At 33.6% G+C, this 216939-nt stretch overlaps 1 protein-coding gene across 3 annotated transcripts; it reads left to right on the top strand.

Annotated features, from left to right (window-relative positions):
* The first annotated feature begins 559 nt into the window (after positions 1-559).
* On the top strand, positions 560-152423 carry TUSC3 (tumor suppressor candidate 3). 3 transcript variants are annotated; one of them, XM_016129725.2, is made up of 11 exons: positions 560-1006; positions 45285-45454; positions 72151-72268; positions 76154-76294; positions 79682-79822; positions 79940-80029; positions 122165-122228; positions 135557-135631; positions 139069-139159; positions 145335-145398; positions 150982-152423. In XM_016129725.2, exons 1-10 carry the CDS (start codon positions 869-871, stop codon positions 145351-145353), a joined length of 1047 nt encoding a protein of 348 aa, XP_015985211.1. In that variant the 5' UTR covers positions 560-868; the 3' UTR covers positions 145354-145398; positions 150982-152423. The 3 variants fall into 3 exon arrangements, with proteins under 3 accessions (XP_015985211.1, XP_015985220.1, XP_015985231.1); XM_016129734.2 differs by lacking the exon at positions 145335-145398; XM_016129745.2 differs by lacking the exons at positions 145335-145398; positions 150982-152423 and adding an exon at positions 145139-145260.
* The last annotated feature ends 64516 nt before the right edge of the window (positions 152424-216939 follow it).

The following is a 216939-nucleotide window of genomic DNA, read 5'->3' on the forward strand; positions in this document are numbered from 1 at the left end:
TATATACAAAACAGTATAACGGTAATTGGTCCATATCAAATATTCAATAAACAATCTGCTGCTATTGTTCTTGAAATGTTCAGAGAGCAAAAATTGAATTAAGTACTATTGATTTTTGAATTCGAGGAGTCTAGTACAGCGCTCCGCACTTTGGCGCTCCACCAATGCCAACTGAAAGCGAACTGAATCAACCAAATGGTGTGTAGATTGGTTCCTCGGGGTCCCTCAATTAGATCTGCAAGAAACAGCTGTGAAGTCGTGGGCGGCTTCTACGTATCCGAGAACTCTGGATTATGTTAGCGGCCTTCAGAGGCTCAGCATGTGAGTCACAGCTGTGTCCCTAAAAATGTCCACTGGTAACGGAGACTGCCCTTGGCAAGAATGACCAGGTCCTTACTAAGTCCTAAGTCCTCAAAGCTCTTCTCCATCACCAAGAAGGCAATTATATCTGTCCATGGCTCCAGGTAAAATGTTGGACAGGCCCTCCGCATATTCCTGGAATCTAGTATTGGCTTCAGTAGCTGGACATTGCAGCCAGGTCAGCGAGCAGGAAACCGTACACGCCGCAGCGCAGGTCTCAAGGAATAATGAAAACTGCGGGAAGCGCAGCGCGCGCCGAGGCCGCTCCGTCGCCACGCCCACTTCCTGCCCCGTCCCGCGCCTTGCCAGGTCCCCTCTGCCGGTGAACCGGATGCTGTCAGTTTCCTCCACTGCGTCCTCCGCCGCCGCACGGGTCCCTGGCGAAGCCGCGGGCACGCACGAGGGCACAGGCAGGGGGCTCCCGGCGGCTGGTCTGGCAGGTGTAGAGCGCCGGTAGGAGCTGGGCGCGCACGGTTACCGAGCGTGGAGGAGACACTGCCCTGCGGCGATGGGTGCCAAGGGCGCTCCTTCACGCCGGAGACAAGGGGGGCGGCGGCTGAGGTACCTGCCCACGGGGAGCTTTCCGTTTCTCCTGCTCCTGCTGCTCCTCTGCATCCAGCTCGGGGGAGGACAGAAGAAAAAAGAGGTATTTCGAATCCCTTTGGCCTTCCCCAGAGGGGTAAGGTGGGCTGGGGCGGCCCTGGGCGTGCCCGAGCGAGCCGCGTTGCTAGGCAGCCCCGCCGCGTTGCTAGGCAGCCTGGCTGCCGGGCGTGGGCGGTGGCCGCCTTGGGGCGGGAGCCCAGTCAGTGCGAAGCAATAGGCGAAGCCTTTAGGTCCCACAGATCGGGGGGTTAGCTCAGTCCTTTCCCCTAAAACAACGAAGTGTCCCACGTCTGCGCCTCAGCACTTCACGCCTTTCAGACACGGGGCGCTTTTGACCTTAAGTTGGAGGCGGACCTTCTGGCGCTTGAGTCACTAAAAGGGGCGTGTTGAGTGTGGAATCCCTTTGGGAGTAGCAAACCTACAGGAACTATGCCATATTTTCATTACACCGCTCCCTTCGTTATCGGTTTCAGGAGGCAAAAGAGCATATTGAGAATGTGTTTTAAGTTATTCTGTATTCTTAATTATTCATTTTTATAGCTGTATGTTTACGTCGAACTCAGTGTCTAATTGTGAGAGTAACCTCACATTGTTATGCAAATTTGTGAAGGTCCGATCATCTGATTTCAATCTTAATCCTCTAATAACTTTGATGAGGGCGAGGGTTGAAGTAACTAAAGTAGTTGTGGAGTTCGTATCAGTTATCCATCTTTACCTTGGATAGTCGACCTAGTAGGATCAGAAAAAAAATCATTTTGGAAATGTAAGGTTTCCAATTCTATATCATTGTAGTAAAGATATTCTCTGTATAATTCAAGATGGTTTTGCCTGATGTTTTACACACGTGGCTCAAATCTAATTCAGGTTTAAAATATTACCACAGCTTTCTTGATAGTTGGGTAAAGAGAGTGAAAAGAAAAGCCTTCGATACAACCAACAAAATAATTCTGATTCTCTTGGTCTTTACCTTTTGCCTGAAAAAACTCTGAATTCAGTTTCTTCTCTTTAGCTTTTAAATTTTAACATGAAAGTAGGCCACACAAAATTCTTGGTGGAGTTCAGCTAAGAGGTTTAGAGAAGAACCATTGTTAAATTAAAACTGTAAAACTGTGTTTTCAAATAGAAATTAAAGATGTTTTCTAGCATTTGGTATTTATATACTACATTCCAAGAGTTTTAGATTTTATAGTTTTTCTTGAGAAAGGGAGGAGATTAAAAAGTAGGATTTCATTGTTGTTGTTGATTACCAGAGCAGACAGCAGTAAAAAAAAATGAGGGACTGCAGGGAAATTATGATTTTTTATCTCCCAGTAAGATTACAGTGACCACAGTAACTTTCAGTTGAAAAAACCTAAAAAGACGTCTAGAAAGCGTACATCTTCAAAACATCTTAGCATCTCCAATTATAAGACTAACATGTGAAAACATTTGTTAATTTAGTGTAATTATAAATTACGATAACATTTCCATTAAAATATTTTTTATAAAATATATTTAAAAATGAAAAATTAGGGAGAGAATTGTTGATTAAAAAAGGTTTTCTTTCAGAACTACTTTTGAGTCTAATACAGGCATAACTCGTTTTATTACACTTCTCTTTACTGTGCTTCACAGATGTGTTTTTTACGAATTGAAGGCAAGACACTTCACTAGCAAAGTTTATGACTCATTTTATTGTGATACTTGCTTTATTGGTGGTGGCAGTCTGGAACTGAACCCACAAGATCTCCAAGTTACTCTGTACTACTATTTGGTGGTAGTGCAGAATACACATACTTAAGGAAAAGAAGAGCAAAATAACAAATAGTTGAACTTTTAAAACTTTATTCAGTGAGCATGCATATCTCTGAAATGTACAGTTCTCTGTGTGGTACTCAGTATAAAAACTGTGATCTCTCCCAATACTGGAAGAAAAACAGAACTAGAAAGTAGGGCAGTAGGACCTTACATGTTACTGACATAAGTACCAGAGTGGACTTGGCATGAATGATGTATTCCTTCATTCTGGGGAAGGCCAATTGAAGTCTAAAGTTGAGCCTGGAGTCATTAAAAACTAATTTTTGAATCCTTACTCATGTTGTGATATGACTCTGTAGGAGACTAGATTCTTAGTAGTGTATCATTTGCTTTTCTAGTACATCGTGTGCTTCCTTTATTTTGATGGTTTCTGTATTACGTCATTAACACATCAACTAATCACCTTTATGCAGAATTGTTTTACTCTATAATGAACTCTTCTGATAATATAAAAAGAACTCAAATTCCTTAATCATTTCCAGTGGACTGACTGCCATAATCAAAAGCAGCTATTATAATATCCTTTCCACAAGAAAATTATTAGCTATAACCTACATGTATTAAGAAAGTGTGGACCTAAGTTTCTGTTCCATCTCCCCCGCCCCCACTCCCTCAAAACTGTGCCTTCTACAGTCCCTAACACCAACTGGAGCATTTTCATACATATATTTGCCAAAGGCAGGAATTCGGGCAGATTTCAAACCTTTACTAACTAGTGTCTTTTTTTCCCCCTCTTTCCTAAAGATAAATCTAAAGATATCCCCCGAGACTGATAAATGATGCTGTCTTTGAGGAGTACTGTTTAAGTATTGTTGGAATACCTTTAGGATGCAGTCCAAAGTAATTTGCATGCTATTTAGTGCTTTTTCTTGGTGAGCCTTTGTCTAACGCTCCTGTTCTATATCTCACCACTCTTACATGCTTCCCTCCAGCATCAATTTAGGCAAGTTACCTTTTCCTTCCATTTTGGGTGCAGGACTCCTCCTCTTTGCTCACCTGGCTGGATCTCTGTGCTTATTTCTCTATAGCTCTTACGTGAATTTCTATCTATTGTCATACAGATGAGACCCTGGTAGTGTGCAGCAGAAATGGTATTGAGGTTCATTTTTGGATAGGAGCTGAAAGGAAAGAGTGTAAAAATGTTTATATGGACTTTACTCAACACTTAGAATAATAGGAGGATGAAGAATTCATTAGATGACAGTGTCTAAACACAGTAATGTTATATTTTTAAGGTTTAACTATTAAAGGAGCAGGAGGATATAAAACAAAGAGGGTGCTAGCTCTCCTCTTGTCCCTGGGTAAAGGTTAAGGAGAATGAATGGTTTCCATCTTAGTAGCTCTAGGATTCTGGCAAAGAGTAAGAGAACACTCATTACAGGTATATAAAATGTAAGGAATTAGTTGTGATTTTGAAAATGTTACATAAGCTTTTTTCTTTGATTTGTTGACAGTAGTGCAGTCTTAAAATGAGAAATTGTTAGGCAGTTAATGATAATCTTCATTTCTCTCATATCTATTTTCAAGGTGTCAAAGCAGTCTGCAGTCTTCTGATGTTATGACATTTTTATGAATCATAAATTTTTTGTGTATGCAGTATTTCACAGTTGTATAAAATTGCTTCTGTTCAAATGATTTTGTAGAAATTTGACAATATTTAATATTTTAAAAATTGCAGACTTTAACAGTATTAACTTTAGCTAAATTTCTTATGGACTGTTTCAGCTGTGAATCATTTTATGTGATATGACAGTATGAATTTAGAATAATTCATAATTTTCTGATTAAAATATCAATACTGTATGATTTCTGGATATAAATTATTAAAACCATTAACAAATAGAGGTAAAAACCAATTTTTCAGTAAGCTTTTATATCTAAGAAAGAAATGGAAATACAGTAGCAATAACAACTAGGCAGGAATCTCTGGCTTTAGAGATTTTGGAGATTAAAAACTTTTTGTAGCATTTTCAGATAATCAGGGGTGTCATTGCCGAATAATTGCCTACCATGAATTTCTTTTGAGATTTTTATTGTTTGTAAGTTGTATATGAAATGTTCTAAAATAATCTTATCTCTTAGAAAGTGTCTGTAGCTAATAATAGAACTGCTTGGCAATTACCTTTTTATCATTTTACATGTTCCTCTTAAGATGAATAATCTATTATGAGCATTAAGAAATAAGATTCTCTGAAAAACAAACAAAACAATAAACAGCTCTTTTATTAAAAAAAGAAATAGGATATAAATACAAACGTGATTTGTGAGTATGTTAGTTTTCCATCAATGTGTAGCAAATTACTGCAAATTTAGTGAATAGAAACCACCCATTTTTAAATTTCAGTTTCTATAGGTTAGATGTATGGCATAGCTAGGTTTTCTGTTCAGGATCTCACAGGCTGAAATTAAGGTAGGCGAGGCTGCATTCTTGCTTGGATCTCTAGGTCCTCTTTTCAGCTCATTTAGGTTTTTGGCAGAATTCAATTCCTGGCAGTCATAGGACTGCATTCCTTATTTTTTGCTGGCTATGTTCTCTCAGTTCTTTGAGATACTCTCATGTCCTAACTTTGTGGCCCTCCCCATAAGCAGTTTAAAACAGGTGTGTTTGCTTTCTTACAGATCAGTAGGATCTCTCTGACACTGCACTTGCTTGGAAAATGCTCACCTGATGAGATTAGGCCCACCCAGTGTAATTTCTCTTGAGTAATTTAAAGTTAACTGGTTAGGAACTTTCTGAAAATCTTTGCAATATAAAGTAACATAATTGTGGGAGTGCCGTTTCATTGCATTCACAAATCTTGTCCATATTCATGGAGAGGGAATCTTATAAAGGGTATGTGTCACTGGCAAATTTTTTTAGAATTCTACCTACTAACATGGGTGAGCTTACACTTTGAGATTTTTATGTATATTTAAATAGTAGCTTATAAACAACATAAACAGCTATGATAGTGTATAGAAACGTTATTTAAGACATTTAGCAATGGCTATAAAATTAAAGTGATAACGTGTATTAGTTAGAATTCCATCAGAGAAACAGGTCTACAAGATGAACATGTATCTATCTGGATTTATTACAGGGATTTGACCTCATGGAATGGTGGGAGCCCATTAAGTAAGGATATTGTTGTGTGTTTGCTGTTGGAGCTTGTGGTCCAAAGGCAATTGGGAAGGGAATACTGTTGTAAGGTGAGAAAGAACAAGAACCAGCTGAAGCCTATGAAGATGGAGTGAAATCATCCTCAGGATGATTTTAAAGCTCATTGTTCTGAAACTGCATAGTAGTGAGAAATAGTTATTTGCAAAAATAAATAATTAAAAATGGTAAGAATTATTCTAAAGAGCTTACTCATCTTGCAGCCTCAGGAACCAATTAAACTGATAGGTAAGTTTGGGAGGGTAATAGATACTTTCTTTTTCACAGGGGAAACTAACAATTAAAAATTAAAAATTAAGAATTTTATAGAAATGCCTCCCTCCACCCATTATGGGATAAACCACTATTCTTCTATCGGATATCTACTTGCAGTTTCAAAATAGAAAAAAATAATTATTTTGAATATTAAGTTTGTTTATTTTTATTTTTATTTTTGTGGTTGGTACTTAATGTATCTGTAAGCCTCATAGCAATGGGCCTTGCATTTCCAAATTATGCTTATTAATTATAGAGAGTTTTAGGAAAATAGACCTAAGTCGAGACAGCCATATTGTTTTTGAGTTAACATTTCTCTATTTGCTAAAATAAAAAAAATAAAAATAAAGTGATATCTTATTTGAAATATTCATAGTAGCGTCTTACCTTCATTCAGCTGCCAACAGACTGGTATGATAAAAAAAGTAAATTATAGTTGTCTACGTTTCTCATTACTAAGTCAGAATAGTGGTGAGATTTAAAGATAATGCCTTAATAAAATTGACACTTTATATGGCATTATCCTATACTGTTTTGAAAGGGACATACATCTTTTGAATAGCCACTTTTATTTGTGCATATACAATGGCTCTCTGAACGTATTTATCAACAGCTTTTAGAGAGCTACTTCTTTTGCTTTCCCACTGTGGCTTTCATATTTCTTATCAGATTTTATTATATTTTTTCTAAATTCTTTGATAGTGTGCCAGAGTTGTTTACCACATCAATTTTTCTTTTTCATAGATATAAACTAGACTATATTCTCCAGCTTCTTTTACAGTTATCGAGGGCCATGTGACAAAGTTCTGGGCAATGGAATGCGACTGTGATTCATGTCATCTCTTGCCTGGCTTATAAAGATTTGCCCTGTGCTTTCTTGATTGACCGCTACCAACCTGCTCAGAGGACTGATCTGCATTGATTGCATCACGAGCTTCCCTGTGAGGGTCTGTGTTAGTGTGCCACTAAAATTCAGAAGGCAGAAAAGGAGGAGAAAGGCTACTTCTCTTCAGAAATAGTTGAGGTAGATTCAGGAGGTCACTGTGTTGGTGTTCTATTGTTACTGTAGCAGATTATCACAAATTTACTAGCTTAAAACAACATATTTATTATATGGTAGTTCTGGAGATCAGAAGTCCAAAATCAGCTTCGCTCAGCTAAAGTCAAGGTGTCTGCAAAGCTAGTTCCTTCTTGAAGCTCTCAGAAAATGCTTTTCTGTGTTTTTTTTTCAGCTTCTAGAGGCAGCCTGAATTTTTCCTGATCCTTTATTTGCATCACTCTAACCTTGTGGATCTCCTATTGATTGCTGACCTGACCTCCCTCTTTTAAAACCCTAATGGTTATATTGGGCCTACTCAGCTAATGTAGGATATATCTCATTTCAAGATCCTTTTCGTAATCACATCTACACAGTGCCTATAGAATGTAAGGTAACATGCTCCAAGGTTCTGGGAATTAGATTGTGAATATCTCGTCGAGTAGGGCATTGTTCAACATTTCACAACTACTCACTTAGCTGCTGCTGACCAAGGTACTTGGTGGAAACTTTCAGGAACTCTTAAGAACTCCAGGTGAGCTCTTGAGAATCACTGAAAATACTCACTGGGATTTTCGGTAGTTGCTTTACCTTACTTTCTCCTCTACTCCCTGATGATGCTCTAAGCAGCTTCTAATTTCCTATATTAAATACCTTCATATTTGGAGTACATGGAATGATTTCTGTTTTCCCGACTGAACCCTGACTGATACAAGCTCTTTTTGTGTGACCATTGGGCAATGTAAAGAGTGACCTTGAAAGTCATGTGTTGTAGATGGCAGAGCAGCCATTAGCCTAGGTGTCAATGGCTGTGTGGAGGAGATGACTGGATTCTGCTCTGGAGTATTGTATAGATAAAAGTCAATCAGTTTTGGGGCTCTATTTGGTGCTATGGCACTACAGTCTAGTTTACTTTTAATAATAGAGATGTCGAAAACTAAATACTAAAATGTCTCTTTCTGTGTATTTAAACACACCTGGTTTAGAGCAGTATTTTCTGTACTTACATTCATGAATATATTGTGTAAGGAAAAGAGACTCCTAACATTTGCATCCATCATTTATTAAAAAATCATTATCTCAGCCTCACTGGTTTGCATTCTCAATTTCTTCTCTGGACTGAATTATCAGATGATGATACTGTTTGCATATTAAAACAGTGTATTCCTGTCTACTTTTGCCACTATCTAGACTAATGCATGGACTTCAATAGCTATTCTTTAATATATTCCTCATATGGGATGCAACAGTTTGATTACCCGTATAATTTCATCATTACATTTAAATTGTTTTTAGGGCTCAGAAACAAATCTCAGTGGCTGCTGTTTTCAAGAATACAGTTTTACAACCATAGTCTCACATTTCTCATAGAATTATTTTGAGCAAGTGTTATTGTTACCATTTTTAAGATGAGACAACCTAAGTTCAAGAATTTTTCTGCCAAAGGGACAAAAACTTAGATCTTCTGATCTAAGTTCACTACTTTTTCCATCAAGTATGTCTCAGACTAGACAAATATACTTGTTTAGCTTGTCTCATGGACGACATATTCATGAAAGTCGTAATATGCATTGTATTTTGTTTTAATTTGCATTGTGTTCTCTTTTGGTCTTTGCTTAGTAATCGTTGCTGAGAGGGTGCTTTCGTATCTGCTTTTGGCTAAGACAATGGAGTGGCCAATTGGGAATCCATAGGAAAGGTTCTAATCATAGCTTTCTTAACTCTGTTTTCTTGGTTAAGCCACTCCATCTTTCTGGGTCATAATACTTTTGTCAGTTAAAAAAATTAGAGTTAAGCTAGATCAAAGATGGCTTTCATCTCTCACACCTTATCATTCATCGTAATGGAAGAATTGAAAAATACTTCAGGCAGTAGGGGAAACTTTATTTTCAAAAGAGCACTAAAATCAATGTTTTTTCCATTAAAAATATTCTCATATCTTTAGCCACCACTAATCACTCTCCCAGTGGTTTCCTAGCATATTTTTTATTTTTTCAAACATTAACACAATATCTTTTATATTATTCAACTTCCTATCTCTCGTTTGTACAGTATCTTGCCCAGATTAGGTGCTTATTTATTTGTTTAATACTTAGAAGAGTATCAAATAGTTCTTAAGATTACAAGGCACCCCCTTATCTGAAATTAAATAGTACTTGGAAGGAGGCCAGTGTATGAGTCTAGTTAAAATGGACAATATTTCATAGAAGTGAAAAAAACTTTTGAGGTTATCTACATAATTAAATCAAAATTATGAATTTTTATTCAATTGATCATATGCTTAAAATGTAACTTTTAATTGCAAGTAATAATGCTTTGTTAGAATGAATAATGAATGAATACATGCTGATCACTTTTGGTGTGATTTTTCTCAATAAAATTATATGATAGCATGATGGATATCTTCAGTTAATGCTTAACTTTTGGAGCATAATTCTAGAAGTGATTTTAAAAAAATAGGTTTTCCAGCTTTCTCAGGGGCATCTTTCAATTCTTTGATACTCACATCATTCTTTTTTGAAGTACCTAGTGTCATTTTTTTTTCTCTTTTCATATTAGTTGTTATAATCCTAACAGGTCCTCATTTGTCAATGGTTTTGTGTATGATTTGAATGATTCTCCTGGATCGTTTTTTAAAATCAGTTGGTCAGAATCCATTGCCATTCGTAAGATTGCAGTAGAATGTGAAAATGACCAAAACATAGTGTGACATGGTATGTTGGGATAGTTGCTAGAGTGAAATAGAAATGGATCTCTGCATAGGGACTACTTTGTAAATGGTTGGGCATTAGTGAATATAAAACAATTCTCTATGTATCTTTGTATTTTTTGTGTGTACAGGTTGAGTACTTGGATAAGGAGCATCTACTATGGCATATGCAGGACTGAAAACTGCTACGAAATTGCTGAGTTGAATGGCTTGTTTGTGTTTAGGTTGCTGGTAAGGAAGGTCACATTAATGTGTGTTAGCTATTATTTTTGTTCTCTGTAGGCCTCCCCTCCTTTCCCTCCTCTTTGTTTTCTTAATTGTCTCTCCTTTATGACCATATAGGTAAGTATGTATTACCAGGCTAGGCTAGTCTAACTACTCATCCCACTTGTGATATTTGGCACAAAGTTGGGCAAGTGATTTAGAGTCGTTCACTGAAATTCTTCTAAGTGACTAGCATCAAGTTTACCTTGCTAATTGGCATGTGAAATTAGAAGAATGTGATTTTTAGGTTGCTTATCAATTCTGGCATGAAAAACTGATGCACAGAAGCTAAGCAGATAAATGAAAGAGATTTTCACTAATTCAGTAAATATTTGAGTACTAGTTTTATGTCATTCTTTGATCTAGGTGCCACCAATACAGAAATAAAACATATAAACACCATTGTTGTCCTGGAGTTTCTGTGGCAAGTTCTTGGATCCAGTCATCCCTGAAACTAGATCAGTCTCCAGCCTTCCTTGTTATATATACGCATACAGTTCTTTTTCATCCAAGTCAGATTGCGTTAGGCTTGTGTCATTTTAAATTAAAGACGTTTTGATAAATGAAGCCATGTATTTCTTTCAGCTTTCCTTAAGAAGATAATACAGAATTTAAAATATTTAGTAAATTCAAATTGGTTAATTTGGTTAAAATTTATTATGTGTTTTACCTTTTCAGTTTTTGGTAAATGGAGATTATCGTGTCCTTCGTTTTTTTCCTATTTCATTCCAATCTTTAACCTCATGTTTTCTGGTAAATCCCTTTGGTTGATTACTTTCTTAAATATTCAGGAAGATGTAATTTCTAATATTTCCATGTAGACCTGCTTTAGACTTGATAGCTTTTTTGGTAAATCATTTTTTAAGAGTATTGTATGATTACTTATGCATTGAATGAACACATTTTGAGAAATCATTATAATTCAATTTTTAAATTTCTTTTATTCCTATTTTATGTGATTAAGAATATGAAAGAGAAGTTTATTTGCACCCTTACAATTAAATCGTTGAAATATTTTTGTCCTAGATACTTCTGTATTTGTGCTAGCAATACTCTGAGATAAAGGAGCAACTTAATTCTTTTAGTTACTCATTTGTGTACTCTTCTATCTTCATTTATTTAGTTTTTCTTGGTACTTGTTGGAAAATGTATAGGCAATTTATTTTCATACAAAATATATACTTCTTAAATTTAGACTAATTGAGGTGAGAATCAGGAAATTTTACCATATGAATTTGAGATAAACTTTAGCATAATCATAATGAAACCACATAATACATATACATAAAGTTTATTTAATCTGTCTCATAATATCTGTTCAATTATCCCGACATCTAGAGCAGGGCAAAGGCCAGAAGGAGCTAGGTAGTTAGAAGTAGGGTGACCATGTAATGTCCAAATCAGGACATTTGAGAGTGAAAAAAAGGTGCAAATAATCATTTTGGTGCAATAACAGGAATAAATTGGGACTGTCCCTGGACTAGCTGGGACATATGGTCACCTTAGTTAGAAATGGGACAGAAGGGTTTTAAATGGAAACACAGTTGAGTTTAATGCATTTTTGTTGACTGATTAGAATGATTGTATAGGAGTCCCGTTAGAAATTTCTCTTTATTTAAACACTGTGTTACACTTTTGATTTGTTATCCATTTGATGCTGCACAAGGGTTTTGTATGTTTCTCTAGTTGCTTAGTGCTGCCTAGTTCTTTAATTTTTAAACTCAACTTTTAGAATTTTACTGTGCTATTTGTCTTTTCATCAATTAGGAAGCAACTCATTTTCATTAAAAATAGAGGCTTATTTGCATCCATATGTTTATAAATAATGAATTTGGATTATATATACAAAACATTGGTGGAAAAATTTTCTTAAAAGAATGTATAGATATAAACAAAGTACCCACATTATTGTTACTCATTTATTATTTAGAGCTTGTCTATATCATTGTACTAGTAATTTTCTCAGTATAGTGAAACTCTGATTGCTCACATAATGTATATTCTCTTTAAAGTAATTTATTTCAGAAAACACTTTAGCATCTTTTAGTCTTTCCTGGTGTTAAAACAATATTTTTTACACACAGACACCACACATATACATCAAGTGTTGAAACCTATCTATTGAATGACAGCTGATCTTCCCAGTGATTCTTGAAGGAAATTATTTAAAAGATTATATTCTTTGGTTTGAAATATGTTGCGAGTAAGTGTATAGCATATGAAATACATAAATTCAAATGCAGACTTATGCCCTGGCCCCCCACCTCCCGCTTTGTTAACCTAAGAAAAACTCAGTCTTTTCATTGAGCAGAAACTACTAGTAGTTTCATGCTTGGAAGAAGAAATTTGGAATTATTTTTAAAACATGCCCTTATTTAGAATTAATTAAAACAAGGAGTGATATTTACATTTTGTTGGTATGTTTCAACATAATTTATAATAAACCAATGATGGTAACTACCATTTATTAAATACATGCTCTAAGTGTTGTTTATATATATTATCTTCATCAAAGCAACACAACAGCCTACTGTGATTTAATTTTATAGATGAGGTTCTCTTGTGGCATGTTCAAATCTAAGACCCACGATGCCAGTTGAGATTAATTATGAGCCTTTATTAGCCAGCTGGTGACTGATTCTCCCCACTAGAGAATCAGCCCCAAGCTTCCAGAAGAGGTAGTTTATAAAGCCTAAAACCGCATCAAACAAGCAAGCAGGTTTACAGAAGCAGAAGTTAGCCATTAGTACATCTTTGCACAGGACATCTTCTAAAACTACACCCTAGTTATACATTAAGCAGATTATAGAAGCAGAAGTTGGCTGTTATCGTCTGGTGCAAAAATGTTGTTTCTGGAGGAGTCTTAAATCTTGTAGCAAACAGGGCCTGGTAGACAGTTCTGTTATCTGCATCCTGGCGGTGATATTATTTTTTTCTTTGGGAGTCGGTGCTTGAAGATATCATTCCCTGTCTTGTCTTTGTGACTAGCTTACTGGAGAATTTTCCACTTTTACAGTTCAGAGAGTTGAAGTAATTTTCTCCAAATCATGCAGCTAGCAATTGTGCCATTATTTAGGTACATCGTTGACTTTCAGGCCGTTCCTCTTAATTAACTACTATTGTGCTTCTCATAATGAAGGTTGAAGAGCAAATACATACCTCTGGGAATCTGGAGGTACAGCATGAAGCCACTTGATTATTCAAAATGTCTTCTTGATCTTTTATTTTATATTAAAACATTCTGAAAACTTTATTTTCTATTCCATTATTATTATTTTTTTAATTTTCAAAATATAATTGTCTCAGTTGTTGAGTATAATTGTTGCTTCAGGATGGTATACCATGTTTTTCTTGGCACACTATCAAGTCACCCCAGGGGAGCCTAGGATTATTCTCTTCGTGAAATGAGAATCATAGGTATGCTGCCTTCCAAAAGAGTCAGCATCTAAAGTTATTACCAGCTTCAGCCATGCAGGGCTTGTATATGTCAAGCAGTTAAACAGTTCTTAAACAGCAGTGTGATGGCAGCTGCTAGGTTGGCTTCATAGATTCTGCTGGTAAGGAGACAGGGAGCCTAAATGGATTTAGGTAGTTTATAACTCCAGCCACAGCAGGATGTTCGGGTTCAGATGGGCTCCTTTTCCCCTCACATCCTGTGAGGATGATGCGGAGGTGGGCTCTGCTGGGTGCTGTGCACTCAATAGGGCTGTGTCACAGCTGAGGAACCCTGAGTTAAGGAAACCTCAATCTTTTAAGAGGAGAGCTAGAAAATCTGTCCAGCCTTTGTCCTACAGGAGATTTGTCTTTATTTTTCTGGTTAGGAAACAACTTTGTCCTCCGACCCAAAGAGAAACCCTGTCTCTAGTTTCCTAGACTTTTTATTTTTCAAACATTATTGAAAAGATATTCTGGAAGAGAAGCTGTCACAAGACATGCAGAAATTGGATATTTGCCTCTCCTCTGCATGCCATCTTACAACTTCTCTGGCAATTCCAAATATGAGAGGGGAATAACATCTTCACAGTACAGTTACAGAATGAAGCCAATCCTTAGGTATTTTAGCTATTTACATTTGCCATTTTTGGCTTATATTTTGTTCCTGGAACTTTTTACAGTCTTTTTTTGAATCCTTTATCAGGCTTAGGTGGACTTAGTAAGGGAATTCATCGTTTTCCTGTTAAGGGAGCCTAACTGGTTTTCAGATTGTTAATCCATTTCATAGTGATTGTTAGCTTTTTTTGTATACTTGCTAGCTCCCTCCATCCATCTCTCGAATCTTCCACTCCCACCATCAAGATCTATGGAGATTTAACCTGCTGATTTCTGCATTGTTGTTACCGAAAGGGATACAACTATGATTATGAATATAAATACATTTAATGAGTATGGGTTATAAAACTGTCAAGAGGCATTGTTCTTTCTCTGGTACTCCACTTCTTTACCTCTATGCCCTCTTTTCTTTTCTACTTTTAGCAGGTAGGTTAAGGTTGGCCTGGAAGATAGATATGATTTAGTGAAGCATTTGGCTGTCTCCTAATCCCATGAGAGTAATTTATTTGTTGACAATTCTTCTGATAACTCTGACTCATAAAGTTTACTTAGGGTTTTTACTCATAGATGTTTCCATAAGAAGTAGAGCCAGTTTTGTAACTAACATTGTCTCATTCCTCTTGAATTTGGAAGGGTTTATACCATTGTCTCAGTCATAACAAAGTACCATAGACTGGGTGGCTTATAAACAACAAATTTATTTTTCACAGTTCTGGAGGCTTAGAAGTCCAGTCAGGGTGCCATCATGGTCCAGTTCTGGTGAAGACCCTCTGCTGGGTTGCAGATGCCTGAATTCTCATTTTATCCCCACGTGTCTTTAAAAGGGGAAGAGGACTCTGGGGTTCTTTTTATAAAGCATTAATCCAATTCATGATGGCTCCTCCACCCTTATGACCTAATTACCTCCCGAAGACCCTACCTCCCAATACCATCTGTCATGTTGGGAGTTAGGATCTCAACATGTGAATTTTAGAGTAGGGGGACACAGATACTAAGTTCATCGCAACCACCTTAGAGAAATAGCTGAATCAAACATTATTTTAAGCTAGAATTTATACTTTGTGCAAAATGGGCTTTTATCTAGGTATCACTTGGAAAACATTGAGATGGATCTACCAATTAGAACCTAATAAACAAGTCTAATTTCATACTTCTAGTTGTAAGGAATGTCTCATGCTGTGGAACTAAGCATCCTAGTGTTATAATATTTAATTTTTTTTTTTTGAAAGGGAAAAGGCAATTTAATTTTTTTTTGTAAAGAATAGTTATTATTTAAATTTTTCTTGAATAGAAAAATTGTATATTTACTTTAAGCTTACTCATCAAAAGCAATTAGTGATTTTTAAAAATATACTACATTGCCATTTAAAATACATATTTTGGGGGACAAATTCAATCAATTGAATTATTTTTGTATATATACACACATTTTTGTATATACACATATACTCTAGAAATGATAGGACTTTTGTAAAGGTCTTTTTTTTATGTGTTTGATTCTTAACACTTTGTTTAAAAAGGACTAAGGTTTTCTTGTAAAGTGGCCAGTGTGATATAAAACTACCGAGCTATAATACTTTGATTTTATTTTACAACTATTATTTATACTTATCATTTTTTATGTGAAATGGAATCTTTTCATGGCAACTAACTGAAATATTAAGAACTTTAATATACGTGTGTACATATATCGTTTCATTACATTAGTTAAGAGGTTAATATATATTTCTAAAATTCCTTTGGAGTATACTTCTTTTGCAAATATATAATTCTTTTACAGGTAAAAACATGGAAATGATACATGTTTTAGACTTTTAAAACTTTTATACCCTAGATTAAAATGAGCGTTTAATCTAGGAAAAGCTATAAAAGTGAATCAGAAGTCTATGATTTATTTATTAAAATACGTATTAACTGAAAATGGATATAATGGCAACTAAATAAGAGTACCCATTTCAGATTTTGAGACTGATTTTAGTATTTTTTCCCTGTCGAAATTTAAAAGTTACTAATATATTTTGATTCCTTATTCATTGAACCCACTTAGCACAAAAGTTGTCATTTAAATTTTTCTAAATAAAGGTTTTGTATTAAAACAACAGATCAGTTTTCAAATAATGTGTGCAGAACTCTTGCTAGCTTAATTGTGAGAGATTAAATTATGCATTCTTTTGTCGATGGACCAGCTTCCTTTTGCTAGGTAGTTAGGAACCCAGTGCTTTTTCAAAATATCAGGGTATGAAAATTGAGCTAAATTAAATTTGTTGTTTTCCTTGGAGGATAAGAATTAGTTTTTATAAATTCTTTTTTTGTTTTGTTGTTCTAACACCTTTTTTAGTTGTGCAGCCAAATAGGTTGAGGATACTTTCATGCTATAGGGAAGAGCATTTTTACCACTTTGAGTATCTATAACTTTATCTTACATTTCTAAAAATTCATAGTACCATTTTTAAATTGGCAATGAAATTATGGAATATTTATAAATAACTTGGAAACATACATATAACTAGATGACCAAATCATTGATACATTCTGGAAGGAAAGGGGATGCTGATGATAATTACCCCACGGCAGTACAGAATAAATAGGGCTATTCCGAGCACATCTAATGCAAATAGCCTGAATAATGTTATTTCTTAACAACAACAGAAGTGGTATATTTTTGTTTAGATATTTTTAAAAAGAAATTTTTTTGTCTTACACAGTGGATTGTAGAGTTAATAATCAAAATAATGTTTTATTAAAGACGTGAATCACGTCAGGACAGTTGGCTACTGCTTAGATTTTTTTGAGGTAGAAAGCATGTTTCAAACTTTCTAATTTTCGTTTGCCTATGTTTTATAGTTTGTCTATTATTTAATGAGTTATTGTCATACTTTTTTTCTGTAATTCTTCAAACATGTTTTGTTTTTTTTTTTAGTTCTTTGAACACATTTATAATAGCTACTTTGAAGTTAAGTTCGGTATGTAGGCCCATCCAGTGGCAGCGTTTTTCTCACCTGCTTTTTTCCCCTGTGCAAGGATTGCGCTTTTTGTCGTTTCTATGCATGTTTGTTGTTAAAGACTGGATTTTAGACATTTAAGCAACTCTGGAGTCTGCCTCCAGCTCATTGTTGTTGTTGTTTTTATTTGTTTAGTAGCTTGCCTGGATTGATTCTCTGGAGTCTTTCCCCTGCAATGTTTAACCTCTGATTTTAATGCTTATTTTTTGTCCTCGTTTTTATTTTTAAGCCTGGCTTTCTAGGAATTCCAGTGATTGGTTAGAGGGTGTGTGATTAAGACCCCAGACTCAGTAAATTTTCCACCCTTGCTAATGGATCTGTGTGTGGTTTTGGGGATGTTTTCAAAGTTCCGGGAGTTTAAACGTCTGCCCTGCATTTAGCCAGGGCTTAGCAGTTGGCAAGCGCTTTTTCAGGTTGTTCCTGTGCAAGCGTGTGCGGTGTTCCTGACCTCTAGGGGGAGTGTAATCTTTGCAAAGCTCTTTTTGGGGGTCTCTTTCCCTGAATCTCTCTTACATTTATGACTGGTGTATTGTTTTTCTTGCTGCTTCCAGTATCTATTTTTTTTTCTCTCTAATTGCTTGCCAATATAATCTCTATGGTTTTACATAATACCTCAGACAATGCTATGAGCTGCTAGGTCTCATGTCTTGTTTCTTTTCCTGACAGAGCCTTTGTTGAACTGTTTCTGAGCTGAGGTTGGGGGAGATGGTGCCTATTTCTCCCTGAGTAACATCACTCTGTGATTAGGAGTTAGAAGAGGATAGTAGCCCCTGATTTTCTCAGCTTGCGCCTCTGAGTATGGAACCTCCATGTTATGCCCCTGTGAGGGGCAGGGCAGGGGAAGGGAGCTTTCTCCTCTTCCTTCTCTGACTCATCTGCACAGAATAGAACCGCAACACATTGCCTTTCTGGCGTAAGTGCCACAAAGTTCCACTGTTCTTACCAGGGTTCTTCAGATTATCTTGAATAAATGTTTCTTAATTTTTTTTTTTTTTGTCATGCCATTAAGTTAGCTTACAGAGAATTTAAAAGATCGATTATTTTAGTTAATTTTCACCAGTTCCAGTTTGTTTTGTTGAGGAAGAGGGTCTGTCAAACTCCTATCGCAGCCATTCTGGAATTCCTGACTCTAGAAAGCATATTAGAGATAACTTTATCCATCTGACATGATGAAGTTAATACATGGGAGGCTAAGTGACCTAATAATACCATGAACTAGTTGGTGATGAACCTGAACTTTTTTTATTTCTCTCCTAATTTTAGATTCTACTCATCCCCTAATTCCAGTGGCTTCCGAACTATTATTAACATAGATAGTATCAGAATTCAACTTTGATATACTGTAGAATCTTCCAAAACCAAACTAGCAAGGATATGGTTGATAGAACTGTGAAATCTTTCTCTCCACTAAAGACCAGGGTTGATCTAAGAGTCTAGATTGGTGTGCCCTCTTTTCTCATTATTCCATTTGTATCTGTAGTACTAAGGTGAATTTTCTCCCTATCTGGGAGGTCAGTTCTTTTGTGAAGAATATGCATGTATGGTAGCTGTGCTGCCCCACTAAAATTTGCAATACCTATTAAAGTTATTGTGTTTATTAATGGCATAAAATATTTTTAATAAGTTGAAATTGGAAAAGTAAGAACCATTATTCATACACTCGTATAGTTGCTTTTTTTTTGACATATTATTTCTTGGGTATAAGGCATACACAATTTACCGGATCTAGTTAATGTTTTTACTTGTTCTTTAAATTAAATATAATAACATTTGAAAGAAAATATTATTCTACCTTTTTAGGATTAGTATGACTGTGGTCTTCTGTGGCACCATATGAATTGTAGAATTTCTTTTTCTGTTGTCATAAAAAAATGCCATTGGGATTTTGATAGGGATTGCATTGATTCTATAGATCATTTTGGATATTATGGACATTATAACATTATTAAGTCTTAATCCATGAACATGAGATTCTTTCCATTTATGTCTTCTTCAGTATTCTTTTTTTAATGTCTTGCAGTTTTCAATATACAAGTCTTTCCCTTTTTAGTTGTTTATATGAATATTTTATTATTTTGGGTGCTATTATAAATGGAATTGTTTTTTAAATTTCGTTTTCATGTGGTTTGTTGTTCGTGTACAGAAATGCATACTACTGTAGAAAATGCAAAATGGTGGGGCTGTTATGGAAAACAATATGGAAGTTTCTCAAAAAATGAAAAATATAACTACCATATGATATAGCAATCCCACTTTTGGGTATTTATCCAAAAGAATTGAAATAAATGATTCTTAAAAATATATCTGCACCTCATGTTCACTGCAGCACTATTCCCATTAGCCAAGATGCAGAAACAGCCTAAATGTCCATCAACCAATGAATGGCTGAAGATAATGTGCTAATCTACATTCAGCCTTACAAAAGAAGGACTATGTGACAACATCAGTAAACCTTGAGGATATTATACTGAATGAAATGCCAGTCACTGAAAGACAAATACTGCACGATTCCTTTTATATGAGGTATCTAAAATTGTCAAATTCATAGTTTCAAAAGTAGAATGGTAGTTTCTGGGCACTGAGGGGAGAAGGAAATTGGGAGTTACTAATCAATGGGCATAAAGTTTTAGCTAAGTAAGATGACTAGGCTTTAGATATCTACTATACAACATTGTATCTATATTCAAACAATAATGTATTATATGCTTAAAATTTTGTTAAGAGGGTAGATCCCACATTAAATGTTCCTAACATAATAAAATATAATTAAAAAAAATTACCCTTCTCAAACATTATTCAAAACACCAATTACAAACAATATGCTTGAAACAAAACCTGAAAATGATGCTTCCTTATATCCCTAAGATGTATGTTCTGACTTTCTAGCCAAGAAGCAGTTAGGAATGTAAATTGAATAGGTTGACAGCAGTGAACATTTCTTATTAAGAGAAATCACTGCCGATGTGGTTTCCCTTTTCCCTGCTACCCATCTTGAGAAATTAAGAGCAGATTTTTTTCTCTATAGCTTCTTTTGATTCTAATGATTTTGTGATCCTAATATGGGTTAAAACTGCAGATTGAGACTAGCTCTCTATAAGTTTTGGTAGGTTTTTAACTTTTTTTCTTTTTTTAGCAGTTTTATATTTAAGAAGGTAAAAATGTAAAAAAAAAAAAGTAGTTAACCTAATGAGTAGGTTAACTAGCCTTACATGTGATTATATATACATATTTCACATATAGTTTTTTATCACTATAAAGATAATAAATAAATAATGGATTGATTAATTTTGTCAAACTCTTATGTAGTACTTCTGTGTGACCGACACTGTTTTAAGCACTTTATAAATATAAACTCTAATTTTCTACTAATCATAGTGCATTAAACAGGATTCACAAAGGTACAGCAATTTGAAAATAATGAGTTCAGGGACTTTCAAATAATAAGGCCTTTTGCATGTTTGAGGTTCTGTTGGGATTAACATGAGGTGAAGCTAGACAGGTATAAATGGAAGCTAGGGCTCGAAGGGTCTGAAATGCTATTTGAAGCATTTGACATTTAAATTCTAGGAGATGTGGAGGCATTGAAGTATAATATACAGATATGTGAGACACTGCATATCTACACTTAGAAAGATAACACACAATAGTGTAGAAAGAATTTGGTGCTGAAGGTTTTTAAAATGTAAGTCTTGGAATAAAGCCTAATCAAGGCTATGAAAGTACTAATTTGGAAGAGAAAATGAAAGGCTGCTAGTACTGCGTTAAAAGGAATTGAGAGAAGGGGTTAGAGTCAAACATTTTAGAAGGTGAAATGCCTGCTGGGGTATAAGGAATGTCTTTGGCGTAGGCAACTGATGAATACATTGGCTTTAGGAATACGGGTGTCAGAACTCTATTAAGGTACACTTGAGTTCAACTTTAGACACATGGTATTTGAGATCCTTGGCAATGTCATTTAAGGTTCAGGAGAGAGGAATCCATAATAGGTATTAGAAACATGTAAACTGATAGTTAAAATCGTGAATGTCGACAAGATTACCCAGATAATCAATGTAGAATGAAGAGACTAGATGGCCAGAGAAAACAGTTCTGAAGAAAACCAGTGAAGCAGGCTGAGAAGTCATGAGGGAGGTATGAGGAGAACTAAGAGAGTATGGTGTCTCAGGAAAAAATTTTAACAAGCGAATGGTTAATGGTACCAAATCTCATGTTCAAATGAGGTAAAGGCAAGAAAGTATCCATTAGATTTTCTAGTTCATTTTTACTCTGTCAAGAACAATTTTGAGTGGTAAGTATGGAGGATTGAATGTTGGTTACAGAGTGAATTCAAGGTAAACAAGCAAAATAGACAGATTACCTTTAAAAGAATGGGAGGAGGGAGAACACAGTTAACTAGAAGTAAATATAAGTTCAAAGGAGGAGTGTTTTTTTATTTTGTTTTATATTTTAAAATAGGAGGGACTAGAAGTTTTCCATAGGAAGAACATTAGCAGGAGCCAGTAAAATAAGATGAAGATGTGAGGGCGGGGTAGTGGAGGGCTAAATAATTAATCAAGAATGATTAGATTCCTGGAACACAAGTAAAGGAGTGACCTCAGATCCATGCAGGACACATACCTCTGGATCAGGAAGACTAGAGGTAATCAGTGTGGATGCAGATAATTTGGAGTGAGAAATGAAGAGGTTTATGCAACGTGGCTTCACTTCTCTCTGTGAAGTAGGATGCAAGTCATCTGGGTGCCAGACATTGTGAATATCACTCAAGGCTGAGCACATCTCTTGCTGTGGAGCCAGGGCTGACATGCACAGGTAGCTGGCAAGTAGAGTAGGTATTTTTTTTTGGTACTGACATTGGTTTAACGTAGTGATTCTTACTGTACTCCTTAGACCAGCAGCTTCAGCATTACCAGGAGCTTGTTAGAATGGACATTCTTGGGCCATACTGACCCAAGAATTAATTCTTAATTAAAAAAAAAAAAATAAGCCTTCCTAGTGATTCTGAAGCATGCTAAAGTTTGAGGACACTTTGCAAATCACTGCATTTATTAATAACAAGTTTTCCTGACTTGCTTAGGCTTAACATTTTTCTATTATAGCAGTTTAGTTGTGTTTAATTTTGTGCTAAAACAATTATTTAACAGAACTTTCATGATTATCAACTGGCTGTATTTTCAGATTTTACTACTCATGTGCTGGTTTACTGCTAAATATGGCACAAAACTGAAGCTAAAAAAACTTATTCGGAATTTATTCTTTACGCTGCTTTCTCTATATCTATCCTGTACTTGAGTTTATTTTTTAAAACCTTTTCCCAAATGTTTTTCAGAAACGTACTTTTCCCATTTAATGCATTATTATAACAATTCAGTTTTGTTACTATTTCTGTCTTTTATATTTAAAAAGAAAAACGGATTTACCATTCATACTGTATAGTACAGCTAAGCTACTAATGATGGACAAGACAAATGGACACAGAATGCAGTACAAACCAGGAACCACACTTCCCAGTGGTCTTATGATGGATAATTGCTTAGACTTGATGCCAACACCTAGTTTGATATTTCGGTTGCTACGTTATTCTGGCCCTTTCCTGACAGGAATCTTTGTACTTATACTGTATAAGTTTACAAGATATAGCTAGTCGTTATGAGGTGTTCACTAATTAGGTTAGAGTCCTTAGCATGGAAACTAGAAGGAAATTAGGGGGCATGCAAATATGGAGTTAGCTTTGTTTACATTGACATCTATACACCTCTGCTCCCTAGAAACACTGTAAAGGAAGATTGCTCAAAGTTGGGTATTAAGTACTTCAATAGAATAACTAAGTAAAGTTGTAGAGGCTATTTTGATCATAGCCTTTAAATATAATTGACATTTAGATAACTTAGTCTCTTACTTGAACCTCATCGCCAAAGATGGTATATAATGGTATACGTGGCATAATTATGTATAAATGCTGTATTTATGCCATTATTTAAAAAATATTCTAAGTTCATTAAGTACATGAGTTTTTAAATGATAAGTAGTTGATGTCATTATTTTCAAATTAACACAGTTTCTAATTGTTTATTGTCAAAAAAAGACACCCTCCCTTGTAACCCTAGCAAGGTAATTCTTCTGAGGTTGCTTATTACTGACCATTGCTCTTCAGTGTGGTTCCTGTGTTAGCAGTATCAGCTTCACCTGGGAGTTTAATAGTGTCACCTTAGAGTCACATTCCACACAGTTTCAGAATCTGAGTTTTAACAAGATCCTGAGGTGACCGATATGTGCATTAAAGTTTGAGAAACACTGCTTTAGAGAATAGAAGAGGATAAGATTATAATAATGTGCATTAATTTTGGTAATATGATCAATTAGAAATATATGGTGAAGTTTACGAAGGAAAAGTATAGTATGGAGCAGAGTTAATATAAGGTTAATAGTGGATAATTAAAAATTAAATTTTAATAATAAATTTACCTCGAGATATAAAATAAGCCTACTGCCACATTGGATTTCATAAGCAGTATGCTAAATCAGTATGCTAATGTTATTACAACCTATACTTATTAGATCCTGTTAAAATTCTATGTGTAATTCCAAGTTCTGTAGCCTTGGATGACTTGGACAATAAGCGTAAATTTGAATAATTGAATTGAAAATTTTGAAATTGAGAATGAAATTGGAAAAGACTAGTAATAAAGTTTTAAAAACGTCTTTACAGCCTTGACTCTCTCTCGAGACAGTAAGATAGAGCAATTGTAAGGCTCACCTCATTGGTTTCTGGTCTCTTTGGCATCATTGTCTTTTATTTCCTGATATCAAATGTCCTAAAAACTATTGTTTAATATATTTTATTTCCTTTGTTTCAGGTGGGTGGGTAAACACAGGCTCTGTTCCTTTTTTTTGGCCAGATGTGGAGGTATTATATTTATTGTTGCTTTTAGAAAAGCATCTAGTGATGAGAAATTTTTAAGGGAGTAATTTTAAATCCTAGTATAATACAACTAATTTTAGCCTTATATTTCTCAGAAGTCTGAAAAATTCAAAAGTAGAGGTCTTTTCTAGTATAGGGGAATCAAAGTAGATTTAAATTCTTCTAGTCTTATAAATTGTACTTCAGCTGTCTTTGCTGTAAGAATTAAAATGACAGTCTTTATTAAAAAGTTCCAGGTGTGGAGAGGAAGAAGCTTCTTTACCCTTGAGATTATTTTGTCTGGTGTAATAATTAGACATATGACTGGTTAGCAAGAGAAGAGAAAATAACCAAATTTAATTATATATGTATGAATGAGAACCCCCCATAAGCACCAGAGCCTTCTCTCTGCCCCACCCATGAGAGCTTCAGAGGCAGAAACGGAAATTGAGATATATAAGACATTCTGAGCTAGGAGTGAGGTAAGTAAGGTACCTTGGGAGCTTCAGAAGTTAATTGCAGGGAGAACACATATTCAATTATTATTAGTTTGCCCTGCCATATAGCTAGGTAAGAAGTTGTTTCTGGTGATAACTCTTATTGTGGGCCAGCCTCCTAATTTAAATTCTTCTAGATAGTTAAGGGTGGAGCAGAAGTTTCTCTTGAGCCCTTGGAGTCTAGGTTGCCTTCAGCTCAAAAATAATCTGCATACTATTGAGGCACGTTTTGGGGATAGCTCCATTCTGAATCCATACATAGATATGCTATAGGGAGTTAGTGATTTTAGTGAAGTACTGTAATTTGACCAATAATAGATTCCAAGGGAATGTATATTTAAACATATTTCTTTAGGTCTTTAGAATTAAGGTTTTGTGTAAAAGAGCTCTAAGTCGACAGCCAGTATTTTCTAGACTTAGTTTGGCAGTTTTCTAGTCTCTCATCTAAACTAATAAAACATTTGTTTTCTCAAAATGAATTTACAAGAGGCATTAAAAAATCTAAGTATTCCTTCCCATTTTGTGGTCACATGTTCTAATTGGGATCCTATAATCTATGTGTAATGAGATGAAGTTTCTGAAATGGCTATATTTTTAAAAGTTGGTTTTATTTGCATAACTGCTCACAGAAAAGGTAATATATTTTTAGTAGTGTTTTGCTAAAGCAATATTTGGAATCTAATATGCTTTATAATAGTAGTAATTAGGTTAATTAATGGGTACACCGTTTATAAGTCGCCTTAATTTTTATGTACTCTGCTACTGTGCTAATATCCTCATATATCAATTATTGTTACATTTTCCTTATAAAAATCACAATTTTCATTGACTTATAAAGAGGTTTTGGAAATGGATGTACACTATGGGCTTGGGAGAATTTACATTACTTTAAATGAGTGGATATAGTTTTTTGGTTGAAATTGAATATAATTTTATTGTTTATAACTTTCTCTCTTCCCAGAATATTTCATGAAATAAATACCTTCTATATGTAGTCGATTATCACTTCAAATAATAGAAGGTATTTTTTTAGCATTATTTTATTATTAGTTTCAAGTATATAGTAGGTTGGTTACACATTTATATAGTTTATAAAATGATCTTTTACAGATTCTGATGAAAGCTGTATAGTAGGTAACCGGGTTGATAATCCATTTTACAGTTTGGTCAGGTGACAGTTGAAAGTAAATAATTGGTTGTTGGATCAGTTCAGTAGATGTAAGAATTGTCTCATGAGGATATCAACAGGGACAGCAATCAGAAGAGGTCAGAAATACAATGAAAGGTGAAATATGGAGATGAAGTAGCACCTTGCCCCCCAAGATCAAAATCATGGCAGTGTAAAGAGGAGGTAACTTAATAATGGAAATTTGCTGCATATATTTATGGTGGTAATTTCAGTCTCAGTCCAACCCAGGAATTGTCTACACTGATTTTGAATTTGCAATGGCCCTCTGAGTTTAGGACTTTGAAACCAATATCATTTGGTTTGTCTGAGTATAATCTGGGAAACTACTTTTTGAAGGTAAACTTTGTACTGTTCTTGAGCCAGTTAGTTGCTGGGATCTGAAATTTTAGTTGCTAGTTTAAGTTCGTTGGTATGCTTGTAATTTGTTGAATAAATTCATGTGTTTCATTTATTTTTTCTTTAAATTATTCTGTTTGGTACATGAGTTAAAATTATTTGCAAATCAATTTTTAAATGATCAAGCCTATAAAATAATAATTGAACATCTAAAGTATACTTTCATAAGACTAGAACATGTGATATTTCTAATAAGTATACATTGAAATTAGACTAATACTAGTTAGAAAAACCTTCATGAATGTGTTCTTGGAAAATGATGACCAGATATCTGACATTGGAATTAAGGACATTTACTAAAAGCATACGCCTAAGTCTTAACTTCTTGACCTTTAAATAACTATTCCATACTTTATCATTTGTCAGAAATAAGTATGACCTAGATTTTTAAAATAATTGGAATTCTATTTGGGTAATGAGGGGAAAATCCTTCAGCTGATGCTGTGCATTGTTCTTTTAGATATTATATAATAAATGTTTATCGATCAGCATTTATATATGTGTATACACACATTTACATATAAGAAAAACACTTATTCTGTGTCTCATCATTGATAGTTTCAAAGTGCTTTTCACCTAAGCTTGTTCTTTCTAGGTTTGAGATAAATAATTGTTATGAGCATCTATTTTCAAACTTCAAGAGTTTCTGATTGAGTAAATCTGGTTGAAAGGAGGGATTTGGAGAAGCATAATATTAATTGGGATTTTAGTTAATTCTTGTCATTATAATCTAGAACCTCATCCCCTGTCCCCAACAGTCCACTCAAATGTTTATTAATATGTTTAAAATTTTTCACCTTGCTTTTTTTGTTGTTGTTCTTATATTCTTTAGTTTCATGATCCTATTCCTTTTACTAAAATTTTGATGAGTTAGATGACCTTAAATTTATTCTAACCAACAAATGTGATATTTTGTTATAAATTTTGCTTTATTTTGTAGTTAATTAAAACTAACATGTTATCTTTTGTTCCATTGCACATTAGACTAAAAATAGAAGTACTGAAATAGATTTTTCATCCTCTTTTATTTCTATATTTTAAAATAGATTTCCAGCAGGTTTCTTGAAGTCAATTCATTTAAAGTAAAATACTCTTCATTTAACCAGTATATACATATAATTCCAGATTTTACTATTAATTTAATATTTAATCTATGCTGTATAATTTAGAACATCTTTTCATGTTGGTGAAATAATCAATATTTTATATATATTTATATATTTTTTCTTTTTTTTTTTTTTTAGTTAGAAAACTAGTTAGTCCACAGAAGAACATATAAGTGGAAGTGGGAATAATACTGACATTTGCAATGAAAGTAAAAGAAAATAATATACTATAGAAATAGTAATTAAGAAAAATGAAAAATGTTGAATGATTAAATTAGAAAAAATATCAGCAATATTTGTATTTAAGGATAAGCAGTTTTGATAGGTTTTAGGTAAGGCTTAGAGAATGTAAAAGGAATATTAATTAACTTTAAGGAGAATTAGAGATGACTATGATTCTTATATTTTGTTTATGATTTTTTTCCTAAGTTTTACTATATTTTTGACCCTTAAGTTTGTTAAGCATATAGATGGTATTGTTTTATATTCGTTTGTGTGTGTGTGTGTGTGTGTGTGTCTTTATGGGTTACAGATTAAAATGAATTGGACGGGCAATAGGGGAGAGGGATAAACGTACATTAACATTGGGGAGGTGGCTCTGTAGTAGTCGTGATATACAAGTTGTGAGATGTTTAGTCATGTAAGTTAAGAACTGAAATCACTTTTTTTTTTTTTTTAAGAAGTAGGGGTCTTACCAAGAATGTCCTCTCCACAATGTGAAAAACCTGTTTTATTGAATAAGCAGTACTGAATACATGTCTATATGTAGACAAGTGACTACAAAGAATAATATTTCACATTATTGATGTATCCAAGCACATATATTCTTTTACCTTGAACAAATTTTAGCCAGTATATTTAATATGTATTCTTAGTATCAGTAGTATCCTGTTTACTCGTAAGAGGACTGGACAGCATAATTTGCTGTTAGATCCTTAACTTTCTTTTTTTTTTTAACTAATCTTTTAGTTTTTAAGTTGTAGTTGACATACAATATTATATTAGTTTCAGGTGTACAGCATAGTGATTAGACAGTTATATAATTTTTGAAGTGACAACCCAAATATCCATCTGACACCATGCATAGTTATTATAATTTTATTGACTATATTCCCTATGCTATACTTTACATCCCCATGACTATTTATTTTGTAACTACCAATTTCTACTTCCTAATCTTTTCCTCTTTTTCTCCCCTCTGCCCTCCCTCTCATCTGGCAGCCATCAGAATGTTCTCTGTATCTATGCATTTGTTTCTGTTTTGTTTATTTTGTTTTTTAGATTCTACATATAAGTGAAATCATATGATATTTGTCTTTCTCTGACTTATGTAATATGCTCTAGGCCCATCCATGTTGTTGCAGATAGCAAGATTTTATTTTATTTTTTTATGGCTGAGTAATATTCCATTGTATATATGTACCACTTCTTTATTCATTTATCTTCTGATGGACACTTAAGTCACTTCCATATCTTAGCTATTGTAAATAATGCTGCAGTGAGCATGTGGATTCATATGTCCCTTCAAAGTAATGTTTCAGGTTTGTTTGACTAAATACCCAGAAGTGAGATTACTGAGTCCGTCTCTGTCTCTTGTTATAGTTTTGTTTTAAAGTCTCTTTTGTCTGATGTATTGTTACTCCACCTTTTTTCCCCAAAAGAAATAAAATTTGATCATATATGCTATATATAATCTATAGAAAATAAGTAGTTCTGTGTGAATAGCAGGCAGTAAAACAATAAATATTAGTAGTAAATGAGATTTCATATAATACAAATTGTAATATAAAAGTAAATACTAGTATTGTTTTCAGTTAATTCTGAAAACTAAAAGGCAAACCACAATAAAAATAGCAACGATGTCATCCGTATAAAAATCATTTGGTTAATAAACACACTTTTGGTTTGCTAATCATAGATCCTTTCAGAACAAATCCAATGATGACCTTTTACAAAGTTAAGTCATTTGGTGTTCTATAGAGTTACAGACTTATAGTTTTAATTACTTCTCTTGATATTAGAGTACCTAAAATGGAAAAATATTTCTAATAAACACATAAAATACTTAATACAGTACCTGCACGTGTAATCTCTCAATGTGTATAATTACTAATAATAAATAATTTGGATTAGTCACTTCTATTGTTATGAAGGTAAATGTTAATATTCCATTTAACCATTATACCAGAGAGAAAATTCCTTTTAGCAAAATTAATAATGCTAACACAAAAAAAGTTCAGATCCTATAGCAGGTAGCTGAATTTTTCACTGATAGAGTTCAAAGAGAAAGGAGAGTAACTTCATAGCCTCAGGGTCAATCCTTCACACTCATGTATAAACAATTAAGGCTCAACTACAACAGGAGGGCACCCACAATCCATATGGAGCACCGGCTCAGGTGACCAGGGAGACTGTACCACTAGGCCCACTGGCGACCTACTACATAAGGCTACTCTACTAAGACCAGTAGACATAGCAACTCTACCTAACTCATAAAAACAAATATAAGGAGGCAGCCAAAATGGGGAGTCAAAATATTGTTGCTGTTTGTATTTTGGTTTGCCTTTTAGTTTTCAGAATTAACTGAAATACAATACTGGTATTTACTTTTATATTACAATTTGTATTATATGAAATTTCACTTACTAGTATATTTATTGTTTTACTGCCTGCTATTCACACAGAACCACTTATTTTTTATAGATTATGTATAGCATACATGATAAAATTTTATTTCTTTTAGGGAAAAAACCTTAAATGAATTTTAATACAGATATAGTGAAAAATATTTAATAGATTTTATTTCCTTATTTGTCAAGTGGATTGTATCTTATACATCTTTACATTTTACACTCACTTGTTAAAAAGTATTGTTGAGCTTATTTAGAGACAGTTTCTCATGATAGAATGAAGAGATCATACGGTGGTCTTTGATAAGTAGCATAGTTTCTAGTCATACAACACAAGTAGTTATTTTTGTGATTTTGTGCAAATTACCTAATCTTTGTAAGAATACACATACACAATTGTTAGCGTACTGCCTAGAAGTGTTGAGTTTAATTTGTTAGCTGTTATCGTTACATGTTATTGTTATTAATTGTATCTGTTCTCTGCAAAGAGAAAAGGCAATGAAAGAGATCTACAGAAAAGTAAAATTCGATCATTACTTCATATCATAAATAAAAATAATGAAAATAAAAACCTAAGTGTAAATAAAACTTTAATCCTGTTAGGTTAGACTGTTTTATGATATCAAAATAGAGGTTTTTAAAAATAAAGACACAAAGAAGTACAGATTATAAAGGCACAAATTGAATTAACCACATTTGACCTCATTAAAAACAAAAGTCTGCATGATAAAAAGATACCATAAATTATATGTCAAGTCCTAGATGCCTGAAAATAGTTGCCACTCGTGCAAATGATTAATATTATTTACTATTATAGTACTAATTAATCACCAATAAAGGACTACTATAAAATAATAGGAAAAGACAACTCAGTTGAAAAAGTAGATAAATGTTTTGAACAGGCATTTTATAGAGGAACGTGAGTGGTTAGTGAACATATTAAAATACATACAATGTCTTTGATCATCAGGGATATGGATATTATAAGAATATTGAGATACTGTTCGTTACCCATCAGACTGGAAAAAAAATTTAAAAATCTAATAGTGCTGATAAGGATGTGGGAAAATGGAAACTCACACATTGCTGGTGGGAATGTCCATTGGTATAATTAGTTTGGATAAGCAATTTGGCAGTATATTGCAATTAGTTACTAATTTTTTTGTGTGCTATTGGCATATTTGACAATCTGGGGAAGCCTATACACTTCATATAATAATTTTTAAATGAATGAAATACATAGAAATATTAAAAGCATTAAAATATAGTTATTAAAATATGAAAAATGTGTTGCAATAACATGTTTATGAAGTAATTTTATAACAAGAATCTAATGACAGCCTTGATAATTTTTGCAGTCTCAAAGTAGTGATGAATGTAAGTAATAGCTAGAACTATAAAAAGAAATGAAATAGGAAAATATCCATTATTTCTTTTGGTTACAAAGTCACAGATACTGTTAAATTTACTGTTTTGTTGTCTTCATTTTTGTAATTGAAATGCTAAATTTTAGTTGGAGATTTGTGAAAATGAAGTCATGTCTTTTCTTCTTTCAAGTGCATGGTTTCCCTGATCTAATTATGTAACCTATAAAGACCTAGTTTAAGATAGAACCCTTGAAGAGAATCTCTCACCAATGATTAATGGTCATGATTGTAGCATTGTTTATAAGAATTTTAAAAAATGGGGAAAACCTATATGACCATTTTTGAGAAATAGAGTAATTTAATATGATTGGATGCTCTACAACTATGGAAATAAATGAATTATACCTATATGTGTTAACATGCATAGGTTTCTAAAACAAAATTTTGATGTAAAAGTTTCAATGTGATATTGGAAGAAGACACTGGACATTAGGATTCGCTTTTGCTTTTCTGTTTAGATTGTAAAAGTAAGTCTTTGAACAGTGGTTGATGTTTATGGTAGCAGAATGGAAACTTAATATGGTTAAGACTGTGTTACTCTGCAATAACTTAATAGTCCTAAATTTGCCCATTTCTGGCACATTTATACCAGAAAAGCTCAAAACTATTCTTTTTTGGATATCTCCTTTACTGCCTCTTTCTAGTGGACAATAACTGTTGCTGATACAGTAATAAAAGTAAAAAATTTAAACAACATGAAAATTTATAGAGTAGAAATGAACACATTCCTATAATCTTCCCCTCTAGAAATAAACCATTATCAATTTGCTGTATATCTTTTCATATTTTAGCATATACGTAAAATAAGTTGAATGAACACACACATGTATTTTGAAATTTGAATCAGTACTCTATATAGTATTCTGATAAGTAAGCCTTTTGGGTTATTTTTAAATAAATTGTGAATATCTTTTTTAGATAAGTCCTCCTGACTTGTTAATGACTATAATAGTATCATATTACATACCATATTATGATCTAACCAATCTCTTTTTTATAGGCACACACATAATTTCCAAGTATTTGCAATTATAAACAGCCCTGCAGTGAATATCCTTTTACATAAACACGTATGCCTTGATTTTTTTTTTTCCAGGATAAATTCCTAAAAATGATATTGCTGTAGTAAAGGGTACACACATTAAAATTGTATATGTATTATTAAGACGACCTTGAAAGGTTGTACCAATGTATATTTGTGTTTTATCTATTAACATTTTTAGTGGTTATTTTAGTATAACATAATACATTTATATGTTAAACGAAACAAAATATTTTTATATTTCTACCAAATGAATATTAGCACTTAACATGGGACCTTATATACACACTACTTCCAAATTTTAATGATGAGTTTTCACCCTGGGCTCCTGTCTCTGATCGTTACAGCAAATGTTTTTAAAAAAGTAATTCTGCCATGAGTGGATGAGGAAGGGACCAAGGAGTATATACGCCATGAGAGAGCTGTGTTAATTCTATTTCTGCATTTCCAACAAAATGGTCCATTACTTTGTTAAGTATTTATGAGGCAGGCATTGGGCTGGTCACTGGGGACACAATGATGAATAAGACACAGTTTTGAGCTTTAAGTTTTGGACTTCATTTTAATAATTTAGTGGTAGAAATTCATCAGTGGTTGATAAGACAACTCTTTAAACTAGCATTATAGTTATAAATTGACACATTTGTAAAATGATACATTTACAGAAGCAAAATAAAAATGTTCAAATATGAGAGCAAAACAAAAGCACTAAAATATTTTACCATCCAGAAAACACTGTCATTACTGTTAGGTGAATTTCACATTCTTGTAATATTTTATTATGACTATTTTCAAACATGTGGAAAAATTGAAAGAATTTTACAATGAATAGTCAAATACCTACCACCGAGATTCTACATGGAACATTTTACTGTGCTGCTTTTATTATGTATCATATTTATCATTCATCCATCATCCAAAAATTTTAATGCATTTTAAAGTAAGTCACCAACATTAGTATCCTTTCTTCCCTCAACAGGTATAGCATTAACCACTGTTTTAAATAACACTGTGTTTTAATTAAAGTCTATATTGATTGACTATGCTATAGAAGATGTGGAAATTTTGTACTCTTACATTTCCTTCCAAATTTCCTTCCTTGTCTCTCAATATTTAATAAATATTTAATAAATACTTTGTCTAACTATGGAACATACTCCTATAAATTTTGAGTGACCATATAATTTATCCATACTGGGGTATTTTTGAGAGAGAAAGGGGGTACTGTTATTCAGTATGCATAGACAGCAAGTATAATTTGGGGCCTCCTAGGCAAACAGAGATGGTCAGATGGTCTATAACAATAATTGCTAGAGTTGTTTATTCTTAGTTTTACTTTTAAGTGTTTTCCATTTAGTAAACACTGTAGTCAACATTTAGTCTTTTACCATAGTTTCTCCTTTCCTGAGTTCTTTATTTTGATTTATCTCTTGATTGGAGTTCAGTCTCAAGTAGTTACCCACTCCCACCTTTCTCCCCAAGAGAATCTAATTTGAATTTATTACTTTTTCTTTGCTACCTTACATTATTTTTGTATTTGTAATAAACAGTACATTTCAATATGATGTTCTTCATATTATAGGCATAAATGGAACTGTAGTAGGGGCATCTCATTCTATCCCAGGGGCGGGTATGAAGTTAGAATATTTCCTCTAATATTGCTCAGTGTTTTCTACATAAAGCCCCATGTAAGAAGTTTCTTTGGAGATTTTGGTGCCCCAGATCTTTGGGGCTCCATCAGTAATATGAATTTCAGTCAGCAGGTAGCTGTGATAATTTTAGTAGTATACCTTTCACATAAAATAACCAAAGAAACCTTTTGTTTTACTCTAAAATTTTACTTACTCCTGCCATTTGGAAGTAATTTGATAGACCAAATCTTATTTAGGTTGACGCAAGCCATTGGAAAACTTTTTAAAGTACATTTAAAGCTTTGTTCTTGGCTTGTTTTATGTTGGATTCTATTTAGTTTTTCTTGGTTTTAATAATTTAACCATCACAGAGTTTACCGATTAGTTCATATGACTCAAGAATAAACTTGCTAAGAATCAATCTCAGTTTTACAATTTATGGATTGTTAATGTTTTTTTTTTTTTTCATATTGTAGTAAGAGTTTACTTCAGCTGTAACATATATTATGTTGTTAATGGTTACATACAAACTCGACTTCTAAAGCAGTGCAGATTATTTCATGATATAATATATTATTATAATAGGATATCTGCTACATTCATTAATACTGGTAATAGCCATGCTGCCTGTTTTCAAGGGAGAAAATTCAGATGGCTGTATACAGCTGCAAGTAGATTTTCTTCTTTTACAGCTTCTATGATTCTTTGTATCTGGTACCTGTTTTAAAAATGGGATATTTATTTATAAAAAATAAAATATCCAACAAAGATATGAATAAGTTCAAGAGAGATGATGATGGAAACTAATGCAATGGTGTAATAAAAATGGGATACTCATTTAGCTTATTTTATGACTGTCCCTTATTAAAATAGCTTATTATTTTGATCCTTCAGTGATCAAAATAATAGTGCTGTCTCTTAACAGGAGAATGTTATACTTAAGCAATTTTATAGTGAAAAACAGCCATGAAGACAACCCACATAGAAAAAAAAAATCCTAAAACTAAAAAGCTATCTTCACTTTATAGTAAAAAGACAGAATAACTCTCAATTCTAAAAAAAAAAAAAGACCATTTTCAACTATTTACATGACTTTATGATTTATCTTTAGATGTACTTTTGCATAAGTATAGTTAGTCTCATACCAAGTCTATATCCTGTTAATTACTGTGAGCCAGTTATATTGTAGCCTTTTCGATGGTAGCTACCTACATAAATACTACATGGTGACTGGTACACAGACACGTGAATGGCTATTTTTCTGATGTCTCTCTTTTTTTAAGACATGAGGCTACATACATATTTTGTTTTGGAGTATTTGGTCATCATTAAAATGTAGTTAGTGATAAATTGCTGGAAACAAAAATATAAGTATAAAAGTATTAGATTAGTGATTTTTTTTCTTAAGCTTTACTTTGGAATGAACAATTTAATTACATGTTGTTTGGTGAAATGTACCATTTCTTTATATTTTTGTTATTAATTGGTTTGTTAGAAAATGAATTGACTAAAAATTGAGTAAAATGTGTTGGAGACGCCTATAGATTATGCAAGTTTGAATTATTAATAGTGAATTGCCTTAAAATTCAATTTTTATAAAAACATTTAGATAAAAATTTAAGACAGAGGGCCTGGCACTTAGAATTAATATAACTATCTCAACTTCATTAATATGTGAGATCTGCCAGTAAGGACAAGGTTTCTTGAAGATTCTAAGTTTTAGATTTCTCTTCCCTTTTCCGATATGATAGATTTATGGCACCTGTGCCTCTATTTTCCAGCCTTCTGCCAGTAGCAGACAAACTCCAACTGCTCACACACACTTGACATAGTACCTGTCCAGGTTTCAGAGTTTTTCTCTGTAGTGAATTTAAATTAGCCATTATCAACCAGTTAGTGTTCACAGAAATAAGAATTTATATGCCATCCTTTCCTGAGTTGGCATTAAGCTATTTACTTAACTGCAAAGCCACAACCATAACTCATTAATATAAAGAATATATTTTTTAAATGCCAGAACATATTTGCTAAGAGGCCTTGAGAGTAAGATCTGTTGTACTCCTCTTTCATTTCCCATTTCCCATAAATTTAACACAATGTTTTTCATGTAATTAGTAATCCACAGTGCTTAGTTATAAATTTAGCACAATGCTTGTCATATAATAAGTACTCAAAAAACATTTGGTAACTCTGAGATTTAACATGTTAAGGAGATTTTTTAAAACCCACTGTAGATGTTTCTTTACCAACCTGATCAATGTTGCTGATAGAAGGGGAACAAAGTTTGAGTGTCTATCCTTTGCAGGATGCTGTGTTAGTAGTTTACCGTACGTTAACTCATTTAATCTTACCAACATCTTTGTGAGGTATTAGTTTAATTTTAGAGATGAAGAAACAGATTCAGAGAAATAATTTGGTCAAGTTGCACTGCATGTAAATAACGAATCATCATTTGAATTTGAGCCATCAAATCCTTTTCCAAATTTAAAATGGACATATGTTGCTTTCTCAGTTTTTAAAGGTTGCGTTATATTCCATCTTATGGATTTTTTTGTGCTCTGTTAAATACACCAAGTTCCCTTAAGAATGATTTTTTTTTTTTTAACCAATGTTTTATCTCTCCATAGGGAATAGGGAGTTAAGGTTCATGAGCATTACTCTTGTCAAGAAATGGTGAAGTCTTGAAAGTAATTCTGGAGAAGTGAAATAGTAGCAGAAAGGAAAAAATCTCAACAGAGAGGAGTATGAATGACCCTGAAAAGGGAAATAACTTTGAAAGGACAAATGCACCCAATCTTGTCCTTAAACAAGGCTAAAATCCTGTCACAGAAATGCAACAATGGACTGAATCCTATCTGGGGACCATAGCTCAAACTGTGATTCTTTCTTAGTAGATCATTGAATTCATGTTATCAGATTTCTGTTCCTTACTGAATATTTTGACTGTATTCTAACATTTTCCTTGGAGAATTAGCTCAACCTTCTTTATAAGAGATGCTTTTGAAAGTTCGAATCAACCATGATGCCCTAAAAACTTTCCTTCCTAGACCATTTCTTTTTCTGTAGGAAGGTGGCAGTTAGATCACATCTGTACATTATTTTGTAAATAGAGAATCTAACACGATTCTTAAATTGTGTTCATTTTTAATCAAAAATAGTTTTGTTGTTATGTTTTTCAAATGTACTGGTACTTTTAAAATGTATTTTTCTATATTAAAGCCTTCAAGCTATTGGAAATCACACATTAACTTATTTGGCCTACTTTTTGCTATAGATGATGCATGCTTACAAAGAATAACTTTCCAGGCCTAGTCAGGGAATCAAATTAGAGAAACTTTTATTTTAAACTGTCTCATTATGTAGAAAAGTCTACAATTGTTTAAATGGCCCCAAAGTTTTCTATTGAAGAATGTATATAATTCTCTCCCCCCTGTCCCTCCCTCCCTCACCCCTCCCTATCACTCACTCTCCTCCCTCACCCCTCCCTATCACTCACTCTCCTTCCTTTATATATATATATATATATCACACAAACATGTAACATACACACACATCCCTATTACATGGAGAAAACAGCATAGGACTTAATAGAAAAGCTGAATTTTAATGCTTACTTAACCACTTACTAATTTGATCTTGAGTAATTTAGGTTCTCTGAGCCTGAATTTTTTATTTCCTGTGGAATAGGGTTGTAGGTATGGTACCTGAAACTTTGGTAATACACATTAAATATTTATTACTCTTAGTTGATTGTTAACCTCATATTATTGTACAGATGATAATGCTACATTTAAAAAAACTTGACTTATGATTTCTGTAATGAATTTGGCTAATTATCAGTGGCTTTTTATTAGTGATGGTATGTTAATATTAGTGAGGTGGGAAGGAAAAAGTTTTAATTTGACATTGATAGGTTCTATTTTTTATTGTTTATAAAAGTCATTTATGTAGTTAATATAGTTACTTGTATAACTCCTAATGTTTCCTTAGTGTGCATAGATAGGAGTCCAGAAAGGATGAATCAAAGGCATATATCTTATAGTAATTTTAGGTGCCTTCGACTATTGGATTGTTGGCTTTGAAACAGGGAAAAGGTACTTGACACAAGAGATGTAAAAACTGATCACTTTATTCCTTATGAGTAGAAAGTGGGATAAAAGATAACCTAGTGTGTAGGAATAGGTTCAGAAATGAACCTATTGTTGTTCTTTCTTGACTAATTTCTATTTTAGAAGCTTATAAATAGTGATATATATTGATATATAAATTTAAAATACCTAGAAATTGTTCTCTGTCTTGTGTATATAGAATAGCAATCTATCTTATGATTTTAAATTTGTTAAAACTACTAAAGCTTAATTAGAAATATTTTTGTTATTTTTGTTTCTCCCCTATCTTTATATTGTTGTTATAGAATTTAGATATATTCCCTGAATTTTCAGTTAAAATTTTCTAATTTGTAACTCCTACTTCAGTTACACACTGCATCGGTATCTATTATGTCCTTGGGACTTTTCAAGAATCTAGAGCTACGAAGGTGATAATACATAATTCTTGCCCTTGAGCAGCTGGTAACATAGTAGATCATAAGTGTGGTAGGTAGTCTAGTATAAGTTTCTACAAAGGAAGGTCTGCAGTCAGTCCGTAGGTGGCTTTATAAAAGAACCCTTGCATGTGGTTATATTTGAATTAGCTTCCTTAGGACAAGGATAAATTCACTAAAGGATGACATTGGAAGAGAGGTGGGGTAAATATTTCTTTTGTGCTAGGCTTGGTCATGTAAACGAATTAGATGTTTTTGAGATTGAATAAAGCAGTGGCTCCTCAATTTAGTCTTCATGTTAGAACTGTGAAAGAAATTTATGAAAAAAAAATACCGTTTTCTTAGGTGCTCCTCATCCAGATCTAAGATGTAAGATATATGAGGATGAGATAATAGCAGGAAATGAAACTATTAAATAGGGAGGTGCAGATAGTTTCTTGGTCATACATGCGATGCCAGTTTTATCCTGTCAGTAGGAAGCCACTGAAGGTTTGTAAACAAGGGAGACTCTTGTTCTCTTAGTCTTGTTTACACTTTGTAATGTCTTTACCTTTCTTCTTTCTGTTTACTGTTCTGTCAACTTTTTGTATCCTTTAGGGAAGTCGGAGCTTTAACATCAATGTACTTTTCAAAGAGTACTTTTCAAAAATGAGCACGCTATAATTTGTCAATTTATTCTGTAAATATTTATTGATGCATGCTATGTGCTAGGAGCTACTTTAGGCATGCAGAATACAACAGTGAACAGACCACAGTCCCTACCCTTACATAGGAGGCAGGCATATTAAATCAACACCTGAAATTGAACTCAATTTCTTAGAAACTTGCTTTTCCACTTGTGTTTCTGTCTTAGAAAATTATTTACTCACATGCTCAAAACAAAAACTTTAGCGTCATCCTTGACTCCTCCCTCCATCTTCTCACTCCTCTGTGATCACCAGGTCCTATTAATTAGGACGCCTAGATATCTCTCATATGACTTCACTTAATCTCCCTCTGTACGGCCTCCACTGTGCTCCATGCTAATTGTTTTAAGTCGACCTCTGCTGCCTCCCAGTTGACTTCTTTGCCTACCCTCTTCCCTTTTCCAGTCCATTCTCAACCTTGCAACTCGAGGGATCTTTTATGATAAAAGTTTCTAGCCCTTAACTTTTTTAAATTAAATGTTTATTTATTAAACAAATTTAACTTTATTTTTGATAAAAATTATACTTAAGACATACAGTGTGATATTTCAATATATGTATACATCGTGATTGCCACAGTCAAAGTAATTAATATGTCTATCACCTCCCATAGTTACCTTTTTTTGTATGTGGTAAGAATGCCAGAGAATACTACTCTCAGCAAGTTTTGAGTGTATAACACATTATTATCATTACCTGTAGTCACCGTGGTGTATGTTAGGTTTCCAGAACTTAACTCATAACTGAAAGCTTGTATGCTGTGATCAGTATCTCCCCTTTCCCACATCCCGGTGGCTTTTTGATAACCACCATTCTACTCTCCATGAACTTGACTTTTTTTCTTCTACTTTTTTAGATTCTACTAAGTGAGATCATATGATATTCGTAATTTCGTGTCTGAATTATTTCACTTAGCATAATGTCCTCCAGGTTCATGCTTTTTATTGCAAATGGCAGGATTTCCTTTTATAAGGCTGAATAGTGGGGTGTGTGTGTGTGTGTGTGTGTGTGTGTGTGTGTGTGTGTGTGTGTGTTTATGTCTCACATTTGTATTCATTCATCTATCAGGGGGTATTAAGATTGTTTCCATATCTTGGCTTAGCCTTTACTTTTTTAAGGCTTTTATGATTTGACTTCTATTTTCCTTTATAGCATAATTATCTCACCAAGTAGCAAAAAAGAATGAATCATTATATCACCAGTATAAAGCATGTGTACATTCACTGACGGTGTTGTTTTCAAGTAACAAGTGGCATTTTAGTTTTTATTAAACATCATTTATCATATTCAATTGCGGTTTGTTTCTGTGAATAAATTTTGACGTTACCTTTGTAGTTTTAAATTTGTTTTAATTATGCGAGATAGTAGAACAACAAGGAGTTTATATCGGTTATATTTCTAAATATTGGAATAACTAAAATAGGATACCTAGGAGAATGGGCTTCAAGAATTTTCTTTAAAAGTGATCAGTACACAATTAAAATTTGAGAAACATCACTCTATAAAGTCAGTGAGGGCAAAGACTTTATCATATTTACTCTTACATTCTTAGGTCCTAATTCTGTGCCTGGCATGTAGTAGATACTCAGTAAATATTTTTGAATTAGGGAATGCTTCTCATGTGTAAACACATGCACTTTGGAACTATACTTGTTTCTTTAGGGCATGATATTTATCAATCTCAGGATTCCCTAACAAGTCTATCATAATCTCTTGATCTAAGAGTTTTGCTTGAGTGTTTTCTTTTTTTCTCACTTTTATAATCCTGATCATAATACTTTCAAAAATTAAAAATAATTCATTTTGAAAATGAGCTAGTATAAAGCAACACTAAATTATAACCATCTCTCTGAACTTATAGTATAGAAAGCTTTTATCTCAACAAATTTGGACCAATAGGTAAAACTTGTGTACATTAAACAATTTAAGAAACTAATGTATTTTCATAACATGTTTATATTTTTCTTTTTCTTTTTATTGAGGTGATTTTAAACTTACAGAAAATTGCAAAAATTGAGTAGCATTCCCATATGCCCTTCGCTCAATTTTTCCTAAGGTTAACAGTGTACAATTATCAAGAACAAGAAATTAGCATTAGTTGGATTGGTATTATTAACTAGCCTTTAGTCATAATTCAGATTTCGCTAGTACTATTAATGTCACTTTCCTGTTTCAGGATCTGTTCCGTGTTGTCTTTAGTCTTCTCCAGTCTGTGACAGTGCCTTAGTCTTCCCTTGTCTTTCATGAACTTGACACCTTTTATGAGTTACTTTGTAGAGTGTTACAAAATTTAAGTTAGTACAATATTTTCTCATGATTAGATTGCGGTTATACATTTTTGCCCAAAATATCACAGAAGTGATGTGCTCTTCTCAGTGGATCATTAGGGAATACATGATGTTGATATGTCTTATTACTGGTACTGTTATCACTGATTATTTGGATGAGATATTGTCTGCTGGGTTTCTTCACTATTATGGTACTATTTTTTTTTTTAATTTTTTTCATGGTAATTAAAACATCTTTGGGAAGATACTTTGAGACTATGTAAATTTTGCTTCTCCTTAAAATTTTATCCACAGAGCTTAGAACGCATTGGTGGGTCATATTTACTTTGGTGGTCTAATGTGCTTCTCTATATTTGCCTTACTGCTGCTATATTAATTATTTGGAATTCTTTCGTAAGGTAAAGCTATCCCTTTTCTCCTGTTTGTTCATTCAGTTATTTATGTCAATATAGACTGATGGACTTTTTTTTATTATAAAGTTCAGAATTCAATACTATTGTCATTTATGTTGCTTACATTTTTCTAACTTTGATTATTGGGAACTTTTACTGGTTGGCTTCTATGTCCTTTGACACGCCTTTTTTGAGAGCTTCTTTACTTTCTGATATTACAAGATATTCTAGTCTCATGTTGTTTCTCTCTGCCTCAGTGTTTTAATCAACTATTTCTCCAGACAACCCTGATTTCTTTAATAGAGGCCGACGTTTAGAAACTAAGATCTTAGTATTAGGTATACTCCTTGGTGTTTGGACATCATCGCTCCTTAGCCCTCTCAGAGGACAGAACTGGGGAATGTATGTATGCTGACCCATGTGAACAGGTCTACATTTATTTCTGTATCTCTCTGTAAAACATAGAAATACAGATCTCTGTTTTACAGCCAGAAGTTAATATAAGTGCCTTCAACTACTATCCAGTACCATAGGATTTATTTTAGCCTCTACCTTTCCTTATTTGTAAGTTTTCTTTTTTCTGACAGTGATAAATCTGGCTCTCATTATCTATAATGTGCTTATTTGTTAAACTCTAGTATATTCATAAAGTAACAGAAGTGCTTAGTAAAATAAGTAGAGTATGGCATTTATGTATAGTAATTTTCTCTAGCTCTAACAGTATTTAATCAAATGTTGTTTCCCAAAATTGTCTGTATACTATTAACTAGTAATACAGTCAAGTTCATTTGTTAAAGTTTGTATTTCATTTTGTGACCCCCCTCCCCATTCCTCGTTGTTTTAAAAAATGCATAAAATAAGATTCATTTTTGTGTTGCATATTTCTGTGTGTTTTGGCAAAGACATACTTGTAATTCCATCACCAGAGTAGGAGACAGAACACTTCCGTCATCCCACATGCTTATGTTTTTGAAGAAAATACTAAAAGTTTTTGGGTACTTAAAACTCATAGGAAAGTTTTTGTGTGCATTTTGCTGATGTTCTAATCTGGATAATCAAGCAATTGAGATACTAAAAGAGAATAGGAAGGATACTTCATTTCTTAATGATGCTGTCATTTGTTATTCATTGTAGTGCCAGGACATGGAATTTTTATTTTTACATTATAAAGAATTGAAATATTTCATATAATAAATTGAGACTTTTTAAGCAAAAGTAATTCACAAGATATAATAAAATATTTACTTTAAATATGTTAATTTCTATGTTGTCACTCTCTCCTCCTTGTTCACCCTATAAGCAAAAAGAGAATAGTTTAAAAGTGACAAAATCTATTTTTTTCAATATTACTTTTGTCTTTCTTAGATAGGTACAAAGTGTTTCAATGAGTCTTTTCCCTGAGGATAATTTGCCTTCCTCCCCTTCTCCTTTTTTTTATTAGTTTTATTTAGTTATAATTAATACACAAAAGATTGAACACATATAATGTGCACACACTTGTGATACCATCACCACAATCAGAGCACTAAAAACACATCATCACCTTCAAAAATTTTTTGTGTGCTTGTGTGCATTTTGCAGTATGAACATTTAACATGCTATCTGCCCTCTTAACATTTTAAAGTGTACCAGACGGCACTGTTAGCTATGAGCACCATGTTGTACAGTTGACCTCTAGAGCTTATTCCTCTTCTGTAACTCACACGTTGCACCTGCTGAGCAACAACTCCCCATTTCCCTCTCCCCGCAGCCCCCGGCAACCACTACTCTGCTGTTCTCTGCTTGTATGATTTAAATACTTCATGTAAGTGGAATCATTTCCTTTTATGACTGGCTTATTTCACTTAGAAATAATGTCCTTTATGTTCATCCATGTTGTTGCAAATGGTGCACACAATTTTTTTATCTGTTCATATGTCAATGGACATTTGAGTTATTTCCATATCTTAGCTATTAATGAATGATGCTTCAATAAATATGAGGGGTAGATATCTCTTTGAGATTCTGATTCCATTTATTTTGGATATATACCCAGAAGTGGGATTGAGGAATCATTTTTAATATTTTGGGAACCTTTATACTATTTTTCATAGTGGCTATACCATTCTACATTCTCTCCTCCTTAAATACGTGCCTGAGTGATTCACGAGGAGCCATTCTCACTTTTTCACTAGAGAAGGAAGGGAAAGAGATTACATTTCCACCCAAGTTCTAGTACAGAGTTTGCTTAAACGGCGCAATTCAGGCCTTTCTCTCCTAACCACACATACTTGTTTGGTTTTCCAAGGATAGACAATTTCTTTTCTTATATGCATAAACTACCATAAACTTTCCACTTCTCAGACTTTTTTCAGGTAAAATGAATGCTCTAAAGACTAAGAGTTTTCTCTACAGAAGCTAGAGTGTTACTTCCTCCCACCCTCACCCCCCACCCCAGGACAGAATATTAGCACCCCAACTCCATTTGCACTGTCGCCCAGCTCCATTTGCAGGTGCCTCCCCACTGTCCCTCTGCCTGCTCCAGATTAGCTACTATCCTGATTTTAAGCACAAAAGATAATTTTTTTTTCTGTTTTTGACCTTAACATTAGAAGCATACAGCACAGTGTGCAAAAGTTTCTTTCACTCATCTTTGTTGCATTTTAAAGCTTAGAGGGAAATTTAAGGTTGAGTCGAGGCTCTTCATTTAGGCTTTGCTAGTGGGATAGATGGTGGCAAGACTGCAGTTATTTTATTATTTTATTTTTTTGTTGGTGTTTGGCTAGAGTAGAGCAGTTACTCATTTGTTTTGACTTACTAAGTTGCCTCTTTTTTTTTGGTAGAGAGAGCTGGCTTTTCTTGGGGCCTTTTTTTTTTTTTTTTTTTTTTTTTTCCCTGTTTCCATTAGCATTCTTGGATTGTGGACTTCTCCAGCGAGCAGTCTGGCATAGGTGAGGCAAAAAGACAACCCAGGGAACTTACCATTCTCTGATCCTGAGATCCATAGCCAGTCCTTTTTGTTTGTTTGTTTGTTTGTATTTTTAATATTATGACAAAAGTTTTTAGCTGTATTTAGTGGGAGAATTAGGGAAAAGCATGTTTATTTCATCCTTCTGTAAGTGGAAGTCTATTTTACCTTTAATCTGTTTTATTACCTTTGAGATCATTAGGAAAAATGAAATATTTTATGCACATACAGTTAACAATGAATATATCAACCAAAACAAGGACTTTTAACAGAAATTAATGTTTGTTAAAATATAATCTCATATAATTCTGTTTATAGAAAATGCAAACTGAAGGATTTTAACCCTGTGTGAATTTAAATTTCTATTTTTAATTGCAGAATCTTTTAGCAGAAAAAGTAGAACAGCTGATGGAATGGAGTTCCAGGCGTTCAATCTTCCGAATGAATGGTGATAAATTCCGAAAATTTATAAAGGCACCACCTCGAAACTATTCTATGATTGTTATGTTTACAGCTCTTCAGCCTCAGCGGCAGTGTTCTGTGTGCAGGTGATTTATTTTTTAAAAAACTATTGTCTCATGCTTATCTATTTAAGATAAATGTATATAGTAGAATTAAATAATTGTTCAGTATCGTAGTCAAATATAACTATGCATTTAAAAGTAAGTTAAAATCATTATAGTTTTGAAAATGGCTTTGATAGGCTAATATTCTTTTATCGTGTAAAATATTTATTGAGCAATTCAACATATTGTCATTAAAAAAAGATTTGTCTTTATGTCCTATATAAAGGTAAGTATATGATAGAATTTTGGTTCGAATATTGCCTTATAGGTCATTTAATTATATCTTGTAGACAGTGAAGTAGTCCCTTTAGACATACTCTCTTTTAACAGTTTAATAGAGGGAACATGCTTGATAGGGAAGTTCATTTACTTTTCAGTACCTCCAGTGATTAGAACTTGCTTCCTGTTAAATGGAGGTAAGAAATTTGAGATAAATGAAATGTTTTTCAGTAGGAATGTACTAAAGAAAATTTTAAACAAATACAAATATAATACATATTCAGTAAATGCTGTTGTTTAATTTTTTTTTTGAAAAAGTTGTAGGTTCATGTCCACTTGCAAGAAATAATAGATCATAAACCTTTTACATATTATCTTACACTGAAAACATCTTTCAAAACTATAGTACAGTATCATAAGCAGTGTTGGTATCAATACACTCAAAATACAGAACAGTTTTGTCACCATAAGAATCCCCCCGTTGCCCTTTATAGCTACCCACATGCTCATTCCACTCCTCACCTCCAGAATTAGTTCTCCATTTCTATAATTTTGTCATTTCAAGACTGTTAAATGGAATCATACAGTTTATTACCTTTTGGGTTTGGCTATTTTTAACTTAACATAATTTCCTCAAACTCCATCCCAGTTGTTGCATTTATCAACAGTTCATTCTTTTCATTACTGTGTAATATTCCATGGTATGGATGTATCACAGGTTGTTTCACCATCCATGTGATAAAGTACATCTGAATCGTTTCTAGTTTTTGGCTATTACAAATACAACCACTATGAGTATTTTTGTACAGGTTTTTGTGTTTCTCTGGGGTAAATGCCAGAGTGTAATGCTTGAGTTGTATGGTGGTTGCATGTTCAGCTTTACAGGAAACTGCCAAAATGTTTTCTGTGGTAGCTGTATCATTTTGCATTCCTACCAGCAGTGTATAAGTGATCTTGTTTTTCCACACCCTCATAAGAGTTTGGTGTTGTCATTATTTATTTTAGCCATTCTGATGGATATGGAATGCAATCTTGTGTGGTTTTTTCATTTCTCTAATGGGTAATGGTGTTGAACATCTTTTTAAGTGCTTTTTTTATCTTGTTGAACATTGTTTCATGTGCTTGTTTGTCATCTGTATATTGTGTTTGGTGAAAATATCTTTCTGTATTTTGCCCATTTAATTGTTTTTTTTTCTTTTTTTTTACTGATTTCGATAGTTGTTTTTGTTTGTTTGTTTGTTTGTTTCTTTTAATATATTGTAAATACTAGTCCTTCATCAGATATGGGGTTTTCAAATATTTTCTTTTAACCCATGGCTTATGTTTTCATACTCATAACAGGATACTTTGCAGGTTTTAATTTTGATGAGGTCAAATTTATTAGTTTCTCCTTTTATAGTTCTTAATTTTGTTATCAAATTGAATAACACTTTGCTTAGCCCTAGATCCCAAAGTTTTTTTTCCCCCTCAGATTTATAGAAAACCTTTTCTTATAAAATTTAGTTTTATGTTTTTCATTTTGAACTGATCTTTGGGAGAAAGCATTCAGTGTTTCATTATTAAGTATGATATAGCTATAGGATTTTTGCAGATGTTCTTTACCAAGTTGAAGAAATTCTTTTTTATTTTTCAGTTATAATCGACATTCAGTGTCTTAGTTTCAGGTATACAGCATAGTGGTTAGACATTTCTGTAATTTATGAAGTGATCCCCCCATCTAGTACCCACCTGGTGCTGTACATAGTTATTGACTTTATTCCCTATGCTGTATTTTACATTCCCATGACTGTTTTGTAACTACCGTTTTGTATTTCTTAATCCCTTTCACTCTTCTTTACCCAGCCCCCAATCCTCTTCCCATTTGGTAATCATCAGTTCTCTGTGTCTGAGTCTGTTTCTGTTTTGTTTATTTGTTTTGTTCTTTAGATTCCACATTTAGTATTTGTCTTTCTCTGTTTGACTTATTTTACTTAGCATAAAACCTTCTATGTCCATCTATGTTGGCACAAATGGCAAGAGTTTATTCATTTTTATAGTTAAGTAATATTCCATAGTATATATGTACCATGTCTTATCCAGTCATCTATTGATGGCCACTTAGGTTGCTTCCATATCTTAGTTATTGTAAATAATGCTTCAACGAACATAGAGATTATATTTTTTCAAATTGGTGTTTTGGATTTCTTTGCATAAATTCCTGAGTCATAAGACAGTTTTCTATTTTTAATTTTCTGAGGATCTGTATACTTTTTTCCATAGTGGCTACACTAATCTGCAATCCCATCAACAGTGCTTGAGGGTCTCATTTTCTCCACATCCTTGCCAAGACTTGGCATTTGTTGATTTATTGATAGCCATTCTGATAGATGTAGTTGATATCTCATTGTGGTTTTAATTTTCATTTCTCTGATGATTAAGAGGAAGTTGTTTATTCCTAGTTTTCTGAGAAATAAAAATCTGGAATGGATGATGAATTTTGTCAAATTTTTATTGGTATCATTTGATATGATTTTGCTTCTTTAGCTTATTGATATGGTAGATTACATTGACTATTTAAATGTTGGACCAGTCTTGCGTTTTAGAATAAATCACACTTAATTGTAGTAGATTATTCTTTTTATGCATTGCTGGATTCTATTTACTAGCATTTTGTTGAAAATTTTTTATCTAAGTTCATGATAGATACTGATTTGTATCATTTTTTACATTTTTATATCATTATACAGTTTTGTCTAGTTTGGGTATCAGTATAATATTGGCATCATAAAATCAGTTGGGAATATTTCCTCATCCTTTATTTTCTGGAAGAGATTGTGTAAAATTACACAATTTTAGATTGTGTTACTACTTATTTAAATGTTTGATAGAATCGCCAGTAAAACCATTTGGGCCTGGATATCTCTTTCTCAGGAGGCTTTAAATTATAAATTCCATTCCTCAATGGTTAAGGTCAGCTCAGGTTGTCTTATTTTAACTATCTGACCACTTTTTTTTTTTTTTGAGAACAAATTCTTTGTGTGCAATGGCTCCACATCCAAACTCTCCACATTGTATATTCATTTGTAGACTTTATGTAAGTGTCTAAATCATTTTGAACTATAGTGGAAACTAAAGATATTAGGAACATGGGTCAATGAAAAAAGAGAGGAAAAAAAACCAGTTTTGCTTATACTAACTTGCAGAAAGGGAATTTCATTGTTCTGAAATTTTGAAGAGGGACCTTTTTACAACCCACCCATGACAAAATGGGTAGAGAAGATGGTGAACAAAAATAGTTTGAAAAACAGCACTTAGATGATTCTGAGTTTCCTTCATATCAAATTTGAGGAATAGTAGTCAAGTGAGCATTAATACAGTTGGCAGAACTGGGCTAGCACGTATGGGTAGGGTACATGTACCTTAAACAAAGGAATGCTTTGAAACCCTACACAGGCAAAAATAACATTTTAATTGCTATTTTGGTGTAAGAGTTCGGTTTCCACTAAAAATACAGAATGTCTTCTGGCATGCTATAATGCCATATGTATTTTAGGAAAATCATTTACTTGCTCCTGAAAGTTGAAAATATTGGTTTCCTATATTTACTATATGAAGAAATATGTTTATTTGATCATTATATTTTTGGCAGCTATAGTCTGTAACTACTTTATCATCATAGTATTTATTTCAGAGTTACATATAATTGTATGTATTCTGATAACAATCATAATGTACTGTTACATGATACATCCTGTAGGTAATATTATATTTAAGGCATTATGTTGTTAAATGAATGCTTAAATATTAACTGTTAATTTTTTCAATGACCCCTAGCTCAAAATAACCTTTTATTTTTCATTATAGCCTATTTTGTAATTAACTTTTCAATTTTAGAATACTTTTAGATTTATAAGAAGAAAAGATTGAAGTTATTAGAAAAAAGTTAGGATAATTTACAGCTCAAAGTGGAGGTAGGTTGTTAGAAAGAACAGGTGATGCTTTGGAGGCCAATAAAAATGTAGAGCAGATAGATATATGGTTCTCTTACCCAGATTTTCTGACTTAATTGTTTTGGGATGGGTCTAAGGCAGTGATATTTACAAAAATATGATCTAGGTGATTCTGGTGTGTAACCAGTGTAGAGAAAGGGAAAGCAAGAAGCAGGTTTATGGTGTATAGTGTTTATTTATTTTTGTTAAGGACAATGAGAATGGAAGATTTAACTAATTGGATAACCATATAGCATTAAAGATTTTTTTCAAACTAGAATACCCAACTTCTTAGTGGAGGATTTGTAGAATTAAATGATTTTCTTCCCCAATGCTCAGCAATTTGGGAGCAAGTGTACCCTTTTTAGGGATTAACACTTGTGGTTTATGGTATAAAGTGAATTAGGGAAATGATTTGAGAGTGTTTAAGAGTGTATTTGAAATGTGTAACTGTGGGTTCAGAGTTAGGATCAAGAGAAGCTAGGAAATAGGTGCTAAACTAGGTGTGAAATAATTAAACTATATTTTCATAAGGGTGAAGAACAGGTTTTGTATGCAAGTAGGATGGGTTGAAAATTAAGAAGTCGTTATAAAGAGTTTATTTAATAAACAATTTATTCAAGCATAATATTGATGATTGTTGATGTTGTAGAGAAGCTTGAGGAACAATAAGGCTATATAGTGTCTAGGGTATAATCATATATGTTGGCATTGCTCAGGATGATAATGGAATTGGCAAGGAAGAATATTAAATGAGCTGTAGAGGGATCCATGGAATTATTAGATGAGGATGATAAATTTATATTACAAGATAATATAAATTTCAAAGGAGGATCTGTTAAATAATTGTGGTTTAGTAGTGTTCTGAGGTCTACTGTTACGGAGTCAAGAGAGTACTAACTGTGACCCATAAGATAGCGGGGCAGATCTGATCAAAGAGATCTCAAGGTGATAACTAAGATGAAAGCATAAAGAATGTCAAGAAAAATTATTCAAATTATATTCATGTATTCTAAATTAAGCCTCAAAGGGAGTTGTAGATTCATTGAGAAAGGCACCCTATCATAAGCAGCCATCTTTTTTTTTTTTTTTTTAACATGAATTAAATACTGGATCCTTCTGCGTCAGTGTAAGTTTAGACCATTTTTTATAGCACTGCTATAATTTTTATAATTTTGTAGAATCATTGAAAAGTTTATAGCTATATTAAAAGCTTAATACTTTATGAGACTTTCTGCTTTTTACTTTTTCTTTATGAAAAAGTGACATTTAGTTTTACTGTTAACTCACACTTAGATTCTCCAGTTGCTTTCAGGCTGGTGAATGAGCTCTTGGCTTCCGTGTAGGCCCTCTTAGCAAATCATTCTGCTCTCCCTTCACACAGTTTATTCACACATTTTAGAATTCAATTCTCACCTTCTTTCAGTGTTAACATCAAACTCCTGGGCCAAATAAAGTTGTTAATTAAGACTGCTCAATACAGTTCTCACCTCTCGTAAGTGTTAACTCCAACTTCATTTATCAAATTGTTCTAAAGGGAATATTGCCCGTAATTGCTAAATCTTTTAGATGTAGTCTACTTACTCACCTCTTCCAGAAGTCACTAAACTTACTCATCTCTTCCAGAAGTCACTAAAAATTCTAAGAGTAAGATATCCTCTTCTGTGGTAATTACTATGGATCAATAAATGTAAGGAAAAAAAAAATCCAGGTGAAGGAAAATCAAAAAGTACACGTAGAATCAAGCAGGATGTATGCATAACTAAAATTTTGGTGATAACATGGAGATTAATATATTATTAGACTTAAATTTTAAAAAGTTAGTAATTACAAAGGTATTTTAAAGGGGAGGGTGAATAAATTATTACATTGACATATTAGATGTTAACTGGCTAATAACCTTCCTCTAAATAAAGATTGTTTTCTATGTCTAAACTATTGGGAGTGTGTTATCCTTCCTGTGACACACTCTTCCACTGTTTTCAGTGACTTTCATTATCTGTGTTAACTTGTAGCGGTTACTGAGCTCTTTTTATTTTCTATGTTATTTGTATGTAAAGTCCAGCTTCATTCCCTCATCTTTTTTATTTCAAACTACAGAAAAATGACACAGTAGTAGTGTCATTCCCACTACTAAAAAGGATACATCTGTAAAAATCCATTTTGTAGATGAGAACATCAAACCTGAGAGATTATAATTTATCCAAAGTCACACAGCTAATACCTGTCAGAGTCGGGATTTGTGACTCCAGAGCTAATAGAATTTAATACTTCCCTTAAGTGCACACATTTATCATTGTCTTTACCCTGTGAACTGTAATTTGCATTTTGCTTTTGCATTTCCAATTAAGATTGTTAATCTTTTAGGGCAGGGATCCATCAGTCAGCATTTCTTAAACTCATTAGATCATGAAAAGCTTTTATTCAGAGTAGCATCTCATAACAGGGACTGCTGAGTTAGAGCTAGCCAAAACCATGTGGAAAAGAGCTCATCAGTCTTTGTTTCATTAAAGCAAAGTCACATTTTTATGAGATTAGATTCTAAAGCGAGCAGCACATAAGGTAAGAATTGTGTGTACATAAAATTACCCTTGTACCTCACTTAATGCTCTTACAAGTGCTTTGTGATGGGTGTAGGGACTATAGCCCTCATCATTTCCTCTAGATAGGATATTATCCTGTAGATAATATTTCTCTATGGTCTTAATTATTGTCACCCTAATATGCCTGGTTTCATGAATGAAATATTTCACTTCTTTGGAAGACCTTCTTAACATTCACACATTCTTTCCCTGATTTGGTTAATACATGAGAACTGTATTATATATATTATATAAATGCAATATATAAGTTTCTGTATTGCATTTGATTGTTATGCCTCTTTAGTTTCTCTTAATCTGTAATATTCCCACACCCTTAACATGGGCTACCTTTTTTCAAAAAATTGTCTACATCTTGTAGAGTGTCCATTTTCTGGACTTGTCTGATTGTTTCCTCATGATTCAATTCAATTTTTTTTTTTTTTTTTACAGGAGTACTATGTACTTTTTACTGTGTACTTCTTATTCTATCAGATCATGCTTGATTCAGGCTTGATCGAATCAATGACCAGTTTAATATAAAGGATGTACTATGGTTATTGCTGAGCTCCATCTAGTTTATTTATTTTTTAATTTAAAAGCACATGACAAAACTTAAGCGTATTTAATGTCTTCCTAGGAGTCTCTTCCTCAGATTGAGGGAACTCTTTCACTGTTTTCAGTGACCTTCATTATCTGTGTTAAATTGTAGCAGTTGCTGAGCTCTTTTTATTTTCTATGTTATTTGTATGTAAAGTTCAGCTTTAGTCCCTCATCTTTTTTATTTCAAACTATAGAAAATTGACACAGTAGTACAAGGATATGGTCCACCCTTTACCATGATTCATTGATTATTAACATTTTGCCACATTTGATCTTGATCTTTTCAGTATACCTCAAAAATGAATCACATATCAGCAAATGTACATATAACTTGTAGACATCATGAACTATCACTGCTAAATACTTCAGTGTGCATCTTTTAAGAAAAGGAAATTCTTACACAAATCAGAATACAATTATTGTTTTAAAGTGAATCGACATTCAATAATATAATCTTATTGTATTCATACTTAAATTTTATCTTTGTCTCCAAAATGTCTTTTATAGTCTGCCGCCTCCTCCCAATTTGGGATCTTGTTAAAGTTTATATATTGCATTTGATCATTATGTCTCTTTAGTTTTTTTTAATCTGTAATATTCCCTCATTCTTAACATGGGCTACCTTTAACAAAAAAAAAATCCAAGCCAGTCACCTTGTATAGTGTCCATTCTCTGGATTGATTTGATTGTTTTCTCACGATTAAAATCAGTTATTTATTTTTTTTGCAGGAGTACTATAGCAGTTATTTGTGTACTTCTTATTGCATCAGATTAGGAGGCACATAATGTTAGATTGTTTGAATACCAGTGATGAAATTAATCACCTGTTAAGGTGATCACCACATCTTTCTATTGTTTAAGCATGTCTTTTTCTTCTGTAATAAGTCATTGGCAGTGAATGGTTTAGGAGGGGTTTGCTTGATCATGTGACTATCCTGTTTCTCAGTATCTTTTTAGCCAGTGATTATAGACAGCATCCACTGATAATCTTTGCCTGAATTTGGTATTACATTGTTGATTGTAAAGTGGTGGTTTTTAAAAATTCTGCCATTTCTTTTAAGTAATTGAGATACTCAAAAGGCAAAAGTGAGCTACAAAAAGCTCTTCTTTTACTATGATTATTCTTTATTTTTCAAGTTGTCCTAAATTTGACCAGTGGGAACCAACTCCTCTGCCATGACATGCCTCCAATAGTCTTTGCATTCTGGCTCAACAAGATAATTCTAAGTCTACTTTATACTTTACCCATAACAGTGACATCATAGTCTGAAAAGATATAGGTAGTAGTCCTAAGAGGTAGCCAATAGTAGCCCTAAGAGGAGGTTATAGGCTCAATATAATCAGTTTGGTAAAAATGGATGAGGGTAATCTCCTGACCAATGTGGCTGCCTGCTCTGCAAAAATAAACAGGTCAAGTTTCAGTAAGAGTCCCAAGTCCAGTATGCACTATAGTTTGTGCATGAAATTGTAATCAGTTCATGATGGTGGATACCTTGCCTGTCTATTGTGATAATGAAGTCAGTGATGGTGATCTGGGCCATGGAGGCTTGAATCCAGATGTTGGATCTTTACTGTTGGCATCCACATTACTAACCTATTAGTGATCATTTGGCAGGTATGATTTGTTTCACAAAAGAATGATTTCTTCACAGAGATGTGTCTTTAACCTGCCAGTCTGTTGTCTTCCAGTTGGCAGTCCATATAGATAGGCCATTGGCAAAAGTCAATAAAATTGTAATAAAATGTTTATCAGAGCGACTCTCAGTCGGAACTATGAGGACTACACACTGAGCAGAATATTACATCTGCCTTGGTATTACATATAGGGTAAACTGTGACTTAAGGACCACATTGAGCCGTTGGCTTTGCTTCTGACAGGTGATAAGACTAATAGGCCGCCATGGCCAGGTCAGCTGCACTCCCGAAGATTCCATTTCCATTTAACAAGCACAGTTTATTAGATCCTTCTCACCTCATTAGTCACTGAGTCCAAGTTGCCTAAACTCAAAATAGAGATATCAGGCATTTACTTGTATTTAGTAGCCATGTCAGGCATGTGGCATGTTCGGAAATCATAAATGCATACTGATAAGTAGAACACATGTTTCCCTCTTATAGCTTCCAAACAGCAACATTATCGGTCACAAAGGCTTGTAGTTTGAAAGGATCTTTACATTTGTGTGTCTCCAAAGGTAGATAGTAAGCCACTGCTTGCTGGATATCTCCAATGCAGCCTGTTGGATTGACCCCTACTCAGAGGACACTGATTTGTTAGTTAATCCATATAAATGACTAAGTAGAAGGCTCAATTAGGGGTTATACTTACTTCAATATCTAAAAGCCGATAAGGTGGTGAACCTTCATTTTGGTGATGGAGGCTGAAGAGAGCAGTTTTTCTTGGACTGCTGGAGACATTGAGCATTCTGAGTGTGCTCACATAGTCCCAAAAAATTTTATCAGGTGCTGTTGAGAAATTGATGCTAACTTCATTTTCTTACTTTGCATGCGATTTGTCTTTTTGCCTAGGGGGCCAAAGTGTATTTTAATTATTTTCATTCAGGTCTAATAATTTTCCTACATTGTCCCAAAGTTGACTATTTTGGAAGTAGATGCCCCAGGTATACAGTGGGCCCTTTTGACATGTAGATATAGGCTTTCTTTTATTTCCAGATAGTTTTATTGGTGTAGTGTTTAAAATATCAGTTCTGTTCCATTGTTTTGTTCTTCTTTTTCAAGGACTCTGGTTCTCCATGTGGTTAATCTTTCTTGTTCCTCTTTTATATCTAGCATGCTTTTTCCTTTTTAACCTTTGTTTTGATTCTCTTATCTGTTTTTAATTTCTTAGCGTCCTTTATGATGCTTTCAGTCAACTCTATTCATTTAGTACCTTATAATACAGAGTTCATTCTGCAGGGTTCTGTATGTTGCTTTGTTTTGTTTTCCTTTCCTTCTGTTGGTTTCCTTAGTTTGGTCAACTCTCACATACATCTTCCTGTTTTTTATTGACTTCTATTTTGAGTTTTTGAATTTCTTATTTGAGGTTTTTCTTATGTCTACAAATGTTTCTTTAACAGTACTGAATTCAAGTTGGAATATTGTGGTTTCTTTTTCTTCATGGTTTTTTAAAGAAATATTTCATCACTGAAGAATTTTGATTCCTTTGATTTTCTTCTTTGTACAGATACTACTGGTTATTTGCCATTCTTTACATTTATTTTTTTCTTTCCTATACCACAAATAGTAGTTTTTATTGTGGAAGTGATGGTTAGACTTTTAAGTAGCCTAGTAGTTTTTTTTTTTCTTTTTTTTTTTTAATTCAAGTACCCTTTTCTACCTATAAAGTGGGCTACATTAAGCATAGCCGATTCATCCTTCCTAGCCTTCTTCTTTCCTTTCCCTCCCTCCTTCTTCCCTCTCTGTCTTCTGCCCTTCCTCCCTTCCTTATCTTTTGATTCTGAGACAATTTTATCATTCCATAGGTCCTTTCCACAACTTGCTTCTCCCCTTTCACTACAAGCCTCCAAAGCCTGCCTGTCTGCCCCATCTAAGTTCTCTCCCACTCCCCACAAAGTGCTGCATTCTTAAGACTGTGATGTTTGTTTTTGTACTTCCAAGCCCTTTCATTTATATTGGCCAGCAGTCACTGCTCTTATCCATTAAGTCTCAGATTTTTTTATTCAATATTTCCCAATTCAGGTGAGATCCTTTCATTTTGGAGGTGATATTTTTTTTCCTCCTTGTATTCTAATTCTGCTAGGATATCTCTTCTTTTTCACAGTTTCCACCTTACTTCCTGTCCTTGCATGGGTTTCTCAGGTTGCAGATGCTAATTTTTTCACTTTTGTATACCTTTATCTTGTGGAGTATTCTTTTTATCTTTGTTATGCTATCGGCATAAATAGTTTTGTTTGTTCTTTTGGTATTTCTGCATAGTATTTAGAAACTATTAGTTGGTTGTCGTTATACAATAGGAACCCAGTAATTTTTCAGATAGAATTTTAATCTTAGGAGGAAAATTTGGAGTCTGACCATGAGAAAGTTCTTTGAAACAAAAACTATCATACTAATATGATGATAATGATATGTTGATGCTAGATCACATGCAATTCAGGGCTTTGCAATTTCTGTGTACTTACTTATTAGGATTTTATTGAATGAAATGAATGAGAATATGTATTGGAGAAAAACAGGTTGAAAAGTTTATTGTTACACAGTTACAAAAGTAAATAGGCTATAAAATAGTATTTTACTTCTTTAAAACTTTTATTTATAAAGGTTATAACCGAAATGGTATAATTACTTTTGAGTGTGTAGTCTTGATAGCTATTCTCAAACATTAAAATTAAAGGTGAACGTGTCTATATTTTATCTCAAAAAGCCTGAAATATTACTCAGATACATATAAATTCATGTCACAAATTATAACAATTTTTTTTAAGCATTTGTCCTGATTTCTATGATTTTATGATATGCTAATCATTTAACATATTAAGTAAGGTTTAATGTTTATCATGGTCCCAGACTCTGGTCCCTAGTCTCTAAATAATTTCGCTTAGATACATAGAAGATTTGGTCCTATAAAAATGAATTCATACAGTTTAATACTTTGTCTAGTAAAACAGCTTCAGATTTATTTCTTCTTTGTGGTAGATTATTGTCTTTGTCAGTAAAATCTCCTGAAGAACACAGCTCACTTTTTTTGTTCATCAGACGATAGTGACCGTAATGAGTTTATACAGACTAGTTAACATAGCTGACCTGAGATCGCTTTCCTTGGAAAGTCCTGCTAACAAGTTGGGGCTTCACTGGTATGTGGAAACTTGGATTTCAGGAATGTTCCCACAATTCTGTAACTGATCAGAGTGGCTTACTGTGCCTAACTTCCAAACAGTGTGGTTCATACTGAACATCTGCTTTTCTTTTAATAGTTTGGAACTTTAGTATGTGCTAGACAGGATGTCTACATAACTGGCTCCCAGTACAAATCTTGGACACTACATATTTAATGATTTTTCCTGGTAGATATCACTCCACAAGTGTTGTCACAACTCATTGCTGAAGGAATTGAGTCTTGTGTAACTCCACTGGGAGTTACTGGTAGAAGCGTGCGTCTAGTTTCCTTCTGACTTGTTCCAGGTGCCCTTTTCCTTTGCTGATTTTGCTTTGTATCCTTTCACTATAACAAACCTTAACCTTTCACCATAATGAATATGACTCTGTGCTAATTCCTGTAATTTATTTAGTGAATCACCGATCTTGGGATTGGTACTGGGGACCCCCAATATAAACCTATTAATAATTCTGAAGTGTTTCTTAACATTCTTGGTGAGAAGTTATATATTTAACATTCATTTTAGTTTATTTAAATTTTTATTTTTTTCAGGTCTGTAGAGCTTGTTGATTTGTTTTTTCCCTTAGGAATCTTAACAAGAACTAGCAACAAAAAATATTTCATAAATTTGTGGCTTTTTGCCATGGAATTTGATACTACTGTGATGCTACAATATTATATTGATCCTGACATTTTTTGAACCAATATTTATTGAACAGTTACTACATATAGAGATATCATTCTGGATACTGGGGAGATAATGTGAACAAACTAACCTTGTGGCAACTCTTATTAATTTCAGAGTCTAGTTGAAGTGCTGGACAGTATTCATGTTACTTGGTTAACCTTATAATTATCTAACTCATAAACACTATGAAGGAAAAGCAAAGATCTGTGAGAGGACACTGGTCTTACTTGTTAGTATCCAAAAAAGGCAATTTCGCAAAGTAATAATTAAGGTAATAGGACCTACATGATGACTAGGAAGTCTCAAGACATATATTTTTGCTTCAATGCCCTGGGTATGTCTTCGTGATGTGTGTGAGCCAAGTGTGTTGCGTGGCATGTGTGCTCTTTTATGAAAGTGAGGTTGAAGAGAAAGAAAAAGCACATAAATCCAATTTCAAGACTAAACTTAGTTAATTGAGGAAAGTGCAAAAACGATTTTGGGCCTGGTGCCGTGTAAAAGGGGAAATAGCTCGAATGAGATTTGAAAGTGCAAACAGTCAATAGATTTTAAGCTGGATGCTAAATACAGTGAGATTAGCATAACCCTTTGCCATTTACTAAATATTTTGTTATACTTCATGCTTTTAACCTCAGTGAGAGAGGAATTACTATTAGTATTGTCAGGATATAAAGTGAAAAATAAACTAAACGTATATGTGACTTAGTTCTAAGTTTATACATTATGAAGTGCAATGCCAGTATGTAAGACCAGATTTTTAGAATTCACATGCTATGTATATTCTTTTTACATGGCCAAAATGTAACAATAAGAGTAATATAACATTGTTTTGAAGTCATATTGAGAGTGTTATGGTTATTTTTATATTTGTTGCATTTTACACCAAATTACTATACTTTTGTATGTTTTTTTTTTCTTTCTGAAAATAGATATTAATATGTTTAACTTTTGGGTGGAAATGTGCTACAAGATCAGATGAAATTACTTCATTTAAGAAGGCTTTCCTTTTTTTTTTTTTCAGGTTTCATTTATTCCAGCTATTTTCATATTTCTGTGTGCTTAAAATGTACTTGGAAAGCTGATTCAAATATATATTCCTGGAAGCGATCCTTTGAAGGGGCTGACTAATATGACATGATATGTGTTTAGGGATTTATATTAAAAAAAAATAATCCACTTTTAGTTTCTAAATTCGCACATAACAGGCTTTCATGGAAGTTGCCACTCCATCCTTACAACAAGTAAAAGGTTAGACTGAAAAATCAACTCTTCCTGGATCCATAAGAAACCCAATTTGGAGAGGAAGGTGAATACGAGGAGTCATTGTTTACCAGAGCAGAAGACTCAGGAACAGAAACCAGTTCTGGGCCAGGAAAATATGAACTGTACTTGATAAATTGCTGGAAGCTCAGTGTGGGCAACTCTTAGAGTTAAAGACTGCAGGAGACCTAGTCAGAGGAGCCCCTACAGCATGGTGAAATTTACCTCTAGGAGCTTGACCACATTCCCATAGTAAATATCAGAAAAATCCCTTGGATTTATAGCAGGTGGAGGGGAAAGAAACCATTTAAAATATACCAGAGCACTGTTCTTAATAAAGCTTGCCCTCTGCAGAAACTGGTTAACCAGACCCTAACATGGTGGGGTATTATCAGAGTCTAATTGACTGGGGAAGGAAGATACCCAATTCTGTTGGACTCGAGTGTTCAATGATGGAGAAAGGAAATACCCAACCCCAGCACACTCCAGCCATCCTGTCTCACCTAAAGGAGGAGAAAACAAACAAACAAACAAACAAAAAACAGAAAACTGAGAAACAGTTGTGAAGTTCACTGTCCAGAGACACAGGCTTACCAGAAGACTGAGACCTAACCATAAGACTATAGAACACTTCCCTTCTCACAACATGTCACCACTACATTACTAAAGGCCTGTTTATGGCATTCTTCTTTCCCCTGGTATATCACATCTAACTATCAAGAAAAAATTACAAGATCTATCAAAAGGCAAAAAACACAATTTGAAGATAGAGCAAGCATCAGAGCCAGACGGGCTGGGATGTTGGAATTATCAGAACATTACTTTAAAATAAGTATGATTTTACAGTGGTAGAGGCTCTAATGGATACAGTAGACAACATACAAGAACAGATGGGCAGTGTAAGCAGAGCAATGGAAATCCTAAGATAGAACCAAAAATAAATGCTAATGATAAAAAGCACTGTAATAGAAATAAAGAATGCCTTTGACAAATTAATCAGTAGACTGGACAGGGCTGAGGAAAGAATCTCTGAGCTAGAAGATATATCAATAGAATCCTTAAAAACTGAAAAGCAAAGAAAGCAAAAGACTGGGGAAAAAAAGCAATATCCAAGGGCTGTGGTTTAACACATGTAATGGGACTACACAAGGAGGAGAAAGGAAAAGAAAAAATATTTGAAACAATAATGACTGAGGTATCTCCAAATTAATGTCAGGCACCAAGCCACAGATTACAAAAGCTCAGAGAGCACCAAACAGGATAAATTACAAAACAAAAATATCAAAACACTATACCTTAACTACAGAAATCAAAAACAAAGAAATCTCTGAAAGAAGTCAGAATACAAGGAACAAGATAAGAACGAAATCCACTTCTCAAAAACCATGCAAGCAAAAAGAGAGTAGAATGATATATTTAAAGTGTTAAGAGAAAAAGAAATTCTGCATCCTGTGAAATTATTTTTTTCCAAGTAAAGGAGAAATAAACTTTCTCGAACAAACAAAAATTGAGGGCATTTGTTGCCAACAGACCTGCCTTGCAAGGAATGTTAAAAGAGGTTCTTTAAAGCAAGGGTCCCCAACCCCCAGACCACAGACCAGTACCGGCCTCTGGCCTGTCAGGAACCAGGCTGCAAGAGGTGAGCTGCTGGTGATCAAGAAAGCTTCACCTGTATTTGCAGCTGCTCCCCAGCTCTAGCATTATTGCCTCAGCTCCACCTTAGATCATTAGGCATTAGATTCTTCTAGGAGCACTGGTCCCTGGTGCCAAAAAAGGTTGGAGACCACTGCTTTAGAGAAGGAAAATATATGTCAGAAACTTGGATCTGCCTAAAGAAAGGAAGGACACCAAAGAAAGAATAAGCGAAAATCAAATAAAAACTTTTAAAATAAAAGTGTATACAGATTGAGGAGAAAGACATAAAACTCTTTGCAGATCACATGATCATCCATTTAAAAAATCTGAATTAACAAAAAAACTAGCACTAATGAGCGATTATAGCAAGGTTGCATGATACCAGGTTAATATACAAAAGTCAATTTCTTTCCTATATGCCAACAACAGCATGTGGAATTTAAAGTTAAAATCACAATATCATTTACATTAGCACCCCCAAAAATGAAGTACTGAGGTGTAACTAACAAAACACGTGGAAGATCTATATGACAAAACAATCACAGAGCTCATGAATGAAATCAAAGAACTAAATAAATGGAGAAATAGTCCATGTCCATGGATAGGAAGACTCAGTATTCTCAAGATGTCAGTTCTTCACAACTTGATCTCTAGATTTAGTGCAATCCCAGTGAAAATCCTAGCAAATCATTTCGTAGATATTGACAAATTGATTCTAAAGTTTATATAGAGGGGCAAAAGATCCAGAATAGCTAATATAATATTGAAGGAGAAGAACAAAGTTGGAGAACTGGCACCCCCTGATGTCAAGACTTACTATAAAACTATAATAATCACAACAGTGTGTTATTGGTGAAAGAATGGATTAATGGAGAATAAAGAGCCCAGCAATAGACCTTGATAAATATAATGAACTGTCTTTGACAAAGGAACAAAGTCAGCACAATGGAGCAAAGTTAGTATCTTCAACAAATGGTGCTGAAGCAATTAGACATCCACATGCAAAAAAATAATCTAGAAACAAACCTTATACCCTTCATAAAAATTAAAATGGATCATAAACCTAAATGTAAAATGCAAAACTATAAAACTCCTGGAAGATAACATGGAAAACTTAAGTTGACCTTGGGCATGGTGATGCCTTTTTTTGATGAAATACCTAAGACAGTATGAAAGAAATGATAAACTGAATTTCATTAAAATGAAAAATTCTCTACAAAAGACAATATCAAGAGAATTAGAAAATAAGCCACAGATTGGTACAAAATATTTTCAAAAGACACATCTGATAAAGAACTATTATCTAAAATATACAAAGACTCTTTAAACTCAACAATAATAATATAAATAACCCAATTTAAAAAAAAAATGAGTCAAAGACCTTAACAGACACCTCACCAAAGAAGATAAACAGATGACAAATCATGTGAAAAGATTCTCAACATCATATGTCACAAGGGAAATGTAAATTAAAATAACAGTGAGATACCACCACAAGTACCTATTAGAATGCCAGATTCAAAACAATGATGATGCCAAATGCTGACAAGTATGTAAAGCAACAGGAATTCTCGTACATTGCAAAACTAAACATTCACTTGCCATGTAATCCAGCAATTATTTATCTTGGTACAAAAGAAGTTGGAAACTTATGTCCATGCAAAAATATACACACAGATGCTTATAGCAGCTTTACTCGTAATTTCAAGAAACTTAATAGCAACCAAGATGTCCTTCAGCAAATGAATGGATAAAAAACTGTGGTACATACACCGATGGAATGTTATTCAGCACTAAAAAGAAATGTGCTATCAAGTCATGAAAAGACATGCATGAACCTTAAATGCATATTACTAAGTGAAAGAAGCCAATTCGAGAAGGCTACATACATACTGTATGATTCCAACTGTATGACATTCTAGAAAAGGCAGAACTATGGTGAAAATAAAGATCAGTAGTTCCAGGGATTGGTGGTGAGAGATTAGGAATTTTTAGAGCAGTGAAAATATTCTGTAGTCATTAAAATGGTAGGTATATATTATTATACTCTTGTCAAAACTTGTAGAATGTACAATACCAAGAGTTAAACCTAAGGTAAACTAGGGGCTTTAGGTGAATGATGCGTCAATGTAGGTTCATCCTTGGTTTAAAAAGAAAAAAAAAGTTCCCTTCTATTGAGTGATGTTGATAATAGGGCAGGCTATGCATGTATGAGGGAGGGAATATACCAGAAATCTCTACCTCCCCCTCATTTTGTCGTAAACCTAAAACTGCTCAAAAAAAAAAAATAGGTTTTGAAAAATTTTCCAGATGATTTTTGATACAAGTGGTCTGGGGAAAACACTTTAAGAATTGAGTTTGTATTTGTATCTTTATGTATAGCTATAGGTATAGTTATAGCCTATCTTTTACGATCTGAATTTGAATTCTGCTGGCTCTAGTAATTGCTGGCCATGGGACAGAGACAAGTTGATTAACTTCTGTTCTTCAGGTTCCTAAAAATATGTGTGCAAAGATAAGAGATATTAAATTGTATATAACATGCACAGTTACAACTACAGGGGCAGAACTGGTGTCTGTATTATAAGTCTTTGTGAAGATTGAATGAGATAGATGTAAATACATAAAGGAGTTCTTGGTACACAGCAAGTCACAATAAATGTTATGACGATGGTGATGCTTTCAGTTATGTAGAAAACACCTAATCTCCACCTCATGAAACACCGTTTCTCTAATCTCATGTCTGTCTTTTTCATTCATTACAACAAAGTTCTCTAAAAGCAGCATATTTTAGTCTTTTTACCACATGAAGCTAAAGCATAGAATTGTTGAATAATCCCTATAGGATTTAAGGTCTGAGTTAATGCTTTCCTAATTTCAGCTTGTCAGGTTTTGTGATAAATGCATTAATCCATTTATTCAACAAATAGTTTTTGAATATCATGATAATTCATGGGCATGTTATCATAAATAAGATTTATTTGTTTTATTTTTATTAATTAACATTATAATGTTTCCCTAATGGACTGGCATCTTGAGACAAGGGCCTGTGCCTTTCTCACTTTTATCCTTTCCAAACACTGTACTGACTTATCTGTTTATTCATTCATCTATTCTTTATTGTTGTTTCTACAAATATTTATCAGATATATGTATACTATATATACTATATACTATAATCCTCATATTTATAGTATATGTAGTAGATAAGAAAATTTGTCAAATGAAGAATGGATGAATCGATTTGCTTCTTTACTACATTGTGTCAGTATTCTTAGCATATAACTTTTAAGCATTTATATGTTGGTGTTACCATTTTTTTTTTAAGAGAACACATTTTATTGACTTGAACCAAGTTGTGACTATGAATGTTACAGTTTAATATCTCTTCTATTCATAGACATTTTTCTTTTAAGATGTGTTTGAATAACATTTTATGTTAGAGTTGTTTTCCAAGGAATGGTATCTACTTCGGTCTGATGAAGGAAAATATAGATGCTTAGGAAACACAGAGCATAATGAACACAATCTCTTTAATTTATCTTACCAAGTGAATTGTGCAGAATCAATTACAATAGGGTAGTGAACTATTAATTTCTCAGTTCTTGAGAGGCATTGGGTCTACTTAATACATTTTGGTGTATTCAATAGGGTCCTGGGGACGTGTAGCACAACAAGAGGGAAATCACTCTGTTAAAATCTTTGTTCAGGGTTCTGTTTACCAGTTTTGGGGATTCTTTTCCTCTTTAGAACTATAAGTAATATGTGGTTCTGCTCACTCTAGATCTCTCTATATAGTTATAGAAATAGATTAAGTTGGTGTTTTATGAAGATACACTTTAGAATACCTATGTGTAATATAAATTTATATATATACATAATTCATTGTAAACATGACTATTAAAGTCATACATGGGATTTTGACATATATCTGTTACTTTATAGGTAGTTTGATTAACACTAAAAAGAAAAATCACATTTCTTAAAAAAATCTCTTCAGTGGCGTTAAAGTAAAAAATTACATTCATATGGGAAATATATTAAAATATATACAACTATGGATAAGTTAATAATTTTAGTTTTACATAACATTTAAAAATTATTATAATATAAAAAGTTATAGCATTTGGATTAACTGATTTTTCTTTTTTGTTGTTCCCATAATCAAAAATTGAGAAAAGTTACTTGAGAACAGATTTAAGAGTTGTACCTGGCAGTTACTGCTTAAGCCTTCCTAGGCATTTTGGTACAACTTGACTGCCCTCTTCAGGCTGCATGTGAATATATCAGAACAATTTACAATGTTTACTAAATTCATGAAGTTAAGCCTCTAATATTCCTCTGAACGACCAAAACAGAAAATGTTTTTAGTTAATAGTATTGGAAATATTTAAGTGCTTGAAGCAATTGTGGTTTTCAACTTTCAATTTCAGATGGCAGTGAAGTCTGAAGTGTGCTTAATGAGCACTAGCGATGACTTTGCTCATTAGTCCGAGTGCCATAAACATATACAAGAATCCAGTGAATTTCTAATTTGTCACTAGTTAGGATTCTTCTATTCATTATTATTAAGAAGTTGGACTAAGGCGGAATAAGGATATGGAGTTAAGTTTAGAAAACAGGGTCTATATTATTGGGGAACATTCTAATGAGTCTTTTATACTGTGAATAGATGTCATCAACATTGGAATTCATATTTTTCAGGCTTGTTGAATTATTTTTAATGACAAATAGTTCTGTTCAAGTCATAACAACATATTTTAGATTCTCGTTAGTGAATTATATCCAACAGAAGCCCCCATTTACCTTGTCAGTACTAAATTTTCTCTGAGTATTGTACTTGTGTTGAAAAAATGTAATTTGCTTGGCTCCCCTAGAATTCTTTAAATCAACTAGATAATATTCCTAAATAGAAGCACTTTGTGTAGAAATTTTGCTTGTTGCTTTGATGCTCTAGATTCTAAAGGAAAATATGTAAGAAATAGGTCATATCTTCATTTATAATCTATCTAAATAGCTTCATATGTTTTTCCCAAGTAGACCATTATATTAACATTCTGAGTGGTTTCCAAACATTTATTTTCTACTCTTCCAATATATTATACACACTGTTGCCAGATACAGCTTTCTTAATTAGCATTTTGCATAATCCACTTCCTTCAAAACATTTATAATTGTTCACTGTTTACAGAATAAAGTCTAAGTCCTATTTATCTTTCTACCAGAAGAGAGCTTCCAGTCTTTCTCCTCATTTTCTAAAATGAAACTTAAATTCTATTATTTGAACTCAAAGTAACACATTTTAAACTTAGTGGTCTTTGTCTATACAGCTTCTGTTACCTTAATATTCTCTTTCTGTCCTTTCTTATTATCATTTAGTCCTTCTTTGAATATTTTCACGTTCACTTTGTCCAATCGCTCTAGTCCACTGTGATCTTATACTCTTCCTCATGCCATGTGGCATCTATAATCTGCATTTCTTTTTAAATATACATCTTAGTGTATATGTCTTAATGTGTGTCTATTCCTTTCTCTAACAAGCTTCTTAAAGGTAGAGCCATGAGGTATACTTTTTTATTATTGCAGCATATATTAAAATGCTGAATAAATATCATTGATGGTTAAGATCTAGATCCTACATTTGCATATACAGTTGACATTAAGAACATGATGTTAGATGATACTTTAGTTATCACTTCTCAAGTCATGGCCTTTATTTTTTTTTTTTGATAAATAATGTTAATTGTGATGATACAAAGATTTAAAGGTTTTTTTTTTGTTTTCTTACTAAGACTACCAATAGAGTAAAGCAGTTTTGCCTTACAAGAGACATTATCCTGTGATGCAAACCTAAATGTGCTTTTAGTCAGACTCTCCAGAGTTCAGAATTTTTAATTTAGTGATATTTAGTATTAGGGTATACATGCTATATTGACTGTTTAGGAAAGTGTATTATTCATCATTGCCATCATCAGACCTTTATTAAATGCTTATCTGTACTGGGTCCTAGCCATTAAAAAAAGCATAAACATAATATGCATAAACAGTGCAGATAAATGCATAACTTAGCGCTGCACAGTAGCTGAGAATCTTCATTTCAGACAGTTGATTCAAGTATTGCAGGTAGAGATTTAAAATGACTTCTGAAGGAGAGGCAGTTTTTCAGCAAGCTTCTGAAAGAAAGGAAAACATTCTAAGCAAAGGATTTAATGCTTTAATGCTTAAAGAATGAACGACATGTCATAAAACAGGCCCTTTTACTATGATATGTTAATAGAGACATAGATTGTAGAGATACGTTGTGGATAGGGTATGGGGGATCTTGTCTTCTATTCTGCCCGTTGTCTGTAAGATATAGGCAGTGGGAAACATTTTAGGATTTTGGAACAGAAGACAGAAACTACAATTGATAATGGGAGATTAAACTGAAAAATTGGATGATATGGAATACAGAGTTTGAAGGCAAAATTAATTTATTCTCTTTGACTCACTGGAATATGTTTCTCCTTGATATCAGGGACATTGCACTTACTATTCGCTCCTGCGTTACCTGACACATTGTTGGCATAAATATATATTTGTACAGTGAATTAAGAGTACATGAATGTATTCTTAGTAGTCTAGTAGGTCTGTCCTACATTATAACCTGAAAGAAATTCAACATCCCTGTTTTACGTTATTCCATTAGCTAATGTATATAGATGTTGAATTCTGTATACATTAATTCTTGTGTATTTTTCAGAATGAAGCATTTTCTTTTCTTAGACTATCATCACTATAGAAATGTTAGTTTTTGCTGATTTTCTATTTCTCTGTTTCATTTTAAAAGTGAAGATATTTATTCTGTGTAAAAATGATTAGTTCAGACCTTCTTCATCATTCGTGCCAATTTACTGTGTGAAGTTATTATACATTTTTTTCTTTGAAAATCAGTGATAAATACTTACCAGTAATATATTTCACATGACAAAAATCAGATTTCAGGGCTCCTATTGCTTTTAGCTGTGTTTCTATGTTAGGATTGGTAGAGGAGCAGTGAGGCACTGTTTTACATAGATTGAGAGACGGTGTAAGCTGTGCATTCTGTGTGTATTCACAGAAAACCTGTTCTCATTTATACCACAGTTTCATTTTGCCAGCATCTTCAGTTCTTTCCCTTTTCAGGCCTTTGCACTTGCTGTTCCTGCTTCCTGAAATGTCCATTCTCTACACCTTCAGTGGTAGCTTTTCTCCATCTTGGGATTTGAGCTTTAGTATCACTGGATCTGATAAAACTTTTATAACCATTACATCAAGTAGATCCTCTTTATTTTAAATCTCATTTCATCTATTTTTTTCTTCAGTGTATATTTTAGTTTTTAATTTTTATGTATTTCTTTGGTTCACTGTATGTCTCTTCACTAAAAATATCAACTCTTCAAGAATAGGGACTTCGGATATTAGCTTACTTCCTGCTACTAGGTGCTCAGTAAATACTTTTTCAGTGAATTATAACGAATTAAATCTTATTTAATTACCAAAGCTTCAAAGATTTTGTAACCATTTTTTATTGAACATATTTTTTAAATGTGTATAATTTTCTGCCTCCTGAACACAGTGCAGTCTTAGGCTGATCATGAAAATGGTCAATTTTTGTATTATGCTCTGATAAAATGATGCCTTTCAGATCTTTACTTTATGCTAAATGACCTCAGATTATAGCTCTGTTCATATTTAGCCCTCTTAAATATGTATTTTTATCACAGCAATATTGTATGCTTTTTGTTAATAATAAAAAAAGGGCCTAACGTGAACATCTAAAGTCCCTAGCCCTTACACTCACATGTTTGCGGACTTGGCCACAGTCAATTACTTTTATTCCTTTGTATTTTCTTCTAGTGATTTTTTTCCATCTCTCTAAATATTGTTCTAATAATATTTAATATATACTCGTACTTATTTCATATAACAGAGATTTACTATTTATTTACATTTCTGCTATTATGAGGATTTAATTCATCTTACCTCTTATCATTTTTTATAATTTAGCAGTTCTTTTTTATTATTGTAACAGTAAATAGCATCTTTCTCCTTCTTGACCATTAACTGTAGGTGGTGTCTCTTGAGTCCATAGGTTAGCAAGTATACCCTTCCCTATCATCTCTTCTCCTTGCATCTACCAAATCCCGTTAACTATATTTCTGTCTTATTGTAGTTGATAGCGTTTACATTCTGCACTTTAACATGCTTATATCTTTACTGTCTGTAGGTTGATTTAGAAAGTTGACAGATGATAAACAGCAATTATATTATTAGTTCCACATAAATAGCGTTGACTGCAAAGTAGTAATTTGTGATTATGGTTTCTTTTCTACAATATCATCATTTATGACCTCTGTCCTACTCAAAAGAAAATGTTCAAAATAACCTATCACCAATTTGTCAAAATTATGATGCCTTTTAATTTGCTTCTGATTTAGACCTTGCCTTTTATGTTCATTTTGCGGTTGTTGTGAGACCAAATATGTCTTAGTATCTTACTATATAGTCTTGATATCTTCCAACTCTTTCTGATTCTGATTGCTTAGAATCTATTCTGTTCATCTGGAAGTCCAATTAAATGCCCATTCTAATTTGTATCTCATAACTCCATAGTTGCATCACAGCTTTTTTATATGTCTTGTTCCCTTCCTACCTTATTTCTAGTTGCCCTTTTCTCTTTCTTACAGAGCTTCTATCATAGTCTCAAGTTTTCTTTGTTTTAATTCATATCACTTTTTTGTCAATTATATCCTAAGGTAATTTCACATTCCTTACCCTTCTTAGAACATGTTTATTTAAAAATTGTTTGGCTTGATACAGAATTCTAGATTGAAAGTAACATGTCCTCAAAACTCTGAAGGAATTGTTCCATTGTCTGTCAGTATCTAGTGTTGCTAATAACCAGTTCAATCCCATTCTCATTGTTTGCCCTTGCTATGTATCTTTTTTTCTCCAAATGTTTAGTATCTTCTTTTTATCTTTAATGTTCTAAAATATCACAATATGTTTAGGTGTTTGTCTTTTCTTATTCCTCTTATTCATAACCTGGGAAATTAATTTGAAGACTTAGTCTCCTTGAATTGCATATGTCTCCAGAAAGAGTTCCTCTATTTTGTGCTTCTTCTCTCTCTGGGACGCCTTCTGTTTGAAAGTTGGATTTATTGGATTCTGTCTCTATGTCCTTTCCTCTCTACTTTCCCCAGTATAGTCCACCAGTGTCTCTTGTTCTATGACTTTTATTTAACTCGGTAGAGTTAAATAAAAGTCATAGCAAATCAGAAGCAAATTAAAAGGCATCATAATTTTTAACTTGAAAAGTCATATTTAAAATTTATAAGTGCTCTTTTTATTTTCTTGTTCCCTTTTACCTGACTGTGTGTGCGTGCATGCGTGCGTGTGTGCACATGTGCACATACATTCGTAAATACTTTTGGGATAAGCAGTTTGCCATGGGCCCTGAGCATCCCTGTACGTTCTTGCTAGGTATGCCAAGAATGCAAAAGGTTGTGTGTGTAGGGGCAAGCCTTAAGGGGAGAGATCATGTCTCCCACCGAACATAGCATAAACTTGTTATCACTTACTATAAAAGAGTAAGTCCCACCAACTCAGTATTCTTCTTTGGTAACACTGTCAACTATGTGTGCAGGAATCCACAAAGGACCTTTTTATGACATCCTGTGAGACCTGGGGGCATGGGGAAGATGAAGTAATAAAGTCCATTGTTTCTGACCTAGGAGTCTGTCTTTTGCCAGCATCCATGAAACAGTAACAGACTAGCTTGTTAGCAAGATAAAATTTCAGACCTAGCATCTCTGCTTCTAATCCAGTACTTTTCTTAGTTTTTTTTCCTACACTGCACTGTTCTTTGAGATTATACTCCATCAGAAAACTTTTCCACTAGCCTTATGTTTCCAGATATTCTTGAAATCTCTTATCTACTGCTGACTCCATTTCAAGTCTTTTTATTATTGTGAGATTATACCTTTTTTATTTCTCTACTTCCAGTTTTGGGAGAGGGGCTCCCCGAAACTCTATGAATAATCAATTACTACATGGAAGAAGCACTTTATTAATGTTTTGCAGTTACTTATTTTTTATTTCCTTTATTATACCTACATCCTTCCAGCAACACCATTTCTCTGTTTTATACTCCATCCCTACACCTAAATATAGAGCTTTATTATTTAGAAAATCAACAAAATGTCCAATAGAAATGAATTAAAAATAGGAGTAAATATGCTTTTAGAGGAAGACTGTTCAGGCCATTTGAGTTAGCTTCTCAGAAATTTTTATTTACTTTTACGTTTGAATATAAATGTATTTTTAGATAAATGGAATATATAAAGGTACATTATAACTATTTATAATTTAAAAAATATATTGTCATGATTGTTGTTTCTCTGTTAAATTGAATTGCGAATATTCTTAAAACTTGCTCATGCCCTTTGCTAAAAATTATGATTTAAGTTATATAATGTAGGAGATGTCACAAAATGATTTTATTTCCTAGAATAAGAGTAGCAAAACTTTTAAAGAGCCTGCATGGGCTTTTGGCCCATACGGGTTCACCTAACAACTATTCAGCCCTGCCTTTGGATAGCACAATAGCAACCATAAGCAATATATGAGTGAACCAGTGTGACTCTGTATCAGTAAACCTTTATTTATGAACAATAAAATTTAAATTTTATGTAATTTTCACATCACGGAATTTTTTTTTTTTCTACAACCATTTAAAAATATAAAATCTATTCCTAGCTTGCATTCCATACAAACCCTGGCCAACTCTTGCCCTAGAATTACCTGTTTTATTAACAGCTTTGTTAATGCTTAAATACTGACATGTTTCTACTCTGCTCCATTATTCTTATTAGGCAAGCTAATGAAGAATATCAAATACTGGCTAACTCCTGGCGCTATTCATCTGCTTTTTGTAACAAACTCTTCTTCAGTATGGTGGACTATGATGAGGGCACAGATGTTTTTCAACAGGTAAAAGTTATATTTTATTTTGCTAATATATTTAATAGAGTTGTTTGTGGTTGATACATTTTTGTTTGCTAGTTAAGGATACCATTTATTGAAAAAGTTGAGAGATACAATAGTGATTATTAATAAATTCTAGGATGTGATTTAAAAAGTTACAAATAATGTTACTTTTATCATTGAACAGTGTTTGCCATTAGTGAGTATGGTAAACAAGTTTCAACTTTTGCACCGCAGAGGAAGTGTGTTTTTACAGTACACAGTGGCAGTTCACATGCATTAACCTTATTTGGATATTGCATGTGGCTTAAGGTGGTATTGTCCATACATTTTTGAAATTTATGTAAAATTTAGTGTTACTTGACCTCTTCCCATGTAGCAAATATAATTTTATATATAAAGTATTAAAGATTTATTTAAAAGCATTTGTTTTCTGCTACAGACTGAATTGTGTCTCTTCCAAATTTGTATGTTGAAACTCTGACCCCCAGTAACCATATTTTTTGGAGACAGAGACCTTAAGGAGGTAATTAAGATTAAATGAGATCATAAGGATGGGACTTTAATCCAATAGGACCTCATTTAACCCTAATTACTTCCTTTAAGTGGTGTCTAAGGTGGACACCACTTACTGATCTGGTGTCTAGGAAGAGACCAGTGTTAATACCTGCACAGAGTAAAGAACATGTGAGGACACAGTGAGAAGGTGACCATCTTCAAATTAGGAAGAGAGGTTTCACCAGAAACAAACCCTTCTGGTCTTGATCTTAGATTTTCAGCCTCCAGAACTGTAAGAAAATAAGTTTGTTATTTCAGCTACCCAGTGTGTGGTATTCTCTTACAATAACCTGAGCAGACTTATACATTGTCATTTACACAGTCGTCTCTTAGTGCTTCATGTGTATTCTTTTATTCAGCTTCACAATGATCAAGTGAGGGAGATATTGTTATCTATTTCACAGATCAGGAAACCAAGGTATGAGGACACTAAGTCACTTGTCCAAGGATATGAAGTTTGGAGCTCAAATTTGAGCTGCCTTCCAGAGAGCTAGCTCTTAATCATGCTTTTACTCTGCAGTTATTAATTCTTTTATGTTTATCACTACTCGATTAATGCCTTTCAAATGTAAAACTTATTGTAGTACCAGACATTGATTAGTTTACGTATCTTGGTCACATGTGACATTCTTTGGCATAATGCTTTACTAGGCCATTTAGCTCTGTAAAGAATCTAGTTCACTAATTGCAAATGAGCGATTAGTGAGTATTTTTGCTTATTTGCTTCCAGATTGATTATTCATCTTTGCCGTTTTCTGGTCGAATAAGATAAATTCTTTTTCCTTCAGTACCATTTACCCTTGGTCTTTCCTGTTAGTATTCTTCTTTTATTTCTTTTTCCATAAATTTATTTTGCCTTTTAGGGATGTTTCTGTTTGTTCATCTATTCAGCAAATATTATTGAGTGGCTATTCTTCTAGGAGCAATAAATTGGCAAGAAAAACATACATGTTTTTCCCCATAACGAGCTTACAGACTAGAGTGCTAATAGTAGCAATAATATAAAGAAAAACACATATAAATATGTAATTTCAAATAACCTTATAAAGGAAAATTATAGTACTATGCAAAGTACATGTGCTTTCATTTAATTTATGTCTGTATAGAATCTCAGAATTGGCCTTAGAGAAAATTAGATGGAAGTGCTATTCATTGTATATGTGAATCCTCTCTACCATATTAGGGAGTAGACATCCTAGTCCAGTCTGACTGCTTCAGCAGAGGCTTCAAGCCCAAGCGTCTATCCTGACCAGGCCTGTAAACTAAGAAAGCAGGTTGGATTAGTTTTGTTTCATTGTGATATCTTTGTTTATATACATAGTATATTAAACACATTAGTTTTGCACTTGCACAAGTAAATTAGCTCTCTCCTATATTTATTACAACAAAGTCTTTCTTGGTCTTTATTAAAAAAAATAAATCTTTAATGGAAACGCTCATATTTCACTTTTCTTCTAACAACTCTAAGAAATGAAATCAGCAAAATGTCATGCAGCTGATCCTTGGTCTCATGTTGAAGAAACAATATGGTGTAGGTGGGGGCCGCAGCAGATGAGAGAGGACAAACTTGACCTCAGTGAGACACACAGCTCGGCTCTAGCTCTGTTGAAGAAGTTCAGGCCACATGTAGCTAAATCTGTTTTTCAAGAGATCCACATATGAATTTCTACTTGAAATTTATCTTTAAAATGTTGGCAGCTAATTCAGATTAAACAAAACAAAACTATGAGACAAAGTAATCATATCGTTGTGCTAAGTACTGACTATAGGCTGCTAGCATATAACCATATAGCTATATTGTTAGGTATAATTGTCGAAATCTTTTATATGCTTTAAACATTTTTTTCTGTTTGGTATAGATATGAGAGTTGAAGTCAAAATTGTTTTTAGTTGAAAATTTTCCTCAGGATAATTTCTATTCAGCAGAATTATGAATATAGAACTGCTTTGTCTTTTTCAAATCCTAGCCTCTGGCTTAGCAATAAGAGTTTCTTTTCTTTTTTAATGCAGAAATGTATAAACATTATAGTAGTTAATGATTTTTATGGGGGATTGCAATTTACAAAAATAGAAAAAAATATATTTTATTTTACTTGAGAACCACTAAAAGATTTTTAATGCTTGTATTTTCTTTCTCATTACCCGTTAAATCACATTTTGTTGAAACACTCACTAAACTGATGTTTGAAAGCACTGTCAGTAGTAGTGTGGTGTCCAAATGTAATATTAATAGTAGGTGCAGAAATTTGGCAACTCCTGGCTTGTTGGGGACTTACTGGAAAAGTAACTTCAATTACATGTGATTCATGTGTGTTGGCTGAGGCTAACTGTCTGACAACAGGCCAAGGAGTTGTCCATAAAATACAAGCCCGCTGCTGGTACTGCAATATCTTTACCTTCATGTCAGCTGGGATCTAATGTATGTGTTATTTGATTTGATTTTGCTTTTTATGGGAAATGCTAAACTATATATTACAAATCAAGGCCAAAAATCTCTTGGCTTTTCATTTGAGATATTCTTCCTGGGCAGCAAGAATTTACACATATACATATACACACACATATATACATAATTATATATATATTTGCCATTTACTCCTCAATGCAAATTAATCTATTTGTTTGGGGGTACTATATTGTTAATATTTATACTAGGCTAGTGTTTTATTTAGTACACTTTTAAAATGGAAATTGCCTTTAGAAAATAATAATGAGACATAACCATTTTAAGGCAGTTGAATTAATAGAGAAGTTGAACAGAGAAGACTATCATTGTATATTTGTCCTACAGTCTGGTAAATTCAAGTTGTTCAGAGCAAAAATATTGGCTTCTGTTAGAGTCATTGTCATTTTTAAAAGTCTTTAAAATTTAATAGAGCAGTCAATCTACTTATAATTTATTTGGAATTAGTTCCATAATATATTTTTCATCAAATGCTAGTACTTTAATAATTCCTTAAGAAGTGAAATAGTCCATGTATTGTCAAACTATAATTTCTATTTTGCACTTTGAATTATTTCATTCTTTAATTACAGAATTCTAGAAAGAAAAATAATGAAATGGATCATAAAATTTAGAGGATACAGCTGAAAATACAAATGTGTGTTAAATGTGAAGGTTTAGCAAAGAGCCAAATTTATAAGGTTTTTTTTTTTCAATAGTGTATTAAGGTGAATAAAAATTATGATTAAGTTCTGAAAAGCCACTTGGATTTTTATAATAAATGTTATCTTTCCAAAATTCATGCAGAAAGAAACATGAAATGTTAGATTAATAATATATAAATGTTGCTGGGGTATCATGTTTAGTATTTTCTCTTTCACGTTTTATAGCTCAACATGAACTCTGCTCCTACATTCATGCATTTTCCTGCAAAAGGCAGACCTAAGAGAGCTGATACTTTTGACCTTCAAAGGATTGGATTTGCAGCTGAACAACTAGCAAAGTGGATAGCTGACAGAACGGATGTTCATGTATGTTTCTTTTCCCCCCACCCCCTTTTTCATAATAGGCTAATTAGCTTGGTTTGTTAGAGCATTGTAATAAGGCCACAGGATTTTTTTTTTTTTTAATTTCTCTAAGGAGCATCTCTCTTTGCTTAGAGAAAGTATAGCTATAAGATGTAAGCTAAACTTTGAGTTAGGTGAATTTGAATGTTTTTTTAGAATAATGGTTCATTGATATTTTAAGAGCCAATAAATAGTATGTGAGGTAGGCAGAAAGTAATTTCAGAGGCTAAAAAATATGCTGAATATTACCCAATAGTATTAATAATGAAAGAAATTCTAATTAAAAAGCAAGATATATAATTTACATTTTGGGGGCAAATAAAAATAGAATAATACCTGCTTTTCATGACAAAAAACATACACTGTTCTTGGAACTATAAATTGGTATAACTATTCTAACTATGTATCATGTCTTTGTTATATAATTTAATTCCACTTCTAGAAATTTAACTTAAGGATATAATCAAAGATGATTTAAATTCTTAGCCATAGAAATTTCTTTTAAAAGAAGATATCACTTTATTCCGTATTTTTTAAATTAATAAGGGTAGCAGTGTTTAATAACATTATATAAATTTCAGGTGTACAATTCTATAATACATCAATCTATATATTACATTGTATGCCCACCACCCAAAGTCTAGTCGTCTTCTATCCCATTACCACCTTATTTCTGCTCCTACTCCCTTTTTCTCTGGTCTGTCCATTGGTCACTGTTTTATATCCCTCATATGAGTGAAATCATGATTCTTGTCCTTTTCCATTTGTCTTATATCCCTTAGCATGATACTCTCAAAATCCTTCCATATTGTAGCAAATGGCAATATTTTATATTTATGGTTGGGTAGTGTTCCATTGTATATATGTACCATACCTTCTTTATTCAGTCATCAGTTGAGGGGCACTTAGGTTGTTTCCTTCTCTTGGCTATTGTGAATAATGCTTCAGTGAACATAGGGGTACCTATAGCTTTATGAGTATTTTTGAATTTTTATGGTAGATACCCAGAAGAGGAATTGCTGGGTCACATAGCTGCTCCATTTTTTGAGGACCCACCATATTTTTTCCATGGAGGCTGCACCATTTTACATTCCCACCAACAGCGCACAAGGGTTCTCTTTTTCCTGCATCCTCTCCAACATGTTATTTCCTTTCTCATTGATAATAACCATTCTAACAGGTATGAGATGGTATCTCATTATGGTTTTGATTTGCATTTCCCTTATAGCTAGTGAAGTCCAGCATCTTTTCATGTATCTGTTGGCCATTTGTATGTCTCCTCGGGAGAAGTGTCTGTTCAGGTATTCTGCCCTTTTTTTAACTGGAATTTTTGTTGTTCTTTACATATTTTGGTTATTAGCCCCTTATTGGTGGCATCACTTGCAAATATCTTCTCACATTCAGTTGGCTGTCTTTTTGTTTCACTGATGATTTCTGTTGCTCTGCAGAAGTTTTTTTAGTTTGATACAGTCCCATTAATTTTTCTTTTTATTTCCTTTGACTTTGGGCTCAAGTTCACAAAAAAACCCTTTGAGACTAAGGTCCATAAATCTTCTATGTATTGTTTCAGGTCTTAAGTTTTTGATCCATTTTGAATTAATTTTAATATATAGTGTCAGCAGCCTAGTTTCATTCTTTTGCATGCAGCTTTCCAATATTCCCAGGACCATTTATTGAAAAGGCTTTCTTTTATCCATTGTATGTTTTTGGCTTCTTTGTTGAAAATTAGTTGCTAATATATGTGTGGGTTTATTTCTGGACTTAGTTCTATTCCACTGGTCTGTGTATCTGTTTTTCTGCCAATACCCAATTGTTTTAATTATTGTAGCTTTGTAGTAAAATTTGAGGTCAGAGTGTGATACTTCTGGCTCATCTTGTATCTACCTATCCACCCTACCCAGTACTCAATTAGCCATCTCTCCTGGAGCCTTGGGGTTTTTGTTTGTTTGTTTGTTTGTAGCAAATTTTATTAGAACCAAGATCTGAACATACTGTGAAATCACGAGTTTATACCAATTTTACTTTTAAAAAAACTACTTTAAAAACTGCTTGTGTTTATGCTTTAATGAGCACTATCAAGAAAATGAAGACAACCCTCAGAATAGTAGAGAATATTTGCAAATCATTTCTCTTTTAAGGGACTTAAAGTAGGATTCTTACAACTCAATAATAAAAAGACCACTTAAAAATGAATAAATTATCTGAATAAACATTTCTGCAAGGAAAGTATGTAAATGTCCAGTAAGTACATGAAAAGATGCTCATTAGTCATCAGAGCAATGCAAATCAAACCCACAATGAGATACCACTTTATACCCACCTGGAGTGCTAAAATCAGTGAGATAAGAAATGTTGGCAAGTAATTGGAATCCTTACACACCACCGTTGGGAATGCAAAATGGTGTAGCCCCTTGGAAAACAATTTGGCAATCTTCAAACCATTAAACAGAGTTTCCATATGACTCAGCAAATCTACATATATACCTAACAGAAATGAAAATACGCTCACACAAAAAGTTATACAAGAATGTTTATAGCAACATTACTCATAATAGCCATAATGTAGAAACCCAGATGACTGTCAGCTGATTTACGGATAAATAAAATGTGGTCTATCCATACAATGGAGTATTCAACCATAAAAAGAAATGAAGTACTGACACATGCTACAACAAGGATGACTCTTGAAAACATTATGCTAAGGGAAACAAGCCAGGTAAAAAAGACCTCATATTATATGAAGGTCCAGAATAGGGAAATCTATAGAGACAGAGAGTAAATTAGTGGTTGCTTAGGGCTGGAGGGTAAAAGAAATAAGGAAATGAATAAAGGGTATGGGACTTCCTTTTGAAGTGATTCGAATTTTCTGATACTTATTGTGATAGTTGCACATATTAGTGAATATGCTAAAAACCACTGAATTGACACTTTGGGTGAATTGTATGGTATGTGGATTATATCTCAATAAAACTGTTTTTAAAATGTCTTTTTAAAAAGTCCTAATTTGAAATTATACAAATAATATACCCCCATCTTACCTTTACTCTTTACCAGATGATCTCATGTTCCACGGGTTAACCAGAACAGCTCTGGGTTTAATATAATTAGATTTTGAGTATATTTAACCAAATTAACCTAAAATGATGAGTGAGTCCTTTTACATAGCCATGATATTTTTAAGGCAAATATTTTTGACTTATAAAAAATAAAAGGAATATTATTGCCAGCTATGAAAAGTAAGGTGTCATCTTTCCAAATATTTTATGTTGAAAATTGGAAGGACTTAGAATATAGTTAAGAGGAAAAATTATTTTTCTTTCACTTTTAAAATTTTCATTGCATTTTTTTCAGATTCGAGTCTTCAGGCCACCCAACTACTCTGGCACCATTGCTTTGGCCCTGTTAGTGTCACTCGTTGGTGGTTTACTCTACTTAAGAAGGAACAACTTGGAGTTTATATATAACAAAACTGGTTGGGCCATGGTATCTCTGGTATGTTACCACACTGTACTTCTTTTTCTATATTTTGTATAACAGCATAAGTTGAATAATATTAACAAAATGAGCTCGATTATTACTTTAATGGGAACACATTGTTCTGTCTTTCAGTGTATCGTCTTTGCTATGACTTCTGGCCAGATGTGGAACCATATCCGTGGACCTCCATATGCTCATAAGAACCCACACAACGGACAAGTGGTAGGTGCATGTCCTAAGTATCAATATTCTGAACTTTAATCCTGTTCATATGAATCAAAAATTATGTTTAGTATTTAGTAAGAAATACTAAATAAATCTATGTTCTCTCTTATTTACTACCTCTGTGATGTGCATACACACAAGCATGCATATACAATATATTGATTTTTTTTAGGGTAAGGAGTGCTTTAGTTTTGATTAAAAAGATCAGTGTACCTACAATATCAAATTTACATGCATAAACTATTTTTTCAGCTTTGTATACTGCTATGGCAAGAATATGTAATGCCAGAAGACAAAATAGTAGTTTGTAGCCAGTGTCCCACCGAATGGTTAATTTACTTAGGAAAGATTAATTAAAACATTATCAAGAACTCTGGCAGTCATTGGATTAGAATGCTAGGAAATCTTTGCCACAAAATTAAAAGTGAAATTGATATGTAGTTAAATCACTAGCAGAGTTTACATTTAGCAACTGCTACTGAATTCATATAACTTAGTTTCTTGTCTTTCCTTTCCTTTTGGTGGGTGATTTATATTGTAATAGATCAGCTTTGCAAAATACTGTTTTTGAGGAGTATTAGGATGGTAAAAGTTAACTGATTGAAAATGTGCCCTTTTTCCTCAAGCTTTTTTTTTTTTTTTTAGGAAAATATACAGATTTTGAGAGAATAATGTAATGTTATCCTTCATGTACCCATTCCCAAACTTAATCATTTATCAACTCATGACCAGTTTTGTTTCATCTATTCTCTTACTCAGTCCTCTTTACCTGCTGTTGGATTCTTTGAAATAACTCCAGTACCATTTGACACAAATATTTCAGTAGATATCCCTAAAGATAAGGCCTTCTTTAAAAAACATAACCATAATACCACTATCGTACATAGAATAATAACTTTTTAATATCTGAAACTGTGGTTCTGAACAGAATGAAATCACATGGCAAAATGTTATAAGTTATCTATAAATATAAATATATATAATGTAAACTTATGAGTTTTCATTGCTTACAGTGCTTCAAATATTTTTAACAGTAAAGAAAGCTAACAAGTTATTTCTTTTCCTACATTGTTTGTGTCTTTCTCTGAACTTCTTTGTGGAACTATAATATAGGGATATAATTCACTTTAGTCTTTCCATGTTCCCCAAATGCCCAGGTTTTAGGGACTAGTTGCAAATTATCAGAATGACAGTCATTGCTACTACATAATAATCATTTTAGTCTCATATTTTTTTGTAAACATTTTCAGATTTCTTCTATAGATGGCAAGAGTATGGAGACAAAGTTGGACTCTGGATAATCAGCTGCCATAGTAATTTCAACATGGTTTTAGTCATGCGTATATAATTTTGAAATCTAGCATTAGAGGGGAATAATTGAGTGCCTTTCATATTCAAAATGAAATTATAAAAAAAATAATAATTAGAACTAATTATCCAGGTATAAATTATTCCCTCACCTTCATGTCTTCACAAATTGCATTACTATTTTGCTTGAGATTCGGATGGTCTTTTGGAAAAGATTCTGATGGCACAGACAACACATGAAAAGAATGCAATTTCTTGTATTTTTAAAAAGGAAAAACTTTTAGCGTTTCAACATCTTAACCAAAAGTTATAGAAATGTTGAAATTTAAGCTTATATAACCAAGATATTTAAAAGATAAATTTTGTCTCAAACTCTTCACCCTTTTACTTAAATAGAATTTTTTCTTATATTTGAATAAAGTATTAGGATTGGAAAAAATCATAAAGGTTTCGGAAATACAGAAACTTCTTGCTACAAAGACGATTGCATGAGTATACTCTTGCCCCAAGAGATGTGGATATAATTATAGGTTTATGTGAGATATTAGTTGCTAAGCAGTAGAGACAAGGCCTTAAACCTACCTGTATAGCACTGTGGAAAGGGACAGGAGCATATGGCCTATTAGTTTATAGCTCTTGTTTTATCTTTTAATGTATTTTAACAAAACTTTTTTATATGAATAATGTCAACAGACACTGAACTAGGATTCATTTATTTTAATGAATTGATTTCCATAATAATGTGTTTTTATGTTACTGGAACAAAATAGAAGATTAACATTGCTTTATAAAATGAAATGGTTACTGGTTCAGAATTTTTACTTTAAACAATGATTATCTAATAGGATGAGAGTAGTAAATATTTTTTTCTTCACAATAGATGTGTTTAAATTTCAAGAGATAACTTGAAAAGTAGCATGATTCTTTGTAGGATTTGTGTTTTTGAAAATAACTGTAATGAGGCTATATACCGCTTTCAGTGGTATAGAATAAAATTTTACAAATGAGGAAAATTAATATTCCAAGAGAGTAATAAAGGTAGATTGGTATATCTTATAACATGATTAAGAGTCAGTTTAGGACTAAGTTGATGATTATTGGACTATATATTTTTTAATACAATGCTTACATATATTGTTAATAACAGTGGTTAATGTTTAAATGCTGATGCTAAAATCCATTTTAAATTTTTGATAGAAACTAAATAATCTGAGGTTCTTAAATACTATGAATTATAGATGCTACCTACTATTTTTTTGTATAGAAGTTAACTAATTGCATATGGGTGAAAGATCATGAAACCTCTACAAATTTTGACAATTCTTTTAATTAATACAGTTAAGGCCTGCCTAATAGAACCCTAGAGACTACATATCTATGGCCAGGTATAGTCCTGGAATGTATTTCTCTGTTATCTGTTTTTTTCTGTTTTCTGATTGTTTCAAATAGTCTTTGAAATACGATACTTTGACTTTTCAACTTTTACCTTTAAAATTTACTTTCTGGTTATAAAATTAAGTGCTCATTATGGAAGTTTAGGAATTTATTAAACTAGGTACCAATAAAAGCTATTACCTCATCAGGGGGAGAGAACATATTATGTAGGTAAGTCAAATGGTCTATCTATAGCTAGTAGTTAAAGAGAATGTTGCATTAAGCTATAGAGCAATGAGAAATATCAAATGCAAAACTTTAAAAGACAGTCTGGACATCCAGAATATAAGCAGAAAGCTTAAAAGGCCCCTGAAAATTGAATGGCCTTTTCTTACATTAAGCAAATACCATATATATAAAACTTATACATACACACAGTTTAACAAAGGGAATGGGTCTAGTATATACATTCCCAAAATGTTTCTATAAAAAAAAATGACATACAGAAAAGAGAGATTTTCAGGGTTAAGGTGGTAGTAGACTACAGGTGTCTGATATACCTCTTGCCTTTCTTTTTATTAAAACACTACTAGGGATTCATCAAAATTCAAAACAGGCAACAGAATTACAAAGAAAGCCAATTAAGCCCAAATGCAAAGTACTAGAGAATTTCCATTAACATTCAGATCTATCGAAATGGACATTGGCTCACAATTTCTTTGTGAACATCTTCAAAGTTCATTTTAAGTTTTTACCAATATGCGTACATCTATTCTATTTCCCAGAAATACTGTTTCCCTTCATGTGACATCTCTCTTTTTTGTGTTCTGCCTCATGTTGTTATTGCTATATCGAGTTCCTAGTGGGGAACGCAAGCTGATGACAGATTCCACCATTGGACCAAAGCATGAAAAAGTATGGTTCTTTCTATGTAACTCCATTATGTTTTAGAAGCGTAAGCTTCACAGCCATTGTTATTTCTTCAGTGCTTTTAACCGTGGAATTCTGTCACATTAGGTAAATGTTATCAGTGCTTAAACTTCATTGGTAAAATTTCAAGGTAGATATAAATGGCCACATTAAACTTTACTGCCCTTATAAACTGGCTGTCTTTCATGAAGTAGTGAAGGGATATTTGTATGAGTCATGTCATGCAACCAGGGATGAATTTGCTTTCTCCCTCCAACTCTGGGACATATGGTAGTATTAGACACATGTACCCACTATTGGCAGCTAGTAATAGAGGCCAGGGATGCTGCTAAACGTCCTGCAGTGCAGAGGACAGCCACCTACAAGGAATTACCTGGCCCAAAATGTCAATATTGAAGAGAGAAGCCCTTTTTTAGAACTATGGAAAACCTTAGATATAATTTTGTCATAGATATTTTGCAGCCAAGAAAACCATGCTATCTAGCATATATACCCTAAGGATGACTTAAAAATAATTTTTTTTCATTGTTTAGGATGGTTGTATATATTAAATGTCATCAGTAAATGTGATGGATATGTAAATGACTTTAGTATAATAGTTTCCTTTAACATATAATATAACTTAGTAAATGCGATTTACTATGACATTTTAAAAAACAAAGGTTTACATAAGTGCAAATGAAGACTCTTTGGCCCAGTCATCTTTATACCTTTGTCCTGAAGTGTTTGGGCAAAGAGAAACAAAGAAAACAGGGTCGAGTTCTTCATAAGCTCTGCCTCTGACCAGTTGTGTTAGTCTTCTATAAAATGAGGGTAATAGTACTTTTCTTACTTTGTAGTTTATGAGATAAAATATGAGAATAGATGTGTAAGCACTTTTAAAATCTTATTTTAGGTTCTTCCCAAATCTAAACCAAAGATAGCGATTCAAGGGAAAATAGTTCATATTAGAGAAGGAAACATAGGATAGAAGTGGAAAACTGAGTTCAGAAAGGAAAGGCAGCCAAAAAAGATGTCAGTTAATGTTGTTGGCCACTGAAGCTTAATACTGCTGGGATCTCTGAGAGCCAGTGTAAAACACAAACATTAGTTTTCTTACCCAAGTGGAGAGGGGAACTGAGGTATTTATATACCAGCTCTCATCAGTCACTTGTTTAGTGCCATTTCCCTGAGAAGACATTTCCTGTCCAAACTGGTAGAAATGCCAGTGCTGGTGGTAGAAGTCAGGCTGCAACTTCCAATTATATGCTAGGTTTATTCATTTTGAGTAGATCCCAAAACAAAGGAAGGAACTTGTGAAGAAACATACTTTTGAATTGGTGTTTTTATGGTATCATGCTCTGGGGAAAAAATAGCAACAAATAATAATCAAAATGTCTCACCAGAAGTGGATAATTTTTTACGACGTTATCATATATGTCTTGGAAATAATTGTGCAAGGAAAAGTGAAAATGTATACATATTTAAGAATATCTATATCCATTCTTATCACATATTTGAACAATTCTTAAATAAACAGGTAATTTGTTCCCTTATGGAAAGTTTGTTATTGGTGCTGTCAACAGGGCCTGTGTTTTGCATTGTATTTTTCAGAAGTGATATTCATCCCTACTGCTCATTCACTTTATAATCAACAATATACACTTACAGAAACATTGGCCATCAACAGAATCGATATATAATGGGCTCGTGCCAGCTCTGGATTTCATGTTCTAGATTTAATAGTTTAGTTTTCTGACTGGATCAGACAAGCCTAACAAGATCATGGGGTATGTTGCCGGGTCATTTAGCTATTAGTTTTTAAAAATATTAAACATATTTGTGATGTTGGTGACTGTTCACGTTTTTACATTGTGGAATAAAACATGACTAGAAGAATCTAAAAATGCCACCAAAGTAAGTTTCACTGCATTGTACTTAAAATGTAAATGAATACAGAAGATGTAAAGAAAATTAATAGTGCAGGCAAAGTGATGCTGTGCTGATTTGCAAGTTTATTTGTTTATCACTATTAAGATGCTATGTAATGGCACAAGTCAAGTACTAATGGTCCACTTAACAGCTTGAAAGTCATCACAAAAGCAGTCATTACTGTGTAGCTAAAGGAAAACCAAACGACTGTATAGTTACATGGGACATAAAGACATTTTCTATTGTTAAAAAAACAATCATTTTGAATGAAATGCATTCAATGAAATAAAGCTTATGCTTAGGTTATAACTCCCAAATATGCATGTTTTTCAAGGTTTGGCTTTTAGCTGCTACCTGAAGATTGCTATAGGTTTACCAAATATAATCCAAAAATTTTTATTGCATTACAGTTCAGTTGTTAATAATAAAGCTAAGACCTGTTCTATATACACATGCAAAAGTATTATTGCAAAATGGCATGCTGCTTAATCTAGACTATCATTAGTGAAGCCTTTGTCCTGTTTTGGGCAGCCATAATAGTCTTACACTTTCACGCCTCAGGAATTTTGCATATGTTAGCTCTTTGAGGGATGTATTTTCATAAGTTGAAAATTATATAGGCTTATTTAAACTAAGTGTAATTATTTTTATATAGAAATACTTGCAAGGATGTTCACTAATTTTATTGTAATCATCATACCACCAACAAAGAGGCTGTCGATATATAAAGAAAACTTGATAAATAAGACAGTAATTAATATACTAAAGATATGCAGAAAACTTTTGGTGGAGTTTGGAATTGGGATTCTGCCCTTGGATTTTTTTTTTTTTCATCCAATGAACATTTGTTGAGAGCCCATTAAATGATAGGTACTATATTTGCCCTAGTAGTTCAGCTATGTCATAGAGCTCATAGAATAGTGGAAAGATACATACAGTATAATATGGAATTGCCCAAGTCTTCAGTTATTAAAGCCTTATGATTGCATTGCATGGTGTTAGAAACTGGAATTGTTTTTAAATTTTATCTCAGTACTATGGTCACTTTGTTGCTATGACTCTACATCTTATCTCTTGCAAGCTTTGCCTTATCTTTTGATTCTTTTTGATTTTTAAAGTTTTTGTCTATTTGGCTTTTGCTAAAACTTCTTGTCTTTGTCTCTACCATGTTGCTGCTACTCTATGCCTTGTTTTGCTGCTATTTCGCCTTGTTTTGACTTCCATCTTTACAGTTATATGCATCTTGATATTGAACTCTGACTAATCTTGATTACCATCTTCTGGACCAACTCAGACTGCTCCTATACTTCCTTTCAGCTCTTGCTACCTATGATCCTGGCAATTAATTAAGAACATGTGATTTGTATTCTTAACTCCTAGCAAAGCATTTCACACATGATAGATATTAAATAAATAATAGCTGAATAGATGAACAAATCTTTCTTTGCAAATAAGAATTCATGTTATATTTTCGGCATTTCGAAACTGTTAAGTGTATCTGAAAAAAAAAAATGTGTTTCCCTCCTAAGGTTTGTTTGTACTTTGTAATTAAAACCTTGAAAGCATATACACAGAGGGATTATAGAACTACAAAATGAGAATGCGTTTTAATATGTCAAACTTAATCTAATACGCTTAAATAGTCTCTCTGAGAATCCAGAATAAATGTGATTTCAGAGGAAAAAAGACAAGAGGAATTGACCCTCCCACAGAGAAAGGGATAAATTACTTGTTAACTGGTTCATATTGTTCAAATTTTTTCCAATTTTGGAAAGTTATTTAGTACATTGGAAAGAGTAATGTACTAAATAGACTCCTGTGGTCTTTAAAAAGCAAAGTAATTATTCTCATCCTATCAGAATGGATTCAATTATATTAATGTAATTCATAATCATATACATTCTAGTTTTAGAAAAGCATTTTGAAGTTACACTGCTACTTCAAAATAAGACCAGGTAAGTTTTAATAACTCACAATATTTCTTGTTCAATGCATTTTTTGCAGGCATCATTATATTTTGATTCTCTGTAATGCTGATCAGTAATTTAAACACAATTTTCATGAGCTTGAAAATTAGCATAAATTAGCATCTCAATATTCATGTTGATAAAAAGGAGCTATGAGAAAATTTGGGTAAAATTTAACTATTAGGTTCCATTAAAATGTGTTGTAGTGTTTCTGTATATTTAAGGAAGTTTTCTGTTAAGTCTTAAAAACTACGTGTCATATGTCACATATACTTATCAAAAACGGAACCAAAATATACTGTCTTTTCTATTTAAAAAAAAAAAAAAAAGCCACAGTATGATTCACTCATATTGTAGGTCAAATAATGCTTTAGTTTATAAATGAGGTCTAAAGTTTCAGAATAATTAATAACCCTAAAGGGAAGAATGAGTCATGCTGAATATTTTTAAATAACAAATCTCTCCCTCTCTCTCTCATGCATTCTTCCCTCCCCCCAAATATTAAACTTCGGTGCCATTTTAGCTAATAGCCTAAAGCACATGGTAGAATAGGATGCAAGTAGAACAGTGAACCAGATGTATTTTATTTTCCATTAATTCTGGTTTACAGTGAACACATAATATATTTTCTTTAATTCTAAGTTATCTTTGAATGACATTTCCTCTTTTCTCTACACTTATAAAACACTCTTTCTCTTAGTTCAGGTGTCACTTTTTTGATAGTTGTTTCATTATGACTTTGGATGAATATAAAGAATGGCCATGGTAGTTATTTGTCTTATTTATTCCTTTCAATTTTGTATATCTTTTTTATGTAATCATGTCCATTAAAAAAAAAAAAAGAAAAGAAATGATCTTGACTACAGAATCAGAATATTACCCATCTTTATAACCCTCTTTATAAGACTATATAGACTTATAAATACATGTACTAAAGTTTAATTTATTTGAAAGGTTTTGGACTTATCCAAAGATATGTAATTTGGATTTACCACAAACTGCGTGTTGAAATACAGTTAATGTATACCATAAAATGTTTTAAAACAATTTTTAAATATCGCATGCTCCTACTATAACTTATAATCTTTTATTTTATCCATGAGTGTAAAAACAGAAAAACTGTTGAAATTTACGATACTCTAAAATAGGCCTTATTCCTAAAATGAATTTTATAATAGATATGCTAGTGAGCTACTGTGTTAATAATGCAAAAAAATGCTTTCATTCTCTCCCAAAGAAGCAGTTGCTGGTAAAAGCAACATTTTATTTCTGCCAAGAAATAAAATTATCGTGTCCTACATTAAATCTTGCAAGAATCTGTCAAAAGCTCTAAAAGTTAGGTAACATTACAGTTTTCTTTCACTAAAGAATGAAAAACAATATTTTAATAATGAGAACGTTACGAAATTAGTCATTAACTATATGTTGTACTGATATTTGATTTACAATTTATGTACTTATTAAATCTTTAAATTACAGTTTTAGGTTCCAAATGTAAACTATAAATTTTTAGGAATGCTTTTCCCATTATACGAGATTGCCTCATACCACTGTGCTCTTTCATTGAGTTACATATCTGTCTAGTTCAATTTAATTGGATATGCAGACTAATACTAACAAGTTATATACTTGAAATTATATGGGACCAAAGATGGTGCATGCTTTTGAAATTTAATAGTATCTTAAAATTTGTAAAATTGCACATATAGTGCAACTCCACTTTCTGTTCTTTAGGAGTCCTATAGCTATTCAATATATACAGACTATCTCAAGCCTTGTATGTGAAAAAGAAATATCTGCATTATTATCATGGTCATTTCAGTGGCACCTAAATTGTTTGAAAGTATTATGTCTCAAAATAATATTTGCTATTAGGTAATTATAGTATCTGACAGTGTATTTTGATGTTAAAGATATTTGCCCTGTACCATTCCCTCATTTTTATGTGAAAATGAAGTGTTTCTCACTTTTCATTGTGCTGTGTCTTCATGATATTCTTACTTGCTCATATTTTAGCTTTTGATCACTAGAAACCATCATTTTTCTCCAGTTTACTGATTTGTTAATATAGTCAGTTCTGAAAGCATGGATCATCTTCAAACTTCTTCACCAAGTTTACTAAAATACATCATAAATATAACTAGCATTTACTTATAATAATTCTTCAGTGAGTTATTAAGTCACTACTAAAGGTACTCTCATTATAGAGAAAGTTGTTTGGTCATCTCATTTTTCTCCTAGCACTTCTTTCATTCACTATATTTCTAGAAACTTTCAAATCTTTATACCTATCACTCGCTCTGTTTCTTTACTATTACATTAATACTGGTAAAACTCCACACAGCCTGGATTTTTTCAAATGTCCAACTATCAAAATCTAACATAAAATCTAGCAGTAAGCGTAGAATGGTCTGATAATTAATATGACTATTAAAAATGCTACTTGCAAAAAATGGTAACACAGTAGAATGCAACCTCCCTGTCTACCCCCTCAAAGATTAATGATTGGATAGCTGTCCACAAGGAAAATGAGCTCTAAGAGACCTAGAATCCACTTATGAAGTTTTAGCAACACAGTGGAGCAATAACCACCTTGGAATAATCATACGAGAAGGAAGACAGCTTCATTTTGCCAATGTCATCTCATCGCTTATACTGGCATTGTTCAGCACTGAGAAGGAAGTTAGCTGGAAAGAATTTCCTTCTCCTAAAAAGGAGGAGCAGAGTAAGAAAACAGCTTCTCCAGCTTTTCGAGGAATTTTTCAGTAGTCTGCTTCAATTTCACCTTGCCCACATCAACAAAGCTGAGAGCCAGCTATGATCAGGGAAGAAAAATAGGAGCTCTTGCAGCAGACACACAGTGAGAGTGATTGCTTTTTACAAAGACCTGCTCTGAGGAAAAGTCAGCTGATTTTGCCACTGATCAAGACAATCGCCAACAAAATCACCTGTAAATTTCATCGGCTTTCACCCCATCAGTATTTGCATTTGCTGACACCAGGTGACTGAGTTCCTCCCCACTCCACCAGGGCATGGGAACTGCAGTAGCAATCATCCCAGACGTCTGTTGCCACACGAGTACAAGACACCAACCACCTGAATCCTTTCTCACCCCCCACAAGAGCTGGGGAGCAGTCCTGGCAGCCAGTTTAGGACTCCACAGTGCAAGATGCAAGCCTAGATACCCTGTTAACCATGACTGCTGTGCCCAGTGACCTGAGCTGGAGAGACATCGTGCCCCTGCCCCGACCTGGTGCCACCACATGCGCCACCTTGGTGCCTTGGACCACTAGACTTCGGATGACAGTAGACTCCATTGTGCACCCACCCGCAGATGAAAGGCTTCCCTTATTGAAGTCAGTCTGTGAAGTATGGAAGAGTTAATTGCTTCTTAAAATGCTTATACAAGTCTATAGGGATCACAAAGAAACAAAGAAACATGACATTACCAGAGAAATACAGTAAACCTCCAGTAACTAGCCCCCCAAAAATGAAGATCTAGGAATTGCCCATCAAAACAGAAATTTTTTTGTCCTGAAAAAAATTTAGAGCTGAAAAATAAAATGCTGAAGAATTGAATAGAGAGCTTGTACAGTAGACTTGACCATACAGACAAAATAATCAGTGATCTAGAAACATCAATTGAAATCATCCAATCGTGAACAAAAAGAAAAAAATTAAAAGAAATGAAGAAATCCTAAAGGGGATTTCTGTGGGACACCATAAAGAAAAATAACATATGCATCATTGGAGCCCCAGAAGAAAAGAGAGAAAGACGTATAAAACTCATTTAAACGAATAATAGCCGAAAACTTCCCAAATATTGGGAAACAGTTGGACATTCAAGTTCTGAGGCTAGTAAGTAACCCTATAATTTCAATAAAAAAGATCTCTAAGACACATTATAATACCTAAAAGTGAAAGACAAAGAGGATTTTAAAAGCAACTAGAAAAAAAAATTCATGCTCATCCCAAGGCCATCAGCAGATTTTTCAGCGAAGACCTTATAGGCCTAGAGAGAAGGAGTGATATAGTCAAGTGCAGAAGAAAGAAACTGCCAACCAAGACTATCCATAAAATTGCCCTTTGAAATAAGAATGAGATAAAGGCTTTCCCTAATAAACAACTGACAGAATTCATCATTACTAGACCTTGTCTTACAGAAATGCTGAGAGAAGATCTTCAAGCTGAATGAAAAGGACACTAATTAGTAACACTGAAAATATACAAAACACTGGTGAAGGTAAACATATCATCAGATTCAGAATACCCCAATCCTGTATTGGTGATGTGTTAACTACTTAATTTTAATATAAAGGTTAAAGGACAAATATTAAAAATAGCTATAGCATCCACAATTTATAAATAGATAAACAATATAAAAAGATGTAAATGGTAATATCAAAAACAAAAGGGAGGTAAAAGATTAATTTTTGTATGTGATCAAAGTTAAATTATTATCAGTGTAAAATAGACCGTTGTACATATAAGGTATTTTATGTAAACCTCATGGTGACCAAAAAGCAAAACCCTACAGTAGATACAGAAAGGGAATAAAGATAATGGGAAGTAAATGAAAGCATATCATTATAGAAAATCATCAGGTCACAAAGGCAGCAAGACAAAAGAACAAAGGGACAACGATATACCTGAAAACAATTAAAAAATGATATTAATGAGTCTTTACCTATCAATAATTACTTTCAATATAAACATGTTGAATTTGCCAATCAAAAGCTATCAGGTAGCCGGATGGATAAAATAAAAGACCCAAATATATACTATCTACAAGAGATTTACTTAAGCTTTAAGAGAACACATAGGCTCAAAAAGAAGGGGTGAAAAAATATTCCATGCAAGTGGAAACCAAAAGAGAATGTGGTAGCTATATTTATATCAGACAAAATGACTATAAGTCAAAAATGGTAACGAGATGAGGTCATTATATAAAGGTAAAGGGTCATTAAGTTTAGTAATATATTAATGTTACATATTAATATGTTGCTTAATATATTAGTAAATAGAGCTAAAGGAAGTAGACAAAATACAGTAATAGTATGAGACTTCAGTACCCCACTTTCAACAGTGGGTAGATCATCCAGACAAAAAATAAGAGCGCAATGAACTCAGGCCATGCTTTGGACCATATGGACCTAACAGACATGTAGAACATTCCATTCAACAGCTGCAGAACACTCAATCCTAAGTGCATAAGGACTGTTCTTTAGGAGAGATCATATGATAAGTCACAAACCTTGTCTTTGCTATAGTATGAAACTTTAAATCAACAAGAAATTTAGAAAAGTCACAAAAATATGGAAACTAAACAACACACTGAATAATCAATGGATTAAAGAAGAAATCAAGAGAAATCAGGACATTTCTGAAAAGGAAAGTGAAAGCACAACATACCAAAACTTATGGGATGATACAAAGGCATTCCTAAAACAGAAGCTTACAGCAATAAATGCCTACATTAATTTAAAAGGAAGATCTCAAATAAACAAGCTGACTTTTCACTTGAAGAAACTAGAAAAAAAAACTAAGCTCTAACTTAGCAGGAGGGAAATAAAGATCAGTGTAAATGTAAATAAAATAGAAGACACAAACAAAAGATCAATGAAAACAAGAGCTGGACTTTTTGAAATGATAAATAAAATTGGCAATCCTTTAGCTAGACTAACTCAAAAATAGAAAGGACTCAAAATTAGGAAAAGGAATATTAAAACTGATACCACAGAAGGACAAAGGATAATAAGAGACTACAGTGGAAAAAAAAAAAAAAGCCAACAAACTAGTTTACCTCAAAGGAGTCGATATGTTCTTAGAAACATAAAACTCACCAACACAGAAACCATGAAGATATAGGGAATCTGAGGAGATTAATAATGAGTAAGGAGATCGATTCAGTAATCAAAAGCCTCTCAAGATGAAATGCCCTGGACCAGATGATTTTACTGGTGAATTATACCAGTTAAAGATATAGATGCTAATTAACTTCCAAAAACTGAAAAGGAAGGAACCTCCCAAACTTATTTTTACAAAGCCATCATTACCCTGATACCAAAGCCATATATAGACACTACAAAAAAAAAATTACAGACCAATATCTTTGATGAAGATAAATGCAAAATTTCTTGACAAAATATTAGCAAGCCAAATTCAACCACACGTTAAAAGTATTGTATGCTGTGGTCAAGTGGTATTTATCCTTGGGATGTAAGGGTGGCTCAACACATGGAAATCTATAACTGATACACCACACTAATAGAATGAAAGATAAAAAATGTATGATCATTTCCACAGAAGCATACAAAGCATTTGACAAATTACAGCAGTCTTTTATGATAAAAATGATCAACAAATTGGGTATAGATGGAACATACCTCAATACAGTAAAGACCATATATGCCAGTCTCACAGCCAGTATCATATTCAGCAGTAAATGTTGACAGCTTTTCTTCTCAGATGATAAGAGCACCCCCCTCATCATTTCTACTCAACATAATACTGGAAGTCCTAGACAGGGCGGTCAAAGAAAGTGCATCCAATTTAGAAGGGAAGAAGTAAAACTATGTGTTTACAGATCATGTGATCTTATATATAGAAATTCCTAGACTCCATCAAAGAAAAATGTTATAACTAATCAGTGAATTCAGTAAAGTTGCAGGGTGCAAAATCAGCAAACAGAAATTCTTTGTTTCTATATACTAGCAATGGAATATCTGAAAAGGAAATAAAAAAAAAGCAATCTTATTAAAAAACGAAATACTTAGGAATAAATTGATGAAATAAATTGAAGAAGACACAAACAAATGGAAAGATATGTTCATGTTTTGGAAGAATTAGTATTGTTAAAATGTCAGTACTACTTAAAACTATCTATTGATTCACAGCAATCCCTATCAAAATTCCAAAGGTGTTTTCCACAAAATAGAATAGGCAATGCTAAAATTCATATGGAACAACAAAAGACCTCAAATAGCCAAGCAATTCTGAGAAGGACTAATAAATTGGGAGGCATCATACTTCCTGATTTCAAACTGTAGCAGGTCCTCAAAAGTGTCATGTTATTCAACATTTATGAGACGTGTGGGAACTTAACTCTTGTTTATATCAAATAACCAATGGTAAAATTGGTTCCATTATACATTTCACTTAAAATTGCAGAATCTATCAATGACATTAAGACTTAGTGTACACTACAAAGCTATGGTGATCAAATAGTATAATACTAACATAAAAGTAGACCAATAGAATAGAATCAAGAGCCCAGAAATAAAATCCCGCATATACGGTTAACTGATATTTGACAAATTATCCAAGAATACTCAAAGGGAAAAGGATATCCTATTCAGGAAAAGATGTTGGAAAAATGGGATAACCACATACAGAAAAAATAAATCGAACCTCTATCTTGTACTATCACAAAAATTAAAATAGATTAAATCTAAGACCTGGAAACTATAAAACTCCTAGAAGAAACAGTGATTACTAGTTTCTTGTTATTGGTCTTTGCTATGATTTTCTGGATATGATGCCAAATGCACAAACAACAGTAAAAATACATAAGTGGGACTATATCAAACTAAAGAGCTGCAGAGTAAAAGAAACCATAAAAAAATGTAGATAACCTATGCAATAGGAAAAATATTGCAAATCATATATCTGATAAAGGGTAAGATCCAAAATAAATAAAGAACTTGTAAAACTCAATAGCAAAAATCAAACAACCTGATTAAAAAATGAGCTGAGGACCCAAACAGATATTTTTCCAATGACAAGTGGAAAGTATATGCAAAATAGGACAGAATGAACAAAGGCCATAGGCCTTGTTTAGAGAACAGTAAGTAATTCGACAGGATTCGTGCCTGTGAGTATTGAGAAATTAGGCTACAAAACATGGCGCTAGGTTACGAAGGACCTTGAAAGCCTTTTGGTAATTTGCTCTTAATCATATGAGTAATTGGAAATCCTGGGGTGATTTGAAGAAAGGGTGACCTGAGAGAATGTTTGTCTAAAAGTTCTTTTTTGTATTGATAGGGTGCCGCTATCCTGGTTATTTGGCTAAAAAGAGCAGGCTTTTATTGGAGCTTTTAAAAAATCTGTGCTCATTGATGTTTCTGGCTTGCCAGCTACTCCATTGTCATCCAGTTCAGGATATATAAAGTGCAGAAACCCCAAGGAACTCATTGTTGTATTGTTCCTTGGTTCCTAAGGTCCTTAGGCTGTATGCTTTTCTCTTCTTTCAGAGGCTTCTTATGTTTGTTTTATATATAACATCCAGGGTTTGGGGGCAGTACTTAACAGGCAGAACAGAAAGAAATACATGTACTCTATCTTGTTCAGAATCAGAAGTCTTACATTGACTTTTAAATTTTTTAATGAAAGTTAAGTGCACAGTATAATATAGATATCTTAAATGCACAACTTGATAAGTTTGATACATGTGTATATATCTCTATAATAATCATTTGTGTCCTATGGGTTTCTTTAGGACCTCTTCTATTTATACCTTCCTCCCTCAAGGAAATCACTGTTCTGATTTCCCAACACCATAGATTAATTTGCCCATGGTTGAAAAAAACATCTCATAGTATGCATCTGGATATTTTTATTTAATGTAATGTTTTTGAGAATTAAGATGATTTGTAAAATGTCATATATATATTTACTATTAAAATTGTTAATCCATTGTACAATGTATTATAAGTAATGATTTAGGAAGGAAGTTAATTTTGTAGTAGGTTATAGTAGGTGTTTGGGGAATGAGGGGGGTGGATGGTAGTTCAGTGAGGAAGTTGGAGCATGAAGATATTGAACTCCCCACAATTTCATCAAACCGTTAATAAAGCAAAGCTAAATGCATTAGAACTTACTGCAATAACAAAGTCTTCACAGTTTCTAAGAAGTAGGAAGTAGAAGTAGGAGGATATTTATAGGGTCTTGGGATCTAGACACAAATGGTTTAAAGGTGAGCTTTTCAATGAAGCAGGTGACAGATTTGGATTAGGAAACTTTTTTTACACAGTATTTTTTACAGAATGGTTTAGGTTTGCTGGACACTGCGAGGCAAGAATCTTAAAGTAAGCTGTTTGTCCAGGTATGCAGACTGTTGTCTCTGAAAAATTGATCTGTAAGGATTTCCTGAAGGAAACAGTGAGGTTAATTTTTTAGTTTATAATCTTATCTTTGAAGTAAAGATTTCTTCGAATGATTAATGCATATTGACACAGATGGTCTTAGTTCTGAGACATAAGTTAAAAGGTTGTTGCTAAATTTTAAGTTATTAAGGCCACGACCAAGGTAATAATGATTTGATGAGAATGAAAAAACCATTATATAAGGAATTAATGTGGTGTATGTGTAGTAAAATAAAACAAATCTGTTTTCAGGGCCTAATGGGGCTTATTTTTGAACTTTGGCATTTATTCTTCAAAGACGTCATAAATCTTACAGATGGAAGAGACTATAGAAGTTATCAAAGCCAGAATCCTCTATTTGAGTAAGAAAACCTTTTACAACATCCACATTAAATAATAGTCGTTGAGCCTCTTTTTCAACAATTCTCATGAGACAGCCAATTTTAGCTTTATTTTTTGGGAAAATGTTTTTTCTATTGAGTTGAAAACTATTCCGTTGAAATGCCTAATACTAGTACTCTCCTCCTCACCCCCTGAATCTCATAAAGTGGTGACCCCCCCAACCTTTTTGGCACCAGGGACCGGTTTCCTTGCTCTCCCACCTGCCTCTCACCTCCTGCTGTGTGGCCTGGTTCCTAATAGGCCAAACAACCTGGGGGTTGAGGACTCCTGTCACAGAGTAAGTGCCTTCTAAGTTCCCCATGCCAGATGAACAAATACTTGAGGTGGGTTATCGTTCTGGACTCTCCTAGCCAACCTATTTCCAGCTCCTTCAACTGTTGTCAGGAGGCAGATTTGTAAGTCCTCACCATCCTGGTTACTGTTCTGTCTTGCTCTCTAGTTTGTCAGTGCCGCTGTTAATAACTGCAGTATTCAAGTTTGAATACTATTCTCCCGATGTGTTCTGAACAGGGAGGAGTAGAAGTATTACCTTTATTTCTAGGTATCATACCTATATTAAGTAAACAAACTAACAAAAACAAAGCTTACTTTCTCTTAGCTTTTCTAGTAACTACATCATACAAACTCATGATTCATTTGGTTTCAGCATTACTAGACACAGCTGAAAATGATAGGTAATTGAGTTCCAGAGTTGGGAGTTGAAATTATCACTTTATGTGCATAATACTTGGAGGTATATTGTCCCTGTTTACTAATTTAGAAATGAAAATCTGCTCTTTGCTAAATAGCTATACTGTCTCAAAGTGAATGGTGGAAGAAAGTATTTATCATGAGTTAAAATAAAAACCATATTTCTGCAAATTAAAAGAGAAAAAGCTAATGATATTTCTGAAGTAATCCCCTCCTCAATGTTAGTGATTGCCAAAAAGAGATTAGAAAAATATTGCAACAGAAGCTCAGATGAATAAAGCTTTTGGATTCTTATATTCTTAAGTAAGCCTGTGTCCTTTGGTAATTAACTCAGTTAGAGAGAGGTACAGTACATTTGACTCTACGAGCCGTCCTTTTTTAAAGCCAAAAACAGCTTTGCAAAGGAGGCAGCATAGAGATTACCTTGTTATTAACTTAGACCCTAGGACAGGGAAGAACTGCTGAGATTTTTGCTTGTTGATTTCTTATTTTTAGAAATAAGGATGTACATAACATTTGTTAAATTTGATTTGATTACCTAATAATAATCCCATATATAGTAACATAAACGAAGTCTTTATGTAACACGATAGAGCTACCAAACTGCCTTTAAAATGACTCTTGCTTAAGTATTGGTAGCTTGCTGATAAAACTTTCTCAGAAGACTGCATTCTAACCTCCTTGAGCATGACTGTATGTTATAGATTAGAAAAACAAGTTCTGTGTACATCTCCTCCAGTACTTCTTCATTCCAGTAGTGATGGCAGGTGGGTCATATTCAGTTAGTCATATTTCTTAGATATTATAGAAGTAGCTTCTCTTTCTGTTTTAATCCCCTTCTTCATGCTCTGTTTTATTTATAATCAAGTAAAACTCCATATTCTTTCCCGCTCATAAAGCTTGACTTTCTGTGCTATGACTCACCAGAGATCAAATTGATAACATTTATTTTCTACTATTTGTTTTCTTATATGTTGTAAATTTAGATTTTTAGATGCCAATTAAATAGTTTAAGTTGCTCATATTGTACACGGTTTTATCTCTCCCAGATTTCTGCAGTGAGTCTAACAGAAAGATACCTTTTGTACTTAACTGAATTAGATCGTAATCTAGGGACAGCAACAATACCTTTAATGTTTCAGTACTCATGAGCTAGCATAGTTCTGCATAATGCTCCTTTGAATTCTCAGTTAATAATGAATAGCTATTAAGGCATATATTTGTGCTACCTTTTTATGTATATTCCTATATCTGCTGTTTTTCGTTTTAGAGCCTAGCAGTATTGTTCTCTTTGTATTTATTTTTATCAGTAGGTCAGTTAAATAAGCAAAAGAAAATAACATGTTATTTCTCATGAATAGCATTGTATTTTGAGGTAATTTCCTTAGGAAATAAAGCAAGGAATTTCTATAATGTATAATATTACAAAGGCATTGAATTAGTATTAATACTGGTTCTTAAGTAAGCTAATTAAGAAAGTACCCTTCAATCCAAACTTTTCTAATAAGGAAAAAAAGATATCAAAGTCATAATGTGAATACTTAAAAAGCACTTGAAAAATCAACAAAGCTTTTATCTAAAATTATGCTTGCAAGAGTGGAGAAAAGAATATTATTATCTGTGTTTTTATAATATAGCCAGTCATGTTGCTTCTATTAAAATATGATCTGTAATAAAGATACTAATACAATGATAAATATTTCATAACTTGAAAATAAAATCATAATTATGCAGACCAGGTCAAGATGGCTGAATAGGTAAACACTGTCCTCGCCTCTTCCCATGACCATATCAAAATTTCAGCTAAATTATAGAACTATTATTGAGGACCACCTGAAGACTAGTTGAACAGAAGTCCTGTAACCACGGATATGAAGAAGAAGCCATGAGGAAACTGGTAGGAGAGGCAGAGACACAGAACAGGCAGGTCCCATACCCATGGCATGGTAGTTAAGAATCAGGAAAGCTATCTCGGCTGCAGAGGTCCCCCCTGAAGAGGAAGGAGTCCCAGCACCATACCTGGCTCCCTAGCCTGGAGCACCAGTTTTAGAAAGAAGAGCCCTCATCTGGCTGGGAATTTTGTGAGATGGAGAAGGTTACTGGGATGCCAGGTGTTCCTCTGGAGGTGCCAACCTAGACTCGCCCACTCTCTCTCATTCTGGGCTCCAGTGCAGGGGCAGCAGCTCGAATAGCACCAGGTACATATGGGGAGAAACTGAGTTGACTGGCTTCAGAGCGAAAGCTATTGGGGTAGGTGTCTGTGCAGCTCTCTCTGGGAACAGAAGTATGGGCAGGTGCCACTGTTCCTTTATTGAGCTTTCCTCATACCTAGCTGGCAGGAACAGGCAGGTGCTAAATATGAGCTTTCCATTAACCCAGTTAATGAAACTTAGTGGCTCCTTGAGAACCTTCCCTACCCAAATGTGTGCCTGGCCCAAGCTGCTTAGTGGCTTTTCCGTAGGAGCAGCCTACCATGGCTCATGCTGTAGACTTTCCTAAAATCTCTCAAAGGTTTAAAAACCCCTGACAATTAGTATCTGGCCTTGGTCTGCCCTGAACATTTTGCTAATTGGTCCAAAGCCTGGCATAAGAGATGGCCGGTTTCAACTTGCACTATAACTGTTATTGGGGGCCCCAAGCCTAGCATAAGCTGCAGCCAGTGGCCATAGTTAGCCTGGAATATAGCGTCAACTAAGTGGTCACAAACCACACACAAGAGGTGGCTGGCCTCAGCTCATATTGCGGTTCATAGGGTTCTATACTCAACACTCGTGGCAGCCAGCCTCAGCTTGCATATAGCTCCTTCCACGTGCCTGCAAATCCAGCACTTGCGGCAACCAACCACATTTCACTTTGCTGTTCCCACTAGGCAGCGGAAAGCCAGGCACAAATGGTGGCTGATCTTGACCTGCACTAGAGCCCCTCTTAAGAGCCTCCAGAACCAGCATACTAGTGACCTGCTTCAAACCACACCAGAGCACCAGCCAACCAACTCCACAGATGACGTACCTGAAGGGGGGACTCAGCTGGCACTAAAGACTTGCTAAAACAACTCCCATTCCATGGGGTCAGCCCCACATAACAGCTTGTCCACTGTGGTCACCACCAGACTTCACAGTCTGCCAAAGGTCATTCCCCCTCATTGATGTGCCAACGGCAGTCGAGGCTCAACTACAGCAGGAAGGCACTCCTGGAATACCTGGCTCAGGTGAACAGGGAGATTGTGCCACTGGGCTTCACAGGACACCTACTGCATAGGGCCATGCTGCCAAGACTGGGAGATCTGGCTGATCCACCTAACACATAGAAATGAACTCAGGGAGCCAGCGAAACTGAAGACAAAGAAACATTTCCTAAATGAAAGAACAGGAGAAAACGTCAGATAAAGAACTAAGTGAAATGAAGACAAGCAATCTACCAGATACAGAGTTCAAAATGCTGGTTACTCAGATGCTCAGTGAATTCAGGGATAGAGTAAAAGAGAAAAAGAGAAGCCATACAAAAGAACCAGTTAGAAATAAATACAATAACTGGAATGAAGAATACAATTGATGGAGTCAACACAGATTAGATGAAGCAGAGAATCGAATCAGTGATCTTGGAGGCAAGGTAGCAGAAAACACTCAGTCGGAACAGCAAGAAAAAATAATTTTTTAAAAATATGGATAGTTTAAGGGACTCCTGGGACAATGGCAAGTGTACCAGCATTTGCATGATAGACATATCAGAAGAGAGAGCAAGGGATTGAAAACCTTCCTAACCTGGAGAGGGAAATAGACATACAAATCCAGAAAGTGCAAAGAGTCCCAAACAAGAGGAACCCAAAGAGGCCCCCACTAAGACACATCATAATTAAAATTCCAAAGGTTAAAGACAAAGAGAGAATCTTAAAAGCAGCAAGAGAAAAGCTGTTAGTTACTTACAGCAGAGCACCCATAAGACTATCAGCTGGTTTTTCAACAAAAACTTTACAGGCTAGAAGAGATTGGCACGAAATATTCAAAGTGATGAAAGGCAAAAAAAACTACACCCAAAATTACTTGGCAAGGCTGTCATTTAGACTAATAAAAGTGAAGCAGAAAACAATTCAAATCGGTGTATATGCAAGTATAAACTTAGTGGTTCTGACTTATAAATACTTAAGAGTTTCAGATTAGAAAAATATGTATGTGGAGCTGAGTGCTATGAAAAGTTTCACTGAGAAAGTGGTACTTAATTTAGATGGATAAGTCATATTTAAATTGCTTTAAAAGAGGATAGAAAGCACTCCAAATGGTAGATGATCATATATTGAGACAGGAAAGCAGAAGTAGAAAGTGTGTTAAACAGCAAAGATAGCCTGACTAGATGTTAGATTATATTAAGTTTGGAAAGGTGTTTTACAACCAATGTAATCTATCTTAGAAGGTCAGATATGCAGATTGGTTACCACTGAAAGAGTTTTCTTTCGGAAATATTACCTAGACAGCAACATAGAGTTCTGTCATAAGAGTAAGGAAAGCCACTGGCAGCTTTTGCCTAAATCTAAGTATGCAATGATGAGAACAAGTACTACTAGAGAAGTTGAATTTTGTGTTCTTTGGTTATTTCTTGTATTTCCGAGTTGTCCTTTAGCATATTGAACTAGACTTAGTTAATCAGTCTTCTTGTATGTATTTTATACCTTCTTCCTTTTTTTTCCTTCTTCCATACCTTTATTTCCTCCGTTAGAATTTAGCTCCAGGCAAAACTTATGTAAGCCAACTAAATACATCTCATCCTAGAGCAGAGGAAAAGCACGAGCTAGGTGAAAAAGTCTAGCTTTTTGGATGATGATGAAAAATTACCTTTGATGTGTTTGGAGCTTTACTTGTTATCTCCTTCAGTCTGTATGATACCCTTAAATGAAGTAGTCACTATTATTCCAATTAGAAACAAGGAAACTGTGACTCAAAGTGGGTACGTACCTTGGTCAAAGTTGAATTGCAATGGAGTCCAGATCTATCCAGCTGCATAGCCTAGATTTACAATCAGTATAATATAGCATAGTGACTCACCTTCATCTTTCTCTTGTTTCAGTCAATTAAATTTGTAGCTTCCAAATTTAGTTTCCTGAAGCGACTTATCATCATGTCTCCTTTCTATTCAAAAGTCTTCTGTTATTTCTTTATGCCTATAAAAATTAAAATTAGGTATAGTTATTTCCTTTATCCAAAGCCCTGACAAATATAATAACAACCTAAATTTCTAGCCTCATCTCTAACTGCTTCCTTTCTGAGAATCCTACATACAGTCCATACTGTTTCTTACTTCAGCACTCCCCCTACCTTCCTTTCTAGAGTATTTGTTCCTTTTGCTTTTCTGTTGAAATTTTACTTTGAGTTTTATCAAGTTCAGATATCTACCTAGAAACCTTATTTGCTTCTTCATTTTTCCTTTAACTTTTATAGTGATTTGTTTGCTGCCATTTTTGCCACTTAATTTTTTGTCTTGTATCTTAGGTAATATATACTTATATAAACTAGATTATAAACTCAATGGAAGCAGAGACTGTGATTTTCTCATTTTTGTGTTCTTCAGTATAGAGTCTGGTATTTTTTAAACTTAAGTAAAATAAAGAATAAGAGTGGAAATGAGTTCTGGCCTAAAGTGAGCCCTCATTCTGTAGTCAATGATCATTCTGCTTGCTGGACAACTGGAGTTGAATCTGCTGATTCACTAAATGGCTCAGTAACACCTACAGCAGGAAAAAGCATTGCTGAAATGATAAATTACTTTTGAACCTCTCAACTGTTGTTTTTCCAGTTCTGGAGATTGCCTACATAGACCACGCCCCGCCCCACTCCCCCCCCCCCCCCCCGGCCCAGGGTACTTGTTAAAATGCAGATTTTAGAACATGGAATCTAGAAACAAACGTACCTTTGCAACAAGATTCCCAGGTTATTTACTTGTTTATCTGAGTGGACCTGTATTCCAGAAGCCACTCCATACTTCCTTGGAGTGACTAATCCACCACCTCAATCCACCCCCTCAAGGGTATCCTGAGTCTTATGTACCTCTACTCTAAATCTGGTCTTATTTCTAGTATTATGGTAATAGCAAACAATATTCCAAAATGACCTCTTTTTTCTTTTCTTTCCCTTTGTTTTATTATCTCCCCTCCCTACCAGCTTTCTCTTTTGCAATAAAGTCATGAAAAATTTCTTCTGAAGAATTCTTCTACATTTCTCCTCAATGTTGAACTTCTTAACCTCTAAGATTACATTTTAGGGGATCTCTCCTCACTTGTAGAATTCTAGAGTTAATCCATTAGGCATAGAAGATTCTGCTTTTTTTCTTAAACATTTGGAAGATCAAGAAAATAAAAAATTTCAAAGTATCCGTGCCATTGATAATTTGCTTTTTTCTAAGTGAAAATTTTAGCTAGAAAAGAGTTTACTAGGTCTTGGGGGCAGGGAAGGTACATAGATATATTTCAAATTTGCTTTAAGCATTAATTAAGAACTCAGTTTTGAAATTTGTGATAGTTTAACATCTTTAGGTAAGTTTATTGTGCAGGCCTGTTTTACTAAGCAAATTAAAGGTTTTCAAGTTTCTGTTTTGTTTCATTCAAAAGAATATCTTTCAGTGAACAATAGTACCTTGATTGTTTATATCCATGAGGATAATGCTAATTGCCAGTATATTTTACCTATTTACTTAAACAAGTGTTCCACTTGAGAAATTTTAGTTGACAGAGTTATTCTACTATTTGAGAATCTATTTTAAAATTTATACCTCAATCCTTCCCTCAATTTGATACAGTGAGGTTTTTACTATATTTTTAGAAACTGAAAGGAAATCATAAACCAGAAATTAACCCTACGAATACATATTGTTGTGATTTGCTAAAGAGAAACATTGCAGTAGCCACCATATGGTATGTTAATTCCAATTAAGTAAGTTAACTTAAAATTGTTCAGTCCTTCATTTTTTAACATCTTCAAGAGAAAAAAAAATTAAGATGAATTACATCATTTCTGTAAATTATTGTTATATATCTTTTTATTTATCGGAGTGACATTGGTTACTGAAATTATGTAGGTTTCAAGTGTACAGTTTAATAATATGTCATTGTGTGTTTATCACCTAGTGTTAAATTTTTCTTCCAATCTTGAGATTGTGATGCTAAGAGAAATAAGTCAAATAAAAAGTTGAGAACTATATGATTTCAATCATATGTAGGATATAAAACTGAAAGCAACAAATAAGACAAACAGATAAGGACAGAAAGAGTTTAGTGGTTGGCAGGAGGAGAAGGAGGTGTTTAAGGGTAAAGGGGGTCAAATATATGGTGATGTTTTATTTCTTAGTATTGAATATTCTGTCATACTTTTTATGGAAAGTATTTTCTGTTTTTTACAATATTGAAGACAATGATGTAACTATTTTGAAAAATAAGAGTAGAGGATCTTAAAAGACCTTTAAAGGTTATCTAATTCATTTTTCTGTCCTCGGACCTGATAAAAAAAAATTTTAAGTCCCTTTGTTCAGAACACCCATGCTGTCAATTCTTTTAGCACAGTGTCTTCATGTTATCAATTTTCTCATTAAATTTTATGACTTACCTATTCATTCCACTTAAACCGCTCATTTGGGAACTACTTGAAACCTCATCAAAACTTACCATTGAATTCAATTTCTTCTCTTCTCTTATTCCTGCTTATTCTAATCTTCATTCCTTATCCATTTTTTTAGATCTTTTCTACTTTTCTGTTTTATCATCATCTTTTAAGTGACTTAACTGGTCCCGCTAGGACACTAAGATCAGATTCTTCATCCTGTTTTTTTCCCAACTATATCTTCCTTTCCAATCCTCATTCCTATAAAGCTGAACTGTCTAGTTGCTACTTGTAAAATGTGGGAAATCATAGTTTTGATTTAATGTATTATGCGTGGTTTCTCACTAGTATACCTCTATCCTAGTCTTTACACTCGTCGAATGACCTTATTTCCTATATGAAATACCAAGAGTCATCTGTGCCCGTGAAGTTCCTTCAGACTTCCTGTCTATTTCTCAGTATACTCAGTATCACTCCATTGACAGTCACACTAAGTTCACATATTTCTGTGTTGTTAAATCAGATGGATATTTTTCAATCATTTTTAAAATTTTGACCATGGCATTTGAAGTTATTTTTCTAGATTATAAACTACTTCATGGCAAGAGTAAATATTTTTTCCTTCCTTTAAAAGAATGTATTCATCCACATATAATCCACAAATACTTCCTTGTAAATTCGTAAAAATTTTCAAATAATACAGAACTATATAAAAGAAAATATTTAACCCTCCTTTTCATTACTTTCCTCTCAATCTATAAAATTTTTACCATAGATAACAATAGTTTACAGTTTTGTGTGGATCTTTCCACTTGTAAATATATATGTATGTATAATGTATGTTTTGTAAGCATTTAAAATTAATACATTTTTAATAATCTAAACATGTTGCTATGATTGCTTAAAAGGAAGCTGACGATGAGAACTTCAGCCACTAGTGTGAACAAAATATGAAGAAAATTAATAATTTTTGTTAGTTGGAACATGTAGCTTGCTAGGGCTGCCATAATAAAGTACCACACATTGGGTAGCTTACACCTCAGAATTTATTTTCTCACAGTTCTAGAGGCTAGAAGTCTGAGATCAGGATTATTAGCAGAGTTTGTTTCTTTGGAGACCTCTCTCCTTGGCTCGTAGATGGCTGTCTTCTCCTTCTTATACCTTTACATGGTCTTTCCTCCGTGTGTATGTTTCCTAATCTCCTTTTATAAGGACACCAGTCATATCGGAGTAGGGTCCTCCTTCATGACCTCACATTAACTTAATTAACCTCTTTAAAGGCCCTATCTCCAAATACAATCACATTCTAAGGTACTGGGGTTAGGAATTCAATATGTGAAATTGGAGGTGGGGACACAATTTAGCACATAAAGAACATTACTATTCAATCAAAACATTGTTAAAAATATTTCTCACAAAAATATTGGTCACTTAATCATGTTCTTGAAGGAATTTGACTCCTTAATGAAGCTATAGCAGTTGTTCGCAGTTAATAACAGTAACTCCTCCTAGCTTGCTCAAATGAGATATCTTTATTGGTGGCATAAGGTGTTTTGAGACAGAGAGTGGGCATGAATTACCTTGCACATCTTAAAATATTATTCACACTGAGTGATATCATTGCTAAAAGTGTTCCATTGTTGGGAATACAAGAACAGAATTGTTTTTGTAGCTCTTTACCTCAAACACATTTAATAAAAGATTTGGTTACTTAATCCAGCAGTCTCCAGCCTTTTTGGCACCAGGGAATCTAATGCCTGATGATCTGAGCTGAGGCAGTGATGCCAGTGCTGGGGAGCGGCTGCAGATACAGATGAAGCTTTGCTTGCTCACCCGCCGCTCACCAAATGCTGTGCGGCCTGTTTCCTAACAGGCCTAGGACTGGTAACTGTGGCCCAGAGGTTGGGGACCCCTGATTTAACCTAGAAAGAAATTTATGTAACAATAAGTATAGCAAATACAGAATTATTTTGTTCTGAAATTTTTATGTTTGAAATCCAAGTTTATTGAAGTTATTATGCTGTCATTTAAAACCTTGGAAAAAATAAAATGAATAGCTTTTATAGCTTCTTTCCAGCCCTAAAATGTTTTTATTATGTCACATTTCTACAATACAATACAGATACTACATTTTGGTTATATTTGGTAAACTATAACTGCTGGAACTGCTTATCAGAATAACTTTTGAGTTGATAGCTCATAACTTCTCATTAGTATGATTATTCTAGAGCCATGTTGCTATCTTAAAGCATATGGTGTTATTCTAAAGCAGATATTTCAATGCTGAATAAATTCCTGCGTTATACTTCTTAGCATGAATGTTAAATATACAATTTTAAGGTTTATTTCACTTTGTTCAGTTTTATTAAAAATCAGTAAAATATCATTTTAGATTTCTCCAGCCATATTGTTTGCTTTAGAACAGTGTTAGCTTCATAATTGTAAATGAAAAACTCATAGGAGTGTTTTACTGTCTATGATATTTTCCAAATAATATTTCTTTGAAAATATGCCTTTCTTATGTATTGATATATAGTTTATATACAGAAAAATGCAAAGATTATAAATCTGTAATTTGAGTTTTGAATATACTTAATAGTTTAATGGAAATTTATGAATGCCCTTACCCCCTAATATGTATTTCTGATTAAGGGTAGATCTGATGGATTTCTTATGAATCAGCGAGTTTAAAAAAAAAAGTGACAATTAAAAGAGAAATTGCTTTTAGTTTTTGAAAAAAGTATATTTACAGTGCCATACACAATAAATAAAGCAAGTTCTGATTATGATATTTGCAAGCTAATGAGTTTTTTAATCTATAAAGAAAAAGTCAGCCAATGTTTTACAAGTGGAAGTAGATACAACAAAAGCAATTTATGTGCAAAAATTAAGTTCATACAAGTGCTCTCTAGTAATATACTGATATACAGATACATTTGTAATACATTAAGTACTAATAATGAAATACTTTTGAAATCTCTAGAGAAATGTGATTTTTTAATTATATGCTTATAATACATACAGATAACCACAAACAGTTCTCATTAAGGATACTATTATACTCATTTACAAAGGAGGCAACTCAAGCAGATTCAAATCTTGATCTAATAAATATAGAGTATAAAGCACAGTGTCCTTGTTTTATTTTGCCTGTGTGATTAGATATCTTTTTTATGCACATATACTATGTTCCTTTTGAGCAAAACACCATATTTCATATTTACTTGTTTTTATTATTGTATGAAGTATAGTATCTCTGAAGTACTGGATATTTGTTGGATTGATTTATTGATTAACGGATCAATTGATTCAAAGGTGTTGAATGGCCTATAAGCAATATAAATTTTTCAGAGGTTTGTGAGCAGTAAACTGATAAAAGTGATGATTTTAGAAGATTTAGCTAAAAGTGATACTGAGGAGCAAAGATTGAGAGTTTATAATGTAAGGACGATATGATAAGTATTTAAGACAGAATCAGTTGTGTCAAAGTAATAGAAAAATGGCAAATATAGAATAGAAAGTGTTCACTGGCTTTATCGTTTAATACAGCTTTGACAGAGATGTCAAAGTTGAAACTTAGATCATTAGAAGAATGGTTGTATTATTGACAGAAGCATGGAAGTCTGGCAAAGATAAGTTAGCTGGGTGGAGAATATTGACATTTGAAAAAAATTTGATTTCAGAGTGTTAGGGCATTCAAGTGGAATATTTCAGTAAAAATATCCAATTGGTGGTTACCCTAGAAGATATGAAAATATACAGCTGGTTGGGAATGGGTCTTTCATGTTGAATACAAGAGTATGAATCTTCCAAAGGAGAAAATGTAAAAAGAGAATAGAAGTTTCACAGATGAATAATGTAACATATTTCTTTCAAAGTTAAAGTGCATGTTACTTTTTTAGTGACCTTTTTAATAAACCCAAATATAACTGAATATGTAGATTTTATTTAAATTCATGTAGCCCCATTTGAATATGTGTTCTTTATTTATATTACTATAAATACTGAAATATATGTTTACTATGAATTTGGTCTTTAACGAATTTTTTTTCCTACACATTGTATCAGCTATAAAGTTATAGTCTCCTTTTGTATAAAATGCACTGGAAACAAAAAATATATCAAAATATATATTTTCAGAATTTATCGAGGATCAGATCACTTACCACCTGCCATCAACCTGCTTTAAACTACCAGCATCTTCTATCTGTGTTGTAGTAATCCCTCTCTCTTCTTTTCTATCCTTGCTCCACTATAGTCTATTCTCAGCATGTATGTTATTCTGCTCAAAACCTTCCTATTATGGCTTCTCATGAGACTCAGAGTGAAATCTAACTCCTCACCAACACATTGACCTAACTGTTCATGAACATATGTCTACCTTAAGGCTTTCGTGCTGGTCATTGTTCCCTCTGCCTTGTCTGTATTTTCCCCAAATCAATATGGCTAACCAATGTCCTTAGTATACAATTTATGTTTTTATTTATATATATATATATTTATATATATATATTTATATATATATATATTTATATATTTATTGTCTCTCAAGCCCAGCTTCCTATCTCCCTCCCCCCCCCACACACACACATAACTCTAAGCCCTGTGAAGCTAGAGATATTTGCTCTGTTGACTATTTTATCTCAAGTCCCTATCTAGGTAACCTACCACGTTAGACATTTAATAAATATTTGTAGAATAAGTATAACAGTAGCACTAAAGGCTTACTTCACGTCATACTTTTATAAAAGCTTTAAATTATTATAATGACCTTGTTTTGCATATGAGGAAACTGAACCACAGGTTCAATTTAAGTAATGTGTCCAATCTCACAGAACTAGAATTCAAACCTAGCAGCCCAGCTTGGAACCACAGCTCCCAACCATTAGAGTGTGGTGCTTCTACTGAAGATAATTGTCATGTTTAGTGTATCAACTTTTTACAGTAGAACCAGAGGTTGTATATTAGCTTGTTATATACAGAATACTTCTCATTTATCTGGATTCACATGGATAGTATACTGATTAAATATAAAGATGACTTATGTTCATTTGTAGTCTAGAAGTAGTAAGCTTAAAGAAATAGAAAATTATAACAAGAATTTAATGTCACATTTGGCCTCTTAGCAGATTCAACCAGTAGCATCCATCATTAAACACATTCTCCTACTTAACAAAATTGGTATAGAAGAAGAGTAACTTAACATAACAAAGGCCATGTACAACAGACCCTCAGCCAATATTATACTTAATGGTGAAAAACTAAAAACCTTTCCTTAAAGATCAGAAAGAAGGCAAGGCTGTGCACTGTTGCCACTGTTATTCAGTATAACATCAGAGGTCCTAGCAAGTGCAACCAATCAAGAGAAAGATGTAAAAGGCATACAAATAAGAAATGAAGAAGTCAAACTGTTACTATTTGATTCTCTATATAGAAAACCCTAAAGACTCCACAAGAACACTACTAGAAACAATAAGCAAATACAGTAAAGTTTCTGGATACAAAATGCTCAAAATCCGTAGCATTCCTATACTCTAATAATAAACTGTCAGAAAAAGTGGGAAAAATAATTTCTTTTGCAATTCCAACAAAAAGAATAAAATACCTGGGAATAAATCTAATGAAACATGTAAGGACCTATATAATGAAAACTATATGACTCTATTAAAAGAAATCAAAGAAGATACAAAGAAATGGAAAGATATTCTGTGTTCTTGGATTGGAAGAATTGACATAGTTAAAATGACTGTATTACCTAAAGCATTATACAGATTTAATGCAATCCCCATCAAAATCCCATCGGCATTTTATAAAGAAATAGAACAAAAAATCATTAGATTCATATGGAAGCACCCAAGACTCTGAATCGCCAAAGCCATCCTGAGCAAAAAGAACAAAGCTAGAGGCAAAACTCTACTTGACTTCAAATTGTACTATAAAGTGACAATAATCAAAACAGGGTGGTATTGGCAGGAAAACAGACACATGGATTAGTGGAACAGAATCGAGAGTCCAGAAGTAAACCCATTTTCATATGGTCAAATAATTTTCAACCAAAGAGTCAAAAATATACAGTGAAGAAAGGGAAGCCTTGGTGCTGAGAAAACTGGAAACTCACCTGCAAAAGAATGAAACTAGACTTTTGTCTATCACCACACACCAGAATTAACTCAAAATGAATCAGGGACCTGAAAATAAGACCTGCAACAATCAATTGCATAGATGAAAACATAGGAACTAAACTCATGGACCTTAGACTTAAAGAGATTTTTATGAATTTGACCTCAAAGTCAAGGGAAGTAAAAACGAAAATAAATGAATAGGACTACATCAAACTAAAAAGCTTCTGCACAGCAAAATAATCCATCAACAAGTAAGGACACAACCATCTGAATAGGAAAACATATTTGCAAGCAATGCCTCCAATAAGGGCTGAATATCCAAAGTACACAAAGAACTTATACAACTCAGTAACAACAACAAAAAAGCAATCTAATTAAAAAAATGGGCAGAAGACCTGAACAGACACTTCTCTCAAGAAGACATACAAATGGCTAGTAAACATGAAAAGATGCTCAAAATTGCTAGCCATTAGGAAATGCAAATCAAAACCACAATGTGATACCATCTCACACCTGTTAAAATGGTTATAATCAAAAGGACAAGTAACAAGTGTTGGAGAGGATGCAGAGGAAAATGAATCCTCATATACTGCTTGGTGGGACTGCAAATTGGTACAGCCACTATGAAAACAGTATGGAGGTTCCTCAGAAAACTAAGAATTGATCTACCATATGATCCAGCAATCCCTCTACTGGGTATTTATACCGAAGACTTGAGAACATATATGAAAAAGATAATTGCACACCGATGTTCATAGCAGTATTATTCACAGTGGCCAGGATGTGGAAGCAACCGAAGTTTCCTATGATAGATGATTGGATAAAGAAGCTGTGGCACATATATACAATGGAATATTATTCAGCCATTAGAAGAGATGAAATATTGCCATTTGTGACAACACGGATGGACTTCGAGATAATCATGCTACGTAAAATAAGGCAGACAGAAAATGTTGAAAACCACATGAGATCACCTATATGTGGAATAGTAGCCTAAAAGCAACAAATAAACAGGACAGACAGACATGAATAATAGGCTAGTGGTTACCAGAAGGTAGGTGGGGAGGGGGATGGGAGATGAGGTAAAAAGGGTCAAATATGTGGTGACAGAAAGAAATCTACCTATGGGTGGTGTACACACAATGCAATATATATGCTTTACTGTTGAATTGTACACCTGAAACTTACTGGATTTCATTAACCAATGTCACCATAAATAAACAAACACAAACAAACCCATTCTCAAGGCCTGCAAAGCCATGGTACTGTCAACTGTGTTATATGGGTCTAATATCTAAATCCTTATCAGTATCATTTTTATTTGTCAGACAGGTTTTATTTATCATACTATCGTACTATATTTCACATCAAATGTCAAGATGAAGTCTGATGTCAAAGATTTAGAGGCAGTGATCTTCTAGACTTGCTCATCAGAATGCAGTGGTCCTGGACATATGGAGAAAATAGATGACACTGGACTTGTAATGCAATTGGCATTAGGTAAACTTTAGAAAAAGTGTCATAAGACAATATATAAGAAGTTTTAAGGATGTAAACTAAAGCTGTGTGAAGAACTGGATTAGAAAAACTGTCATAGCAGATCGTCCAGCATGATGTAATGGGACTCAGACAGCAATATTTTCCTCATATTGCAATCGATTAGGCAGTGACATGAATAAATACAAAGTACAAATAATGATAAGAGGATGATCAAATGGATATGCTAAAAGGTTTTTTATTAAGGAATAATTGCCTGGTCACCCAGGGTATTTGTCATCTATGTGAATATGTTTACATATATAGAATTATAGCTTTTACTGAGAATTGGAGATATTGGCATCTGTTTTTACAGATACACCAAAAAAAGAAATGCTAGAGACAGACTATACTTCAAAAGAGTGATGTTTATTTTTTGTTTAAATGCATTTTATAAGTTTGCTTAATAACATCTTTTTTATCACCTAATAGCCCATAAGTAACAAAAAATGATTTGTACCAGGCAAATGAATTATAGAATTACAGAAAAATTTTATTCTTAATGCACTTCTTAGACCAAACACAAGTGTAAAAATTTGGTGCTATGAAATGAATGATTTTATTTTTGACAGAGTATGATTTAAATTTTAAGCTGCATTATTTTTGTTCTTGTTCTGCATTTTAGATCTAGATTTATAATAATGACATAAGAATATTAATCTTTCTTGATGTTTGTTTTTTCCCCTGAAGTTAAAATTAAAGAGGACCAAAAAAACCCCACTCATTTTGATTATATTATACTTTTTACATATACCTGATGTGACAGAGCTTCCAAAGCTTTCGCATTATAAATTTACATATTCGGTATTTCTCACATTTAAAGCTATTGAGTTGGGTGCTAAAATGCTGTAGAATATAATGACTTTTAATTTCGAACTTTTTATTATTTTAGTTAGAAAAGAAAATCGTATGAGTAATTATACTGTGTATTTCAAGTATTCTTTTGTTATTGAATAAAATAAAATCTATAATAAGTCTAGAAATGTGTTGTTATCAACAAAAATGAATTACTAAAATTACTTAGAAGGTGAGTCATACAACCTTTTAAATTTTGGCTGTAGACTTGGAAGAAGTTCTTATTATGTTGTATTTTTATTTTCTTAACATTTTGAAAATAGAGTAGATGTGAGAAGCTCTCTCTTTCATTGGCCATATTACCAGATTTATTCAAAAAGTAAAAGATGCAAAAGAAAAAAAAAAAAAAAAAGATGCTTCTCCAAACACAGTTTATCCCCTGGATGTGTCTTACTCGTGTCTGGGGCTTAAGGTTGTTTTATATTATCCCAGGAATGTATCTGCCCTACATTCTTTGTGCTTATTAGCTGACCTTCTAGGGAGGGACAGTTATTATTGACTATTTTAGCATATTCTTCTTAAGATTCCCTTAATACTGATCGGAGATTGTGAGGTTTTTTTGTTGTTCTAATTCACTTTTTTCCCTATTTATAATACATGGATTGCCAGTCTTATTGACACTAATTCAGGTAAAACTCATAAGGTAAGAGATTTCTTCACTGTATTATCAGGGCTGACAACTTTTGTGGAAAAGGGCATAAATAAGACCGAGCACACCCTACATAGCCTGCGAACATGACAATATCCAGAAACTGTCAACTGCTTCATGGCCTGGATAGCACACTTGGTTCTTCTTTCATTTCTAGTAAGCTCAGTTTTTGACTCTCTGTAAGTTTTACCATCTATCTTATAGTACTCTACAGAATCTCTCATAGTAGGGATGCTTGAGGTTTTAGACATTCGTTGTGTTATTATTTGTTGCTCACCTGCCTGATAAACCTCATGTAGTTTCTTCTGTTGCTTGGGTTAAATGTGGAGCCAGCATTCTTATTATAGGCTTCCATCTATAGAGCTCTAAACTTCTACATTTGAAATAGCAATTTTTTCTATTTTTTAAAAACCAACTTTTTACTAGTTAGATGCTTTTTTTCTGAATACATAGTCTGTCTGACAGCTTTTACAGGATTCCCCTCTTCCCACACAACCTCTTATAAAATATAGATATAAAGAAATGGCTTTCAGCTAATAAACTGTAAATTTCTGGTGCTACCACAGACCTGTTGTATTAGAATCTTCATACCTGGGGTCTAAGAATGTTTTTTTAAACAAATATCTCTGGAGAATTTCATGCACACACGTTTTTTGAGAATTACTGACTTAGGTTGAGTGGTCAATCTTTTAACCTCAAGTAGGATAAGAAAAATTGAAGAAATCCTTTTTGGAGTATGACCAGAACAATAAGTTCAACTGGAATAAGGCTAAAAGATGTCCTAAAACTGCAGTTAACAAGAGAGCAGTGGCTTATTGCTAACAGCTGACAGAGACAAAATAATTTGAGTGGGAAGCAATCAGATTTATCATGAACTGTTTTATGTCTATTATAATCATTTTTTAGTTTAAGCCAAATATTTAATGAAGTACTTAGGAATTTCAAGCATGAGATATGTGTAGCCTGTGGGGAAATCAAACAGTGGCAATCTTTGCCACCTGGATGTAGATAGTACCTATTAACATCTCTTCTTTCAGGGAAATTCAGAAGGACGTGGCTTAGCTATTATATGATCTGTATCACTTATGCCATTTGGTTTAGCAGTTTAGCAAGAACTAGTGCTAACTCAGAGAAGCTGATGTAGGTTGATGAATAAAACGACCCCTAAGGAAAGAGCTAAAAATGTATAACTATGAAGAAATGGAGAATTCTTTTATTAGAATGTCAGAGAGATAAGTACCTTGGGATTTCAGCTAGTTTTGTTCAGGAGCAGTGGTGACCCAGGATACTTGTTTTGCCATTAGCACAACAGAAGCCTGCCTGCCTTCTCCCACACTTTGTTTTTAATAACGACCCCATCGATTGGTTCCAACTTAAGCAGGATTATAGAATCATACAATGGGAAGATCATAAGAGGCCTTTAAGTATCTCTATTAATTTTAGCACTAAATAAGATAATGTATCTCAACAGTTCAAAAGAATCCTTTCCTGGACATTAATATTCCCAGAAAGAAGCTGAAAGGAAATAAAGATTATTTCATTTCAGTGTGCTGGGTACCTTAGGACACAAAGACTTGAGACTAGGGCATAACTACTATAATCCTACTAATTTAACATATGTGCTTGGAATTACGTGGCCAAAAAAAAAAAAAAAAAAAAAAAAAAGACTGATTCTGTTATACACAAAAAGTAGATCCCTTATTTTATAGATGCTATAATCAGGAAAGCAGTGGCTAGTCTACTGGCAAATCTTAAAGCACCAAGGGTTTTTTTTTTTTTTTTTTTTTTTTTTTATTTATTTTTATTTATTTATTTTTGCTATTGCAATACTTTTGCAAAGAAGAATCATGCTAGATGATTGGGAGATTATCACTTAAAAGATTTTCTTAAATTTCAAGTGTCTATTTTCCTTGTACTGGGAGCCAGTAAATTAGGGATAAAAAAAAGCTAAAAGGATTCGCATAGGTAATTTTTCGTGGTGTATGCAAACAAGGTGAAGGAAAATGGATAGAAAGAAAAAGTATATGTCATTTCATACTGATTTGAGTCAAACTGCATGAAAAGATTGGGCAGAAAGAATGCCTGTAGAAAGTGAAAGATAATAACAGCAGTATTTCTTCTGGCTGCTGACAAGCTCTTGGTTCATTTTGTAATTATATAATTTCAAAAGAAAGAAGGGCCCAAAAGGCCTTGAACTAAAACAGATTATTTGGTTACATCCAACAATATCTAATCCTAGTTTCATTTGCATTGTTCTTGGTGTCATAAGTGATTATTGTTAAATAAGTTGCAGTTTTTAAAATGATTGAAACCACTTATCTCTCTAGATTGGCTAAGCACACTTTTTTTTTTTCTAGTAAGAAACGTATGGCACAGCAAATAGATGCCAGTATATATTTTGTCAGTGAATGAGAGAGAAATAACTAATTCAAATCTCGTGTATTATTGTCTTCAAAAGAGTTATTTCCTGGCTTATGTGTGTTACTGAAAAACATTTTGTACTTCACTTATTTATGTTAATATTTGGTTTTGCTCCAACGCACATTTAACTAAAAGTCTTTGTTAGGGTTCATCAAACAGGTTGTTTGTTTATATAATGCTTTTGCTCCGAGGATGATAATTTTAATATCAGCTTAGTATAAGAGACTTGAATAAGAAATTTTAAAAAATTATTCTTTGGCAGAAGAATTTAACCCAGACATCATCTGTTATTAACAGAAGGCATAAACTTTATAGATGTTATGCTCATCTTTGAGTCACATGACTAAATTAGAGTAAAATTTTAAAATTCATTTGACTCTCAGATAGTAGTGATGATAATGATAGATAACATTTATTGACAGCTTTTGGATTTTAGACCTGATACTAAGTATTTTACGTGTATTACCTAATTCACTTCTCACAATTTTTAAAAATTTTATTATACAGTTAAACCATGTTCAAGGTCACATTTGTGGCAGATCCAGGATAGGGATACCAACTCAGGCATTTCAATTGAAATTCATTTTATAAACTATTATACTACCCAATTTTTGTGATAAAATCCATTTGTGTCTTTATTTCATAGTTTAGGAAGCTGAGACCCAAGTGACTGGACTGACCAAGATTAACATCTAGTTTCTTAAATTGAATAGATTTTATCAGTAGAAACTGAGACTCTCAACTCTTAAGTTCAGTGTGCTTTACATTACGATGGCTGCCTTTTCAGCCATTATTATTTTCAAAACGATAAGTGCATGAAAGGATTCCTTAATGATTACTCACTACCAACATAATTAAAATAATATTGAAAAAGCAGAACATAATGACTGATATTACCTTCCAAGAATTTAGGAATAAATTAAAGGGAATGAGGTTTCTTTTATCTACTAGCATATACTTTATTTAGTTTCACATTCATTTTCTTTTCTGATGCTATTATATAAGAGGTATTAGAACTACTGTATTAAACAAAATACACTAATTTTTATTTTCAAGTATGTTACTTCAAATTAAGAGTTAATTATTCATTTCATTTATATTATGCTATGCAAACTTCAAATCATCTAATTTTCTGAATAAAATTGGCTTTTAAGTCATGGTAATGCACTTTCTGATAAAGTAGTATTTACGAATAATTCTTTTTGATTTTGGTTCATATGCCCTAAAAAGTGTTCAGTGGACCGGACAAAAGAGGAACATTTATATTAATGGTTTGTCAAATTATTTGTCTTCCTGGAAAAAAAACAGATATGTATCTACTATCAAAGGACATTCAAATTTTCTTCTTGACTAGTCATCAGATCTGCAAATGCATTATGGTTACAAATGCAAGTTAAATATATATTTAGGATTAAATTATCATTAACTACTAAAATCTCTTATCAAAATTAGTGAAAATGAGAGAGGGAAAGAATATAAATGAACATCATGCTAAAGCTATAAAGGAATTCATTACTTATTACTTCTATAAGGAATTTTGAAATTACATGCATCAGTTAAATACAGAATTTTAAGAAAAGCTTAAAATTGTGAACCTTAGTTCTGTCTTAATTAAATCATTGCATTGCTTTATATGGCTGCTTAAAGTGAAAGATTCTTTCCTAGGATCAGTGCTTAAGACCTCTGGAATGCTTATTTGTCATTTTCTGCTTGTGTTTGCTTGTATTGGCTTTCAATATTTGCCAAAAATATATGTCACAGCTTGGTAGACAAAATATGTTCTCAAAGTTTGAATGTGTAAACTCATGAGAACATAGTTTTTGAAGTTGTTTTTTTGTTGTTTTTGTTACACTGGATCCTCATTGCCTAAATCAGCACCTGGTACATAATAATTGTTCAATAAAAATTAAATGAATTTTAGTTTATTAAATCCTGAAGTCTTTTGTAGTATCTGGTCTTAAAGTGATTTTGATAACTAAAGAAGATAGACAAAAGTCAAATGTTAGTACAGGTTCCTGAATATCATCTTTATATCATTTCAACACAATAAATTCACCTGTGACAATAAAGTTAATTTCTGAATGGCATTTAAGTATGCTCATCTAATGTTTAAAAGATAAAAAATTGTTTTGGAATAGAGACTTTAAAACGATTTTTCCTTGATTATTTTTGATTACCATAGGTACTGTACTAATGACTTAACATGGCTATCTTATTTGATTTTTAGGACAGTATTTTGAGGAATATTTTCCTATTTCTATGAAGCATGAGATATTTGAGGTTAAGTAATTTGTTCACGATAACACAACTAGCAAGTAGCAGATTAGGGATTGTCTATGAGCATTTACGGCATACTGCCTCATATATACAAAAAGTAAATCACAAGTGTTACAGATTTGTTGCAGTAAAATAAGCCTCTGAGGACCAAGTGCAGAATTTTTTAAGTTAGCTGTTGTTTGTTTGTTTGTTTTTAATTAGATAGAGATATGTAGGTTCTTTGGCATTTTAAGGAAGCAAATAATAGATTGAATATTTTTCTAACATATTTGAGAAAGAATTGAAGGGTTCCCATAATGTAATGATAGAATCTGATTAGCTTTAACAGGATTAGTCTGATAATTAGACTATAGGGTAGCAGAGGGGAGAACAAAGGAGGCTATTACAATAATCTAAGCAAGAGATAACTACTTGGACCAGACGGTAATATGATATAATCAATCAGGCTTCTTTGCTAGGGCCTCCTAGAAGTGGTAACAAGTGGTTAAATTTGGAATGGATTTTGAAAGTATTTTCTCAGTGATTGGTGATATGGGAAGGAGAGAAAAGACCGAGTCCCAGGTTTTGGCCTAAATAACTGGAAAAATTAAATTGCTCTTTCTGAGTTAGAGAAGCACATCATAAGTTTATTTTGACCATTTTGAGTTTTATACTTCCAAGTGGAGTCTGTTAATGACTATTAGATTACAAGTGGAGGTGGATACATATCAGACCAATACATGTCTAAAATGACTGTGCTGGAGAAATAAATGTAGGAATCATCAGTATAGAAATGATAATTAAGGTCATGGGATTGGATGAGAACACCTAGGAAGGTTAAATATAGAGAAGAAGCTTAAGTCTATGTAGCTCTGAGTTACTCCAGAATTTAGATAGGATAATGAGAGGGAACAGCCACAGGGCCTGAGGAAGAGGAGCCAGTAAAGCAGGAGAATCCAGAGTGGCAACCTAGAAGTCAAGTGAAGAAAATGTTATAAAAAAGGAGAGAGTGATCACATGCAGCAGTCTTCAGATCGATCAAACAGGACTAAGATATGACCATTGACTGGATTTGAAATGTGGAAGTCTGTTGGTAACTTTGACCAGAGAAGATTCAGTTACTTAAACCAAAAAGTTTTGAAACCACTCACATAGAAAATGTCTGAATTTCTTACTTCTCTATTTTTTTAATTTTAATTTTTATTCATTTATTTATTTATTGCCTCTAGCACCTGGTCTTCTTAGATGGTCTCCCATCCAAGTACTAACCCTGCCAGACCCTGCTTAGCTTCCAAGCTTGCTTCTCTAAATTTGTGATTCTAATATAGACATACTACTCTGTAGTCATTATATAAATCTAGGCATACTGTTCAGTATTATTATATTCAAATAATTTAGTCATATAAATGTTGACTTACTTTAATGGTCAACATTTAATTATGTGATTGCCATGTAAAGCTTTTACAAAATGTTTCGCTTGATTTACTTCCTTCTGATAAGTGTCTATAATATGGTGGAAAAGGCGCATACCCTGGAGGTCGTCAGACCTAGGTTTCAGTCCATATTTCACCAATTACTAATTTTGCATGTTAAGCAAATTAGTTAATTTCTCTAAGTCCCAGCTTTCTCACTTGGAAGACAACATGATAATAATTTTGTGTGGTTGTTAAGATACGATGGGATAATGTATATGAAGCATCGGATCAAATGTCCAGTAAATAACAAGGTAGTATATAGAATAAGAGCTCAGGATCTGAAATTAAAGAGACTTGATTTCAAACCCCAGCATTTACATATACTAGATGTGAAAATTGGGCAAGTACCTTCACATCTCTAAAACTTCAGTTACCATATCTATAAAATGGCTGTAATAGAAATACCTACCTTGAAGGATTATTAGAATTAAATTAGATATTGCATATAAAACATTTAAGTGTCTTACAGAAAATAAGAATAAATGGTACTGTTGTTACTAGTACTTGGCATGGTTGTATTTACTAATATCCTTGCTGGTATAATTATTAGAATAATAAAACCTTTATTTCTGACTGAGGGTCTTAGTTTCTAACCTGACTTTAAGTGATATCGGACATAGCTTATAGTGTTTATGTTGTTTTGCCTACACTATTTTCATTCATTGCTAATGTTAAAAACCTTAAATGATTAGCTAGCAACTAAGTATTGTGATTTTCAAAGCTGTACTTATCTCCATATAGAGATATTACAATAGATAATGTCAAATTGAGGACATTTTTATATCATAGGTATTATTTTTTTCTCTAGAATTTTTTTAAACAGAAAAGGACTATTATTTAAAGCAACTGTATAGCAAGTAATTTTCATAGAGAGATCAATATTTGAAATACTGTGAGGGTCAGTTTTTTTAGAAGCAAAATATACTAAATGGAGAATTGTGTCATATTTTCTATAATTGGTATCAACTAATACAGGTATTACTAGCTATGGAAAACTACATTTCTCATTGAGGTAAAAATTATTTTCATAATTATATCTTGCAAAAGTCAATTAAAATGCTCTAAGGATGTGAATACATTTATATAGTTATATCCTTATTTTAAAAACGATGACAATGAGGAAAAGAGCGGTTTAACGTCTGATGGTTCATTTTTGGTTTGTTTTAAAGGATGAAGAATTGGCACACTTAGTTCTAATCTGTACCATATGCTATCAAGTACATTTTGCAGTAACTCGAAAAATCATTACATCATGTGTATGTTTTTTCATCAGTTAAATTTACTTTGATAGTAAGTTGCTTTCTACAGTTTACAATATCAACCACCAATATTTTCATCTCTTATTTACAGTTAATAATTATTTTATGTAAAAGAATTATAAACAGCTTCATAGAGTTTTCCATTTTTTATCTTCATGACATAAATAAGACTACAAAATTTTTTAAAAACTACCAAAAAATATGGTTTTCCCCAGATTGTAATTTTTGCTTCTTTGTCTTATTTTGTTTTATAGAGCTACATTCATGGAAGCAGCCAGGCTCAATTCGTGGCAGAGTCACACATTATTCTGGTACTGAGTATCCTTTAAAATATTGATGGATTGAAATAGACAAGCTACAGTGTGTGCTATCTACTTAATTTTTTTTTTCTGATAATAAATATCAAGACTGTAAGAGACATTAAAGTTTAAACTTTATTATGTGACTAATTTCCTAATTTCTATGCTGATTACTTATTACAATATAATTTTTGTTTTTATTCTGAATCATTAACAGGCTATAATTTTCTCTTTCCCTGGCTATTGAATTTCAAAGTATAGCTTTTGTTGTGCATTGATTTTCTCTGGGTAGAGTTTTTACAGAGTTTGTATGGTTTCTCTCATGGGATTTTAATGGGGAGAAAAAAGTATTTTATAATATGTAAAGCAAGATGGAAAACATTATCTTAGTACATTATGTTTAAGGGATTAAATATTTTGATCAGTCAGAAAAGAAAGATATAGGATAGTTAGAAATCTCTTTGAAACATACTAGACTAAGTGCAATGAATCAGACAGATAATACAGTAGAATTTATGGTTTGGAGGTAGAAGGGTCAAGAAAAAGACATCAGGATAGGGAAGAGGTAAGGTTCAAGTGTCTAATTAAAAACAAACTGAATATAGAAGCTCCTGTTGGGTAAACAACTAGTTTGAAGGAACACTGATGTTTGAGTCTTCTGAAGGCTTGACCTTGGAAATGGAGCTTGAACAGTTTTAAGACTCCATTTTATATTGCAGGGGAACAAAACACTGTCTGAAACACAATGAGCAACACTGACGATTTTTAGTCCTTCCACCGTCAACCACACACACTTGGGTGCCTACATGGAATTGTGCATATCTGTAGCCTATTTCTTGCTTGCATTTATTCAATTACCCAATTGCTTTATGGCTTCAAAATTAAGAAGCTACTATGATCAATATTTTTTGTTCTAGTTTGTCTTATAGATTGGAATTAAAAATACCTATATTGAGTAAACATTGTCAAACTTTGTAATCTTCATCAGTAACTACCAGGTTTCTGTGTTTCAACTTTAATATAGTAAGAGATTAATACTTTCTGCATATTGGAAGAGTATTAGATGATAAAATGAAATATTTGTAAATCTTTATAGGAACATCTCCATATTAAAAAAGGTATGGTCAAGGCCATATTTACTCTTATAACTACGTAAATATATTTATTAAGCAAAATACATTTGTGTTAAAGTACTATAGTAAAAAACAGTATTTCTTGCAGGTAACTTTTTAACTCTTTATATATATTTTTCTATCCTGTTTTAATCTGTGATGTAGTATTTTAGCAGTACACTTTATTCAAAGCAGCTGATTTATTAAACACATTGATAGTCTGTCGCAAAAGGAATGAAACCTGTGTTAAGACCATCATGCCATTGTATGGCAAGAATTCTCCAAGGTTCTATTTCATGGCTCACTGACTTCAAGCTGAGATTTAGGATGCAAAGAAATTTCACAAGCAGTATTAAGCATATAGATTTTTAACAGTAATACCTAAAAGAATTAGAAGTCTCTATTCTCTTTGTTACCAGGAATCATTTGCTGCTTTATTTCTTCTGTTATTTTTATTTTACAGACATCTATGAAAAAGAAAATTTCTTGTAAAATAGTAGACTCATTAAAAAAGTTAAAAAGAAGCCCTTATGTAATAACTTCTGATCTTACTTTCCTTTGGCCATCTACTAATTTTTAACTCACCATGTATTTTTTTTGGAATTTCTGTATTATATCCCCTTATGCAAAAAAATATAAAGCAATAAATAAATTGTAGATAATTACTTTTTGTTTATCTGTAGAGACCATCTCTGCCTTTTGGTTTTCTCCTCCTAATTTAGTAAGCCAGATAATTAGATGCAATTGCTATATACAAAATTTTGAGGAAAAAAAAAAAAACACTGAGAAAGAACAGATGGAGTTGCTTGATGTCAGAGGTTACAGATTTATATATACTAAGAATAAAATTTTTCTCCCCATTAGTAGTGTTTTATTTTCTCAGTCCCTTATTTAGGAAGGAAAAAAGCACAATCCTAAGTAGGCTACAAGACAAAATTATATAAAAAATAACATTATGACATTTTAATATAGAAATGTGAACTCTCAGAAGACCTCATGTAATATTTTCTATTTTCTCAGTAAAAATTTCTTTTTCTTTCATTTATTTTTCATTCAGTTATGTTTCAATACCTGATGCAAATAAGATATTTGCTATTTACAAGAAAGTAGACTGATAGAAAATTAATTATAATTCGGCATGCAAATACTATATTCAGTGTTCGGAATAAGCAAGGAAGGAAGGAGTACCTCAATACCTAGGAAAGCTGAACTGACTTTTTAGCTTGGTTTTGGTACAGTAATAAAAGAAGTTTCCCTGAGGGAGGATGAGGGAGGGAGAATATTCTGATAGAAGGTACAACAGATGCGAAAACATAAATTGAGAGAGAATATTCACAAATTGTGAAGAGGAGATTGATGAGAGGTTACTTTGGCTGGATAATGAAAATCTTCTCATGCCTTGCTAAGAAATGTGAACCTTATCTGAATTCACCTAGATACAATCTATATGTGCCAGTGGATACAGGACACATGAGTTCTAGAATTGGCTTTACTGTCAACTATATAAACTGTGACCTGTCCTTTAATTCCCCACATCTTTTAAATTCTGGAATCTCAAGAAGATAACATGAAAATAAGTGTCTGTTGGAAGTAGATGTGCTCATATAATAGGCAAAGGTTATAGTAGCGATAGTAATAATTTAGAAATATATCTGGTCTTATAAAGGTCATGTTTGCTTTTTCTATGAGAAAAAACATTTGTTTTACATTTATTATGAAAGTATTTTACTCCACATTTGTTTTCAATCTGTAATAGAGAAAAAATATTTCTTTAATTTTAATGTGTTATATCTAAGGAGAAACACATTATAGAAGAGAATTAATGATGGATGCAAGTTGAAGATAATTTTAGATTTAGATCCCTTTAAGTCTGCTATAATGCAATTTTTTTTCAACATCTATTCTCATTTATTTTAAATTGACAACCCTGATACTCTGTAGGAACAACAATAAACTTAACATCATGTGCAATTGAGAATGGATTATAATGTTGTCCCGCCCGCGGGACCGGTTATTTGGTGGGAGAACCGAGGAGAACCCAACCTAAAGAAAAGAGGGGTAACACGGACGAGAGAAAAGAGTGGAGGCAAGACAGTGTTCTGATCAAGCCTCAAATTTTATTCTGAGCAGCAGTTGCTTTTATACAGGAAATAAGAGAAAGGGGTAGGGCTGATTAGGGAAAGAGGAGTATATGGCATGATCTGATTGGCCAGCTGGTATCAGCGTCGTTCTGTCCTGCGGTTATTGCGGCCTCCTGTTGCTTAGTTAGAAGGTGCTGAGTGACTTATGCAAAAAGAAGAACAAGTTCTTTCTGGCTACGTGACCTTCCTGGTAATTTATAATGGCGGACCTCTAGTCTTAAGATGGCTCCTGACATAATGTAATGCAAATGTATGTTATTTGTTCATTGGTATGCCCAGTGCTTCTGGGTATTGTATATAATTTACAGGAACAGCAGCTTCTGCTTTATTCAGGATCATGTCAATATTTTGATTCTTTAAGCAGTAAGATGGTAATTGACAGATCAGCAGAGAAACTATAGAGCATGCACAGTAGTTGAAGTATATATTGCTACAGATGTGCAAAGTAATAGATGAACTAGATTAGGTTGTGTGTGTAGGCATAGGCATTAACAATCTTAGAACAAGTTTCAGAAATATTACAATTTATTCATTACATATATACATTTCTTACTGTATTTTAATGTTGGCACTCTTCAGTAAGGCACAGTGAAATGGCTACAGCCATCAGTTTATAGGCAGAAAAGCATGTTATTCCAGAGTTAGACATAGAACTTCTCAGATTTGTAGGGACTTTCATTAGTTATTTAACCTTCTACCCAATGAAGTCCTGCACATCAATTCTAACATGTGATCATCTAGCTTTTTTCTGTCTCTATCTAAAAAATTCAGTTCTCTATCTAAAAAATTTTGTTAATTTTTTCTCAAATGCTAAGTATTATATAGGGTCTTTTTAAATCACAACTGTTATGGCTTCTTCGATACTTGGAACTTAAGCTAAATAATTCTCAATATCCAAAGGCCTTAAGTTAAAAAGTTATCTTTAGATAAGAAGGAGGATTAGCAAGTTTAAATCCATTTTGGTTTAATTCCTATGTCTTATAGGCCTCAAGTTTAAAGTAGGGTTACAGCTCATTACTTGGTAAACCTTAGAAAATTCAGTTTGCAGGAAACATTCTGAAAAAAAAAATAACACTTATTTCCTGACCCTGCTTTCTAATAAAATATTTTACCTTGAGGTTTTACACAACCTGTATCTAGTTATCCTTTTGCTTTAAAATTTCTACTTGGGGGTCATATGTGCAAGAGTTTACTAAGCTTTGCATTTCTTTATTTTCAAGTAATAACAAAGTCAACTCCTTTTCAGATTTAATAGTTTATAGTATCTTTAGTACAAGTTTATATCCTCTATAGTAAGGATTGGCAAACTAGGACCTGCAGGGGCTAAATCCAGCCTATTATTTTTATAAATAAAGTTTTATTGGAACACAGCCACACCTATTTATTTATATATTGTTTGTGATTATTTTGCACAACAGTAGACTTCAGTAATAACAATACACCATACAGCTTACATGGCTGAAAATATTGACTTTCTGGCCCTTTACAAAAAAAGTGTGCAAACAACTGCTCTGTAGGGTATAAATAATAGAAAACAAAACCCCACAACCTTATTACCCCAAGACAGTTATTAACTTTTTCTTTCCCTGCATTATTTGCTTTTAAAGATATGTTTATATTGTTTATGTACATTTTATTTTCATTTGACATAATTATTTTTATGCTTAGCATAAAGATGTTAAAATAATTTTGTTCTTTTACTCCTCATCATTTTCACCCAATCTTGTGATATCATCCTAGTTCATTTCCTTTATGCTTTTTTGGTTTATAACTTTCACTCACTAGCTTTGTGGTTTTGCACAAGTTATTCTGACCTCTCTGGGCTTCAGTTTCTTTATTTGCTGTAGACTGATGATGTCAGTAGTTGATAATGGGTAAGTCAGTGAGCAAAACAAAGTTCTGTCTTTGGGGACTAACATTATAGTGATGAGAGAAAGACAATGCCTACATAAAAAAGATAGAATCTGATATTTCTTTCAAAAACACGTTTTTCATAGAGAAAAATAAAGGATAAAAGAAGTAGAGAGGTTGGTGGCTTCTCTGATATCATCTGAGCAGTGAGTTATGTGGACATCTTAAGAGAAGAGCATTTCAAACCGGGGAAGAGCAAGCGCAAAGATTCCTAGGCAGAGGGGTTCCTATGTTGTTGGAAGAATAGCTAGGACAAAAATAAGAGTAAAAAAGGGCAGAAAAGTATAAGCAGTGGGTCAGGATGCAAATCATGTACTGTCTTGAGGCCATTTTTAGGTCTGCGTGACATGGAAAGCTATTAGTGTTCTGAGTAGAAGAATGACATTGCCCAACTTATTTTAAAAAGCAATATTCTTTAAGACTTAGGGGTAGAAGTTAATTTCATAAATGTGAAACAATAACCAGAATTCATAAAGGAAAAGATTAACAATTTTGCCATATGAAAATGAAAACCTTCTGCATGACAAAAAAATAAATAAACAGAGCTGGCTCAGTGTTATGGAGGTGTGAGCCATTTCTTTTTTCTTCCCCCTTTGATTTACAACTAATTGGACATATATAACCAAACAAAAGTACCTCTGCACAGTCCGACAGGACACCTGGGAGATTCACGCACCTGTGTATCAGAAAAAGTGGATAGAACCTCAAGGGAGACTGCGGATCCAAGGAAGTTAGTGAGCCTTCCCCACCTGCACTTGTCAGTCAGAAAAAGGTAATCTGGAGAGTGCAAAACTGGGTTGACACTTACGGAAAGACATAGAATGTGTGGTGGTCCAGCCAGCCTCAATAGAAAACCAGGCAAGCCATCACTGCTGCATTGAAACAAGCTTGGAGGAAGTGGTGAGGGAGAAACATGCCTAGATGATCCCCTTGCCCAGAGCAACACTGCCACCTACTGGGATGTGAGAGGAACACCAGCTACATCTTTCACAGAAAAAGTGGAAAGCAAAAGTGGTTGAGGGGGCAGATGGCCCAGCAGTGCAGGTTGCAGCTGAAGGAACCCGTTTCTCTTCAGCAACTCCCTATCTCCGAGGAGAGACCCTAATGATTGAGGTGCGGGGAGAGGAAAAGGAGGGAGACCAACAAGAACATCAAAGGGCATTGAAGGAACATGTTTCCTGCTGTCTGCTCCAGGATTTTAAGAGAATGACTGCCCTGGACCATTGGGATTCCTCCCACTTGAGGATCCCACTACTTGCCTGAGGGTACTTCAAAGCTCAAGATGCTGGACCCAGACATTCCCCTCACTCCTCTGCCACCAGCTTCTTGTCATGTCAGCTTTTTAAATACTTGTGTTCTCCAGGGTAGCCACAAGGGCCAGCTTTAATAAGAAAAAAAAAAAAAAAACATGCTGTAGTGCCACCTTCTGGAAAATAAGAGAAAGGTTTCTAATTACTGAACTGTAATGGCCTACTGAATTCTAACAGTCAAAGTAATTAAAGGTGTGTGCTACTTCACACGTAATGGCAGAGGCACATTTCATCAATACTATGAAAAGTCACAGTAATATGATATCACAAAATGAAAATAATTCTTCAGCAACCAAACCTGAAGAAATGGAATGTTGAAATCTAAAATAGCTGTTACAAAGAAACCAACAAGCTACAAGAAAACTCAGAAAGGCAATTCAGTGAACTCAGGATTGAAATTAATAAATAGAAGTTCATCCCAAAGAGACTGATAAAAAAGAACCAAACAAATTCTGAAGCTTAAGAACTCAATGCATGAGATGAAGAATGAATTAGAAAGCATAGAAAATAGGGCGCATCAGAGGGAAGAAAGAATAAGCAGTTTAGAGGATAAAAATTTAGAAATGACAGTTGGAAGAAGAGAACTAAAATTTTGAAAAAGTGAAAAACTCTATGAAAGCTATAACATTTTATCAGACAAGCAAATGGAAGAATAATTGGCACACCAGGAGAAATGAGGAAGAGAAGGACAATTTATTTAAAGAAAGAATAGCTGAGAACTTCCCAAACCTGAGGAAGAAACTAGACAAAACAAACAAAAATAAAACCTTATGAATTCCAATGTAAAAACCATCAAACATCAATAAGAAAGAATCTTAAAGGCAGCCAGGGAGGAAAAGTAACCTACAAAGGAACCTAAGAGGCTATCAGGAAATATTTGAGCAAAAAACTCTTCAGGCTAGGAGTAAGTGGAATGATATATTCTAAGAATTGGAAGATAAAAATTCCCAGCCAAGACTACTTTATCCAGCAAAGTTATCCCTTAGATATGGAGAAATAAAGGTTTCCCCAGACCAAAGCTGAAGGAGTTCACCACACTAGACCTGCCTTGCAATAAATGCTGAAAGGAATTCTTCAAGCCGAAATGAAAAGGTGCTAATTAGTGACAAACACACACAAAATGATAGTATACAAATCTGATAAATTTGATGAACACAATTAGAAAACTATATAAGAATAATATATTAACCACTTTATAATATAAAGGTTAAAGGTAAAGAACATAAAATAATTAAAGCTACTATCATTTGTTAATGAATTCACAGCATAAAAGGAGGTAATTTGTGACATCAAAAATATAAAGGAGAATAGTGAAAAGGTTGAACCTTTATAGAAGAATGAAGATAGTCTTTTTCTACTGATAGAAACTTATTAGATATTATATGTAAGACTCATGAAAACCACAAGCAAAAATCTAGAATAGAGACAGGAAACATTTAAAAATGAAAAAAGACTGAATAAATCACCATGGAAAACCACAAATTTACAAAGGTAGTTAGAAACAGAGGGAAAGGAATGGAGATACGAAACAACCATAATGGTTTTAAAAGGTAAGATGGCTTACATAGTAATTATCACACTAAATATAAATGGATTACCAATCAAAATGCAAAGTGGCTGGATGGATTTAAAAAAAATAGGATCTAGATTTATACTGCCTACAAGAGACTCATTTCACCTCTAAAGACACACATGGCCTAGAATGAAAAGATGGAAGAGGATATTCCAAGCAAGTAAAAAACAAAAGAAAGCTGAGTTAGCCATACTTAGATCAGACAAAATAGATTTCAAGCCAAAAATGGTAATGAGACAAAGAAGGTTGCTGTACAATGATAAAGGGCTCAGTACATCAAGAAGATATAGCAGTCATAATATATATGCACTCAACATCAGAACATTGAAATATATTAAGAAAACACTAACTGATCTAATGGGAGAAATAAACGACACTATAATAGTAGAGGATTCGATATACCACTGTCAGCAACGGATAGGTCATCCAGATAGAAAACCAACAAGGAAATGTTGGAATTGAACCATCCTTCAGAATAAGTGGACCTAACAGACAGACATAGAACATAACATTCAACAACAGCAGAATACACATTTTTCTCAAGTACACAGAGAACATACTCCAGGATAGATTATATAATAGAACACAAAACAAGTCTTAGAAAATTTTAAAAGACTGCAATCATACTAATTATCTTTTCTGACCACAAAGTATGACACTAGAAATCAACAGGAGAAAAGCTAAAAAATCTACAAGTTAATGTGGAAATAACACACTTCTGAACAACCAATGGATCAAAAGGAAATCAAAAGGGAAATAAAAATATCTTGAAAAGATAAAAATGGGAAAACAATATAACACACTAATGGGATGCAGCAAAGCAATTCTGAAAGGAAAGTTATATTGATAAATGCATACATTAAGAAGTTAGATCTCAAGTAAACAACCTAACTACACTTTTTAGGAACTATAAAAAGAACAAATTAAGTTCAAAGGTAGCAGAAAGAAGGGATTAATAAATATCAGAGCAGAAATAAATGAAATAGAAACCAGAAAAACAATAGAAAGGTCAAGGAAACTAAGAGCTGCTTCTTCAAAATGATAAAATTGACAAACTTTTAGCCTAGACTAACTTAAAAAAAGAAGAGTCAACTGATACTACAGAAATATTTAGGATCATAAGAGACTTCCATGAACAATTACATGCCAACAAATTACATAACTTAGAAATAGATAAATTTCTAGAAACACGCCCCAGCAAGACTGAATCAGGGATAAAAAGAAAATCCAAACAGACCAATAATGAGTAGACATATTAAATCTGTATTGAAAAACCTCGCAGGACCAGATAGCCTCACTGGAGAGTTCTACCAAACATTTATAGAAGAATTAACACCAATCCTTTTCAAATTTTTCCGAAATTCTGAGTAAGAAATACTTTCAAACCCATTCTGCTAGGCCAGCATTACTGATACCAAAACCATATAAGGGCGCCTAAAGAAAACTATAGACCAATATCCCTAATAAATATAGGTGCAAAAATTCTCAACAAAATATTAGCAAACCAAACTTAAGAACACATTAAAAAGGATTATACACCTTGATCAAGTGAGATTTAGCCCTGGAATGCAAGGATAGCTGCACGTACAAATTAATACATATCTAACAATAAGGGGGGGAAATCACACGATTATATCAATAGATGCAGAAAAAGATTCGACACAAATATAACATCCTTTTATGATAAAAATCCTCAACAGACTGGCTACACTTTCAAATAATAAAGATCATATATGAGAAACTCACAGCTAACATTATACTCGATGGAGAAAAATTGAAATCTTTTTCTCTGGGAACAACACAAGGATGTCCACACTCAGGACTCTTATTTAATATAAAATCAGAAGTCCTGGTTAGAGCAGTTAGGCAAGACAAAGAACTAAAAGGCACTCACATTGGAAAGGAAGAAGTAAATTTGTTGCAGTTTGCAGTTGATATGATCTTATATAAAGAAAATCCCAGGCTCAAACAAAAAACTGTTGGAACTAATCAGCGATTTCAGAAAAGTTGTAGGATATACCATCAACAGTACAGAAATCAAGTTATATTTCTTTACACTATTAATAAAACATCTGATGGGAAAAAGTAATTTACCCTATTCACAATAGTGCAAAATTAGTAAAATACTTTGGAATAAATTTATTCAAAGAAGTGAAAGATCTGTACAACAACAAAAAAAAAACCAAGATTTTGCTGAAAGAAATGGAAGGAAACACAAACAAATGGAAAGACATCCTGTGCTCATGAATCAGAAGAATATTGTTAAAATGCCTTACTTCCCAAAGCCATCTACAGATTCAGTGCAATCCCCATCAAAATACACCAAATGCAATCTTCATAGAAATAGAAGAAATAATTGTAATATTCCATATAGAACCAACGAAGACTCCAAGTAGCTAAAGCAATCCTGAGGAAAAAATATAAAACCAGAGGTATCACACTTCCAGATTTCAAACCATACTATGAAGCATAAAAACATTATGATACTGGCATAGAAATAGACACATAGACCAGTGGGGGAAAAAATAGTCCCAAATTAAACCCCTGAATATATGGTCAGCTAATATTTGACAAGTGAACCAAGAACACTCAGTGTGGATAGTTTCAACAAAACTGGATAAACACATGCAGAAGAATGAAACTAATCCCTCTCAATCCCATCTTACACCAGTCACAAAAATTAACTCAGAATGGATCACAAACCTAAACATAACATCTGATACTATAAAACTCTTAGAATAAAGCATAGAAAAGAAGCTCCTTGACATTGGTGTCGGTAACGATTTTTTTGGATATGTGACCAAAAGCAAAATTCAACAAATACGACTATATGAAATTTAAAATCTGCACAGAAGAAACAACAAAATGAAAAGGCAACCTACAGAATAGGATAAGTGGTTAATATCCAAAATATATAAAGAACTCATGCAATTCAAAATAATTCAATTAAAAATGAGGAAAACTAAATCAACATCACTAATCATCATCAAAGTGCAAATTGAAACCACAATGAAATATCACTTCATACCTGGTAGAATGGGCATCATTAATTAAAAAGATGACATAACAAGTATTGGGAAAGTTGTGGAGAAAAGAACCCTTGTGAACTGTAGGTGGGGATGTAAATTACTGCAGCTACTACCAAAAAAGCAGTATGAAGTGTCTCAAAAAATGAAAAATGTAACTACTACATGGTGCAACAATTTTATTTTTAATTGTTTATCCAAAGAAAGTGAAAGCACTAATTTAAAAGCTATATGCACCCTCATGTTTATTGCAGCATTATTTACAATAGCCAAGTTGCAGAGACAACCTAAGTGTATATTGATGGATGAAGAAAATGTGATATGTGCACACACCACACAGAGGTATTCAGCCATGAAAAAGGAGGACATCTTGCTATTTCCAACAACATAGGTCCCCCAATGGGTAGATCTTGAGCACATCGTATTAAAATAAGTTAGGCACAGAAGACATGTACTTTATGACTTATATGTAGAATCTAAAAAAGCCAATCTCATAGAAACAGTAAAATGGTGGTTATGAGGGGATGGAGCTGTTGGGGGACAAATGTTCAAGGATACAAACTTGCGATGGATACTCTATGCACTCAATAGAGGTCTAATGGACAGTATAATGAAGATAGATAATAATGTACTATAATCAAACTTGCTGAGAGTCTAGAACTTATTTTAACCTCAAAAAGGGAAATTACATGACATAAAAGAGGTGCTAATTATCACTACAATAGCAATTATATTACAGTGTATAAATGTATCAAATAAACTTATTGTATACCTTGAATTTATACAATATTATATGTCAAATATATTGTTTTTTAAAAGAAAAAAAATAGGCTTCTAGTGCATAACCATTAAAAGCAAATGGTCTTTATGCTCATATAGCCTTGGCTTGAATTCTGGCTCTCACACTACTTAACACCTTGTCCCAGTTATTTAACATCTGTAAGTTTCATTATTCCAATTTATAAACAGTAAAACAGTATCCACTTCACAGCATTGTTATGGGGCTTAATGAGAGAATTCATGGACAGCACTTAGGCCAGCTGTCTGCACATAGTTGCTTCTCCCGTTTTCTGCTAGGAGTTTTATAGCATTTGATCTTAGTTTAAGTCTTTGATTCATTTAATTTTGTATACTTTATTTTCCCCAGAAATAGCAATCATGCCATTTTCCCCTTGATTTTATTAATGGAATTTCAGAAGGTATTTAGCAGATGGAGTCATAAGATTAGTATGTTTTATTTGTCATATCTACATAAAGCCATTTCAAAATGTCATATTTTGAATATTTGCAAAAAATATGTTGGCATAGATAATCTAAAATTCTATATGAATTTAGTAGATTGGATATGTATATTTAAATGTGTGGATTAAAATCTGTGCATGAATGTAACAAGGGTGTCATTGCCAGAGAAGGGCGGAAGGGGATCCTAGCGTGCTCTTGCTGAGGATCTGCGTCAGGCACGTCTGTCTGTCTGCTGCAAAGAACTAAGCAGGAGACATTCCCTACATGCGAACAGGTTGAATGAAACAAACATTTAATTCTTTTTGTTATTAGCAATGCCCTAAGACTGTGGACCCAAGGGAATTTATATCAGTAGATTGTCCAAAATACCTTAAGAATAATGAATCCTTAAAGTCTACAATCATAGTGGTAGTACAAAACATTCATTCTCTTACATTATTCTTTCAGGCCATTACTGCATGACTGAAACTAAAGAATTTAGCAATTACCTAAATTCCAGTGGTTTTCAAACTGTATCATGGGTCTCTAGAAGTTTGAAGGGAGTACGCGGTGTATAAGTGTGTTGAGTGGGGTAATGACACTGCACAGGCCTGGGAGCGGCCTTTTCTCCTGTGTACATTAGGCTTCCAACCAACATTGGTTTTCAGTTTCCAAAGACAGTTTTAATTGTCGATGATTGCCAATGAAATGTATTCTTGTGACTATAACTAGTGCATGTTTTTATGTACAATGTGAAATATCATTATTGGTTTTAAGTGTCCATGTAATTCATATATGCTGTGAAAGTCCTGGAATTTAGAACATTTCAATTAGACCTTCAAAACCTCATAAATTAAATTTTAGGTTTATATTTAAAAAATAAAGAGATTTAAATACACGATAAATGATAATCTTATGTTAAGAGAATAAATTGTATTTACCTCTGTGTGTATTTGTAATTCAACTGTCTGGAACAGAGCACATTATGATCAGATCTAGGAAACTTAATAGATTTTATTTGCATCATTTCTGTTTCCTTGACAACTACTATAGATGCTGCTATCACCATGGGGATGGTTCTTCTAAATGAAGCAGCAACATCCAAAGGAGATGTTGGGAAAAGACGGAGTAAGTCTCTGTTGGTATTCTGTAATTTTGTTTACATCTTAAGATTCATTTAAATCAAATGGGAAATGTATAAAAGTCCTTTGTAAACACAGTTCTAAAGAAATGTTCTGGTTTGAGGAAGTTTGGAGTGTGTTTTACTTCTATTTCTTGGATGTCTATGTGCAAATACTTAAAAATATATATCTTCCGAAAAGGGACTGGGTGATTTTCTATGAAACTGCACATGCAAGAGAGCTGCTGTTTGCCCTTGTCAGGGGTGGCCTCGCCCATCTCTGTTGAATCTGTCGTCTCTGTGGTAATGTCCACTCTTCGGGGAGAGATGGAAAGTTCTGTGGGGAGAGTCTTAGTGATTTTATTGGTAAATGATATGTCCCCTGTGTCACAAGATTCAGGTATGCATTCAAAGATTGTCTCAAAGAAATGTTTGCATATGTTTTATACACTGAAATACAATACTTTCTAGTTACTTCCTAACCTTTTATCAGCATTTTAAAAAGGAGCATATCTCGATCCTAACTTTTCCAGGGTTTATGTCTTTTCTAGTGATATTCCAAGGTTAACAGTTCCACCAAGTTCCAGCATTATGTTTTTAAGCAAGTTAACTGTGATGAAACTATTTTTCCCAAGAGGTTGTAGAAAAAAAAAATTGTGTAACATACACATTTTGGCAGGAAAGACACAAACACATGGGAAAAATTTTCCCTAAGGAGCATAGATTAGGAAAGTACAGAGGGCTTTAAATTCAGTATTTCCTGTCACAGACCTTTTTCTAATTAATATGAAATCCCTATGTAATTTTATGAGTATACCTCTACAAACCTATAGTTAAGATTTTTCTCAATAGGCTTTGCTGTGTGAACCCTTTCTAAAACTCAGAATTTATGTATGAGGAGCATAGGTGCCTGAAAAAGACTAATAATTTATTAAAAAGTTTAAAACAAAAGACATTTCTTTATGGAGTATTAGGATGATATGTATGTAAATACATCATAGTAATTTCTAAACCTTAAGTATCTTAAATGTCGAAATGTTTTGTGTGTAATATACCATTTAGTTTATTGATTTTCCATGATGCTATCTACACACTTTTGTAAAGAAACTACAGAAGAAACCAATGTATTACTTTGCTCAGTTAAGCATTATTCAGAATATCATTTTGATATGTCTTTTGAATAAACAATGTGATGCTCCTGAGATTGACAAATAATGTTCATGAGGACAGTCCTTATGTGATTATATATTTTTCATGTCCTATCATACCAAAGTAAATAATAGTAAGAGATAGTTATCAATTTTTTAATCTCACGATGTCTATGATATTGAGTTTATAAAATCACTACTACCAGCTTTCCTCTCGGTAGATATTTGTATATACATCACTTCAACCCCTGACCCACTACCAAATTATTTGTGTGTGAGAGAATGAGGGAGAGAGAGAGGTGGCAAGGGAGGGAGGGAGAGGGGAAATATAGTTTTAAATTATTCCTTTTTGATTCTAGTATGATTTTTATATTTGATATAACGCAACTATTATGATGATTATTGTCTAGGTCAGAATGCTTTTGTGTCATTATAGTATTCTCTCCTTACAAGTATGTTATCTTAGATGGACTATAGTGATTAATTTAGTGATTATGAACTTCTCACTACTCAGTTCTTTCCCCTTCCCTATATATAAGTACTTGAATTACATTATTTTGTTCCCCTGCATAGAATCAGGTAATAAATATATCATTTTACATGATTACGTATTTTGAGCCTCATTTCCCATTGTGCATAACCAAATGAGGCTACTAAAAGCAACAAGGGGTGAAAAGTTTTTATTCAGCTTCCAAAAAACAAACAAAAAAAAATTTAATAGAGGAAAGAAAGAAGTGTTTGATAAAAATACCAGATGTGGGAAGGTATAAAGTAAAACATCGTGTAATTAAGTTAGGTTAATATGCTATATTTAGTACCAAGTGTCTGGCATATTTAGATATTCTACAGTTTTTTAAAAAGATGTTTTTCATATTTTGATATTCAGCACCTTTTTTTCCTTTATTTTCTGCCAATATTCATTTGAAGTTCAACTGTATGAGTGCTGTCTGAAATGAAATGTCATGGAGGCTGTAATTGAATGCTGTTAAGCACTTACAACTTCTAACAATTTGTGCTCAAAACAGAGAGAATGATATTCCTAGAGTTGAATGAAAACTGACACAGATTTCTAGACCATATTTTGAGAATACCATACCTTATCTACTACTTCCTGATTTCTACGACTGTAATTAGGTCTCATATACTAGAAGAACTTTAAAAATACATTTATCATTATAGAAACATAGAGAACTGTTTAATTTTTCTTGTTTTCCTGCCTTAGTATATTTAATCTTTTTGTATTATAATTTTTCAGTTTTTTAAGAATTTCCTGAACTAATAAAAGGATACGAATATAGTACAAATGTTTTAGTCTTAAGAAATGTTTAGATATTTTTAAAGAGATAACTCTAATTTCTACTTATTTATAGAACAGATTTAAACAATTTCTTAAAATATATTTTTATTTTATTCCAAACATCTGCATTTAATTGGCTCAGATTTTTAAGCATTTAAATATTATAAACATCTATATTTATTTTACTAATAATAGCAATGAATCTTTTTAAATTAAATATCTGGAAATATATATTCAAATGTATTAGCATATTTTAATTTTATATGATGTATAAATTACTCATCTACTTTAAAGATCTAACCATAATAAAAAAAAAAAAAAAGGGAAGGGGGAAAATAATTTTTATATTGCTAACACGAAATATTGAAAACCTAGAGCACAGCACATTCTACTGTAACATATGCTCCTGTTTCATTGTTAAAACAAGATATAATTCTTGGACACTATTACCTGCTCTTTAGGGGAATTTTCTCCCCCTTCGACTCTTACAGAGTCTATCTCACTCTCCAAGCTTTTATTTCTAATTTTCTATACCCTATGATGAACAATTGTAAGTAACAGGCTTTTACTGAAGCAATCTATAATTATATTTCTTTGTAAATATTTCATGGCCCGGAAAAGATAAAATTATATTTAGCATTCTAATAGTGCAAATGTCTTTGCTAATACAGCCAATGCTTCATAACACAGGCTGATAATCTTGTTTGTTATCACATACTTTGGCTTATTATCCTCCTGGGGCGTTTTAATATTTGTAGTAGGCACTCTTTAAGAAAACAACCAGAAGACTTAGTCACTTTGTTGTTTTTATTTCTAAAATAGCACATTTTCATTAAGAATATAGAAAATAATGAATATGTTGTATTTTAGATTACCTGACTTAAATCTGTATGTGCCATGAACTATTAAATATAAATATACTGTAATTAAGTGCATTTTAAAAATATAGGCATATGGGTTACCTGTGTCTGGACTAATTGTGTTTTCTGTCTCTTTCTAGTAATTTGTCTAGTGGGATTAGGCCTGGTGGTCTTCTTCTTCAGTTTTCTACTTTCAATATTCCGTTCCAAGTACCATGGCTATCCTTATAGGTAATATCATTATACTTATGTGATTGTTTATTCTAATAGTTAAAAATAAAAACAATTTAAAGTGGTTAATCTATATTTAAGGATTGATATAAAGTAGCTAACTCAATTGCCATGAGCACCTGCCATGTGTTCATCATAGACTATATGAAGAAGATAAAAGGTGTGGTAGCTGTTCTGAAGCAGAGTATGGTTTCATTTCAGTGATACCTATTTTATATATATGTGTGTGTAGAGATTTGTATATATACATATGTGTGTACACATACACATGTAACAAAATAGGTTTTAAGCTTTGTGGGATTCATCAAAATTATTTTTTTCTTGGTTTATCTATTAAGATTTTGACTTCGTTTGCAGTTATATATATATATATATATATATATATATATATATATATATGATCTACCATTCAGCATCTAATAAAGTTTGCATCATCTTTTGATTTCCGCAAAGTTTTAGCTTTTTCAAATAAGAAGGGCCACCTTGAAAGGGAAAATTAAATGATAAAATCTCTGGTAACTAGAATTTGTCATAATATCTTGTAAGATTTTCCTCAATATACTGTCATGATTAGAGGTGAGAAAATGCTGAAAATTCATTCTGAGACCACATTGTTATACTAAAGCACAATTGGTGTACCAGATTATACTTGGCCATTTTATGAATTAGGCATAGGTTCACTTCTTGAGCATATTCCTTCTTCATCTTCTTTTAAGGGAATAAATGTTCCACTTTCTCTTTCTCTAGGAAGTCCTAAAAGCTTAAATCATCCTTCTCTATGGTGAAGTAAAGGCCCTATATTTCCTTTCTCAGAGATTTTGGAGACTCTTTCTGCTGAGTTAATATAAGCAGTAATATAGTGATATAAAATAAAATCTCATCATATTTCATGTCTTTTCCACATGGGAGCTATGCAGTTATTTAAGAGAATTTTTTCCACATGGATGATGGCAACAATATATGGCTTTATATGGGGGGACAAAACTAATCCCACAACAAGGAGATCTGATTATGGGGCTATAATGGAAGAATAAGACTCTTCAACCCTAGCTCTCTCTTTTTGTATTTGTATTTCTCTCTCTCTTTTTTTTTTTTTTATACAGGATGTCAAAAAAAAAACACTAAAAAATTAATTTACTTCAATCTACAAGCACTTACAATATGTCGAAAAAAAGATCTATTTTTATAAAAGGTAAATTATAGTAAGAGCTGTTGTGAGATTCTTAAACCTTATTTAGTTGACAGTCAGGAAATGGAGAAAGGTAAAGAGAAAATTATAGCTTTTCTTGTATATCAGAACACGTAATCATACCATAATATCATTTCCTATCTAGATTGTTCTCTGACATAGCAATGTAATGAGTAGGGACAATAGAGAAAATTAGTTTTCACTAGTTTCATTGAATAATGTTATATTTGACAGCACTATTTTTGTGGTAATATGAAGAATTTTCAAGTTTTTACTTATTTTTCCAAGGAGTAGTTGTCATTCAGTATAAGACTTTTCCAGTACTCTGGTTCTTTACCAGGAGCGGCCATATAAATCAACCAGGGAGCTTTTCAAAATACATATTCTAGGACTCACCTTAGATATACTTAGTAATCATTTCTGAACCAGAACACATGCTTATTTTATTTATCAATGTGGCATTGAACTTCTTTACTATGTAGGCAGCCCACTCCCTTGTCAAGGCCCCCACTAGGCTAAATGAGGAATGGGCTTGCCATCAGCTGGCCTCATGGGGCTGGAATGTAAATGAAATCTTATATAAGTCAGAGATGGAAGCAATATCCAAGAGTGATTTGTGACTATGAAATTTGACATAAATGAAAACCCTGAGGAGCTGCCAAGAAACAGAAATGAACAGAGCCTAGCAAAGGAGTTTGGGAAACCAGTTGTGCTGAAAGAGTGAGACGTGGCACTGTGGAGAGATGGACTGCAGGATCCTGGCTCTTCCAAGCTCTCTTATCATTTGCAACTAGTGCACTGTCCAATTCAAATCATTTTTTTTTTAATTCAGTTATCTGTTTCTATATCACTTAAGAGCTTTCTAATATTTCTCTTCGGCCTCTTAAGAACTTTTGTTTGTATCCACTTTTCTATCTTCTGTCTTTTCCATGGATATAGTCATTCATTAAGCTTCCATAAATCATTATGGCACTTGTGGATAGATCATCCCTCTCTGATCATTTATAATCAAATTCTTTTACTATGTCAGATATATAGTATATATGTTCCTTTCACTACATTTATAGCATCCCTCTGAACTAACAAAATACGATATAGGGTGGGGAGCATTAAGAAAAAAAAATACCAATTTTGCATTTGAAAACATTTATTCCCTTTTATTAGTCTAAAACATGGGTATATACTAAAATTACCTTAGTAATGGTAGATACTGCTTTGGATTTTGTTCTTATTTCATTACATTATTTTTCTTCAGTATAAGTTTTTTTTTTTCTTAGAAATGTTATCAATTTTCTTGTGAATAATCATGGTAATAAATAAATTATATACATCAAGGATAACTGTTACTAAAAGGGCTGCAGAAAGCATATACCAGAGATTTGAATAAACCCTGAGCTAAATTCTAAAACCGTGACAGTACAGGGAAAAATATGCATGTATACAACTAGTCCAGAGGAGGAAAAGCAAACATGATGGCAGAAGCAAGAGTAGGAGAGGGAATAAATGAAAGAAAGAAATAATCCTGAAATAGCTGAAAGGTAAGATGTTAATAAAGAAGAAAAAGAGACTTTTTCCCATGGAATTATCCTGTGAGAGAGCTTGGTCAATTATTAACATAGCACCACATTCTTAAAGAACATTGTGCATTCCCAGAAGCATTTATCGGTGGCACCAGCATTATGGTACTTGACAAAAAAGAAAATGAACAAACAAACCTCGCTCAGATAAAGGCAGTTTGTAGGGAATGAGAAAATGAGATGCAGCACAGGACACCATCATTACAGGAAGAGGAAAACTTGCAAAACGTATTCCAGAAGATGTGCCCTGGCCTGAGTACCTCTGAAAAGACGTTTATGGATGTTCATCTTCAAAAGAGAGTTAGGCCCTAGTATATGAATCATAAACCCTGGGGACCAAGAGCCAAATCAACCTAATCATTTGTGACAGACACACATTGAAGTAGGCTTGCAAAAGAAAAGTAGAATAGTTTCTCATCGAAGACCATATCCTTCCTTGACTCAGATGAGCTATGAGGGCAAATATACATTTTTCTTTTAGAAATCTCCCACTTCTACCTACTTTAGATAATACTTGTACTTTGGATAAGACCCTGGAGACTGCCCAGAGAAAACGCATATTTGATCATACCACCATCTACTAATTTAAAAATCACCTTTAGTCAGGGGCTTCAGCTCCAAGGCCAGAGTACTTTTTTGGGTGTAATACCTCTGACTTTTGGAGCCCTCGATATCTGCAGGTTTCTGTGAATTAAAACTTTTGTGCCAAGAAATATCACTAATACACAGAACTGTGTTCAAAATTATTTTTACACTGTTTTTTTATTCTTTTAAATTGTTTAATCTGCAACCTTTAGTTTCTTCTATATTGAGTGTTCATTTTTATTTTCATTTTTATTTTCATCTTTAACCTCATAAGCATTTATGCCCTTCATATTTTCTCAGTGCTTTATACTATTTTTTTTGTCAATCTATATGCTGAAGGGGATACAAATCTACTTTAAAGGTTTATTCTATTCCTTAATCCTCTCCATTTTTTAGTCTTAAGGATTTTTTTTTCCCTTGCAATATGTTTTGTACCATCACTAAATTCTTCCAAATTGTTTTTTAAGTTTCATTAAGCAAACTTCCTGATTGAAATCCCTGATCTACTTGTTACTGTTTTTCCTTGGACAGGTTACTTAAGTTTTCTAATTCTTGGTTTTCTCATTTGAAATGGAACAAAATGTGCATATTTCATTTGCTTATTATAAGGAATACATGAGAAATTGCATGTAAAGTCTCTTACACATAAGTAAATGGCATAGTATTAATGTTTGATGCTAATTTTTTTATTTTTATTTTCAATTACCATTGACATTCAGTATTATTTTATATTAGTTTCAAGTGTACAACATAGTGGTGATGATAATTATCATTAATTCTGATATAAATAATTTAAGCTCATTTATATTTAACCTGCTTTTTTCTAACCAGGATTTTTCTTTATATTCAAGATTAAGTAACTGCTCTTTTATATTTGCATGATTTAGTTGAGTGAAAAACAGCTTTTCCCTGAACCTTTTGATGAATTTAATTGGACTCCTGAGTCCCATGAAACTACCAGTGAAACATCAATATTATTAAAATTTGATCTAATTACCATCTGAGCTGTAGTTGAGAAGAAATTTTTTTTCTTCAATAGGAGCATTGAATTTATTTTGTATATTAAAGATTAACTTTAGGATTTGTCCCATTTTCTAAGAGCAAAGTGCTAGTAGCAATACATGATTATCTTCACTTATGAGTACTTTCCCAATATTTTTCACTGACACACTTTGACTTAGAAAGTTTTCTTCAAAAAATATTTATAAAAATATTTATGACATTAAATCTCTAGTAGGAAAATAACATGAAACATTCTCTTAAACTCTATCAATCACTTTGCTTCATGTTTATAAGACTCTTTAGTTATCTTAAAGGGGTAGTGTGGTATAATGGAAAAATAATATTTAGAATCAGAAGACCTGAGTTCAAGCTCAATGTATAATTTTATATATTACGAGCTCTGGCTCTGCAGTCACAGAAATTTAAGTTTGAACCTTAGATCTTCACTTTACTAACATTGGAACTTGGAGTTAGTTAATTTTTCGGTTCTCATTTTTTCTTCACCTCTAAAATGGTGTTTTTATGGGGTTGGAGATAGGCTCAATTGTTCGATTTGTCTCATTATTTCTATGTCTTTTGCCAAAATAATTTAGCTTTGTTAAACCTGTTCCTTCATCTGTAAATTTGGTTAATAATACCTGTCTCAATTTTGTGGGGAGGAATTAATCAGTTTGTAGTGCCTCCAATATAGTATGTTTTCAGTAAGTGTTAATTACTTCACCTACTTGTTCTCTGTATTAGCCATTTTAGCATGATTATTCAATAGCACTCTACTGCATTACATTTTTCATTAAATATTCATAGGTAACAGTTACGTATTGAAATCCTTTCCATTCTAGAATATTATCAGGTTTTGTAGAGAATAGTTCTTGAAAATACCTTTTTATATCTCCGAAGTGCTACGTACATAGTAAGTGTTCATCATATACTGTTGAACTAATATTTACTCAAAAACATTTTTTATTCGTTTCTTATTTAAATGGAACAGGAACCACTAAGATAGAAACATAACAAAGGGAAGAGTACTGGTTTGCCACATTGTACACCTTCAAAAGATGGAATTCCCATTAAATGATACCCCATGGAGTTGTCAGGTGGTTCCACACACTAAAGGGTGTATGGAAAGGTAATTATTCCAGAAACCTGAGCTCTAAAGACACTTATTGCAACTTCAAATTGATTCTGAGCTGTCTAGCATCAAATAAACTGAGAATAAAATTTACATTAAGCTTACAATGGATATAGAAACTATCCTTCCATCGTCTTACAAAGACACTTGTAATTAATCATGACCTTGGTTATTTTGAGATGATGAATAACAAAAAATAGGTTGACATTTAGTAAGGGAAAGTGCAGAATAACTGCTAGAAATGAAAGACATTCATGCAAATTTTGAGAAAAATATGTTAGCAAACAGAGGAAGGCAAAAATCCCAGGATGTACAGTGTATAGCAATATCACATTTCTATATCTTAGATACAGATCTTCCATCAGGAGGGAAAATATACACACAGAGTTGAGTTGTACAAATAGTAAAAGAATATAGAAATAGTGTAGTAATCAACCAACACTACATAGCATTGATAAACATTTCACTGGGATTGTCTTTCTCACTCTGAGTTCCAGCCTTGAAGAATGACATAAAGGACCAAAGATTTAGAGATAATTCAGAGAAGAGCCATAGTGCAATGGAGGCACCATTGTCTATCCCCTGTCTCATCTAAAGAATAAACTGCTAAATCTTATAATAACATTGTACATATGGAAATTGAATCTTAAAGACTATTTTTTTCCATACTGTATTTCGTGATCTTTTGGAAAGTGATCTGGACTTTGAGTGAGAAGATGTGATTTGGACCAATGGCACTTTAAAACTATAACCTCAGGCAAGTCTTTTAATCTTCTCTGATCCTCAGTTTTTCTCATCTCTCAAACAATGACCATAACTTTTATCTCATAAGTATAGCAAACTATTCTTTTACAAATGTGAAATAACTTTTAACTGTGAGATCTCTTATTCCAGTCTTATGATGTTAGTACTTTGCTGTTACAGGTACAATTCCTCAAATAAAAATTTCCAACTATGGACTTTGACACATGGAATTAACCATTTGACAAACAGTATATTTTTTTAAACAATAATATTCATATACATACATATGCACTCCACTCCAAACAAAATATAATTTCATAGGTCAGAAAGCAGAACTAGAACTACCGATACAAATGTATTTAATTCTGCCTATGAAGACTGTAATCCAGTCCTTTTTACCACAAACATAAACTTTAATATCCAAGATAGTAAAACAAGATACAAGTTTTCTAAACATGTACTAAAATGTTTTAAAATCAATATTTGATAATTTCAGAAATAAATACTAGGAACTGCTACATAAATCTGAAGTATGTTTTATAGAAATTCAGAATCCAGGTTTTTTGATTTTGCATTGCACATTCCAACCCCTCAAACCCTGGAACACAAAGTCTGAACAGACATACACATCCGAGGTAGCAATAGAGGGTTACTTCCATCGCAAACGTACACCTTTCTCAGTCTGACAGAAATCACCCTCCATAGGCATCAGGGGGGCTCCTATGGCCTAACAGCACCTGTCTTTACCTCAGCCTTTTACCCTGCACACTAGCTTCGTCCCTGTCCCCCAACCCAGCATCCGTGTTTCTAACTATGCCTAGTCATCTCATCAAACTCTAAGTGTGCCCCTCCGTGGACACTACAGAAGAGGCCTTAGCGGTACACTCGACAGCTGTTACCCTGTGTAACTACAGATATGGAGAAGTTTTCATTTTCAAAGATCTCTCCCTAGTCCTGATAAGGCCCTAAATTTCTTTGGGCCTTTTTAGAAGATCATTTACATCCAACGTAAAGACTTTTCTGGAGCTCAGTAACCTTCTGTTACAAAAAAGAGCCCAGGGCTTTTGGCTGATGAGTTCTGGCTAACAGCCATCATTATTTTTGCTTTGCATCCCCATAGAAGACTTATGAATGTGGAGGAAAGGTTTTGTGAGCAAGGCTTTTCCCCTCTTCTGTACTTTTTTGGATACCAAATTGAAATCTGAGCAGCTGTCCCTTAACCACATAAATGATTTCTGTGAAACGGAGTGCCCTTATGTAACCACTAGTTCTCCCTGACTCCTTCTGTTTGAGAACAAAAACCGTACACAAGGAAATTCTGTCCAGCTGAAGATCTCAGCAGATAATTTAACCAGCTCCCAACTGGACGGTTTTCATTTATGCAAGAGCACTGTGTACATCATGTTTTTCAGAAAAACAAAACAAAACAAAAACCTGAGAATAGAAAGAATAATTCAAGATAAGTAAAAACAAAAATAAAACACAAACCACTGTTTGGTACTTGTTCAGATATTTTGCAGGAAAAGGAACAAATACACTTCACATAACACACATCTCCAGTGACCACCCAGTAAGCAAATGCAGAGGTCTCTTGTCATTCCGTGGATTTTGTAACATGACACTTTTGCACTTGCCTTTTTCCTTCTAGATTACTTCTCAGTCCCAATATACTTGTAAACAAATCCTGATCTTAACACCTCACCCGAACCATGTCCAAAACCAGCTTCGGTTCTGCTTACATACCCGTTTTTCCTCTTTGCTCATTTTCCTATCATTCTCACCGTCATACAAGATAGAAACCTTGTAGTCATTTTGGCTTTCATCACTTTCCATTCTGACTGTTGCTGTGTTAACTTGGTGCACACGTCTTTTCAAACTCTGGTCTAGCCTCCTATCTCCCTATATGTAATCATTGTCTCCATAAGCCATCCATTTTTCTAGACTAATGCAGAATTATTTTAAGATATGCAGCTTATGTTGCTTCTTCATCAAAATCCATTAATGACAAACAAGAAAGGGGAGAGAAAAGTTAATGCATATTCCTTCTAGAAAATATCGATAAGCAAAAAGAAGAAAATAAAATTTTCATAATCCCAACACCCAAGTTATCAATGTCAGTGGTTTAGCTTACATATATTTTGAACCTAGGAAAAGATTATATCATTTATATTTTATAATCTGCTTTTTGTTTTCCATACATCATGAGTATGTTTCAGTGCCATTAACTGTTTTTCTACAATATGATTTTACTAGCTATGTAATAATTCCATTGCATAAATCTCCTTAAGATTTTTAAGTTTGGTTCCATCTCTTTTTCTTATAGTACGGCTTTCATTGTTCCCTATGGTTTAGTGAAGGGGTCAGCAACAATTGTGTGGGCTGATTCTAGGCTGCTACCCATTTTTGTGGGCCACATAAAGAACTATTTTGACAATTCTAAGTCATTGGAAAAAAAATATTTTGTGACATGAAAATTATATGAAATATTTACTTTCTGGCCTTTTACAGAAAGTGTGCCAAATGTTTTTATACTTTGGTACCTGTCTTCAATCAGCTCCTTGAGCCTAGGCTGCCATCCCTTTCGTTTTACTTCTCAAAGTCAGAGTTTTGCTTTGTTTGCTTGTTTGTTTCTAAATTCCTGTAACACTCTGACTTGCTGTTGTAAAAAGTATGTCACTGTGTTACACTTAGTTGTATCTGGGTCTTTCCTCTAGAAAAGGAACTCATTGGCTATGATTTTCAATCATTCCATTTCTTGCGACATCTTACTGTGCATAATGTTCATCCACACAATTGATTATCAATAAACCAATGTTGAATATTGATCAAAACTGACATTTCTGGTCCTGAATTTGAAAATAGAACTATCACTTTAAATAATGTTCTCTACAAAAAGTTATTTTAAGTAATAAACTTGTTAATGAACTTTTAGAACATCATTCCTCAGCAAATCGAGGACTGCATTTTTATCTAAATCCTGAATCTTTGCTGTTGTGGGGAGCAATTAGAGAGTCAGACTTAAAGACAGAAGTGTTTTTGAGATCCTTGTCTCATTCCTTCTTTGTACACGCAGTGCCCCTCTGCATCCCTGATGTACTTTAAGCAGTAATCAAGATACACAGACCAACGAGAATAGTTGCATCCCTTTAGGTTAAGTGAAGGGGGAGCTTCTGGGGCACATTTGGCTGTTTCTGGTCTGCTGGCTAATCTCCCTGTGTACAATTCACTACCCTTGCCAAATAGCTTCTATCTTATATTGCTACTTGAGTTAAAGCTGGCTGTGCATGTGCCCACTTCATAAAATGCTAGTCATGGTGGTCACTGTTATGTATGTGCAGACCACCGTGAACAGCAATGAGGTCGTGACAAAGTGGGGAGGCAAGACCAGACAGAAGATGAGGGAGGCACCCAAGGCAGCTTCTCCCTCTCTGATGAAACAGACTGCAACACTGGAAAGTACATTCCAAATAAGAGGGATACATTCAGTATTCTTGACAGTTTTTAAGTATGGTGCAAAAGTATTTTGTATGTTTTTTATGATAAGCATTGTTAGGAAAAGTAATATCTAAGCACTGTTGGAAGCACAAATTTATAAGAACTGTAGATTATGCATTAAAATTATCGGATAGGTAAAGGTAAAAAAGTGGGGGGAAATATATATGTCAGACCCTAATAGATAGAAATGAGGGACTTATTCTCCTGAGTTATGAAGTCAATATAAAACATTCATACTGAGACGCACCTTAGACATTTATTATTTATAAAATGGAAATAAAAAGTCAAACATGAACTACTGAATGACCTAGGGAATAATAATTCATACTTTTCTAAGAAATATTTAACATTTTTGACACTTGTGCTTTATATCTCTCTACTGTCTAAAGAAACACTTGTAAAGAATTTTTATATCTTTTTATGAAAAATATTTTAAATGTAAAAGAAGTACTCTGTTAGACTTATCCTTTTGTAGGACGATTAATAGATCAGTTCAAGACTATATATTTGTCATTTCATAATAAAATGTAAACAAAATGTTTTATAACAGCTTTTTAAAAATAAGTACTTCAGTTTGGAAAAATCTCTAGTGTGAACAAATAGCCTGGTAACAGGATTCTTAGTCTATTTTAATTTTAAGAAAATACAAAGATCCTTTTGCTCTCTGAATGCAGCAAAATCTAAAAATCATAAAACCTTTTTAACCTTTCTAGCTCCAAAATAGTCAGGAAGTATAACATAATCATAAAGAGTCAGATTATTATTTTTGACTTTCTGGTGGTAATATTTTTAGCAATAATAAAAGGTGATCTTTAGTGCTTCATAGCTTGAAATGTTCAGACCAGTCTATTAAAAAAAAAGAAAACTACGAATCCTCAGTTTAAGTTATAATTTTTCCAAGATTAAAAATATAGTTTAAAAATATTTTATGATCAAGTTTTTTTTCATATTTCCCATTCTTCAGTTAGCTTTATCTTCAGGGCAAGCTTATTGTTGAAGGCAGACAATGCCAAAGAGTTCATTTACACAAGACACGTCTGACTGCTTCGCCATTAGTGTTATGTTACATTTTAAATATACAATAAATATGTTTTATAATAAAATATTTTAAATATTTACTTTTAACATAGTATCACCAAGATCATAAACTATTAGCATTGAAAAGAACTTTGGAGATCATCTAAACTAAGCGTTCTTTTCACTAATGAGGAAACTGAGGTTCAGAAAGACAAAGAAATATAAGCCTAAGATATTGTAATTTAGACATCCGAATATTAAACTTATTAGTTTTACTATATGGCTTTTCAACTATAGTAACCATTAATTTCATTTTTGTTTTGATATTTTGTTAAAAATTGATGTCTCATGTCCTAGAAAGTTACATTAAGATTTAAACTTGTCACATGTTAGCAAAAAGTTACAAACACCACACAAAAACTTAGTAAATGTTATTTAAATTGACTTCATATTTTACAAATATATTTTTGTTCATAGATAAAAGCTTTTGCTTACAACATAACTAAAAGAAAAATACCTTTTACTTTATTTCTGTATATACAAGCATGTATTTGTGTTGAAACACAGCAAAATCTCATAAGACTTTTATGATTTGTGTATATATTTTTGACTGTTTGATATAATGAAGTAATAAATTTTATTTTTAAATCAAGTATTTATTTTACATAAGTAAATGAATTACATATTGAATGATGAGAAAAAAATATTTTCTTTAGGACATTTAAATGATCCACTTTGAATATTTGTTTCAGTCCCTTCCCCTTTATTTCCCCTACATTGCCAGCTTAAATGCTGATTTAAGTATTGCTCTAGCCAGCAATGAGAGTGGCTCATAAAAATAGGATGTTTAACTCAAACTTAAAAAGTTCAAATTTTTATTTGCATCTTATCCCAACCTGCTCTGTTCTCACCACAACCTTGACCCCATTACAGGAACTAGTTGATAGAAATTAACCTAATCTAAAAATTAGAATGAGATGGATTAATATAATTGTGACAGTTTTATTTGTATGTACTAATTTAGAATGGAATAAAAAGCATATTTTGTTTTTTTAAGCACATCATAATTTTCTTTCTTTTTCAGCTTTTTAATTAAATGAAGCCGAGTGGGATTTCCATAAAGTGAATGTTTACCATGAAGATAGTGTTCCTGACATCTAGTTTCAACTTTTATGTTCATTTCTTTGTTTTCTTGTGATAATCTAGCTTATTCTTGTAAAATTTTTTAAATGTGCAATTTACTAGTAAATTTAATTTATAGAATTGGATGGTTAAATTTAATATTAGCACTGGAAAGAACAAAGGAAACATTGAAATGTTTTTTCAAGCATATTATATTCAGTGTATGCTGTAGGACTGAAATAAATGACAATGTAATTATGAATCCATGCGTTAGAACTGTTCACTCATTAGTAAAGAAAACTACAGTGTTAGTAAGGGAAATGTATGTTAATTCTTTAGGTTGTACAGTGATAAGGTATGTGCATGAAAATGTTGTGTACTGAAAAATTAAACTTACTGTGGTTCCAGTATAAAAGATGTGTACGGTTACAAATAGTGTCTTGTTCTTATTAATCATAACTAGATAAAGGTGTATAGGACAGGGAACTAGATGAACAGTACCTTCAACTTGGATGCTTGACGTGGGAAATGGAGGTTCTTCCCAGGTTATAAATCTAAAGCAAACATGCCTAAATCAACAGGCCTCAAAGGAATCAGGTAATGGAAGCAGCACACCAAAGCTAGGAATTAATTCCTCTTCAACTGTATTGGTGTCATCCAGGAATCCACACCTGTAATCACAAAACCAGCCCACTATGGCCATTCTCCCCTTGTGTTGTATGGGAAAAGCTTGCTATCCAGATAAAGATTAGTTACACTAATATGAGTGACTCAATGAAGCTTTCTTGAAAATCAAATACAGGAATCTAATGATTATTATTTGTATATCCTGTTTTAGTTTATAAAGCACATTTGCATATGTGAAATTTTTTTTTCTTCACAATTCTGTAAATTAGGAAATGTAAATTTTGTCTGACGTAAGTACTAGAAGCTGAAAGCTAAAAAGAATTTTAAAAAGAGTTCACTGCTGGGCTTTCAAACTCTCAAACTTGAATTTTTATGTTCAGTGGTACTACACAAAGAAGGATTTAAAAACACAGTTATTTAGTCAGTTCAATAAACTTTTTGTTTTTCCTCTTAGTCTTTGCTATCTAATTTTCATTAAGATCCAAATAATAGACCATGGAGAACTTTGTTAGTTAGAAGTTACAGCTATATTCTCAAACAGGAACTGGTGCACATCCACTGAATTTATTTTGTACCTGTGAAATTCAATAAAGAATGGGAATTATAAAAGACTACGGGGACATGTTAAGTTAAATTCAGGACAACACATGTGCTAGCACGAAGCAAGCTATCCTTTCCAAAGCTAATGATATTCAATAATGAAAGTTACTTAATTCTGAACTATGTCAAACTTATCACATTTTCTCAAATCTATTATTAAAACCAACATTAATTTCCCACTTCTCGTTCAAAGATTGTTCAATTCAGTATTGGAATACCATTTATGGAAGATAAATAATTGATCATAATCATTTCTTTCCCTTTGTATCACTTGATCTGTAAATCTTAATCCATTGAGTAGTTTTACATGACCTAAAGTTCATTCAAAACAGACACTACAATTGGAGTTTGAGGCCAAATTTTGCAAATAACATTTATGTATTATAATTTTGTTTGTGCTATTAAAGCTTGAAATTATTATCTTCCAGTTAGTATGTAATTGACTAAATGATATTAACTCACATTTAATCTCTCTATAAAGCTTAATTAATAGTGTTTAATTGTGACCAAAGTCACTTAGTTCTCAGATACTGTAACTCAGGTAAGAATGTCCTTATCCCAGATTAGTAAAAGTTTTCACCCTAAATTATGTAATTTCCTCTGAACATTAATTATGAGCCACTATAAAAACAATTTTTTTTCAGAATTCCATAGTTTAAAATGCTGTTGTTTCTCTATAAGCAATTGTTACGTTAGGGAAGTGATTCTAGACGGAAATAAACTGTCCAAAGATAAGTCGTTATTACAAAATGCTGCAGGCAAAACTAGAAGAAAAAGGCTCAAATGTAGTTTGCTTTCAAAATGTAATGTGCAAAATCACATACATTATATAATACCTTTAACTTTGCCAAACCATTTAAATTAAAAAATTTATACATGGTATGTTATACCCTCTAATGTCACTTTTAAACCTGATTCACTACATTAGAGATCCCCTTAAAAACTGATTACATATTTAACAATCTCTAGTTAGGATTTTTAAAAGTACTTTTCTCCTCAGTTGAAAAGAAAGATCCTAATGTAAAATTCCATCTAAAAAAGTTTCATTTCATAGTAATATCTGATGAATAACATGTCGCATTTTGCTCACCATTGTGTTCCTCACTTTAGATAGTCGCATGAGTAAGCCCAATAGTCTTGTGTGTTTACTGTAATTTTCTTTTGGACATAAAGTAATATCCCTTGTCAGGACATACGGTGATTTGGGGAGATTAGAGCTTGTAACCATAGAGCTTGACAAGTATTTCCTTTCTTGCTATTATGAGAACCTCCCTGAGGTTATGTGGAGAGTGGGGTTATTCTAAATACACCATGATATACTATTTTGAGATCGCTTGTATTAAACATTGTGTTTTAAGAATGACTGGTGATCGGGGAAAACACATTAGCTAGAGCATCTAGGGACAAAACGTTTGATTGGACTCTTGTAGATTTAATGTTCCTCAGAGTCCACAGAGCTCATTAAATTTAAAATAGGAAACCAAGATGTTTTTCATCCTCCAGCAAGAAGCTATACTAGGAGAAACCAGTAATATAGCTAATAATATCTTTTCCTAATAGTGGGGAAAATGTTAGCATAGTAGTTTGTTACATTCAGAAGGTACAGGTGTATACATATTAGCCCCTATGTTCCCTTATTTAATTAATGAGTATCATTTATTAATGTTGCATACATTTTTCATCTTAAATGCATGACACAAATGTTCACACCATGTAACTAGAATCTAAATACACGAAGTTTTAATAAAGCATCACATTCACACTATAATAGGAAAATCATGCTGTATTCAGCCAAATGTTTGTGTATCTACTTCCATTAAAAAGTATGCATATATGTCAGTGAAAATGGCAAAGTGAGGAACTCAGACCCACTCCATAGAAACACTAGGAAAACTAGCAAAAATTATCAGAATCAATTTTGTTGAAAGTCTGGAAAATAGTGAAAGGTTTACAGCAACCAAGTGTAAATGCTTCGACAATAAAAAGGTGACTGAAATTCAGTAGGATAGCTTCATGGCATTTTATCTTACCCTTCCCTGCTACCTCCCAATCATAGTAGTCTTGAAAATGGCAGCTGTATTACTGGTGTGGGTGCCTGGTTCTAGAGGGAACAGGATGACCTTGTTCCCAAGGAACAGTGTTTGTTTTGACCTGTATGGAGACTCCCAGTAGGACTGATGCAAGGGCTTCCCTTTGTTTCACCTAACCCAGAAGTTTTTAGGGTGGAAAAGTGGCCATGCAGAGAAGGTGTTTCTCTAAAACATTGAAAGGTAAAAAAACATGCTGCCGTCGGGTGGGGGGGGGGGGGGCGGGTGCGGGGGGATTATAACAGGACAAACAACTAACACTCAGCTGAAGGCCTGGGAGGATAAGCTGGGGAGTGAAATGCTTGGGGAAATAAGGGCTTTGGGAAACTCCCACATCGTCTAAGGAATCTAGGACATGCCCCCACCCAGGGCAGGATGCATGCTCCGAAAAGACCTGAAAAGACTTTAAACTTTTACCATTTAATAATTTTTACGCCCAGCCCAAGCTGGAAGTGAAGGCTAAAGCAAGGCTGTAAACACCCTGGGTAAGCATTGAGGGGTGCCCCAATACAGAGCCAATCTGCAAAGATCAGGAAAGTATTTTTTTTTTTCCCTCTCATTTTGATTTCAGGCATTGAAGGAAAGTTCTGTCAAATCACTAGGTACTACTAATCTAATGAAAGAGGAACTTTAGAGATCGCATGTGACAAAGAATACAGATTTTACAAAAACAGTCACTAAACAACTATAACCCACAACAAAGAACAAAAACTAACTCTGTAGAGGGAGCAGAATCCAATTTCCAGAGTTGCCATAATACTCAGAATGGCCAGTTTACAAAAAAAAGGGATAGGGGGACTATACAAAGAGGCATCACCCTGAGCCAGCAATTTCTCCCATGGGAGAAGGTGAGAGTAAAGTGAATGCCCAGTTTCCACAACTGCCAAGGAGGCCCACTTTTTTTTGGGGGGGGGGGCTCCCCCAGGACAATGAAGTGATCTGCAGGGCTGAGGGGCAGGGAGACACTGGGAGCACAGTGGACAGAACTTAGAAACATATAGGGGACACAGCTCTTCCTACCGTTTCACAGGCTTCATGAGCAGGCGAGCTCATAAGCTGCTAGGATGCCTCACCAGCAGATTCCCCCAGCTATACCATGGGCACCACCAACGCACTGCATGCCTCACCCAAACGTCATCACCATCATTCCCACCACCACCCCCCCTCCCACTTCAGTGGCCAGCTCCCTGTGGGTGGCAAGTATGAGATTTTTTAGACAGTGAACACATGCAAGATGCTGTCTTGACTACAAGATTGGAAGAGAGTGCACACACATGAACATTTCACAGCATAATCCTAGGAAAAGGAAATGTAAGGCTTCCAGCACATAGCCTGGCTTTGTAGGATTGAGAGAAGACAAAAGAAATCTTAATAATCCCCTCCCTCAAGAGGGAACAACAATGTGGAACAGATGCATCCATAGAAAAGGTGTGAGAAAGCCTTAATATCCCCAGCATGGCTGACAAGTTCAAGTATTTCTCTCCTGAAGCCACTCAGTAGAAAATGGAATATGTTACTACAGCTTCAAATGCAAACCAGCAACAAGACTCCAAGGAATACAAAATATCAAGAAAACGACATGGAGGAGCACGATTTTCCACTGATTTTTAAAATGCCTGACAATTCAAATTAATTGTTTTTAAGGAGGTTCAAAGAGGTACGGGAAAACACAGACAATGGAATCAGGAAAATAACAAAAAAAAAATGAGAAGTCCAACACAGAAAAATCATGAAAGGAACCAAAGAAATTCCAGAGCAGGAGAATACAGTGGATGAAATTTAAAAATGCAATAGAGAACATCAACTACAAACTAGATCAAGAAGAAAAATCTGAACTCAAAAATGAATCGTTTCAAATTATCTAGTGATAAAGAAAAAAAAATAGTTAAAAAAAAAAAAACCTATGTGAATTATTGGACACCATCAAGAAAAATAACTTAGTATGGGAGTTCCAGAAGAAGAGAGAGAGAAAGAAGCAGAAAACTCATTTAAAGAAATAATGACTGACAACTTCCCAAATTTTTAGGTGCGATATGGACATTCAGGCTCATTAAGCTTTTAGGTCCCCAAATAGATTCAACCTGAAGAAGTCTTCATCAAGATTCATTATTATAAAACTGTCAAAAGTCAAGACAGATTTCTGAAAGCAGCAAAAGAAACTAATACAGGTGAACCCCATAAGTGGATTTCTCAGCAGAAACCTTGACGGTTAGGAGAGATGAGATGATATATCAGTGCTAACAGAAAAAAAAACTTTCAATCAAGAATATTTTACCTGCCAAAGCTGCCTTTCAGAAATGAAAGATGTTTATCTTAATATCAAATAGCATTTGATAAAACATTCTTTTATGATAAAAATTCTCAACAGATTAGGTATAGAAGGTGTCTATTTTAACATAAAAAGGCTATGTATGACAATCCACAACCAATATCATACTCAGTGGTGAAACACTGAAAACTTTCCCTTGATCAAGAACAAGATAAGGATGCCTTCTCATCACTTCTATTCAACTTAATACTTGAAATCCTAGCCACAGCGATTATGCAAGAAAAGGATTCCAAACTGGAAATAAAAAATTAAAATGGCATTTGCAGATGACATGATCTTTCATAGGAAATCCTCAAGACTCCAGCAAATAAATATATACACACATATATACTTTAAAACTAGCAAATTCAATGTAGTTACAGAACATAAAAAATATACAAAAATCAGTTCTATTTCTACACCTTACCAACACACTACCTGAAAGAAAAATTTATTTTTACAATAGCATCAATACTTTAGAATAAAATTAAACAAGGGGGTGAAAAACCTGTACAATGAAAATAAGATATTAATGAAAGAAAGCATAGAAGACACAAAAGATATCTCATATTCATGGATTGGAAGAATTTATATTGCTAAAATGGCCATACTAGCCAAAGCAATCTACAGATAAAATCTGTCCCTATCAAAGTTCCAATGCCGTTTGTCACAAACAGGAAGAATAATTCTAAAATATGTATGGAAGTAGATAAGGCTCTGAATTGTCAAAATAATTTTGAGCAAGAGGAATGAAGCTGGAGGCATCACACTTCCTAATTTCAATTTATATTGTAAAACTACAATTAAATAAGCAATATAGTATTGTCATAAAAACAAGACACATAGGCCAATGGAACAGAGAGCCCAGAAATAACCCTACGCATTTCAGTAAACTAATCTCTCACACCAAAAACACATGAGGAAAAGGTAGTCTCTTTAATCAATGGTGCTGGGAAAACTGGATAACCACATGCAGAAGAATGAAATTGCATAACTTTCTTACACCACTCACAAATATTGACTTGGATAAAAAATGGATTAAAAACTGTGAGACCTGAAACCTTAAAAGTCAAAGAAAATATAGTAAAAAAGCTTCTTGACATCAGTCTTGGCAAAGATTTTTTGAATATGACACCAAAAACACAGGAAACAGGCAAAAACAGACAAATGAGACTTATCAAACTAAAAAGCTTCTGTACAGCAAAAGAAACTAAATAGAGTGAATAGGCAACCTATGGAGTGGGAGAAAATGTCTATAGACCTTATATCTGATAACAGGTTAATTTCTAAAAGATATAAAGAATTCATAAAATTCAATACCAAAGCTAAATACTTAATTAAAAATTGAGGAAATGACCTGAATAGACATTTCTTAAAGAAGGCATACGAATGGCCAACAGGTACATACTAAGGTGCTCAATATCCCTAATTATCAGGGAAATGTAAATGAAAAAAACTGTGATATCACCTCATTCCTGTTTCAAAGATACAAGAGATAAATGTTGGCAAGGATATGGAGAAAAGAAACCCCTGGTACACTGTTATGGGAATGTAAATTAATACGGTCATTATGAAAAACAAACAGTATGGTGTTTCCTCAGAAATTTTTTTTTTTTTAATGGAACTATCATATGGTCTAGTTCCACTTCTAGGTCTTTATCCAATGGAGATGAAATCAGTGTTTTGAAGAAACATCTGCATTCCCATGTTTACTGCAGCATTATTGACAGTAGCCAAGATATAGAAACAACTATTGTCTTTTTTTGGATAAATGGATAAATAAAATGTGGCACATGCATATGAAATATTTTTCAGCCATAACAAAGGAGCTCCTACCATTTGTGGCAACATAGACAAACCTGGAGGACATTACACTAAGTAAACTAGACAAATACTGTAAGATTTAATTTGTATGTGTAATCTAAGAAAATGTCAAATTCGTTGAAACAAAGAATAGTGGTTGCTAGGGGATGGGGGAAATGGGCATATATTGGTCAAAGGGTACAAACTCATTTATCAGATGAGTACATTCTGAGGCTCTAATGTACAATGACCATAGTTGTTTATATTGTAATGTATATTTGAGAGTCACTCAGATAATAGATCTTAAGCATTCTCACCACACACACACACACGTAACTGCGAGGTGACAGATGTGTTAATGAACCTCATTGTGGTAATTTCACAATGTATACATATATAACATTGTACAATTTAAATATACACAGTTTTATCAGTTATACCTCAAAACTGTTAAAATAATGATATATAACTTCTTGAAAAATAACATTAAGAAATAACTACAAATACATTGATATGTTTGTCTTACAATGTTTCTGTATGATTAAAATATAAATACATAATATGGTAATTATAAATCGATGTTAATACATACACAATGTATAAAATGTAAATTTTGACAATAACAATGCAAATGGATAAACTGTATAGGAGCAGTTTTTGTATACTATTGAATGCAAGTTATTAATTCTAACTAGATTGTTGTAAATTTCATGTTAATTGTAATCCTCAGGGTAAATAGATTTTAAAATATGTTGAAAAGGAAATGAGAATCAAAATGATAAACAAAAAAAACCCCCACAAAAGTAGAGAGAAAAACTACAAAATAGAAGAATCGAGTAACAAAAGATGTTAAGATACAGAAAACGAGTTGTGGAATGACAGAAGTCCTTATCAATAATTACTTTAAAAAGAAATCCATTAAACATTCCAATTAAAAGCAGAGGCTAGCAGAATAGATTTTTAAAATATGATCCAACTATATGTTATCTATTAGAAAATCACGTGAACCCAAAGACATAAATAGGTCGGAAGTGAATAGATGGAAAGTTATCCCATGTACCAAAATTTGTGGGATACATTGAAAACAATGCTCGGAATAGTTTTAGCTATACATGCCTATGTTAAAAAAAAAAAAATCTTAAGTCAATACACTAACTTTACACCTAAAAGAACTAGAAAAAGAGTGACCTAAGTGCAAAGGAAGGAAATAAATATTAAAGGAGAGATAAACAAAGTAGAAAAATAGAAAGAAAAAAAAAATGGAACCGAAACTTGGTTCTTGAAAAAGATCAGCAAAACTGACAAATCTTTAGGTAGACTCATGAAGAAAAAAAAAATCTTAAATTACTAAAATTCAGAAATGAATGTGAGAACATTAACGCCTATCTTATAAAAATCAATGTATAAAAAAGGAGTACGATAAGCAATTGTACAACAAATTAGATATCCTGGGTGATATAGGAAGATATACCTACAAAAACTGAATCAAGAAATAGGAAATCTAAACAGACCTATAACAAGAAATGAAATCAATTCTCAAAAATCTCCCAATAAAGAAAAACCCAACACCAAATGGCTTCATTGGTGAATTCTATCAAATATTTGAAGAATGGACACTTCCTAACCAATTCAATGAGGACAGCATGACCCTAACAACAAAACCAGACAAAAGCACTATAACAAAATTACATACCAGTATCCTTTATTACTCTGCATGCAGAAATCCTTACCGAAATATTAGCAAACTTAATCCAGCAGCATATTAAAAATTTTATACAGCATGACTGAGTGGGACTCATTTCCAGGAATGTAGGGTGGTTCAACATAGGAAAAATCATTGTAACATACCACACTAATAGAATGAAGGAAAACAGCTACATAATGATATTAGTTGACATGGAAAAAGCATTTGGCAAAATCCAATACATGTCCATTATAAAAAAAAAAAGATTCAATAAACAGGTTAGAATAAAATTTAACTTGATACAGGGCATTTGTGAAAAACGCACAGCTAATATTATACTCAGTGGTAACAGACTTAAAGCTTTTCCCCTAAGAACATAATGATGATGTTCTATTTAACGTTGTACTAGATGTTCCAGCTAGAACAATTTGACAAGAAATAAAGGACAACCAAATTTGAAGAAAGGCATAAAATTTAACCTCTATTAACAGAAGACATGATCTTTATATAGGAAAAATCTCCTAAGAATCTAAAAAACTTTTAAGAATAACCAAATTTACCAAAGTTGCAGGATACATGATCAACATGCAAAAATTGTTATATTTCTATAGACAACTATGATTTAAAAATAAAACAATTTCATTTATAATAGAAGCAAAAAGAGTACTTTGGAGTTTTACCAAGGAATTAAAAATTATAAATATTACCGAAATAGAATACCTAAATATGTAGAAAAAAGATTCTGTTTATATATTGGAACACTGAATATTGTTAAGATGGTAAGACTCGTCAAAGTGATCTGCAGATTCATGGCAACTCCTATTAAAATCCAATGCTTTTTTATTTGTTTTTGTTGGGTTTTTTGTTGTTGTTGTTTGTTTTGTTTTGTTTTGCAGTGAGCTGATTTTAAAACTCCCATGGAACTGCAAGGGACCCTGAATAGCTAAGCAACATTGAAAAAGGAATAAATTTAGAAGACACAGATTCTAATTTTGAAACTTACCAAAATGCTACAGTAATAGACACATTGGTACTGACAACTTCAAAGTACAAATTATAGGCACTAGCATAAGAACAAACAGGTTTATGGAATAGAATTGAGAGTTCAAAAATATACCTAGGATTTCTGGTCTTTTGTTTTTAGATCATTCAATGGAGAAAGAATAGTCTCTTCAACAAATGGTACTGGGACAACTGGATTTCCACATGCAAAAGAATGAAGTTGGATATTCATACCAAATATAAAAAATTAACTCAAAATTGATCAAAGATCTAAATATAAGAGCTAAAACTATAAAGCTTTAGAAGGAAACATAAGCATAAATCATGACCTTGCGTTTGGTAATGGTTTTTTAGGTATGACACCAAAAATACAAGCAACAAAAGAAAATTGAGCTTCGTCAAAATTATAAACTTTTGAAGTTTACTCAATAAAAAGATAATTTACAAAAATAGAGAAAATATTTGCAAAAATCAAATAGGACAAGGATATCATATCCAGAATATAAACAGGACTTTTACAAATCGACAAAAAGATTAAGTAGGTCCCAATTGAAAAATGAATGCAATGATTTGAATTGCATCCTCCCAAAAAATAAATGTTGAAGTCCTAATACTAGACTGCAGAGTGGCTTATTTGGACATAGAGTTGTTGCAGGTAGTTAAGATGAGGTCATATTGGAATAGGGTGGGCCCAAACACAAATGCCGCCGTGTGAAGACAGACATGGGGAGACTTGGCATAATATAACTACAAGCTAAGGAATGCCAAAGGTTGCTGGAAAAACATAAAATCTAGAAAGAGACAAGGAAGAATTCCCCTAAAGATTTCAGTGGGAACATGTCCCTATCAACACCTTGATTTTGACTTCTCTCCAGAACATTGAGATGGCGAATTTCTGTTCGTCATCCAACTTGTGGTACTTTGTTAGTTGCTGCCGCCCTAGGAACTAATACTGTGGGTAAAGGATTTGAGTAGGTATTATAGCAAAGATACACAAATGGTCAATAAGCACATGAAAAGACGCTCAATGCCTCAGTTATTAGGGAAATATTAATCGAAATCACAATGAGAGGCAATTTCAATCCCACCAAAATTGTCACAATTTGAAAAAGAAAATAACAAGTGATTTGACCAGGATATAGGTATGAAAGTGAAAGGAGGCCCTTATACATTGCTGTTGGGAATGTCAAATGAATAAACTGCTTTAGAAATAGTTTATTTCTCTGTGAATTAAATATAATTACCACATGACCCAGCAATTCCACTCCTAGATATGTACTCCAAAGAAGTGAAGACAGGTGGTAAAAAAAAACAAAAACATACATTGACATATATCACACCACTATTTATAATCACCAACAGTTGGAACAACCCAAAGGCCATCCATCAGCTGATGAATGGATAGACAAGATGGTCATCCATACAGTGAAATACTACTCAGCCATAAAAAGGAATAAATTGCTGATTCATGCCATGGCATGTATGAATTATGAATCTGGAAAACATTAAGCTAAGTGAAAGGAGCCAAACAAAAAGTCATATATTGTATAATAATCATTTATGTGAAATGCCCAGAATAAGAAAACCCATAGAGATAGAAAGTAAATTAGTGGTTTCCAGAGGCTGGGTGGGGGAGTGGCGGGGGATGGGAGGCTGGAGGAAGAGTAAGTATAAGGAGTAACTATTTAACAGGGTCAGAGTTTTCTTTTGGGGTGATGAAATGTTCTGGAACTAGATGGTATTGATTGTCACATAAGATTGTGAATGTACTTAGTGGCACGGAATTATATTCATTAAAATGGTTAATTTTTTTTTCCCAACCACCAGAAAGAAATTATGCATATAGCTACCCAAAAATTTTTGACAGTCTATAACCAGTGTTATTCAAGAAGATATGGTCCTCTCATCTGGACTTCTGGAGTCTAAATTAGGTACATCATGACCAAAAAATGTGGATTTACAGATATGTACATATATATGTGTGTGTATGTAAATAAAATATCCATAATGGTGAAAAAGCAAAATTTAATTCTTTTAAAGAAAGGAAGGATTTCTCCTGAATAAGCCTCTTTCCTGTTGCATTGTGCCTTTGTGTAATAATAAAGAGGTTAGTGTGGAAAGCAAGAGAAAATGGGCAGAAAACAAGACAAAGCAGTACAGAAAAAGGAATACAATTTAAATGAGGGATATGGTTAATAGTTTTTCAGTTCTTAAAATTTACTGTATAGTTTTTATAAATAGAAAAGATGGGCTGATCTAATTCACTGCTTTTTAAATGCATAATTTTTTTTAATGATAAAGCACTTCTGGCTTATCATTATGCAAAGGCCAGTAGCCTTGAAGACTATCTTAACTGGTGATTAATGTCAGCAGCTTTTTTGCTGATAATAATAGAAGATTTAACTTCATTTAATTTTTTAAAAAATAATTTCAGGTGCATTATTTTTACCTATGATCATGTAGCTACACTTTTTTCTGCCCTTCAGGGAAAAAGCCATTTCTATCTTTAGCAAATATTTTTAGTTTCCATTATGAAAAGATGAATATCCTAAAAATGTGAGCTTATGGCCTACCTATCATTCCTCTGGGAGAGAAGGCTGTTGCCTGATACCTAGGGAATACTATTTTTTAAGCATCTTTGCAATACCCGATGTGCCAATATGCTCTTTTCAAAGTTCAATCCTATCATGTCTCAAAATGTATGATTTAGATTTTTTCCCATATATGGTAACTTATATGTGTAAGTTTCAACACAGTTAGGTTTTTAAGTTTCTTTGTATTACCATTATTTAGTGTTTAAGAGGTATTAAAATGTATCACTGAATTACATATTCAAGTCAATTTTTAACAGTTTGGGAGGATTTTTAGTAATATTTTTGCCTCATCCTTATTATCAATTATTGGCAATGAGCTATACTATCATTTAAATATATCTTCAAATCCTTTTACATTCTACCATTGCAAAATATATATTATTTTAAAGCCTCCTTTGGATATTGCAATCATCCTAAATGATGTCTTTCAATAAGATTCTATAAACCTTTATAAAATTAAACCTTTCACTTTTATGTGAAAAAGGTAGAGTGACATGATAGAAAACAATTGAATGTTAACAGAATAACAGCTTGGAGAACATGTACTAACACCCCAGAAAATTCAAGGTATCAAGATTGCCTTCACCCCCCTTTTGGGGGGTTAAGAGTTATTACCACCAAGCTGTATCCAAAGATGAAGAAAAAAAGGCAAAAGTTGCCTCTATTATTTTCCTGTAATCCACATTTCCTGAACCTCGGTTCTTCATTACCCATAAAGTGAGATTTAATTTGTATTCTATCATGGTGCCAGTGCACAAAGTTAATAGGTAGAAGATATACATCTCTACGTATGTTGCTTAAGTATAAACTTGAAAATACAATTCAATTTTGCGCTCTGCTAGATGTTAGTGGATACAAAAAGGAAAAATAGTCCTAGAGCTCAAGCAGATATAAAGTATATAAATAGTACTTGCTTTTTATGTGGCACCTCTACTTTTTTTTAAGTGTTCACATATAAGTTATCTCATTTGATCCTTACAGCTTCATATAGTTAATACGACAAGTATAACTATGTATTTTACAGACGTCTAAGGCACAGAGAGGAAAAGCTCAACGACAAATATGCCTATTAGCTAACTGTTGATTCATCCTCTTCCCTTTGAAATTTCCTTTTAAAATATTACATACACAAACACAAATGGTATAAATTCATAGTTCTCAAAAAAAAATAAGGCTATTGATATATAATTCGGTCAGTCTTTTAGAGGAATTAGCATAACTTCAGTATAGATGGACCAGATTAGAAATTATCAAAGAATTTATGTCTAGATCTTTTAAACAAAAAGAGCATTGAAGAACATCTTTATTTCCTTCTCCTTGTCCCTCACCCCACCCCAATCCCAGTGTGCCCTCACATCAGAGACTCAGAGCCCATACGGTCAGGCGATAAAACCAACTCCCATCACCCTTGCTCCCAACTGTGTAATTAGGAGTTGCTTCTCAGGTACCAAAGCCACCTCCCTGACCCCTACCTGATCTCCACAGGGAAATGATTTACTACATTTGTTCGGGAAACCATAATTACACTGAGGTAAAAATCTAAAGTGAGAAAGAGAAAATGTCATCAGTAACAGAAACCATTTCTCCAATAATGCTATCTTTTTAGAGTCCCAGGAATAACAGATGAGAAGGCAAGGCAGAGATCTCTGGGTTCTAATATTAGCAGTTATTGATTAATCATCATCTACTATGGACAGGGGCTAAATTGAAGCCTCACACAAAAAAGAAAACTGTTGACAAAGATTTTATAATTGCAAGCACCTTTCCCTTTTTTTTCTTCTGTTGACATTTATCATTACCATACTGAGTGCAGTATGAAAGGTGCTCTATGCTATTTATCTAAAATCACTTACCTAGATTTTATATCAAAAAAGGGAAGTATATATTTCCCAATGTACTTTCCCCAAAATATACCCTTCCCTTCTGGAAAGGGGACTATGTAACTGGACACAAAAAGGCCAATATGATTTTCTGGGAATTAAAGTTACAGTAAGAAACTCTTTATGCAAGTTATTCTACCTTGAGTTTTTAGATATAGAACAATGAATACAGACTGAGGCATTTACAAGTTTTCTGCCTTTTTGAGTTTACATTAATTCTACTGGAAAAAACGAAATTTGAAAATCATTAAAACCCAAAGGCTCTTTAATTTATTATAATATCTCTATCAGTTTAACTTTAATAATACTTCAGTGTTAAGGCTGGCATTGAGATATACTATTTCACTTATTTTCTAAAACATCGTGAAAAATTACTAGCAGTCTTCCACCCTCATTATCCATTTCTTTTACAATACTTCTAGCAAAAGAGTAATGGTATACTGTTTTAGATTTTCCAAAACTACTGTGATCAATGGGATCAAGGTAAAGCCCATGTATCTCCAATAGGAGAAACCAGGACCTTGACTAGAGGCTATATGTTTGGAGTGTGAAGAGGATGGAGAAGATCTAGGTGGCAATCCTAAAGAAACCCTGAAATTAGAACAATAAAGAACCCTAATTTTTATTAAGTGAATATTAATTCAATAATAAAGAGAATATTAATAAATATTACAAAGCCTATAAACAGCTTCCGCTACACACATACACACAAAAATTACACTAAATTTACAAAGAAAAACCAGCTATTAAATTGTATATTTATCACACACAAAAAAGTGAAAAGACATCAGAACAAGTAGTTTACATAAGGTGTCATTTACTTTTAGATACCAAACTTGATGCCAAATGTAACTATCATTTATTTTTAAAGATACTTAGGGGAGAGTCACTTGTATGTTTAAAAGTTGTAACAAACAGCACACATCCAAAATTATGTTGTAATGTTTAAAGAAAATGTTTTATTCTCTAAGACAATTTTACCTTTGTGTGCAATGGCAAAGGAGAAAATATCATTTCTATTTATTAAATTCCCTCCAGTCTTGTCTTATCAACATGAAACAATCTTAGTTTTCCTTAGTAAAGTTTGCTTTTTAGCTTTTTGAAAATAATTCACTTGAATGCTTTGGCTTCTTTTGACTCCTATTGCTATTTATATCCGATATTTATCCAAGTATTTAGTGAGTACCAACTTTGCTTGGGAATTCATACTTGTATAGGTCCATGAGTTTATCCCAGGTGTTGGGTGGGGACATTTATGGAAAGGTTTCAAGAGATAGAAGTACCTTTAGCTTCCACATATTTCCATCAGTCTTGGACTTCTGCCACTCTTCTTCCTATATCAACAGGTAAGCCACTCTGAACCTGGAATCTCAGCATCCCCCAGAAAGATTATGAAACAAAGACCAGAGATATAAAAAATAGAAGTAGTGGCACAGATTCTTGAACAGCGAATCCATTCTTTCAGTAACATGTTGGAATTTAAGAGTGGTAATAAAAGTCCTCATGATGTTCTTGGAAATTATTCTATGTCAGTAGTGAGACTCTTGACATACTAAAGGAATTCGTCCAAAGATCTGCACAAGTACCCCACATTTTAATTGAAAAGTCATTGATTTATTATTGAATTTCTATGCCATATAGTTAAGTCCTTACTTAACATCATCAATAGGTTCTTGAAACTGTGACTTTAAGCAAAACAATGTATAATGAAACAATTTTACCATAGGCTAATTGATATAAACAGTTCAATATTCCTAGGGTATATTTCTGGTCACAGAAATATTACCTGACTTCTAAATGAAGACCTCAAAATATTTCTAATATTAACATTGAATATATGTGAGCTATAAATACATTAAGAAAGTTTAATAAAAACAACGAGTATGAATTATTTTCCAATTTACTATTCCAGTTCAGGATCGCAGGTACCCAGACCCTATCCTGGCAGCTCAGGGCACAAGGCAGTTCCCAGCCCTGGACAGGACTCCCATCGCAGGATACACTCACACCTACAACTACACTCACCAGACTGGGACAATGTAGACATGCTAATTCACCTCACATCTTTGCATACCTTTGGGATGTGGGAAGAAATGAGAGTACCCAGAGAAAACCCACAGAGACATGAGGAGAACATGCCAACTTCACAGAGTGGCCACGACTGGGAAATCACTTGTTTTTTTTTTTTTTTCTTCAATGTTATAACAAAATGAAGTGACACTATTTAAGGATCTGCTATACTATCCGATAGGCTTGCTAGTTAAGAGCAAAAATGGGAAAATTAAAGCTGCTTTGTGTCTTCAATTAAATGTGGACAACAATAACAAAACAAAAATATTAGGCCCAGAGCAGTGTAAAATAAGATGAGAAGGGAGATTAAAAGATGGCAGTTGTGAGACAATGCAGAAAAAAATATATAGGAAACTCATAAGCTAAATTAAAGAGATTAATGAACAGAAGCAAATCTGCAATAAATTAAATTGATATGATAGAAAAAAACTTGAGACTAAGAATCTCCAGGGAGAAATTAAAACAGCAAGTAAATATATAAAAATAAATATTTAGTAAATATTTTATAAATATTTAGTAAAAAATTTACAAATATTTAGTAAAAAAAAATGGACTAAATTGTAAGACAATAAACTCTTAATAATCAATGTCATAGAAAAAAGCTTTCCTGTTCTAAACAATCTGAGTCTGTACACCAAAAGGGCTCAACATGTTACAGATTAAGCTAATAAAATAAATTAATCTCAATTTTTTTCTCAAGAAATCATTAAATTTCAAGACTAAATGGGGAAAACTCTTTAGCCTAGAAAGAAAATTAATAAAAAATGAATAGAAATCAGTTTGTCTTAAAAGTCTCTGCACCTAATATCCAGTAAAAGAAGACATTGAAATGGTGTCACTTTAGAGTTTTAAGGAAAATATAGTGATCCTAAATTCTATACCCATCTAATGTGTTACAACTTTAATTTCTCTATGCATTCAGAATGTATCACTCATCTACTTTTCATAGAAAAAGAAAAGTTTCTAACAATATTCTTTATCCAACCATGTGATTAATCAGATATAAGAATGCAAAAAATAAAAAATTAGGGACAAGAAGAGATCCATGAGTATTGACATCACTACAGTATGGAAGTTGTTTAAATATTGCTGTGAATAAGGTAAAGTCATTGATTTTAAAAATTATTAAAAGAATACATTGAAAATTATAGTGAGTGCTTTAAAACTTTTCGGTATTCCCACTCTAAATATATCCTACAACTTACATTGCTAATTACTAAACTGGGGCAAAGAAGAGTAAAATATGCCAAATTTCCAGGGTTAGATGGCATAAAGAAAAAAAAATTTAATACTTTTTAAAAAAGTATTATCATTTTTTAAAAAGGATAATGCAACTGTGTTTTAAAAGCGTCAAAGTCATCACATGTTTTAACACCTGTAAATTCAAAAATCACTGGAGAAAAATCACATTTGCTTCTGATTAAAACTCTCAGCAAACTAGGTAGAACTTGGTAGAGAAGCAGAAGAAAACTCCATCAACCCGATAAAGAGCATCTACATCTCCAAAAACCCTCCAGTCAATGACATATTTAAGGGCGAAAATTTTTAATGCTTTCCTGCTAAGATCAGAAGACAAGCACTGTCTTTCCCACCATGTACATTCAATAAACTAGAGGATTTTATAACAATAAACAGTACCCAGTCCTGTTAAGAAAAAGACATAAAAAACTTTCACATTAGAAAGGATTAAGTTAAGCTATTCACAGGTTCATATTGTCTATGTAGACAATCTTATAGAATCTGCAAAAAAACTTATTAGAACTAATGAACTTAACAAGGTTGTAGGATACAAGACTAAATATATCAGAATTAGTTGTACTGCATATAAAAAAAAAAGTCAGAAATTAAGGCCAAAAGGCCATTTACAACAGTATCAAAACATGAGACACTCAGAAATAAATCTGAAGAAAAGATCTATGCATTGGAAACTATAAAACATCACGAAGAAAAATTAAAGAAAATCTAAATACCAAGAGATACACTGTGTTTATGGATTAGGATGTCGATTCCCTCAATATATATCTACAAATTCAATGAAATCTGAATCAAAATCCCAGCAAGCTGTTTTTCCCTCCTTGGTAGAGATTGACAGGCTGATTTCAAAATTGATATGGAAATGCAAAGGACTTAAAGTAGCTAAAACAATTTTTTTTTTAAAAAAAGGAAGAATTACATTAATTGATTTCAAAATGATAAAAATCTACAGTAATTGAAACAGTGAGCTATTTGCATAAACATTAATGTCTACATTAATAGAACAGAATAGATCCATAAGTAGGGCCACAGATATGGACAACTGATTTGACAAAAGTGCAAAGTACAGTGGAAAAAGGATAGTTTCAACAAATATTGGTGGAACAATTTGAAATCCATATGAATAAAAATTTTTATATATGGTATATGGATGGTATGGATCAAAGTTAACTCAAAATGATCATAGACCTAAATTTAAAATCTGAAATATGAGATATTTAAGAGAAAACCTTCATAATCTTGGGTTAAACAATTTCATAGATATTACACTAAAAGTATGATTTATAAACAAAAAAATCAATAAATTATACTTTATTTAAAATTTAAAATGTCTGCTCTTTAAAGGATACTGTTAAGAGCATGAAAAGACAGGCCATGGACCAGAAAAATCTTTGCATAGCATATATCTGATAAAAGACCTATATCCGGAAGACATAACTCTCAAAACTCCATACCAATAAAATTTAAAAATATGAAAAATTTGAAGAGACACTTCACCAAAGACATAGTCATAACAAGTACGTAAAATATGTGTGGCATCATTAGCTAATTAAGAAATGCAAATTAATCCACACGTCTATTAGAATGGCTAAAATTAATAAGACTGATTACTCCGAGCGTTAGAGTATAGAGGAAATACAAAATAGTATAATCAGTTTGGTGCACAGTTTGATGGTTACTTAAAAAGTTTAGCATAAAACTACCATACTCTCCAGCCATTCGAAGCCTGGATATTTACCCAAGAGAAATGAGAGCATATATCTATATAAATATTAGTTCACAAATGTTCCTACAACCTTTATTTGTAGTAGCCAAAAACTGGGAACAATCCAGATATCCCTTAACGGGTAAATAAGTGGTGGTATATCCATACATCAGAATGCTATCCAGTCATATAATGGAATGAATATTGTCACATGCAACATGGATAAATCAAATAATCATGCTGTGTGAAAGAAGTCAGGCCAAAAAGAAAAGAGTACTTACTATATGATTCCATCTATATAAAATTATAGAAAATGCAAACTAATCTATATAAATAGCAGATCAGTGATTGTCTGCGGTGGGGTAGAGGCTAGAAGCAGGTATTAGTAGGTCACAAGGAAAGTTTGGGGGGTGATGACTATATATGTATGCATATGTAAAAACATTAAATATATGCATTTATTACAGGTCAATTATAACATTCATAAAGCTGTAAAAAATAAAAATCAGTTCGCCCCAAACCCAGAATATAGAAGAACTCAATGTAAAGTTAAATGATAGGCAAGGTGCTACCAACAAAATGAAAACAAAACAGTAAAGTAAGGACAATAACATGTCTGACACCTTAGATGTTATTTTATATGGAACATTAAAAATCTTAGAAATATAAAAAATCGACAATAAAATTTCAGTGGGAGATTTTTACACCTCTGTCGACTTCAATATACTAGACCAAAGAAAGATCCCATACTATTTCTATAGACAATATGTATTCTGAAACTATCCATGAAAGAGAAAATGATCAGATATTATGTCAAAAAGAAACAAAAATTTCAATACTTTAATGCAAAAGATGCATAAAATTTAGGAACAGTTTCAAATCCTCATTGCCCAAACCATTTCATAACTTCATTAAAAAATAAGTTGTGAAAGGAGATATATCATCATTATGGAGGTATAAGTCAGTTCTCATTTTTCTCCCCTCCTTATAATTAGACATCTAAACATGGACAAAAGTGCCTTGGTCTTAAGACAAAGAACTTGGGAGGACTCTTGCCCAGCTGCACGACTGAAAATAAACAGGACTGTGGATTCAAGGGAAGTGGCGAAACTGCCCCATCCCCACTTGCCAAAGTCAAGTGGGCTAACAACCTGGAGAGTATTGACCTGGACAGATACCCACAGTTGAGATTTGTGGAAATCCAGTCTGCCTGAGGGAGATTTCTAGAATATCAGAGTGGCAGAGAGACGAGTTTGGATGCAACAGAAAAGAACTCTACCAGGGCCACCTTCTTCCCCAGGGTGGCACTGCCAAGGGCCTCATCTTTCCAACTGCAGTGACCTCTCCAGTGGACAGGGTAGAGATCTGTGAGTACAATGATGGTAGCCTGAGCACAATGTTTTCCACACCTTTCAAGAAACCACTGAAACTTCAGTATATACAAAAAGAAGAAATGGAAACAGGCTTGACAACCGTAAAGTATGCCACCAACAGCAGAGAACTGTTAAAAGTTCATTTCAATAAGACAAAGTTGTTGGGATCTTTTTAGAAGATTAACAAGAGCAGAGACAGTTGGAAGGAAATTACCTCAAGCTGACCAATCAAGAAAATTTAAAAAACAGAAGAAACCTGGTAATCAGAAAGATAATGTGACAAGCAATGATTAAGGTATTGCTGATGGGGATGCCAGAGGTTATTAGCAGAAGAAGAGTAAGGGAGACTTAATGCTTTTTATACCATTATTCATTTTTTAACTACGTTTTTGCCAAATCCTTCTATTACTCTAAAATAACTGAAATATTATTATACCTAAATATATTTTACAAAGTTCTGGAATGGTGTATGCCCACAAGGGAGTTGATAATGGTTAGTTATGTCCATTTCTAAATTGCTTGAAATTGTTACAAGGAGAAGAATTTTCATCTGTTTACCTAGCTATTGTTTTCACGTAGAGTCCAGGCAATGCAGAGGAACTTAGAGTGGAGAGTCTAAGTCCTCTCTGCCTATCATTCTACTTCACTAGACAGACTTTGTTGATAGTTTGGTGGGTATCCTACCCGATTTTCTTAGATGCACATTCATATTACTTTTATAATGCCTAACAAAATATAAATTTTATTTAAGAAAACATCAGAAAGATGTGGAATATGTACATATAACTATTTGATGAAAATTACAACCAAGTAATAACAAAACCTCTAAGCAAAGAAAACCTAAAAGGAAATATTTCAAAATGCTCAATGTGTTTTAATTAACAAATATCAGTACAATAATAAGAAAAGCCACCACCACCACTTCAGCTCTAGACTAGAAATTTAAAGACTTTGTATTTCTGCCATAAGCAGACACATGTGACCTTGGAAAAACTCTTACAGCCATATGTGAAGCCATTTTTTTTTCAATCTATAAAAGAAAAGATTCATTGAATGCTAGCTAAGATTTTTTTCAAGCTTTAAAGCTGCTTGTTTATGTGATTCAAAATGAAATTTCAAGGAATTTTAATGCAAAATTAAATGAGGTAAGAAGACAACATACAGTATAGCTCTATGTTGGACTTCTAAGATATTTTGGAAAAATTATATTTTAAAATTTCTCAGTGTTGTTTCCACAGCATATTTATCTAGTACTTTTCAAGCTAGTCTCACAGTATTCGTAACACCTCGTTTAAATCCTGAATTGAAAAATATGTTTATGCCATGTCTGAAATGCCTCTTCATGTGTCTACTTTTGAGCCAGGTTTTAGCAAGAGCCAAGCTAAGCCTTGATAAAAGTGGACCCCCCTTTGGAAACAAAACTTACTCGGACCTTATGACACAATGAAGTAGTAAGTTACTAGATGTTACACTCAAAAATATTTATAAATTGAAAATACGTATCTTAAAGGCATATGATTCTGTACTTACCCCTAGTAAATTATTTTAATGAGTCTTTAAGATGAAAGGTAAAAACATGTGGAAGTTTAAAATTAACAGAAATGCAAAAGAACAGTAACAAAATTAGTGATCATTTCATCACAAGAATTCAGAACATTAATGGTTTCATCCCTTTTGTTAACCTGGAACTGATCAGAACTGAATAGAAAGGTCAGTTAAGTAGAGAAGAAAAAATACGTGATTTTTTTTTTTTATTCACACACACATGAAGACACAGGAACACACTCAAAACATACTAGAAGCTAGTTAGAGATGAGACTAGGATAGAATAAAATGATGTGAGATTAGGAGAAAATTACGAGGAATCATGAAGCTTAATGGCTTTTAGTTAATATTGTTATTTGCTATTTTTTCTTTTTTTTTCATTCACTCCATCTCACTGCATCAAGAATTAGAACATTATGCAGATATTTCAGATGTATAATTTTATTTCACCCTTCTATGACAATTTAAAATTTTTCTGTGGCCAAATAAGGCATTTATTTTTTTCAGAAAAATAAATTACCTTAGAAATTAAATATTGTGTACATACAGTATTAAGTATTAAATTCTGAGATTGTTTTTCAACAGAAAGTAAGGTAAGCAGTCGTTTTTACTAGCAATAATACACTAATTCTAGAAAAATGAAATTATCAATGCACTGGTTAATAAGAGGCAAAAGATTTATACGATTTGAAGAAAAGCCAGAGTATCAATCCAATATTAATAATGGATTGGAACCAATTCTTGACACTGAAATTAGGCAAGAAATATGAAAGGCAATGGACAAGGTAGATGATAATTCAGTCTGTGTGAAATCCTGCCAACAGGTTATATGTTTTTTCATTGATTATGATTCCTAAAGTGTTCAGGTCATATACTGTAAAAACTATCAAGAAAATACATTATTTGAAAGGATTTTATATTGCCAATAAAAGCATTTCTTAGAATAATGAGACCAATATTAGTCACTGCTGTGTATTTTCTCACTATAACCACTCACTTCTTTCTCTTTTGATATATAGTTCCAAAAGATTAGAATTCGATGCTTTCACTTCCTAAGAGCTATTTTTTGTATTGGATCTTAATACACACACAATCAAGTTGACGGGAAGATGATCATTAGACTGCTCATTCCCCTTTATCGTAGATTGAGAGTGTCTTTGAAAACAGAACCTGCTTCTTAGGATTAATACTAACAACAGTTTATATAAATCCTTCTCATTCTTAAAAGAATTAATGCTTGCTTGGTTGAACTTTAGTCACAAGTCCTAGTATTTGTTAAGAAATAAGGAAATTTATTATTTGGAGAAATGAGTGATATAGTCACAAGAGGTATATTATTATTTGTCAAATATTTCTTTTATGAAAAATAATTCTGACGAGGTATAACTTTCAGAAGAATGCTTCCAAACGCCACTAAGCTGCTGGCCTGACCCCCGCTGCCTCTATTATACTCACCTTCATAAGGCGATCGAGGTTTTTTACAGGCCATGGCTATATGACCCTTTGAAAACTAGCCAAGAATATTGAGGAGAAAATTCTAATTTGAAAGAACTTGGTCTAAACAAACTAAACTAAATCTAGATAAACTAAGATACCAACTAACCTGAGTCATGATAATTTCACATTAGAAAATAACCATTTCTCCATTCTTGTGAGAGAGGCAAGTAGTTATCCAAGAATTAAATTAAATTTTAAAGCTGGTTAAGTGAACATCACATCTTTATTCAGGATCCCTATCTGGAAACGTCGGTGAGGAATACCATCCGGTGAAAGATTTGTTTCTCCCAGATGCCTGCTATTTAATCAGTCTTATTTCGGAGAGCGCCAAGAATGCTGAAGGCTCTCAGGAAACAGGACGTAATGGCAGTAATGATATCACTGGGAGATATTAGCATCCTCATAATTTTAGAACAAATAGGTAAGCTGGAAAGCCACTCTGGTTTATGAGAGCGAGGGGCTTGGGAGAAGTCGTTGGGTTTTCTACAATTCTCAGCCATTTTGGGATACAAGATGAGTCTCACTGGCAGGTGTTAGATTATCAGGAAAATTACGCAGATGGAGTTGGCAAACCAGCCTCCCTTTTCCGTAGCTGCCAGGAATTCCCATCCTCAGGCTTAGCTTCACATATGCTTGTTTAATAAAGCTCCTGCCATTTCAAGGAACCGGAACTGGTGTCGCCATTCAAGCATGCCCAGAACTACGAACAGATTGCATCACCCACATCTCAGACTGTTAGCAAAAACCTCTGTATTTTCTGTGTCACTCATACTTGCCATGATGGATTCCATTGAGGCACCTTATGTCACTGGCTCAGAGAAGGAAAGTATCTCAACGGTGTTTGCAGCGTTCGACATACTGTAAAATGGATCTGATACCCTCTGACATTACATGAGCAAGTGCAGCTAAGCCTCGTCTCTGCACAGTGAACAGCAGACACCATTTTCCAAACTAGTGCTTCCTATTGTCTAAACCCAATCTTCTTTGGTAACATTATATTTGCTTTTTTAATTATAGGCTCATTTGATTTATCAGGCTGTCTTAAGAGACAGCTCACTTTTATTGACAGAGGATCTCATACAGATGCCTAATTAAGACCATTAACATAATGAAGCCATGAAATTTTATGAATTAAAAATGTTCTGAAAACTCAGATCATCCTAACAAAAAACAAAAGATCACCTGTGACTGCATATATCAATTATATTTTACGTATAATTAAAATACAATCAATTCTTAATCTATTATGAGAAAAAAATTACTTAGTCAGCAAAGACATAGTTAACTTTTATCATGAACCTAGCACTATGACATACATCAGTTATAATAAAGAATGAGACGAAAACAGTCCCTGCCCTTGGTGAGCTTATAAATGACAAGGAAAAAGAAAAGCAGATGGTAATGAAAAAGAAAATTGTAGGCCTGAGTACACGGGAAGGACATTCAACCTCCAGAAGGGCAGAGGTACGAGTGGCATGCCTTGTGGGACCTGAAGGGTGATAGGTGTTTGCCAAGCAAAGCAAACAAATGAGAACTCCTGGCAGAAATCCAGCCTTGAGGACAGTCAGGGTATATGAGGATATGAGATCAATTCAACAAGGCTGAGATGGCATGTGTGAAGAGGGGCTAGAGGCGTGACTGGAGACATCTGTAGGGTTCATATCAGGAAAGGGCCCTAAAGCCTCCTGAGGACCCAGTGCTGAGTCCATGAGCAAGCCACTGGAGGATATTCAGCAGGAGAGTGGCATAGGTAGATTTACCTTTATAGAAACAGCACTTTTACTACCTATGTGGAGAACAGAATACAGGAAATAATGAAGTTGCAATACTCAAGGCAAATTATATATCTATATTTGTGTGTGTGTGTACACAAATTATACACACACACACACACACTCTCTACAACCTGGATAATAGAAGTGAGGATAGAAAGAATAAAGATTTTTATCTTAGAAAAAAAATCCACCTTTCCCCTACAAAATATTTTACGAGAATCATCAGAATTACCTTTATCAAAATCGATCTTCCCCCCTTCTTTGTCCATTTGCTAGAATAGATGCTAATGTAATGATAAAAAACACGCAAACTGTTTTAGCCTATGATGTGTGGCACATACACGTACCTACCCACAGTGTTTGCCTTTGAATATGTGATTACGTGTAATGGTAAAATAAATACTGTTCATTCCATCACTTATGTACAAAAATAGTAGAACATACCCTTATGTTTTTACATTACTATACACACATACGCAGATCTACCCACCTGAATTCCTGGCAGAGATTTAATTCTAAGTCCAGACCAGGATCTGGTTCCTGTTGAATGACAGGGCTGGGAAACCCACTGTTCGGAGCAATGCTGTTCCATTGTTGGCCAGCTCTATTAGAAATTTTTTCTTTAACATTGGGCTTAATTTTCTCCCCCTAAAATTCATTCCATTGCTAATGCTGAAATACAAAGTCATTCCTTACCTTACACATAGGAAAGAAACCAAAATTGAAGGTAATAAATCAAAGAAGCTCATTTAAGCTCTGCCATTCACGTTTTTAACAATTTACTAGTTTGAACTCTTAATACAGGGGTCTTCTGTTAACTGTCTTTTAAATCATCTTCATGACAAGATACACACATGCTGTTCCACCACTCATTTATAAATCTAATTAATAAATCCAGTTCTATGACATGATTTATGTGGCCAAACTTCACCCCTTTTTCTGATGTGAAAATTCACCTGTGGAAGAAAAAAATACTGATGTTTGTCTCTAAGACTTTTCTTTCTTGAGGGCAATAAATGTTTTCCATTTGTGCCATCAAGCCTGTTTGGATGAGAAGAGTGTTGTGGTTTATGGAGTGATGTCTGTTTTACAGTTTGGATATAGAATTCAGAAAACATGTCAATCTGCTATTAGCAAATCTCCCTCTCTAGCTTATACACACAGAAACACTTTTAAAGCTAGTGACTATTCAATATTTATTGAACACCTATTTCAAGCAATGTTTCAAATATTTGTAGTGAATGAGGTAGAAAATATAACTGCTCACACATTTCCATGGGGATTAGGTCACATCCAGACAATTAATAGACACAATGGTACATACTATGCAGAGAATTTGAACAGAATGTCACTGAGTGGTCACTGTAGATTAGGGGAGAGAGACTTATGAGGAGAAACCGTTGAAGTTGAGATAGGAGCAATGCCTAGATTATTTCCCATCTGCACCTACCACTGAATTTACCCTGCAGAAAAGCACACGACCATGCTGAGGAATCACATTTGAAAACCATGACCGTGAAAGTCTAAGAGACCTTTGACACTGTGGTGGTTGTGTTACATTTTTCTAGTCCATTTCTTACTTATTTCTTCAAACCTCCAGTACCTCCTTTTCTCACTCTCTAGAGGTCCCTGCTTTCTATTTCACTGAACAAAGAAAAGCAATCAGAAGAGATGTTCCCTACATACCCACTGCCACCTCTACCCATTTATGCTGTTTTTTCTCCTGTTGCTCTGAATAAACCTTCTGGGCTCCTACATAAGGCTGTCCTCCTTATACTTCTGCACCAGATTCTTTGTCCTCTGACTTACCCTAAGATGTTTCCCCAGCTCCACTCTTGTTTCTCCTACATCTTCTGCATTTCCTTCTCTCTGATCAATCCCATCCGCATTTCAACCTGCCTGAGCATGGAAACTGCTTCCTGTCACACACAGGAATGAAAAGTCCTTATATGATGATAAAGTTCACCCAAATCCAGCCTGAACACTTATGACCTATATTCTTCTTCCATCCTGCTCTCATCCTGCTCCCAGAACACGGCACAACATGATTCCACCCCACGGTCTTTGCACTCCTGATTTTTTTTCTGCCTTGACTTTTCTCTAGATTTCAGTGTGATTCACCTCACCTTTGTTCTTTGTTCAAATGTTAGAGAAATTCCCTAGACCCTACATAAAACCCTGTTTATCCTGTCTTTCACTCTCTTGCCAGCTTTATTTTTCTCATTTCACACTGTCGGTTGAAACACTTTCACTTTAGTGTATAGTCTGTCCTCACAAACTCCACTAAAATATAAGCTCCAATGTGGTGAGACTTTTTTTTTAAGCATAATTTCCTGTTTTTTGTTTGGTTTGATTATTGATTTATCCTCACACTCTAGAAAAATTTGGTGCATATGGGTTTTTGCCAAATGTTTGTTGAATGAGCTGAATGCATGCAAGAAGCAGCTAATTTTGCAAAGATCATGAGAAGAAATACTTCAGTAAGCAATAGCTCACACAAAGGTCCCTATAAAGGGAAAAGGTTTGATATGCTTGACAAAACCAGTGAAGGCCTGTGTGGCTAGAGGAGAGAGGGAGAGTGGTTTAAGACAGGGGTCCCCACCTCCCAGGCCGCAGACAGGTACCAGTCTGTGGTTTGTTAGGAGTCGGGCAGCACAGCAGGAGATGAGCGGAGGACAAGCAAGCGAAGTTTCATCTATATTTGCAGCTGTTCCCCAGTGCTAGCATCACCGCCTCAGCTGCACCGCAGATCATCGGGCATGAGATTCTCATAGGAGCACCGGTCCCTGGTGCTAAAAAGGTTGGAGACCCCCGGCTTAAAATACTTCCTCCTGAAGAAGAGTCAGAAAACCGACAACTGTCTTTCCTAGTCCCTGAGTGATGCCTGCCACATCCTGCTGCTTTTCTCTACCAGCTAGGGCCTCGGTTATCGAGTGCTGAATGAACCATGCATTTCGATTGCAGCACCTTCTATGACCTAATGGCCCTTACACAATCTGCTGCAGGATCTCAATCCTATCTTGGCTGTTGAGAGTCACTCGTTCCTTTGTTCCGGGACTCTCACCTCTTCTGGCCCACCAGTTTTCTGAGGACCCAGCCTTTGAGAGTAATTCTTTTTTTTTTTACAAGGACACAGCCTGTATAAAAACTTATTTTTCTAATAAACTTTATTCTAAAGAGGTGATCATTGGGTCTTTCATATTTTCCTCTAACTGGAAAGTCAGGTTACATTTTTGTTGTATTGATTGAAGAATTAAAATTGATAATTACTCTCAAATACAGGGATAAGACTAACAATTTGAATTTACTGGAATTTATCAAGATCTGTGAAGGATGAGATTTTATTCTACTTGCAAGCTAACAAGTTGGGCTGCCAGTTTTAAGGATGTAGGCAGAAGACAGATTCTCATCATAAAGGATAGTTTATTATTCAAAGCAATAGCAGTAGCCAGAATACCTGCTTTTTCTGATTTCTTGAGCTCTAACTCCAAGAAAGCAACATAATGAGGGCCAGATGATGTCTGTACATGCAGTTGGCTGAATTACAGAAGAGGAACCCTTGCTTTGGAACACTTTTTCTTTTCTTTTTTTTCTTTTTTTCCTAATAATGAGCAATAAGTGCGTTTGCCCTTTGCTCCAAAAAGAAATATTACCTTTGTTATCCTGGACTAGAAATATACCTGTTCTTGAGACAAATTATCTCTATGTCCCATGGCTGTTTTCTACACAATCATCCTTTGAAAATCTAGAATAAAGAGAAGTCAGTGCCTTGCTCACTAGATGCACAGAAATGTAAGAGGCCCTTGAGGAGTTATCTCCCAACAATATCTGCCCCTTGTTTTTATACCATCCTTGCTTCTGATGAATTTTCCATGTGCCACTTTGCTGACAGAGGCTAAGACAAATTTTTTGTCTTAGTTAGCATTTAATTGAGAATCTTAGCAACAGAACTCCAAATAGCAGTAGTGACCTCAACCACTGGAATCACAGGCCCGAATACCTGAAAAAATCCCTTAGGCCATCAGGGTTTACCTTAAAAGTCCAGACAGCTGTTTCTGTTTTGACCTTTCCACCTGGCCCAAAGCAGTAATCCAAGCACAGTAGGATGTGTTAACATTTGCAGACTCTAGCACGACCGGCAAGCAGAAAGTAGAAGGCAATACTATCATAATGGCACTGGCCAATGATCTGAAACAGATCTGATAGTCTTCCAAGGCCAAGTTGGCATCACTCATCACTTCAACTAAAGTGAAGGGCAGATTTTCCCATTTCTAATTGAAGGATTCCCAATGTACAGATAACTACTTAAAGTTTGCTTATCAATAATGAGTCAGTTGCCCCTACAAGAAGTTCCTTTCATTAACCAAGGGTGGCCTGATTTTGGAGAGATCTCCAAGGTCATCTGAGAGCTTGCCTGTCCACCCCTAAGGTATAAATCACCATGTTTTCAGGAGGGATGTAAGAAATGCTCGTCTTTATCCAAGAAGCATAGCCCAAAGAAGACATAGTATTTCTGCAAAGAAAATATTATTTACATTACTCAGAGTACCCCAAGTAGTAACTATAGTAGTTTTTGCTCAAGAGGCGCCAGAGTCTCCAACACGGACTTTCATCTGGCTGGCGAAAGCTAGGGTTTCCAGTTAACTATGAATAATGTTATCAATCCTCGTTTTGGAGGGATAGCTTGAGGTTGGTAGTTCCCATCTGTCCTTTAGATTTCTGTTAACATCTGAGTGGCATTTGTCTACCCCACAGAATTCCCCAGAGTCAGATAACAAACTGGAACTGCAACAATGCAACCTGAAAATGTATCAGGAGCGTTGAGACACCAGCAAGAGTCCTGAGAGGGGATTAACAGTTCAATGCCAGGAGTGGATTGGACCAACGCTCCAGTGTGACCTCCCTCACCTTGGGGCAAACTATTCAGCTTCTGGAACACAAGTCAGACTGTATTAGCTGCCTCTTCATCAGGAATACAATCCTTTCCTTGGTACCCACCCTACATTGGTCAATGTGTTACCATGCCCGGTATTATGACAGACCCAGAAAGCAAAGGTGACAACCTGGTGCTTAATTCATTTGGTCTCAGAGAACAGGCTCTTATTGTGTATCTACATGAGTGATGTAGACAGTTTTATTACCAGCAATGATTTCCCCAGTTCTTGACCTCAAAAAAAGTTATATTTAATCTGGCAGTTTATAGTTTTCCAAGTGGCATACAAAATAGCTATGCTACTGGGAACAGCTCAAGAGTCAGTAAAAATATAACAATTCACCAATGATTGTAGTGGCTAGAGCTGTAAGAATGGCCTTGAGTTATGTCCACTGAATGGAGCAAACCATACCATTTTCTGCATAGCTGCAGCTGAGACAAAATAGCCCCAGAAGCCTTGTTATGTTAGTGGGTTTCAGCTCAGCCAAACCAACAGTGTACCAAGCTGAAACATTTAGGAGACAAGACACACCAAGAGCTATCCATCTGTATAATGAATTCAACTACTCACACCATGTCTGCCCTGCCACAGCTCAGCTGAGACTATGAAAGGGACAACTGAATCCAACTGGCAATAATCTACTGTAAACCGCTAGCTCCTGTTAGCTTTTTCTGCTGACTTACTACCCTTCTCACTTTTAAGTCCTTAATCAAGCTGGCAACTTTATTTTCTTTCTGTGTTATTTGTTAAACCTGCCAGGGGAGGGTGGGAGGAATGCGAGGTGAGGGACAATATTCATGCCCCAATGACAGTTCTCTACATATGGCTTTTCCCAGTCAAGAGAATTACCCCTGGCACTACGGCAGGGAAGAAGAATTATCACACATCAAGTTCTACTATACATTCAGATGTAGAATAACTAACACAACATACAATAGGAACACCAGGTCACATTAGCTTTTCTTTCCCAGTGCGAACACTTTCCAAATCCAGTTAGCTGAGTCTAGGCACCTCTTCCATCGTGGTTCTGTGTAGGATATTGCCTGAGGCACCTATATCTTAAAACCTATAGAAGTTTTAATCCCTCCCTTTTCAAAATTCTCAAGCATACTCAGTGGGGTAGAGATTCCCCGCCGCCCCCACTCCCCCCACTGAGGACACCGAGAGTTCAATTCCATCTCTAACTTTTTTTCTACTAAAGTAGCTAAGGTCAGCAGGGAGGAAGAGTGAATGAGGGTGGCCATGGAGAGGGGAAGAAAGGGAGAAAGGGAGAGAGGGAGAGGGGGAGAGGCAGGAAGGGAGAGGCAGGAAGGGAGAGGGGGAGACTGTGTTATTAAATAAAGCTTCGCATTTACCTTCAGCTTTGAGCAGTGTGGCAGCAGCTTTGGTTTGATGAAGTGAATGCCATGTTTTCATTTCACCCAGCACTCTATGTTGGGTGGTGAGCTCATCTTGTTTGTGCTGTGGGAGCCCTCAACTCAGCAGCACAGTCACACAGCTTTCTGGCAGAAACCACTAGGTTTGCACCTTCCGCTGACTCATGCTTGGCCCTAATGGCAACTTTTTAATAGATTCCACTTTAATATGGAACACCTGTGTCCCTGTTTCCCAGCTAACACCTCTTAACCTCTTGCCTCATTTTAACGTAGGGGCTAGGGCAGTTTCCTATGGTGACTTGGCTGACCACAAAAATTTATTTGTATTTCTTTGAGTCAGTTTCTCCTTCTCCGGTAAGACTCCTTTATCAGCATAGTAAATCCAACCCAGAGCAGTAAGATACTAGACAATGTCTTCTATGGTTTCCACAGGTGTTTAATTGTTTCGGGGATACCTGTCTGAGAGGGCTAACGCTTCCTATGGCAGCCAAGACCCACTGCAAAACAGTAAAAACAACAAACAAAGCCTCTGAGTTCTGTACTATTCGAAGGCATCTACAGGCAGCTGGACAGACTGCAGGAGGAATTGGGCTGGAAGACGGCTCAGCGGCTGCCATTCTCCTCAAGCCCCACCCCACCAGGAGGAACTGGCCAACATGCTAACAATTAGCTTAGTTTCTCCCGACAGCAGTCCCAAATTTCCCTCCTTTCTCACTCATTGTATACAGTCAGCTCCGTAAGTGCTGTCTGAAAGGGGTGGGAAGCCTTTGTCTGCCCTGGAGGACTTTCGGCCCTAGCGGTTACTTAGCAGTGGGCCTGAGTGACCATCAGACTCTCAAGGAAAGTTATGAGGATGACCTGCCACTAGGGAACTGTTTGAAACCTGCTTCCTGATAACCTCAGCCGGGGACCACCCATGACACTGACAATGGTAAAGGGCCATTTACTGTCCAGTTAATCATATGATTTGGTCCACATGTTCACTAATTCCAGCAGACGCCCATCAAATCTGGTTAATCAGCCCACGGGGTCCTCATTCTTCGAGAAAAGCTGTCTTAGCATCATAGTCTCATTGCCAGAACTGTCAAAAACTGTGAAGGGTCTAAAATTTTATCCTACTTGCAAACTGACAAGTTAGCTTGCTATTGTTTCATAGATGCTGGTAGATGATGTGAAAATCCAGATCAGAGGTGAAAGACAGTGTATGACTTAAAGCAATAGCATCAGCCAGAGTGTTTGTGTTTTTGTGCCTGTTTCCTGAGCTCCATTTCTAGGAGAGCCAAAACTGTAATTAAGCCTCAGTTTGGTGATGTGGGGCTTAACCTAAGCAACTCTATTTTGAGCCTGTTGTCTTGTTTTAAATAAGTTCTAGTCCTTCCAAAATACTAATGTTAATAACAAGTTAGACTTAAGCCGTGGCTTATTTTTAGGAGCTAGTATTTCTCACTCTTCTAATACACAACTGACCTCAATCCAACTTCTCAAGTTGTCCTGATAGTGAAGACAGGGTTAAATTTACATGTTGAAGAAAATATATAGTTTGCTTCTGCTCTGCCAAGAAACATCTCCCCCGACCTCCCCCCAAAATTTACTTCCACTCTCACATGAGGTTTTATTTATTTTTTTTAAATTCACGTGTCTGAGAGAGGTTTAAGGCACATCACTCATGTGTTCAGAGTCTAGCCTCAGAACAAAGGAGAACCCACAGGTGACGAAAGAGCGCAGACAGGAGACGTCAACGTCAATAAAGACACTTGCCAAAGTCACAAGTATGAAACGCAGTTTTGCAAAGGTTCGTTTTAAGTAAAAATGTTTCTGTCTTTCCAAGTTTTGTTCCCTGTGTAAGGGGAATAAAAACGTAAATATAAATATTTGCTTTGCAGGGTATGACTAAAAAAGCCCTGTTCAGTCTCGCTGGTAAGGTACTGAAGGCATGGAAGGAGTATCAAGTATTTCTTGTAAATAATGCCGAGCTGACTGGTTTTACTCATAAATGCGCAGTGGTAAGGGTATGCGCTGAGCTCATGTCCTAAATTAAGATGCAGAAAAATCCACAGCTAAGTTGCCCAAAAATGAAGATGAGAGGAAATATAACTATATCCCCTAGCTACTAATAAAATTATAACTACAATTATTCTTGATGGTTCACAAAACAGTCATAGGCGCCCAGATTGCTGCAAAGAGAGGCATTTAGTGAGGATAGAAAATCAATCTCTCTATCTATTAAACCCTTCAGTGAATCTAATGCCTGTTGTGTTTCTAAACTTTTCGGGGATAAATTTTTACTATGTTGTTCAGTGCTCTAAATCCTGGCTGTATGGAATTGTGGGGGAGTGAGAGGGACAGTTTAAAGAATTCAATAATGCATGTGGTTCCTGAGAGCATGTTTGCTGAAGAAATCACATTTGTGTGATAAAACAGCTTCACAAATTTTATTGTAGAAATAATCGAACTCTATCATTTCTTGTTAAAACTTTTTAACTAGAATTCATGAGGAGATAAAACAAAATGACCTCTCCATTTTGGTATCTGTTGGGTTTTAGTAAATACGACAGCTCGAGGTCTATTGATGGCAGGATAAATTGGAGGCAGACAGCTTGATCACAAACCCAGAGAGAGAGAGACAAGAACTTAAAACCACACTGAGGGGTGTGAGAGTTGTGGAAGCCTGTGTGTGCTGGTCCAGGAGGGGTGAACTCTCTGTGCCAGAGAATCTCCTGACTACAAGGAGCCTCTTGACTGACACTGGGAGAACAGTTTCCTGTCAGTTGGAGACTCTTGTAGAAACAGAGTATGATGGATAATAATACTGTTCTGTTTGAGGAACTGAATAAACACAGCCCCTGAGGAAGATGATGGTGGGGGTTTTGAATGGGAGCGAGGACTCAGAGAACCTGGGAAAAGACATTGCCAGCTGAAGCTGGATTTGCTTTTAGCCTCTTAGCAATTCCCATCTGCCCCTTGAGCCTTCAACTCTGATCAGCTGTTCTCCTTAGAGATGCATCTGGGATAACGCCTGCACGAGAGACGTATATTAGAGCCCTCAGACGGCAGTGCTGTTAAATGCAACTCTTGCCTCTCCATGCATTTTGGGGGAAGACACGTCACATAGGAGCAGAATGGGGAATGCCTGGGACCTCAGACAAGGCACAAGATTCATTAAACAACAAAGAGAAGTAGATTGTTGTGGGGAACACTGGGCGAAATCACACGTTGCGGTCATGGAAATCCACAGACATCACCAAATATTTAACACTTTTCTTTCTTGTCAAAACGCATAAGATTAATAAACTGTGTTGGTTGTCTGTGGTGCTCGAGTAAATTCCACAAAGATTTAAGTTCCCCTTCTCAAAGATTAATTATACATATTATGATTTGAGAAGAAATATCAATAATTGCAAAATTTCTAAAAAGATTTTTGTTGCCTAGAAATTAAGCTTGTTTATTTAACATTTACTATCTCTGTTAGATTACAGAGGGGAACTGATCCTTCATGCTTCAAATGAAGTTTTAAAAAAATGTGTGGGATTGGACATCTTCACTGAATTGCATATTTGTTAAGGGAATTGTGACTGGATGGAGTCTTAGTTGACTCAGGCTGCCACAACAAAATGCCACAGCCTGGGTGGCTTAAACGAAACTTATTTTCTCACAGTTCTGGAGGCTGGAAGTCCAAGACCAGGGTGCATTCCGTGAGGGCTCTTTCTCATTTGCAGACAGCTGCCTTCTTGCTGTCTCCTCACGTGGCCTTTCCTACATATGTGCTTGGACTATTTAAAGGAATGGTGACATTTTACAGAGCAGAATGAGTGGGATATAGAGATGTCGAGGAGGGGGACAAAGGAAGATAATGACACTGTGGAGGAAACACATTGGTTTTGCTGCAGCAATGCAGACTGAGGTCTGTGTAGTTCCCTAGAAAAGAAGAGTGATAGGTTGCCTAATAAATGGTCTTTCCTTTATTTGTAGACCTACATGGAAAAGTCAGCTTTTCTACACAATGAAGCACAGCTGTAATTAATTACTTTTTTTTTTTTTTAATCCAGAAATATATCTCTACTGGTCATATAATCCACGCTGTGGTCTGAGAAACATTAATCACGTAGCAGACAGAACTTTTAGGTAACTCAAATGAAGCAAATCTTCTCAAAAGAAAAGTTATTTGTGTAACCACATACCAGGATTTAGCTAAATGTAGCAGAAAATTGCTAATTATAGTCATGCTCAGTGGTCATTCCAGCATTAACTCTTTAAAAAATTAATAAGCATAAGCAATTCTTATGTGTGTACTATGTCACCTGCAAATAATTGCTGATAAAAAAGAGTATTCACTTTATTTTTAGGTAAATGTGTGATCCTTACAAACAACTCATGGAAATAATGGCTAGGAGAAGGCAGAAAAAAATTAAATAAAAGAACAAGGTCGTGTTGATATTCACTCTTTTCTTCTGAAAGTTTACCCTCTTTTGATCATCATAATTATAGCAGGAAGTGAACAATAAGGGACGAATCATGTTTAAATTGTTCAAAAAGTGCTTCATTTCTGGAAACTGGATTTCTCTTTCAGGCAGCACACTTTTGTGGCTAGTTTTTATCATTCTTTTCCAAGAAAGAGAAGTCAAGCCTAATAAGAAATATTGCATTGAAATTCTTACATGTCTTAATAACTTCAAAAATTATCATGTGAATTAGACACATGCAAGGTAGTTTACAGCACTATGAAATCTGTTACTGTTGTTAGGCTGTAAAATAACTTTGTAAGTATACAAATCTGTAACTTCTTTCAACATACCTTATAATTTCTGAAATCAAATAAAACATTCCTAATTAAAAATAAGAAAGGTCACATTTAGCAATAAGAATTGGAGAATTTAATATGATAAGTATATATCATCATACCAGGTTGAAATGAAAATTGACAGGAAATTTCAGTAGCATAAAAGGTTAGATTTTTTAAAAAAAATGTTTATACTAGTATAATTTTAAAGCCTCCTATATATACTTGCTTATCAACATTTTATTAAAGTACTAGCCCATATCATTTTATTGTGGAGAGTAGTGATTCTGTTCTTCCTGACCTGTTTTAGAAAAGATTTGATCATATAACAATTACCTACCATTTTTAGTGCATACTTCCTCTAGCTGGTAAACATGTTCCCTAAGAAACTTAGTAGCATTGCACAGACTGTCACAAATTTTATTCCATTATTTTATTTTAATTTTTTATTATTTACTATTACTTATGCCTACAGCACCTGGTCTTCCTAGGCGGTCCCCCATCCAAGTAATAAGCAGGCCCGACCTTGCTTAGCTTCCAAGCTGAGACTTTGGGCTAGTTCAGGGTTACAGGGCTATAGACCATGGATTATGGCTTCACTGGGGTGTGAACCCAGAATTTGTGTGTAGAGCAGACGTGCTAACCACTATACTATGGAACCATGTCCTAATTAGCATTTTAATACTGAATTTAATTTTAAAATATTAAATATAAAAATAACAATCATTTTGAAAAAATGCTGCATCATGAGAGCAGAGGATAAAATGGCTATATTGATTTAGTTAAGACTTTCTTGATATTCTTTTGTGTTTTATTACTGTAAATGAGAGTTTTTTATATTAGACAAAGACAAATTAAGGGGATAGAAAATTTATTTTTATGTACACCTTTCCTTGGCTATTTCTATACCCTCTCCCCACTCTAACTTGAGTTCAGATTGTACAGAATTACTCTTTATCACCTTCAGACCTGCTATTATTACTTCTTCCATGAAGTTAAGAACATGGAAAACATAAATGGTCAATATAAGAGTCTTTTATAGAATGTCAGAGATGGTAGATAGATATTTATTTACCCAACACCTTCTCATTTTTAACAGTTTCTAGGCTCATCTGTGTGGGAGTTAGCTTTGGTCTGCTACTGCCCTAAAAACTCTGCCTTGTTTCTGATTTGCTTGTCACCTGGGTTGCTAGTTGTGCTTTCACTGAATCTGAATTTTCTCAACCTATAACATATTGTCTTTTTAAAAGATTTTTTGTAGTGTGTGTGTGTGTGTCTGTCTGTGTGTGTGTATATATATGTGTGTGTGTACACACACACACACACACACACACACACACACACGATGTATATATACACCATTTGGTTTTCTTTACACCTGGCAATGTGGGACTTCACCCTGCCTTAAGGAAATTATTCAACACTGTGTTCACCCTGTTCTTTAGAACCTTGATGTTTTTTTCAACTTTAATAAGCATATGAATCATCTAGAGAATGTTAAATCATCTAGCTAAAAATGCAAATTTTAATTAAATAGTACTGGGATAAAGGCTGACCTTCTGAATTTCTAACCTGCCTCTAGGTGAAGTCTATGCTGCTAGTGCATAGATCATGCTCTTAGTAACAAGTCTTAGAACAGTATTCTCAAGGTGTGGTCCTTGGACCAGCAGCAGCATCAGCTGAGAACTTGTTAGAGATGTAAAATGTCAGGTCACATCTCAGATCTACTAAGTCAGAAATTCTAGGTGTGGGACTTGGTCATCTGTGTTTTACTAGGTCCTGCAGGTGATTCTGATGCATGCTGTGCAAGAGGACATGAGTGGAACCACATTAAAATAGAGCTGGCATAGCCATTTCAGAGACACTACCCTGTATGTCTCCTTTCATTTTTATCTTCTGTTCTAGATCAAAATACCAACATTCTAAGAAGTCAGTAAGAATGAGAATATTCTATTTGTTAAGGATATTGGACTTTGCCAATGACCAAATCTCTAACCAATCAATGAAGTGCAAATCTAACCTTCTGCCTGAGGATCGAATCTCAAACGAATCCATAAAGTACAATTTAACCTTACTTCATCCAGTACCAATGAACTCTTCTTTAATATAACTCGCTTCATCATCCTCCCTTTTCCCCATAAAAGCTCTGATCCCATCTCTTAGAGAAAGGTCGTCTTATACTTGTGCTTCTGTCTGAATGGTCTCCCCAAATTGCAATTCTTTGATCCCAAATAAATGCTGCTGCCTCTCATTTCAGCTTTTTAACTTTAGGTTAATATACCATAATTGACCTTTGAATTGAAGTTGGAAAAGAAAGTGTTGTAAAGAGTAGGAGTGGAGGAAGTGAACAGGTGTGTGGATGAGTCAATGTTTGTTTGTTTGTTTGTTTGTTTTTTAAAGCAAATAGCTCATTGATGATCTAGTAAAGGTTAAAAGAATTATCTGGGATAAATTATGTTCTCAAATTTTATAGAGGTCTGTCACACTTGTCTGAATAGTAAAAGCCTACATAAAATGGCCAAGCCAGTTCTCCAGTTACTGATTTCAGTGAGATTAAAAATAGAGAGAGAGAGAGAGAGAGAGAGAGAGAGAGAAACAGTAATAGGTATTTGAAGAACAGAGGATTTTATGTTCTCTTTGATGATGATCCATTAAAATATTTTGCCTATGGTTTCTCATTGACTTAATTTGCATTTCTTTTATTCTCCAAAGAAATAGAACACAGGATGCAAGACTACTTTTATTGGTTTTCTTGTCAAGGTTCTGGAGACATCCAACATAGATGGGAAGTTTTAATTGTATTGTCAGCAGGCATTAAAGTGCATCTTAAGTTGAAATGTATTTGCTGCCATGAATATAAAACTTATAAACAAATAAATACTCGGCATAAAATTATCTGAGTCTCTTCAGCTAAAGGACTGCAGACTAAAAGTTTCAAAAGAATCACAAACAACACACATGTAGGAGACTTTTGTATAACTATTTCTATAGAAATCAAAATCTGAAGAAAATGATAGCCTACACATGATACATTTACTCTGGCCCATGTTTGGATAATGATTTGGATTCTAATACATTCTGTTTCTTATTAAAGAAATAGTCTCAGGGATAAAAATAGGTAAATTTGTGACTGCTATAAAAGTATGACCAGTTAGGTCAGAAGCTTCCTCTGCCTCAGTGAAATTCTTGCTGAGAAAATACATTTATTTCTGGTAATCTGTATCACAACAGCAGCCACTGATCCTAAGAAGGGCAGCTTATTGGGTATGGGAAACAATAGATGTTCAGATCACTCCCAATAGAATAAAATCAACAGATAAGTATTGCTAGCAGTATGTTAGTGATGTTTTAAACTTATTTCACCTTATTCTATTGATTCCACTATCACACTGAATGTAAGATGCATAGTGATTTATGTAACCCTAGAGATAAAAGATACTGTCATTACTTTGAGATACAATGCTTTTATATAACTGAGAATTTACATTTTATACTTGCTTGAAGAGTTTGCTTAGATTTTGACATTATACAATCAACCAAAAGAAAATTTAATGAAACTAGATTGGTTAAAATGTTCCTAAAAGTTCATTCAATTTAGATTCTGACTCAACCGAAATAGATTTCAACCCAAGAAGCTGAGTCCTCTGTGCTATTAAGAGTATTAATGATGTAGTATTTCTTAAAAACAAAACAAAACAAAACAAAACAAAACATGTTACTCCTGTCTAGGCGTTTTCTTCTGAGCCTTTGATGTCATCCTGGAAATTCTGATGCTGGTTCTTTCTTGCACTTATCAGAAGGTATCAGGTGATAACAAACACCTTACAACTGTTCTCTTGCTGATAGTAATTGGAAAATGCTGTAAATTTTAAGGAACATTTTAATTTTTACATTAAAAATGATGTGAAATATAAAAATATAAAGGTTTAAAATGTAAAAGTGATATGTTTCTTAGAATTGATGAAATATGATATGTGGGAATATAAAATTATTTTAATTTGACAAGTTTATATTGAGTACCTACTATCTATACATTCCTCTGATAGATCAAGATAGCTTATTCCCTATATAAGAAAGCTTACCGTTTAGTCATTTAATATTGTTTTTCAGTCATTCAACATCAATGCAATCAAAGTATGTTGAGGCACTGTAATGAAATGGTGAAGAGCACAGTCTCTCCAGAATCAGACTATCTGGGCCCAAAATTTGGCTCTGCCATTATTTGCTTTGTGACTTTGAAGAAGTTACTTAATCTCTCTGTGTCTCATTTTCCTCATGATAATAGTGTCCACATCATTGAGTTATTGTGAGTATTTAATGAAATAATATTCATAAACTATGTAGAACAGTGCCTGGACATAGAAGGCTTTTGTATTACCTAGTCCTATATTAGAAGATAATGCACATATCACCTGGATATTTGGGGCTCTTGTTTATAGAATTTACTCATCATTGTTATTTAGTCTAATATAATACCAGCAGACTTCTCCTGCTAAAATTAAGAGATTAATAACTCAATTTAATTTTTGACTGACTAGTTATGTTTAGTCTTTCTGTGACAGTATATGTGGTATTTCTATCAAATTCCATGATAAAAATATCTTTCTTCTAGATGGATGCAGATGGAAAACCAGAAAAATCAATTAAAATTTTTGTATTACCTGACCCTCTGTAGCAACAAATTCACATCTGGAGAAGTGGGAAAGATACAGTTTCCAATCATCTGAGACATAACTACAGATGCCTAATTTTTAACCACTTTCATGCAATGCATTGGTAGTAAATATGCTTTTGATTCCAAAGTTAGTTGATTTTCAGAAATTTGTTTAAATTCGCAACCATCTATTTGTCCAAAAGTTGAAAGAAACATTTACTCTCATGTTAATACACAGATACCACATAACATAAGTCCTTTTTGTTTGTTCACTTCAATTATCTAAAGAATTACATTATGCAAAGTTTTTCCCCTGAGCAAACCAAAGATTCCAGATGACCTCAGGAGTTAGAGATTCATCAATGTTAAATATTAAGAAAGAAAAATCTTGTCAAGAAATTGTACAAAAATATGCTTGAATACCTAGAGATATGCTGAAAACTCAGTGGCCCAGAATTCAATTATTATTTGAGTGGCAATATATACTTAATGATAACAGTAAAGTTCAGTCCATGTTAAGTGTTACTGAATATAAGAGAAGTTTAAGACATGTTGTTTACTCACAAATTGTTCATTATTTAGTTGATAAGAAAAGATGTGAAACAAATCTATACATAAACATTTAATATTGTGATAATTAAATAACTATTGATATAAATAATGAGATAATAATGTGGCATATAAAAGGGCATTAATTGAATAATAAACTATCAGTAAATGATTTGTACATAAAAATCTCAGGAGGAAAGTTATTGTGAACCTTATAGGAAGATATCATTCAGGAAGTGCACCTGCAGGATGGACAGAATATTAATAAATAGAGAAATGGTAGAGGGCATTATCATAAGAAAAGAGTATGAGCAAATCTATGGTCAGAATCATGGAGGGTTCTTGAGGTTAGATAGAGAGACATAGTAAGGAAGTCAGCATCCTGAATCAGCTAGTATTTCTGGGGGAAATTAGAAGAAAAAATATTTAGTATTAAAGACTGAGTCAGATTTTAGAGATCCTTAAAAGAGGTAGATATGCTTTCACTGAGTACAGTAGACTATTAGGAGCTATTATAATTTTTTTGAATGGGGCAGTTGTATGAAAAGTTGTATTTGAAGCTCAAACCAACAGCAATATTTAGGAGAAATTCAAGCAGGGAAAGGAGAGACACAGGAAAAACAACTGTGAACAGAAGTATCTGTCAGCAATCTCTGCAGCACAATCTGTACCTATTTCTGAGGCAAAAGTTAGGCAGGCATGAATTTCTAATGTTCAGTAAATCCAACTTCTTTTGGCATTCTCTCTCCTTTGTCCTTTAAACAATGGATTCAAATCTCTTGACTGAGATACATTATGGCTCAGCCCCTTATTAAAGAACTTATAGACAGTATCACTAAATGTTTTCTAAAGGTGAGTGCTACAAATTATAGAATAGCAAACTTGGCATTGTTTCCAGGGAACATTCCAGAATAAATTGTCTTATAGAGCACTTAATATGGAAGAAGTGCTCTTTAAGTGCCAACATGGGCCCATAAGTAGTAAGTCATGGGACAAACCTCGTTGCATCTTCTGAAAAAGTCGTCAGAAGGGGGAGGAAGAGGTATTAGATATACCGAAGCCACATTTCAGTGAGGCAGTTTACCCAGTGTGTCTGGTGAGCTTTCCACATAAATGGCATTTACAATGAATGACTACATTTCTCCAGTAGGCAGTCATCTTCAGACGAATAAAACCTTGATGGGGAGGGGTCTCTAGGACCTTATATAAAGTTTACCTTTGTAAAGAACCAAAGATGAATTTTATAAAACATAATGGAAAGTCTCATTCTTTGATTTAGGTCACTCACTACACAAGCGCGAGGTAGGAATACTTGAAGAAAAATGAGGATGTAACGGAAAAGATAGTGGTACGTGCATTTTAACTATTATCCTGAGAACAAATGTACAGTTGATGTCATTTGATACACTAATAATTCTCACAGTGAAAATTCTGGTAACAAATTAAGATGGGAGATATGGGACAGGATCTTCAAATACCCTGGCATTAGTAGCTACCAGCAATGAGTACTGGAACTGCTGACTCTTCTAACCCAAGGATTTGTGGATTTTGCTAATGCAAACTATTAGGGGACTTAATTCATATGGCGATTTCCCTCAAAGGACCAGTTCATTCAGTATAACTCTTTATGTCAAGGCTTTTATTCACATTTTAACCGCTAGTGCCTGTGACATAACATATTCATTCAAGCAGTCGCAATTTAGAACTTTCCCAATGACTAAAAGCCCTCACAGAGGAGCTGCATGCTTTGACACCCAGCATGTAACTCAGTGCCATTCAAATGAAATATAAGTAACTTACCATGATAGTTTAGACTGGGTTTTGTGCTTCCAGCAGAATTGAAGATCTACAATGCCTAGCAGCACCAACTCTCTGATGTTACAGATGAAAAGGATGAAGTAAATTTTTTATTTCCATTTTTGCTGCTCTAAAATGTTCACTTTTATTTTGTTGGAGAGTAAAATCTAAGATGTCATGGCCAGAAACCAAAATTACTAATTAATAATTTGGAACTTCCTATTACTAAGAAACGTTAAGTCCAGCTGTAATTCCCATATAATCTGGTCATTATCTAAAAGGAATCCTCAGTCACTTCACAATACTGTTATTAATAAAGACACCTATGGAGCTCCTCTCTTTTAAAAACTCAGTCGGGCTTCTTCTCTCTGTTATTTGGAAACATGAGGTAGTGAAATAAGCACAATCGTGAAAACATTAATCAGAATTTAGGTTGTTCATGGAACTGGGTGTCTGTCCCGCCCACTCTCCATCACATTAGCGCTGTGATTTCTGCCCAACCAGAAAACAAAGAAATTGTCTTGAAATGTGCAAACTCAAAGGATAACAATATAATACACTTAGCAAATACATGAAATGAGCTGAAAGATAATATGAGCAGAAAATATACTCATTTTATGTTCCAAACAGCTTGTAGATAATTAGTCAATGTTCACTAAGCCTTGTTACATGGGGAAAAAACATTATATTAAGCATGGCTAAATATAAATACATACAAAATATAACTATGAACTAAAACATGAAAAGCAAATACCACAAAAATGTGTCCGAAATAATCAATAATAATCTTTATATTTTAGATTACTGATGTATGTCAATATTTTGGGAATATAAGTCTCATCTATCTTACTTGAATGCCATTTTATACTTTTTAAGGTTTCAGTAAGATGAATTATTCCATTCACTTACTCATCAAATGTTTACTGAGCACCTTTTATAGGTACTGTCTATTATTATTAAAATTATAATCATTAATGTAATAATAGAATATAATCATAAAATAATTAATTGATGTTGTTAATAATAATTATTAGTAGGGTGATCATTTTTTCAGATATTTTCTACATTCTAGATACTGGCTAAGTAATTTGTAGACATTACCTCATCATTCTTTACAAGATTCTCTGTTAAGACGATATTATTATCTGCATCTTATTGGTGAAGAAATGGAAGCTGAGAGAGGTGAAATAATGTTTTGTTGCCAGTGAGCTGCAGTGCTGTCCTTAGGTTCAAACCTCTCAGGAACCAAAGCCTAGTTTCTAACCCAAACACTGTGCTTTATTCTATTGATTGTGCTGATGTGTATGTGTGTGTGTTTAAAATGTATTTGTGTGTGTGTATATGTGTGTGTGTTCTGAAATAATAAGTGCATGTAGAACACAGATATACTACTCTCCTCCAAGAAAACGTTGCTATTTTAAACCTTGAACAGATAACAAGTGAATAATATTTGTTTTCTTTTAACACTCTACATATCAAATGTGTGAGGCTGAAAAAATACTTTAACCGAAACCATAAATATGTTAAAGTGTTATAAGAAACAATTCGCTTATTTATTTGAAAATATTGACTACAAAAAGGATGTATAAACTTCATCGCTTTCTTCAAAGAGCACAATATATAAGCCAACAAGGAGGACAGTGAACTTTTAACTGGTTGTATTTGGATAGGCTACAAAAAGACGATCCTAAAATTAATGATTGTAGACTTTTAATATAGGAGAGCAATGTTCTTTCTTGAAAATATGTCCTGCTTCTGTCATTTTTATGTTGGCATTTTTTGCAAATTTCCTTGTGACACCCTCCAATGATAAAGCATTTGGTCCTCTATCTGGATTTCTCATTTCTTAGATCACTGGTTCTTAACGTGTGGTCCCTAGAGTAGCTGCTGCAGCATCATCTGTGAACTTGTCAGACTTGTGAATTCTCAAGCCCCATCTCAGACCTACTGAATCAGAATCTCTCAGGTGGGGCCCAGCCTTCTGTGCTTTATCAAGCCTTCCATGTGATTCTAAATGCATGCTAATATTTGAGAACCACTGTCTTATATGAACCGCAAAAGCTAGAATATAAAGAACCTGTCAAACAGGAAATTTTATGCTAATTCCCAACAGCACAAACTGCTTAGATGATGCTCATACACATAAATTTATTGTCAGAGAATGATTAAGTGTGTTCCCTCTTATCATGATTAAAAGCATGAGTTGAATAGTACCATATAAACAATACAAATATTGCTCGTGAATATCTTAGAATATACTAAAATCCCTATAGCTTATGGCTCAAGTATTTAAATGCCTGCTGTATATTCAATGGTAAATTATGTCTGTTCTAAGTACTTAGCATAAGAGAAATATGAGAAATATTGGCTATTGATAAGAAGCTCAGAAGCTGTTTGATGATAAAACGGATATATGATACATAAGATTATATCTATATATCTATATATCTACATTAAATGCTGCTATAATTGCAAGACTACTGATGTAGACCACTTGATAATACTATGACATATAAAAATATATTATTTGTATGATAAATTGTTAGTAAATGCATAATACAAAAAAAATGCTCTCCACACAGAGAATATGAAGGCTGATCCATTGGTTAAAATACCGCATAGGAAGAAGAACTGGAACTGGGTTCCTGAGATTGGAAAGAAATTGGTAAATGGGCAAAAAAAGGTGAAAGAGAACTCTAATAGTGTAAATAGCTGAGTAAATGCTTGGATATAAACATGGAAGATTTATGGGGTAAGCTGGGGAGAGACTGTAAGAAAATGGGCAGCCTGAATAAGTTAGATTTTATGGGGGGAAATAACAACAACAACAACAAAACAATATTAAATTGTTAGAACAGAGCCAGATTTTAGAGACCCTTAAAATAGTAGAATTGTTATTACTACATGCAGTAAGCGAATAGGAACTACTGTTAACTCTTGAGTGGGCACTTAATATAATGAATATTCTATTCTTCAAGTTCAAACCAATAACAATGTGTAGCAGAGATTCAAGTTGGAGAAGAAAGGCACATAAAACAACAAAAAGCCAACTTCTGGGATCCTTAGGCTAGAGTCGTGTCTATAATTTTCCTGATTTGGAAGCTTCTAGACAGGATGAATTTTCAAGGACAAAACCAAGAAGACAGAGAAATCTTTGATGTTATACATAGTTAGACACAAAGAGTTGTTGGTCTGGACAAGGGTAAATAAGAATGTGAGTCTGATCTGAGTCTGAGAAATCAATCTAAAGCATTCTATAGAATATGATAGTCAGGATGTGATTATGGGGAACTGAGAGAAGCAGAATCTGGAATCGAGGATGATACATTCATTCTTGTAGACTAGTTAATTGATATAGCTCTAAGAATATAGGCAATTGGTTGCTATCAAATAGATAGGACATACTGAAAAGATAAGTTTAGATAAAATGCATAAATGTTACAATATTTATACAAAAGAAGGTCACTGGAGATGAACTGTATAGAGTGAGTAAACAAGAAATATGTTCATGGGCATTATTTGCAGCCTAGAAAAATACTTGATATTTTAAACAATGGTACATGGCAATGATGACTCAATTTAAGTTATGCCTAGTGCCAGTTTGTCCTCCAGATTAAGAGACAGGAAAGGTAGAAAATTAGTGCATAAAGAACACCCACTTAAGCTTGACTCCAAGTAAGAACTTGTTGTAATTTTCTTAAACAACACCCCTTTCATGGTCTGTTCCTGTTTCCTTAATCAGTTCATATCAATTAATACATTTTTAGAAAGTTTCTGCTTTGCTGGCATTTCAGTGGTTACTCTGTCATTATTAATTTTCTAAAGGTTTCATCATAAAAGTCATTTTTTGAGTTTTCAGTATCGAACCACTGTTACTGTCCTAGTAAAAGTTTAAGAGGCAGGGCTTGAGGACTGAGACTTTATGTTAGCAGGAAAATTAAATATCCACTTAAACATAGAGTGAATAATTAAAAGAAAAGTGAGTAATTTCTCAAGATTTCAGGTAAGTGAAATCTCATATGATTGGTTTGTTTATTTCATGCAAGGTTATTAAACATCAGATTTTCTCATATTTATGCATAAATATAAAACATTTTTCAAGCCCACATTTACCATTTTAAGTTATCATATCTATTTATTTCTATTGGTATGTTATTAAGATTACTTACTAAGAGAACCATTTTGCCATTGACAGAAAGATTAGTTTTAAAAATAAAAGTTATGAGTTAATTTTCAGACAGGTGTTAATTAACCAGGTGGCAAAGATACATGTCCAATAGACAGTAGAAAGCATGGAATTATAATAATTGTTCTAGAGATAGTCATATCAGAATGATCTAAAAATATGAAAAAAGACAATAGTTGGAAGTTTAGTTTGAATGTGATTAAACATTATCATAAGATTTTCATAATCATCTTATGTATTATTGATATATTTTTTGTGCTTGGTTTATGAGAGAGACTTCGCACATTCTTTTTAGTGTTTAATTTAAATGTTATACTAAGATTACAAAGAAGGAAGTGAAGTTCAGAAAATTTAAGTCACTTTCTCAAAACTGTTAGAACAAGGATTTCATTTTAGTATTATTTGACTCCAAATCTGAACATCTCACTCTGCCATGTTGCCACATAAAATAGAATATGTAGGAGAGAAAAAAAAAAAGTTGAAGAAAGAACTGTGGCGAGCAGGAGGAAAAGTAGTAAAAAAGGTAATAGGAGTGACATCAGCAAGATAGCCAAATAAATGTCCCTTCTTTATACCCTCCCCCATGGACAAAAGTGCCTTTGCAAGAGCTGAGGGATCGAGCACCATATGCGTAACCTGTTCAGCCACTCTATCTTTTGATTGGCTGATTCAATCCATTTACATGTAGAGTAATCATTGATTAGTAAGGACTTATTAATGCCATTCTGTGTTTGCTGGATATTTTATAGTTCTTTCTCTCTTGCTATCTTCTTTTGAGAACTAGTGATTTTCTATAGTGGTATGCTTTGATTTCCTCTCTTTATCTCTTGTGTATCTACTATAAATTATTTTCTTTGTGGTTATCGTTAGGTTTTCATAGCACATCTTAGGTATATAACAATCTATTTTATCCTAATAAAAACTTTAATTGCATGAAAACCTAACCTTTATTCCCCTTTCATGTTTTTAATGTCACAATTTACCTGCTTTTATATTGTTATTTATGAACAAAATATTTTAGTTACGGTTATATTTAACACTTTTGTTATTTAACCTTTTTAACTGATCCCACTTTGGAGTATATATCCAAAGGAAATGGAATCAGGATTTTAAGGAATTATCTGCACTCCCATGTTCATTTTAAGATTCACAATAGCCAAGGTATGGAAATAATATAACTGTCCACGTAAGGATAAATGGATAAAGATGATGTAAAATACACACACACACACACACACACACACACACACACACACAGATATTATTCACCCACGAGAAGGAAAGAACTCCAACATTGATGCACATTCAGAACATTATGCTAAATGAAGTAAGTTACACAAAAAACGATAAGTACTGCGTAATCTCACTTTATATATAATTTTTAAAAAGCTTAATTCTTAGAAGCAGAAAGTAGAATGGTGGTTGCCAGGAGCGGGGAAGATTTTGGTCAAACCGTACAGACTTCCAGTTATAACATAAGATTAAGTTCTGGGGATCTAATGCACATTAGGGTGATAACAATTAAAAAAATATATTGTATCCTTAAAAATTGTCAAGAGTGAATCTTAAATGTTCTTAATTGTAGTAATTATTTTACGGTATTAAAGTTTATCAAATTATCATATTGTACACCTTAAATGTATACAATACCGTATGTCAATTATAGCTCAATTGCCAGAGCCTGCCAGCAGAGATGAACAGCACCTAAAAGAGGAGGATGAAGCCTAAGGAAAAAAAGAAGACAGGAAAGTTCTTCCGGAGGGCATACAGTCAATACTGCTGCAGCCTTGAGTTTATTTTGCAACTCATATTTATACCCTACTGAGTGGGTAAGAAGCAAAACACCTGTAAATAACAACCAATCACAGAAACTCTGTAGCTATTCAAAAAACATTCCGTTTCCCACCCCCACACCAGGTGCACTTCCTCCTGAGTCAGCAGACTGCATGGCTGACTGACTCTGCAAAAACATCCTGCTTAACAAACAATTTTGTTTTCCTCAAAATGGCTCCCGACACTCAATAAAGCTTAAAAAAAAAAAGATAATAAAGAAGAATCCACTGGAGTTGTAATAGAACTAGGAAAATGCAATATCATGAAAGGGATGAGATTATAATACCTTGAGAAAGAGAGGCTAGTCAGCAACATTTAATGCATAAAGATAGCCAAGGAGGAAAAGGAGCATTAAGCCCTACTATATTTCAGCACTGTTCTAAGAAATCTGCATTCTTGGTCTTGTTCAATTATCAAAACAACTCAAATAAGTGTGTTCAGTTACTTTTTGACATGTGAATAGGAGGAGGCTTAGATCAATTAAATTATTCGCCCAAAGTAAATCTTCTAGTAGGTAGAAGATTTGGGAACTCAAATATTCCTCTTTCTTCCTCCGAAATCCATGTTCTTGAAACTACCAACTTTTTTAGGAAACTAATATGGCTAAAGTGTCAGGCATAAACGTGGAGACTGCAGTCTTCAGACTTTCTTAAGCTATCAGCATTTTCAAAGTCTGGTCAGGACAAAGAGCTGTCTCCTTGAAGTCATGTTCTTTTACCATTCTAAATGGAGTGGTAAGTATGGACTGTAGAAAAAAAGCCTGAAGCAGGAACTCTTAGAGCCAACACCCCGGAATAATATGTGTGGCTGGGTGAGGCTTTGTTGGTCCTGTATAATAGTTTGCCTTCTTCCTCTCCCATCTTGCTTCCACTCTATTCTTTTCACAGGTGTTGATCTCTACTAAAACTCTTGTCCTCAAACATTATCTCAGGATCTTCTTCCAGAGAACTTGACCTGTGGTGCCAGAGTAAACTGGGGAAAGATGAGAGGCAAAGAAATGTATTAGACTACAATAGTGCTAGAAGCAAGTCAAAAGGCTGCCTCACACTGGTGACTCTAGGACTGGAAGGAAGGAGGCAGCTGAAGAAATTGTTATGAAAGTAGGGAAAAGCAGGACAGGGAGGGGATTGCAAATACCATGCCATTTCATGTCTAAACTCTAGAACCCTGGAGAAGAACAGAGACAAGATTAGGTTGATTCAATAGCAGAAGAACTGAACTTATTATGAGATCCTGCCATGGGATGGTGTCCAGGACACACTTTTAAAAAGTTTTCTTTCTTCAGTTGACATATTAACAAAACAAATGAACAAACAAACAAAAAACTGACACTTGCTGTCCATTATTCTTTTCAGCTATTAAGGGATTATGTATTCAGAGCAAACACATGTAAAGATTTCACATATCATTGTACTACTTCATTAGAAATCTTTTTATACAGTTTTCAGGCCTTTCTTTAGAACTGTCTTCCTGTTTAAATTATTACTGTACTTTCATTTGCCTCTCTAAAACACCTTCAAATGTACTCTATTTTTAATTTTCACAAAATTGACAAAATTAAATGTTCTTAGATTAGTTGATTGTACAGCTTGAATCTAATCATCTTTCTCATTCTTACCACTCAGCCTTTGCATTTGACAGGTGATTAAAAATGAGCTTCTAAAGAACATATAAATCTTTCATTTCCCAAATCCTCTGTGATTGACATGAGGGATCAGAAGAGGAAACTTAAGCATAATGGTACAAATGAGACTATTTCACTTTTTAAAGTTTACAGAGAGGAAGGACAACCACAATTATGACCTCCAATTGGGACATGTGTTTCAAACTACTTAGTCTTATAAAAACTAAGCATCATTGTACTTGCTTCTGTTACAAAAATGAATTAAATTGTTGCTGCCCTAACTCATTACAATCATCTACTTGCTATTGTGGTTCTTGCGTTGTTGCTAACTTAAGGCGAGGGCTTTATTTAAATATGCAACATGCTCACCTTGTCTTTCTTAATAAGACAAGTCAATATAGACAAAATCATTCCTTTTATCTGGTGAAAATTCAGAGTATTCTTGATTGTAGAGTTTATTTCATCCTCCATTATCAAAATTCTTTGATGTTTCCCTAAAAGTTTATGCTCAAATGTAATTTAGCATTCTCCCAGATATAATGTCAGTAGACTGAACATCAACAATTATCTTTAACTCATTGCTAACCCCATCTTCAGTCTGTACTATTTAACATATTGTTTTATTTTTCCTCTTACACTTTAATTTCATAAAATTAAATATAACTATTTGGTATTCTATTCTGTTTCTCTTTTAATCTTCTTGATTCTATTGAGTTTTCTATAACTAATTTATCTCTATCTCATCCTTCTCCACTATTACCTCTAGGCATATCATTCTTAATTTATATTTACATCTTGAAAATTTCCTGAATGTCAGTCCTCATTTAACTGTCACAGGCTATCTACTTGACTGTCTTATCAACTTCTCACAATAATGACTTCACCAACTTCTTTATTTCCATACTAGCTAATAGTCTCTTTGAAGATAGTAATTAGGTGTTTCTCATATTTGTATGCCTTACAATACTTTCCACAGTTGGTGTATAGTATTGGAAGCTAATTAAAGTTTGGTTCACAAAATTTAACTGAATATAGTAATGTTGACTCTAGAAATACTCTAAAATGATATCTACTGTATAAAGGTGATGACAGATGAGTAGAGTAGCTATCAGAACGTTCTTTCAATTCAAAAGTCACAGGGTGGGCATTTTGGAGAGGTTGAATTTTTCTAAGATCTGAGTTTATTTATCATAAAAGAGAATGAGATCTGTCCTTCCTGTACTATTATCTTCATTTATTCCCTTTCCTAAACATTCTTTCTTATTAGTCAACTGGTCTGATTTTAGGCATAGCCCCTTACTGAAGGCAGTGGTCAAAATTTCTTTTACTCACCTCAAGCCCACTCTAGTTCTGTAAATGGTGAATATTAACAATATATTTATATTTTCTCAGTCTTCTAGTAAGATTGGTTACTTAAAGGAAGAAAAAAATCATTGTAGAACATTTCGGATTTAAATCTGACTTGTCACATTTTTTCATGTACATCACTTTTTCTCAAGGTACTCATTAGTAAATGGAATGTGGTTCTGTTTACCTGCTTTTACGACACTAGATTCCTGGGAACAATCGAGAATTATTCAGAAGTCTTTTGCAAAAAGTAGTTAAGTAGTAATCTGGCAAATAGTCACAAACCTACTATAATTTACTGGATGAATTATGGTTTATATCAACTTATATATCATGGGAAAGGACATAGAAGATATTCTTAGATATGGCTCCCCTGGCTCAATCATCAGCTAGCTATGTGACCTTGGGGATTTTATGTACCCTCGCGGGCCATTTAATCCTACAGAAGGTACAGTAATAGCCTTCAGTATACCTTCTCCATCCCAAGATCTTAAAATAAGATTACTTTTTGAAAGTTAAATGGGTAGAAACAATATCTAATTGATATGACTATATATAAGTAGAACTCTAACAGAGTTAGTAATTAGTTGAAGAATATGGGCCTGAGTTCATAATTTAGGCATAGCCACTATCTGTTTGGCATTGCACAAGTTATTTAACCCCTTATTTTTCAGTTTTCTCATCTGTGGTTACATGAGAAGACCAACATATAGGGTTGTTAATAGAATTAAAAGAGAAAATGTTTATCAAACATGAATATATTTCATGTGGAGTAAGCCCTTAATAAGTATTACCATTATCATCAATGAGACTACTACTTTTATCACTCAAATCCAATGACTATGCCTCACATGTGTCTAAAGAAATCATAACTAGAGTAGGATTGTTACAAAGAAAGCTAGAATCTGATTAATTATGTTACATATAGTTTGATAAAGAAACAGAATCCAGAATGAGGAGCTTTAAAAGCAGTAAATAGTTTGTAACCACCAGATTCAGGAGATATATATATATAACTCCTTGATAATTCTTGATAGGCATTTATTCACTCAACAGATATTAGCATTTATACCAGATATTATTCTGAGTTCTGGAGATATGAGGATGACTAAAACAGAAAAGAATCTCAGTACTCATGGAATTTATATTTCACAAAGATTAGACAGATAACATATATAAACAGGGTGATAATTTTCAGGGAAAAATAAAGTAGGATAGATACTGTAGACAGAACATTTAGGGAAAAGGAGAAGATTGCAACTTAAACAAAGTAGCCAGGATAGGTTTTACTGAGATGATTTAAAGATTTAGGTCTTTGTGTGGACATATGCTTTTTGTTTCCTAGGCATGGAAAGGCTTAGGATATATGGAAGTTGTATGTTAAACTTCAAGAAATTGCCTACCTGTTTTTCAAAATGGCCATACCATTTTACATTCCCACTAACAGTGTAGGAGAAATTCTAGTTGCTTCATATCTTTACAGGCACTAGATGTGGTCACTTTGTAATTTTAGCTTTTCTAATGGGTATGTAATGTTTCCTCATTGTAATTTTAACCTGCATTTTCTTATAAGTAATGATATAGAGCATTTTACGTGCAACTTTCCATTTATATGTCTTCTTTATGAAGAATTAGGTCAAGTCTGTGGACTGCACTTTGGAAACTATTGCCCTAGGATATGAATGTAGATATTGAGGAGAAGAGGTTCAAGGACTAAAATCTAGGGAACTTGGGTCGAGATAAAAGATGAGATGAAAAAACAGCAATGGAGACAGAGGAGAAGCAACCTGTGAGGTAGAAAAAGAGGGAAATGTTATCTTGGAAAATAATATTTTAAGAAGGAGATGTAATCAGCCATCATTTGCTACAGATATGTCAAGAACTGAGAACTGACTATTGCATCTACCAGTGTGGAGATTATTGGTGATCTTTAACAGTATCAGTTTTGTCAGAGAGTTGGAGCAAAGCCTGTAGTGAGTTTAAGTTGTATTCCGTAGTGAAGGCAGACTCATTGTCCATATAGCTAGCTCAATGACACCCACCACTAACATTCTTTGCCATGGTGTTATCCTCAGTGAGTACTGTTTATTGTAGATTTGTTAAATGATAAGCAGATCAACCAATGTTATTTTCCTATTTCCTTGACGGTTAATATTTTTAACTGAAATTAATATGTTGGCTGTTTGCTTAGGGTTTCAGTCTCTTAAAAGGTACTTTAGCCTGTCAGTTGCTGTGATCCAGAGTTACTTTAGCTTTGTCAATGTATTGAGGTTTCGGGAGTTCCCTCTAAAGGTGGGACTGAACAGTCGAGGCCCCGTCAAGGCCTCACTCTTTCATCTTTAAAATTATATGATTCTATGCTTGTACTTAAAGAAGATATTCATAAAGCAGTCAGGCAACATTTTTTTCTCTAAGTTTCTATATTTTTATACTGTAGTTAGAATTTAAGGTAAGTCTTACTTCTTACTGTATATTCTTCAAATAAAAGATCCCATTATATATTTGAAGTATTTGATCAATGAAAATCTAAATTTACACAACTTTTAGGCAAATATCCAAAGTACAAAAGAAGTCTTGATCAACATAAGGTTTCTCCATGTAAAATGTTTGTAACACTTCTATAATTTAAAGAGAATAATAACATCTATGTAAGCACTTCTATTATTTAGAGCAAATTAACAATTGGATCTGAAATAACAGTGCAGGTTTCTAATCCTATTAAGATTTCTAATCCTATTAAGCTGAAACAAACTAAGACTGGAAAGTTCAGCTTGTTAAAGACCAACCACCCCATACCATTGGTATATGAGCAATAAATAACAAAAATCTTTCTATTACAAATATTTTTTTGTACAGTGTCATTTATTATTGTGGTTTCCATTAAGGGACAAATATAATCCAGAATTAAATATGATGCCCTTCCTATATTGACACAGCATTAGGAAAAAGTAGATATAAGAAGCAGTTTTCTATTATTTTATAAAGTTTTGGTTCTCAAAGAATTTAAAATTTTAGAGCAAAAAAAAATATTTTAGAAATCAATTAGTGTTACCCTGTCTTTTAGAAGGAAGAGGAAGATGAGGTTAAATAAGTGCATGGTGGTCCCAACTCATGGCAAAGCCAAACTGAGAATCACTCTGTTGTCTCATAAAACCAAATGATCACAGAAGTGGAAGGTATCTTGTTATTAGTGTTTAATTATTATTTGATGTATGAATCACCCCGCTGTCTATTCATTAAGGTTCTTTTAAATATCTGTTCATACATAGAGTACAAGTGAACATACTTCACACCCAGCAATGTTTTCCTAAAGAAGTTAAATCCATCAGCATGTCATGAGTATCGACTAATAGGTTTAATACATACATCTTTGCACTCCGGTTCCTTAAAATACATGGAGATGTTAACGGTTCTATATCTTCCTATATAATTATCTCAGAAATTTTATTACAAACTTAAGCCAATCTCTTAATTCTCCCAAAATATAGTATTTCCTGCCTTTTAAACTGGAATGAAAGTTTTTAGTTCCTGTTTGGGAAATTTACATAGAATGCCATCTCTGCCTTGCTGGACTCCAAATTTGACTCTCACTATATAAACTAGAAATGCGAGACAAAAATTAACCTTTTCATAGCTTATTCACTTAAAGCTTCAAGGCTAATACTCACTTGCCTGGTACCTCAGCTTTTACCCAATCCTATAGCCATGCTATTATGTCCTCTTAGGCACTCCTGATATCTACTATCAGAAATCACAGTCAGTGCCAGGAGACAATTTCATTCATACATTTATTCACTCATTCCTCACTTATTAAGCACCTGCTATGTTTTATTTTGGTAACAACATGCTGGTATACTCAAACACTGATAAGGCACTGTCTTTAATTTTTAGGAAATTAAGGTCCATCAGAAGAAGACAGAAAAGTGTACAAATATATGCCTTGAAGTATTACACATACTATAAGTAAGAGATATACACATTGAGGTTAGAAGGCAAAGAGAAACTACTATGTATATTTTACCCAAATATTTTGTTGGTATGGACTTAGCTATTTTACCTTAAGTTCATTCTCTTTAGTGTATAATGATTTTAATGAAATAATTCACAGTGATCAATTACTAAATCATTAATAGTTTTTCAACACACTTAAAATAATTTCTTTGGGGAATTTCTTGAGCACAATGAATTGAAAATTTGCTGATGTGACCCAGTGTTTATAAAGCTCCTCATAAAATGCCATCGGCATGACATTTTCCACTTCACACTGTATTTCTAGGTACTGATATGTTTGCTTGTGAACTGAGCTCAGGGTTTATAATGTATAAACATGATACATGACTCTGATTAGTTTAAATAGAGTTCATGCACCTTCTAAAAATTTTTAAGGATTACTTAACAATGTGATTCTGAAAAATGGCATTTTGGCTGTAGGGGGCATTTTGAAATTTATAGAAATACTCTGGATCATTGGGATTTTGAGTACTAACAGCATTTTCCCTGCCACACCTCAATGATAATCATTCTTCATTTTCCAAACAACAAATATGTGACAAATGAATACCAGTTAGTACCCTTTATACCTTTAGAATGCTTCTAATTGCTTTTTTAGTATCTTCTGTCCTGAAAATATAGGAAAATAGGAATCATCTAGTTTCATAATGATGCACAAAATATAAATATAATGGAACTATTTAGAGAACACTACACACTGGTGTGAGGTGGATAGCTTTGTTCTGCTGTACTCGTGAATAAATGATCCAGGTCTAAATTTTCATCTGAGCCATTTTCCTCTGCTTTTAAGGTTAAGTGATCTACGGAAGTAAATGAAGATCATCCAAATGAGAATAAGCAAAGGATATTTATTCAGAGACTTCTATCGCATAGAAGTCAGCTACATCACTTGCATTTGGCAGAGATTCAAAAGTAGGCAGAAGAGGAAGAAAGCTTTATAGTGAAAATAAGGAATATATTGGATATGCTCTGACTCAAAGTTTTTGGCATGAGGATGGTGGACATGGGCTAGCGAGGAAGGGCACATCCTATGTGATTGGTTTGGGGAGCATATTGGGCTTTCTTTGGTTTGTCCTGAGTTGGAAGTGGGGATAAAAAATAACAGAGTCCAAGTTCTCGATCGGGTCCTGATCATTCTGGGATGACTATTACAAAGCTTGTGGTCAGAGGTCTGTTGTTAGATAGCTTGCCTGTTGTCCATTTGTACACTCAATCTCTTCCTTTGAATTCCTTCCTGCATGTCTGACATTAGCATGCTGTCTCTTGTCTTTTCCTGATAGGGAGGCAAATTAGGGACCCTGAGTACACTCCTTCCAATGATCTCTCATAACTGATGAAGCAATACTGGGCTTCAGTGAGAACATTTGTAAAATGAGCATAAGATCTCATGTGTAATATGAATATTCTTTGATTTTAACTCATGTAAGACTGAAAAAAATACCACTTGTAGAGGAATAACATTATTTAAGATATGTCTGAAAAACATTTAGCAAATTATATTCTACCAAACTCTAGTGTGATACATGATATTCCCGGCTATTCTATTTTAAAAATGGGAGGGGGAAACTTCTTTTACAAGTAAGCTTGAAGACAACTGAGTGTAAGTTTGAAACAGCTTGGATGGGATATACTAAGAGGGCTTCAATGAGAAGCATTGAGAATTTAAATTGAGTTATGTTGTGTAATACTGAGATAAAAATTTTCTTATTATTAAACAGATGTATCTTTGTTTCTAGGTTAATATAAGTAAAAATGGCTTAAGAAGACCAGAAAACGAAAGGTAGTAGTCATAGCTAGAGTTCAGGCTTGAAATTGTTGCTCTGCTTTCACCATCGCAGCACATAAATACTTCTACTCCTGGACTTTGCTAACTTGTATATTTGATCTTGAGACTTACCTCTATAAGCCAGAGTACCCATCATACATTTTATCAGCAAACTTAACTATTTCCCTCGGGATGAATCATACCCTGATTCTTATTCATACTTGATTTGGATAATTTAGATGGTGACATTTGGGATTTTATTTTATTTTTCAGGCAATTTGTCATCTGTCAATTTGACTTGATACTTCTGGCCTCCAGAACTGTTGGAAAAGTTCTTTGTTCTAAGCTACCTAGTTTGTAGTACTTTGTTATGATGGCCCTTTACGAATCTGCAATTTGTGCCATTGGGTTTTACGTTAACAGCTGTAGGTGCCATATATTCAGACCTTTCAGCTAATGTCCTCATTCTCTTTACTACTTAGCAGAATGCTATTTGACTCTGAAGCGCAGACTGAAGTTCTTTTTTATTTTCCACAAGTTGCTCTTGCAACTCTTCTAATAGCTGAAATGTGCTATCAAGCTTTCATTTTATTAACTAGTGAATAAATGAGAGTTGTAATTTTTTTTTTTTTACATTTTTTACTAGAGAAATGGAAAGCATACATTTACCATTGCTTTTGGATAAAAAAGAATGAGATATTAGAAAACAGAAAATATTTTCTTTATAAAAATATGGGAAAACCTAGTGTAAGGTATTATTTAACAGTTGACTTTTCAGTTAACCTGTGATACCAGAGACAGAAGTCGGAACAATTGCTTGCCGCTTATATCTTGGTGGCAACCACGCTAGATGCTGGCTGCCTAAAAAACTCATTAAGGCTGAAACAGTTTCTTTTGTTTTCCTTTCTTGTGTGTAAAGCTTTTTTAGTGCCAGTTCTTTTCTCACTGGGGTAGAAAGGGAAGCCACACAAACAGGAGTTTGCACTGTCTGTTCGCAGTGAAAGAAAACACATGAATCCACTAAATGTGTAAGTAGTAGTTTCCCTTGTTGACAAAAAGCAAGATGTATCGAATTCTAGCAGAATTCATGTTAACCTTCTAACTCATGCCCTTTTAATTTTTATCAATTTCCCCCCATTTTTATTTATGTATTATTCCCATACCTGCCATTTCTTTTTCTGTTTCTACATTTTATTATTGTATAGTATTCAACTGTATATGTACTACAATTGCACTGCGTGTATACTTCAATTTGTTTAACCAGTTCCCTGTTAAAGAATATGTAAGTCGTTTCTAACCAGTTGCTGTTAGAAATACTGTTACAAACAATCAACTTTATTTGTGTCACTTCATGTATGTTTGAGCACATATGTGATAAAATCCTTGAGGTAGAATCATTAGGTTGTCATGTATACTTGGAGTTTCGAAACGTGCCTTCTGTCAGATGGCCCTCCACAGAGGCCTATGAGAGGAACTGTTACTTACCCTTACCTGAACATGTATTATCAAATTTACAATCTTTGCCTATATGATAAAAGGAAGATATCTCAGTTTTACTGCCTTTCTCTTATTACATATAATGTTAAACATCTTTTATATTAGGCTATGTGATATGAGTTGCAAATATATTTCTGAGTTTTTCATTTATCTGACCTTTAATTATAGTAGATTTTGCTATGCAAAATTTTAATTTTTTGTTAACAATTCATCAACAATTCTTCCATACTCTTCAGTTTTGTGTCATATTTAAAGTGACCTTAACCTTAAGATTATGAAGATATTTTCCAATGTTTTCTTTTAATATTTATCTGTTTTGGTTGTTTTAAAAACTATTTAAAGCTGTAATTCATTTAGAAGTTATTTTAAAGCGTGTTTTCATTTAAAAATAAATCTAATATATTTTTTTTTTCTAGACTTGTACCGTAAATCTTAACAAAACTTATTGATTGGAATACTTTTAACCTTCTAGTCTAAAAAGCGATATTTATCAAATAAATACCTATGTGTATTGGGAACTGTTTCTGCATTTTTCTTTTCATTTTAATTTATCACACTGTAAATGACACTACCACATTGAATTGACTTTTATGGTTTTATAATTTATTTTCCTGCAGTACTCTCCTTAACCTCACTCAATACTTTCTTTTTCAGGTTGTTTAATAGCAAAATTTGTATGATGTTAAGACTTCTTATCTCAGGACATAATATATGTTTCCATCTTTCCAGTCTTCATGTTTATTTATTAACAGATTTTTTCTTTTCCTCATATCAATCTTGTATATTTTACTTTAAATTTATTCTTAGGGTTTTCAGGTATATAAAAATAATGATGTTTAACTCTTTCTTTCTTTTGAGTCCCTATATCTCCTAGTTTTTTTCTCTTATCTTCTGTCCCATAGTCTTTCCAAAACAATCCGACAGCAGCCATAGTAGACACCTTTGTCATGTTATTGCCTCCGGTGGGAATGTTTCTGTCTTTCTCTATGAAGCAGAATGGTATCTTTTACATATATTTTATCTTCCTAGCCAAGTGCAAGATAATCTGTTTTAAAAGTATTTATGAAGAATAATGATAAATTTTTTTATATGCCTTTTTAGCATCTGAGTAAATCATCACTTAAGTTTTCTCTCTTTTTTTTTTCTATACACGTGATGAATCAACTTTCCATTCCCAGCCTCAGCATATCACATCGTTGGCTTCTTTTTCTAAATATTTATTTATAAAACTTGCTTCAATGATTCAGGGTAGTTCTCCCATTCTCATGCTTGCTATCATTATATAGTTACACATTATGTATCATTTGTAGCACTGTTACCTTCCTTTTATAAACAATTTTAAAAATACTTTTGCTTTTCTACACCATTCTTCTGTAAATTAAAATTTTTCTTTTATGGTATTTCATCTGTTTAAACTTGTCCTTTTTGAAATCATTTTTCTAAATCATAATTCCCTAGAAAATTGTCTTTTTCCTTCAGGTTTTTTAAACTTATTCATACAGGGGTGAGAAAATCTTTTTTCTATAATTTTTAGAATTTCTTCTATATCTCCATTATTGTCCCTGCAGCATTTATTATTTTAGTGTTCATATTCTCTTTCCTTCCTTCTATTAATTTAAATAATGGTTCAACTGTTTTACTGATTATTTTTAATAAAAGAATTGGAATTCCTTTTTTACAGTTTTTCCATTATCTATTTTATTAATTCCTGTTTTTATACTTGCTACTTCTGTTTTCTTTTTATACTTTTACTAATTTTTGAATTAGTTTCCTAATTATTTTTATTTCTTTGTTAATATTTAAGATTATAAATGTTTCTCTGAGCACTGTTTAATCATACCCTTTATACTTTGTTATTAATTTCAAATTTTATCTTATTGTAACCAGATAATGTTTTGAATAGTTGTATTCTATGGAAATTTTCTTTGTACCTAGTACATGGTAAAATATTTTTGGAAGACTCCTTGAAACTAGAGAAGATATAGTCTGTATTCATTGTGTTGGGGGAAAGGATGTCAATATATTCTACTTTGTTATGTTGTTTAGGTTTTATATATGCATTATGTCTTTTCCAGTAGACGGAGATAGTTAACTCTATAGTCGTTCATAATGTGAAGTATCTGACTCTGCCCCTTGTTTTATCCACAGATCACCCTCTGCAAATGTGATTTGCCTAAAGGGGCCATTGTTTATGTTTTGAAATGATCTCACTGTCCTTTGCACCAATTTTCTATTACTGTAAACATAAGATTTTGTTTAGCACCTCAAGGTGTATCACTTACCTTTGACACTTATACTTTCATTTATTTAAAAGAGGCAAAAAACCGACGTACCCTCTCTCTGATTCATTCTGTACCCCGTGAGATTTCAGTGGTTAGAAGCCACTCTAGATATTTTGTGATTCAGCATTTTAGATGATTTAAATTTTAATTAAAGCCACAATAATCATGCCAAGATAGTTCAGTTTTCTGTTTCAGTTGTATCATGACTATCAACAACCTTCCTCCACACCTCTTCTCCAGATCTATAAGTGATAGAATCAACTTGCATGTTCAGGCTCATGCTTTGATCCATTTCCCATTCCAGGAAGCTCATGTGTCAGTCACTAGGAATCTTCACTTAAAAACAAAATTCAGTAGGCAAAAGCAAAAAACGAAACGTCTTAGAGACTCAGCATGAAGGAAACTCTAAGTCTAGAGTAAAGAGCTTGGAAATTCCATTGATGAAATTATTTAAAAATGCAAATACAGTGAAAGCAGGAGATAATAATAACACATTGAAGAGAAAAAAAGTAGAGTAGGTTTCTTATTTTGAAGTCTCTTAAGATTAATTTCTGGTTAACAATAGCTTTTTTTACAATCTGGAATGAAAAGATAGACCCAGCTCAAAAAGAAATCAAAATAAATTTGACAATAATTTTTATGAATGTTTATGAATTTTTACGAAAGAAAAAATGACTGACTTTCAAAATGAATCATACATCCAATCGAACTCCAATGCTAAAGTGGTAAGTAAAATGCATGTAGCTCCCTGAGCATAGTTAATGATATAATAAGCAAGAAGTAGAAAGACATTAATTTAATGGTAAATGGAGTGTGCATATATGGATTAGCTTGAAGCAAAAAAAAATTTTTTGGTCCACTATCTTATTGAAAGCGGTTGTTAGAGGACATGTATTTTGTGTGTTTCAAAATCCATTATTAACAACACCAGGAATCCTTTTAGTTCAATTAGAACTTCTGTTTATATTTTCCATTAGCCGAAGTTGTTCCCTAGTTTAGCATTAATTATCACAGCCATATAGCAAGTATCCAAATTTATTGTTGCTCATCTGCTCTTTAGCATCTGTAAATCTTAAAGTTGTAAAGAGCTACCTCTTATTATTCAAATTTAGAAAAAACAGTTTGCTCCAGTTTCTGAATGTCCAGACCCATGGCTCCAGTCAGTATTCTATAAGTTTGCTAGACTAGGGATTAGATTACATATTTAACACAATTCATTTTAGTAATTTATGAATTACATTGGAATTACCCAAGGTCAAAATCCTTCTTTCATTCTATTTGTATGTAAATTTTGGTCATGTAAGCTTTGCTGTAATAAGATCAGCTGAAATGGACTGAATTTTATTACTTTCTTAGGATACTATTAAATCATCACGATGCAAATAAATTCATCTTTGCTCTTATGAGACAACATTGTTCTTTGTTTAGTGTGTAACTGCAAATGCTTTTAATTTATTCCATGTTGAATGAGCTCAGTTTATACTCAAATCATGTATACCAAATCTAAGTATTTTCTGCCTGTGGTTTATTTTAAGGTCCTAAATATTTCCCTAATCTGTTCTTTGAAAACTGTAAAAGATTGCATAGTAAAATTAGATCACTATTCCATAGATGGCTCTGTTAGTGACTTGCCACATGAAATTTCACTCTCAGGAGTTACCCACATTCCTAACTCCTGACAGCAGTAGAGCAATTCTTCAGCAAATGTTTGACTACCAAGCACTCTTCTAGGCTTTAGAGACACATTGACGAGCACAACAAATGGAATCCCTGCTCTCAAGAAGCTACATCCTAACAGGGTAATTATGAGTCAGTCTGATTTAGGTTAGAAGTTCATCCCAGCAATTAAAAGCAGAACAACCTTAGGCCGATTACTTGTTAGTTCTGACCTTCAGTCTCTACCAATTTTAATACATAATTCATATGGTTATTGTGAAGATTAAATATGATGTTGCACATAGATCGCTTAGCACTAAAACATAATAAAGGCTTGATAAGTTTTTAATATCCATATTTCTTTATTTTATCCAGAGGGTAACCACAAGCTTTCTGAATCAGCAGAAGGTTGATTATTTACTTACTGGTGATCTAAGCACTGGTTTCACACGTCCCCATCCCCTGGAAATCAACATGATGAGAGCAGATCTTGAGTGTGCAAAAGCAGGATTTGCATACAGGAGAGCAGCCCTGGAATTATGAGTCTCAGAGTTTATATAGGGGCTAGACAACTTCTCCTCTTCCCTCCTAAGAGGGGAGAGAAACTTTTGCTCTGAATGTAAATGAATCCTCTCTAGGAAGAAAAGGGGAGCAGTACTTAAGTGTTTACAACCCTTTGGAATGTATGGCTCCAGGGGAGATAAACCTGTATATCTTCTGGAGATATTAACTGTCCTGAACTTTCAGAGCTTTTGCCATTCACATATCCTTTCAACCAGGTTGCCAGTAGATTTCATAGGAAATCTCTGACTATGCAGAAACATGAAAATATTCACAGTTTTTGACAATGTTCATAATCACTTATGAGTATTGCTATTAACATTATTAGCAGCAGCTGTAGCATTGCAATGTGGGTTCATGTCTCAGGAGAAAAGGCTTTGGAGAAGTGACCCATCCTTTGCAAAATAATGACATTTATTCTCAAAGTATTTTCCTTTTCTTTTACTACCTCAAGTACTTTATCATAGGGTTTCTAGACACAGGCCTTCTGAGACTTGTCTGCGGCAATAAAACCATAATACATTTGTGTGAATTAGTTCATCGTATCTATTACCAGTAGATATTCTGTGCAGTACTAGTCCAAAACTAGTTCTTGAAAAAAGATTCTGAGTCAAATAAATGTGGAAAAGGCTGTGGCATATATCCTCCCTAAGCAGACGCTATGTTACATGTTTCAACAAGTTTTGCAGAAATGTTTATTTATTTAAAAAAAAAAAGTACAAGAAACAAAACTTCGAGGACTGAATCCATAGCAATGAAGCCTCAGATTTTGATATAGTTGCAGAGAACATAAATTTGACTGTAGGACCTTTTTAGTATACCTTAAAAATCATGTGACAGAGGAAAACACCAATTCAACACAATCATATATCTATACCTTTAAATCTATGTCTGTAAATATAAAGATATATCGTATAAAATATATATAACAACAAAGTTATATATCTCACCTATTATGTATCAGATAGTATATAGAATATTAAGAATACAAAAATGTCTTATGAGACCTGACTTTGCCCTTGAATATACGATGTATCCATAAGATCTGTCTCAAATTGTTAATCAAATCGCCTATAAATACTGCATAGAGTCTCAGGATAATCCCGTCTTAAGCTCTACTTATAGCATTTGTGTTATAACACATTATAGATTGTGTTAATAAATCTCTTTGGTTAGAAGGGATATCTGATTTCTGGCAAATCCATTAGATTTACCTTCTCAAATACCCTAATCTATTTCAGTAAATCTATAAGTTTATCATCTTCCT

The sequence above is a fragment of the Rousettus aegyptiacus genome, unplaced genomic scaffold (genome assembly GCF_014176215.1).
Source record: "Rousettus aegyptiacus isolate mRouAeg1 unplaced genomic scaffold, mRouAeg1.p scaffold_m13_p_11, whole genome shotgun sequence".
Lineage (NCBI taxonomy): Eukaryota > Metazoa > Chordata > Mammalia > Chiroptera > Pteropodidae > Rousettus > Rousettus aegyptiacus.

What these genes read in the sequence shown, in the direction of transcription:
- TUSC3 (XM_016129725.2), top strand. Translation starts at nt 869, where the DNA reads ATGGGTGCCAAGGGCGCTCCTTCACGCCGGAGACAAGGGGGGCGGCGG. An exon ending in CGGCAGTGTTCTGTGTGCAG is followed by an intron (nt 45,455 to 72,150) that starts GTGATTTATTTT and finishes TATTCTTATTAG; the next exon opens with GCAAGCTAATGAAGAATATC. An exon ending in GCACAGATGTTTTTCAACAG is followed by an intron (nt 72,269 to 76,153) that starts GTAAAAGTTATA and finishes CACGTTTTATAG; the next exon opens with CTCAACATGAACTCTGCTCC.